This window comes from Podarcis erhardii (assembly GCF_964252035.2).
Source record: "Podarcis erhardii genome assembly, chromosome: 13".
NCBI lineage: Eukaryota > Metazoa > Chordata > Lepidosauria > Squamata > Lacertidae > Podarcis > Podarcis erhardii.
Window position 1 is genome coordinate 40622852 of NC_138502.1, and position 281223 is coordinate 40904074.

Genomic DNA, 281223 nt, shown 5'->3' on the forward strand with positions numbered 1-281223 from the left:
AGCACAGAGGTAGAGCTCCCTCCACGCTCCAGAGGCTACGCGTTGCTTTCGCTGAAGCCTGGAGAGCGAGAGGGGTCGGTGCGCACCGACCCCTCTCGCTCTCCAGGCTTCAGGGATAGCCGTCTGAAGCCTCCGGAGTGCAGCGGGAGGTCCCACTGTGCTCCGCAGGCTTTGGGTTCCTTTTGCTGAAGCCGGGAGAGCAAGACTCTCCTGGCTTCAGCAGAGAGGGAGAGCTGCGCAGTGCCCCTTCAGCAAAGCAGGAGGAGAAATGGAAGGGGCTCCGTTTCTCCTGCCACTTTGCTTAAGGGGCGCTGGGCAGAGAGGGGGAGAATTTTTTTCTCTTGTTCTCCCCCTCTAAAATAAGGTGTGTCATATGGTCTGGTGCGTCCTATAGAGCAAAAAATATGGTATTTGTCAAAATTACAAATACCTAAATGCAGGCGGTCGTTCACCCTTGCTAGATTCAACGTACTGCCATCTGCCTTATTGCAGGGCAAATTCTAGGGTAAACCATACACAGAAAGAGTCTGTCCCTGCGGCTTCATGGAGGTAGAAACTGTCTCTCATGCCTTGTTACGACGTTGTTTCTACGGGGACATAAGCTCAGCATTTATCACCCCTGCTATGCAAAAATCTTCAAATGGGTCCAAACTCCATGGTTTAAAATCTCTGGTAGAGGACAAAGATCCAGAGATCACGTTAAAGGTGGCCAGATTTTGTGTGATTGCCATAAAACTTAGGGAATCATTATGATTAAGGTTTTAAATGACTGTGATATCATCATGATTAAGGTTTTAAATGACCACTTCAGGTTGTATTTTGGTGTGTTAAGATCTAATTTATATATTTTAATTGCTGCTGTCTCAAGGCAAATCTAAAAAAATGTAGCGTAAACACTGACAACTGGGAAACACTGGCCTGTGAGCGCTCCAGTTGGAGAACAGCCTTTACCAAAGGTGTCATGGGCTTTGAAGACACTTGAACTCAGGACACAAGGGAGAAACGTGCTAAGAGGAAGGCACACTTGGCAAATCCATACTGTGATCAACTCCCGCCCGGATACCAATGTCCCCACTGTGGAAGGACGTGTGGATCCAGAATTGGCCTCCACAGTCACTTACGGACTCGTTGTTAAAACCGTGTTTATGGAAGACAATCTTACTCGGCTACGAGTGATCGCCAAAGAAAGAAGAAGAATGTACAGTGGTACCTTGGGTTAAGAACTTAATTCATTCTGGAGGTCCGCTCTTAACCTGAAACTGTTCTTAACCTGAGGTACCACTTTAGCTAATGGGGCCTCCTGCTGCCATCGCACCGCCAGTGTGCGATTTCTGTTCTCATCCTGAAGCAAAGTTCTTAACCTGAGGTACTATTTCTGGGTTAGCAGAATCTGTAACCTGAAGCGTCTGTAACCTGAAGCGTCTGTAACCCAAGGTACCACTGCACTGTCCCTGTTATACCAAATTACAAATTTAAATGTATCCCTATTGTGTTTTCAAAAAAGGGAGAAAGTGATGTGGTTTTGTCCATGACAACTACATTCGGGCACTTTCTCCCACAGGGAAGGGTGAGCTCAGCATCCCTGCTGAGCTTGCCCCCACCCCCAAATCCCACCTCCATCCCCTTAGCTTGGCCAGCCCACTTTCTAATCTCTCCTCTGTCCATTTGGCATCTGTTCAGTATTATCCTGCTAAGGAATGCAGGCAGGAGGACCTGGTTCACCAGGAGTCGAAGAGAGGGTTGGTGCGGCCGGGACCAGAGGCCCGTCTTCGCTTGGTGGACTTTTGGCAAGGGGGACACTTTACCCAAGTCTTCCCTCAGGTAAATGAAAAAAGAAGAAATGTTTCTGCACACTCTCTTGCTGGTTTAAGGCCTCTTTGGTTCACTGGGTGAGTGGGGAGCAGTTCTTCCGTGTTCTATAGGGTGCAATTATTATTTTTCCCTGTTGCACTTTTTTTTGGTTAAGGTCTTGCTTCAAAAGCGGTGGCTGTTTTTACTGCGGGGGAAGAGAAACAGCCAGAGTTTAGTGATTAATCCTCTTTAAAAGAACAGCCGCAAGAAAGAAAACCAGACATTCCACAGGCAGTTCTGAAGAGGCCACTGTTTGCTGCCAAGGACTTTTTTCTTTTTTTGCTAAGGCAAAATTCCTGAGTGAGGAGGAGGAAAAGGTAACAGCAGCAACAGCAGCTGTGGATGTATCTGCTCCTTTCCTTCCTTCCTTCCTTCCTTCCTTCCTTCCTTCCTTCCTTCCTTTCATCTCTTCCCTCCTTAAACTCTTTGGAAAAGGTGGTAGTTAAAAAAAAGTTCATCATAATAAAATTATTGTGAATTCAGGGAGATAAGTAGCTAGACAACCTTTCAACAACATCTGAAGGCAGCCTTGTATAGGGAAGTTATTAAATGTTGAATGTTTTATTGTGTTTTTTATATGTGTTGGAAGTCGCCCAGAGTGGCTGGGGCAACCCAGTCTGATGGGCGGGGTATAAATAATAAAATTATTGGCATGATTATTATTATCTGTACTACCCTGGATTTCTTGTGGGTGGAACTGCACCCACAAACAAAGATAAGCAAAAGGGCCATTTTGAAAGCAAAGAGAAAGAGGGAAGTGAAAAAGATTTATCCGTCGCAAGCTGCACAGGCAGAGAGCCTCCCCTTTTTACATGTTGGGAAATAAAGTAAATTTCTAGCTCTTCATTAACGCCACGGAGACAGATGACGTGGAGGTGCTTAGAATTTCCAGTGGTCAAACGAATCGCATTTCTGTTATAATCAGAATAAATGAAGCAAAACATGGAAGTTTAAGTGTATTTTGTTCTGATTTGTGCCATTTATCTATAGGCTGAAATATCTGACTTTTCTTAGTGCGTGTTTTAAGAATCTGTTAAGCTCTAGACTAGAGACGGAAGGTCAAACAAAATACCCTACACATTAGGTTACATCCTGGCCTCTTGCACTGTAAAGTAGGCCCATAACTTAACACACGTGTAACTTGTGCACCCTGCGACGGGGTGAGCTCCCGTTGCTCGGTCCCTGCTCCTGCCAACCTAGCAGTTCGAAAGCACGTCAAAGTGCAAGTAGATAAATAGGTACTGCTCCAGCGGGAAGGTAAACGGCGTTTCCATGCGCTGTTCTGGTTCGCCAGAAGCGGCTTAGTCATGTTGGCCACATGACCCGGAAGCTGTACGTCGGCTCCCTCGGCCAATAAAGCGAGATGAGCGCCGCAACCCCAGAGTCAGTCACGACTGGACCTAATGGTCAGGGGCCCCTTTACCTTTACCTAACGTGCACATTCAGCTTTATGAACTTGGCCAATAAATAAATAAAAAAGGGTTGGGCAGCCAGGAAAAAGACTTTGGCAATTCCACCCACCATTGAACCCAATAACTATAGGCGGTTTTGGCTTTAGGTGTGATCTCCAGATCGTAAGTTGTGGGCCTTACTGTACCTGCAAACAGTGCCCATAATCCTCCCTCCCCAAAGCCAGCCAAGACGTTTTGTTACCGCTGGTAAATAAAAGACTGGGCCTCTCCTTGCTTCCGTGTACAGAAGCCGACCAGACTGGCGGCCGCTGAATCTTTCTTTGCCACAGACTGAGCGCACACCATGCATTTAAACCACGTGGTTTCCCTCCAAGAATCCTGGGAACTGTAGCACGTTGAGGGTGCTGGGAATTGTAGCTCTGCGAGGGGTAAAGGGCATTTTCCAGGATTCTTTGTGCGCGGGGGGTGTGTGCTTTAAATATACAGTGCTACCTCAGGTTAAATACTTAATTCATTCCGGAGGTCCATTCTTAACCTGAAACTGTTCTTAACCTGAAGCACCACTTTAGCTAATGGGGGCCTCTTGCTGCTGCTGCACCGCTGGAGCACGATTTCTGTTCTCATCCTGAAGCAAAGTTCTTAACCCGAGGTAATATTTCTGGGTTAGCGGAGTCTGTAACCTGAAGCGTATGTAACCTGAAGCATCTGTAACCCAAGGTACCACTGGATGGGAATTGCATGCCCTCCAACATTTCTCCGATGAAAATAGGGTAAAGGGAAAAGCGGGACGTCCCAAGGAAAAGCGGGACATTCCAGGATCAAATCGGAAAGCTGCTGTCAATCTGTAACTGTCCCTGGAAAATTGGGACACTTGGAGGGTCTGGGATTGCAGCTTCTCCCACCTCCTGGCACTTGATGTTGGAGGCAGCCGCCTCGCTTTCCCCGACAATGGGGCTAGATTTTCCCACAGCTTGTGTGAGTACTCGAAACACACCCATCCCCGTTTGCTTCAAGATGACGACTGGGCAGGCCTAGCGAGGCCAGCAGTGCTTCCAAGGAAACTCTCTCCCCTTCCTTGCACTGTTTGCTTTGGGCCGGGAAGACGGGGGGCAAAGGTCAGCAGCGCCGCTGGTGTTTGCTCCATTGCTTTCCTCGCACGGAAGTTCCTCCCGGCAACAGCGGCGGCTGTGATCCTGCGGAGGCCAGGTGGGTTTCCCAGGTGGGTTGGCTCGATTTGCATGAGGACACTCACCTGGTCCTGTTCCAGAAGGTGCATCACTGTGTGTATTAGCCAAGGGAGGGGCTGTTGGCCACAACCGCCTCTTCCAGATCAGCCCTTTAGCGTCATTGTTTGGGGTTGTCATTTGGGTTCGCACAAGGCATCAGCCCAAAGGTGGGAGGTGAGCCTTGCACCTTTTAATAGTTGGGTGAATTTCAGCAGATTTGTGTAATCCGGCCAACAGTTTCAGAATCCATCAACGTGCCTGCCTAATTGCCATCGAAATAAAAATACAGTGGTATCTTGGGTTATATACGCTTCAGGTTACAGACTCCACTAACCCAGAAATAGTGGTTCAGGTTAAGAACTTTGCTTCAGGATGAGAACAGAAATCGTGCTCCGGTGGCGCGGCGGCAGCAGGAGGCCCCATTAGCTAAAGTGGTGCTTCAGGTTAAGAACCATTTCAGGTTAAGAACGGACCTCCGGAACGAATTAAGTACTTAACCTGAGGTACCACTGTAAAGGGGGTAATTTTTTAGAAAATGAGCAGACACACAGCGCACCCAAGAAATTTTGCTGCCTGAGATGAAGGGCAAGATTGTGGGTCGCTCCAGCTTGTTCCATGTACAGAAGCCAACTAGAACAGCAGTTTAGGTCCCGTCCTCAGCATACAGCGAAAACGTTCTCAAGTTGCTTTAACTGTCATGGCTTTCCTTATTGGGACGCGGGTGGCGCTGTGGTCTAAACCACTGAGGCTCTTGGGCTTGCCGATCAGAAGGTCAGTGATTTGAATCCCCGTGACGGGGTGAGCTTCCTTTGCTCTGTCCCAGCTCCTGCCAACCTAGCAGTTTGAAAGCACACCAGCGCAAGTAGATAAATAGGTACTGCTCCGGCGGGAAGGTAAACGGCATTTCCGTGCACTCTGGTTTCCGTCACGGTGTCCCATTGTGCCAGAAGTGGTTTGGTCCTTCTGGCCACATGACCCGGAAAGCTGTCTGTGGACAAACGCCGGCTCCCTCGGCCTGAAAGCAAGATGAGCGCCACAACCCCATAGTCGCCTTTGAGTGGATTTAACTGTCCAGGGGTCCTTTACCTTTACCTTTTTTTAAACATGGCTTTCCCCAAAGAATCCTGGGAACTTTGTTCAGGGTTCTGGGAACGAGAGCTTTGCAAGATGGGCACCCTTAACCCTTGTCTTATAATGTTACAAAAATAAGAATCGGGGTTCCCTGAAGGTCAATGCAGATCCCCATGTGCTGCCTTTCAACTAGATCTACTATTTTACGTACACAGGCATGTGAAAATGATTTGTGGTGCTCCGATATCTTCATTTCCGGAGGGATTAAATGGTATTTTCTTTGGCGTTCCATTTCATGTGATGAACTTGTACACCATTCTATTGAAACTGGAGCAAAACCAGGCGTCTACACACAAACACACACACACATACCAAACACCTGAAGTGAGCAACAATTGGTGTTAGGCAACAGGGCAGTGGAGGAAAGTAGACTGCAATCCACCGATTTCTGCAATCCATCAATTGGCCAATTTCTGGTGAACCACCAAGTGCCTGTTCTGCAGGGATTCATGAAAAGGATGCTGAACACAGTGGAATTTTCACCTGGTCTTGTAAGGCACTTAACAAGCATTAAGCAGGTGCACATACTCAGGAACACTGAATTAGGATTAAGGTAAAGGTAAAGGGACCCATGACTGACTCTGGGGTTGTGGCGCTCATCTCGCTTTATTGGCCGAGGGAGCCGGCGTTTGTCCACAGACAGCTTCCGGGTCATGTGGCCAGCATGACTAAGCCGCTTCTGGCAAACCAGAGCAGCGCATGGAAACGCCGTTTACCTTCCTGCCTATTTATCTACTTGCACTTTGTGCTTTCGAACTGCTAGGTGGGCAGGAGCTGGGACCGAACAACGGGAGCTCACCCCGTCGCGGGGATTCGAACCGCCGACCTTCTGATCGGCAAGTCCTAGGCTCTGTGGTTTAACCCACAGCGCCACCCACGTCCCGGAATATGGATTACTCATGCCTTAACATTTCAAGAGAACTCAAGCACAGATTCTTGCTTTGTAAAAAATATCTCACATCACAAGGACTCGGTGGAAGATGGGTAGATACCGCTTGAGACAGTCCAGCCCATCTCATTTTTGCTCCCTTTCATTCTAGGTGGAAGCGCTTCTGAAGTGTCCTAAAGTCTCCGATGTCCTAAGTGTCCTCTTCCCTGAGGGTACAAGGGGCCAGCAATGGAGACGGTTGTGATTGTAGCCATTGGGGTGCTGGCAACCATCTTCCTGGCTTCTTTCGTGGCTCTGGTTGTGGTGTGCAGGCAACGTTACTGCCGGCCCAAGGACTTCTCAAACCATTATGATACCAGGTGAGCGTGCAAATTTTTGAAAAAGAAACTGTTATATACTGAAGTTCTCACCCTGGGCCAGCAGGGGGATACTGTAGATAGTTATGCAAATGAAGGATCAAAAGTGACGTTCAGTGATTGGATAGTTTGTATGCAAATGAAGGATCGAAAGTGACGTTCAGTGATTGGATAGTTTTAGAAAGTTGCTACAGTTACGTTGTTATGGAGCTCTATATAAGCAGGCTAACTGAGCTCTTCAGTTCAGTTCTGTTCTGGCCTCTGAATAAAGAAGAGCTGTTTGAAGAATCGCTGTGTCGTCTGATATGTTCACCCACAACTTAACAGAAACGGTGAGGATGCGACGTAACGTTCCCCTCCTTGTCCGTCTCCACGAGACGTTGCACCGGGTGATGCAGAAGAACTCTGTGCTCTCAAAATTGAGTGTCAGGATGGGAAAAAAATATTGAATATATGGAAAATAATTGTGTACAGCTGAAAACGCAGGCACCATTAAGATAAAATTCAGCAGTGTAAATAAGTTTTGATGGATGCACTAATGGAAAACCAATTGGTATTGTTTTTGTAAAATATTTAAGATTTAAGATGTGTAAAATGAACCATGGAAAGAGAAGAAGGGAAGTCATTGATATCTGAAGGATGTGAAATGAGTATTTGAAATTGTAAAACTGAAAATTTAATAAAAATTATTAAAGAAGGAAAGAAAATGCTGATCCCAGTTCACCTTTGAACTTTCCCCTCAGGCCCATCGTTGACTTCAGTGGCACCATGGAAACCCAGTCTGAACCTTCAGAACTAGAATTGGATGACGTGGTTCTGACAAACCCACATATTGAGGCCATCCTGGAGAATGCAGACTGGATTGAAGATGCTTCGTAAGTTTTGCAGCGATGCCTTCCCAGACAGCATAAAATGGGGAACAGGGGATTTTTTTTTATTCACCCAGAATTGTGACAGGTATTAGGAACCACTTCAGACGTCGTCTTCTTCTTTGGCGATCACTTGTAGCCGAACAAGATTGTCTTCCATGAACACGGTCTTAACAGTGAGTCCGTAAGTGACTGTGGAGGCCAATTCTGGATCCACACGTCTTTGCACAGTGGGAAAATAGGTTTCCGGGCGGGAGTTGATCACGGTGAGGGTTTGCCAAACATGCCTTCCTCTTAGCATGCTTCTCCCTTTCCTCCTGAGTTCGAGCGTCTTCAAAGTTCATGACACCTTTGGTAAAGGCTGTTCTCCAATTGGAGTGTTCGCAGGCAGTGTTTCCCAGTGGTCAGTGTTTATACTACATTTTTTAAGATTTGCCTTGAGAGAGTCTTTAGACCTCTTTTGTTGACCACCAGCATTACGCTTTCCATTTTTAAGTTCGGAATAGAGTCGTTGCTTTGGAAGACGATAATCAGCACAACATGACCAGGCCAATGAAGCTGATGTTGAAGAATCATTGCTTTGACACTGGTGATCTTTGCTTCTTCCAGTACACTGGCATTCGTTTGCCGGTGTAATTAATTAATACAACACCAGAGATTATAGTCTATCTGAGTGTTTAGCACGGGGGGGTGAAACTCAGAGCAGCTGGCAAGCCAGACTTTTCCCATGGAAAATGCTGTATAATTTTTCAGGGGGGGGGGTGGAATAGCTGACTTTGATGGGAGGAAGATGAATGGTGAACTTTGAGAAATACCCCTTGCCATTAGGAGCAGGGAACCAATGAGATTTTTCAAAATTTGCAGTTTTCCCAATTTTGCAATGTAGCTCCCTAACCAATAATCACGTGTGCAATCAGTCCTGTGATTTTTCCGTTTTCTGCGTTGACTACAAAAGCTTGGATGACTCTTTCAGTGGTATCTGCTAAAATGCCTCATTGCTTCTCTAACTCACTGCTGTGTTTCCCCCCCTCTTTCTTCCTCCTTTCAGGGGCCTGGTCTCCCATTGCATTGCTATCCTGAAGGTAAATCCCTTTTTTTGGTGGGGGAGGGACTGCAATGTGAGGATGCTATACGCGGCAGCACCGACTCACACCATCCCTCTTTTGACAGATCTGCCACACCCTCACCGAGAAGCTTGTTGCCATGACGATGGGTTCGGGGGCCCAGATGAAGCCTCCGGCAAGCCTCAGTGACATCATTGTGGTTGCCAAGCGGATCAGCCCCAGGTGAGAGTTGCCAGGGGGCGATGCCAAACTGGCGGGAAGCATTAGAGCAGGGCGAGGGAAGTTTTGCATCCCTCCAGGTGTTGTCACATGACAACAACAAAGGTGCAGAGCAAGGGTCGGCAAGGTTTACCTCGCCTGGGCCAGTTCACTCCCACGGAGATTGCTCCATGGGCTGGATTGCGTCTGCGCAGATGTGATTTTCGGCGTCTGCGCAGACGCGATTTTCAGCATTTATACCCCTATCTGGCTAGGTTTCCCCAGCCACGCTGAGCATTTCCCAACAGAATATTAAATACATGATAAAATATCAAACATTGAAAATGTCCCTAAACAGGGCTGCCTTCAGATGTCTTCTAAAAATCAGATAGTTGTTTATTTCCTTGACATCTGATGGGGTGGCGTTCCACAGGGTGGGTGCCACTACAAAGAAGGCCCTCTGCCTGGTTGCCTGCAACCTCACTTCTCACAGGGAGGGAACTGCCAGAAGGCCCTCAGAGCTAGACCTCAGTGTCCGGGCTGAGCGATGGGGGGGGGGAGACGCTCCTTCAGGTGTACTGGACCGAGGCCGTTTAGGGCTTTAAAGGTCAGCACCAACACTTTGAATTGTGCTCAGAAACGTACTGGGAGCCAATGTAGGTCTTTAAAGACAGGTGTTATAATGTCTCGGCGGCCGCTCCCAGTCACCAGTCTAGCTGCGACATTCTGGATTAGTTGCAGTTTGTGGGTCACCTTCAAAGATAGCCCCACATAGAGCACATTGCAGTAGTCCAAGCAAGAGATAACTAGAGCATTCACCACTCTGGCGAGACAGTGCCCAGGCAGGTAGGGTCTCAGCCTGCGTACCAGATGGAGCTGTTAAACAGCTGCCCTGGACACAGAATTGACCTGCGCCTCTATGGACAGCTGTGAGTCCAAAATGACTCCCAGGCTGTGCACCTGGTCCTTCAGGAGTCCATTCAGGACTCTCAAATCACCCCTGGACTACAACTCTACTCATCCCTGACCACTGGCCATGCTGGCTGGGGCAGGTGGGAATAGGAGTGCAATGACAGGTTCTCCACCTCTGGTCTAGCTAATGGTTTTCCATCCAGGGCTGGGGGGAAAATAATTCCAATTTTCTGCAGTGCGAAAAGCATGAGGGATGAAACATAAGAGATCCACAGTTTGACATTTTTGGGAGCTGCCCAGAGTGGCTGGGGAAACCCAGCCAGATGGGCGGGGTATAAATAAATAAATTGTTGTTGCTGTTGTGGTTAGCCGCCGCATAAAAAGTGTGTGAACAAACTGGCCATTTCAGTGAACACCTACTGCGGAAGTGCTTTTATGTTTGATGGTGTTTTTATATTTTGCTTGAAGCCCCCAAGAACAGCTGGGACAACCCACTCAGAGGGGCAGCATATGAATAATAAAATTGTGGGATGTGAAACACAAGAGCAGTCAAGTACAACATTCCTAGAGTGAACATGTTTACACATGGGGAGGAATGTTTGTCCACCCAGCAGGTAAACTTCCTGTTTCCTTCTGGGCTGGGACAGACTTCCTCTGCATGTGACTAGAGGTGGGCGTGGCCTCACCTGTGCAGGTAACGACAAAAGCACAGGGCAGGGCAGCTATCTCTCTCTCTCTCTCTCTGACTACATGCATCAAAGAAGCAACATCTGCTTAGCCAAAGATGCTCTCTTGGCCTCCAGCCAAGAGAGGACAAAGGGACTGTCTCTTTATGAGATAGTTTCCATGTGTATGTTACTTTTCTAAGCTAAGTCTGCCTTCTGGGATCCGATTGTGAACAGAATGTGAGTAAACTCTATTTATACTTTTATAGAAGACTGTGTTGTGTCTTATCTTTTATGAGGGAATAAGGGGGAAATACCAGAACATTTATTATAGAGGCTTTAGGGAGCCTGAGCAAATGCATCCGCTGTGAGTTTAAAAAGGGGAATGTTACTCTGCTAAATTGTGAACTTGTTAACACAAGTTGGAAAGGCTATAACCAAACAATATATCCTCTCCTGCATCCCTGAACATTCCCACAAAAATTAATAGTAGTAGCAGTAACATCAGTCTGCAAATTCTCCTTTATTCCAGCCCACTCCTTCCCCATTAACCTGAATTGTATTGGGCTAGGGCATACAGTGGTGCCTCGCAAGACGAAAATAATTCGTTCCGCGAGTTTTTTCGTCTTGCGATTTTTTCATCTTGCAAAGCACGGCCATTAGCGGCTTAGAGGATTAGCGCTATTAGCGGCTTAGCGGCTATTAGCGGCTAAGCGGCTTAGCGGCTTAGCGACTTAGAAAAAGGTGGGGGGAAGGGGGAAAAAGTCGGAAAAACTCACAAGACGTTTTCGTCTTGCGAAGCAAGCCCATAGGGAAATTCGTCTTGCGAAGCACCTCGAAAACGGAAAACCCTTTCGTCTAGCGGGTTTTTCGTCTTGCGAGGCATTCGTCTTGCGGGGCACCACTGTATTGTTTATTCTCACAGCCTCTTTTTCTTAATGTGCCTGTAGCTCTTATTAATCCAATACACACCACTTGTGTTACAAAGGACCTTGAAGGAGCCATCTCTTCCCGATAGGCTATTGGGTTTCTTTTTTCTCCCAGGGTCGATGATGTGGTCCGATCCATGTACCCACCACTGGATCCCAAACTCCTGGATGCCAGGTGAGTAGGCAATGTCGGATAGGCGAGCTGTCAGTGGAGGATAACAGGAATTGCGCAACATGGTCATACATCCTCTTTGGCAATCAATTATGGCCGAGTAAGAGCCTTCCATGAACACGGTCTTAACAGTGAGTCCGAAAGTGACTGTGGAGGCCGATTCTGGATCCACACGTCCTTCCACAGTGGGAACATAGGTGGGGTTACCATAAGTGAAAATCTGGACACAGAAGTTGTTGAGGGTGGGTTTTTGGTTTATTTTGCTATTTTTCTGTTTTTTAGCTATTTTTTAAGGAAAATTGCAAACATAAAATCCCGACACTTCCTGTATGGACTGCAATAATGCCAGACATTTTGAGTGCTTTTCGGAAATTCTGCCTGGGTGCCATTTTTGAAGGACGAAACCAAGAGATGTTCAGAGAACATCCGGAACATATTGGAGCCCTAGACATAGGTTTTTGAGTGGGAGTTGAGCACGGTGAGGATTTGCCAAATGTGCCTTCCTCTTAGCTCGTTTCTCCCTTTTGTCCTGAGTTTCTTTAAAGTCCATGACACCTTTGATAAAGGCTATCCTCTAATTGCCTTCTTGAGCCACATTCATACCAAAAGTTCGTTCCATGGGCTTTGCCTTTATTTTATTGTTTTGTTTTATCATTATGATGAGTGTTTTCCGTTATAGTGTTTATCATTATGATAGTGTTATAGCGTTTTATGAATTGATTGTTTCGGTTTTATGTCGTATATCATTTTGGAATTTATACTGTATTTTTTTTAAAAAAATATTATTTAAATTTGATTTTACAATTTCATTCACACTCATAATCACAAATAATAGAAATTATGCAAGATTCTTCCCAATCTCAAGACTTCCCTCCTCCCCTCTGTGGGCTCTGTAAGTAACTTTTTAAACTGCATATTATAAGTCCATCTAATTGACAGTCCTCCATTGTGTCCAAGATCTGTGAAACATTGCAAGAGTTATTTAAAACCTGCCAAAGAGTTTAAGTGTTTACAGTGGTCTCTCAAATATAATGTAAATTTGTCCCAGTCTTTACTGAAGTTTTGATCCTCCTGGTTTCTGATTTTCCCGGTTAATCTTGCCATCTCTGCGTAGTCCAATAATTTCTGCCAGTCTACTCTGGTAGGTATCTTACCATCTTTCTAACTCTGGGCAAGAAGCATTCTTGCAGCTGTTGTAGCATACATAAACAATATTTTCAGTTCCTTTGGTATTTCTGCTCCTACGATTCCTAACAAAAAGGCTTCTGGTTTTTAAACAAAAGTTATTTTAAACATTTTTTTCAATTCATTGTATATCACTTCCTAGAATTCCTTTATTACTTTACAGTTCCACCACATATGATAAAAGGTGCCTTCCTTTTCCTTACATTTCCAACAAACATTTGAACTTGTCCGGTACAATGGTACCTCGGGTTAAGTACTTAATTCGTTCCGGAGGTCCGTTCTTAACCTGAAACTGTTCTTAACCTGAAGCACCACTTTAGCTAATGAGGCTTCCCGCTGCCACTGCCGCCGCACAATTTCTGTTCTCATCCTGAAGCAACGTTCTTAACCCGAGGTACTATTTCTGGGTTAGTGGAGTCTGTAACCTGAAGCGTCTGTAAGCTGAGGCATCTGCAACCTGAGGTACCACTGTACATTTTTGCTAATCTTCTCAGAGTTAAATACCAGCAATACATCATTTTCATATAATTTTCTTTTAAATTTCTTTTCTTTTAATTTTCTTTTAACGCATAACACGCTGTATTGAATTATTTTTAATCCCGTGAACAAACAACAAATAGTAATTCCTTTTCTGTGCCGGGGGCAGGGGAATGGGGGCATTTGGTGGGATGGGTTCAGCTCCATCCTTATTCTGACCAGTCTCCATCCTTTTGAAGGACAACTGCACTGCTCCTTTCCGTCAGCCACCTGGTCTTGATCACCCGCAACGCCTGCCACTCTCCCAGCCGCATGGACTGGATTGACCAATCGCTGTCTGCGGCAGAGGAGCACATGGCTGTGTTGCGCGAGGCAGCCCTCGCCTCGGAACCGGAGCGCTCGGGGCCCAGCGGCGATGCTTTCCTGCAGGAGCAATCAACGATCTGAGGGAGGAATCCAAAACCCAGAGCTCCTCGGATGAACTGCTCCCCGTTTCCTCCTCTCTTCCCCTCACCTAGTGCCGCGGTCGTGAACGCGAAGCTTGTGCCGCTCGCTGCATAGTGTAGTTTTGCCGCACGGTTAGCACCCCAGAGATACAGGACTGAATCTCCGCTCCTTTGCTGTCTTGTTCTAATTCTCTCCCATGTGTGGAATTGGTGACACTGAAGTGGTTTTGATGCCAGGGGATGCTGTTGGTGGTGGCTGTTGTTTTTCCCACAGCGAGAAGAAAAATATCATCTATTGCTGAAGTACAAATAAGGCCACATAAAGGGGTGCTGTGTCAAAAACTGCAAACCATACAGATTGCAAAGATATGTCTGGGGTTTGAGGGCATGGTGAGTAGGATTTCTGGCTTTGCGTTATTATCCGAGACCATTATTATCACAAGCTGCATTTGAAAGCTCCCTCCATTTCTGGGAATGTAGAAATGTTGTTGGATTCTAAGGCCTGTGTTCCTAAAGTTTTATTTATATACTCTGAGCCTCCTACAATCCAAACTGAGGACTACAGAGAGCTGGAATGTAACTCTTCTTCTTCCAGTACATTTCTGGTGCACAGAACCGATGTTTAAGTTTAAATTGTGTTGTTGGTTTTTTAACATTTAAAATGTAAGCAGATTCCTCCCTAATACAGCTTATGGCACTTTCACCTGGGTTGTTTTTATTGAGCATTCCTCATAGAATTATAGAGTTGAAAGGGACCCCATGTCATCTAGTCCAGCCCCCTGCAATGCCAAAATCTTGATTTGTTCACTTACAATTTGCGCAGAGGTTATATGACATCACTTGAAGTCCTGTGCGATTGTCTTCCACTTTCCGTACTGAAAAAAAGTCTGATAAGAAGAGAAGGAATAGCAAATTGCACTGGAAAGTGTGGCAAAATAACCACTGGCTTGTAATAACCACTGGATCTTTGTGTACAAATCAGAATGAATTCGCAATAAACAGCCAGTCGGATGTCCCCTTTGTCTAAATTGGCTTTATGCAAGAGGTTTTTCCTCCTATGCGAAGGAACATGTTTATACTTTGGGGATAAACCTGTCAGCATTTTTATCCTTTGGGATTGCATATGCATATGTTTCTTGATATTTAGGATGAGTGCTGCCCCTAGGCCTAACCATTTGGCCACCATGCCTTGCAAACTACTTCAAAAATAAAAGGGCCCTTTTCAAAATATATATTTAGGGAGGGGGAGAAATAAAATATTTAGGGCAGCTCTTCAGATCATCTTTCCCCCATCAAATCCGTGTATGTCCCACTCTGAAAATGAATTTTAAAAACGAATTTGCTCATGCTCGAGTCTAAAATGAGAGGTGAAGAGACTGAGACCCATTCCATGTCATGCTATCAGATGCAGATATCACTCCACCAGGACCAGCCCAATACATTTAGCCGTCTATATTTGAGCATTAAATACGTCCCTTGAAATTCAAAGTGCAGGAGTACATAAGGCAGAAAACCCTACCTTTATAGGAAAAATACAACTGTAATAAATAAAATAATTAACAATCTGCTTCCCTTTTGTGACAGAGGGGGTGGAAATGTCTTCACCCAGTGGTAGGGACATACCAGTACTAAAATCTAGATGTATGTGGGCTGTTTATGGCTCAGCGAACTCTACACATGTTCAGACATATTTATTTGTTCTTTTAAAGGAAGATATGAATCTCGGTCAACCGATCCTTCAGCTGAATGCTTGTTGTTTAGTCTCACTCAATTTCTCTCAAAACCACACTCCTTCCTAGCTTGGGCCGTGCAAATATTTTTCATCTGTTGACTTGACGCTCCTATTTTTTCTCTTCATTCAAACCGTTGTCTTGAAATAAAATACGGGAGTTCCCATCACCTAAACTTAAGAGTGCTTCCAGACATGGGAGTCCTATTGCAAATAGGTGTTTGACATCCTTTCCTTTTTCTTTTTAAATGATGGGGTATTTTGTGGAAAGTATAAACCTGGATTAAAGGGGGAGATACAGGCATTTAGGTGCTTATGATAGGGGGGGGCAGATGCTGTGAAAAGCTTGCATGCATGAATGACACCAACAATAAATACCTATCTGGAACTACTGCTTAGTCAGGAAAATGGTTATCCAAACGTCAGCACCATTTATAGACGTTGATAATGCTATGTAATTTGTTAAGACCTACTTTATTACAATAAAATTTGCAACGGTTCTCTACAGAACATTGCTGTTGTCCCAAACTGTTCTTACCTGTGTCTGAAACAAAATAATATATTGTACTGGATGTGACACCTGGATGTAACAACATAGTGTGGTTTACAGTGGTGCCTCGCAAGACGAAATTAATCCGTTCCGTGAGGCTCTTCGTATAGCGGTTTTTTCGTCTTGCGAAGCAAACCCATTGACAGCTTAGCGGATTAGTGCTATTAGCGGTTTAGCGGCTTTTAGCGGATCAGCTGTTAAGCGGCTTAGCGGCTTAGGAAAAGGGGGGAAAAAGGGGGGAAAACCCGCAGGAACTCGCAAGACATTTTGTCTTGCGAAGCAAGCCCATAGGGAAATTCGTTTTGCAAAGCGCCTCCAAAACGGAAAACCCTTTCGTCTAGCGGGTTTTCCGTCTTGCGAGGCGTTCGTCTTGCGGGGCACCACTGTACTTGGAAACTTGTGTTGAATTAATGGCCCCAGACATTTAAAGCAGTATCGTGCCACTTTAAAGAGTCATCGCTTCTCCCAAAGAATCCTGCGAAACGTAGTCTCTTAAGGGCGCTGAAAGTTGTTAGGTGAGACCTGTCCCGTTTACAGCATAGCTGTCAAGCATCCCTTATTTGGTGGGAAAGTCCCTTATCCCAGCGCCATGTCCCGCTGCTGTCCCTTATTGATGATGTCCCTTAAATTTCCCGGGTTTCAAAGGAAGCAGCTCCTTTCCCTCCCTCCCTGCCGGCCAGGGAGGAGGGAGGCTCCAACTGTGTTGCTTGACTGCCCGGCCCGCCCCCCTCCGGCCTCCTCTCACCAGCCTCGGCCCCCCGGGAACCCCTCCCTGCCAGGACTGAGGAGCCTTGAGAGGAGAGCAAGGGCAACCATAGAGAAAGCAGTTCAGAGAGAGGCGGCGGCGGCAGAGGCGCGGACAGGTGTTCCAAGGGCTAACCGTAGAGGGGGAAAGCAGAGGAAGGACCGCAAGCGCTTCTCCCATAGATTTGTAGTGGTAGACAAGCATAGATGGTCTGATCTGCGGGTTTACTTCAGGCACTATTCCCCCCCCCCTTCCTCCTGCCCCGCCTGATGGGACTGAGAGCTGCAGATGGAGCACAAGAGAAAAGATACAGAACTGCAGCAGCATCTTCGTAGCTTGGACTTTGTTTTGCGCGAAAAGTGGTTGCTGCTTGTAGTTATTTAATTGCAGTGTTTCATCAGCTGGTGTCTTGAATAGCAACCTCTGGAAACGAAGGGCTAAAAACCGGCGCTGCTCTCCAAAATTACCTGCTCCCTTTAAACTGGCTGACTAAAATCCCTTATTTTGGCTGCTGGTCCCTTATTTTCAAATCTGTAAGTTGACAGCTATGGTTTACAGAGCTAAAATTTCCAGGACGGTTTATTAAGCAATCCCTCTTCTCTGGAAATTGAAGCTGTGAAAGGGAATAGGGGGTCTCCTAACAACTCTCAGCGCCCTTAAAGAAACTACAGCTCTCAGGATTTTATTTTATTTTAAAAAAAATTAATTAATTTTCCAAAATTTTAAACTAACTAACAAACATACATCATAACAGTACTTAATCCAATCTTAATAACATTGTTAAGTGACTTCCTCAAATGCCCTTGACTGAATTTCAATATATATCATTGTAACGGTTTTCCAAAACAAAATCTCATAAAATTTACTCAGTCCTCCTAACATCTTTGTTTCTTTTCATCTTTGCTTTAAACACAATATTCTATAACTTCACATATTTAAATCCTTAGCCTAACTATTATTATTTTTTGCAAGTATTTCTAATTAATTTATCTTTATTAATTAATTTATCTTAGCATATTTAAGCATATCTTAGCATATTTAAGAACCTTTGAAGTTCTTCCATTCTTCCTGGTGCTCCTCCTCCTTCAGGTCACGGACCCTTCCAGTCAGGTTGGCTAGCTCCGAAAAGTCCATCATCTTCATAGTTCTCAGGATTTTATGGGGAAAGCCTTGACAGTTAAAGTGGTATGATGCTTCAAACACCCCATGCATTTTTGTAAACCACTTTGAGGGTTTGTTTTTTTTTGCAATCAAGCGGTGTATAATTTTTATGAAATAAATATAAATAAATAAGATGGGGTCTTAAGCTGCATCTGTTTTCAACCAGTGCCAACAACCACAGTTCTGTTGTCATCACTCCCATCATGCCTCTTTTTCATTATTAGTACATTATCCATGCCTATGGTAGCTGAAGCCCAACAAAATCATCATATATCAGGCCTTAGTGAGGCTGCACATGTTGTCTGTACATGTTAAATTCCCAAAATTATGGTGGGGGGTGATGACAATTCTATAACTGTCACACAACTCATAGTTCTGCGGTTAAATAACATCTGTTGATGAAAAATTATTGTAAATGCATTTGCTGTACTGTATTTCCCCTTCTGAACTTCCTCGCTAAAAAAAACCCCTTGTGGTTGCATGCAAATTAAATGCATCTCATTCTGCTTCGTTCACTGCTGGAAGCTGCGGTGAAAATTTGAAGGTAACGGGTTTGTTGTTGTTGTTTGGTCGTTTAGTCGTGTCCGACTCTTCGTGATCCCATGGACCAGAGCACGCCAGGCACTCCTGTCTTCCACTGCCCTTAGGCAAGTGCTTTCTTCAGCCTTGCACACACAATCCATAACGCAAGGGTCAGCAAACGTACCGCGCCTCGGGCTGATGTCTGCAGCGCCGATTGTGCGGAGGGCGGGTGCCCATATGCGTGCGCACACACTATTTCCGGCGCACTTCCAGGTCAGAGAAACACCAGAAATAGCTTGTGTGCATGTGCATGGGCCTCCTCCAACCCAGATGTGCACAGGAAATAACACATGTGCATGCGCAAATAATGCATGCGCAAATAACGCTTGCGCATGTGCACAAGCTATTTCCAGTGCTCTCCTGACCCGGATTTGGGCAGCCGTGCAGTGCAGTGCAGCGCAGCGCCGGTAAGAGTGGGCAGCGGTGCCCAAGAAAGATGTTAAATTATTTTTGTATGCCACAACGGCCGCCCGAATGTTACTTGCTAAAAATTGGAAAACACAAGAACTACCAACAGTGGAAGATTGGCAGATGAAGATGATGGACTTTTCGGAGCTAGCTGACCTGACTGGAAGAATCCGCGACCAGAAAGAAGAGGATTGGAGGAAATTTAAGGACTATTTGAATAAATATTGTAATATAAAAAATTAGAAATTACTTGAAAGAAACAAATAGGCCTAGGATTAAATTAAGTTATAATTAAATAAATGGGATTTAGAATGTTAAGAAAAGTGAATAAGATGGACTATAACTGGAAATTGTTTTATATTGGAAAGCTGTTACTTTTAATTACGAGGAAACTTAGAAGGGAGAGATTTGAGGAAGTCAACCAAGATGTTTAAAAGGTTGGATTTGTGAAGAATTAACTGTTGTTTTGTTTTTGTTTTTCTGTTTTCGTGTATCATTTTGCTTTGTGGTTTGTGTTATTGTGGAAAATCTAATTAAAAACCTATTAAAAAAAAAAGAGTGGGCGGCGGACGCTGCGGGCCAGATAAACAAGTACCTCAGGCCTTATCCAGCCTGCAGGCCTTAGTTTGGGGACTAGCTTTGGGGATTGCCATAATGCATCGATTTATTTATTTTTAATCCAAAGCATTTCTGTACTCCCATATCATAAAATATCAGGGCAATGTACAGCTACAAATAAAACCTCGTTTAAAAAGAATCCAAATAATCATTAAAGTGGCTGGTTTAAACAATCAGTTTAAACAACTGCAAAGACCTGATGGTGTAAAAAGATTCTCAAGAGCTGTCCTAAGGTCCCCTTCTGTGGAATTCTCTCCCCAGGGAAGTTCGCCTGGCGCCTTCATTATACACCTTCAGGTGCCAGGCAATAATGTTCCTTTTTAACTAGGTATTTGGTTGATCTGATTGACATCCAATGCCCTTTTTAAAATAGGTCTCTTTTTTCTTTGGAGGGGGATGTTATTGGGTTGTTATTTTTATTTTGATTATATATTTTGTGGTTTTTATGTTGATCTTTTCTGTGAACTGCCCTGAGACCTCCTGGTAAATTCAGTAAAAATATATATACATAAATACATACATAAAAGCAATATGAATACTCTGCTCCCATCCAAAGGGCAAGGATGAGGTATTTTTTAGTGATTGCACGACAAGCAGGTGTGATAAAGCCTCACCTGTTGGATTTCTTTCCACCACACAGCTTAAAGACAAAACGAGCCTTGCATGGAAACAAAGGGAGAAAGGATTAATTAGTTGATCGACGAGGCCAGAATTTTAATTTATGATTGTGGCTGCTGAACTTGAGTGTAATTCCAGGGGGAAAGGCAAAAGGCGGATCTAGACGGATCCTCATGAATTCATATGATTTTTTCATTCAAATTAAATAAAACCACCATAATACTGAAGACCATGTCTTACTCTGTAGACAGCATCAAAAAAATCATGCGTCCACTGTTTTGTGGGGACGCAGGGGCGCAAAAACATGGTTAAAAAACACGGATCCTCATGGATCCTCTTGATTTTGGCAATAGATCAGCCCAAAGTCACCATCAGATGAAACATCATGGCCATGGGCACAGCATGTAACACAAAAATCACGTATCCACGGCTTCCTGGCCACACTGGGGCCCAAAACGTGTAGATCCGCCTTTAACCCAGACCCTAATTCCAGGTAAATTCAGCCAAGAATACAAAATTTGAGAATTGTAATCTTGTAAGCTTCCTCCTGCTCAAATGGAAATGTTGCTTTTCTAAGCTTTTTGAGTCGATTCCTAAATGTTACACTTGCAAATTCTTAAATTGGCAATCAAAAGAGCAAAAAATCCATCCAGGGGGCACCCGGATTTGAACCAGGGACCTCTTGATCTGCAGTCAAATGCTCTACCACTGAGCTATACCCCCTCTTCCGGCAACACGCTGGACTTCAACATAAGGAAACCAAACTCGAAAATCGTGTCTTTCTTTCCAAAAGGGATTAACGGAGATTTAGCTGAGAAACGCCCTCTAATGACAGAGCGTGCAAAGCACCGGTGCACCAAACGTCAAAGAATTGCTGCTGAACGTTAATTCGGTTACAACAAAAGCTGGTTACGGTCCCCAAACTTAGACAATTAGTGACTCATTGGGGAGCAACTGATTTCCAATTTAAGATACTTTTTTTTTTTTAAAAAAAAGGTGAAAGCTTTATTTATGTTTAACAATTTCCGGGTTGTTAGCAGCGTTTTATATAGGCTGTGAATTGTTTCACTGGTGATTTGCTGGTTATATTTTATGATCAATGGACTTGCGGTGCACTATTACAGTGTTGTTTGTTTCTCGTAAGCCGCCTTGGGATGCGTTGGAATGAAAACGGCACAGAAATGATTTATATATTTTAAAAATATATAATGTAAAATATAAATCAAAGGGTTCAAGGCGGGCTCCTACTGAGAAGTCCTTAGTCCCCAGTCCCAGATATAAGTGAACTGCTTTCAAGTTGCGATCAGTACGGGGTAGAGCGGGAGAGTCTTAATCTCTGGGTCCTGGGTTCGAATCCCGCCTCGGGCAAAATATTCCTGCATTGCAGGGGGTTGGACTAGATGACCCCTGCGCCGGGTGACTTCCCACTTTATGATCCAGATGCTCAGAGAGACGATCAGCTGCTTTCATTCATTCATATGTTGTCCCAAAGTCTCGGGACAGCGTGGAATTAGGCAGCTCCAGAATATTTGGGGGTGAACCGCAGTTCCTCGGCGACGATGGGAAGTCACTCTGCACATGCTCGCGGGTGGCGGCGGCTTGCAAAACGACTAACAGCACTTATTATAATTTATGAAACCGCAAGAGTAGTCGATTTGTAGGGTCGATCATCTAGCCCGACAACCGCCCTGGGTCTACAATCCACCAATCCATCAATCCATCAATCAATCAATCAATCAATCAGTCCATCAATCCATCCATCCATCCACCCATCAATCAATCAATCCATCCATCCATCCATCCATCCATCAATCAAAACATCATTCCATTTCAGTTCAAGCCCTTTTTTTAAAGGCTGCACGGTTCTGTTCGGTTACACGGGATCAGCGCCCATTGAAGTCAACGGTGCGTCCGCTTGCTTCCAAGTAAACCACGCCGAGAAACAGGATCGGGTTTTGCAGGGGAAGAGCGGTTGCAGTTAAGCGCGCGGGTCCCTAGGTGGCGCTGCAGCCGGCGCTTTTGGATTTCCGCCTCCGCCGTCACGTGAGAGGGGCGCCGCCTCACGTGACGCGGGCGCCTCCCGAGGAAAAACTACTAACTCTCCCGGCAGGCCTTGCGCTTCCTTTTCATTTTTTTCCGCCGGCCGCGCAAGATGTCCAAGCGAGGTGAGGCCTAGCTTGCTGAGCCGGGGCTGCGGGTGGCGCGGAATCCGCCTCCATCCCGGCGCCTCGGCGGGGATAAGGAGACGCCTGGTGGCGGGTTGCGCGCGTGGGGACCTTGGCTGCCACGGGGGCTGGGTATTTCCGCGTGGAATACCGTGGGGTGCGGGGAAGGGGACCCTGGAAATCCAAAGGAAGCGTTGGGTCGGGTGGGAAAGAGGTGTTGCTTAAGGGCCCCGCTGGCATCCTCGGCGAACACGCGTTCAGGGGCTTGAGCCGCATCCTGACGTGCTGTTCAGGAGAGGGTGCCGAGACGTGTCCGCGCCCGTGAAGCTGTACAGAGTTAGCGAGCAAATATACCCGTCCCTTCTGGAGGAGAATTAAGAAAAACGGGTTATGGGGTAGCAGAGGAAGGACATGCACTCAAAATACGTGTACTTGGCCTTAGGCCTAAGAGGAAGACACGGGCAGGATTCGCAACTTCTAGAGCGCTTTTAGTATGTGGGGTCCTATATCCTCTTCCCATAATAAGGCCGCCTGGTCTTCTGCCCTGCTCTGGATTTTCCTGTAATGATGATGATGATGATACAGAAGTAGTAGTAGCAGTAGCAGTAGTAATAATAATAATAATAATAATAATAATAATAATAATAATAATAATAATAATAAATAATTTATTATTTGTACCCTGCCCATCTGGCTGGGTTTCCCCAGCCACTCTGGCCGGCTTCCACAAAGACCAAAAAAATACTAAGATGTCACACGTTAAAAACTTCCCTGATCTTAAGCATGTATAGTTGTTGTTTTTTAAAGCCTAAGTTTCAAAATCCAGCTTCTGTTGTGCTAGCCATCCAAAACACCAGCAGACGCTTAATATAGAATAAAACCACATCCAAATCTAACAGAAACCTTCAATTTAAGGACAGATAAAATAGAGGAGAATCTCGTGTGAACTGTGTAAATCAGATCTACAATTAATGGCTTTTTTATCTAAATTATTTGCCCTGATCTTCGTAGTTGCAAGACCAACTTTATAAGTTGTAAAGTTGACAGCATCACTTAGCAGCCATTTCACCCTCTCTGTCGTAGTTAAAACAATAGTTTTTTATTAAAAAAATAATTCTTCCCCTGTTTACCGCTACCTCCAGTCCCCTTCCTTTGTTTTCCCTTCTGTGGAATTTCAGATTGTAAGCTCCCAAAGGCCTATATTGTGTAAGGAACCAGGCAGTTGTGGGTTCAAACTGCTGATTAGGTGGAAGATTCCTGCATTGGCGGACTTTTGTGACCCTCAGGATCCTTTCCAGCGCAACAATTCTGTATCAATTGTTGGTGCTGTTAATATATATAATATATATAATTAAAGAAAGAAAGAAGAGGCATGCAGTACCGTCATGTTTATCACCCAGGAGCTGTAAGCCTTAATCTTGCTTCTTGCATGTTAAAATACATAGTAGTTGGGCCTCCCCAGAGTTTCTGGATCAGGTATGGAAACTTGTGGCCCTTGGAACATTATTGGACTCTGGTGATCATCTTCAGCCAGTTTGGCAAATTGCCAGGAGTGACAGATTATATCCCACAAAATCTGGAGGAGAACACCGGTTCCCCATACCTGGTGAACAGGGTGGGCGGTGTGATGTATGTAGTAGGTTTTCTTTTATTTCTCTTGTTTTGAAGAGCTGAGAGTTTTCATCTATTAAAATTGAATATCAAGTTTTAAGTAGCCATGCATGAAACTGCTTAGGTTTTGTGCATCACTCTTTAAAACTCGTCGTTTACTTCATCTTAATAGACCGGTACAGCTTATTGGAGCTGAACAAGATAGCGGTTGGTAATGGCAGTGGTGATGAACGAGTGGTTTTGCGTAGAAAAGGGGCTTGAGTGTGCAGAAAACCCTTCACTGTTTTGGGAGAAGCGAAACAAACCTTAAAAAGTGGTCGACATTGTGTGGGTCTTGGGCTAACTGTATGTCTTTCACCCCTGTCTCCATAACAGGACGTGGTGGTTCGTCTGGTGCGAAATTTCGCATCTCCCTTGGTCTCCCTGTGGGAGCTGTTATAAACTGCGCAGACAACACTGGTATGTTGTAGTTGAAAAAATAATAATGTAGTATACACCCCACTTGTTCTTATTTAAGCTGTATTACGAGAAAAGCTGAGGTGCTGAAGTTTTGTTTCTTGTTTTAGAACTTTGCAGGAAAGCCAGCAGTCTTGAGATTCTTGGGAGCTGCTGCCAGTCATTGTAGACAAATACTGAGTTAGATGAGCCAGTGATTCAGTTTCTTCACCCTGGAAAGGAGAGGTCCAACTGCTAGCATCAGCCAGCCTAAGCACTAGCTTACCTTCGAATTTTGGGTTGCAAGCATCAGGGCAGAAGGGGGTGGAGGCAGTTGGAAGAAGCTTCCCTAAGATGCATTTATCAGCATGCAACTTACTATTCTTCTTATCTGAAGAAGTGTGCATGCACACAAAAGCTTATACCAAGAACAAACTTAATTGGTCTCTAAGGTGCTACTGGGCAATTTTTTATATGCTGTATTTTTCGCTCCATAAGACGCACCTAGTTTTTAGAGGAGGAAAGGGGGAAAGCACCGTTTTTTTGAGGATCAGCTCAAAGTTGCACAGCTTCTTTTGCAAAGGGGAAAAGCCCCGGTTTTTTGAGGATCAGCTCAAAGTTGTTGAGCTTACTTTGCAAAGGGGAAAAATCCCGTTTTTATGGGGTTCAACTCACAGTTCTGCAGCTTCTTTAGGAAAGGAAACTGAGCCGTTTCTACAGTTTCCAGACAGATAATCTAATCAGCCAGTCACATGTCACTGGGGAAACAAACGGCCTCCGTCTGCAGAACATTCAACAATGGAGGCCTGGACAAGAGGCAGGGGCCAGAAACATATTCGCTCCATAAGACGCACAGACATCTCCCCTTTTTAGCAAAAAATACGGATGCAGTATATTTCGACTGCATCAGACCAACACAGCTACCTACCTAAATCTATTCTTATTAGGTTGGTGTAGATGTTAGCTGGCTTTTTGTTCAATCAGAATGGTGGCATATCATGGCGTGGGTTCCATGAAGGGTGATGTGTGGATTCTTGATCCTAGCTGGGGAGAGAGGGGGGTAAAAGTGAATTCCTTTGCCTTGATCTCTTTCCATTCTGAATTTGTGAGAAGGAGTGGCCTTTATTCAGTTCTGACTCTAAACAGCAGTGCTCATCGAAAATGTAACTGGGCAGAAGCAGCAGGTTTTCCCTTCTGAAAAGCACTTGTTGGGTCTGCTTTCCCGTGGCCCAGGGAGTTGTCGTAGAAGGGTACAGCAATAGCACAACTTTTGGGTGAGGTGACAGCTTGTGCTGCTTTGCTTCAATCAGTTGTGTCACATATACTTGAAGAGGAAGTCTCTTTAACCTTTGCTCCGGGGTGAATAGAATGATGATGATTCTGTTTCCTTTGCAGGGGCCAAAAATCTATACATCATCTCTGTGAAAGGGATTAAGGGGCGCCTGAATAGGCTGCCAGCTGCTGGCGTGGGAGACATGGTAATGGCTACTGTCAAGAAAGGCAAACCAGAGCTCAGGAAGAAAGGTGAGTGATGGAGGAAGCTGGATTCGTGGATTTGAAGCCCCCTTACTGTGTTAATTGCATAGGGACTACAGGTAGTGGGGAAATAGCTGATCATAAGGGAGAACAGTGTTGTGACCTTGATTGTGTTGATGAGAGATAGAATGCAGTCATTTTAAAATGATGGAAAATATTTGACCTAAATTCTAATTCATATGTCTCCAGGATGCGCATAAACTGGCTGTTATTCACAATTAAGCAGATTTGTTTCCAGCTAAGTAGGTCCTTCAATACTATCTAGGAGCATAATGTGTGGTCATGCAATGCACAATTATTTGTACATATATTGTGTGTGTGTGTGTGTGTTAGTCTCCCAGAGGGCAGGTGGATCCTCATGTTAGTGTTGGATGCTATGCCCAGAGCCAAATGTATGCTGCACTCAAAAACATTTTGCTCCAAGAAAAGGTGAATTGTGTCCTGTAGTTTAAATAATATGCTGGCCATTGATGTCCTGTCCATTAGAAATTCTGCTTCAGATCCAAGGCTAGATCCACCAAAACCTATGTACATCTTATTTTCATTGAATTAAATGGTAGTCTTAAGCCTATATAATCCATACACATACACTATCAACTATAGAACCCTAAGGAAATTGATGTTTAGGAGGGTGCATCTTACCTTTGAGTTTAAGCCCAAGGGTTGTGGTGTACCTGTGCTGCGTATTCTTTATTCGGCAGCTTGTACTGAATTTCTCTTCCTTTCTGCAGTGCACCCGGCAGTTGTGATTCGTCAACGGAAATCCTATAGGAGAAAAGACGGGGTGTTTTTGTACTTTGAAGACAATGCGGGGGTCATAGTAAACAACAAAGGGGAAATGAAAGGTATGGTCGCTGACTTGGGAGTAGGAAGCAAAAAGAGTCCCATCCCGTCCCCCCTGCAAAAGCCACAGTAGGCTTGCAACTTGCAAGTTGCGTGGGGCAGGGTTTGCGTTCTGGGGGGTTGCACATGAAGCTGGAATTGCATATAATCAGAACAAGCCCAGAACTGCCCCCATGTGACCATCCCTACATTTCTGAAGGCAGTGGGCCTCTTCCACCCTTGCCAGAAGACTTGCTTAGCTGTCTCTGGAAGGCCCCAAACCTGGCAAAACCAAAATCCCAGGGCCTTGTAAGCAAGGCGGAGGAAGTGCTTAAAAGCTCTTTCTGCACTGAGAAAACCCAGCATGGAAAGAGCTTTTAAGCTCTCCCCCTTGCGTGTGTTTCATTTGTGCGATTGTAGCTGGCCAGCCGTAAAGCTGCAGTCGCACAAGTAAAAAGAGTGCAAATTGCGAGTTGACTATATTGTGAATTGATTGCTTCAGGTTTGGCTTTCCAGCTGAAGCTGCCATTCCAGTCTGTTAATGACTTCTTCCCAAGACTAATTTATTAAATACAAATTCAGTAAATATGTTTCATAGGAATTCCTTTGCCAGTGTTTAATAGTTGTTTTTTTTACAATTTTTGCCCCCTCCAGGCTCTGCTATCACAGGCCCCGTAGCCAAGGAATGTGCAGATCTGTGGCCCAGGATCGCCTCCAATGCTGGCAGCATTGCATAAACCTGTCTTGTAAACGTCCAATAAAAAAGTGGTTGTACCAAACTCGTTGACTTGTAGCAACTTCACAATTTGTGTAAGGTGTTTGAGTTGGCTTATTGGCTCCTGAAGACAGCAGAAAAGCTTGGGTCAATCATTCTCCCAGCCCAATCTTATCTCATAGGGTTGGTGGGATAAAATGGGGTGCCCCTATGTGTGCCTTGTGTTCCCTGGTGTACATGCAATAAATAGTCTGGAAGCTTCACAAGGACAGCTTTTTGGCCTTTCACTTGTCCAGTAACGGGGGTAATCCCTCTTGGATATTTTGTTTTAACTTTCCTGCTATGTGTTCCCAGTTCAGTGAAATTATGCTTTCCTGCAACTTTCTTGCAATTCATCCGTCTGCCAGAAAACACTAGGATTTGGGCTTGTGTCCTAGACCTTAGGGCCTTAATATCGGGAACTGCTTTCAGCAACAAGTGTGCAGGAAGGTTCGCTCATCCGTAAGTCATCCTGTGATCTAGTTAACGGGTACGTGGAACCAGTTGAATAAGCATGCTCTACGGTGATTTCCCAGCTTGCAAGTGTCAATGCTGGTTGGCCTTTGGCATTACACCAGTCTGTATCGTACCCAATGCTCTTCTGCATCTTGTCTGTGATCTTTTGGAACATCTTTCTGTACTGTTTATTACTATTTAAAAAGTTGAGAACCTAACGATTCATGTTAATTATGCAGTTATACCTGTATCAGTTCTTGAGCAAGGATAGTAGAATTAAAATATTTTGAACTTTGAAGTTCCAAAGGTGTTGCCGAAAGTATTTCAAGTTTAACTTTTAATCTGTACGGGATAGAGACTTGGGGAGGTTTTTTCTGTGCTTGTACTGTCCTATTTTAACTCTGGGCAAAAAAAAAGATTAATAAATAATAATGACAAACCGCTAGATCAGGCTTCCTCAAACTCGGCCCTCCAGATGTTTTGAGACTACAATTCCCATCATCCCTGTCCTGCTAGCTAGAGATCATGGGAGTTGTATGCCCAAAACATCTGGAGGCCTGAGTTTGTGGAAGCCTGCGCTAGATAATCCTGTAGTGATTAATTAGTGGGATGTGTACTTTTTAATGTGCTCCTTACACCCTGTTGGGAGTAGGTCCTTCGCCATAAGAATTTTCTTCAGTACAGCCACGGGAGTATATCAGAATTCTCTACTTTTATTTCTGTATGTCGGGGGTCGCCAAACCTGTTGAACTATGGAGCACATTTAGGAATTTAAAGAACTGCTGGGCATTGCAAAATACCAGTTTCATAAGAATAGCACAATGATCAGCCTCCCACCAACAAGCTAATAATAATAATTTATTATTTGTACCCCGCCCATCTGGCTTGGTTTCATCATCATCATCTTTTTTATTTGTATACCGTCTTTCTAGCTTACAATACTCAAGGCGGTTTACAACAAAGAAACAAAAAATGTACAACTTACAACAATCTAATGCAATACAAAAATGTGATGATAAAACAAAACTTTAAAATTAGCAACCTGCATCAAAAAGTAACATTCAACAATTATTAGAATAGTACAAAATAATAATATCAACATATAAAAATTAAACAAAAATCCGCTCAGCAGTTACAATAAATAATTTCTAAACTATAATCAATAAAACACCAAGCCACAGTACATAAAATAATACAATACGAATTAAGAAGCAGAAACTAAAGGGTGGAGCAAGGCAGGTGGAAGGGGGCCTTGCCTGAGTCTCTTCCCTCAGTTCTTTCTCTGGGTGGCTTCCAACAGAGATTAAAAGTACATTAAAACATACATCACCAAACTATTAGACTAGCAGATAGCACCCACAAGGAAAAAGCCTATTTTAGGGGAAATATATGAAATTTGAAGGGACAGGGGACCTTGGGAGTTGCCAAATGAGGTATCTGAGGGCATCATGCCCACGAGTGCCATGTTGAACTCCAACACAAATAGGGCAGGGTGAATTGCTGAACTCAGAATGTGATGTCTAGTCTACATTTGAGTTCTTCCAAGTATGTATGTGATGTCCTTAAATGTATATATATGTACCTTGCTGTGCATATATATGGCTCCTAGCTGAAGAAAGAAGCAGCTAAGAAATCGAGCAGAAAAGAATATTTTTTTCACGGCATAGAAATATTACTCGAGATCTTTAGCGTTTTTGTTAAAATATTTTTATTACATATTCTATTCGAGAAATTCCAACTCTCATGGCCCATTTTTGAGGGTAGGTTCATTCATGAAATAAGAGGATTTAAAACAAGACATTTATGTGCATTGCGTCAGTGCATCTGGCTGTTGGTGGGTTGAGTCCACCCAGGGAAGGCTTGGGGCAGAATTTCTGAATTGCAGAGGGTTCAATTAGATGACCCTCTTGGTCCCTTCCAACTATTTTCTGTTCCACTGGAAAGCATTATCCCCACCCCCCGACCCCTATTGGATCAAGACATACCATGCCTGAGATGAGTCATCTCGAGCCTAACAACCTGTTGGCAACCTCTTGGTTGTTAGGGGGCAATTGTCTATGCTGATAGCATCACAGTGACACTGATTGTGTGGTCAGGAAATAGTGAAAGTTGCTGGGGAGGCGACAGGGAAAGTGGTACAGCTGGGAATAGCGACCAGTGGCTTTTTCTCTTGCCTCGGACAAAACATGACTTGTGTCACACGAAGATGCCTACAAAGGCAAAAGGAATTCATCCTGGATGGTGTGGCCGTAGACACTATAGCAAGCAGCTACACCAACCTCCTACCCAGGTTGTGGTCTGCCTTGCCTCCTTACAATGCTCAGTTGGACATCCACGCGGCCAGCTACTTCTCATCCCCAGTGGTCAAATCTGTGCTGAAAAGGACAGAACAGGTAAGTGAATCTCAAGGATAATAAAACCCAACTCGGCTGACAATCACACAGGTACTGCAGGATCTACTGACTATTCTGCAGGATAATTGCCCGTAGAAACTTGCTCCTAGTTTGTGGTCCACAAACTACCCACTTGGAGCTTTCCGGGCAGGCCAGCTCCTCCATCCCATAATAATTTGCTGCCATGCTTTCCTTGGCTGTGCAATGTGTCTGCTTCTGCAATGCTAGGGTGAGTCGCCATGTGCTGCAATTTACCATATTTTTTGCCCTATAAAACTCACTTTTTTCCTCCTAAAAAGTAATGTGTGTGCGTCTTATGGAGCGAATGCAGGCTGCGCAGCTACCCCAGAAGCCAGAACAGCAAGATGGATTGCTGGTTTCACTGCGCAGCGATCCCTCTTGCTGTTCTGGCTTCTGACATTCACAATATTTTTTTTCTTGTTTTCCTCCTCCAAAAACTAGGTGCATCTTGTGGTCTTACAGAGCGAAAAATATGGTGATTCACATAATTGCTTAGCACAGCTCAGTAATACCTCTTACTGGTATGTTAGAGCTTTGCCCGAGAATGCAAAGCATTGTGCATCTTTTTGAAAGTGTATAGTAATAGAATCCATTGCTCTTGGAGTGGTGTGTGGGTTTACCTGCCTTGGAGGTTGTTAATAAAAGGCTGGATCAGCATTTGAAGTGCTTAGCCATACAGAGGTTACCATTTTGCCCATTAGGCTAGTAAAATCCATTGTTGCTTTTTCAATTATTTTAAATCTAGGTTGCTTCTGGAGGCAGAAGAATTACGCCCCTGTCAACCTCTCTTAAGTGTCAAGCCAGATTCCAATCCATTCAGCACATCAAAAGTAAATGGGGAAAATATAATGAAGTCCTAATCACCACCAGGCTCCTGAATTGTGCCCTACTTCAAAAAAATAAATAAATTGTGTCCTACTTAAAAGACCTTGGAATGTTTCCAAAAGATAGATAGGCTGTGCATCTTCTATAGGTGTTCAGAAGGAGCCTATAGCATGGCCTATGGGTGTTCAGAAGGGGTGTGTGAAATCTTCAATATCTTCTATATTTGGACTTCCCTTTCTTGGAATGTTTCGGCTTTTGCTGCTTGATGTCACAGCTGCCTCTATGACCTCACTGTACGCACCACATGCCCCTATGACATCAGCCCCAATTATGTTAGGAAAAGGGAAGGAACATGATGGGCAATGTGAAAAGTTGAAAGGACTCCTCCTTCCCCACTCTGTATATTTTATTGCCCAAAAATATCTTAAGTAGAAGGATTTTTTTATTTTTTTAAAATAGTTCTGTACAGCCCCTAGCACGTTGCTGGTACTAAAATGCTAAGCAGCATTAGTGATAATGTTTTTAATTGCTTTTGCTTGTTACAGACCCGCGGAGGTACCTCGAGGGATGGCTGGATAGTAGATTATTTTCATATCTATGGGCCAGGACAGAGGTACTTGAACAGAAGAAATTGGGCAGGGGCAGGTGAGAGAAATACTACGACTTTTCTATGCCTGTATTTTGTTGTTCCTCCCCCCCCTCTCTTCTTGGAGCTGTTCCCCCCTATTTCATTGTGGGAATCAAAGGCTTTTGAAGCTGTGTTTGATGCTGCAGAAATGACTTAATTCAGGACACATCCATGTGATACATTTAAAGCAGTATATACAGTGGTACCCCGGGTTACATACGCTTCAGGTTACAGACTCCGCTAACCCAGAAATAGTGCTTCAGGTTAAGAACTTTGCTTCAGGATGAGAACAGAAATCGTGCTCCGGTGGCATGGCAGCAGCAGGAGGCCCCATTAGCTAAAGTGGTGCTTCAGGTTGAGAACAGTTTCAGGTTAAGAACGGACCTTTGGAACGAATTAAGTACTTAACCTGAGGTACCACTGTACCGCCATAAACAAGCATGGCTTCCCCCATGGAATCATGGGAACTGTAGTTTGTTAAACGTGCTTAACCCACCCTATTTCCTTCATAGAATGACAATTCTCACAGTTCCCTGGCAATGTGGGAAAACCCTACCTAAGGTCCCTCACACAGACAAATCCTTTACTCACTAGCAACGACGAGAGACATCCAAGAAGTCTGCAAAAGCAAAGTTCTGTTTCTTGCTCTAGCAGGAAAGATTTGTACAGTGGTACCTCGGGTTACATACGCTTCAGGTTACATAGGCTTCAGGTTACACACTCTGCTAACCCAGAAATAGTGCTTCAGGTTAAGAACTTTGCTTCAGGATAAGTACAGAAATCAGGCTCTGGCGGTGCGGCGGCAGCAGGAGGCCCCATTAGCTAAGGTCGTGCTTCAGGTTAAGAACAGTTTCAGGTTAAGAATGGACCTCCGGAACGAATTAAGTACTTAACCCGAGGTACCACTGAACTGAGGATGCTAGACAGACGGTAACTTAGACATTTTATTAATGACCTGGGTGGATGCAAGAAGGAGTGTTATAAGAATTCTAAGGTCTCAAATATAGAATAAATGTTCATAAATGTACAAGGCAAACACATACATAAGTATATAAACCACATGTCTGAAATAGGTCAGGAGAGCAATCCTGAAGCCATTTTGACCCTCCCAAATTGACCTCAAATATTTCTCTGCAAGGAGGAAGGAAATGGGAAAAGCTTTCCAATTGTCTTTGGAATGTAGGGGCTTACACTCTCCTGCAAACACAGTCTGGCAAGTACAGTGGAACCTCGGTTTTCGAACATAATCCGTTCCAGAAGACCGTTGGAATTCTGAAATGTTCGAAAACCGAGGAGCAATGGGCAGTCTGCAAAATCCACTGAGAAAAAAGAAAAACGCAGCAGAAGCCGTTCAACTTCCGATGTGCGTTCGAAAACGGAAGCAATTACTTCCGGGTTTTCGGCGTTCGGCTTCCGAGACACTCAAAAACCGAGGTTTCACTGTATCTGTTAAGCTGAGCAAACTCAATTATGTGCAAGAGATTCAGGAACTAAAGTATTTACTATCACCTGGGTAGCCAGGCTACCCAGAAAATGCAAGAGTTTTTCGCGACTGGACTTAACTGTCAGAAGTCCTTTAACTTTACCATCGGGACACGAATGGTGCTGTGGTCTAAACCACTGAGCCTAGGGCTTGCCGATCAGAAGGTTGGCAGTTCGAATCCCCATGACGGGTTGAGTTCCTGTTGTTCAGTCCCAGCTCCTGCCAACCTAGCAGTTCGAACGCACGTCAAAGTGCAAGTAGATAAATAGGTACTGCTCCGGCGGGAAGGTAAACGGCCTTTCCGTGCGCTGCTCTGGTTTTGCCAAAAGCGGCTTAGTCATGCTGGCCACATGACCTGGAAAAACTGTCTCCGGACAAACGCCAGCTCCCTTGGCCAGTAATGTGAGATGAGTGCCGCAAGCCCAGAGTCATTCGCTACTGGACTTAACTGTCAGGGGTCCTTCACCTTTACCTTAAGGCATTATTACTGTAGGTATCCTGGCAGACAGGAGAGAAGCAATACTCTCAAATTTCTGCTGGAGATGGCCTCCTGCTGTGATGCATGTATTATGTTTTGGGGGGTGGTCTTGGGGTACAGGGTGGGCAATTTCAAAAGCCATTGTAGGGTCTTGCACACCATTGTTCAGGGTTCTCCTCTGTCCTGCGTGTGGTGACCCTGTTGCAACGGTTTGTTTCCTTTTAAATGAAGATCAGGCTTACTAGCTGCTTTGCTTTCAATATACAGTGGTACCTTAGGTTAAGAACTTAATTCGTTCCATAGGTCCGTTCTTAACCTGAAACTGTTCTTAACCTGAAGCACCACTTTGGCTAATGGGGCCTCCTGCTGCCACTGCGCCGCTGCCACACGATTTCTGTTCTCATCCTGAAGCAAAGTTCTTTACCCGAGATAATATTTCTGGGTTAGCGGAGTCTGTATCCTGAAGCGTATGTAACCTGAAGCGTATGTAACCCGAGGTACCACTGTACTCTGGTTGGCCTCTGCTTTCTCCACGACTGGGGAGAGCTCTATACAGGCTCTGAAAACCCCATAAGGGAATTAGAGGAATTACAACAGGGGTAATAAAGAATTAGTTTCTCCCCCTCTCCCCACATACAGGTCATTCTCCGCAGCAAGTGGCTGGCCACTATTGGCACTTGATGGACGTAAAGCCGGTGAAAGGGTATAATGGACGTTACGGCTACCGCCGCAACACCCCTGATCTCCGCACCCGTTCCTCTTGCTTTGGCGAAGTCACATGTTTCCCCATCCATTGAAGCGTAGAATATGATTTCTTCACTGCCTTCCTCTTATCACACTCTCCTTTTGTTGTCAATTATATTGTTTTCTCCAAAATAATAATAAAAAAATACTTTTAATTTCTTTACATGGACATTGTGTGTGTGCTTCTGTGTTGTGGGGTGGGGGGAAAGAAGAATAATGTTACTGTGATAGGAATTTTGAGGTCTTAGATATATGGTAATGTTCATAAGCGTGCCAACCAAGCACATACATAGATCAGCACAGGAAGACCGACCTGGAACCATTTTGATTCCTAAACTGAGCAAATGTTTTCTCTGCAAGGTCAAAGTGGGAAACCTCCCCATTGTCTCTTTCCTCACAAGTCCCCGTCTTAAGGACACATTTAAGATATGAATAGGGTGTGAGCCTGTGAACTGGCCCAGGAACTAAGTATTTATCAGTACAAAAGACTGGCCAGGCTACCCAGGCAATCCAATCAAGTAACCTGCCAGACAGGAAATAAACAAGGACAGGAGAAAAACAACATTCAAATTTCTGTTTTAGACTGCCTTTTCTGTGATGTATGTATGATGTTTCTGGGGGTAGTCTTGATCTACAGGGTGGCAATTTCAAAAGTCTTTAGAAGGCCTTGCATGACATTTTTCTGGGTCCCTCCTCTCTCCTGCAGGTGAGGGGAGCACCCTGTTGCAACAGATCAACAAAGATCAAGCTTACTAGCTGCTTTGCTTCTCAATATTCTCTGACTGGCCTCTGTTATTCTCTCCTACCAATAGGGAACTTATGTAAGGACTCTGTGTGGGCTCTTGGATACCCCAGAAGGGAAAAGGGCAATTTTTGTTTACAACATTACAAAGCCTGGGTGCCTCCCCCTCTCTCTGCCTAGCGGTGGCAAAGAACCCAGGGGGGTCCCAGGCACTCACCCAGGGCCTGTGTTCCTTTTGCTACGGAAATTACGGGGGCGGGGGCACATCTTTAAAGTTAAATGTTACAAATATTATGCCTGAATGTATCCTTTAAACTTGACAGCTCAGGGAAGTTACCGTATTTTTTGCTTTATAAGACTCACTTTTTCCCTCCTAAAAAGTAAGGGGAAATGTGTGTGCGTCTTATGGAGCGAATGCAGGCTGCGCAGCTATCCCAGAAGTCAGAACAGCAAGAGGGATCGCTGCTTTCGCTGCGCAGCAATCCCTCTTGTTGTTCTGGCTTCTGAGATTCAGAATATTTTTTTCTTGTTTTCCTCCTCCAAAAACTAGGTGCATCTTGTGGTCTGGTGCGTCTTATAGAGCGAAAAATACAGTACCTAGCTTTAAAAATAATATAAAATCAACTCCTTTGCCAGTTTCCTCCATTCCAAAGCTATTTCCCCCTTGAAAAAGAGACTACAGGAAGTCCCCAGAGGTGACAATTGCTGAGCTGATTGTTGGCCAAGGAAAAGCCTAATCCCATCACTAAACTTACCAAGGGGCCAGACATGCAAAGGAAGTTCTATTGTACTTTGGCTGGTGGGACTTCAGAGGTGTTTGCCTATGCTAATTTTATACCTGAGTCTTGCCCTGCCATAAGAATTTGTAATAAAATTTATACCCTGCCCATATGGCTGAGTTCCCCCAGCCAACAAAACACTAACATACAATAATCTATTAAACATTAAAAGCTTCCCTAAACAGGGTTGCCTTCAGATGTCTTCTAAAAGTCTGATACAGTAGTTGTTTTTCTCTTTGACATCTGGTGGGAGGGTGTTCCACAGGGCGGGTGCCACTACCGAGAAGGCCCTCTGCCTGGTTCCCTGTAACTTGGCTTCTCGCAGCAAGGGAACCGCCAGAAGGCCCTCGGCGCTGGACCTCAGTGTCCAGGCAGAACGATGGGGGTGGAGACGCTCCTTCGGGTATACTGGACTGAGGCCATGTTTGCTTATGCTAATCTTGTACCAAGGACTTGTCTGGACATGTTGGCCAAGGTTAAACTAGTGTAACCCCTGTCTACCCCTCCCCGTTTGTGACATGTCAGTGATGTAGCAATGATGCTGTAATGATGATGTATTCTGGGATATGGTGGGAAAGTTTTAAAAGTCTTTGTCACCCCATCCTCGGGGTTCAAAATTCCTCTTTGAACCTGTTGCGCAATAAACTTTGGTCTACAGCTATGTACTCTGGTTAGTGGCTGGACTCCTTCCTTTATTCCGCAGGGACCCGCAGGCTCTGCCCGAGGAGCTGGGTGACTGAGCAGCCTTGCTCCTAGATTTTTCCGTAACACTGTGGAGAATTGAGACGCGGCAGAGACTGTTGTAGCTTTAAGAAATAGGGTTTATTCACCTGTTTGCACCTTCAGTCTACATGGAGGGAGTCCAGATCTTGCAGCATGGTCATTTCAAGAGGGTAGCAGTATGTCCTGCTTGTGTGGTTCTCCTCCACTGTTGGAAACTGCATGCTGGGACAGAAAAGCCTTCTTTCCTTATCAGGCATGAGCTGACGCAAAGACAGGGAAAGGGGCTCAAAGCAGGACCCTCTCTAGCACACACTTTTGGTACACATACCTGTAGTAACAATAAAAGTAAAATTTCAATAAAAGTCCATGGACCAGAAATCATATGGGCAGATATTTATATATATATTATATTTAGTTTTTTATTTAAAAAAAGTTTAGGGGTACTCTCATTTTGACTCAAGAAAACCACCATTTTATAGTTCAAATGGGGAAAAATAAATACAGTAAATGGATAAAAGGCCGCCATCGGGGATAGCAACGGAACTGACGATTCACCGTGCTAGAGAAGAAACTAAATCTTTATTTTTATTTTTTAGTTTCTGCTCTTGTTAGATTCACAAAATGTTTAGGGGTATGCGTCCCCCTGTGTCTCCCTCCAAAAAAGAACCAATTATATCATATATTATTATAATAATATCATCTGCCCATATAATTTTACTTTGATTGTTATTATATTGTACCTTTGTTATTATATTGTACCTTTGCTTAAAAAAAAGAAAAAGCCTCCTTTTTGCTGCTGGCAATTTCAGCTGCACAACCAGAAACGACAGGGAGGAAGAAAGCAAGAGAGTGAGAGAGAGGGAAAGAAAAAGAGTTTTGCGTCTAGAATTTATAGAATCAGAACTGTAGAGACTTGGAAGGGACACTCGTGGTCATCTAGCCCAACCCTCAGTAATGGGGGAATCGCGCGCCTCTGTATAGGCGCGCGCGTCCTTAGCGCCACCTTGCGGCCGAAAGCGCAGGTTCGATTTCCTGCAGGCGGGGTGGGCGGGGGAAAGAGTTGGGCGACGTCATCACGCCGCGACGGCTGAAGAAGAGAACTGGAGGCGGGGTGGGCGGGGGGAAGAGTTGGGCAACGTCATCACACCGCGACGGCTGAAGAAGAGAACTGGAGGAGGGGCGGGCGGGGAAAAGAGTTTGACAACGTCATCACGCCGCGACGGCCGAAGAAGAGAACTGGAGGCAGGGTGGGCGGGGGGAAGAGTTCGGCGACGTCATCACGCCGCGACGGCTGAAGAAGAGACCGGAAGAGGAAAGCGGCGAAGAAGCAGCCGGACGGCGCGGCCTCCTCCACAGTCGACATGGGGGGAGGCGACCTGGTAAGGACGGAGGGGGGGGAGGACACTGGGGGTAGTTCTTCCCCCCAAAAAAGCTGTGAGCTGTTGACAAGGAAGGGTGGTGTGAGAAGTTCGAGCCCCAGTGGAAGCACAACAAGTGTTGTGGGGTTTTGTGTTGATTTTTCAGGGGTCGGACTGGATGACCCCCGGGTGTCCCTTCCGACTCTACAGTTCTGAGTCTATGATGCAAAGCACCTGCGAAGGCCCTGGAGGCCAACGCTCAGATACGGCGGGGGGTGGGGGGTGGGACCCAGCTTTGAAAGGGAAGTGGGGTGTTATTGTAAAATGCTAGGCGTGCACACTGGGTCACAGATCACCTGCTTTTGTCTTGTGTGTAGTTATCTAAATCTTTCCATGTTGTAAGTTGCCTTTATTATTACAGTGGCACCTCGGCTTACAGACACTTCAGGTTACAGACTCCGCTAACCCAGAAATAGTACTTCCCTGTGGGAGAAAGTGCCCAAATGTAGTTGTCATGGACAAAAACCACATCACTTTCTCCCTTTTTTTGAAACACAATAGGGATACATTTAAATTTGCAATTCGGTATAACACGGACAGTACAGTGGTACCTCAGGTTACAGACACTTCAGGTTAGAGGCGCTTCAGGTTACAGACTCCGCTAACCCAGAAATAGTACTTCGGGTTAAGAACTTTGCTTCAGGGTGAGAACAGAAATCGTGCTCCGGTGGCGCAGCAGCAGCGGGAGGCCCCATTAGCTAAAGTGGTGCTTCAGGTTAAGAACAGTTTCAGGTTAAGAACGGACTTCCGGAACGAATTAAGTATGTAACCCGAGGTACCACTGTATTCAGTTGCTTAAATTTGTGTGTGTGTGGAAGCCCTGGCAGCTCCAGCTAGGGCTGGGAATGTCTCCTGTTGGGAACCCTAGAGACCAGCTGCCAGTCAGTGTAAATTAATAATAATAATAATAATAATGATGCAGTGGTACCTCGGGTTAAGAACAATTCGTTCCGGAGGTCCGTTCTTAACCTGAAGCGCCACTTTAGCTAATGGGGCCTCCCGCTGCCATCGCGCCACCACCACGTGATTTGTGTTCTCATCCTGAAGCAAAGTTCTTAACTTGAAGCACTATTTCTGGGTTAGCGGAGTCTGTAACCTGAAGCATATGTAACCCGAGGTACCACTGTAATAATAAATTTATTACTTATTCCTTGCCCATCTGGCCAAGCCTCCCCAGTCACTTTGGGCAGCTCCCAACAGAATACAGTCGTACCTCTGGTTACAGAAGCTTCAGGTTACAGACTCTGCTAACCTCAGGTTAAGAACTTTGCATCAGGATGAGAACAAAAGTCATGTAGCAGCGGTGCGGCGGCAGCTGGAGGCCCCATTAGCTAAAGTGGTGCTTCAGGTTAAGAACAGTTTCAGGTTAAGAATGGACCTCTGGAACGAATTAAGTACTTAACCCAAGGTACCACTGTATTAAAAACAATAGCAGGGGTCATTCCTGCTTCTCATGAATCGGGGAAAATATTCGCTTCAATGCTTTCTTTCCCCTTACTGTTCCTGGCAGCGTTTGCTGTTTTCGTACACCATTTGCAAGGGAAACCTTATCACCTGTTGTGTACCTCAATTCAAGGGGCTCATTCCTGTTCGCAGAACCTCAAGAAAAGCTGGCATCCACAAACCTTGCGCAATGTGGAGAAAGTTTGGAAGGCAGAACAGAAGCATGAAGCCGAACGGAAGAAAATCGAGGAGCTGCAGCGGGAGTTACATGAAGAACGAGCGCGGGAGGAAATGCAGCGCTATGCGGAGGACGTGGGGGCCGTCAAGTATGTTGGGCAGGATTTCCTTGGCCGACTGGCATATTTAGGGCTTAAACTGAGCAGATGCTTAGCATTTCTTCTCCAGGCAGCTATACTGGTAACCAAAACGCCACAGAAATATGAATCAGTTAGTAGAAACAGCCTCATAGGATGACGGTTTCTCAGGTTCTTTGGGGAAAACTTGGAGTGAAATTATATTTGTTTGGGGTCAGAAACTCAGATATATATAAGCCAGGCACCTTTCCCCCCCCTGTGAGGCTTATTATTTCTATTCATTTCATTTCATTTCCATACTGCTTTATATTTTAGAGAACGAATCTCAAAGTGGTTTACAACACATTGAAACATCATATAAAACAATCCAGAATAAAACAAATTCAAGCCCTCAAGGAAAATATTTCAGATCCCTCTCTATTATTATTTTTTATTATTTTTTCAGATGATCTTTATTGAATTTTAGTTACATACTGTACATACACATACATTATATTTCACATTTGTTCTTGCTTTCCCGAGCTGACTTCCCTCCTTCTGGCTTTTTAGTGTCCTCTTTGACTTTTCACATTGTCTTTGTCAACTCCCTCTCTAAGTGACATTTTGCTTTCCCCATATCTGTTTACCCACTTAACTTATATAGCAGCCCCATCACAGAAATATTCTAGGAAGCCAGTGTGGTGTAGTGGTTAGAGTGTTGGACCAGTAGAAGAAGAAGAGTTTGGATTTGATATCCCGCTTTATCACTACCCGAAGGAGTCTCAAAGCGGCTAACATTCTCCTTTCCCTTCCTCCCCCACAACAAACACTCTGTGAGGTGAGTGGGGCCGAAAGACTTCAAAGAAGTGTGACTAGCCCAAGGTCACCCAGCAGCTGCATGTGGAGGAGCAGGGAATCGAACCCGGTTCACCAGATTACAAGTCCACTGCTCTTAATCGCTACACCACACAGGAAGATTGGGGTTCAAATCCCTACTCAGTCATGAAGCTGACTGGGTGACCGTGGGCCAGTCCCAGCCTCTTAACCTACCTCACAAGGTCGTTTTAGGGATTAACTGAGTGGGGGGGTGAACTATGTAATCCTTTGAGAAAAAGGTGGGATATAAATGCATTAAATAAGCTCTTCCGCATGCCTGCTTAAGAAAACTGGAGGGGCCAGCCAGATGGAAATGTCAGTTACCAGCCTGACATACAGAGATCTCCATGTAGTTGCAACAGTGCTATTTTTCTAGAAAAAGAGGTGCCAGGACTCACCAAGATCGCCTTCCTCGTTCTAGAATGGCAATGACCCCCACCTGAGAGGTGACAGAACTTGAGTTCCGCTGAATCCCAGCTGAAAAAAATAGCAATTGTACCAGTGCCAGTAGCAAATTGCACCTGGTGCTTGGCTAATTTCTAACACTAATCCATAAACAAACCCCTGTGTTGCAAGCTGAACAATAGAACACAACACAGTGGCCAAGAACAATGGCACTAAACACTATTTATAGACTAATACAAATGATCAGAAATTACAACCAAAGTCTCTAAATCTTCTTCACCAGTCGCAGTAGAATAATTCAAAAGTTCTTTTTTTTTTTTTTTAATAATAATTTTTATTGGGTTTTCACATTTTTTAGAGACAAACACACGTTACAAAACACAGACACAAAAGTTACAACAAAAACAAAACAAATATCATCACAACACCTTATTTTCTTAACCTTGTTCCCCGGACTCCCCCCCACCCCCTCTTCATACATCCCTATTCCCATAATTCGTTCAGCAAATTTTAGTTTCTTCTTCTTAACCTATAATTGATATTTTTAAATATATCTCTTCATAATTAGCCCGATTTCTCTTGTCCCCAGTTCTTATAAACATTTAAATTTTTCCCTAAGGTCGGCGTAGATTCCCTTCCCTCGATTTCCCATTTTTAAATATAGACCCTATTCACCCAACCCAAAATTTATCATCGTTCTTACCCTTCTGTAACTAAATAGCAATAATAAAGATATTTCCCCCTCCCCCCTTCCCAGGTTCTGATCCCTTTTCAAATAAAAATCAACCATCATTTTCAGCCCGGATTCCTCACGTCGAGAGCCTTTAAGTCCCTTTCAGTTCCTCTCCGTCGATTCTGTTGGAAGTCTCTTATATCGGTCCTTGAATCTCGAAAGAATCCATTCTCCATCACTCCAATTTTTCTTCCCTCATAGATGCTTGATAGGAACTGTTGCCAAAGGTCAACCAGTCTTTCATAATCAAAAGGATAGCCCCAATCATATTTCTTATATCCTTCAAGTTCCTGTGTTGCAGATACTTCAGGGGCCCCCTCCTTCATCCTTAACATCTTTTGCAGTGTTGTAATCCAGATAATCCAATAGTCTTTTCCCTTGCGTTCCACCATTATGGACTTTTTGTTGGTATATTTCAATTGTTCTTTCTCCTCTCCTTGCTCTCTTTCCTCCAATTCTTGATGTATCTTTTCTGTTTCGGCTGCAGATTCCTTTCCTGTCAGTTCCTTCATGCTTTCAGCAGAGTTGCTTGTTCCTGAAGTCAAGGTCATTAATTGTTTGTTCATACTCAGACTCTGCTCTTGCAGTATTCCCACAAGATAAAACATCCTGTTTATCTCTGCCTGTAGTTTTCCATCTGCCGCCATTGTAGTAGCTTTGGAATCCCCCTAGAGGGATTCTGGTTACTTTGTAAACTTTTTCCAACAGTCCAAATCTTTTTTATTTCTTTCTATCGAGTCTCCAACCACTTTGTTACAATTTAACTTTTAGTTCAGAGAGATATCAGTTAACAAATTTTCAATCTGTCCATTTAACAGTTCTTTTGACAGCTTGTTTTTCTGCACCAGACTTAAACACGGGATTCTCCCTGGTCCCGGGGGGAGGGGGGGTTTCGCAAAAAAAAAGAAGAAAAAAAAGAGAAAAAAAAAAGGTTTTCTCCTCACTCTCCAGCACAACACTTCCTTTGTTAAATCGTGGAAGAAGTTTCTTTTATAATGTATAAGTGTATCTTTTCCGCCTTAGTTCTCTGAGCTTTGCTTTAAAATTGTCCGTAGTTAGGGGGGGTGCGGACTCCCTTTTAGCACACCCTCCGATCGTCTCCAATTCAAAGGAAAAATTTCTTAAAGCCAAATTCCATTTACTCACGGGTTAATTCTTTCAGTCCAAATTTCCAGGGAGAAAGTCAGCGCTCTCCGGTCGTGGCTCGCGGCTCCGCTCCACCGAGGTGTCGATCGACTCTCAGCGCCACACCGCCCTCCGTACCCTTTTTCGAGGGTCAGGGGGGGTGCTTAAGGCGCCCACCGAGTCTTCCCGTCCGCAGGCTTCAGCGCCTGCGGTTTCTAAGGGTCCCCGCGTCGCCGGCGCGGCAAGACCCGTCCTCGATGAAGCCGATTCCCTCCGCAGCTCGGAGGAAATCCGCCATTTCCAGATCGCGCTAACCCGGAAGTCCGAATAATTCAAAAGTTCGATATATACATAATCTGTCACCAAATATCGCCGGAACAGAGTTTCCGGATAACCAATCCGTTTCCTTCAATGCTTCATCAGCCAATCTTGATCAATGCTTTATCAGCCAAACTTGAAAGAATTAATATGAGAAGGATGCAGTTAAATTTCTTAACAAGACAATCTTACATGTAAGCAAATATAAACGCTGTAGAAAATATACTCTGGATCAGTGTTCATATGATATTGTAGTCACTGAACTTTTGACTTCTGGTGATATTTGGTGACAGATTATGTATATATCGAACTTATGAATTATTATACTGCGACTGGTGAGGAAGATTAAGAGACTTTGGTTGTAAGTTCTGATCATTTATATTAGTCTATAAATAGTGTTTAGTGCCATTGTTATTGGCCATTGTGTTGTGTTACATTGTTCAGTAATTTCTAACACTGACTTGTGTATATATGTGTGCCTGTGTCTTTATTTCTGTTTCTAACTTGCGCTATTTCTAAACAAAGCACAGGCACAAAAAAGTATTTTAGAAAGTTTAAAATTACCCCCAGATTTGTTTCACCTTCTGTCGGCTACTCAACCGTTTCCTTGGTCAACTCTTCCTTATAACAGTTTTGAGAAATGCTTCTGTTGTAGAGGAGACATCTTTTGCATTTCTCTCAGCTCCCGCCCACTTGGTCTGAAAAATACGTTTAATGTCCTTTTCCACCAATGAATTAGGAAAAAAGATGAGAAGCTGGAGTGGATGTACCAAGGACCAGGAGGCATGGTGAACAGAGATGAATACCTTATGGGCCGCCCAGTTGACAAATACGTCTTTGAGACCATGGAGGACAAGGAAACAGGCTGTTCCTCTGAGACCGGCCTTCTGCCAGGCTCCATCTTTGCCCCCGCAGGTGCCAACTCTGCCTTGGATATGGCCAGCAAGATCCGAGAAGACCCGCTGTTCATGATAAGGTAGCAAAAATCTTTAGCTTTATGTGGAACCAATTGGTGCTCTTAAATTTTGTAAAGTACAGGGGGAGTCAAGGCCTATTTAGTGTGACCATGCAGTGGGAGGACGAAGACATTGTTTTCATTAGTGTCACCAGTTCCCCACTTTACTATGTATTTATTTAAAGTGGGGTTGTTGTTTTTTTTACCTTGCTAAAAAGACTCCCAAAAGTAGCTTTAAAAGACCAGTACAGTGGTACCTCGGATTACATACGCTTCAGGTTACAGACTCCGCTAACCCAGAAATAGTGCTTCAGGTTAAGAACTTTGCTTAAGGATGAGAACAGAAATCGTGCTCTGGCAGCACGGCGGCAGCAGGAGGCCCCATTAGCTAAAGTGGTCTCCTTTAGTTAGTCTCCTTTGGAGGTCTTTAAGCAGAGGCTTGACAACCATATGTCAGGAGAGCTCTGATGGTGTTTCCTGCTTGGCAGGGGGTTGGACTCGATGGCCCTTGTGGTCTCTTCCAACTCTATGATTCTATGATTCTATGATTCAAGTTAAGAACAGTTTCAGGTTAAGTACGGACCTCCAGAACGAATTAAGTACTTAACCTGAGGTACCACTGTAGTAGCTGTGGTCTAAACCACAAAGCCTAGGGCTTGCTGATCAGAAGGTTGGTGATTCAAATCCCCGTAATGGGGTGAGCTGCTCCTGCCAACCTAGCAGTTTGAAAGCACGTCAAAGTGCAAGTAGATAAATAAGTACCGCTGTGGTGAGAAGGTAAACGGTGTTTCTGTGCGCTGCTCTGGTTCGCCAGAAGCGGCTTAGTCATGCTAGCCACATGATCCGGAAAAACTGTACCCCGGCTCCCTTGGCCAGTAAAGTGAGATGAGCGCCGCAACCCCAGAGTCATCCACAACTGAAGCCTAACGGTCAGGGGTCCCTTTACCTTTCTGGTAAGACAAAGATGTAAGAAATATGTAAAGCTGAGACGTTACGTTACATCGCAGAAACTTGCAGTGATGCGAACCTTGCAGTTAGGTTTCATTGCAATGTTGGGATAACAGTGCTGTGCATGGGAAAATCTCATCATAACCTTGAAATTTCTCTCCACCTCCCACCCCCGGTTTTTAATGTTGTTATTTAGGAAGAGGGAGGAAGAGAAGAAGCGTGAAGTTCTGAACAACCCTGTAAAAATGAAGAAGATCAAAGAACTGGTATGTTAAAGTCTGCAATCCTATGTACCCTTAGCTAATATTCCATGGGACATGCACAGAATTGTGCTATTGTCTGTAACAAATCCCTATAGCAAGGATTAACATTTAAAATGTCTTCTGTCCTTGGGGTGAGGGGGAAATAGCCTTTTAATTCCAAGACTTGAAATGTTTGGGTGTGAAGGTGTGGACCCTGGCATTACCGTATTTTTTGCCCTATAGGACGCACCGGCCCATAGGACGCACCTAGTTTTTTTGGGGGGGAAATCAAGGAAAAAATTTTTATTTCCCCCCCAGGTTTGCGCAGCCATCCCCAAGCTAGAAGAGGGAGACGGAGCACTCTGTCTTCCTCTTCTGCCTTCAGGGACAGCCTCTCTAGCCTCCGTGGGGCAGCGGCTTGCCCCGCTGTCCCCCGAGTTTGTGGGGCTGGCGGGGGGGAGAAGCAAGCTTGCTTCTCCCCTCCCCCCACCAGCCTCCAGATCAGGTTGGGGAATAATGGGGTGGTGGCACTCCGCCTCCCCGCTATCCCCCGAGCTTGTGGGGCTGACGGGGGGGGGGGAGAAGCAAGCTTGCTTCTCCCCCCCGCCATCCTCCAGACCAGGTCGAGGAATAGCGGGGTGGTGGCGCTGCGCCTCCCCTCTGTCCCCCGAGCTTTTGGGCTGCAGGCTGCAGGCTGCTGCCCGCAAGCCTTGTGAGCCCACGGTACCTCCCGCCGGGCTTGCAAGACTTGCGGATAGCTTCCTGAAGCCTGGAGAGCGAGAGAGGTTGGTGTGCACTGACCCCTCTCGCTCTCCAGGCTTCAGCGAAAGCCTGCATTCGCCCCACAGGATGCCCACACATTTCCCCTTCATTTTTGGAGGGGGAAAAGTGCGTCCTGTAGAGCGAAAAATATGGTATATTGGTGCCGATTTTATTGGCGTTATATTGGTGCTGATATAAACGTATTGAGGATAAATGTAACCTTCATCTTTTAATTGTGTGCTCACAACCAAGGTGGTTTAAAGACTGGTACAGGGAAGGGTGACTTTCCACCCCGCCCCCTTTACAATGCCTGATTACGGTTGGAGCAGCAATTTTCATCCATATATTATCAAGAGATAATTATTCCAACTTTATCTAATGCAGAATAGGACAAAGAGAGGTGGTGGGAAAAGGTCTTTGTTCTCGCATTACTTCATGGGGTAGAACTGCGTTATAAATTATGTTTGTTTGATACGGAGCTGGCCCCTTTCTCCTTCCCCCACCCCCAGTTGCAAAGCAGTTTGGAGAAGAAGAAGAAAAAGAAGAAGAAAGATAAGAAGAAGAAGCACAAGAAGCACAAGCACCACAGCCCCAGCAGCAGCGAAGACGAACAGGCAAAAGCCAAGTACGTTTAGAGAGAGCCAGTGTGGTGTAGTGGTTAAGAGCGGTAGACTCGTAATCTGGTGAACCGGGTTCGCGTCTCCGCTCCTCCACATGCAGCTGCTGGGTGACCTTGGGCCAGTCACACTTCTCTGAAGTCTCTCAGCCCCACTCACCTCACAGAGTGTTTTTTTGTGGGGGAGGAAGGGAAAGGAGAATGTTAGCCGCTTTGAGACTCTTTAAGGGGAGTGAAAGGCGGGATATCAAATCCAAACTCTTCTTCTTATATGCAGTGCGACCTTGTTCAACACTCATTTCCTGTTCTTAATTAGCAATATATTTTCCACTCTCAATTGGGTTGGCCTTGTGAGGTAGGGCTCTGTCGCTCCTTTCGATGTTGATAAAGGGGCCTAAGGAGAAAGTGGTTTGCCCACAACTGCAGAGACAGGACTTGTACCTACTCTGCCCGTGAAGCAGCAGTCGATATTCAGTATCTGCTAAGTAATGACAGGCAGAACAGTTTTCTTTCTCCCTTCAGAAATGTCCTTGTGGGGGGCAGAGGACCTCCTTTTCAAGCCTACGCACTTGTACATCTTTCTCCTGCCTCAGGCAATTCGTTGGATCCCCAGGGAGTTCCTGCTGCCAGGCTTGCCTTGTTTTCCTTCCCCTTGTCTATCTGTTAGCCTGGGTTCCTTGACAAGGCTTGGTGTCTACAGGTTAGGCATTCAGAATTAGGTGCCATGTAAATCACAGAGCCTAGGGCTTGCCGATCAGAAGGTCGGCGGTTCGAGCTCCCGTTGTTCGGTCCCAGCTCCTGCCAACCTAGCAGTTCAAAAGCACATCAAAGTGCAAATAGATAAATAGGTACCACTCCGGCGGGAAGGTAAACGGCGTTTCCGTGCGCTGCTCTGGTTCGCCAGAAGCGGCTTAGTCATGCTGGCCACATGACCCAGAAGCTGTACGCCGGCTCCCTTGGCCAATAAAGCGAGATGAGCACCGCAACCCCCGAGTCGTCTGTGACTGTACCTAACGGTCAGGGGTTCCTTTACCTTTTTAATATCTGAAGACTCCGTAGCTATCAGACCACCTGGAGAGGTTCAGTAATAACCAGGCTGACAAAGAGACTGGCATAAATGTTGCTTTTGTCTTTTGCTTTAGGTCACGGGAGAAAACGGACCGCTCTTCCTCGGAGCCTCTTCACCCCAAAATACCCGGGTATGGCTTGCAGGTACGCCCAAGCTGTCTACCCTTAAGACTTCCCCCCTGGGGTAGCATTTACAGTGAGCAGAATGGAAGGGGTGAAGACCACGGCTGGCAAGCATGGTTGCCTCCATCACCAGTCACACCTTTCTCCCATTTCAGATCCAAAACGCCGGCCGCGAAAGCACATTTGGCCACAAGGTCCAACAGAGTTCTGGGTCGAAGAGCCGTGGCCTGTCGCCAGAGAGGACGTCTGGCAAGAAGAACGCTTACGAGACGGAGCAGAGCAGTCGCAGGAGGTCAAGGTCACCTAGGCACAATAAACAGTAAGCAAGGAGATGGGGGCAGCTGTTGCTGGGTGCCTATTGATAGTGCTATGGAAGCCAGGCTATTTCTGGCTTAAAATCATTTGCTTGTGGTAGAGTGTCATGAGAAAGCAGAATGGGGTCTGAGTGTACTTAAAGGGAGATAATCCCATCTCCAGCATATGTCTCACCCACACTGTGTTCATCACCTGAGACCCTTTGTGTGTCTCCTCCGCGAGAGGTCCAGAGAGTGGCAGCAGAAGAAGGGGCCATTTTTGCCATGGCTCCCTGCTTGTGAAATGTTCTCCCCAGGGAGGCTTGCCAGGCGCCTTCACTACTGTATTTTTCGCTCCATAAGATGCACCTGGCAATAAGACACATCTAGTTTTTAGAGGAGGAAAACAAGAAAAAATATATATTCTGAACGAAACACTGGATGTATGATTTTTGTGGTTCATGCTGTGGCCACAGACATGATATGTGATTCGACGGTGAGTTTGGGGTAGCCCAATGCAAAAATCCTGAGGATCCTTGTGGATCCGTGCTTTGTAACCATGTTTTTGCACCATTGCGGCCCCACAAAACAATGGATGCGTGTTTTTTTGGGTGCAGGCTGTAGCCATGGACATGCTGTGTGGTCTGATGGTGAATTTGCGGTGACCCAACACAAAAATCCTGAGGATCCATGGGCTTTTACCTCCCTCCTCCCAGGCAGCCTCCTTTATCGCTAGAGTCCCTTATCTCCCTCCTGATTGCTTGCTGATCAGCTGCTTCCTTTCAAATGCCCCCTTCCCTCTTGTTTGCCTTAATGTATTTTCCTTAGCTGGAAAATACATTAAGGGGATGCTAGGGAGAGTGTCAACACTGAGGCTGAGAAAGCCAGACAGGGGGGAAGTACCCCTTTGCCGGCGCCCACTCTGCGCAGTACGTTTCGGTGCAAGGAGGGGAGGAGAAGGCTGGGGGTCATGTGACTGTTATGCTGGAGGAGGTACAAGGACCGACCCCTCCCAGATTCTGCTAGCGACTGAGCCAGACATGACCTTAACGACGCTCTTCACTGTAAATAGTTTGCACTAATAATAAAGCCTGGAAAAGACAGGTCAGAGTCTTGCCTGTTTGCCCTCGAGCAACCACACCACCACCTGACAAAGGGATATTGGTCTGTTCATTTTTTATTATGTATTTTGTGTTCTCATTTGGTCTTTTTATCTTGTGACCTGCCCTGTAATCTTCGGATGAAGGGTGCTGTACAAATTCAATCAATAATAGTAATAGCACAAGATTGGGAAGGGGCAGGAGAACGGAATAGGTCCAAGACTCATTGGGACCAAATCATTATTTTCATGGCGGATATAAAAAAAGGATCTTCCTGAATTGCAGCCACAACATCAAGGAACAGAAGGCAAAAACGGGAGGCAGGAGTCCTTCGCCGAAGCAAGATGTCTATAGAAGACCACAGACCTCAAGGTATGTTTAAGTGGGTACAGCGCCAGGGGGTGCATTCTGAAGAAAGGGAAAGAGCTCTAGAAGGCTGCATCCTTCATGCAGGAGGCCTCAAAATGGATTGGCAAAGCAAGGTGATGATAGTCACTTAGTGTTTAATTCAAGTCCGCCTTCCTGGATGCTGAAGACCAGAAAGCTGCTCTTAGGTTGTTTTTTTTAATAAGCAGGTTTTAGACTTCAGTTCTGTGCCCTGGGTGGTCCAATGTACTCAGTAGACCTGATTAAAACCAGACGAATCCTGATGTGGGTGTGAAATGTAGATCCCTTAATGCCCACGTGTCATGCTCTGCCCTGGCTTCCTTTTCATTTCTGGGCACATTCAAGATTGCCTATGTCCTCTAAATGAGCTTGACACACTGCAAGTAGCCAGAGGCAGTTTGCTGTAGCTAAGAGAAATCCATTTGCTTGGAGTACCCTGGTTAAGCAGGGATTTGATTTGATTTGATTTGAACCCAGGTCTTTTCATTTACCCTATTTGTATGACCGCCCATCAACCCATGTTCTCCTTGGCTCACCAAAAAAAAGACCAAACAGTGTTCAGATCCAATAACACGGATCAAACTTACAACATTCTGCTGTAGCTCCAGCGCTGGAGGCTGTGGGGACTGAAACTGCATTTGACCTGCTTTAGGAGAAAACTCTCTGCAGAAGAGCTGGAGAGAAAACGTCGAGAAATGATGGACAATGCCAAGTGGAGGGAAGAGGAGAGAGCGAAGAACGTGAACAGACACAGAAAAGAAGAGGAGCGAGAGCTCACACGGGATAAACTTGATAACGGCAATGGGAAGTTCATACAGTGAGTTTCCTCCCTTCCTCTGAAACTTGAGGGGGGGGGAGCTATAGCTGAGCATGTGCTTTGGGTTCAGTCCCTGGCATCTCAAGTTAAAAGGATTCAGTGATGGGAGACCTTGGAGAACCACTGCCCAAAATATTAGACGTCACTGGGCTACATGGATGCGGGTGGTGCTGTGGTCTAAACCACTGAGCTTCTTGGGCTTGCCGATCAGAAGGTCGGCGGTTCAAATCACCGTGATGGGCTGAGCTCCTGTTGCTCTTTCCCAGCTCCTGCCAACCTAGCAGTTCGAAAGCACGCCAGTGCAAGTAGATACATAGGTATCGCTGTGGCAGGAAGGTAAATGGTGTTTCCGTGCACTCTGGTTTCCGTCATGGTGTTCTGTTGTGCCAGAAATGGTTTAGTCGTGCTGGCCACATGACCTGGAAAGTTAAGGTAAAGGTAAAGGGACCCCTGACCATTAGGTCCAGTCGTGACCGACTCTGGGGTTGCGGCGCTCATCTCGCTTTATTGGCCGAGGGAGCCGGCGTACAGCTTCCGGCAAGTCCTAGAATCTGTGGTTTAACCCACAGCGCCACCCGCGTCCCTTACCTGGAAACTTAGCTATAGACAAACGCCGGCTCCTTTGGTCTGAAAGCAAGATGAGTGCTGAAACCCTATCATCGCCTTTGACTGGACTTAACCGTCCTGGGGTCGTTTACCTTACCTTACCTTCCCCCCCCCCCCATGGACCAGTGATCTGATTTAAACACCTTCACGTGTTCCTATAAAATTTCAGTTCCGAAACTAAAGTAAGGGTTGCACGTGGCTCAGGAAGTATACCATATGCAGTTGGTATGTGGTTTAAGAAGAGGCCTTGCCTCTTCTGAGCCCATTTCCACCTCTTTCCTTCCTGCCTAAAATTCCTTTCGGTGGGAAACACCCTTGGGGTACAAGGCAGGAGGCTGCTTTTTCCAACCCATCACGTTTCTTTCTCTCTTCGTTTTCCTGCAGCCACATAAAGCTTGAGAGTGCGTCAACCTCTTCCCTTGAAGACAGGGTCAAGAGGAACATTCACTCCATCCAAAGGACAGCGGCAGCACTGGAAAAAAACTTCATGCAGAGATGACACGTGCTTCTGTCTTCCTCCACCGGACCACTGGACCAGATAGGGAAACCTTCGTATAAACTCCACAGCTCAGGCCAGCTGCCCTCTCACTGTGTGAGATGCCTTGTACCTGGGTATCATGAGGAAGACGTTATCTTTGATGCTTTGCTATAAGGGCCGTTTTTTCGTAAAGGCCTGTGGTGTCCCAGCTTTTGGAAGAGTTTGATGTACTCCTGGCAAGGCTTTTCGATGGTAGGCCCTGGCTTGAAGCTCCATCGAGCTAACACATTTAGGCTAGAGGGCATCAGCTAGAGGAGATTTGCATCCACAGTGAATGGAACAGAAAGAAAGAAGAGGTGGTCCTTTCGCTTCTGATTATGTCATCGCTTCTTATAAGGAGCACAGCTGCCAAAACCACGTGTATTTTATTGGTTGATCACAATTCCATTTTTGTTTCTTAAATAACTTGATATTATTGGGTATTGGACCCATCCAAAATTTAGTGAGGCAAGTGGAAAATTCTGGGGATTATAGTTTCCCTTTGGCTTATGTTTCTGTTTTGTTGAGTTATTCTCCCTCACCCCCAAGACTGGTGTTCTATCCAGTCCATTTTTAAAACAACTTTTAAATAAGATTTTGTGCTGGGTACCTAATACCGTAGAGACAGGGGTGCCTTTCATAAAACGAGGCTTTATTTAACTTAAAGCATTTTAGTGGAGACAGGTGCACTTTCCTAAGTGGTGAAGCTTAGCTTTCTGAAGAATAGACAAAAAGTAACACCTGACCAAATGGGACAGCCGTCTCTGTGTAGTCTGTGATGTGTAAATGCTGATCTTTGTATAAAATCCAGCTGTAATAATAGATACTGTTTCTCTTAAGCAGCTCTTTTAACGTTTTTGTGGTGATTTATCTTAATAAGCAGTTCGCATTCGCAGGTCATTTGAAATGTTGTTGTGTTTCATGTGGAACTGGAGAAGAATGTGTGTTGATTGTAGGGCTGGGAGAAACACACAAATCCCCGTTTTGTAGCAACTGGCTTTGGGAACAGGCCCTTTTAGAGTGAAAGGAGGGCTGTCAAGTATGTTCCCAAAACACTCTGCTTACAAGGCAGAGGCTTTTAAGCAGAGGCTTGACAACCATATGTCAGGAGTGCTCTGATGGTATTTCCTGCTTGGCAGGGGGTTGGACTCGATGGCCCTTGTGGTCTCTTCCAACTCTATGATTCTATGATTCTATGATTCTAAGGACAGTGACCATCCTCACCCACAAGGCTTTTAAAACACTCCTGGGATGGGTACAAAGAGCTATATGAGAGGATGAAGGAGCAGCCTCTCTGTGCCCTGCAGCCAGCGCCTCAACTCAAGGCACAGTTTAGAAGAAAGACTACTCACTCTTCATGCTTTTTAACCTTTCAAATTATTCTATGTTTGTAAAGATGTGTTAACTGTTGTGCCAGAAAATTTCTACTAACTATGAGATTTATTTATTTTTTTACTATCTACTTACCATTGTTTATGGCACAAAATTTGAAGAGAGATAGCAGAAACTACTTGGCTGCTTTTGGCTGTGTTCTTACATTTTTAATGGTGAAAAGGGGCCCCTTAAGAAAATCAACAGTGCAGTGGTACCTCGGGTTAAGAACTTAATTCGTTCTGGAGGTCCGTTCTTAACCTGAAACTGTTCTTAACCTGAAGCACTACTTTAGCTAATGGGGCCTCCTGCTGCTGCCGTGCCGCCGGAGCACGATTTCTGTTCTCATCCTGAAGCAAAGTTCTTAACCTGAAGCACTATTTCTGGGTTAGTAGAGTCTGTAACCTGAAGCATATGTAACCTGAAGGGTATGTAACCCGAGGTACCACTGTACAATGATTGTATAATTCACAGGAGTGAAAGTTAGTGTTTTGGCAACTGTCTCTAAAGTTAACATGGCCACTTTATACCTGCCAGGAATCCCTCCTGGCCCATAGCCCTGTATGAGATTTCTCTGTTTCCTCTTCTTTCCTTAGCTTCTTGTTTCTGATCTTCAGACTCTCTCCTTCTCTTTTCCCTCAGGATCATGATTCTCAAGCATCTACATGTTTGCTTCCTTCTTCTTGGCTACTGCACCCTCTTTGAATAATTATTACCACTGTCCACTTCCACCTCAGCCCAATTATTTTTAGGCCTTTGTCCCATCCAAGCTGCTCTTTACTTTGTGAAACTAGAAATAAAGTGGACCAGCTTATGAATATGATACAATAGTCATTTTCGGATATCTCAAGCGCTGTCCCATGGAAGAGGGAACAAGCTTGTTTTCTCCTGCTCTGGAGGGTAGGACTCGAACCAGTGGCTTCAAGTTGCAAGAAAGGAGATTCCTACTAAGCATCAGAAAGAACTTCCTGACAGTGAGAGCTGTTTGACAGTGGAACGGTTGTGGACGCTCCTTCCTTGGAAGTTTTAAAGCAGAGGTTGGGTGGCCATCAACCATTGATGCTTTAGCTAAGATTCCTGCGTTGTGTGGGGTTGGACTAGATTGATTGATTTCAGTTTTGTGTGTGGGCATGAGGTTTACCTGGGAGGAGTCACCCTTTTTCTTTAGGCTTCTTTAAGTGTTGGTGCTGACCTTGAAAGCCCTAAATGGCCTCGGCCCAGTATACCTTGAAAGTGTGTCTCCACCCCCATCGTTCAGCCCGGACACTGAGGTCCAGCTCCGAGGGCTTCTGGCAGTTCCCTCACTGCGAGAAGTGAGGTTACAGGGAACCAAAGCAAAGGGCTTTCTTGGTAGTGGCACCCGCCCTGTGGAACGCCCTCCCTTGAGATGTCAAGGAAATAGACAACTATCTGACTTTTAGAAGACATCTGAAGGCAGCCCTGTATTGGGAAATTTTTAATGTCTAATGTTTTACAATTTTTTATGTGCTGTCAGCCACCCAGAGTGACTGGGGAAACCCAGCCAGATGGGCAGGATATAAATAATAAAATTTCTATTTTTATTATTATTTATGAATGATTCCCCGCCAGCCTAAAATGGGCTGGAAGTTGGGTAGTTGTGGGGGAGACGATGCTTAATGGAGGAGAAAAGAAATAAGGGCTCAAGTTTACCCATGCACTGGGCACTTTTTTCTCGCTAGGTTGTCAAATGGGGTGGATGGGCTAACTGAAGGCGTGACAGCTATGAGTGAAAAGGGAGACAATAATTGCGTGAGGTTCACTCCAGCCACAGGCGGCGCTGTCTGCAAAACACCACGTCCCTGACGTACCATCGCAATTCCCCATTCATAATTCCAGGCGCCTCTCCGCTGATTGGTCATAAAACGGAGAGGCGTGGTCCCTCCCATCTGTACGTCACTTTTTCTTTACCGGAGCGTACTAATACTGAAAGAGAGGGATGTGGAGGAAATATGTCTGGTTCCGCTGCTCGAATCTCCCTTTAACCTGTCTCAGATTGATATTTTTCCTCCCCTCCACACGGGGAACCCCCGCGTGCCTTGACTTTAACTATCCTCACAGCACTTTTCTCCCCTCAACTGAAGCGCAAATGGTACATCCCGCTCCGCCGCCCTCCCTCCGGCCGACGCCATCTTGACGCCTCTGCGCAGGAGCCGAGCGCGCGGGGTGCTCGTTCCGCGGTGGAGCAAACCACCGAGGAGCAAGCGCGGGGGGGAGGGAGGTGGGCAGGCGGGGCGGGGCGACGTGTTGCCCGCGGACGAAACTACTTTGGCGGCCGCGGAGGGGTGTCTGTGCGTGTGAGGCGGGCGGGGGGGGGGGCGGGCAAGCGCCCGGATTCGGTTCGCTAGGGAGGCGGGCGGCGCTATTCGGCAGCTGACAGCGGGTGGGTGGGGCGCGGGCGCGACCATTATGCGGACGGCGGGGGTGGCAGCGCGGCGGCCGATTCTCTGAGCGGAACCACTTGGTGGCACGCAGCGGGGGGGGGGAGAGAGAGGGTCTGCTGCGAGCCAGCGGCTGAGGTGATACAGGTGCGGCGGCGGGCGGGCGGTACCACTCTTAATTCCCGCGGGGGGGGGAAGAGGGCAAGAGAGCGAGCGAGGGCGTGCTACTGACGGGCTTGGAATGGTAACAGCTCTGAGGAGGCGTGGCCGGGCGGTACCATTCGGGGGAGGCGGGCGGGGAGGCATGCCACAGACTTGACGTGTGCGTGTCTGCGAGGGGGGGAATGTTCCATTGCGCGTGGGTGAGGAAGGCTCCATGTGGTGCTTCTGGAGGGCCCCGTCGAGGGTGATACCACTGCATTCAGCAAGGGGGGCAGAGGGAGGCAGGAGGTGCCACTTAGGGGACTGAGGGGGGGGGCAACTTTTGGTTTTGGGGGTGCCCCTCTGGGGAATGCCCGGCAGTGCCAGCGCATGGGGCAAGTGGTGCCATTTTGAGCTGTGGTAGCGGAAGGGGTGTGCCTTTCACCCAAAGAGCATCAATATTGAAAGGGACCATGCCCAGGCCCTGCTGCTCTTAGGGGGCTGTGAGGGGTGGTGGTGTTTTTTGGCAAGCGAGGAGCCCGGAGGATCCCCTCGCCGCCATGGCCTCCAACTGCACCGGAGGCACGGCCTCGGCGAACGTCGGCGCGGCCATCGGAGCGGCGCTGAGCGCTTCCAAGACCAAGACGAAGAAGAAGCACTTTGTGTGCCAGAAGGTGAAGCTCTTCCGAGCCTCGGAGCCGCTCCTCAGCGTCCTGATGTGGGGAATCAACCACACGGTGAGCAAGAGAGGCATGCAAACGTAGGTAGATCCCTACTCCCACTTCCCTTGAGTCACGCACAGGCGAGAGACGAAATGTGGCATTCATCCATCTCCATTAGGAGAGATACACCTTCTCATGCCATGAGTCTTAGTGGCAGATCTTTCGCATCACCTGTTTGTTTGTTTTCAGTGACTAAGCTCGGAAGAACCAGTTCTTACAGGTCCTGTTGCCAACATGGATTAGGATCCATATTCTGCAGGAGAACATGCTTTGCGGAAAGAGAATTAAAAAGTTCCCATCTTTTGAAACGGGAGGCGTGTCAGGTTTCGTTGGACTGCAGTTTCCATCAGCCGAATGGAAACAGGGTTGATGGGAGATATAGTCTAGCAAGATCTGGAGGGTCACCATTCCCCAACCTATATTTTAAAATAATCTGGTAGTGTGTGGAGCAGGTTATAATAATCATAATACAACAGCTTGGGGTCATCCACTGAAGCTGAATATCAGAACATCCAAAAGGATGGACTTCACACAGCACATAGTTCAATTCTGGAAGAGGCCACCACAAAATGTCGTGGTGGCCACCATCTTGGATGATTTCAAAAGGGGATAGGGCAAATTCATGGAGGATAAGGCTTATCAGTACCTACTAGTCATGATTATTACCGTATTTTTCACACCATAGGACGCACCGGACTATAGGATGCACCTTGTTTTAGAGGGGGGAGAACAAGAAAAAAATTTTCTCCCCCTCTCTGCCCAGCGCCCCTTCAGCGAAGCGGCAGGAGGCGCTGCGCAGAGAGGGGGAGAATTTGCCCCCTCTTGTTTTCCCCCTCTAAAACAAGGTGCCGTTTAAGGTGCCTTCAGGCTGCTACCTTGGAAGCCTGGAGAGCGAGAGGGGTCGGCTTCTTCGCTCCATAGGACGCACACACATTTCCCCTTCATTTTTGAAGGGGAAAAAGTGTGTCCTATAGAGCGAAAAATACGGTACATACTACCTTAGTACTGGAGGCAGTAAATCCCCAATTGCTGGGGATCATGAGTGTGAGAGGGCTATTGTGCTCATGTTGTGCTTATGGGCTTCCCATTGGTATCTGGTCAGCCACTGTGAGAGCAGAGTGCTGGACTTGGTGGGCCTTTGGTCTGATCCAGCAGGGCTTCTATGTTCTTGTTAAATGCTGTGTGAAGGGGTAACAGCACTGTGTTTAATGAACTTGAAGGAGGGCCCTTCTACGTGGATGTCTTCCATATTGATTTCACACAGTGAGATAGGCAGGTACAAGTCCACCTCCCAGTTTACCTTATCTAGGGTTGCTTTCCCTGTTGACCCTTCTCTTCAGCTGTTATGGGAAGAAGAGACAAAAGGGTTTTCAGCCACTTCAGCAATTAACTCCACAGTCCTACATGTTTCTGCTCAGAAGTAAGCCCAATTTCCTGCAGTAGGACTTACTCCCAGAAAAGTGCAAGTAGGATTGCACCCTAAATCAGATCTAAGCAAGCAAGTTTCCACTTTTATATTGGCTTGGATGTGTCTGTTTGGAGTAAGCTGCACACCACAAACTTGTTTCTATAAATACATTATTTTGCCATGATGAATTCTGATTTCTTGGGTTTAATAATTCACAGTTTAAAACATGCATGCATACTTTTGGATGGTGGTTTGGCGCTTGATGAGGCTTGTAAAATATTCCAAATATTTCCCCAACTATTATTGGTGCTATGGTGACCAGGCAAATGAGATTTTGTCAGCCTTATTCAAAACCCCTCCTTTTACACCAGGTAACAGAAATGAGTGGTCACTTCCTCTCCTGAGGACAGAAGTGTTTTGCTGAATCTGGGTTCCAATCCCCATTCATCTTGAGCTCACTCTGTTGCAATTTATTGCTACTCTATTGATCACCTGTGTCAAATGGGAAGAGTACCTTCCCGAGTATCTGGGTGGAGAACGAGAGAAGATGGCAACATTTTCAATATGCAACAGTGTGCCAGATAAATGCTACACAAACATCAACTGTTGCAATTTAATAGTCATTTTGGTTGCAATCATTTGTACACCAGCCACCCACGTGTTGTGGAACTCCAGTCCCCATGAGCCAACAGGCAGGGCCAGGCGGTTGAAAGCCGTTGTCCAACACCTGGAGGACTGCAAATTCCACGTTTCCCACCTGTGCCCTAAAGGTGTTTGCTAGCTGTGGTTGATAAAATGGCCCCAGATAACTGGCGGGGCATTTATTGAGTAGCACAGGCATAGGCAAATTCGGCCCTCCACACGTTTTGGGACTACAACTCCCATCATCCCTAGCTAAGAGGACCAGTGGTCAGGGATGATGGGAATTGTAGTCTCAAAACATCTGGAGGGCCGAGTTTGCCTATGCCTGGCAGAGCCCCCCCTCCTGTGGACTGGGAACAATGCTGTCTGTTCAGGAATTGTCTACAGTATATATGCATGTACTGGTTTGTGAGAGGGGGCTGGATTATTCAGTGGTGTGAATATTGGCGCCATGCATAACTTATATGAGCAAAGTGCCCTCTTCCCCAGGACTTTCACATTCCCTGTGATAAATATGGCAGTGTTGTCCTATGTGTCATGCATAAACTCTGTGAAACCACACCTCACTCTCGGATTATTGGATATTCCTCTGCCTCTGCTAAGCATGAGACAAAATGCAGTAGCAAGTAGAGAGAGTGTCAACTTTGGCAATGTGTCTTGCTCAGCAGGAAACTGGAGGGCACAGGAGACCTGGATTATTATTATTTTTTGTCTAGGGTTTGATGAATTGAGTAAAGAAACTGGACGGCTTGAATTTACAAGCAGTGCTTTTACCTGCAGCAGCTGACCTGTAATTTTGTAATATTGATTTAATGGCGTGTTTTGTTGCAACTGCGTTTTTCAATTTGTTTTAAGTTGCCTCAAGTAATAGGAACGTCGCCAGGTAAATGGCAGTGAATAAAAAGGAATAGCTTTGACCAATCCTGCCAAATTGGTTGGGTACGTTTGGGTTGGACAGAGGGGTCACATAGTTGTTAATCTGTGGGGTTTCTTGTTGCCAGAGGTGATGCTGGCCACCAGCATAAAAGGCTTAAAGATTAGATGCATTTATGGGTGGCGCTGTGGGTTAAACCACAGAGCCTAGGGCTTGCTGATCAGAAGGTTGGCAGTTCGAATCCCCGTGACGGGGTGAGCTCCCGTTGCTCGGTCCCTGCTCCTGCCAACCTAGCAGTTCAAAAGCACGTCAAAGTGCAAGTAGATAAATAGGTACCACTCCGGCGGGAAGGTAAACGCCGTTTCCGTGAGCTGCTCTGGTTCGCCAGAGTCATGCTGGCCACTAGCTTACAATTTTGGGTTGCAAGCATCAGGGCAGAAGGGGGTGGAGGCAGTTGGAAGAAGCTTCCCTAAGGAGCATTGATCCGCATGCAACTTAATATTTTTATCTGAAGAAGTCTGCATGCATACGAAAGCTTATACCAAGAACAAACCTAATTGGTCTCTGAGGTGCTACTGGACAAGTTTTTATATACAGTGGGATCTCGGTTTAAGTACTTAATTCGTTCCGGAGGTCCATTCTTAACCTGAAACTGTTCTTAACCTGAAGCACCATTTCAGCTAATGGGGCCTCCCGCTGCCGCCGCACCGCCAGAGCACGATTTCTGTTCTCATCCTGAAGCAAAGTTCTTAACCTGAGGTACTATTTCTGGGTTAGCGGAGTCTGTAACCTGAAGCGTCTGTAACCTGAAGCGTATGTAACCCGAGGTACCACTGTAAATATATATATATATAGAGAGAGAGAGCCCAAGTTTTTCCACCCTCGTGGTTGAAAGTGGGTAGGTGATGCCTCCTGTAATGTAAGGAACTGAAAAAGCTTTCCAGTAGTCAGGGGCAAGCCCTCCGTCCCTTCCTGTTATAGTCCCTTGAATATTAAATGAGAATAAATCCTACACAAGAGAGAGAGAGAAATAATTGCATTACTTAGGTTGTAGTATTCTGCATTTCATGACACAGAATTATGATTGACTGGCTACAGATAAGTTTATTTTTTCTAATGTATGTCCATGGAAGCGTGTCATGCAAATCCACAGTGAATGGGCTTTGCCTGTAAAATGTGACTGTCCCCAATTATCTTACAATGTGAGCCTATTCAAACTGGTTTAATATGTGCTGTGGGTAACCATAGTTTCCTGGTTTTGATGAAATGGGAAACTGTGGTTAATCAAAGGCTTCCTAGCTGAATCGTGGCTTAAAAAATAAATAAAAGTTTATTGGTATAAACACGTACAGAATACAATAAAAATGATAGATACGGTGAGTAAAAATATATGTAAAAGTACAAAAATAAAACACAGATACATGGGTGGGGTAAAAAAACCAATAAACTACTGAAAGTCATTTTCTGTTCGTGCAATGTCATTTTCACTTGTTGCACGAACAGAAAAAGGTGGGTCAATTCAGTTCTCAAGAAAACGTCTCCACATACTTGTCTGTAAAGCAAGGGGTTTAGTGGGCTGTTCAGTTGAGGAGAAAAACTTAGGCCGTATTGAGTAGAAAGGATCCCGTATTGAGTAGAAAGGAGGAGAAAAACTTATGCCGTATTGAGTAGAAAGGATCCATTTTTGATGAACCACTGAGGACTCTCTGGTTTTATGTCAGATGTTCTGACAATGCAATGTGCCATTCTTTCGCTAGCCACTCTTCCTGAGAAGGAAGTGATTTGGAGTTCCAATGGGCAGCCACTGGCTGCCGAAGGAAGCATGAGCACAAGAGATTTATGCGTGATAGATGAGTTGGTCCCACGCTCCAAGGATAGCAGTGCCAAAGCTGGGTCTGAGAAAAGTACTTGTGAAGTAATTATGGAGATACAGTGGTACCTTGGTTCTCAAATGCCTTGGTACTAAAACAACTTGGAACCCAAACACTGCAAACCTGGAAGTAAGTGTTCCGGTTTGCGAACTTTTTTCAGAAGTTGAACTCCGTTTTGAGTGTTATGCTGACAATTTGAGTGTTACGCTGACGATTTGAGTGCCAACACTTCAGTTTTGAGTGTTACGCTGAGGTCTGTCTGTTTTTGCTATTTATTTTGCGTTTTTGTTTTCGCGGCTCTTTTTTGTTTTGTTTTTGTGAGGAACCCAGTTCAGCTACTGATTGATTGTGTGGCTGCAGTACATGGTTCATTGCTTTCATTTTATGGAGCAATGGTCTCGTTAGATAGTAAAATTCATGTTAAATTGCTGTTTTAGGGGCTGTTTTTAAAAGTCTGGAACAGATTAATCCATTTTGCATTATTTTCTATGGGAAAGCATGCCTTGGTTTTGGAACGCTTTGGTTTTGGAACAGACTTCTGGAACGGATTAAGTTTGAGACCCAAGGTACCACTGTAGTGTCAAAAGTTTGGATCCAGAATCTCTGAACTATGCAACAATCCCACCACATGTGAAGCAATGGTTCAGCGTGTCCACAACCCTGCCAACATAAACTGAAGTAGCCTTTGCCAATTCTAACTAGGCGGAGTGGAGTCCTATGCCATCTTAGCAATGTTTTCAACGTGGCTTCCTGTATTCTTACAGAGATGGTTTTAAGTGGGGGTTTAGACCATATTGCTTCCCATACTTGATCCTTTCTCCGAAGGCCCAGATTACTCTCTCACACTGATCATAGCCCCTGGGAAGAGCCTGATACTTTACTGAGTAGAATTTTGTAGCTATTGGAAGCTGTACCCTTGTTATTTAAAGGTAAAGGGATCCCTGACCATTAGGTCCAGTCGTGACCGACTCTGGGGTTGTGGCGCTCGTCTCGCTTTATTGGTCGAGGGAGCCGATGTACAGCTTCTGGGTCATGTGGCCAGCATGACTAAGCCACTTCTGGCGAACCAGAGCAGCACACAGAAATGCCATTTACTTTCCCGCCGGAGTGGTACCTATTTATCTACTTGTACTTTGACGTGCTTTTGAACTGCTCGATTGGCAGGAGCAGGGACCGAGCAATGGGAGCTCACCCCGTTGCGGTGATTCGAACTGCTGACCTTCTGATCAGCAAGTCCTAGGCTCTGTGGTTTAACCCACAGCGCCACCCGTGTCCGCTCCCTTATTATTTAGCGTCTCATTAATACGAAGTAGTTCAAAGGGAGGAACCATGGCTTGCTGCAAAGGAGGAGCAAAGAGGTTGTGTATGTGGACAACATGTTTGTTCACATCCCAGCTTTATACGCCAAGATATACCCATCCAAGCTTGGCCAATGAGTTCATAAGACTGGATTCCAGTTCCCACAAATGCGTGGCACGGGCAGCTGTAGCCTCAGGATTGTACCTGCTCAGTAAACGCAGCAGGGAATTCAGTGTGGCAATGCATTAAGCGTGTGGTTGAATATAAATCTGGTTTCTGTTCTGCAGAATTCTGCAGGTCCTCACTTAGCGCTGACTCTCCCAGTGAAAGTTTAATGGGGTTTATTGGCTCTGCGCTCAGTACAGATGGTTTTCTTTCCCTTCTCCCTTCACTGCCTATTTAGATTTTGTGTTTCTTTTTCAGATTAACGAATTGAGTAATGTCCCTGTCCCAGTTATGTTAATGCCAGATGACTTTAAGGCCTACAGCAAGATTAAGGTGGACAATCATCTTTTCAACAAGTGAGTAATGGACGTAACTTTTGATCTGATTCCTCCCTTGATAGGAACTTCAGTATATAAATAGCTGGTTTCTTTTTACTTGATGTACAATGATGTATTGTCCGTAATTTCACAGGAGTCACTTTGCAATGGAGGTGAAAGAAATGAGAAGCATAGACCGTAGAGGAGCATGGTTTTATATACAATTTCCCACATGTCTGTCTGTGTACTCTAAACCCTGCTGGTGTGTGGATATGGCTTGGAATCTGCAGCTCATCTATTGAGAAAGACAGGCCATGGGAAACATTACAACTCCTTTTCAGACCCAGCTGCATATGGCTACTTATAAGTTTTTATACTTTCAAGCCCAGTTTGATGTTCTGATTACATTTTCAGCCTATCATGGTTTTGGACCTGCATACCTTAAAAGGAGCACCTCCTTCCATATGTTTATTTTCACTTAACAAAATTTATATATCAGTTCTTTTTTTAAGAAAAGCTCTCAAGTGGTTTGCAAAAATGTAAAATGTAACTTCTACAGGTCTGGATAGGCTCGCCCGCACAAAAGTGTTTTAAGCAGAAGCTGGAAAGAATATGACGAAACTGCCACAGGAGGCAATTGGCAAAACCCTAAAACTAATGGTTTTTAATTTGTGGGGGAATGAATGGATTTTAACTGAACAGCACCCGAGGAGTATATGTGTGTTCTTGGGGTGTTTGTGAAGTTCATTGCATATAAATAAACACCCCATATGCTAATGCTATGGTTTTGTGTGTTTCAAATTCATTCCATCATCCAGCAGTTTAAACCTGTGTTAACAAGAGACACCGAATTGCATGCAGATGCCTCTTGTACTGCATATGGAAAGAGCTCTTACCGCTTTAGCTCAAGATTAGCTTGCCCACAGTTTCCCCTCCCTGCCTCTGGACAGCTGTTATGAAACCAAGGAACACTTAGATTGTGCATTTTGTGGCTACACTGTTCATTAACCTTGCAATTTTTAGCGCTTAGTGCTTTTCAACCGCTTCTGTATATTTTGACCATGAACGTTTTGGAATCTGATTTGAGGCCACCTCATTCTGCTTCAGGAGACTGATATATTCAGGATAGCATCTACTGTACCTTGCAGAAGAAACCAAGAACAGAATAACTTCCCATAAAAGAAAGGACAATATTTGTTTCTGTCTAAATGTAGGATTTGGGGTGCAGGAAATTCATTTGCCCAGCCTTTGAACATAGGGGTGGGGGAAAAACTAGCTGGGGCTAGTATCCTGGGAACACTTAGTTGGGAATTTGACCTGTTGAACACAGTGGGGATTCCAAGTAAAGAGGCGTAATACTGTGCTGCAAATTGGTACCTTGCCATAATATTTGTTCTAGGTGACCACTCCTTGTTGTGCTTATCTTGCTAAAATGTTTCATAGATGTTGATGAAAGGGAAGGAGAATTTCCACTGCCCCTTTTAAGAACTCTTCAAGGGGTTATGCCTTGGTCTTCTGCACTATGTTAGTTGTACAGTTGTACCTTGGAAGTCGAATGCAAGCTGTTCCGGAAGTCTGCTCGACTTCCAAAATGTTCGAAAACCAAAGTACGGCTTCTGATAGGCTGCAGGAAACAGGCATGTATGGATTTGCAATGTTTGGGAGCCAAAACGTTCCGGAACTACCATATTTTTCGCCCTATAGGACGCACTTATTCCCCTCCAAAAATGAAGGGGAAATGTGGGTGTGTCCTATGGGGCGAATACAGGCTTCAGGAAGCTCTTGCTCTCCAGGCTTCGGGAGCTCTGCGCAACCCTCCGGAGCGCAGAGGGTTGCGCAGAGCTGCCTGCCCTCCCGGGGTCTGGGCAGCTCTGCGTGACCCTCGGGAGCCCGGCGCCAAGCCGCGCCGGGCTCCGGAGGGTTGCGCAGAGCTGTCTGTATTCTGAAGCCTCGGGCACGCTGAAGAGCGCACCTGGGCTTCGCACAGCTGTCCGCAAGCCTGGGGAGACCAGTGCGGCTCCCTAGGCTTGTGGATAGCAGGCTGTTCTGGGGACTGGGGTCGGGGGAAGCCCGAGCTTCCCCTGCGCCAGCCCCGTGCCTGGGGGGGGGGGGGAATAATTTTTTTTCTTTATTTCCCCCCCAAAAAACTAGGTGCGTCCTATGGGGCGAAAAATACGGTAAGCTGTTCGACTTCCAAGGTATGACTGTACTCTTGTACTATTCCAGAGTACTATCGTCAGAAGTTTGTGCAAGGGGAGCATGTTGTTAGAATATCGTTCCGTTCCACCTTAAAAGGGAACAGGCATGAGTGTTGTGTGTCACATGCCTGTTTACTTCCAGCAAGTCTGCTGGGAACTTCCGTTTGTATATTGCTTTTGCTTTTAGCTGTTTTGCTGGAGACGAAGGGAAGCAGGCAGGTTTTCCTTTGTTCCTGAACTATGCCGAATAAATGCCTGTAATTAATGCTTACATCTGCCTCTGTCTGCCACTTCTGCCGTGAGAAGATTTATTCACTCTGCTGATAGAGCGTGCACGGGTCTCTAAACGTCTCTGAGGCTCGTGTCGCTGATTGATGCTGTTCCAAGGGAGACCGGTGATCGTCTGGCTGCCGGCCGGTGGCTGGAGCCAGCTGGGGGCCTGCCTGCTGCCCCTGTCTCCCCGGCAGTATCCCAACACATGTAATGCGCCCCAGTTCAGGTTTATGGGATGGGATCTGGTCAGACATGTGCTGGTATAGGTGCCATAACTTCTGCAGCACGTTAAGATATCTGGCTCGCACATACCCACCCATGTGACTCTGCAGAGACACAAGGGGGAAAGGCTTTTACTTGGTACAGATGTAAATGGATCTGGTTGCTATATAAGATTAAGCCAGTGTCTTCTGAAAAGCTGGAGGTTATGGCTGCACAAACACTGCCAACTCCTCTAAGATACGTCAGCTGGGCAAAGTTAAAATTCAAGTCCTAACAAGAGTGTCACAGCACACACCAAGAGGAATCACCCGCTTGTCTTCCCTTGGATTCGATTGGCAGGATTGAAAATCAGGGAGAGGCTGAACTTTTATCTATTGGTTACATCAGCTCTAGAGAGTATTGCTGTGGTGCGATAGTAAACATTGTCTGAGAAAATCTGCCAAGAAAGGAGGTGAACAGGCATAATGCAATGGTAATCGGGTGGTGGTAGTGATAAATGCAAGGTTATGGAAGGCTTTGACAAACTGCTATCTAGCAAAAGGCATAATAATAATAATAATAATAATAATAATAATAATAATAATAATTTATACCCTGCCCATCTGGCTGGGCGTCCCCAGCCACTCTGGGTGGCTTCCAAAAAATTAAATAAAATACTGTAATACATCAAACATTAAAAGCTTCCCTAAACAGGGCTGCCTTCAGATGTCTTCTAAAAGTCTGGCAGTTGTTGTTCTCTTTGACATCCGGTGGGAGGGCATTCCACAGGGAGGGCGCCACTACCAGAAGGCCCTCTGCCTGGTTCCCTGTAACTTGGCTTCTTGCAGTGAGGGAACCGCCAGAAGGCCCTCGGTGCTGGACCTCAGTAATGAAAACCACATTAAAAGCTGGAGTTGCTATGTGGTTTCACACCGATCCAATTTAGTCCAGGGTTCTGTGCTCTTACGATGGCCTGTGACTATTGTTCCTTTATGAGCTGGCACCAATACTAACATAATTGGGTCACAAGTACTACAGTGACAATGTCAGCATTAAAAATGCAGCTCTGATTGAACCAGCTCTCTCTTTGATCCAGAAGAGATCTCCATCAACAGAATGGAGGGGAGGGCTCTTTTTCAATCTTGAACATTGCCAAATGCCATGAATTACTGCCATGAATGGCGGTTCTGTTCTTTGGATGATCCCTCCAGTGTCACAAGGTGTGATACAAGATGAGATTGACTGATTTGTGGCATGTGTTATTAGGATAAAAGCTAAACGTGAACTAGCATGTCAAACCACTAAGAGCCTAATTATACAGACCACACTTCCGCCTCGGAAGCCTGACATGCCCAGGTCATAGAACTCGTTTGCTACCAGCTTTGGGTCGAGTTATGGCAAAAGAACAGTGACTGTCCACTACACAAAATTATAGGAATTAAGAGGATCCAGTCCCATCCTAAAAGAGGTTGACATGAGTTTTTGCCATCTTGCGAAGGGGAGATCTCAAGGACTGCTCATGAAGAGGCAGAAGTAATGATTCCATTTTTTAAAAAAGGTTTAATATTAGAGAACACTTTTCACTTGTGCTCCATAAAGCATGGAGACGGTGAGTTAGTGCGTATATAAAACCAAATTACATCTAAATGCTGAAAGATTGGAAGACCCGTTTTGTCAGAAGTCTTTTTTATTTAAGTGTTTATTTAAGTATTAATTAGGAAGTTTAAGGGTTTTTTTTATGTACGTAAATTTGCTTTTTCTTCTTTCTTTTTTCTGTATTTTCTTTTTTTCCCTTAATTGTTTTTCCTTTAATTTTCTTTTTGTAGTATGAAATTGTAAATTCTTTGTATAAGTGTGTAAATCAAATTAATAAAGATTATTTAAATAAAAAGAAAGAAAGACAGCTTCTCTGCATCTGCTTCCAGGGAGAACCTCCCAAGTCGCTTCAAATTCAAGGAGTACTGCCCACTGGTGTTCCGAAATCTCCGCGAAAGGTTTGCGATTGATGATCAAGATTATCAGGTACGGAGCATTCAAGCAAGCGGATGAGTCGAAACAAAAGGTTGCAATATGTTGGGAGTGGTTTCTGCAGAGGGTTTTGTTCAGGGGGTTGGGGTTTGTTTGCAGGGTGAGGCCAGGGGGGAAGTCCTTGCAGGAGGAAGCTTGCTTCACTGGAAGCAAGACAGATCCAGCGCGAAGGATGCAGGATGAGCCAAGATACTAGTCCTTGGGGCCAAGGTGGGAAGTAGCAAGGTTACTTTCCATGGGAATGAGATCGGGAAGTAGGGAGGTTCAATGAGGAGGAGGAGGAAGATAGCAGTAGCTGACCGTGCAAGCAATGGAAAGGAAAGTCTGCAGCACTGTGGCAAATTCAGAAGTGCAGAACCCCTTGATGATAACCACAGCCACGCCTCTTCTGAGATTATACAACTTTCTAATATCGTACAATACAGTGGTACCTCGCAAAACGAATCCCTCAGAAGACGAAAAACTCGCAAAACGAAAGGGTTTTTCGCAAGACGGATTTCCCTATGGGCTTGCTTCGCAAGACGAAAACGTCTTGCAAGTTTGTTTCCTTTGTCTTGCGAGTTTGTTTCCTTTTTCTTAAAACCGTGCATTCACTTCGAGGAGCAACTCATAGCACGCGGTGTGGTAGTCTTTTTTGAGGTTTTTGAAGACTTTGGTGCTTTTTGAAGCTTTTCCAAAGTCCGTGCTTCGCAAGACGAAAAAATCGCAAGACGAAAAAACTCGCGGAACGAATTAATTTCGTCTTGCGAGGCACCACTGTAATTGTAAATTGTAATCAGGTCCAGTTGTGGCCGACTCTGGAGTTGCAGCACTCATCTCGCTTTGTTGGCCAAGGGAACCGGCATACAGCTTCTGGGTCATGTGGCCAGCATGACTAAGCCGCTTCTGGCCAACCGGAGCAGCACACGGAAACGCCGTTTACCTTCCCGCCGGAGTGGTACCTATTTATCTACTTGCACTTTGACGTGTTTTCGAACTGCTAGGTTGGCAGGAGCTGGGACCGAACAACGGGAGCTCACCCCGTCGCAGGGATTCGAACCGCTGACCTTCTGATTGGCAAGTCCTAGGCTCTGTGGTTTAGACCACAGCGCCACTTGCGTCCCTTCACAATAATCTTACAATTATACAATAATAGTAATTAAGGATGCTGTGCAATGATTGCTGCAGTTCTCCATGTGTTGCCTTTCAGCTAAATCCGTGTATTCTGTGCACGTACATGGGCAATTGATTTAGAGTACTTATTTCAGAGTGACTTGGTTGTCTGCAACAGAGCTCATACACCGCTCTCTTGAAATGGAAGCACCTTGTGTTTTCTGTGCCCCTAAATGCTTGGGCTTGGGGCATTCAGGGGCTATAAATCTCCTCTTTTGTGCTGTTTGGGTGGCTCTAAGACATTAGAGACAGGGGCCCTGCTGCAGAAATGCTAATAGGTCTTTGACCCCGGCCCCGTGACCCTGGACCACTACACCACTAGACACAGTGAAGATCTGTGGTGGATGTGCAGCACAGTCCAGAGTGCCAGCCTCTTCCCGGACAGGCTTGTGTTTGAGTGTGTTTTCAGGGGCAAAGGTCTGATCAAGAAATCGATCGCTGCTCTGGAATGCAATCCTGGTATATAAGCTGTTATGGCAGCTTTTATGGGAAAACAGAAGAGGTTTCTACACCTGCAGCTGTTTAAAACAGCTTTGGAAATATACTGAATACCCAGAAGGGGTCTCTGTGTGTGTGTGTGTGTGTGTGTTCATGCATGGTGAGTGAGCTTTCAGTGAAGAAAGGGACATGACGTGTGCAGTCTATGTGCTTCCCTCTGTTCTCCTTTGCACACTCCTCACCCCCAAGCCTTAGCTCTGTCAGTCATCAGGGAATGGCTTCAAACTTGGAAAGAAAATAGGGCTGCTAAAACTTGTTTAGTTGTTTAGTCGTGTCTGACTCTTCGTGACCCCCGGGACCAGAGCACGCCAGGCACTCCTGTCTTCCACTGCCTCCCGCAGTTTGGTCAGACTCATGCTGGTAGCTTCGAGAACACTGTCCAACCATCTCGTCCTCTGTCGTCCCCTTCTCCTTGTGCCCTCAATCTTTCCCAACATCAGGGTCTTTTGCAGGGAGTCTTCTCTTCTCATGAGGAGGCCAAAGTATTGGAGCCTCAGCTTCAGGATCTGTCCTTCCAGTGAGCACTCAGGGCTGATTTCCTTCAGAATGGAGAGGTTTGATCTTCTTGCAGTCCATGGGACTCTCAAGAGTCTCCTCCAGCACCATAATTCAAAAGCATCAATTCTTCAGTGATCAGCCTTCTTTATGGTCCAGCTTTCACTTCCATACATCACTACTGGGAAAACCATAGCTTTTACTATATGGACCTTTGTTGGCAAGGTGATGTCTCTAACTCTGCTAAAACTAGATCGAGGTAAAATCAGAGAACTGATTCCAAAGAGTTAGTTAGCTACTTCGATATTTTATTGCTAACCTTTCCCCTTGGCTGAGCAGTTAGAATATTCATAAACATTCCAGCCAGTGGTTAGTGGGGTTTTCAGGGGCAGCCATTTTTGCTGGTTCAAAATGCATTCCTCTGATTGGTTACCTTTTAAAGTCAGCAGCAACAAACAGACAGCAACTCTTGGTTTCAGTTGCAAAAAAACCAGTTTAAAACTGGGATTATTGCAATGTCAAGGATCTGAAAGATGAGGGGTGTACTGTTTTGTTTTGTTCGCAGTGCTCTATATTAAGGGGAGCGGGTGGCACTGAAGGTCAGCGGTTCGAATCCCCGCAATGGGGTGAGTTCCTGTTGCTCTGTCCCAGCTCCTGCCAACCTAGCAGTTCGAAAGCATGCCAGTGCAAGTAGATAAATAGGTACCGCTGCAGCGGGAAGGTAAACAGTGTTTCTGTGCGCTCTGGTTTCTGTCACGGTGTCCCGTTGCGCCAGAAACGGTTTAGTCATGCTGGCCACATGACCCGGAAAGCTGTCTGTGGACAAACGCCGGCTCTCTCGGCCTGAAAGCGAGATGAGCGCCGCAACCCTAAAGGCGCCTTTGACTGGACTTAACCATCCAGGGGTCCTTTGCCTTTACCTTTTGCTTATATTAAAGTGCAGGCATGCCAACATAATGGAGCTCTGTTGTGCAGAAGGCCTGGCACCCTACTGGCATGGCACAATGTGCTTCCGATGCAGCGTTCAATGTCCTTCTTACTCCTGCATCAAGTGAAGTTGCTCCAACTTTCACAGGGCTGGTCTGAAGAGGCAGCCGGTGCATCTCCTCCTCGTTCTTTTGTTTTCCTCTTTGTAGAATTCCGTGACGCGGAGCGCCCCGGTGTACAGTGACAGCCACGGCCGTTGCGGGGTCCGTTTCCTCACCACCTACGACCGGCGGTTTGTCATCAAGGCGGTGTCGAGTGAAGACGTCGCAGAGATGCACAACATCCTGAAGAAGTACCACCAAGTAAGGGAGGTGGAGAGAAAAAGGGTGTCTTAAGCACTAACCTAGCATGACTGGGAAGCGCTATTTCTGGTAATGCCTGGATTCTGGGTCATTTCTCTACGGGAGCTTCCTGCCTTCCCAGCACTGGACAAGAAAGCAGTTCTGATTATCTGCTTTGCTAGGTTCCCACAGTAGAGCCAGGTTGTCCTCAGTCCCACTGCAGTCTAAATTGACATTTGTGGTACTGAATTGAGCTAGGTCCTACTCTGGTTTTCCAATGCAGGGTATGCAAGGCTTTCACCATGGAGCCCCATAAGGTTAACAGATTTTTTTCAAAGAATCCAGGGACAATATTATTATTATTATTATTATTATTATTATTATTATTATTATTATTATTAGAGTTTATATACTTCCCTATACTTGAAGGTCTCAGGACGGTTCACAGAATAATTCAAGATATAAGACCACAAAATACAGTGGTACCTCGGGTTACATTTTCTTCAGGTTACATACACTTCAGGTTACAGACTCTGCTAACCCAGAAATAGTACCTTGGGTTAAGAACTTTGCTTCAGGATGAGAACAGAAATCGTGCTCCAGCGGCGCGGCAGCAGCAGGAGGCCCCATTAGCTAAAGTGGTGCTTCAGGTTAAGAACAGTTTCAGGTTAAGAACAGACCTCCGGAACAAATTAAGTATGTAACCAGAGGTACCACTGTACATAATAAAAATAAAAACAACAGCCCAATAGCCCCCCCCCAAGAGCCACATTTTAAAAGGGCATAGGATGTAGATCAGATCAACCAAAGGAAAGGCCTGGTTAAAAGGAACGTTTTTGCCTGGCGCCTACAGGTGTATGATGAAGGTGCCAGGCTACCTTCCCTGGGCATTCCACATTCAGCAGCAACTGGAGGGCCACGGTCTAGCCATCTCTGCCACAGGAAATCACAGCCAATACAACGCCGCAGGTCTCACTCTCCCATAACTCCTTGCAAGCCTTTGCTCACTGCTCTCTAAACATATATTGGGAGCAGCCGCCACAGAAACCCAAATCTGTACTGGAGGATGTATACCTGAGTGTATGACAGTTCCAGGAGAAGAAATCATTAATAATAATCATCATCACTTATCTATAACAGCAACAGCTCCTCTGGGCAACTCCCAACAGAATATTAAAAACATGATAAAACACCGAACATTAAAAACTTCCCTAAACAGGGCTGCCTTCAGATGTCTTCTAAAAGTCAGAGAGTTGTTTCATTGACATCTGATGGGAGGGCGTTCCACAGGGCGGGTGCCACTACTGAGAAGGCCCTCTGCCTAGTTCCCTCTAACCTCACTTCTTGCAATGAGGGAACCGCTAGAAGGCCCTCGGAGCTGGACCTCAGTGTCCGGGCTGAACGATGGGAGTGGAGATGCTCCTTCAGGTATACTGGGCCGAGGCCGTTTAGGGCCTTAAAGGTCAGCAGCAACACTTTGAATTGTGCTCGGAAACGTACTGGGAGCCAATGTAGGTCTTTCAGGACCGGTGTTATATGGTCTTGGCCACTCCCAGTCTAGCTGCTGCATTCTGGATAATTGCAGTTTCCGGGTCACCTTCAAAGGTTTCTTTTATCTAAAAAGAAAGAATCCTTTTGGGTTCCAAACACTTGTTGTGAAATGTTTACCTTTTTTTGTATGTTTAAGTGTCTCAAATACACTTGCAAGATTTGAAGCCGTCCTGTCCCTTTTGATCAAGCTGTGCTGAAGATCTGTGGCCTGATTCTGACAAACTTCTTGTTCTTGTTTTCTCCTCTCCTCCTCTCCTCTTTAGTTCATTGTGGAATGCCATGGGAATACGCTTCTCCCCCAATTCCTTGGTATGTACAGGCTCACTGTAGACGGCGTGGAAACATACATGGTGGTAACCAGGAACGTGTTCAGCCATCGGCTGACAGTGCATCGGAAATACGATCTCAAGGTGAGGGAAGTTATAACATTCTTGCGTGGAGCCACATTCTGCGCATCTGACTGGCCATCGTGAAAACAGGATGTTTGGCCAAATGAGCCGCTGGCCTGATCCAGGGTGCTGTTATTACATTTTATTACATTCCAACTTCTTTCCTGTAGTGGACAGTCTGACAGTTTTCTTCCTGAGGAGATGGACATTGGAGGTGTTTTAATTATTTTACTGCATACCACGTGAGAGAGAGCATAGTTAGAAATGCTCAAATAAACAAACTGGATGGGGAAGAGGGGGAAAGATGCTTTCAGATATTTCACAGGTTACCTGCTTGCATGTGGATCCCGTCTCTCGTCATGAGAGTGTGGTATCCTGAGAATCTCAGCTTTCGAGGGTTTGGCTGTAGGGTAAAGGTAAAGGGACCCCTAACCATTAGGTCCAGTCGTGGCCGACTCTGGGATTGCAGTGTTCATCTCGCTTTACTGGCCGAGGGAGCCGGCATACAGCTTCCAGGTCATGTGGCCAGCATGACTAAGCCGCTTCTGGTGAACCAGAGCAGCGCACGGAAACGCCATTTACCTTCCCACCGGAGTGGTACCTATTTATCTACTTGCACTCTGACGTGCTTTCGAACTGCTAGATTGGCAGGAGCAGGGACCGAGCAACGGGAGCTCACCACGTAGTGGGGCTTCGAACTGCCAGCCTTCTGATCAGCAAGCCCTAGGCTCAGTGGTTTAACCCACAGCGCCACCCGCGTCCCTTTTAGCTGTAGGGTGGTTTTGTACAATTGCGTCTAGTGTGCCAGAAGTTCTTTTCAGACACCGCATGGTAGAGTTTAGGCTTGTGAGAGGTTATTGGAGACCGCTTGAGGGAACCGGATATTAACACTGCTTTCTTAGGGATTTCTACATTAGCCTTCTGGGGCCCCTCTGGGCCGTGTGAGAGAGTCTCCCGACCGATGCATAGAATATCTGCCTCCATAGAATTGCTACCTGCGTTATGCACATGGTAGCCAGAAGTTAACTATTTGCGTACTAAGTTCCTGCACTTGTGTGTCACATGTGCAACCGTATTTCACATAGCGCCCCCCCCCCGCAACTTTTAAGCAATTTTAACATCCAAATTTTCACCCCATTGGTTGCATACTGTGGGTTTGCTTTTTTGTTGTTAATACTGTGAATTTGGTTTTAAGTCTCTCTGTCTCTCACTGCTGGAAATCTTCAAAAAGGCGCTCGGTTATCTAAGGTTCAACACTAGGGGCTATTTTTTCTTTAAATACTAAGTTTATTGGCTCTAAAATAGGTCTCCGACCCTTTTCTTTCCAGGGTTCAACGGTAGCAAGGGAAGCCAGCGACAAGGAAAAGGTAAGAGCAACAGTCGGGGAAGGCATTCTGAATAAATCTACGAATGTCGCTGCTGTGGCTATAATTCTGGTAGGCTTAGAGAAAAGGGGGGTGCAGTTCCCCTTTAGCTTTAGAAGTGTGTGCTGGGCGTTGGAGAGGTGGCTGAATAAGCTATATAGCTGCATCTCCCCATTTAACTCGTAACTTTTGATTGCCACTGTTAGAGAGAGTAGGGAGCAACAGCCTCTCTTGAAGTTTCATTCTGTTGATTTGAAATAAAAGAGTGAATCAGAGGGAGAGACAGAAATGGGTATAGCAGAGAGAGAAAGAAGGAGAAAAGGGGAAAGGGGTATAGCAGAAAGAAATGGAGGGACAGGATGCTTCCGTCTTTGGCTGTGGTCCTACCCACTGTTAGCATGTAGTCCCTCCTGGATTGCTCCTAAGGGTATGTAGCCCTCGACAGAAAAAAAAAAAGGTTGCATACCCTTGCATTAATCACCAGACTAGCCAACTACAGTGGTACCTCGGGTTAAGTACTTAATTCGTTCCGGAGGTCCATACTTAACCTGAAACTGTTCTTAACCTGAAGCACCACTTTAGCTAATGGGGCCTCCTGCTGCTGCCGTGCCGCCGGAGCCCAGTTTCTGTTCTTATCCTGAAGCAAAGTTCTTAACCTATTTCTGGCTTAGTGGAGTGTGTAACCTGAAGCGTATGTAACCCAAGGTACCACTGTAATATTTCAGCTCGTTTAATAAGCGAGGACCCCTTTTGATGGGTGACAGAGAAAAGGGCCCCCTAGTTTGGTTATCGAGGCTGTTCAGCACGGGTTTCCTGGTAATCGTGGTTGCTGGATATGTGTGGACTGTGCAGCTGGTACGCTTCTAGAAAGTTGCTCCTCCCCAAACCAGAGGATCTGATCCAGTTTGGCTGGACTTGAGAGACTCGTTTGAGCCTTAAGATTGGGCAGGGAGCAGGGGGGGAATAAGTGAGTAAGTAAGGTCAGGTGGAGATCTCCAATGACTGGATAGTCCAATGGGCAGCTGCTTGCCTACCCCGCCTGTCCAGGCCTTTCAAACTCTGTGTGTGTGTGTGTGTGTGTCTGTGTGTGTATCTCATCCAGGATTATTCTTCTTTGTAATTATAAGCAAACATAATTCCTATGGCTTCCCTTCCACCTCTCAAATTATGCTAGATATATGTTTGTCTCCAGTGAGCGGGGGTGTGTGTGTGTGTCTTAAATGGCTTCCTTCATGTTAGAAACGAGAATCTTATCAAATGCCTGAAATGATTTCTTTTTTTAATGCAATGTTTTATTTTTCCATTTGGTTATTTAAGAAGTATTTTAATTCTTCTCCCTCATTCTGTCCTGTTTTTCGTACTAATCCGGAAAAGCCAGATGGCTTTTCTCCTATTTTAGGGATTGCCAGTTGATTAGATATTCAGATTACCGAATATTTTTAACCTGACGGGAGTATAAACCTTTCAGACTGTGCAGCAGAGCCCTAAACAGTTGTACCAAAAATGTCTTTTGGGACCGGCCTTTTCTGCTGTAGGGAAATACTCACACCCATCATATTGGTGGTATGTCCAAAAGAATGCTAAAGAATCGACAAGTGTTTTTTTGGATTTCGATTCTCAGTTGGTTTTTGAAAATCAAACTTTTGTGATTGCAGGTTATTGAAAATGGCATTTAACCCTGCCAAATAAGCAGAAGATCACGAGCAGTGCAGTGGGGAGAAGTCTTTTCACTCACACATAAGGAAGTTGCGGAAGGAATAAAATTGCCCATTTGGCTATAGTTGTTAGCGTACCTGCTGACTTTTGAAAAATGCAGAAGAGGAAGGTCTAGGCTTCTGCTCATGAACTTCAGGCCCTCGTTACCGCTAGTACTTGAGCCCACGGTAGATACAATATTCATGTTTGATGAATATTGCTGATGAAGACTCAGATGAAGAGATATATGTGAGTAAGAGAGTCAAATGGGTCATATTCCTAAATCTGTACTAAGAGCAGTTAAAGGTAACGGTAAAGGGACCCCTGACCATTAGGTCCAGTCGCGGGCGACTCTGGGGTTGCGGCGCTCATCTCGCTTTATTGGCTGAGGGAGCCGGCGTACAGCTTCCGGGTCATGTGGCCAACTTGACTAAGCCGCTTCTGGCAACCCAGAGCAGCGCACGGAAATGCCGCTTACCTTCCCGCCGGAGTGGTACCTATTTATCTACTTGCACTTTGACGTGCTTTCGAACTGCTAGGTTGGCAGGAGCAGGGACCGAGTAACGGGAGCTCACACCGTCACGGGGATTCGAACTGCCGACCTTCTGATTGGCAAGTCCTAGGTTCTGTGGTTTAACCCACAGCGCCATCCGCGTTAAGAGCAGTTAAGATGCTACATATAAGGCCATAGGATTTTTATATTCTGCTTTGTGCAGATTTTGACCTAAGAATCCTGAGCCCTTTTAGGTGTTCCTAATATCTGATTGCCAGGCGCCTAGACAGATAACTCTGGGAAACTCCCAACCAGAACATGTTCCCTTTTTCCTTGTCTCCAGAATCGGCTGATCCAAGAGCTTGTCCCTAAACAGGAAAGTTCTATTTCTGGCTAGCGTTGTTGACAGCCAGCAATAAGAGTTTTGTAGACAGGCCGCTTTGACCTGTCCGCAAGGCTACACTGTCATTCTTGAGATGGGTGAGAAAAAACTGCACCCAGGACTCGTCTACTGTAAGTGTGGCAGCACTTCAGCTTTTTATGGTCCCAAGAAACCAGAGGAAACCAAAATTTCCCCAGGGTTGGAAAAGTCACCCTGCAGCCTCAGAAGACATCACAGCCCTTGGTGCCTTTCAGTCTGCTGCCAGAAGAGTTGTGCCATAAGTGTTAGAGAGAGCATTGTTCTGGGTGTTTGAGCTTTCGCCCCCAGTAGCTCCCGGCTGATAATTCCCATTGTATATTTCATCTTAACCCTAAACGCTTCCAGCGTCGAATTTGCCTTTCCCATAACCTCAGAGAGCTGACATTTTTGGGTGAGCGTCCTGTTATGACCAAGGCCTCTTTCCTGGTTAGATGTGGCCTCTTTGGGTCTCATCCAGCCTCGACGTGAAATTGATGGATTTATATATATTTTTTGCACTTATTCCAGTTCCGTCTTCTCTCTAGGCCAAGGACCTGCCGACCTTCAAGGACAATGACTTTCTGAACGAAGGCCAAAAGCTCCACGTTGGAGAGGAAAGCAAAAAGAACTTTTTGGAGAAGTTGAAGAGAGACGTCGAGGTAGGGTTTGCTGAGCGAAAATGCGAATGTGCGGAAAGCTTGTCCACAAACCTGGATAGGATAGATGGGGGATCTTTGCAGACTCATTTCACCCCTGTAAGTTAGAATGCTTATGGACATGAATTGAAGTACAGTGGTACATCGGGTTAAGTACTTAATTCGTTCCGGAGGTCCGTTCTTAACCTGAAACTGTTCTTAACCTGAAGCACCACTTTAGCTAATGGGGCCTCCTCCTGCTGCTGCTGCTGCTGCTGCTGCGCCACCAGAGCACAGTTTCTGTTCTCATCCTAAAGCAAAGTTCTTAACCTGAAGCACTATTTCTGGGTTAGCGGAGTCTGTAACCTGAAGCGTATGTAACCTGAAGTGTATGTAACCCGAGATACCACTGTACCGTATATACTTGAGTATAAGCCAACTTTTCCAGCACATTTTTAATGCTGAAAAAGCCCCCCCTTGGCTTATACTCGAGTGAGGCAGGCAGCGGAGGGATGAGCAGCCCAAAAGGAGCCCTTTCAAGCTGCTTGTTCTTCCTCCACTGCTGCCGCCACCACCAGGTTTGTGGCGTGCTGAACCGGCTTATACTTGAGTCAATAAGTTTTCCCAGGTTTTTGTGCTAAAATTAGGTGCCTCGGCTTATATTCGGGTCAGCTTATACTCGAGTATATATGGTATGTTTGAATTAGAGCTTTGAGTGAGGCCAGAGTGCCCACTCACACAGGGTTTCATTCACTCTGTCTTCCCAAGCGTTTGGTGCTGAGGCTCAGAGGTGGACAAGTGCCTTCGGCTGGTGATTAATTGTCTGACAGCAGGAGCAATGAAAGCCAGTAGTCAGGAGCGCAGACGGTAGATGCAGAGGTCTCCCTCAAGGACAAATTGCCCGGGCTGGACAAAGGCAGGAGTTTTGTATCAGCCGGTCAGTGGCACTGGATTGGTTATCTGGTGTCGCCTGACTTCCCAGACATAAGAGGATTGTGGGCTGTTGTGCGACTGTTCTGTTTTTGATGCACCAGTTTGATCTTGGCACCTCCCGAGGGCATGATTCTCTGCCTCTTTCCTGTCAGCCTCCTCTGGGTTCAAATAACTGCCCTTCCTCTGCGCTCCCGGTAGAATTGGGCCAACACAAAAACGCAGCACAATCGTCTGACCTCAAAGAGGTGAAGCCCAGCCTATATATATAGGGAGCGCAGAGGAAGGGCAGTTATTTGAACCCAGAGGAGGCTGACAGGAAAGAGGCAGAGAATCATGCCCTCAGGAGCTGCCAGGATCAAACCGGTGCGTCAAAAACAGAGTTCTTGTTGCCACCTGGCCAGGACTGCACACGGTTCTGGCTGGAACCGTCGCACAACAGCCCACAATCCATATCTATCTATCATCCATCTATCTATCTATCTATCTATCTATCTATCTATCTATCTATCTATCTATCTATCATCTCACAATCCATATCTATCTATCTATCTATCTATCTATCTATCTATCTATCTATCCATCCATATATCTATATCTTCTATATATATATGGTGAACGTAGTGTTCCTCCAGTCTTAATTCCAGAATAAAGTTTGCCTTTGTCATTTGCTGGTATGGAGAATGGGGGCTTTTGGAGCAAAAGGGTGAATTTGGTAGATACATTCTGAATTGATTCTAGAGAGCGAAAACAGAACAGAAGGAAGGATTAGGAAGAACAGAAAGGTACAGGAGTATGCAGGAGTCCAGGGTAAGAGGTCTAGAGTCTTGAAGCTGATGCAGGGAGTTTGAAAAGGATCATAGCTTGAGATCAGAGCAGTCGGAGACAGAGAGAGAGAGAGAGAGAGAATGTCTTTCTGTTGGCTTCCAGTTTCTCGCTCAGCTGAAGATCATGGATTACAGTTTGCTGGTGGGGATTCACGACGTGGACCGTGCTGAGCAAGAGGAGATGGAAGTTGAGGACCGGGCAGAAGACGAAGAATGCGAGAACGACGGCATTGGTGGGAACCCCATTGGCTCCTATGGGACCCCGCCTGACAGTCCCGGCAACCTTCTCAACTTCCCCCGGTTTTTTGGGCCTGGGGAGTTTGATCCCTCCGTGGATGTCTACGCTATGAAAAGCCACGAAAGTGAGTGGTTTGGGTTCGGCGTGGGGGAATAAGGTGGAAAGGAGGAGATGGGAAGCCCAGTCTAAAGTCTTCTGGATGGAAGCCAGAGTGTTGTGTTGATAGGTTCCCGGACCACAGGCATTTTGCAACAAAATTATATCTGAAGTATATCTGAGGGAGCGTCTCCACCCCCATCGTTCTACCCAGACACTGAGGTCCAGCACAGAGGGCCTTCTGGCAGTTTCCTCACTGCGAGAAGCCAAGTTACAGGGAACCAGGCAGAGGGCCTTCTCAGTAGTGGCACCCGCCCTGTGGAATGCCCTCCCACCAGATGTCAAAGAGAACAACAACTACCAGACTTTTAGAAGACATCTGAAGGCAGCCCTGTTTAGGGAAGCTTTTAATGTCTGATGGACTACTGTATTTTAATATTTTGTTGAAAGCCGCCCAGAGTGGCTGGGGAAGCCCAGCCCGATGGGCGGGGTATAAATAATAAATTATTATTATTATTTATTATTAAAATTGTGGCTGGCTAGTTGCATGAAATTAAAATAATCTGAAATACCTCTCGCGGTGTTTCTCAAACTTGGGTCCCCAGCTGTTGTTGGACTACAACTCCCATCATCCCTGATCACTGGTCCTGCCAGCTAGGGATGATGGGAGTTGTAGTCCAACAACAGCTGGGGATCCAAGTAAGAGAAGCACCTCTCTTGGGTGTCCCGAGAGCCTTGTCTCCCTGAACCACCATCACCCAACCACCAAAACTCCCTTGCCTGCCTACTCTTTCCGTCCCAATGCATGACAGCTTGCACCAAACCTTAGCTGTGTACACATTGCCCTCTTAAAATATAGTGTGATAATTTCCCCCTGTTGCATTTTGTATCACATTTGCACATCATTGAACGCATCTGTACAGTTTGACGCATATCCAAGTTGTCTGCTGTCTGTCCACGCCAGTGGGGAGAGAGGACGCATGGATGCCTTCCTATGGAACATGTCTGCAAATCAGATTCAAACTGGTTCCAAGGGGAAATGCATCAGAATATAGTATTTCTCAGAAATCTACAGGATAGACATGGATTGTGGCTATCATCATCATCATTTATTATTTATACCCCTCCCATCTGGCTGGGTGTCCCCAGCCACTCTGGGCAGGTCCCAACAGAATATTAAAAACACAATAAAACATCGAACATTAAACACTTCCCTAAACAGGGCTGCCTTCAGATGTCTTCTAAAAGTCATATTGTTGTTTATTTCCTTGACATCTGACGGGAAGGCATTCCACAAGGCGGGAACCACTACCAAAAGGCCCTGTGCCTGGTTCCCTTCAACCTCACTTCTTGCAATGAGGGGACTACCAGAAGGCCCTCAGCGCTGGACTTCAGTGTCCAGACTGAATGATGGGGGTGGAGATGCTCCTTCAGGTATTCTGGGCCAAGGCCGTTTATGGCTTTAAAGGTCAGCACCGGCACTTTGAATTGTGCTTGGAAATATACTGGGAGCCAATGTAGGTCTTTTAGGACCGGTGTTCTATGTTATCGGCAGCTGCTCCCAGTCACCAGTCTAGCTGCCACATTCTGGATTAGTTGTAGTTTCAGAGTCACCTTCAAAGGTAGCCCCATGTAGAGCATGTTGCAGAAGTCCAAGCAGGAGGTAACCAGGGCATGCACCACTCTGGCGAGACAGTGCACAGACAGGTAAGGTCTCAGCCAGCGTACCATACTGGTCTTCACAAACCAGTGATGGGAATGCACTGGATAGGAAGCAAATTTTATGTGTGTGTGTGTGTACACAGCCCTGACTTTCCCCAGCAATGTGCAACCACAGCGGGGAGCATTGGGTCTGTTTTTGGGCACACTTGCAGTGCCCATGGATCAATCGTATAAGGCCCAGCAGCGTATAAGGCCCAGCAGGCCTGGCCAGTGTCCTGCATAAACCAGACTGTGGCCTAGACTGTGTCCCAGAATCCTCTGAAATGCTCACAGGTTTCTGTTTGTTACGGGTTCCCTAAAAGTTGGAAAATCTCTAATCTTAATAACATGATAATTCCGTGGAGAGAACTCCTGTCTCTTAACAGGTATTGGTCTCTGCTAGGTGTGTCCAAGCAATACTTGCTGTTCATTTCCTTATTATTGTGGTCCTTTCTCTTGCTCCCCCCCTCCATTCGAAAGCCAGGGGGGCTGGTGCATTGGCAGGGGGAAGGCCCTTTTCTGGGGGGCGGTGGGGGGGGAATCAAAACAAATCAACTGCCAATCAAGCATCATGAAGCCAATTGGAGAGGCGCTCTGCAGATGCTCAGAGCAGCTGCTGACTTCTGGTCATGCTCTGCCACATTGAGATTGTCAGCATGATACTACAGTCACATGCCCCCTCTGTTGGGCTGGAAAGGTGGCCTCAACTCACAGATCTAGCCACAAAAACATTTGGCCATACTTGAACTGCGCTTGCTAGCTAAAGAGTAAGCGGCCTGCCCTAAATATGACTCTTTGCCTGATTAACAAGTTTTTCTCTCTCTCTCCCTCTCTCATTGTAATCAGGTGCCCCTAAAAAGGAGGTCTATTTCATGGCCATTATAGATATCCTCACACCGTATGACACAAAGAAAAAAGCGGCGCACGCTGCCAAAACTGTGAAACACGGGGTAAGACAAAACCATTCCTTTTGCTCGTTCAGAACCTATTGCTGGAAAATTTCATGGAATGCAATTCTAGTGTTAAGGGGGGGCATTTTTCTCCGGTCTTTATCAATTAAACAAGTTGTGTCTGTCATTTACCGTAAATTCTACTCAATATTGATCCGGAGTAGATTCCAGTGTATAGTTAGCAGAGTAACAACTTAAACATGTGCAGGATTCCCAAAGAGACCAGAGGCATTTCATGCAGCAGAGCTTTACTGCTACTGAAGGCAAAGGGGCAGAATGGTCACAAATCCAGTACATTCAGGATTGGCCCTGTCCATAAGAAATCCAATTGCACCAGACTTAACTTAAACTTCACAATAACTTGTAATAAGTCTAAACCAGGGGTCGGCAACCTAAGGCCCCTGGGCCAGAAGTGGCCCACAGAGGCCATTTAACCGGCCCATGAGCCACCCACGAACTGAGCCGCCTGCTTGGCGAGTCCCCGTGTGCTGCACTAAACTGGCGCAGCGTGGCGTGGGTGATTAGATAGCTTGCCTGTAACTGAACATGTTTGAGGAAGCAAAACTCCAGCTTCTTTCAGTGGGTGATTGCTGTGGGTCAGTGGGGGGGGGGGAGGGAATAAGGGGTCAGGCAAGAACATTCCTCTTATATTGCTAATTATACAATTTACGGCCTTTAAATTGTGCATGTGTGGCAGGAGTTACTGTTTTCATTCGTTACTATGTTGTATATTTTTGTGTTTTTGTATTACAAGTCGCCCTTCATTCCTCTGATAAAGTGCAGTATAGAAATTAAACAAACAAGCAAATAAATTGCTAGTCTTCCAGACTCTTTTTAAAATAATAATAATAATATTTTATCCCTTTTTTCCATATAGAAAGTTACATTTGTAGTAACAGTTATATTCCAGTTCCACAAAACTGGTGACTTCCGGCTTCCAAACTCTCAAAGCGATGCATGTTTGGTAGCAATGTAGAATTTGCTGTAGCACCAACCCTTGCCTGTGAAGGGGGTTTCATTGCTGACTCATTTCACCCCTGTAAGTTAGAATGCTTATGGACATGAATCAAGTATAAGCCAACTTTTCCAGCACATTTTTTATGCTGAAAACCCACCCCCCATCGACTTATACTCGAGTGAGGCAGGCGGCGGAGGGACGAGCAGCCCAAAAGGAGCCCTTTCAGGCTGCTTGTTCTTCCTCCGCCGCTGCCGCCACCACCAAGTTTGTGGTTTGGTGAACCGGCTTATACTCGATTCAATAAGTTTTCCCAGGTTTTTGTGCTAAAATTAGGTGCCTCGGCTTATATTCGGGTCAGCTCATACTCAAGTATATACGGTATGTTTGAATTAGAGCTTTGAGTGAGGCCAGAGTGCCCACTCACACAGGGTCTCATTCGCTCTGTCTTCCCAAGCGTTTGGTGCTGAGGCTCAGAGGTGGTGATTAATTGTCTGACAGCAGGATGACTAAACGCCAATAGTCAGGAGCGCAGAAGGGGGTTTCATTGCTTTAATCTGTTTGTTTTGTTTTCCAGGCCGGAGCAGAGATTTCCACAGTCAATCCAGAGCAGTATTCAAAACGCTTCAACGAATTTATGTCCAATATCCTGACATAGTTGCCTTCCTGTCCTTGGCAAAAAAAAGCAGAGGGAGAAGACAAAGTGGGGGTGGGTGCAGGATGTGATTTCCAGAGCAACAGGAACGCACCCCCACTCTGCTGGGGTGTGATGTTCAGTGAATGTGCGATAACCGTGTGACCTAGCAGAAAACTAACTCATAGCTGTAGGCCTCCAAATACTCCGCTTGACCTGGTGGAAAAGTGGAGGTTTCTCTCTCTCTTTCTCCCTCTCTCTCTTTCTCTTTCTCTCTCTTTGGCTGCGAAAAAATCCAAACATAAACCTGAGGAATTACCTTTGAAGAGTATCACAAGTCTCCTGAAGGTCAGGCGCAAATGTGAATAAATAGCAGAAACTCCACAGACATTTGTCCCTTCGATTGGACCTGCTTTTCTTCACTCCGAGCGAGAAAAAACAAACAAACCTCTTGTTGCTTCTTTCTCTAAGAACTGGACGGGAATAACCGTTTGTCGTTTGGAGGGGAAACTGTTACAGCGATGTGCAAAAGCCATTTTAAGTCCATTGAAACAGAGACTTTCCCCTTTGGGTTACATTTCCCCATTATTATTATTATTATTATTATTTTGCACCAATGTTCATGTCAAAAGAGATGGGGTGGAATATGATGGCAAGTTGGCTGCTTTAAAAATCACGCAAGTCAATGGGAGGAAAGCAGTTACAGACGAATTCTTACACCTGTCATTCTGGACCACAGCGAAGGCCCTTGGCAAAGAGACTATCTCCGAAGGGGGTGTGGCAACATTAAATCATTCTCTGGACGAGTTGCAAAGACATTTCTTTTGGAGCACCTGGACTCAGTTGCCTCTGTGACATAACTGATGTTCTGGCAGTGTTAAGCTAATCATGGTTCAGCCAACTTTTTAAACCCTGGATCTGGTTGCAAATCCCATAAGACGGTGCTTGCCATGAGAAGGCCGCCACTTTTTAAAGCAGCGTATTGTGTTGTGAATCAGTGTGTTGGAAATCTGTCTCCCTGGAGTTTTGGGAAGAACATGATCCTAGAACGTAGGGGAAAAAACATTATAAATCGATGCAGCTGACTGTTCCGTAACCACTAAGATAGACTGCCTGTGAGCTAGGACAGAACGTTGGAATAATTTGTGCTAGGTCGGTTTTCTTCAAGAAAGCAAACTGTTCTTGCCCCATTTGAATTGCAACTTTCCCCCCCTCTTACGTCTGCAGACAGTAACGTTGGATTGAACAGCCACGCTTGTTGAAACGGCTGAAGATTTGGAATGCAAGGCATTGATTCCATGTTTTAAATCTTATGTGGGGTGGGGTGGGGGGGTTGTTTGTGGGTTGGTTTCTTTTTTAAGATGGATATAACAGTTTTTGAGCCGTCACCTTGCAATCAAAACACTTTGCTTACTCTGCCTTGAAACTGTTTCTCACATAGGCCTTTCTTACCCTGAATGTGGTTGTTGGGGAGTTTGTGTCTTGTGCTGTGTAGTATAGTTCTTGATTTGTGGATTCTGTCTTGTTGAGAATGTGGTGAATGTTTTCTTTCCTTCTTTCCCCCTTCCCTTGTAGTATATGCCCCTTCTTCTCTGATGGGATTCCCCCCCCCCCGCCGCCTCGCCTGATTAAAAAGAAAATTGATTCCACAATTGTAAAGACATAGAAAGTTTTGCAAAACTTGAAAATGGTGGAGTATGCTGTAAATAGATTAAGGTTTCTTAAAAGCCTAAATGAAACCTTTCATTAGGAATAGGATAAGAAAGTCCCTCCTCTTCTCACTTGTGACTTTAATTTATCAGATCAGCTGCAACCATCTGCTATGTTTTAAGCATCATGGGGCAGATCTACACTTGTCATTTATAATGTTAAAAACGTGTTATTGAAATGTGACACCAGAGGGCACTGCAGAGCAGAACTCCACCGCCAATGGGAAACTGCCATTAAGAATTATAGATTGTTTTATTTATAGATCAGTGTAGATCCAGCCCAGCTGACTACAACTGGTTGTGAATATGTGAGCATACTTTTCAGAGTGGGAATGGGGATGTCGGCAGGTTGCAAATGCTTTGAAAGGGCACCTTTCTTCTCTAGAAGCATGCACTTGAAACCCGTTCTGAAATAAGAGCATACAGCCTGGGAAGATTCTCCACTCTTGGATCCATTTCTTGGGCGCTTGCATCTCGACTCTTAAAAGCCATTTCACCCTACTTTCCGCTAGGTTGTCATTAGAAATACGTAAGCATCCGCGCCAAACACTGGTGACAATCTTCCTACCAACGTCTGTCCTTTTCGAAGCTTGGCAGTACAGTTAGCCCTGGGGTGGGGGGCGGGATGGGATACAGTGGTGCCCCGCAAGACGAACGCCTCGCAAGACGGAAAACCCGCTAAACGAAAGGGTTTTCCGTTTTGGAGGCGCTTCGCAAAACGAATTTCCCTATGGGCTTGCTTCGCAAGACGAAAATGTCTTGCGAGTTCCTGCGGTTTTTTTCCCCTTCCCCCCCCTTTTCCTAAGCCGCTAAGCCGCTTATCAGCTGATCCGCTTATAAGCCGCTTAACAGCTGATCACTAAAAGCCGCTAAACCGCTAATAGCGCTAATCCGCTAAGCTGTCAATGGGCTTGCTTCGCAAGATGAAAAAACCGCTATACGAAGAGCCTCACGGAACGGATTAATTTCGTCTTGCGAGGCACCACTGTACATTTCCTGGTCATGCTGGAAAGGCCCCACCTTCCTGATTCTCACAATTGCCAGCCAAATGCTCCTGGGAAGCCTGGCAGGAGCACAGTATTCCTCTTTTGCTTGTGTGCCCCAGCAACAGACACCTGGAGGCTTCCTGCCTCTGATAACCAAAGGCCATATCTAGCCCATCATGGCCTAAATATTCAGTCTATCAAAAATCAGTGTACAGAAGCAGGCTCCCACACGCATGGAATGACCATCCTGGGAGCTCAAGGCACACTTTTTTAAGTATCTGTGGCCCACCCTATCTTTCTGCCTTTGTCTCTTCCCATTGCATTCCCATTGACCTTCTCTCTTCTGCTCCTGCCCCCCCTGAAAATCCCTTGCTCTCAAACATCTTTGTCAGTTCTGTTCTCATCTAATTTGCTTGACACTCCCTCCTTCAACACAACCTGGCTAATAATAATAATAATAATAATAATAATAATAATAATAACAATAATTTATTTATACCTCACTCATCTGGCTGGGTTTCCCCAGCCACTCTGGGCAGCTTCCAACAGAACATTAAAATACAAGAACCTATTAAACATTAAAAGCTTCCCTAAACAAGGCTGCCTTCAGATGTCTTCTAAAAGTCTGGTAGTTGTTTTTCTCTTTGACATCTGGTGGGAGGGTGTTCCATAGGGCGGGTGCCACTACCGAAAAGGCCCTCAGCCTGGTTCCCTGTAACAGTACCATCTCTCTCTTTTTCTCTTTCTCCCACTCTCCCTTCAGAAGCCAATTCTTCCCTGATGCTTTTGGCTTGATAAACCCCTGCGTTCTCTTGTAATGGGAGGAATGCGATCCATGGATATGGGTTGTTTCTGCCCATCTCTCCACTGGCGAAAAGCAAAAATCTTTCAGAGAATACACCCTCTGGGGCTGAGACAATCCCCTCCGGTTCATCCCTGGCCCAGCTAAAGCCTGAGTAACATAGTCATTTCCATATCTTGCTAGCCTTACTATCTCTCTGTAGTCATCCTTTTGATTGTATGCCCTGGGGGGGGGGGCAAGCACTGACATTACTTTTTCATCTTTAAAAAAAGCATGCTGCTCCCATTAGGAGTGAGTGCAGGCAGCCAGATACCCCTCTAATCATTCAAGCCACCTCACTGGGCTCCTATGTGTCGCCCACCTGTAGGCAAAACTGCAAGCCGTTTATTGGATGCTGTTTGGAGACCTAAATATGAGAAGTCTTAAGCCCAAAGTGCTCTCCAGGGGGTGGTATGAGCAGGTGCTAGGTGACTTATTCAAGTTTCTCCACTCTGAACCTCTCACTAACGCCCTTTCCTGCGCCAACCTCTTTGTTGAGACCGTTCACCTTTGCAGAAAACGAATTTAGGAGAATTAGTTTTCTGCTCCGTGGCTATGAGGCCCCTGTCTGTTTCTGGCTTCCTGCCAAAGTCTACCCCCAACACTCTGCCTCTTCTCCCTAATCGCACCCCATCAGCAAACTTTTCCTCCCGCTCTCGTAGCTGTAGCCTTCTGCTGTGTCCCTCACCTGGTCCACTTTAATCTCCCCTTTTTGTCTCTTCTGCAAGTCCCATTTCAGCAAAGCTGCTCCCCATTCATTCTCGCCCCCAACTACCAAACCCTACCCTAAGGATGGCACCTCTCAGCTCTGCTCCCAACCACTTCATGTAGATGAGGACGCGGTCAGGTCTGCAACACTTCTGCATATTGCACCAGATTAACTATTGGCTGTTAATGTGGAGCCTTTGGGGATAATTCCTGGGCTCAACAGGACGGTTGTGTGGCTGGCCTTGTCTCCTCTTCTGCTAATGTTGGGTTTGATTGACACGTCAAGGCAGGTGGGTTTTCCCTTCCCCACAAAGCATGCTGAAGGCTCCTTTAGAGCCCTTTACTCTTCCCTTAGATTTGCCTCGTCACAGCCCCCCCCCCTCCAATTTAAGAAATCGAAATCTTGCAAACAGGTGAAACCAGGGCAGGAGACTTGAGAGCTCCATCATGCTGGTCTGATTCTGGCCCACTGCCCATTGCCAATCTTCATCTTCATCTTCTTCCATGCCGGATTAGTATCAAGCATTTCCAAATTCTTCTTCCGATGAAAGCTGGAAGTATATTTTTTGAAATAAGCAGAAAAGTGCACAGTTAGTTCTAGAATGGCAGGATATTTATTGTTCATGGCAGAATTTGAGTCACCATAGTACAGAACTAGATTATTTTTTCCTCCTATGGAACGTCAGACGAACCTGGCAATCCAATAAGCTGCTGAATTGCAACTTATCACCAAACTTAAAACTATGGAGAGACCTGGTTTGAACAAAGACATTGGATTCTTATCTCATTATACATGACAAAGCCATTTTTCACCTTCTCACCCCTTGCTTTTTCCTGTTAGACCTATTGCAGTCGTTAAGAGTCGTCAACAGGCTCATCGCAGCTATCTGCCAATCACCCATTCCCACCACCCTTCTGAGTAATACCCCTCCCCACCTTCTCACTATATAGAAAGGTCCGGTGACTTCTGTTTCAGTGTATCTGAAGAAGTGTGCATGCACACGAAAGCTCATACCTATAACTAACTCAGTTGGTCTTTAAGGTGCTACTGGAAGGAATTTTTTTATTTTGTTTTGACCATGAATTATGTGTAAAGGATATTCTAATCAAGGCAGTTGCTTCTTCTGGTGCTGTGGAAGTGCCTCCTGCCATCGTGACTACGATGTGCTGCTGAACTGCTGCTGAACAGTCTTAATTCCCCCCCCCCCCAAGCTTCTCCCCCACTCCATCAAGAACCTTTTGCTTTCCCTCGGATTTTGGTGACCTCTGGGTTTCCTTTCCCCCCGAGCATCGACATTAAAAGTGTCTGCATCCATAACCATAAGGAGGCCAGTGTCATGGTGTATTTAAGTTTTGTTGTGTAGCCCAAGGTGACGGCACTGACGATGCAACTTTGCATCCGCATCAAGGGTGCTTAACTTTTTCTCTAGAGTCTATTCTGAAACTTTTGCACTTGCCCTGATGTCCTTTTCTAAGTGTGAGCTGTTTCCACGAAGGGCGCAGCTTGCCTGCACAGCCAGTGGGCTGCTGGCTTACTCTTGAACCTAACGGCCACCGGACACATCTGTTGTCACTGAGCATTTGAACACCACCTGCGGATTTAGTAGTAGTGATTTATATGGTCATCCCCCCCCCCCAAGATCCTTAAGACAGAGAGAAGTGTGGATAAGTGCAAGGTGGAGCGAAACAATATCTGCTTGCCTGGACAGAACGCCCTTTTCAAAAGCCAGCATCGGCCATAATCGGTCCAGGCAAAGAATTGTAAACAGCCAGCACTTTTGCCCTGAGCAAGAGAGGTCAGCTGAGAGCCTTCTTTTTAATCTCACACACACATGCACCACAGAAGCAAAGTATTTTCTGGCTCTTGGAGAACACCTTGGTGGTGCTTTCTCAAAAAAGAGAGCAAAAGGCAGCCTAATTGCAATTTCAGTTGGAAGCATCTCTCTCTGTGTGTGTGTGTGTGTGTTAGTTCTGCTCCTGTGAACAAGATGCACATTCTCAACTGGATTGTGCCCAGCCAGAGTACATGTTGTTTCTGTCTGCTCTCTTGCCTTGGGTATATGCTCTCTGGTGATGCCAAAGCCTGAACCCTAAGGAGTTAGACATATTTGTTAAGGAATCTATTGGTGGCTACTAGCTACATGGTCCTCATAGTTTAAACCTGCATGCTTTGGTCATCACAAAGGAGAAGATGAGGTCATCTACTCAGGAGAAGAAAATCTAGATGAGAGTTGGTTTCTGTGCAGAGTGAGGGTTTATCCACACTTAACTTACTTCCTCTCTTTCCAGGCACAGTCCGCACCTTAAAGCTTTGTGTCCAAGCGTTTGTTTTTATTCCAGAGCTTTCTCCATGAAAACCTGCTCTTTAAAGTTCAATCGGAGCGAACAGCAATCCGCAGAAAACCAGAATGAACGTTTGCTCTGATTGAGCACTAAAGAGCGAGTTTTTGCGGTGAAAACTCCAGGGCAAAATTAAAAAACCAAAATGCTTGGACAAGGAATTTTAAACCACCTGGAAAGAGCAGGGACAAAAGGTAAATTGGATAAGCCTGGTGTTTGACAGCCATTATACACATCCATCCCATGCTTTTAGTGATTTGATGGGAGGTGGGTTATATTCAGGCACTTAGCACTTGAAAAAGATACTGTTGTGGGATTTTTAAGGGCTGGTGATGGCAACCAAGTTTGTTTAATCATGTCTGCCTCCTTCAAATGTAAAACGGGTTGGGGCGGATCTTAATTGATTATTGCAAAGGTCATGGGTACCACTTTGTGCTCAGTTGTTTCAGCCAGTTGTTTCCAGCACATCTGAGCCAGCCTGGGAATGGTTTATGTTCGTACCCCTTGTTCTTAGGCTCCTGTTGTTAAAAACGCACATACACACACACACACACACACACTTTGTATGCGAGCGAGACAACCAACAAGCTGCTGTGCAGTCTCACTTGGCCCCGAGAATGAAAATCGTAGCGCAAGTCTGCACAGTGTCACCACAGGTAGTTTTTTTTAATTTGTACGAATTGTAAACGCAGCTCCTGTGTTCCTAGTCAGGGTGAAGGAATCATGAGTCAGTTCCGCTGAGCTACATTTTTTTAAAAAGCCTGTTTTTTTGTGCTGCATATGCAGTGGACTCAAAGGTGTTTTTAAAGATGTTATCACAAAAGGTTCAAGTAGCTGGTGACAAAAAAAGTAAACAAAAAACTATGAAAAAACGCACCCGTTTCAATTTTCACAACATTTTTTTAAAAATAGAGATTAAAAGTTCAATGTGCTTATCTGTTTGCTAGAAGAAGTATGAGACACTTAGTGTTTTGAAATGCATGCATGTTAACAAGGTGAAGTCTCCCAGGTGGGACAAACGAAATAAAATTAAAACTTTGTGTACAGTTCTTTTTTTAAAATGTATTTCTGAGGCGGGGGGGGGGGGACTGGGGAGGTGGGTCTCAAAAGGGAAGCAGGGTGGGAGGAACTCATTTTCACATTCATTCAGCATCACAGGCAGACAAGTATTTGGCCACAAGCCAGCAGGTGGAGAAACTGCAGCCAGGAAAAGCCGCGGTGCCCTGACCAAAGCAGGGTTTGCAAGTGCTGCTGAAGCTGTGAAAGTTGGTGCCTCAAAAGCCCAGTGCCCTTTACCCACAGATGTGATTTCAATCCCTGCAGGCAAAGGAAGTGTTTCGTTTGATGTCACCCAGTGACTGACAGGTGCCCAGTCACACTCACTGTCAAAATAGCAGGGGCTGGGAAGGATCTCAGCCCAGTACCTCGGGTTACATACGCTTGAGGTTACATGCGCTTCAGGTTACAGACGCCACTAACCCAGAAATAGTACCTCGGGTTAAGAACTTTGAGAACAGAAATTGTGCTCCGGCAGCAGCAGGAGGCCCCATTAGCTAACATGCTGCTTCAAGTTAAGAACAGTCAGGTTAAGAACGGACCTCCAGAACGAATTAAGTACTTAACCCGAGGTACCACTGTATGCCTGAAGGAGCATCTCCACACCCATCGTTCAGCCCAGACGCTGAGGTCCAGCTCCAAGGGCCTTCTGGCAGCTCCCTCACTGCGAGAAGTGATTTACAGTGGAACCTCATGTTATGTACCATCCTCCTTGCGAACGCTGCGGGTTAAGAGCTCCGTTAACCGGACGTGGGTGGAGCTGTGGTCTAAAAACCACTGAGCCTTGGGCTTGCCGATCGGAAGGTCGGCGGTTCGAATCCCCGCTATGGGGTGAGCTCCCATTGCTCGGTCCCAGCCCTTGCCAACCTAGCAGTTCGAAAGCACGTCAAAGTGCAAGTAGATAAACAGGTACCGCTCCGGTGGGAAGGTAACGGCGTTTCCGTGCGCTGCTCTGGTGTTGGTGTTCTGTTGCACCATGCTGGCCACATGACCCAAAAAACTGTCTGCAGAGCAGAGAAACGCCGGCTCCCTCAGCCTGTAAAGCGAGATGAGCGTCGCAACCCCAGAGTTGTTCGTGACTGGACCTAATGGTCAGGGGTCCCTTTACCTTTACCTAACCTGGAAGTAGATGCTCCCAGTTGCAAACTTTGCCCCGAGATGCGAGTGGAAGTCGTGCGCCAGCAATGCAGCAGCAGCAGGAGGTGCCATTAGTGAAAGCGCGCCTCAGGTTATGAACAGCTGAAGAACGGACCTCTGGAACGAATGAAGTTCGAAACCGGCGGTACCACTGTACAGGGAACCAGGCAGACGGCCTTCTCGGTAGTGGCATCCACACTGTGGAACGCCTTCTCATCAGATGGCAAGGGGGGGAAAAAACTATCTGACTTTTAGAAGACATCTGAAGGCAGCCCTGTTTAGGGAAGTTTTTAATGTTCAATGTTTTATCATGTTTTTAATATTTTGTTGGGAGCCACCCAGAGTGGCTGGGGAAACCCAGCCAGATGGGTGGTGTATAAATTTATTATTAATTAATTAATTTGTTATTTATTTAGCCCACCCAGCAAAACAGTCTGCAGTAAGTCAATGCGCCAGTGTCTGGCTTTTGCCCTTTCCTATCATCTGCTTCCTCCCAATGGCTGTGTTGGCGAGGTTTGTTCTCAAGACACTGTGGCCACCTTTGGTTTCTATCAGTGCTTGTGGGGAGGTAGGAGCAAAACAGGCGCGATTCATTTGTGCTCAGTAAACCATGGTTTACTGGCGTAAGGATAAGGCCTTTCAGCAAAGCTGAAAACCTGCCAGAAATGTAGAGCTTTCCTTTTCTTCCAGTTCCAATAGTGATCTAACTTCACCGCTTTAGGTTTTAGAGGAATTCCGAGCAAAGCCCACCTGTGTGTTAACAGATAACTAGCTTGAAATGACTAAAGCTTCAGGGGATCTGATCTACTGATCGCGTTAAAATCCACCTGTTTGTTCCGCATGCTGCCTCAAAGGAAATTGAAGCTTGACAACGGCTTTTGAATCTGTTTTTATCAGAGGCTAGCAGGCGTTTTGCACTTCCGAGCAAACTTACTCTAGGCTTCCCTGCCGGCAATCAGAACTACAGAAAAATGAACTTGACATTGCAGGAAGTTCTAGACAGGCACCCCCCCCCCCAATTTACATGTGAACACATATACGTGGAGTGCTGGGAAATAATTAGGTAAATAAATAGAATCATATTCTTACAGCATGAGAGAGAGCTGGAGAGTCCTTGTGGCTTGTGAGGAGATCCTAGGTAAAGGTAAAGGGTCCCCTGACCATTAGGTCCAGTCATGGCCGACTCTGGGGTTGCAGCGCTCATCTCGCTTTATTGGCCGAGGGAGCCAGCGTACAGCTTCCGGGTCATGTGGCCAGCATGACTAAGCCGCTTCTGGCGACCCAGAGCAGCGCACGGAAACGCTGTTTACCTTCCCGCCGGAGTGCTACCTATTTATCTACTTGTACTTTGATGTGCTTTCGAACTGCTAGGTTGGCAGGAGCAGGGACCGAGCAATGGGAGCTCACCCCGTCGCGGGGATTTGAACCGCTGACCTTCTGATCGGCACGCCCTAGGCTCTGTGGTTTAACCCACAGCGCCACCTGCATCCTATCAGGAGCCTAAAGAGGTTAGTCAAGGCAGAGGAAGCCCCAGAGACCTCAGGCACAGCAGGGCTTTGTTTAGGCTGCTCAGCCTCCCCACCTAACAGCTGATCCATGGGATAGAACAGCAGCGGTCCCAGATTTCCCCCACGTCCTCCAGCTGGCCCCAGAGCTTCAACCCTACTTGAAAAGCAATTTGCGTGGAGGGAAAGAGAGCAGGACAGCAGGCGAGAAATGGGTGTTTAGAGGCTTTTTGGAGTGTACTCCTAAATTTATGCAATTTCACTTACGTGCGCAATGAACACAAGTCCTGTAAGGTCATCGTCTAACTCCAGTCCTTCTGTAGTACTGGTGGGACTTGCAACATAATAAATAAGGAATATTCTGTACGGGAGACTTTCCACTTGACAAAAAAGACTATCTTACAAGAGACTTCAAATTTACCTCTTTCAGTGGTCTTGAAATATGTAAATATGATGAAATATAACCTATGAAAAGGTTGACAGCTGGGCTAGTGGAAGATCCAAGTTTCTTTAATGTTATCAAGCCAATAATTTTCCCAGAATACTGCTTTGTGCTGGAACTTGATAAACACGACAGTGGTACCTTGGTTCTTGAATGTAATCTGTTCCAGAATTCCGTTCAACTTACGAAACGTTTGAAAACCAAGGGGTGGCTTCCGATTGGTGCAGGTGCCCAGGAAACAATAGCTGACAGCCGCACTGGACGTTCGGCTTCCGAAAAACCTTCAAAAACTGGAACACTCAATTCTGGGTTTTCAGCATTTGGGAGCCGAAATGTTTGAGACCCAAGGATCCACTGTAATAATCTTCGAATGGATTTTTCTTAATGACCACCTATTGTTTACTGTTTTCAGAAGTGATAAAGTTTGTGTATTATAAATGAAAAGCCTAGTAGAATTCTTAGTGAAAACATTTATTCTGCCAACAATACATCTCATTTCCATCATATATAATTTTGAGCTCCGACAACAAAATCATATACGGTTTTCTTAACAGAAAAGCATTCCAGCCGTTAAGATAATGTCAAGTAAAATACTGAACATCCCAAAACAACTATGCCTTGTGCTTAGTCCATACGAGCTTTCAGTGTTCGGGTAGTAATCTTGTCTTTTTCACTGGTGAAGAGAGAAAAGAGGAGGAGAAACGGAGGTGAAATCTCACACTGATGCCCTGCAGTGTAAATCATATTTTTTACCTCTTGGGGAATTTCCATCAAGCATCGGCCACTCACTAGAAAAACAAGGAGCTTAGCTAGGTTAGTCCAGCTCCCTTGTTGCAGATGCTGACCATTTTCTCACTGGTGCAAGCAGGAATGCCTGCTGCTCTTTAAACCTACCCCCAAGCAGGAGGGGAAACTAAATTACTGTATTTTTCGCTCTATGGGACACACTTTTCCCCCTCCAAAAATTAAGAGGAAATGTGTGTGCGTCCTATGGAGTGAAAGCAGGCTCCTTGGCTTCAGTGATAGCAACACGAAGCCTCCGAAGCGCAGAGGGAGCGCTCCCGCCGCACTCCGGAGGCTTCGCGTTGCTTTCGCTGAAGCCTGGAGAGCGAGAGGGGTCGGTGCACACCAACCCCTCTCGTTCTCCAGGCTTCAGGGATAGTTGCCTGAAGCCTCCGGAGCGCAGTGGGAACTCGCAAGACTCTCTGACTTCAGCGAAAGGAACCTGAAGCCTCCAGAGCGCAGCGGGAACTCGCAAGACTCTCCTGGCTTCAGCAGAGAGGGAGAGTTGCGCAGCGCCCCTTCAGCGAAGCGGGAGGAGAAATGGAAGGGGCTCCGTTTCTCCTGCCGCTTCGCTGAAGGGGCGCTGAGCAGAGAGGGGGAGATTTTTTTTTCTTGTTCTCCCCCTCTAAAACAAGGTGCGTCCTATGGTTGGGTGCGTCCTATAGAGCGAAAAATACGGTAACTTCATCACTTCCATGGGACTCATTTTTCTGGGTCAGCCTTGCTGCTGGTACGTGGAGAGCGACTCTCCCAGCAGCTAAGCCATGAAGATCAATCAACCTCTTGGACATGTTTTGCAGCAAACGTACTAAAAAAAAAGAGACCCAACCACAACAAACCAAAAGCATACTTACATGACATGAACTATCACGCCCATGCCTGACACGGCATCTCTGTCCACCGCATTGAGCATGGCTTGGCCTATGGTTTCAAAGAGGTCATCTGGTTCCTGCATTCAAGAGAGGAAGAGAGAAACCCTCGTCTTTTACTGTGGTACCTCTGGTTACGAACTTAATTTGTTCCGGAGGTCCGTTCTTAACCTGAAACCGTTCTTAACCTGAGGTACCACTTTAGCTAATGGGGCCTCCCACTGCTGCCATACAATTTCTGTTCTCATCCTGAGGTAAAGTTCTTAACCCAAGGTACTACTTCTGGGTTAGCAGAGTCTGTAACCTGAAGTGTTTGTAACCTGATGTGTTTGCAACCCGAGGTACCACTGTAATTCGTTCCGGAGGTCCGTTCTTAAACTGAAACCGTTCTTATTCTGAGGTGCGCTTTCGCTAATGGGGCCTCCTACTGCACGCCTGCCTCTGGCGCACAATTTCCGTTTGCATCCTGGGGCAAAGTTCGCAACCAGGAGCAGCTACTTCCAGGTTAGTGGAGTTCGTAACCCAAAGCATTCGTAACCCGGAGCATTCGTAACCAGAGGTACCACTGTATTTGGAATTCCTATAGGTGTGTTGTATCTAGAACGAGCTTTGCACAAGGAGGAATTAGATCACGTGGCATCTTTTAAAGGCCCTAAAATTTGTAATCTGACAACACGTGAGATGGGGTGGATTACAACATCATCATCATCATCATCATCATTATTATTATTATTATTATTATTATTATTATTATTAAAATTTGTATACTGGCCTTCATCCAAAGATCACAGGATGGTTCACAACATAAAAATACTAAATGACAGCACAAAATACGTAACGAAACAAAAACAAACCAATCACACAACCCCCCCCCCCCCAAGGCCATAAAATGTTTAATCAGCCAAAGGCCCGGTATCATAATAAATAAGTAATCAATAAATTAATAATAATAATAATAATAATAATAATAATAATAATAATAATAATAAATTTATTTATTTGTTTGTTTGTTTGTTTGTTTGTTTGTTTGTACCCCGCCCATCTGGCTGGGTTTCCCCAGCCACTCTGGGTGGCTTCCAACAAGGATTAAAAATACATCAAAATGTCACACATTAAAAACTTCCCGGAACAGGTCTGCCTTCAGATGTCTTCTAAATGTCAGGTAGTTGTTTATCTCTTTGACATCTGATGGGAGGGTGTTCCACAGGGCGGGTGCCACTACCGAGAAGGCCCTCTGCTTGGTTCCCTGTAGCTTTGCTTCTCGCAGTGAGGGAACCGCCAGAAGGCCCTTGGCACCATTAAGAGGCACTGTGCATTAGCGAGAGCAGCCGTTTTTAGAGGCAGCCCCACAAAATCTTGGCCTTGCCAAGGTAATGAAAGCAGAAACACTCATGCCCATGCTTCTTGTGTGCTCCTGGCTAAGGCGGCATCCCTCTTACCATGTCTGGCTCCCACAGGGACTCGCACATGCCGTACATCTGCTCTGCGCAAGTCCCGCTGACCACAAAGTCCTCCGTTGTCATTGGGCAGCCGATCAGGTCTAAGGAGCAGATGAAGGGCTCGTACGTGACCGGGTCCAAGCCGGCTATCACGGGCTCCGTGTAGTAAGGTCCAAATCTGAAAACAGCAGGAAAAGGTGTGTTAGCTATCCATTCAGTAAACACGTCCCAAACACCATCTAAACATGACAAAGCTATGCTAAAAAAAAGCTATTAAAAACCCAACTTCAAGAAAAAGGGAAGCGGCAGGAAAATACATCCAATCACATTTCCGTTGGGATGCCTAAGCAGACAAGTTTAGGTTATGCTTAGAATTGGCCAGATCTTCAAATATCTGGAGAGAAGGGCAGAACTCCCCAGCCCCTCCAGTTCAGATGTAGCTTGCTAGAGCTACACGACTAAACGACAACATAAAATATAAACTTCCTGTTAATTCTTGTCTGTGAAGTTACCGAAGGGAGGGGAGGACTCTGCACACCTGACACAAATCAATACATATGTACACCTGCTTTTGGCCTGACATATGTATTGATTTGTGTCAGGTGTGCAGAGTCCTTCCCTCCCTTCGGTAACTTCACAGACAAGAATTAACGGGAAGTTTATATTTTATGTTGTCGTTTAGTTGTGTCCGACTCTTCATTACCCCATGGACCCGAGCACACCAGGCACTCCTGCCTTCCACTGCCTCCCGCAGTTTGGTCAAACTCATGCTGGTAGCTTCAAGAACACCGTCCAACCACCTCGTCCTCTGCTGTCGCCTTCTCCTTGTGCCCTCCATCTTTCCCAACATCAGGGTCTTTTCCAAGGAGTCTTCTCTTCTCATGAGGTGGCCAAAGTATTGGAGCCTCAGCTTCAGGATCTGTCCTTCCAGTGAGCACTCAGGGCTGATTTCCTTCAGAATGGAGAGGTTTGATCTTCTTGCAGTCCATGGGAATCTCAATAATCTCTTTCATGCACCGTAATTCAAAAGCATCAATTCTTCGGCGATCAGCCTTCTTTATGGTCCAGCTCTCACTTCCATACATCACTACTGGGAAAACCATAGCTTTAACTATACGGACCTTTGTGGGCAAGGTGATGTCTTTGCTTTTTAAGATGCTGTGTAGGTTTGTCATTGCTTTTCTCCCAAGAAGCAGGCATCTTTTAATTTCGTGGCTGCTGTCACCATCTGCAGTGATCATGGAGCTCAAGAAAGTAAAATCTCTCACTGCCTCCATTTCTTCCCCTTCTATTTGCCAGGAGGTGATGGGACCAGTGGCCATGATCTTCATTTTTTTGATGTTGAACTTCAGACCATATTTTGCCCTCTCCTCTTTCACCCTCATTAAAAGGTTCTTTAATTCCGCCTCACTTTCTGCCATCAAGGTTGTGTCATCTGCATATCTGAGGTTGTTGATATTTCTTCCGGCAATCTTAATTCCGGCTAGGATTCATCCAGCCCATTTTATAGTCCTTTTTTATTTTACAGTCCTTTTTAATTCAGTCATCTGAATTGGCTGCATGCAAAAATCCACATCTCTCCACACGGAGAGCAGCTGGCTACTCTAAATTTCTCCTGCTTCCGTCCCTGGCAACATCCTGGACACCAATGGGAAGTTCCTCTTCCTCCTCTCTGCATTCTTTGTTCTCTAATACGGTCGGACCTCCTAGTTCTTGAAGAGGGAGGGTCCCCCACACTCTCTAATGCCGCCTTTCTCAACCTGTGGGTCCCCAGATGTTGTTGAACTACAATTCCCATCACCCCTAGCTAGCAAGGCCAGAGCTCAAGGATGATGGGAGTTGTAGTCCAACAACATCTGGGGACCCACAGGTTGAAAACCACTGCTCTAATGACATCTCTGCTGGCTGTTCCCTCCCTTCTGTTTCTCTTTCCATTATCTCGTAACTAGGTAACTCCTGTCAAAGCTGCTCCGTGTCTGTGTCTCTCTCTGCTACTGAAACCACTGGAAACAAGGGAGGCGAAATTTCCCCCTCCTCCTCTTCAGAGACAAGCTGATCTGCCTTAGAATGCATTCCCCCATCCTCTGATTCAGACCGTTCCCTGACAATTTGAGGGGGTTGGCAGATGGATGATCCCATCTTTGAAGAAGAAGAGAAGAGTTTGGATTTGATATCCCGCTTTTTCACTACCGGAATCAATCTCAAAGCAGCTAACATTCTCCTTTCCCTTCCTCCCCCACAACAAACACTCTGTGAGGTGAGTGGGGCTGAGAGACTTCAGAGAAGTGTGACTAGCCCAAGGTCACCCAGCAGCTGCATGTGGAGGAGCAGGGAAGCGAACCCGGTTCACCAGATTACGAGTCCACCGCTCTTAACCACTACACCACACTGGCTCTGAGCAGAAGGAATGGGCCACAGGACCTCCTCGTCTCTTCCAAATCAAACTGGTGCTTCAAGAGAACCCACCAGCCAGCAGAGATTCCAGGAGTTCAGTTGCAGCTAGGGCTTCAATCTGTTCTAGGATTTATCTTCAGTTCAATCCCATGCATTCACCCCCCTGCCCCCAAGTTACTGAACTTCTTAGCTGAAATGCAATTCTTTTAAACCCTTTACCGTCTCTCATACAGCAGGTTAGACACCATACTCATCAGGGTCTGCGGTTTGATTTGCCGACCTTCTTTCAGCTCATAAAGATTCAGCCGGAACTTGAGCCTTTGAGCACTGTTAAGAGACAAAAACTGGTGTTTATTCCATTTTAAGGCCCTAAATCCATTTTCCACTTGGTGGCTGAGGAAGCACAATGTACATATCTCAGGACATTCTGCAACTGCTCCCCATGGCATGGCGGACAGTTGTTTATTGGAGAATTTTGGACTAATTTAAGTAATCTCCAGTTTCCTTTTTTTATAAGACCAAAATCATTTATAAGACTAAGTCTTAGTTGTTGCAGGATACAACACAGATCTATGCAAGTACTTTGCAAAACCTGCACCGGCTGGAAGCCCAGACTTCTCTACTACTCACAATTTGATAAATTCAGCTTAAAATTTAGAAGTTCGAACCTATTGTCTCTATGAATTGGGGTGGGGGAGATTATTTAATGCCAATATGTTATTGCTCTTAAACACACACCCTGTGAAAAAAATTAGGCAATGCCATTTAATAAGCCATTCTTAAAACATGTTTGCATTTGATCTGAGTTTCAATTCAAAATTGCATTGTTCTAAGACAAAGATATTGCTGGACTACAAACCCCATTATCCTTGACCATGGGCCATGCTGGCTGGGGATAATGGGAATTGGGAGTCCAAAAAATCTAGAGTTCAGAGGTTTCCCATCTCTGTTTTAAGAGGGGGAAATGTAGCTCATTCTTCTAGGAACTTGGCTTCTGTGTTCTAAAAAGGCAAAACAAAAACAAACCCTCAAGATACTGAATATTTTAACTTTCAGTTCACATGATGTGTGTGTGTTGGTGATCTATAACATGCTCAGCTGCAGGGAATTTTTGCCTCTGAAAAAAACTGTCCCAGTCCAACAGCTCAGGTGATGAGAAAAACTACAAAACATTATCAGTATTTTCTGATATTCCAAAACATTTTCTGATATTCGCAACTTCAAAGCAACCTTGCCAAGAGAGCCACTCTTCCCATTTTGGAAGAGTTGGGGATACCAAGACCGAATGAGCAGCAATTCACAAAAATCTAGCCACGAACCTCCCAAAAACAGTTCCCAAGGCCCCTAGCACTGGACAACACCAATTTTCTTGCTTTGAGCAAGAACAAATACTTACACTGTCTGAACATCAGTGGCGAGTCCAGCCAAACCGATGAATAATCTGTCTCCCATTGGGAAAATCTTCTGGAAATCTGTTGTCACCATCTGAGCTTGAATACCAAACCTCCGGTCAGCGGCAATGGCCACACAGTTTTTCCCTTTCATGGCCATTACGGCCCCACCGTTATAGGACATAATAGACTGGGAAAGGAGGGAGAAGGCAGGCTGGTTAGTCAACATTATTAAGAAACCAATTCGGCAACACTTTTTCACTGGGATGGAGATTTTCCAAATCAGACCACTATGTGTGAGCCTCTTCGGTACGAAGGCCAACTACACACATGTAAGGAAAGTGTGTTGCAGATCTGACACGATTCCCACTTTCTTCCTTGTTAGCAATAGAGCGTGCCTCTGGGGGCGAAGTCAAAATGCTGTGCTAGCAACACCAAAGTGACCTCCCTGGGGAACAAGACTGTGCAGTGCATATGGAGGTCCTGGGTTGCCTCGCTGATGCAGTCCAGAGGAAAGCAGAGCAATACGTTAAGCACCAGCTTGGCTGCAGTTGTTAGAAAGAAGAAGAGGAGGAGTTTGGATTTGATATCCTGCTTTATCCCTCCCCTTCAGGAGTCTCCAAGCGGCTAACATTCTCCTTTCCCTTCCTCCCCCACAACAAACACTCTGTGAGGTGAGTGGGGCTGAGAGACTTCGGAGAAGTGTGACTAGCCCAAGGTCACCCAGCAGCTGCATGTGGAGGAGGAGGGAAGCGAACCCAGTTCACCAGATTACAAGTCCACTGCTCTTAACCACTACACTACACTGGCATACAAAAAGCACACAAGGCACTGCCCAAATGTGTTAGGGACCCCACTCTAGATTTGTGCACTCCTTAGCCTTTTCTTCTCTCAAAGATATCCCCGCAAGGCAGGAGACGCTCAGATCAGAATCTTCCTTCTTTCTCAAATGTGGGCCTCCAGCTGTTTTTGGACTACAACTCCTATCATCCCTAGCTATAAGGTAAAGGTAAAGAACTCCTGGATGGTTAAGTCCAGTCAAAGGCGACTCTGGGGTTGTGGTGCTCATCTTGCTTTCAGCCCAAGGGAGCCAGTGCTTGTCCACGGACAGCTTTCTGCATCATGTGGCTAGCATGACTAAACCACTTCTGGTGCAACGGGACATTGTGACAGAAATCAGAGCGCACAGAAACGCCGTTTACCTTCCCGCCAGGGCGGCACCTATTGCACTGGTGCGCTTTTGAACGGCTACGTAGGCAGGAGCTGGGACAGAGCAACAGGAGCTCACCCCGTCACGGGGATTCAAACCTCCAACCTTCTGACTGGCAAGTCCAAGAGGCTCAGTGGTTTAGACCACAGCGCCACCCGCATCCCTAGCTACAGCAGGACCAGTGGTCAGGCATGATGGGAACTGTAGTCCGAAACACACACACCAGCTGCAAGCCCAAGTTTGGGGAAAACTCTGTCCCAGATGCACTACTTTCCTAGATGGACGAGCCCCATGTGCCCCTATGGCAGCCTTTCTCAACCTGTGGGTCCCCAGATGTTGTTGAACCACAATTCCCATCACCCCTAGCTAGCAAGGCCAGAGCTCAGGGATGATGGGAGTTGTAGTCCAACAACATCTGAGGACCCACAGGTTGAGAACCACTGCCCTATGTGGACAATAAAGAAAGCCTCTATTCCCCCAACCCCGGCAGGCGCCTGAAACCACTTGATGGGGGCCAACTTTCATTATTGCTTTACCAGAGCCCGGGACGATCCGTCACGGGGATTCGATCCTCCAACCTTCTGATCGGCAAGCCCAAGGGGCTCAGTGGTTTAGACCACAGCGCCACCCGCATCCCTAGCTATAGCAGGACCAGTGGTCAGGCATGATGGGAACTGTAGTCCAAAAAACACACAACAGCTGCCAGCCCAAGTTTGGGAAAAACGCTGTCCCAGATGGACAAGCCCCATGTGCTGCTATGTCAGCCTTTCTCAACCTGTGGGTCCCCAGATGTTGTTGCACTACAACTCCCATCACCCCTAGCTAGCAAGGCCAGAGCTCAGGGATGATGGGAGTTGCAGTCCAACATTATCTGCGGACCCACAGGTTGAGAACCTATGTGGACAATAAAGAAAGCCTCGATTCCCCCAACCCCAGGCCACGTGATGGGGGCCAACTTTCACTATCGCTTCTACCAGAGCCCAGGGATTCGAACCGCCAACCTTCTGATCATCAAGCCTAAGGGGCTCAGTGGTTTAGACCACAGCGCCACCCGCATCCCTAGCTATAGCAGGACCAGTGGTCAGGCATGATGGGAACTGTTGTCCAAAAACACACACACCAGCTGCAAGCCCAAGTTTGGGGAAACTCTGTCCCAGATGCACTACCTTCCCATCTGCCCCTATGTAGACAATAAAGAAAGCCTCGATTCCCCCAACCCAGGATGGGGGGGCAACTTTCGCTATCGCTTCTACCAGAGCCCGGGCTGGATCAGGCCAGAGCCCAGCGCAGCCCACCCTCCTCTTTCCCACGGGATCTGCGGGAAGGGGAGCCGCCTTTCCCCGGCCTCTCCCTCCCTCGTCCCCCCGCGATTCGCACCCAGAGCCTGGCCGAGGGCTCCCATCTTGGCAGAGGCGGGATTCAGCCAGGAGCAGCCCATCAGCGCCTCGACCACCTTGGTCCAGTGGCACCCCGTTCCGCTGGTCATTTTTTGCCCCCCCCCCCCCGCTCCCCTTTAGAACCCACCATGATGGACGCTGGTAAGAAAGCGAGCCCTTATCTCCGCGCTCCTCTCGCTTCCTGCCGCTCGCTGCCGCTAAGCCCCGCCCCCGCCTCCCTGCCACTGGCTAGCGTGGCCACTCGCGCCGCTTCCCATTGGGTAGCTGGGAGCCGTCAGTCAAGGCTCGGCCCCCACCCTCGGAGCGGCCGGCAGAAGGATGTGAAGAGTCATGGTTCATCCTCCCTCGCAGTACCCTCGCACGTAGAGATAAAAAAATAGAGAGAGACGCATCTTCTCTCGTGGAGAGATAGCTTCCGGGTTCGCAATGGATTTTTTTTCCAAATTTTTTTTTTATATATATTTTGCAAGTGCAGAGTTATAACAATACAAAATACATACCCATATTTAGAGATTTCTCCGAATCTCTAGACTACCCACCTTCCCCTCCCATCGGTCCTGTTATAAACCTTTTCAACTGCATATTATTTCCTCGTCCAAATTTTAAGTCTCTCTCCATTTTATCCATAATATCTTCTGCATTACAAGTGTTATTGCAACCCTGCTAATGTTTTTATCTGGAATGGGTATCGATTTTAGTCCCCAGCCCCAGGGGGAATTCAGGATCACATCCTGCGCTTTGTCTGGAAAAATTATATATATATCCCTACCGTGTGAAATATTTTCATTATTGCCTGTATTGCAGCTGCATATGATATTATGCCCATGTTGCCTTGTATTCCATTCACCGGCATACACCCACAATGTGTTTTTACGTATAAAAAAACTCAGTTATAAACTGTGCTGAGCTAAGAAAGATAAGAAACACGCGTTGCCATCTAATCGCACGCTAAAATTATGGATTTCTGCAAACAAACACCTAACAGAGAAAAACCGCTTTTTTAAAAAGTGGCAGAAAGGAGGCTTAGTAATAAGGAATCGGGATTCGGAAGTGATGCGCGACTCTTCTATTGCATTTGTTTCCTATATCTATGAACAGCAACCGGAAGTGGCGCAAGATCGAATTGTAAGCCTGAATGCTCCCCCCCCCACCAAGCATCCACAGAGATAATAAATGAGAGAGATGTCTCATGATTGGTTGGCTAAATGGCAGCAGATCAGAAGGGTTTCTGACTCTCGACTGGTTAAAAATGGCAAATTTGTTGTCTGTCTTGTATTTTGACGGCCTACAGAAAGCCCTCCTTCTACAAGGCTTGTAAATGGAGAACTTTCCCAATTTGCATCTGCACTGCAATTGCTTTTTAAATATATTTTAAAGACTTTTCTGTATTTTATCTCTGTGGTTTGGTACCCTGGCCTCCTTTGGGAGGAAGGGTGGTATAGAATTTAATAAATTAAATAAACTAAAAAGCACCCCTTTCCCCCCTGACCCCATGGACCAGAGCACACCAGGCACTCCTGTCTTCCGCTGCCTCCCGCAGTTTGGTCAAACTCATGCTGGTAGCTTCAAGAACACTGTCCAACCATCTCGTCCTCTGTCGTCCTCTTCTCCTTGTGCCCTCCATCTTTCCCAACATCAGGGTCTTTTCCAGGGAGTCTTCTCTTCTCATGAGGTGGCCAAAGTATTGGATCCTCAGCTTCAGGATCTGTCCTTCCAGTGAGCACTCAGGGCTGATTTCCTTCAGAATGGAGAGGTTTGGTCTTCTTGCAGTCCATGGGACTCTCAAGAGTCTCCTCCAGCACCATAATTCAAAGCATCAATTCTTCGGTGATCAGCCTTCTTTATGGTCCAGCTCTCACTTCCATACATCACTACTGGGAAAACCATAGCTGTAACTATACAGACCTTTGTTGGCAAGGTGATATCTCTGCTTTTTAAGATGCTGTCTAGGTTTGTCATTGCTTTTCTCCCAAGAAGCAGGCATCTTTTAATTTTGTGACTCTGTTACCATCTGCCGTGATCATGGAGCCCAAGAAAGTAAAATCTCTAACTGCCTCCATTTCTTCCCCTTCTATCTGCCAGGAGGCGATGGGCGCAGTGGCTATGATCTTAGTTTTTTTTTTATGTTGATGTTAAAAACATACACAAAGTAAAATAAAAAATTCTTTCCAGTAGCACCTTAAAGACCAACTAAGTTTTGTTACTGGTATGAGCTTTTGTGTGCATGCCAATAACAAACTTAGTTGGTCTCTAAGGTGCTACTGGAAGGATTTTTTTTATTTTGTTTCAACTACGGCAGACCAACACGGCTACCTACCTGTAACTAGAACTATGGAAGGCATATACAAAGTAGTTCCTACAATTCTGAAGTCTGCCTATCATTCCTTCAAACGATGGGTAGAAATTCAACAAGTAAAACGTCTAATCATTGCATCTCTGATACTATGAGGCATTTTAAAACACTGGGCCCAGTCAGGAAAGAAACAACAACATCTTTGTCTAGGATTGGGTTTATTTGTTGTGTTTTGGCAGGTTACTTGATTATTGCAAATCGGTTAAACGAAAGGAAGCATTTAAACCTCCCTGGCGAATTATACTTTTCAGATTAATTCTGCCGGCTTCCATCCTCTTGTGCAGTAAAGGCAAGAAGATTCTACCTGCTACATTCAGGAAAGTAGGGATTGCTAAAAGGAATGCCAGAAAAGGCCAATTGGGACAGGATGAAACCTTGCAAGGCTCCGAATAAAAGGAAATGGAAACTCATTTTCATTAAATAAGAGACATATGTTTGCAACAGGAGCGGGAAACCTGATTTTAAGAAATTGTATTCAATTAAAGCAATTTGGTTTGATTTGTAATAATTTGGAAAATTAATAAAAATAATTTGGGGGGGGGGGAGAAAACTCATTTCCCCCCTATCAGGACCCCCACCTACAATGTCTGAAAACCTGCATCTGGTTTGGAAGAATGGCAGATGAAGATGATGGATTTTTCGGAGCTAGCCAACCTAACCGGAAGAGTCCGCGACCAGAAGGAGGAGGAGTATCAGGAATGGATAAAATTTAATGATTACTTAGTTAAATATGTTAAGTTAAATTAACTGAAAACAGCTTGCAGATACTTAGTTGGCTTAGGATTTTATTTATGTTAAGTGATGAATTAATATGTTTAATTTCATAATGTGAAGATCTAAGGATGTTAATGTCCAAGTTAAATTTTATAAGAACTGCGATTTGGAAAACTGTTAAAAGGACATGCAATGAAATTCAACCAAGGGGAAGTGAGGAAGTCACTTAACAATGTTAATAAGAGTAATTTTCAATAAGGCTATGATTTATGTTTGTTTGTCTTATGTGTTTGTTTGTTTGTTTGTTTGTTTATAATGTTGTGAAAACCAATAAAAAAATTTGGGGAAAAAAGAAAAAAAAAGAAAACCTGCCTCTGGAGAATGAAAAGTTCCAGGTTATTCTTTGTGGCCTCTACCACCTTTTATGCCAAATTCAGCAGGAATAACTAAAAACGCACGAATCCTAGAGGAGCGCGGCAGGACTTGCCCTGGGATCAAGGGGGGAGCTGCGTTTATGGGGGGGCCCCTCGTTTTGCAAGCCGATGGGAAGCCAGTTGAGAAACAAAAGACACCGTCGTCCCTGGGTGGGCTCGAACCACCAACCTTTCGGTTAACAGCCGAACGCGCTAACCGATTGCGCCACAGAGACCGGCTTGCAATGTGGAAGCGCTTGCCCTGCATTGCTAACTCCGAAGCCTGTTTAAAAAAAAAAAGACAACGGTTCTGGATTCGACCGCTGGAGGCGGAGTGAGATTGGAAAGGTTTGGAAGAAAAGCCAGCGCGCAACACGATCTTCAGGTTGTGGCTGGTAGTGCAATGGATACTAGGCAGACTGCAGAAAGAAAATGCATGCAAAAAAATTGGTATACCATATTCTATTCTATTCTCCTTTTTCTGAATATTTTTTTGAGGGGGAGGTGTACATGGCTGTCTTTTTTAAAGCAATCATCGCATGCAAGAGCTGGCATTGATGCAGACTGCAAAATCAGCTTCCTCCTCTTCAGACTGCAGAAAGAAAATACATGCAAAAAAATTGGTATACCATATTCTATTCTATTCTCCTTTTTCTGAATTATTATTTTTTTGGGGGGGGGTACATGGCTTTCTTTTTTAAAGCAATCTTCGCATGCAAGAGCTGGCATTGCTGCAGATTGCAAAATCAGCTTCCTCTTCTACAGCTGCCGTTCACGCGCCACGCACTGCGCTGGCCTCGCTCTTGCAGAGATAAAGGCGCTCTCTCCACGCAAGATCCTGCTCCGCGCGTGTCTTGTTGCGTCATGCGCGTGGTGGGCCAGCAGAGGGCGCGCCTCCTTCCTGCTCTTTGAACAGCATCCCTAGAACTGGCGCAATAGCAGGTCTCTATCCAGGTCTTGGTTAGCAGCGAGGAAAAACTCCCCCGCGAAGCTCAGCGTGCAAAGCCTGTTTTATAAAAACCCTCTTCCATTGCTCTTTGTTCCCCAACCTTTTCTTTTCAGTTTCCCCCTGTTATTTTATTTTAGTCCTCCTTCACCACCTTTATTTTCTTAATAAAGAAAATAATTTAAACAGTTTAAATTAGCATTTGTTGGGGATTTTCTTGTGTTGCTTTATTACCCTTGGGTGATTCTCAAAGTCTGCTCACTCTCAGAGCAAAAATATTCAAAAACATAAAAAGTTGGGATAGCTCAGTCGGTAGAGCATGAGAGTTTTAATCTCAGGTTGGTGTGTTCGAGCCCCACTCTGGGCAAAAAGTTTTCCTGCGTTACAGGGGGGTTGGACTAGATGATTCTCGTTGTTCCTTCCAACTCTACCATTCTGTGTTCCTGAGTATCTGTTGACTTAGGTTATTTTCCTGTGCAGTTGCTGTTCCTCTGAGTATATTATTATTATTATTATTATTATTATTATTATTATTATTACTACTACTACTGTTGCATTGTGCTTTCTCGACAGCCCCCTCCAATGTTTGTTTGTTTAAACATCCTTTGCCAGTTGTGCTGTTGAACTTCTTGTTCCAGGTAGATAAATGTAGGTGGTATCTTCCTTGGAGTCAGTTTTGGTTTGGTTGGGGCTGAGTAGCGGTCAGTTCCGGATGGTGTTAAGACTCCAATCAGCCCCCAGTAGCGTGGGAACTGTAGTTCCCTAACCCAGGTTGGTATGCAAGCTTTTGTTTTACACAGAATTCTTGGTCAGGCGGAAGAGAAAAGACGGTGGAGAGGCTGTCCCTAAACTGTCAGCCTCTGCACCAGTTGAGGGTGCAGAATTAGAGCCATGAAGAGTCCTTCTGAGCTGTGCCACAGACCTGGATAAAACGACTTCACTTCTCCACGCCATTATTCTGTCTAGCCAAAGAATTTCGACAATGATCTCAATTCATAAAATGGAGCGCCCAGTCTTTGGAGGTGACCTGTATGCATAGCCAACAACCTCAATCGGTTAGAGTCCATTGCGGGGCGTGGACATCAGATACAGACAGCCCTTTGCTTTCACGTGTCAGGCCGTTGCAGCGTGGCAAAAGGTGGCGCTTGTCTCCCAAAGAGCAGAGTTTCTGGATCAAGGCAATGTTTAAAAATAAGATTGCGGATTTAGGGGGTGAAAACTTCACCCTGGTGTGGCCTGCCTTGGATTAATTCAGCTCCTTTCCAACTTCTGCATCGATTCTCAACTGTTCTGCTCCTGTCGTTTTCTTATTGCACATAAAAGAGTGTCATAATAACCACAATTCCAGCCTTTCAAGGTACTGTCGTTCCCCCATAATCGCCTAGGAGTTATGCTTTGGTCACACTCCCTCATATTCAAAACGTCAAAAAATATCTCCCCTTGGTGGTTGCACGGAGAGTCTGCAACTTCAGAATCGTGTGCATTCTGACGTTCAAAGCCACACCGAGATTACTGTGATCTTTCATCGATCAGCTCACCCAGGAGCTCTTTAAAAATGCTGGTATTCTTGCGCTTGCGCGTGTGTGTGTGTGTGTGGTTGTTATTGACAAGACCGAGGGCGAGAGGAGAGAAAACTGGAGACTCATTGCTGAGCTTCAGAAAACGAAGTTATTGAAACTTTGCTAGGACTCTACCTGTTGTCTTTGTCCATGGAGTTTTCTTGGCAGGGATACTGGAGTGGCTTGCCGGTTCCTGCTCCAGGTGGATCACGTTTGGTCAAAACTCTCCACTATGACCTGTCCATCTTGGGTGGCCCTGCACGGCATAGCTCATAGCTTCTCTGAGTTATTCAAGCCCCTTCGCCATGGCAAGGCTGTGACATCCCCTTGCCAACAAAGGTCCGTATAGTAAAAGCTATGGTTTTCCCAGTAGTGATGTGTGGAAGTGAGAGCTGGACCATTAAGAAGGCTGATAGCCGAAGAATTGATGCTTTTGAATTATGGTGCTGGAGGAGACTCTTGAGAGTCCCATGGACTGCAAGAAGATCAAACCTCTCCATTCTGAAGGAAATCAGCCCTGAGTGCTCACTGGAAGGACAGATCCTGAAGCTAAGGCTCCAATACTTTGGCCAGCTCATGAGAAGAGAAGACTCCCTGGAAAAGAGCCTGATGTTGGGAAAGATGGAGGGCACAAGGAGAAGGGGATGACAGAGGATGAGATGGTTGGACAGTGTTGCTACCAGCATGAGTCTAACCAAACTGCGGGAGGCAGTGGAAGACAGGAGTGCCTGGCATGCTCTGGTCCAGGGGGCCACGAAGAGTCGGACACGACTAAACGACTAAACAACAACAACAACAACAACAACAACAACAACAACAACAACAACAACAACAACAGGACTCTACCACTTCGTGCTGCGGTGTGGAGAGAAATCGCCTGTTTTAAGGGTCCGTCTGCCATCATAGGACCCCCCCCCCGGAAAAAAAACACTCTCAGAGAGAAAGGTAGGCTGATCCTCTTCTCCTTAGCATGCAATATTTTTCTCTGTTCCAGGAGCTGGTTTTGCAGGCAAGCGTTTTATTTTTTAATGCGATACCTCTCACCAGTAAGTGGAAGTGGTACGCGGGATTCTGCTGAACGCGTGAATGGGCCAGGTTCCTTTGGGGAATGAAGTCTGAAAAGGGCTTCTGAAAGGAGCGAGGAGAGTTGAGATACCGCCTGTGGATGTATCTTATTTGAAATATGGGGCTGAGGGGAAGACACGGGGCAGAGACCTTTTCAAAAGTCTGGCTGGCAGCCCTGTTTCGATGCACATCTGGCCAGCCAAAAGTTTCTCCAATGCATCTTTCCCCAGAAAATAAAAAAGTCTACTCAAAGTTTGATAAAATAATTGACTCAATAAGGATTATAGGGTGGATGAGATGGGTGGAATCCAGCCCTCAGAAGAGCAGAAGGCTCTCTTTTCCCATAATACCCAGTAATTGACCTTCAAGTAGTCATATTTGAGGTTTTGCGCCACCGCTGATGGACTGAATCGCGCCAAAGGGTGTGCTAGTTGACTTCCCAATGACAGAATGCCTGTGGTATCAACAGCTGTTTTGCGAATCCCCACTGCTCAGTAGGTAATTCTCACTCTCTCTGCACTTTCCACATTTTTTATTTTTTGGTCTCTCACAGACCCCACCCCGACCAACGTGCATTCTGTGCCTCAAGGAAAAAAAAAACCTTAATGCATATGGTTATATACTGTGGTCCACGAAAGTTAATGGTATAATAAATCTTCAAGGTGTGCCAATTCTCCTTGTCGCTTTTCCCTCCGAGAGGAAATCCGGTTTTATGGCCGTTCTCAATCAGAACGTCTTACACGAGTCTTCCCTTCCCCGAATCTTGAGGGTCGTGGGAATAGTATCCAAAACATTACTCCTCTTCAAAGAACTGCGCGTCTGTAGCCAAGAGAGAATTATCGCTAGCCAAGGATGTGATTGTCATGATCACATTTCCTTCCTCAGTCTTAGAAAAAAACAAACCCGAAGGCACGCGTCGCTTTGTTAAAATGGTCCCCATCCTAAATCTGCGTTCCCATTTGCGTGTGGTCGTTAGCAAAACCCCCAAGGAACGTCCTGACCATCTTCTACTGAGCGAAGCTGAATTTGTACCTAAAAGAGACGAGGGAGGAGATCAGCTGGTCTTTTGTGGGAGGCGGGTTGTTGTTGATACAAAAGCTTAAGAAATTGCATCTAGAGACATTTGTTGTTTAGTCGTTTAGTCGTGTCCGACTCTTCGTGACCCCCTGGACCAGAGCATGCCAGGCACTCCTTTCTTCCACTGCCTCCCGCAGTTTGGTAGCTTCAAGAATGCTGTCCAACCATCTCGTCCTCTGTCGTCCCCTTCTCCTTGTGTCCGCCATCTTTCCCAACATCAGGGTCTTTTCCAGTGAGTGCTCTCTTCTCATGAGGTGGCCAAAGTATTGGAGCCTCAGCTTCAGGATCTGTCCTTCCAGTGAGCACTCAGGGCTGATTTCCTTCAGAATGGATAGGTTTGATCTTCTTGCAGTCCATGGGACACTCAAGAGTCTCCTCCAGCACCAGAATTCAAAAGCATCAATTCTTTGGCGATCAGCCTTCTTTATGGTCCAGCTCTCACTTCCATACATCACTACTGGGAAAACCATAGCTTTAACTATACTGACCTTTGTCGGCAAGGGGGTGTCTCTGCTTTTTAAGATGCATCTAGAGACATACATTCTCCTATTTTTCCTTTATCTTCCTATTTCTATCAATAAACCGCTGGGTTGTCTTTGTGTGAGACAAGAGCTCAGCTTATTCACACAGTATAGACAAACACGTAAGTGAGAAGAAGGTTAGTCTGAAGTATGCAGGATGTTTTAGCCGGTTGAACGCTTGTCGAGATCCACACTTCATTTGTGGTTCCCATTGACATATACTGAGTCGTGTGCGTGTGTAAAGACAGGAGACTGCGTTGGGCTGCACTTTTATGCGCCACTTTCTTGGGAGTAAGCCAGTTCAAAGGAACTTACTTCCCAATAGCCTTGTGCCGCGCTTTCTGTTGCAAGCGAGCAAGCTTCCAAGTTACACAGCATTCTTCGCTGAGCGGTGAAAGCGCCGTGCGGTGAGGCGCACCCAGATGTTGACTTCCGAAATCATTTCCTCCCACCCACTCTACTCAGCACAATTTTAATGGCATTCAGGTGCGCAACTGCTCCTTATGCCACGCCCCTCTGCACTTTTAGATTTAGCAACATCCTCTGGTGCCCCTATCTGAGGCTCCTCGCCGCTTTCAGTCCTAGAGGCTGAGATGGGGGTAAGATGCAAAGGGCTTGTGGGTGCTAGAGCGGGAGATCAGCGCCCCTGCAAGGCCGCCACCAGCAAGACGCCTACTCTAGAGTAAGTGCCACCAAACCACAGCCAAATTAAGTCGGACCCACCGGTTTCAGCACTTTCTTCCAAGAGTCAAGCGGAGGTGTTTTGGGTTTTTTGGGTGATTTTAAAATCTTACTTCTAGATCTCTTGAATCCCCCCATCTCCGTGAACGGCCTGACCCGGGACAAGGCAGCTTCCCGATGCTCCAATTTCTTTAGCTCTTTCCCCTCTCCTTCCTCGCTTTGAGAAGAGCCGAAGAAATTGCCTTTGCAAGGCCAGAGCCCCCTTTTCCAAAGAATTCTACATTGGGGCGTGGGAGTCCTCTGGTGTGGTCCTTCTGGGGCGGTTTGTCCACCTTTGGTCCCCATCCTGCACTCAGCTCTCACCTGTGGCTCCTAGAAGCTATCAGCATGCGACAGCAGCATCCTGGGGAGATGGCTTCAACTGGCCAGGTAAACCAGGTGAGGGCAGCTGATGGGTCTCAAACCTAGGGTGAGTTAAGGATTTCCCTTGCATGTGAAGATGGACTCTGAAGGATTGAGCGGGCAGACCAGTAGTGGGTCCAATGGTCAAGAAAGAGGTTTCCTCACATGCCATAGAGCAGGGGTCAGCAAACTTTTTCAGCAGGGGGCCTGTCCACTGTCCCTCAGATCTTGTGGGGGGGCCGGACTATATTTTGGATTTTAAAAAAAGAACGAATTCCTATGCCCCACAAATAACCCAAAGATGCATTTTAAATAAAAACACATATTCTACTCATGTAAAAACACCAGGCAGGCCCCACAAATAACCCAGAGATGCGTTTTAAATAAAAGGACACATTCTACTCATGTAAAAACACGCTGATTCCCGGACCGTCCGCGGGCCGGATTGAGAAGGCAATTGGGCCGGATCCGGCCCCTGGGCCTTAGTTTGCCTACCCATGCCGTTTACAGGGAAGTGAGGGGTAGCTAGGGGTCGCCAACCTAGGAAGGTCGCCCATCTAGGAGAAGGAAGACCCTGATCCTTAACCTCTGTTGCCTTACTTGGTATCTTGGGGAGAAGAAAAGGCAAACGCTACTCAAATCCGGAGTGGAGTCCTTAAGATGGTTTGAAGGCGCCTTTTACGCCTCCTTCTGGCAACTCCTGTAGCCAGGCTGGTGCCAAATATATTGCTCTGCTTGGCTTTGGACCACATCAGCGAGGCTGTCTTTTCGCCTGGGCATCCCAGCCCCTCCGTATCCACCGCCCAGACTTGCACCCCAAAGTTGTTGCTGTTGCTTAGTCGTTTAGTCGTGTCCGACTCTTCGTGACCCCCTGGACCAGAGCACGCCAGGCACTCCTGTCTTCCACTGCCTCCCGCAGTTTGGTTAGACTCATGCTGGTAGCTTTGACAACACTGTCCAACCATCTCATCCTCTGTCGTCCCCTTCTCCTTGTGCCCTCCATCTTTCCCAACATCAGGGTCTTTTCCAGGGAGTCTTCTCTTCTCATGAGGTGGCCAAAGTATTGGAGCCTCAGCTTCAGGATCTGTCCTTCCAGTGAGCACTCAGGGCTGATTTCCTTCAGAATGGAGAGGTTTGATCTTCTTGCAGTCCATGGGACTCTCCAGAGTCTCCTCCAGCACCAGAATTCAAAAGCATCAATTCTTCGGCGATCAGCCTTCTTTATGGTCCAGCTCTCACTTCCATACATCACTACTGGGAAAACCATAGCTGTAACTATACGGACCTTTGTTGGCCAGGTGATGTCTCTACTTTTTAAGATGCTGTCTAGGTTTGTCACCCCAAGGAGATGCTGCTAATACAAATTGCAACGACTTCTCTCTCGGAGGCGCGCTCCATTGTCTCTCCAATCCCGTGGAAAGGACTGGTCCCCATCTCCTCCGGATCCTGAACAGGCTAATAGATGTGGTTCTGCAGTTTTCGGGGATGCAGACTGTACCAGAGACCCCCCCACCCCAACTGCAAACTAGTGTCTCACCCCTGTCTTGCTACTGGACTCCGGTGCTTGCAGGCGCTTCGCATATTCTTCAAATCCTCCAAAGACTTCGCTTCTGTTGCGCCCTCCCAATCATTTCACCACCTTATCTCCCCTCACTGTTGCTGCAACCCCTGGCACCTGCCCGATGGGCCATCGCACCTCCTCGCAAACACCTCCTCCTTCCTTCCGTCGCCATCCCGAAAAATGCTCTGCGAGGACGCGAGGTCAAGTTGACGCGTCGATTCGTTAATTCGACGCTGAATCCGGATTAGGCGCGCGTTGGTGTCAGTCTGGACTGCCACGAGTTTAGGCTCTCCAAAGGATCCCGCGACGTTGGCGACGACCTTGCGGCTTCGGATCCTCACCTCTGTGGGTGGGAAGCTGGATCGCGCCGCTTGATCCGTGGTTCACAGCTTGCTAAAAATCTGGATCAATAAATTTATCCCGCGTCATCTTCCTTCCCTGCCGGTTCCTGTGCCCTGTACCGATTTACAAGCCTGCCTGAACCAGGATTAACTCGTTCCGCAGTAACCACTCTCTCCGTCTGGTTCTGATGGCAGCATAGACACGAGAGCGACCTAGAGGGTTCACACGTGACGGCCACCACGCCATCGCGATTCCTAGGGATTCTCATCGTCTGTCCGCACATAAACGTGCTTGCAAAAAGGCTGGGAGATATGCGATCGGGCTTTTTAGTTACTAGCGTTTAAGAGCTGCGCGCTGGCCGCGAGGAAGTGGTTTTTGTAGGCAGTCTCGAGCTGCCATGGTCACTTTAGACGTCCCTGTCCCCAGGCAGAAAGCTTAAGCTTTCGTGAACTAGAACACGGGTGTCACAAAAAAAATCGCTTGGTCTATAACTGGTGGGAGAAAACTCGTGGATGACATTGCTGCAGATTATGCCCACTGCTGCCTCTCCGGAATGGACCTTGTAGGTCATCTGCCATGGATATATTAGCTGAGATCCCTGCATTGCAGGGGGTGGACTAGATGACTCGAGGGTTCCCTTCCCATTCTACGATTCTGTGACTTTAAACCGGTGGCGCCACTGAAGAACACGCCCTTCTCCTGCAAAGTCCCACTCCCCACTGGGGGAACTACCTAAGAGGTCAAGTGCATGTGAAAAAGGACATCTCAGAAAGATCTAACATTGCGAAGCAAATCAGGGCTTCGAATCTCCCTCCATAGAAACAGTTAAAGTATTTTAGAAACAATCGACACCCCACCGACTCACCCCCCCCCAATATTTCCTTGGTGCAAATCCCACCTTGGGCATGGGCGACGTCTCCGAGAGAAGCGTGCTTGAAAACACGCGGGGGAAGCAGGCAGCTTCTATATGGAGTCCAGTTTGTCTTGTTTAGACACGAAACGGTTGGTAGTTAAAGTTTACTGGTTGCAATGCACCCTCTGCTTTAGGTGTTTTTGTTTTAATCTTACGTCTTGACGCCCGGCGTTTTAATTCACACGCTCTTTGTAAAAAAGTGGGTCATTCCTCGCTGTAAAACAGAAACAAAAAGCTGTAATCTTTTTTTTAAAACAACAACAAAGCTCCTTTTCCATTATCCTTTGCACGCGTCTTTAATTGGTTCTTTGGGATTCGTTGTACAGATTGCAAACTTTTAGCGAACTCTTTATTCTGCAGGGAAGGGAGGACGTTAGCCCTTCCTCGGTGTCCGAAAGAAAGTGCCTGGTACAAGTCACGGTTATAAAGTAACACATACACACACAAATAGTTACACCTGGGAGAAGAAATATAATTCTCGTTTTCAGATTGTCCATAGTCTCTCTCTCTCTCTCCCTCCCCCTTTCCCAAGTTCTGAATTTTAAGGGCTGCATCGAACTGCGTCGTGGATTTGAAGCCGACTCCTGTTTAGAATTCGAATTCTTTTATACACGTGACAATTCCGCAAGCCTCCAACCAATGCATGCCTTCTTCTTGGAAGGATCTCAGATTTACGCATCTCCCCCCGTAGCTCGTGGAAGAGCAGAAAATCGGAGAACTGCAGTATGGTCCTTTTGTATATTCCAGAGATTAAACACCAGGGTTGTGTTGTTTTTTTAATTAAACTTTTTTGGGGGGAGGGTGTGTGCGCGCGCCTGTCCTTTTGCCTGCACCGGGTGTCTTTTCCACTTTCCCTCCTGCGGGTCTTTCCTCCCAGCAATAAAAGACTCCGGGCCGACCGTGTGTGTGTTTCTGGGGGTGTGTTGTGTGTGTGTGTTTGTGTCAAACGGTCCCCAAAGCCGTCGCTTTTGTTCCCCGCGCCATCGCAGGCTTTTCTCTTCCAAATCGTGGCTTTACAGTACTTCGATCGACGCGTTTTTTTGGTGTGCTTTCCTTTTTTGCTTTTGGACGGGTGGCAAGCTTGTTTTTGTATTGTCTGGATGCGAAGTCTGTCTGTCTGGAGACAGAGGCGGAAGGGAAACCCGCACATTTTCCTCCCCCCCCTGTCTCCCCCCCCCCCATCCCCAGATCCCGAATCTCTCCACCTCCTCCTCCTCCTCCTTTATTTATTTCCAGGGACTTCGCTCTTTTGCAAACACCCCTGAAGGGACGAAATCACGTGAGGCTCCCAAAAGGGGGCGGGGCTTTTTGTCCGGAGGAAAAGAGGTGGGGGGGGAGGAGGGGGAGGAAGAGGAGGAGGGGGAAGGGCCATTTTGTACATTTCTCCCTCCCTCCCTCTTTCTGTAGCCCGGCAGAAAGAGAGAGAGAGAGAGGAGAGGAGAGAGAGACGGCTGGCCAGAGAATCTCTCTGCCTCTGGAGAGAGAGATTTATTTATACTGTATATATTTATATGTATATATTTAAACATTCCAGTCTGATCAGTGTAAGTGGGGCGAAAAGGGGGGGCGGCGCCGGTTCCTCCCCCCTTTGCTTCTCCTCTCTCTTCTCTCTCTCCCCCCATCCGGTCTTTCGCTGCCTCCGTGCGCCCCTCTAGAAAGGATCCGGGGATCAGGTAGGGCTGCTATACTTTCCCCCTCCGAAATCTATGTGTGTGTGTGTCCCTTTTTTAAAAAATGAGCATTATTTGCTCCCGGGAACTGCCCCGCTTGCTTTCCCCTGGCGCCTTTTCCCTCCTTTCCCTTTGTCACTCCTTCTCTCTCTCTCTCTTTCCCTCTCCTCTTTTCCTTCTCTCCCCCCCCTCCTCACCCTGCCTGGCTTTCAAGATGGCCGATCTTTTCTCTCTCTCTTTCTCTCTCTCTCGAAATTTTGCCAGCCCTCTCCGGCTCCGAGGAGCCCGCCTTTGTTGTTGTTGTTGTTGTTGTTGTGGCCGCGGGTCGCTTTTCCCCTTCCCCAAATCGCGAAAGGGGGGTACCCCCGGAGGCTCTCCAAAAAGGTCTCCTCGGGGTTCCCCCTTTGGAAAGCTCAGCTCCGCCCCCCGGGACCCCCTTTCCCTTGTGTGTGAGTGTGTCTTTGCGCGTCTGCGTCCCCCCCATCGCAACTCAGGAAGCCGGCGGCCAGCGTGGCTCCCTTCCCCGGCCCAGGGCTGCCCCTCCCCGGCTGCTGCAGCCACCAGCTCCGGCTTCTCCGGAGAGGCCTTTACCGCTTCGCTTGTGCGTCTGGGGCGTGTGGGTCTGGTTTTGGTGTGTGTTTGGGGGTGCGCGCAAACGGCGATCGAGGTTTTGACAGCCAGCATCTTGCAGGCCGCGGTGGGAAAAAAAAAAAAGACTCTCCTCTGGGTTGGAGCTCGAGAGATCCACTCCTTTGGATCTCGAGAGATCCACTCCTTTGGATCTCGAGAGATCCAAATGTCAGGCGATCCAGGGAGCCCCAGAGAGAAAGGCGCACGCGATGGCTCCTTCGGGCGCGCAGCAGGCCCGGGTGATTTGGAGAGAACTGGGATTTATATTGTAAAAATAAATATATATATCATTTAAAAGCGGGGGGGGGGGGGCAAGAACCACAACATGGCGCGCAGGATGTTGTGGAGAGCGTTGTTGGTCTGGTGTGTGTGTGTGTGTATATGCGTGTGTATAAATGGTAGGGGGAAAGGGACATCTTTCTTCTGCCTTGTGTTTCAACCCGCAAGGTGAGGACGGTGATGGTGGTTCCTTTGGTCTCAGACCGGAGGGGGTTTAAAAGTCTGATCTGGGGAACTCTAGAGCCAGAAAAGGGGGGTGTGTGTTTCTGTCATTCCCCCAAATCACATGGGAATATGGTTGTGGTTTTTTTTGCGGTGTGTGTGTGTGTGGGGGGTGAGGTTTGACAACATAGTTGTTTCCAAATGCGGGGAGGGGGTGGGAAAGGTGATCGGGCTTGGGGCAGTTTGAGGCTGGAGGTGCCGAAGCAACATTTGCTGATATTATTATTATTATTATTATTATTATTATTATTATTATTATTATTATTATGGTTGGCTGTCGCGATGTTTGGCGAGTGGACGAAATAAGGGAAGTAGGTGGAATTTGTGCGTGTGTGTGTGTGTAAAATATGAATGAGAGAATAGCTGTAGTGGAAAAGCCATATCACTACATATTTTTCACTGTGTGGCTACATAAATAAGAGCAGAATCCTATGGATGCCTGCTAGGAACACTACAGGGTTTAATGGGGCGCTACGTGTGTTTAGAACAACACCCTAAACTTCCCCCATCAACCCCCATTACTGCCTTTCTTTTCTTTTTTAAAAGACACCTGGTGGTAATTTAATTAGCCAGTTGCTCTTGACGCCCTTGCAAAAATAGGATGCAATGTCAGAACAGACATGAGGGTGGACTTTCAGAAAAGTACCTTCTCCTACTCTCAGTTTGCGATGGTTCATTCATTTCTGCCCCACTAAGGATGGGGGGGGGGAGGAACCTCTCCTTGGTCACCGGATCAAAATCGTATTTCCCTCCAAAATTCTGATTTCTTCTTTGTAAGCCCCTTCAAAGCAACTTCTGGTATGTAGCTCCAGAGGAAGGAAGGCGTCTCATTGTCTTCTCTAGAGTATAATAAAAGCAGACACCGTGTTGGTATTTTCTAGAGTGCAGGGAGAAAGTACCTTTCTGGACTTTGCATTCCGTATTAGCTTCTAGAATGCAAGGAGGAAAGGATTGCCACCACCTCTATATTTTACTCCAGAATGGAAAAGACACCGTTTTCAATGTGGGCCTTTAGACGGAAGAAGTGACCTTCCTTTCAAGTATTTGCCTCTTAAATTCTGGGAATCCGGAACGGGAATTTAAAAAACGGGAGGTTCTAGGATGCAAGGAAGGAGAGGGCTCATCCTGCTTCCAGAAATGTCCGGGGGAAATTAAGGGTTGGATTTCCATTTGTCTATTTTGCTGGAGGTTTCATGGACAGGTTTCTGCTCCAAGCTTTTATATAGAACATTCCCCTCTAGAATTCCAAGATAAGTTTCTGGAGAACTCGAGATAGGGCTAAGATCCAGATAAAATTCAGCACTGCTCATTGTTAAAAATCCTTAATTTATTGGTTGGACCTTTTTTAAAATAGAGATGCTCCTGCCTCCAGAGTCTAAAGAGACCCACTGTCAACCTTCCTCGTGCCTTGTTTCATTTTTCTACCTTTAAATGTCGGGAATTATTGGCTTAAAAATAATAATTAAAAATTCCCCACCTTCAGATGGCTTGAAAGTCCTTCACGAAAGTGGTGGCAAGGGGAAAAGGAGGAGAGGCTGTTTTATTCCTCCTTTATTATCTTCCTTTCCTCTGTTCTGGGACAAGGTTCTTCTCTCCATGTCTCCTGACACCTGCCCGTCGTTCTTAACCCTAACCTTGCAGGGTAGGCCACCCAAGCAGAGAGAGAAAGGCTGGTGTTCTTGCGTTTAGGCGGAGCAAAGCTTGTGCGTTTTTCTGTTTTGCTAACAGCGCGACGAGGATGGAGCGTCCTCTCAAGTCCAGATCTTAGGTTATAGACTGGGCTTTGTCATTGAAAAGAGGATTCCTGGATTGCAGGGGGTTGGACTAGATGACCCGGGGGGGGTCCCTCCCCAAGCTGCAATTCTATGAGAAGGATGGAGTGAACGATCAGTTCAAAGCGCTGTCCTGGGAGCGGAGCTTCTTCGTCTCTCTGCCGGTGGGTTTCACCCTCCAAGCGTCCCCTTCCCTGCGCATCTCAGCCCCCAGAAGTTACCCAGTGGTAGGGTGCCGGTAGCCCGGGGTACCCGCCTCGCTTTCTGCGCTTCCCAAGAGGTATCTGGTTCGGCTGGGCTGGATGGCGCGCCTTCTTTGGTCGGATCCAGCAGAGGTCTTCTCAAGTTGCCTTCCTTATGAAGGTGCTTTGCATGGGGGGAACGGGACAACGTGGACGTCTTCTGCCTACACTTAAGATTGCACACCGTCGGCTGATTGCGAAAGGCTCGCCGTTTTCCCTGCGCAGAGGCCGGCTGAATCCTAAGCGCCTTCCTGCCCTGGCTTTGGGCCGCGCAAGAACGTTTCCCGCAGGATCGCGCGCTCTTATTCCATGTGGTGCTGGCTGGAGCGCCCGTGGCAGCGCAATCCTATGCACAGCCTTACGCGGAAGTAAGTACAAATGGGCTTACTCCCAGGCCAGAGGGACATAAAGGATGCCAGCCCAGGGCTCCCCTCCTTCCTCTAACCATTGACCTGGGAGCAAGTCGCGCTGCGCACAGGGAGATTTACTCATGAGGAAACACTTGGCCAGGATCGCGCTGAAAGCAGCCACCCCCCTGCCCAGGAGAGGCGAGGATCGGAGTTGATTTTGGCTTGGCTTTTTTCCTGCTCTTTGGACTGGCGTGTATTTAAATCGGCGCCGAGACCCAGTCTTGCTGGCGATGGGGGTGGTGGGGTTTGTTGTGTCTCGCTGTCGGTTTGTTGAGTCTTGCTTGGGGTTTTTGTTGCGTCTTGCTGGCGGCTTGTTGTGTCTGCTTTGGGGAGCGAGTTGCCTTTTAAACCCACGTGGGATCGAGAGAGCTGATGGCCGCAGGGAATCCCCTCGGGGGAGATCGCTTCTGAGAGCGCGTGCGATGGGGCTGGGGTGACGCGCGTCCCCGCTGCAGAAAGGCTAGGGTTTTAGGATCTCTCTCTCGCCTTCAGAAGGGAGGCATCCGACGCAGGTATTTGCCCTGCTCCCCAGAGGTCAAGGCCATGGATTCAGCACAGGCTGAACTCCCAAGTAAATCTCTTTCCGGATTGCAATTTTTTATAGCCCCAAATCCCACCCCATCCTTTGAAAACATTATTCCACTTTGACTTGGGATTTTTTTTGGAGGTGTCTCCAAAATCTAGCCAAAGTTCGGCGGTTTAAAACACCCCATTGACTTCAGTGGGAGCGTATTCCTTCTTTTTTGAAGATTTATACGCCGCTTTTCGATGGAGTGATGGCATGCGAGGAAACGCGAGTGGCTGGGGATGCGCAGGCTGATGTTCATGTTCGTGGCTAAGGCATCAACAGGGAATACCCCAATAGCTCTGATTCAGGGCTAAAGGACATGGGTTTTGCGGATAGGTATTCTGTTCTAGGTTGTCAATTGGCCTTCAGCTCGGACAACAAATCCCAGTGCTCCAGAAAACCGGGAGGGCTTGACTGGAGAGCGCAAGCTTAGCAATGGATCTGGAGATATAACGAACACCCGGATGTGTTTCCTTCGCCGAATTCTAGAAGCTAATAAAATGAAGGGACTGTCCTTGAATTTCTGTGTGGTGCACAGAAAGCCGGCCTCTTCCCAGCGCGGAAATCAACCAGAAGATCTAGAGAAATAGATTGATGCACAGGGATAGGGGCTGCGTCGTGCAGAGATCAGTAGAATCTGGAATGGACGAGTTCTAGACTGGATTACTGGATGCTAAAGAAACATTTGGGGGGGGGGGCGTGGAGTGTTTGCCACACTTGCCTGGTAAAATATTACATGCACTCTCCCGGTGAACCTCGGAACTTGTTTCAAAGGGCCCTTCTCGGGTCCCTGAGCATACGGAGCAATGAAGAGTGGCTCTGAGCACATGCAGAGTGCCCGTTAACTACTGAGTAATCGCTGTCCGTATACATCTTAGAGGAAAATGTCAGGCAGTCTGAAACCCTGGCCATTTTTTTAAAAAAAATCAACAACTAGGCAGTGACCAGGAGGCATTAAATAAACCATCTGAAAGATCCTTTCGCTCCACCCGTTTGTTTTCTCGTTTATTTAGGGATCTAAGTATTATATATTTGGCAAACGGCTTGGTGTGCGAGATGGTGATCCTCAAATTTCTGGAGACTTGCCTTGGAGTTTGGGGGCTGCGGGTGAGAGTGGCAGGAGGCGTTGCCCTAAATTTACAGATCTGAATCTAAGCTCGGTATAGTTCCTTAGATTGCCCCTCCAGACTCACTTTTCCAAGAGTCCTGGCCCCGATGATGGGAACTGTAGTCCAAACCACCTGGAAGAGGCACCAGGTTGGCGCAAAAATAGTAGTAACCTTGACCGGGATTAGGGTGAAGAGTTTCCGGGCTTCGGGGAAGTCGGAGCCCCGGGGAAATTTTTAAAATAAAAGGAGGATTAAAGAAATGTGAATGCTAACCTTTATACTGGGGAAGAGGCCAATGTATTTAGGATGCAATTCGGTGCATGGGTAGGACATCTTGGAGCCGCTGTTGCGCAGCGCAATCCTATGCCTCTCTACTCAGAGGTAAGCCGGAGTGAGTTCAGGCACTCTTTGCATAGGATGGGAGCGCAACAACCCGGATTGCAGTCAGGGCTGGTTGCAGTCTTATGCACACTTACATGCGGGGAAGCCCCATTGCTGGGTCCCCCCCCCCTTTTGAAATGGACCTTCGTAGGATCTGCTCCGCCTCAAGCGCTGCGCTGCGCTGTTGCTCTGAAGATCCCTCCGTTTCCACACTTCCTGGTTGGCTGCATCGAGCAAAACAGGCTTTCCAAATAGTTTGCAGGCTTAGAGAAGGAGGCTGCCTCCCGCCCATTCACCCGGGAGAAATCCTTGCTATTTATTTTATCCGAAGGTTGCCTTTCAGAGCAAAACCCCACTTTCTTTAAACTCAGGGGGACGTGCTTCGGAACGGGGGTGCCAACTTGAATAAAATATTGCGGGCGCCCAGGTAAGCCCCGCACCGCATTAGGGAGCACATGATGCGATGCACACACACCGTTTGAATGGGAATGCCCATCAACTTTGTGGGAGCCCGGCCCCCTCAAATATTTTATTGTGCGGGTTGAAGTCGGCTCCTGTGCTTCGGGATCCACAGCTGCGCGCTGTCTGGCAGCGTTTTCCGACCGATCCTGTCTTTTTAAAGCAAATAAATAAATGCCCAAATGGAGTCCCTTTTAAGGGTCTTGCTCCTTTAACAATTGCAGGAAGGTCTGCAGCTGCTAGATTCTGCAAATGTATTCGTTGAATGTATAGTTTGGCTGTGCAGCTGACCGGACCCAGATCTGTTCAGCTTCTGCAATGTTACAAGATGACAATCTTCCTAGATGATGTTGGATTGTAGCCATCATCCTTGCCCATTGGCCGCGCTTGAATGTTGATGCTGAGAGCTTGGGATCCAATATCTGACGGGGTGGGGGCAGAGATTTCTAGTCCCTAGCGGTGCAATGATAAAGGGAACTATCTTAAAGTAGTTTCTTTATCCGATGAGTTTTCGATTCATTGGCGGGGGGGGGGGGAGAGGAAGGCAAGGGGATGCAAGGACGCCCCCCCGACCACTCCAATTAGGAGAGATCCAGGTTTTGAGTGACCCCAACATTAAATGGAAATTTAAAATATGAAGCATGGTTTATTTGTATGTAAACGACGTCATCATAAATAGGACCTCCTTCTTCCAAAAGAGGTGTAGAATGGGAACATCAGTAGCTCGAAGGGGCCTAGAGAAACTCCCTCTACCCATCTTTGCGGCCCCCCCCCGATCCCCAGCACCCACTATTTTGTCTGGCGCCACCGCTGGATATTTTCTCGAAGCGCTGAGCTTCGTTTTCATTGGGAGTGGTTTTAGTAGAGTAGAGAGTGCGTCTGAGCACGTGCAGAAGGCCTTTCCTTCCAGGGCCCGTGTAACCAGATCTTCCTTGATCCTAGCGCATCAAGAATTAGGATTGGGCCCAAGACGGACGATCCAACTTTGGGGAATCTTGAGCACTTTTGGGGGCGGAAGGGGGATGAGGAGGGAAGCCGTTTTTTAAACGAAAATTGACCACTGGTGACCCCAAAGGGAGGGTTCACCTTATTTCCACAACGCCATTGTTCCTGTCCTCTGGGGAGCATAAAATCTGCGATGGTGGCCTGTTTGCAAACATGTATTGGTTTTCCCCGACACACGCACCGATTTCATTTATTTTTTTATTTTTTTGCCTGTGTAGGATTTTGGTCTTCTTGGTTTCTAATCTTGAGCCGTTTGCCTGTTTCAGGAGCTAAATAATGTAATGCAAAGTAGGTGAAAGGGGCCGCCCGGCGATATTTCACGTTGAAAAGTCCCTTTGATTTCAAAGGAGACAGCTCGATCTTCTGTAAATCGGAAGAAAACCCAAGTCTGTTGAATGGGGCGTGAAGCGGAAACCTAAGCAGGCTTGCTCAGAAGTAAGCCCCACTGAGTTCAATAGGAGTTGCTTTGCAGGCTTCCTTTGGGGGTAGCAAATCTGCAGCAAAAGCCCCTACCTGCGGGTAGGGGGAAGCCACGGTGGTGGTGGAGCGGTTAGTGCGCTAGCCTAGGAGCCAGCAGATCCGGGTTTCGATCCCCATTCGCCCATGAAGGCCGCTGCGTGACCCTGGACCTGCCACAACCTTTCAGTTTAACCAGATTTACAAAGTTGCTGTGCGGATAAAATGGGGAGGAGGGAGAACCAAACGCCATGCAAAACAACAACAACAACAACAAAAACACCGGGTATAAATGTAAATAAATGTAATAATAATGGCAAGCATATACTTTGCGCATTGGAACACGAGGAATTCCTAGAGCAGTTGTGTGCATGTCTGTTTAAAAGTGAAGGCAGCGAGTTCAGTCGGTTACGTATGCCCTGTTAAGCGTGTACAGGAGTGCATTTCTTAAAAGTGCATAACTCTGGCTGAGCTGTCAGGGAAGTCCCGGCCCAGGCGAGGTTTGTGAGAAGGCGCGCCAGCTTTCAGGCTCTGCAGAGCTCTTCTTCAGGCAGTCTGTACCTGTTTCTCTCCCTTGCTGGTGCTCCTGCGCCAGGAGACAGGAGCACATCAGGTGGAAGGAAGCTTTCTTCATTTCCTACTCGTCCTGACAAAATTCCTTCCCTCTAAAGCATTTGGGGAGCGGAAGTAAATCAACAACACGCGATTCCTCAAATCAGGGTGCACAATTAAGGGTTTACCACCATGCAGTGTAACTCCTAAACCAAGGAGACCCTGGGGTGTATTATCCACCCACCCAAACATGTGTACAAAGGACCATTTAAAGGAGCCCGATTTATTAAATAAATATCCTATGCACATAATTACAGTAGAATCTCTGTACTCCGGCGCGCAATTGTGGCTTCCGGGTAAGCGTGCGTAAAATTGCGTTGTTTGGATCCGTTTTGCTGATCGAGTGAGATCCTGCTGAGATCCACCCTTTGCAGGGGCAGAAGCCGAGACCTCTCTGCCCATTTTATTGGGAAGCAAATCCCATTGCCTCCTCTCCGATGGGACTTTTCTCCCTGCCCGGGAAAGTGGGCGTGAGATGGTTTGCAAACTCGAGTGGGTCGCGTCCGTCTCCATCGTCCGTGAAAGGCTGGCTTGGTGACTTGAGGTCGCCTGATTCTTAGCTAGCCAAAAGTGACCAAGAAAAGGCCATTTTGATCACCGATAAGAGAGAGAAAGAGACAGAGAAAAGTCGATTGATTTTAAGCTGCTCCACAGCCCATTCAACAAAAGAGTCTTGCCAGAAAATAAGATGGGAATGCGTTCTCAGGTTTACGCGTAAAAGGATAGTTTAGCCTGAAAAGACGCTTGTTTGTTGCTCGTCTGGCTTTCTAAACGTTAAAGCAAGTTACAAGTTTCATAAGAGACCATTCTGCTCAGTTTCCCATCCAACTCCTTTCTCTTGCGCTGCAGCTAAAATCTCTCCACACCCCCTGGGTCCGGGTTGTAAAACAGCCTTGTTACTTGGATTTCCTTTCTTTCCAAAGGGAAAAAAATGCTTCTGAGATCCCATCTCAACGAATTGTCCCCAAGATACTGAAATGCGATTAGGCTGTAAATTTCAAGGTCCCTTTAGATGCAGGTTCTCAGCCTGATGCGCTTCTAGTTAGAAGCAAACCCCTTTAAGTTCAGTGGGGTTTTGCCTCCAGGTAAGTATGCATATAGGATTTCAGCCTTTAAGCGAAAGCACCGCTGGGAGTTGTGCAAAAGCCTAAGCAATAATTTGGGAGGTTTTGGCTACACATCTGTGCAAATATTTTTCCTGGTTCCTAAGCAAGTTGGGCGAGGGGAGGGGAACTTGATGCTCTCAGTGACCTAAGAGTAAAACAGCAGGTTGGGGAGAAAAAGAGCAGCAATGGATGGATGCCTCCCAGCCCAGGCGTGTTGATTCACGGGTCATTGATATGTCTAGCCAAAGGCTGTTTGATCTATCCATCTCCATGCTGGAAGGTCGTGTGGGCTGAAGCACATCTGAAAACTATACAAAACTGGAAGGCTGAGGAAATGGGAAAGGTGGTTCGTTTTATTTTATTTTATAATTTGTTCACCGCAGGATGGGTGGGGAGGACGCTCTGGGCTTTTCACCTGCACTTTTGTAAAATATATTCCTATCTCAAATTGTCTGTGCAATCTGTTCTCTGGAATTATCCACTCATCCCTCAATCTGATAAATTTATTTCTTTCTGTCTGTCTCTTTTCCACAGTCCCATTTTCCACAGATTTTTTTCTGTTTGATTCCTTTGAATCTGTTTGATTCCTTTAAGATGGGAGGATCACTTGTAGTTTATAACCGTGTGTGTGTGTCTGAAGAAACAAATTAACTCCACATCCCAATAATAGACTGGGTGGGAAATCAGCCAAGCTCCTTGTTTTTCCTCCTCTCTTTTGTCTGGAATGAGATTAGCCCTTCCTTAAATATTGCCTATATATTCTCATCCTTGATCCGGGATATGCAGTCTTCGGCCCTGCAGATGTTGCTGGACTCCAACTCCCATCAGCTCCAGCCAGCATGGGATGATGGGAGTTGTAGTCCAGCAACATCTGTGTGGAATAACAGAGGAGACAGGTCTTAAATGCATTACAGTAAGCCTGCAATTTATGCAGGGGGTTACGTTCCAGGGATTCTACCTAAAGCAAACATTGTGCATACAGTGGTACCTCAGGTTACATACACTTCAGGTTACATACGCTTCAGGTTACAGACTCTGCTAACCCAGAAATAGTACCTCGGGTTAAGAACTTTGCTTCAGGATGAGAACAGAAATCGTGCTCTGGCGGCGCGGCGGCAGCAGGAGGCCCCATTAGCTAAAGTGGTGCTTCAGGTTAAGAACAGTTTCAGGTTAAGAACGGACCTCCGGAACGAATTAAGTACTTAACCCAAGGTACCACTGTAGTCAAAACACATTGGGTTCAGGGGTGGGTGGGATTGCCCAAGTCAATTTTTCGAGGAATCCCGCTCCTTTAAAAAAAATTATTTTGCCACATGTGTGAGTTAAATGTGCATAAATTGTGGGCTTACTGTAAACGCCTGAATGCAGGAGGAAGGTATCCCTCTGTAGAGAGGAATGAGGAGGTTGAGAAATACTCAGTTGTTTTTTTGTGTCAGGTAGGATCAGGTTGGTTCCATGGTTGTGTTCTGCTAATAAAGCTATTTCCACTTCGCCTAGAATTGGCTGGTGCAATGCAGGCAGTGGTGGCGGGCGACTGGGGTGAAGATATTAGCTGTTCCTCTTTCTTCTATTCCAGGCGTAGGCAACCTAAGGCCTGGGGGCTGGATGCAGCCCAATCGCCTTCTTATTCTGGCCTGCGGACGGTCCAGGAATCAGCGTGTTTTTACATGAGTAGAATGTGTGCTTTTATTTAAAAGGCATCTCTGGGTTATTTGTGGGGCCTGCCTGGTGTTTTTACATGAGTAGAATGTGTGCTTTTTCTTTAAAATGCATCTCTGGGTTATTTGTGGGGCATAGGAATTTGTTCATCCCCCCCCCGCCCCAATATAGTCCGGCCCACCACAAGGTCTGAGGGACAGTGGACCGGCCCACGGCTGAAAAAGTTTGCTGACCCCTCCCCTTGGTCCATCTTCCTTAACTCAATCAGTTGCACAGTTAGGTAATGCTAGACTTCTGGATTTAAACGTCTTGTGGGCCACAACTCTGTCTTTAGATGATCGCTGCTCTAATTTCACTTACTGCAAAATGTGATAAGCCTGCTGCGTGGTTTTTTTTTGGCTTCTCTTTCCTCTGAGTGGGGCCTTGCACCTCTGTCACAAAGTCTTATCTTGATTGACACCACTGAGCCTATCTTCTCCAGCTCAGGAGATAGTTAAAGGTAAAGGTAAAGGGACCCCTGACCATTAGGTCCAGTCGTGGCCGACTTTGGGGTTGCGGCGCTCATCTCGCTTTATTGGCCGAGGGAGCTGGCGTACAGCTTCCGGGTCATGTTGCCAGCATGACTAAGCCGCTTCTGGCAAACCAGAGCAGCGCACAGAAACGCCATTTACCTTCCTGCCGGAGCGGTACCTATTTATCTACTTGCACTGGTGTGCTTTCGAACTGCTAGGCTGGCAGGAGTAGGGACTGAGCAACAGGAGCTCACCCCGTCGCGGGGATTCGAACCGCCAACCTTCTGATTGGCAAGTCCTAGGCTCTGTGGTTTAACCCACAGCGCCACCTGTGTCCCCAGGAGATAGTAAGTAGCTCAAATTAAAATATTCAGCTGAAGCAGGTAAGGTTGGTGAAGTATGCAAGTCTCCTGGTTTCTCAGTGCTCCTTAAGTGGTTTTTATGGTACATTTTTGAAGGGGGGAGTCTTGGATTAGGGGTTGTGAGACCACATCCCTGCTCAATGGTGAAGGTCACAGGATGATTTTGGCCCCTCCCTCTATCTCATCTAATCTAATCTATTGTGAGGATAATATGCATGGAGGGAGACACCATGTACATTGGCCCTTAGCTCATTAGTTTTATATAGTTTTTATTTGATTTTACAGATATAAACTTATAGCAAAATCAATTAAAGGTAAAGGGACCCCTGACCATTAGGTCCAGTCGCGACCGACTCTGGGGTTGCAGTGCTCATCTCGCTTTATTGGCCGAGGGAGCCGGCGTACAGCTTCCGGGTCATGTGGCCAGCAGGACTAAGCCGCTTCTGACGAACCAGAGCAGCGCATGGAAACGCCGTTGACCTTCCCGCCGGAGTGGTACCTATTTATCGACTTGCACTTTGACGTGCCTTCGAACTGCTACAAATCTATATGAAGAGATTTCTCCTGAATCTCACAACCTCCCCCCATCGCCTCCATGGGTCCTAATGTCAACATTTACAACTGCATATCAATTCATTATCCACATTTTCTTATCCATCTGAATTATCCATAGTCGTCGTTACCTTACAAGTGAGGTTAAAATCCTGCCAGTGTTTTCATCTGCTAATAATGGTCTCCTAAATAAATTATAAATTTCCCCCATTCTTTTTTAAAGTTCTTGTCGTTTTGGTTCCTGAGCCTTCCAGTTAATTTTGCCATTTCAGCATAGTCCATCAACTTGGTTTGCCATTCTTCCCTGGTTGGAATTGTTCCTTCTTTCCATCTCTAGGCTAGTAACATCTGTGCGGCTGTTGTCACATACATAAATATTCTTTTCTGATCCTTTCGAATCTCGGTACCTATAATTCCTTTTATAAAAAAGCTTCTGGTTTTTTAACAAACATTATTTTAAACTCCCCCCGCCCATTTTTCATTATATATCATCTCCCAGAAAGTTTTTATTACCTTATACGACCACCACATATGATAAAAGGTACCTTCTTTTTCTTTACATTTCCAGCAGGTATTTGTTCTTGTTCTATACATTTTCGCTAACGTACTAGGTGTCAAATACATCATTTTCATATAATTTTCTTTCAGCGTGCAACATGCTGTAAATTTCAAGTTTTCTGTAACTTCTCCCAATCTGCCATAAAATTAATAAAGAAATTAAACCAGTACATTAACTGAAAGATCTATAATGCTAGCTGGATTGTAAAAGACTGGGGTGAGGAGATCCCATTGGTGGAAATGGGCAATTTCGCAGAGCTGCTATCAAATGGGAGATAGCTAATAAAAGGGCATGCTGCCATACAAAGAGAAAACGTTTGTGAAAAGAAAAGACCAGATGGGTGTCACTGGAGTAGAGTTGAAAGACTTCTCTTCCAAAACCCACTAGTATCTGCTAATTAATTATCTTTCAAAGAGGCTTTCACAGAAATTAATTTCTTTTACAGGATTAATCTGTAAAAAGGGCTGTTGATTGATTAAAAGATTTTCAGTTGACTTATCTCCTGGCTTCCCATTAATTCATTTAAAGGAAGAAGCATACTGCAAAAGTCTTGATAGGTTTCTTCCTGAGGAGACCCGCAGTGTTTCTCTGATGTGTGAGAGGGATTGATAATGCTCTAAATAAGCTACTACTTATTGCTAGATGGAAAGACCGTATTTAATATTTTCAAAAGAAGCTAAAGGGTTTGAACAATTTCACCCCCTTCAGAATATTTTTACTGGTTTTTCTCATTTATCTAAAATCTGAACGATTTAAATCTCTTGTAATTGCTTTGTTTTGCCAGTTAAAGTTTGCAGCGCTACAGAGAGAGGTACAGTGGTACCTCGGGTTAAGTACTTAATTCGTTCCAGAGGTCTGTACTTAATCTGAAACTGTTCTTAACCTGAAGTACCACTTTAGCTAATGGGGCCTCCTGCTGCCGCTGCGCCGCTGGAGTCCAATTTCTGTTCTTATCTTGAAGCAAAGTTCTTAACCTGAAGCACTGTTTCTGGGTTAGCGGAGTATGTAACCTGAAGCGTATGTAACCCGAGGTACCATTGTACTGGGACACTAGACCTTGTGGAAATCCCATTCCCCTTGCTAAAGAAGTTGTGTTCTTTAATTCCAGATATGTGAGCTGTTACACCCGTGATGAATAGTGTAGGGAATTCATTCTGCTTATGTTAAAAGATGTGTTTGTCTATCAAATTGTATTTGAAATGTTGGCATGGGGAACAAATTCTAGGAGAAACCTCAGCTCAAACTGATTCTGATTCAACATATGGGGACAATGCTATGGCAAGATCCGGACTCAGCCAGGCTCAACCAGGGTTAAATCCCCAACCCTGGAAAACCCAAAGATACAGTGGCATTGCTGGCTGATTTAAATCTCAAAAAGGGTGGTGGTGGAGACAGGGACTAGAGAGGGAGAATTTAGGCTGGACCCAAGATGAATGGACCCATTCATCTTGGTTGCATGATTTGGCAACACATAACCATTTCAAAGTCTTGTTTTCCCTCTGCCAGAGTTAAGCAGAACAGCAGCCCCACTGCTGAAGTTTGGATCTGGCTTAACTTTAGACTGGCTTAACTTCAACGGTCTTTCTTTACACTAGCTCCTTGTACATAGGATTGTACTGTAGATGTACATAACAAAGGAGGTGTTGGGGCTTCAAACCGAAAGGAAACATTATTTGAAGAGTTTTGTTTTGATTTGATTTTTCTGCAGGAAGCAGAAACGGATGTAATTTTTACTAGGGGGAAAAAAGCTGATTGAGGGAGTTAATTAGTGTAGGGAAGGTCTCATAGACTAGAAGTTATGTCATGTATGTATCATGTGGGTGTGTAGCATATATGTATGTATATGGGATGCGTAATTAATGTTACTTGTTGGGTGTCCTTAGAGAGAGAAACAGATCTTTCCGTGTAGCACGAATGAGGTCTTGATTTGTAGCATGAGGATTTTGTTAAAACTAGCTTGCACTGGCAGGCAGGCTGGCTGGCTTCTTTCCAGCGTTTAATTTCCATTTAAGAAATAAAAGAGCGGTGCTCAGGCAACATGCTCTTAAGCCCCGACCCCTAATTCCAGATGTGTGAGGGCTGAGAAAAAACAGTCTTCACACGCAAACCTCCTTCTCCCATGTATTGGGAGAAAGAACCCCCCCCCCAACAATAAAAGGACTCGAGAGACAATGGAGTGCGCATCAGGGGGTGAAGTCAAACCGCTGTAAAGTGACCTCCCCAGGGCACAAGCCTGGGCAGTGTATATGGAGGTCCTGGGTTGCCCAGATGACAAGACCCCCCCCCCCTTCTCGTCTTCACATGCAGGGCAAGTCTAACTCACCAAGGGTTTTTGGACCCATTGGCTACCCTCACCTGGTTTAGCCGGCCAGTTGAAGCCATTCCCCGGGTGCGGCTGCTGTCACATGCTTAATAATAATAATAATAATAATAATAATAATAATAATAATAATTTATTTATACCCATCTGGCTTGTTTCCCCCAGCCACTCTGGGCGGCTTCCAACAAAATATTAAAATACAATAGTCTATTAAACATTAAAAGCTTCCCTAAACAGGGCTGCCTTCAGATGTCTTCTAAAAGTCTGATACAGTAGTTGTTTTTCTCTTTGACATCTGACGGGAGGGTGTTTCACAGGGTGGGTGCCACTACCGAGAAGGCCCCCTGCCTGGTTCCCTGCAACTTGGCTTCTTGCAGTGAGGGAATTGCCAAAAGGCCCTCGGTGCTGGATCTCAGTGTCCGGGCAGAACGATGGGGGTGGAAACGCTCCTTTAGGTACACTGGGCCGAGGCCGTTTAGGGCTGTCAAGGTCAGCACCAACACTTTGAATTGTGCTTGTAAATGTACCGATGGCTTCCAGGAGCCAGAGGTGAGAGCCAGAGGTGAGAGAGGGTGGGGACTAAAGGTGGACAAAGTACCCCCAGAAGAGCACAACGTTTCCTCCGCCATACTATCCCTCCCCTAACAACTCATATATCCCTATAGAAGTACTGAGCCTAGTAAGCTGGATAGCTCAGTTGTTTAGAACAGGGGTCAGCAAACTTTTTCAGCAGGGGGCCGGTCCACTGTCCTCAGAGCTCGTGGGGGGCCGGACAATATTTTTTTGGGGGGAAATGAACAAATTCCTATGCCCCACAAATAATCCAGAGGTGCATTTTAAATAAAAGGACACATTCAATTCATGTAAAAACACGCTGATTCCAGGACTGTCCGTGGGCCGGATTTAGAAGGCAATTGGGCCGGATCCGGCCCCCAGTTTGCTTACTCGTTAGAGTAGGTTTGATCCCCATAAGAGACATCTGCATTTTCCTTCATTTCAGGGGGTAATTCTCAGGGTCCCTTCCAACTATGCAATTCTATGTTCAGGGCTCACTTTGAAGCCCATTTCCCCTGAATTTGAGATAATGGGGAGCTAGTTATGATAATCAAGAGTGGCGTACTGCACATGTTCAGGTACATTTTTTCTTTTAAGTGCATCGGTTGCAATTGCATGTTCTTTGTCGCCATTCCAGCGTGTCAACGGTTCCGAGAACTGATGGGCTTTTACTAAAACTCTTTGCAGTAAACCGGACCGCCCCTTCTCAGTTTCCTTTCCTTTGACAGCATTTGCAGATGGAAGGAGCGAATTTCTTGCTGTGAAGGAGGAGAGGAGGGGGGCGGCCAGGAAGAGAATAGATTGCAAAAGCAGACCTCTCCCAGAAAATAAAAATGAGGAGGGAGGGAAGGAAGGGGAAAGACACACAATCTGGAGAATAGGGGAGCTCCCAAGGGTACCAGATAGGGGAATTGCGTTTCAGGACCACAAAGATGCAATGTAATCGGCTGGATTTCTCTCCGGTGCTGGCATCCTGCCATCTGGAGCAGCCATGTAACTATAGAAACTGGCTCGCTGCCTTACACCAATCAGGAAATGTAACATCACCTGAGAATGCAATGGAGAGAGCCACTTTGTTGATGCTGTGAAGGGAGGGAGCCAGCCCGCCATCCCTTCTTTGCTGTTCCTATTAAGTGAAATTAGGCGAAAGCTGGGGGGTAGGGAGAAAATTGTGAAGCGGGGAGGGAAAGAGCTCACGGGCGAGGTGGGGTGTCTATGTCCCCCAAGGAAATTGCGGAATGGAAAATGTGTGTGTGGCAAATAACATTTGGGGGTTAGAAGCAGGAGAAGCAGTAGAGTTGGAAGGGACCCCGAGAGTCATCTACTCCACCCCTCTGCAATGCAGGAATCTTCTGCCCCATGTGGGGCTCGAACCCAAGACTCTGAGATTAGGAGTCTGCCGTCTGAGCTATCGCAGCTTCTGGTCTTCGGGACTTGTATGTTTGTGGCTGATAGGTTCCCATGAAACGATGGGTGGTATTCAACTATGTTTCCATCAGAGTAGACCCATTGAAATCAATGGACAAAAGGAATTCGCGTGGAACTACTCTGAGTAAAACTTCAGTTTGAATACCACCCTCTGAAAGGAAGAGGAGTTTGTGATTTATTTATTTTTTAAATCATTGGCTGTGTCTCTCTCTTTCTTTGTTTCCCCTCCAACCCTTCAAGTTAAGCTATTTTTTGTGCTTGTTAGTTTTTTTTAAAAAATAATAATCTTAAAGCTAGACATTGGAGGGAAAAGAGGGATGAAAGCATGTGTGATTATAGCATAGGACCTTCTTGGTAGTGGCGCCGACCTTGTGGAACGCCCTCCCATCAGATGTCAAGGACATAAACAACTATATGACTTTTCGAAGATATCTGAAGGCAGCCCTGTTTAGGGAAGTTTTTAATGTTTGATGTTTTATCGTGTTTTTTAATATTCTCTTGGGAGCCGCCTAGAGTGGCTGGGGAAACCCAGCCAGATGGGCCGGGTATAAATAATAAATTATTATTATTATTATTACTCCTTTTAAACCTGGGAATGCACGTGGCAGTGGTGGAAATAAGTGTGCCTATATTGTGTTTTGCAGACTTGTCACAAAACCCCTCGCTCCCTGCTTTTGGGCAGTTCTTATATTATATAGGGAGGGCACGGAGGGGGACTCTCTGCCCTTTATGGCCCCTTAATTTCTTTTTTTAAAAAAGTTACATGGGAACTGTAGTTTAGATAAATGATGGGGTAGGAGTCAGAAACTGAGAGCCCAGTATGGGGATTTAACTTCAGTTGATCTTAAATCTGTTACCAAGAACACTTCTTTTTTAAAGAAAAACAACACACACAGAGTTCCTTTGCCCTCTCTTTGTCATGAAAGTTAATGTCTCTTTATAAACTCTATTTCCAATGGTTGTGGGATTCTGATAATTCCTATCCACCCCAACCTACGGTTTGCTCTGAAGAAGACAATGGCAGCTTTCTTAACATGGCTCTTATTTTCCCAAGGTATGCATGTCCAAAGTTCATTTTGGGGGCCTAATCCAGCCCTCTGGTTGGTTTAATCCGGCCCCTGTGGCAGTTTATTTCCTGGGGTAAAATCCTAAAAAAACCTTAACAACTTCGATTCTAAAAAAAGGTTAACAACTTTGGTTGGCCCTTAGGTCGGCCCTTCACTTCATCAAATCTGGCCCTCTTTGAAAAAAGTTTAGGGAAAAGGATAAATAAGGGTACAGGAACTACTTTTAAAGTATTGTACTTTTAATGTTTTAATGTACAGTGGTGCCCCACAAGACGAACGCCTCGCAAGACGGAAAACCCGCTAGACGAAAGGGTTTTCCGTTTTGGAGGCGCTTCGCAAAACCAATTTCCTATGGGTTTGCTTCGCAAGACGAAAATGTCTTGCGAGTTTTTCCGACTTTTTTTCCTTCCCCCACCCTTTTTCTAAGCCGCTAAGCCGCTTATCAGCTGATCCGATAAGCCGCTAAAAGCCGCTAATAGCGCTACTCCGCTAAGCCGTCAATGGGCTTGCTTTGCAAGACGAAAAAACCGCAAGACGAAGAGACTTGCGGAACGGATTCTTTTCGTCTTGCGAGGCACCACTGTACTTTTAATTTTTTGCTGGAAGCCGCCCAGAGTGCCTGGGGAAACCCAGCCAGATAGGCGGGGTATAAACAATAAATAATAATAATAATTTAGAATGTGACCCCCCCCAAAGCACGATGTCTTCCTCCATTTTGTGGCGTACTTTGAGCACAGGCCCATGCAGGACCAGCCCTAACAGGCAACACCCTGGGCAGATGCCATGCATGGAAGGTGTGGGTGCCATCTTGTTCCTCACCTCAGGTGGCAAAATGTCTCGGGCTGACTTTGGGCCCATGGCACAAATGTACATTAAATGTACATATACTAATTTATGTGTACGGAAACAAATTTAGACCAGGTTTCGGAAGGAAAGCTGTCTTGTGAGAAAAGTTTTTTGTTTTTTTTTAAATGTAAAGTGGGGAAAAACCAAAAAAAGGTGGAAGGGCAAGAGATCCAGGTGGAAAAGACCCTTTGAGGAACTTCTTTAAGAAGCGGAAGGGACTACCATGGAACCAGTGACGATATCGCCAAGATTTAGGCGATTTAGGGGGAAAGGACGGCAAATTCTCTTGCACTTTTTCTTAGGTTCTCCACACAAAGTGAAAATGTGGCAAATACTAAGTTTCCCCACCCTCTGGAAGCTGCAAGGGGCAATTTAATAGCTAAGTGAATGACAATAGCAAGTGAATTGCAAGTAAAAGGGACATAAAGAGTTTCTCCCAGTGGTGTCCTCTATGTGCCCCTAGAAAATTGCAGGGGGCAGATGAGGTTGGGGGCGATGAGTAAATAAAAATGGAAGCGATATCAGAATGAATCAAAGCAAAATGCATGTATGAGAGACTCAAAACATCCTTTCCTCACTTCTCTCCCCTAAATTAGCATGTGCGCCTATGTTTGTGGCAATGCTGGCTTGTTTGTTGGCGGTTTAAAGAATCCTAAAACTTGGCCTAGCAGGAGTGATGTGGAGAGAAAGCTTTTTTTTAACAAGCTGGTTTCCTTGATGAAACCTGAGACGGTCGCCTCCATCGAATTTCATATCCAGACCTTTTGCTGTCGAAACAGACAGAGCAAGCAAAATAATTGCTCCCCCATCTGTTAGGGCTGCTTATCCCTTATTCAGCTTTCCTTTCTCTTATGCTTCTCTCCCGTATAGGGAGAAAAGGTTGACTTCTGTCCTGAGCAGTTTTTGCTTTTCATCAGCAGACCTGTAAAGATTTTTTAAAGCAATACGAGAATAGTGCGCCCCTTTTGCAAAGAGCTGGGCTCTGAGGAATCTGTGACCCTCCAGATATTTCTGGATTATGCCTGGGCCTGACAGTTTTTAGAGACCAGCAAACATCTGGAAGCCCAAAAGCCTTGAAATGAAATAGGGCCTCATTTTTGCAGTTATGTTCTGCCACCATTGCTGATGTAAAATTAAACTAGTTATCTGGATGATTTCCATAACATGCATCTGAGGGGGCATTTTTTCCTTTGCTTTGGGTGGTGGTAGGGATCGCCTAGGCCCAGACGATGTGGGTCTCAAACCAATTTGCAAACGCCACACCAGTATGGCATTTCTTTCTTATTCTTTTTTTCATTCCCTGCTTTCCCCATCTTCCTCCTCCTTCCTTCCCCTCTTTTTCTCCCACCTCCACCTTGGGTAGTTGCAATAATAATCTGGCTTCTTGCCAAGTATAGGCGTTACTATGGAAACAGAAAAGCTGCCTTGGTGAGCCAGGAGGGGTTGGGGCTTCTAATGTCTCCTATTGTATATATTCAGCCGTATATAGTAGAGAGGAAAAGAGGGAGAACTATAATCACAGGATTCCCCCCTTCCTTTAAACCCTTCCTACATTTCATTGTATAAAACAAGGCTGCATTTCCTAGAAGAAACAGAGAATGGGGGGGGGGAGAGAAAAGGCCTATTTCCCTTTCCCCCATCCTTGCAAACACCCGACATGCTGCTAAATTTCTTCATCAGCCACAAAGGAGAAAACAACTTATTTTCTTCTTTGCATCTTAATATCGAGACGGAGGATGCTTTCGAAAATGTTTCAACACCCCTGTTATTTCCCCCTTCCCCATTTTAAACCGGAGGCCTTGATCCACAGAAGCTGTGGCTCCCCCTTGATGTGTTGTTGTTGTTGTTTTGCAGAAATAGTGCCTATTTGTGGTGCATGAAGGGGTCCCCAATACGAGCGGGGGGGGGGGGTCACACATGAAGTTGCTATTAAGGTACCTGCCATGGCAAGGTGCCATAGAAAGATTATGGCAGGAGGGGAGGCAGACCCTACCCAGAGGCTTAAATGTTAATCTGGTAAGGCTACATAAGCCTTATGGGGCCCTTCCTCTCTGCCCCCCCCCCAGCAGACTGTGTTCAGGGGATCTTCAAGCCTTATTTGTTTCTGTACAATTATTTCGTTATGTCGTGTTGACTGGGCCCAGGGATGGCCCAAAACAGTTGGCTGCCTGAGGCAAAGGACAACATGATGCCCTCCCCTCCCCATTTGGCATAGAGAAGCCAGTTGAATATTTCCTCAACACGGATGAGGGGGTAGGAGGCTTGTTTAGGATGGGCAATATAGCCTGGGGGCACAAACAGCCCTGTCCTCCAGCAGAGGGGAACAGCTTAGGGGTAGGGGCTGAGAAGAACAGCCGCAGTGCTGCTGCTGCCCCCCCAGACCTGACGCCCGAGGCAGCTGCCTTACTCTGACTAATGAGAGGACTGGCTCTAGGGTTCTGTATAATTACTTTCAGGCTTGCCATAGGGTTTTGTTTTAGTCAGTATGGGGGGGAAAACCAACTCTCTTTTTCTAATACATTTTTTTAAAAGATAGGAAGAATATGGAGAGAAGTACGGCAGAAAAACAAACAAAATGGCAGACTTGGGGCAGGATATAAAGGATGTTTATGGAAGACAATCTTACTCGGCTACGAGTGATTGCCAAAGGAGAATGTATCGGTCTGAATCCGGGGAACAATGGAAGGCTATGTGATTGTTACTGTGCCCGACAGCCAAATTTACCAAATGGCCCAATGTTAAGCCATCCTTTGTTCGCTATGTGGGAATGGGATGTGTGTGGCATTATGGTCTAAACCACTGAGCCTCTTGGGCTTGCCAATTGGAAGGTCGGCGGTTCGAATCCCCGCGACGGGGTGAGCTCCCATTGCTCTGTCCCTTCTCCTGTCAACCTAGCAGTTCGAAAGCACGCCAGTGCAAGTAGATAAACAGGCACCACTGAGGTGGGAAGGTAAACGGTGTTTCCTTGTGCTCTGGTTTCTGTCACAGTGTTCTGTTGCACCAGAGGTGGTTTAGTCATGCTGGCCACTTGATCCGGAAAGCTGTCTGTGGACAAATGCCAGCTCCCTCGGCCTGAAACCAAGATGAGCGCCACAACCCCATAGTCACCTTTGACTGGACTTAACCGTTCAGGGTTCCTTTACTGTTACCATATGTGGATATGGGAAAGAAACGCGGCACACAATCTGAAGTTGCAGCCACAGCATCTGGCAATGTTCCAGGGTCTTTTGGGGGGTGGGGTGCGCTTTTTCGCCCTTATGGATGCAGAGGTGGTCTTTGAAAAGGTGTGGCACAAGACCTGGTGGCATATCAGCAGTGAGCTAGTGCCCTTGGGTTAATGTTAATGGAGCACCAAAAATCCATCAAGGATGGATTTTTCATCCCTATTCAGTTTAGCTAGTGATCAATGCTCTAGAAAAAGCATCTCCTTGTTTTCAAAATTGTGCTAGATCAGCTTTCGAATAAGTATTTTATGATACTCTTTATCTGGCACCTCAATGATGCCTTGGAGTCAGGAAGAGAGGCTCCCCTAGTCTCGCAAATACTTACAAAAGTTAATTTAACTTGTTGCCACCTAGACTACCCCTTCCCCATGCCAGTGGATCTGGCAAGCTACTTTCCTAGGAGGAAATATTACTTAGCCTGAACACGTGTGGGACTTGCAATTGGTGTATGTTTGCAGTCTGCTACAGAATAATGTCCCAAAAGTCAAAATTCTGCCAGATTATATACTCTGTGCATTGCATTTTTTGTTTTATGTTCCTTGGGCTTCCTTTTTTGGAAGAAAAGGTAGGGTTTTAAAAATAATTTTCTATGACACCTTTTTTTGTATTGGTCCTCTGGGAATTGAAAAACCTCAGTGAGTAATGTGGTTTGCATGCCCCCCAGCTCTGGGGACTGCAAGGACTACTACCGTATTTTTCGCCCCATAGGACGCACGGGCCCATAGGACGCACCAAGTTTTTTTGGGGGAGAAATAAAGAAAAATTTTTTTATTTCCCCCCAGGCGCTTGTGGGGCCGGCAGCGGGGAGAAGCGCTCTTCTCCCCACCGCCCGCCTGCAGACCAGGTCCGGGGACAGCGGGAAGACGTGCTGCGCTTCCCCGCTGTCCCCGGAGCTTGCGGGGCTGGCGGCCGGGAGAAGCACGCGTCTCCCCGCCGTCAGCCTCCAAACCACATCGGGAGACAGCGGGATGGCGGCGTTCCGCCTCCCCGCTGTCCCCCGACCTTGTGGGACTGGCGCTGCGGCTCTCCTGAAGCCTGGAGAGCGAGAGGGGTCGGTGCGCACCGGCCCCTCTCGCTCTCCAGGCTTCAGCGAAAGCCTGCATTCGCCCCATAGGACGCACACGCATTTCTCCTTCATTTTTGGAGGGGAAAAAGTGCGTCCTATAGGGCGAAAAATACGGTATATCCCGTCCCTATTGTATCTGATGGCACTACTCAGGATACAATATGGAAAGAGCTTGTTCGTTCCCCAGATGGCTTGCAGTCTGCATTTGATAGGCAAGTATACCGAGATCCATGTACAGACTGTGACAGCACTATGCATACAGATGTACAGAAGATAGCATCCCAAGTCAGGATTGAAAAAAACACCCTCTTTTCACTTCAGGGTGTGGTATTGCTCTGAAAGTGTATGAGCAATATCTGGTGAGGTCTCCAAAAACCAGAGAGTGAGGAACTGAGCAAGCTTTTTCTGTGGTCAGGGTTTCAGTGACTCTGTCTTTTATGTGCAGAATTCTTTATTGTTCTTCAGAGACAGCTTAATAAATGATGCAACCTGAATAACCTGTATAGGGTACAAAATTCATTATATATATGTGCATTAAGAAAAGCACAGATGATACCCATCACCGCCCCTAGGAGAACTTCAAAGCACACAGTTTCTTGCAGCCTGCTCTGATACCCCTGTTTGAAATATTTGGCCATTGCCACAAATTTTCAGCATGACTGAGGCTGTCTTATTTACCCCAGGTCTCCCCCCCCCCTTCTTCTTCTTCCAGAGAGGATCTGCTGAGTTTCTCAGGATCCAAAATGCACAGGACCACCAGGATAAAAATCACAGAGCTGAACCCTCACTTGATGTGCGCTTTGTGCGGAGGCTACTTCATCGATGCCACAACCATTGTGGAATGCTTACACTCTTGTAAGTTTAAAAACCATATCTGGAAACCCCTGAGGATTAATGGAATACGTACCTCATCCCTGGGCTCTATTTTCAGAGCTGGGGCCAGCTGTCGAAAGATGCAGAGCAATAATCACCCCCCCCCCTTTAGCATATGAAAAGGGCATTTTCCTCACTATCGACTGGGTGGCATCCTTGGCCGCCTCTGCCACCAGGGCCTTCCCCCCCCCCCACAAAAAAAAGTCCAGGCAGTGGCAAGACACAGGCATTATCTGAGACTATCAAGCGCTGGAATTTTGGCACTCCATGTGACTTCCTAAATTCAGTTCTGTCAGTCTTATGAGGCTTTGCCTCATGGTAGGGCCAGCCATGGCTGTTGTCCACAGTGTCGTAAATCTTCCCCTGTGGTGACTTTGTCCTCCCACCCCTGTTGTCTTCTTTCCTTTAGTCTGCAAAACCTGCATCGTCCGTTACCTGGAAACGAACAAATACTGCCCGATGTGCGATGTCCAAGTGCATAAAACAAGGCCACTCCTCAGCATCAGGTATGTCATATTCATTTATATGTCAGCTGGGGCGGTTATCCGTGTCAGGCAAGCAGTTGAGCGACGTGCTCATGTCACCTTGAAAGTTTCGGAGCGGGGGGGGGGGCAAGGTCCCTCGGCTCACCCTAGCTGGCACCCCTGCAGCCAAGGATGGGTTCATATAGATGGAAGCAGCATGTAGCGGCTAGAGCAGGGGTCAGCAACCTTTTTCAGCCATGGACCGGTCCACCATCCCTCAGACCACGTGGTGGTCTGGACTATATTTTGTAAAAAAATAAATAAATAATGAACGAATTCCTATGCCCCACAAATAACCCAGAGATGCATTTTAAATAAAAGGGCACATTCTACTCATGTAAAAACACCAGGCAGGCCCCACAAATAACCCAGATGCATTTTAAATAAAAGCACACATTCTACTCATGTAAAAACACCAGGCAGGCCCCACAAATAACCCAGAGATGCATTTTAAATAAAAGGGCACATTCTGCTCATGTAAAAATATGCTGATTCCCGGACCGTCCATGGGCTGGATTGAGAAGGCGATTGGGCCGCATCTGGCCCCCGGGCCGTAGGTTGCCTACCCTTGGGCTAGAGCTTGCCCTGTAATGTCTGTAACTGTGGAGAGGTTGTCACTTAGATCCAAAGAGACTTGCACAGAGCTAGGCAAAACCTGACGGTTGGCTTGAACCGCAGGTGAGGACAAAAGCAGGTGACCTGCTGTTATTGGGACATGTGATTGACAGGTGGGCAGCCCAACCTACCTATCAAATTTGGCATGCAGGAAGCTGTTGGACTGTGCTGAAATGGCAAAACTGACCGGAAAGCTCAGGAACCAAGTAGATCAAAACTTTAATAAGAAATGGGGAAAAATTATAACTTATCTAGGAGACCACTGTAAGCAGATGAAAACATTAGCCGGATTCTAATAACACTTGTAATGTAGCAATACTATGGACAATATGGAGAGATATAAAATATGGATTATGAAATAATATGCAGTTGAGAAGGTGTACAATAGGACACGTGGAGGGGAAGGTGGGAAGTCCAGAGATTCGGAGAAATCTCTAGATATGGATATGCAATTTGGATTGTTATAATTCTACATTTGTAAAATCAAATAAAAATTATTATTATTATTATTTAAATTGGCATGCAGGAGGTGAGGGAGTTAAGAGTCCAGCCTGCTGGCAAGATCCAGTTCCTCCCCAGCGAACCCACAGCACACCCTGTCTTATTAGGATTCAGCCTCAGTTTTTTGGCCCCCACCCAGCCTGTCACTGCTTTCAGGCACTGATCCAATACATGCACAGCCTAACGTGGCTGTGTTTCTCTATCGGGCGATGAATGGCTGCATTTCTGTATGGCAAAGCTGCACTGCTAATTAATGGGCTCTGATAATGTCTTTGGACCACAGTCTTTGGACCACAGATGAGCAAGCTATTGAAGAAGCTCTAAGAACTATTAAATCCGAGTATGATTGTGGTTTATGATGTATCGATCCATTTGTCTTGGAGCTCTTGCATTAACCTCCTGCCCGAGGCACGCACACGTCACGCTTTTCCCAATTCTGCGTCAATTTAAACCCGCTGTGCGTCGCGGAGAGCCTGCCTCTAATGCAAGATTGAAATGCAGAATATTTGCACACGTTCATGGATTTTGCACAATTTATTCAGCTTTAGCAAGTTGGAAAGAGAGTCAATGGGCTAAGCAGAGCACTGAGACCCACCCCCATCGCCAACTCTCCTGTCTTTGTGGCTTTGCATTTTTTTTTGATGAGACGTTTCTTTTCCAAAAGTAAGCCCGCCCAGCAATGCTTGGCTTTGAAGTGGTTATCCGGCTGCTTCCTTGTTAGTCTGGATTTTGGGGGAAGCCAGACGCACCTTACTGAACTCTACAGATGGTTGGCATAGAAACCAAGAAGGCGCCTTCTCACAGATGCATCTCTCCGGTTGTATTTTTAGCTCCTGTGCTGCGCAAATTAATTTCTCTAGTAACACTTCAGGCGTTCTGCAAAATATTTACAAGCCGAGCTCCCACCAGCCTCGACTCTTAGGCCCACGAACATCCGCGCTCCCAGACGCATGCATGCGCCCACCCATCCACCCGGCAGATGCGAGCTGCCAGTGCAAAGAGGCATGCGAGAGGGGAGAAAACGCGCCAGGTTAAAAGTGCAGCGAAATGTCACTGGGGTTTAGCGACCCCATGGCGAGACCGCAGTCTCTGATTGATTTCAAATGTGCCACTGAGAGCAGGTGTACTGGGTATATTAGTTGTGATTTCCTCTCCAGCTTCCCTGAATGTCCCCAATCTCCAGTTTTATGATTTTTAGGATGTTTAAAAGGCGTGCGTATGCCTCAGTCCTGGAGTACACGACAGTATTTTACTTTATTTCACAAGGAAACTGATAAGGCACTGATATGTGAAGCAGGTATGTTTCACTGCTATATGCAAGTGGGTTGCTTTGATGTTCTGCTAGGGGCAGAATGGTCTTAGCCCAGTATACCTGAAGGAGTGTCTCCACCCCCATCATCCAGCCCGGACACTGAGGCCCAGCTCCGAGGGCCTTCTGGCGGTTCCCTCACTGCGAGAAGTGAGGTTGCAGGGATCCAGGCAGAGGGCCTTCTTGGTAGTGGCACACACCTTGTGGAACGCCCTCCCATCAGATGTCAAGGAAATAAACAACTATATGACTTTTAGAAGACACCTGAAGGCAGCCCTGTTTAGGGAAGCTTTTAATATTTGATGAATTATTGTATTTTAATATTTTGCTGGGGAACCCAGCCAGATGGGCAGGGTATAAATAATAATAATACATTATTATTATTATTATTATTATTATTATTATTATTATTATGGATTGGAAGAATGGGGTGGGTTTGCGGGAGCTGTATAGGCAGCAGTATGGCAAAGTGCATTGGCTCAGTGGTTCAGGGTTGCTCTTCCCTTCCCACCAATTATTTCTTAGAATGTTTGCATGGGGGGGGGGAGAGGCTTTTTACATTTTATTTTACCAGGCCCCTTGGTTGCAACAGGTGGCTTCAGGGCTCTGTTGCAGAGACATGACTCGTCACACTTTGTAGCAGCTCAGGAATATTAGGGTGTCCTGGATGTCATAAGTGTCTTATTGACTCAAGCAAATATAATGGCTTTCCTTGTAACCTAGCTGCCAGTCACGCAGCCCTTGGACAAAGCTTGTTTTCATTAGCTTGCCATAAATCACAAAACAAAGTCAATATGCATGTGTAATAAATAACATTACCAAATTGGATTGATGGAAGGGGGGGGGTGTTCCTCAGGACAGCACAACAGTGTGAAGGTTGTGCCACTGTAAATTAAAACAAACACTGCCTGGTGTGTATGTACACTCTCTCTCTCTCTCTCTCTCTCTCTCTCTCTCTTAAACAGAGCCTTTTAAATCAAACTCTTTATGCTGTTCAACACAGAAATAATTGTGTGTTGCCTCCCTTATCCCCAGTAAATCCAAATTCAGAGGGGTTTTGACACATATATATGTTTCATCAATAGATCAAAGCAGCAGTTAATAGTATTGCAACACTGGAACTGTGCATAAAATGAAATCAAAACTTGGTGCCAAGAACACCTGAACTCCGGCACCCCTGCCCATTATGTGACCTATAACAAGTTTTCATTATGTGCTTATTTTGCATAATTGTTTTCTCACGGCAGGGAAGAGTGAACTATGAATCTTCCTGACTGGCTGGTACGGGGTGTGGGCTGGGCTGTAAGTTCCATTACCATGAAGAAAAATCTTTGGCTAAAGTGTAGGTCAGGACTGGGAAACCTGTAGCTTAAAATAGCTTTTGTTGATAGCCACTCTCTTAACCAACTGAACTGATCTGCTGAAATATTCAGTTCTGAATTTGGTCCTGAATTGGCTGCATGAAAGGTGCTGGGGCTAAAGGCTTATCTTCTAAAGTTAGGCACACTTCTGTTCTCTTGGCACTAAAAAAAAAAAAAGATTTTGTAGCAAGCGTTGGAACACCCTAAGTCCGATTAAGCAACAGAGATAGTGAGTGCTTTGTTTTGAAATGTTAAGCCTCTTCTTCCTGCCTTTGCTGCAATGCCTCCTGTTCAGTTTGCTGAGGGGATTGCACTAAAGTAGCTATTCGTTTTAATAAGTCCATATAGTGGGGCTGGGGCAAGAGAGGCTTGCTCTATGTTTCTGTTATTATCAATAGCAAAAATGAATTTGAATTGGGATTTTAATATTTCCCCCCACTTTCCCCCTTGCAATTGACCTTTGCTAACCCATCTTTTTCTCCTCATGTTTCAGATCAGATAAAACCCTACAGGACATAGTCTACAAGCTGGTACCAGGACTTTTCAAAGGTGTGAACGTGTTCAGATTTTGTGGCTGTTTTTCTGTTTTGTTTTTAAGAAGTTGCTTCTGTTGACTTTGATGCAGTTAGAAAAAGAAGCCATCTGATTATTATATAGGGCTGATGAACAGTATGTAAATAACTTGAGCAGAGTAGGGCCAAATATTCAACTATAGTATTACCTCATTAACTAATACAAATAGTCTTCGAAACTATGGCTGTTGTGCTTTTGGTCCTAATGCAAATTTAATTCTAGTTCTTTCATTTGTTTTCCGTTCAGTCAGTGATTTAAAATGTATGAATAATTATATGGTAGCGTGTTGCTAAACATGAATGCATTTATTTATTCACTGTGATGTGTAGCCCCACCTGCAGAATAAGTGAAAGATAAAAATGCTAATAAATGAATTAACTGTTTGCTTTTGCCTGCAGATGAAATGAAGAGGCGACGTGATTTCTACGCAGCATACCCAATGGCAGATGGTATGGCGTTTCTCATGAATTTCCCTCCTACATGTCAACAGTGATGCATTTTAAAAAAAAACAACCCACAAAAAGGTGTGATCTTTATTTTTTCTCTGTCTCCTCCTTTCCTCTCGATTGCTTGCTTGTCTAGTTCCGAATGGATCCAATGAAGACCGGGGAGAAGTTTCGGAACAGGAGAAAGGGAACCTGACAGACGATGAAATTGTCAGCTTATCCATAGAGTTCTACGAAGGAATCAGGTAATACAGAAAAAAATATGAGAGGAATAGTTTCACTTAATTTTCTTAATTTGCCCTGGGTTGTTGGTTTTTTTTACTACACACATATTTTAACAAATTTTATATATGTATGCTTGGTAAATGTTTTGAAAGAATGTATGTATTACACTCACACACTTATGTACAGTCATACCTTGGTTGTCAAACAAATTCTGTTCTGGAAGTCCGTTCGACTTCTGAAAACATTCGAAAACCAAGGCTTCTGATTGGCTGCAGGAGCTTCCTGCACTCAGTCGGAAGCCACGGAAGCCACATTCGGACATTCGGCTTCCAAAAAAAGTTAGCAAACCGGAACACTCACTTCTGGGTTTGCGGCATTCAGGAGCCAAAACGTTTGAGTTGCAAGGCGTTCAACAACCAAGGTACGACTGTATATTAGTTGTATTAGTGGTGTAACATTATGTTTTGGCATTGTGTATGTCACCATGAGCATTCTTACTGAAAATGCGATGGATACATATGATTTAATAATAAACAAGTCTAGGCCTGTGCAGGGAACAATCAAAGTTTTCATAATGCGATATTGCTTTTTGTTTGTTTGCTTGTTTGTTTGTTACATCATATAATAAGAAGGATGTGGCCAGGACAAAGAGGAGGAAACTTTGTTAGACAGCCTAGGAATCATATGTGTGTGCATGTGCGTATTATAATCTCCAGGGTAGATGCAGTCTGTCTGCACAATACTACAGTACTGTTGAACGATATTGCTGATGAAAACATGATTTTAATAGGCTGTGCAATGGAGATCAAGTGCAAACGCACATCGCAATAGAGGTGTGCATCTGATTTGCCCCGCCACCAGGAGTTGGAATCGCCCTTGTGGCTTAAAGGTCTTGTTGGGTGAGGTTAGGCTTAGGGAACATGTGCTGCAAATTAATTATTTTATTCCCTTACATCCTACACTTCTGTATTGCTCAGTCAGCATTGTTCTTTGGACAGTTTACAATGAAGGCTAAAACCACAATACAGTGGTACCTTGGTTTTTAAACAGAATGTATTCCGGGAGTCCCTTTGACTCCCAGAACCGTTTGAAAACCAAAGTGTGGCTTCCAATAGGCTGCAGGAGATGTTTGGGTTCTAAAAATTGTTTGAAAACCTAAAAATTCACTTCTGGGTTTCTTTTTTTTTTTTTTAATTCTTTTTATTGAGTTTCATTCTTCACATACTCACAAAAAAGTAAAACACAGAACATTAAATAAAAGGTAAAAGGGCACCATCACAAAAAATTCACTTCTGGGTTTCGATTGCTTGGTAGCTGATTTGTTTGGGAGCCAAGGTGTTTGGCTTCCAAGGTACGACTGTACAGAACAATACCTATCACAGAATAATAATAATAAAAAGAGCTCTATGAAAACAAAAGAAAAACAGCAACAGAGAATAAACAGTACAGAAGACCTAAGGAGCTCAAACACTTTCTAAAGGCTCAGTGGTACAGAATGTTGGTTGAATGGGGGTAGGGACTGATAGCAGAGCAGGAAAGGGGACAGAGGGAGGAAGAGAGACACAGAGAAAAAACAGAAGGAACCATCTTGTTGTGTGGAGAGGTCCTTTTCTGTTTCGTTCTGAGAAGTTATTGTAAAATATTCCTGGAGAAAGAAGTCAAATGTACCCCTAGAAATCACTGGAGAACTCCCAAAATTTTTAAAAACATGGCTGGTACTAGTGTGTCCATTCCCCCTCCCCACAACCTGCCCTCTTCAAATATTAGCAGAAAGCGAAGAAGTCCTGCTCTTTCTGAGTTCTAGTTTAGTGTGAAACAACATTTTAAAAAGAACATCCTACCAGTGCAAATTCCAAAGCAGGTTGGAAGTGATTGTTGCTGGGAAAGAATCCTAATCCAACCATATCTGGAGCGGTGCCACACAGGTGTGCTCAAGTTGCGCTGCCAAGCTGCTCACCTGAGCACGGCACTGCAGAAGCAGTGGGTGAGGTTGGGGTTGTGTGGGGGCAACAGCAAAGCCAATCGGGAGCCCAGGTAAGTTGCAGCAACACTAATGACAGAAGGATGGCTCTGCCCCACTCTACTGGCTGCTCCTGGGACCTGGCTTTTGATTGTGATCTTCCACATATGGCTGAAGTGTGCAGAAATAACCAAAGTTCTGGACCCACAGAGGCCTGGATAAACTGGTCCGTCCTCTTGTGTGTGTGTGTTTCATTAATTCCCCCTATTTCTCTCTCTCAGAGAAGAAAACAAAGGGACCGTTGAGAATGGGAACACAGAGAAAGACAAGGTGAGCTATGTAGTTTCTGCCCTTGAAAAATGCTTTAGAAATGTGGGAGAATCCCATGTCCCCTGCATGCCCTCAAATTATTGAATTCATCAAATAAGAGGTTCAGGGGCTGCCTCTGAGCTGGGATCCCAGAGTTGTGCCATAGGTGGTGATCTCTAAAGTGAGAGGTGCAGGGGCTCAAGGTGGTCGCCCTTAACTGGGAGACCCTTTCCATTAATATTTCATATTTAGGAACCAATCACAAGGCACCCCAATCTTAATTGGGATTTTTATGTCCTCTGGGCGTAAATCATGATGAATCAAGTTAGCACTCAATACCTCAAAAGCCCCCTACACTGCCTCCTCTTGCTTCCCACCTCCAACCTTTCCCCTCAATTTGACTTTCAATTTTTCTTTTCTATTTAGTCCATTTTCCTTTCCTTCCTGCTTTCACCTTTGCTGTGTCCCTTTCCCTGTTTCTGTGGCTGTGCTAGGATAAACTCCCAACTTTCTCCTTTCCTCTTTTTAAATTTCGGATTCTGTTTCCCTCCCCCCACAGATGTTGTGCTTTCCCTCCCCCCTCCAACAGTATATAGATTGCAAGGGTGTCCTTTGCCTGTGACCTCTGACCCTTCCCGGACTCCTCCCCCTGCCCCCTTCCCCAGTATCCTTGCCTTTTGGCAGATTTACAGCTGCTTCAATACATATTTCAATGACTCTGCCTGCTCCAGCTGCCTAGCCCTTTCCCAATAAAACCTTTTCTCTCACTTTCTCTCTCTCCCTCCCTCCCTCCCTCCCTCGCTTTCTCTCTCATATTCCTCCCTAGAAGAACAGCATGAGATTCCTCCGTTGCCCTGCCGCTATGACGATCATGCACCTGGCTAAGTTCCTCCGCAACAAGATGGATGTTCCCAGCAAATACAAAGTGAGTTGCTATCAAATGCTATCACACTTTCCCCGGGCCAAGGTTGATGCTGCATGTTCAAAACTATTTGCACATCAAGGAAGCTCCAGTTCCACACTCATTATAAAATAAGCAAACAGCAAAATGTGCAAACAGCGTTTTAAGTGTGCATGCTTTCTCCCTGCCGAAGAACTGGCTTCGCTCTGAAGGCTTATATAGTTTTTTTTAGCAACAGAGGTTTGCCAAATTCCAAACCCAAACGAACTGTGCAGATTGAGAAAACATGTCTCTGTTTGCTTGCTCTGCGTAATTTAGTTTACTTCTAGTTAGGGAAAGGGACATATGCTTTCAAACTTTCTTTACTGCTTAAGGGCTAGAAAATTACTTCTTTAAAAAACAGCAACAAAGATGAAGATGTTCAAGAGATTTTGGACCTGTAAAAGGGTAAAAGAGTATATAAAAGAGTATATAATTGTAATGGTTCTAGGGGTTGCTCGTGCGTAAACCGGTGCAACACCTGGCTGGGTTGCTTGAGTGAACCTTTTCTGTCTGGACAGCCACTCACCCGTGGCTGTCTCAATCGCTGGCAGAATCCGTCAGTGGGTGTTTCTTAAACTTCTTCCAGCAAAGAAGCTCTTTGACGCCTAGTCTCTGCCTACTCTCCCTGCGCGGAAGCCTTCTGCGCAAGGAGGGCGTAGGGAGCGGAGGACCCTTACTCTCCCTGCTGGTCCCTGGCAAGGAGTCATGGGACCGCCTCGCCGATTCCCCCATCTGCCCCCCTTCTCCACTGGTGCTACGCTGATTCTCTTCCCCAGAAGATGGGCTGCCTCTCCCCATCCCGGGACGCTCTCTGGGACCCCTCCGGAGCCCGCTCCCTCCCTCCGGCTCTGATGGCAGTTCCCTGACAATAATCTATAATGAAATTTAAAAAAATGTTTGAAAGTACTTTTCAAAAAAGGAAAGAAGAAGAAAAAAAAACAGAGTCCTTTTCGTTGGGGATAATTCAGACAGAAATTCCCAGGTGTCAAAAAAAGGTTATTTATGTATGCCACTACTGCAGCCCGTGTTTTGTAAGCCCCCAAATGGAAAACGAGCGAGATCCCAAGCAAAGAAGAATGGCAACTTAAACTGATTGAATATGTGCAGCTTGCAGACCTAATACATAGAATAAGAGAACAAGAAGAACCTATGTTTAAAGAAGAATGGCAGCATTAAGATAAATTCAACAGTATAAATAATATTTGATTGATGTAATAATGGAATACTGATTGGTATAGTTTTTGTAAAATATGCAGGGATTTATGATATGCAGAATGAACCATGGATAGAGAAGAGAAGGCACTGCTATTTTAAGATTGTTTAAAAGAGTATTCTAAATTGCAAAACAGAAAATCTAATAAAAGTGTGTGTGTGTGTGTGTGTGTGTGTGTGTGTATAGATATGTGTGTGTGTGTGTGTGTGTATGTGTGTGCATATATGTGTGTGTGTGCATATATGTGTGTGTGTGTGTATATATATATATACACACACACACACACACACACCGTATTTTTCGCCCTATAGGACGCACTTTTCCCCCTCCAAAAATGAAGGGGAAATCTGGGTGCGTCCTATGGGGCGAATTCAGGCTATCACTGAAGCTTGGAGAGTGAGAGGGGTCGGTGCGCACCGACCCCTCTCGCTCTCCAGGCTTCAGGAAGAAATCCGCAGCCTAGGCAGCCCTGCGGGAGGTCCCGCAGGGATGTCTAGGCTGCGGATAGCAGCCTGCTTCCCGGAGCATTGGGCGCTCTGCTTTCAGGGCGCCCGGCGCTTCGGGAACGCACCCACAGCCTAGGCAGCCCTGCGGGAGGTCCCGCAGGGATGTCTAGGCTGTGCATAGCAGCCTGCTTCCTGGAGCGTTGGGCGCCCTGAAAGCAGAGCGCCCGGTGCTTCAGGAACACATCGGCAGCCTAGGCAGCCCTGCGGGAGTTCCCCGCAGGGCTCCCCAGGCTGCGGATAGCAGCCTGCCGGCCGGCGCGCAAGACACCCTAAAACAGAGCGCCCCGCACGCCGGACAGACATCCGCAGTGTGGGGAGCCCTGCAGGAGTTCCCCGCGAGGCTCCCCACGCTGCGGATAGCAGCCTGCCGCCTGGCGGGCAGGGCGCCCTGAAGCAGAGCGCCCCTCGCACCGGGCAGACATCGGCCAGCCCCACAAGCTCGGGGGACAGCAGGGAGGCGCAGCGCCGCCATCCCGCTATTCCTTGACCTGGTTCGGTTTCCCCGACCTGCTTTTTTTGCGGGGGGGGGGGGAATAAAGGAAATTTCCCCCTTTATTCCCCCCCCAAAAAAACTAGGTGCGTCCTATGGGACGGCGCATCCTATGGGACGAAAAATACGGTGTGTGTGTGTGTATATATGTGTGTGTGTGTGTGTGTGTGTGTGAGAAAGATGCTCAGGAGACTTAAATCTGTGCCCAGTACTTATTCATCTGTGCCTGCCATGTAACTCAGAATTTCTTTACTTGTGTTATTAAATCTGTTAGGTGGAAGTTCTCTATGAAGATGAACCTCTGAAGGAATACTATACCCTAATGGACATAACTTATATCTATCCTTGGCGACGGGTAAGTGCGTAGAGAGAAGCGACCCCTAAGTGTGATCTAGTCCAACTTCCTGCAATGCAGGAATCTCAACTAGATCATAAATGACAGATGGCCATAGGAAGCTGTCTTGTCCTGAGTCAGACCGTTGGTTCATTTAGTTCAGTGTTGTCAGCACTGACATAGCAACATCTCCAGTGAAACACTCTTGTCCGAAACCCCCGAGAGCCGCTGTACCTTCGTATAGACCAGTTTTACCCAAACATGGGTCTCCAGTTGTTTTTGGACTACAACTCCCATCATCCTTAGCTAGCAGGACCAGTGGTCAGGGATGATGCGTATTGTAGTCCAGCTTGGGAAACCCTGGTACAGACTGAGCAAGATGGACCAACAGCTTCATTCATTGTAAGGCAGCATTCCGTAGATTCATAAGAGACAAATAAAAGCAGAGGAAATTTGAGTTGTGACCCAAGTTGGCTCAAGGTCTGAGATAGAACTCATTTGAGAACGAGGAGCAAGTGTATCTTCCATTCAGAACCCACCAAGTGGGATGGAAGGGTACGTCTTGTTTGTTACATCTGAAAACAACAATGAAAACAAATGCCAAATTAGCATTCAGGATTTAGGATGCAGGTGGCGCTGTGGGTTAAACCACTGAGCCTAGGACTTGCCGATCAGAAGGTTCGAATCCCCGTGACGGTGTGAGCTCCTGTTGCTCAGTCCCTGCCACCCTAGCAGTTCGAAAGCATGTCAAAGTGCAAGAAGGTAAACGTTGTTTCCGTGCGCTGCTCTGGTTCGCCAGAAGCGGCTTAGTTATGCTGGCCACATGACCCGGAAGCTGTACGCTGGCTCCCTCGGCCAATAAAGCGAGATGAGCGCCACAACCCCAGAGTCAGCCATGACTGGACCTAATGGTCAGGGGTCCCTTTACCTTTACCTTTAAGAACTGAAAATGTTACGTTGGCCCTCATATCTGGAGGAAGAAGTTAGAGTAGAGGAAGGGAAATAGTCTTTTTTTAAAAAAAATGTTATTAAGGTTTATAGAGAAAAGAATAAAACTTAATATCTTTTCCCTTTTTTTAACCAACCAAGACTTTTATATAGATACAATAAAAACACAAAAAGGCATGGGGGAGGGGGAGGAGGAGAGAGGAAATAGAGAAGTAAAAAATAAATAACGTCCAATTCTTCATCTGTCCGCTATATGAAAACAATAATCACTTCGTCCAATCCAATCTAACACTTGACAAAGCCACTTTCTATAATCAAACATTATCTTCAGTCCTCAAATCCAGGTGCTATTATTTCATTTTCTTTTTTACGCAGAAAGTCTATGAGAGGTTTCCAATCTTTTATTTTTATTTTTTAGACATCTTTATTGAACAAGTTCAAAAAGTACATAATTATATGTGCGCTGAGCATGATGAGATGCAAATAAAAAAGAGAAAAAGAGAAAGAGAAATAGCACCCGTGTAGAAGGGAAAATAATGGGGGGAACGGGGAAAAAACCCCAAAACTTTATGCTTTCTAAAGTTGTTATTGTACTTTACCAAATCTTAACCTATTACAGTATTTGCAAGAATGGATTCCACATATCATTGAATTGGTCCATGACAAGTCTGCATTTATATGCAAGTTGTTCATATGTTGCGAGTTTGTATAAGACTTCAATCTTTAACAAATGTTAACAATGACCTTTCTCTGGTAAAACATGCCAGTTTTGCCCTCTCGGCTAAGTCCCTGTTAGTTTTAACAGCCATTTTATCATCAATGTGTCCTTCTGTCTTGGTGCATATAAAAAGGGGGGTTTAAAAGGGGAGTAAAATGGTTGCAGGTGGGACGTGGGTGGCGCTGTGGGTTAAACCACAGAGCCTAGGACTTGCCAATCAGAAGGTCGGTGGTTCGAATCCTCGCGACGGGGTGAGCTCCCGTTGCTCAGTCCCTGCTCCTGCCAACCTAGCAGTTCGAAAGCACGTCAAAGTGCAGGTAGATAAATAGGTACTGCTCCAGCGGGAAGGTAAACGTTGTTTCCGTGCGCTGCTCTGGTTTGCCAGAAGCGGCTTAGTCATGCTGGCCACATGACCTGGAAGCTGTACGCCGTCTCCCTCAGCCAAGAAAGCGAGATGAGCGCCACAACCCCAGAGTCGGTCACGACTGGACCTAATGGTCAGGGGTCCCTTTACCTTTTAAAATGGTTGCAGCCAAGCTGTGAAGAAGATGAAATGTTACGTCTATGCTCTCCCTCTGCAGAATGGCCCTCTCCCTCTGAAATACCGTGTCCAGCCGGCCTGCAAGAGGCTAAAACTCTCCTCCCAGCTCCCCAACTCCGAATGCACCAATACCAGCGGCGCCTCAGAGTGCGAGTCCGTCAGCGACAAGGCGAATAGCCCGGCCACCTTGCCGGCCACCACTTCCTCTTCATTGCCAAGCCCTGCCACCCCTTCCCACGGCTCGCCCAGCTCCAACACCACCACGGTGAGCATCCCCGCCAACGCTGCGCCCGGGACCATGCTCAACGGCACTTCGAACTGCCACCAGATGCAACCCTTGGCCAGCAGGGGGCGCAAGGCAATGGTAAATGGCGGCCCCACCATGTCGGCTTTGACTTAAAGGGACGGGACACCTTTTTCTTTTTCTTCCCTTCTCCTTCTTGGCTGGATCTCGCGTTTTATAAATAAGTATATTATGTGTAGATAAGGGCAGTGGAGGGGTGGGGTGGGTGGTGGGTGGGGAAATTATACATACTTATTTTCTATCAATCGACCTGATTTAATTTAAGAAGAAAAAAAGGCAAAAAGAGACAAAAAAAATTCCAACGTGTCCTCCCCCCTTTTTTATTTTAAAAAAGAAAAAAAAGTGCTCCTGTAACTGCATGATGTCATCTGTGTTAAAGCGGCAGCCCCTTCCTGTTAAAAAACTCTTTTTTATTTGTGCCCTCTGTTTGTAGTCAGATTTAATGCACAGTCCCCGAGAGAGAAAAACGCACAGTTCTGAATCAAGCAGGCTTCCTGTCTTAGAAGCACACGTGGCTTTCTCATGCTTTCTTCGTCCTTTGACTTATGCACCGTCACGGAATCTGGTTCCCTCCCAGTGTTTCTGGACTTCAACTCCCATGAGCCCTAACCAGCATGGGCTGAGGGAAAGGGACGATGGGAGTTGTAGTCCAACACTATTTAGAGGGCGCCAAGTTGAGGAAGGCAGGACGCCTTCCACCTTCGGCACCCTTGCTGTCTCCACCTACGCTTCCTTTCAGCCCCCCCCCCCCAGCTACACAAGCGCAATTCCTTTAAAGATGTGCAGAACCTTTGGCTCTCCGTGTGTCGCTGAAACATAACTCCCATCCGCCACAGCAAGCATGGCCAATGGCCAGAGGCGACAGGAGTTCATCTGGAGGGCCAAAGATTCCTCTCACCTGCTTGAAAGCACATCCGAAGCACATTGCTGGCAGCTAACTCTGAGTGGCTAACTACAGTGCCCAGAATTCCTGGAGGGAAATAATGTGCTTTGAGCGTGCTTTAGAGGTGTAGGGTGTACACAGCTTTAGCCTCATATTCCCTCATCTATACCTCCTGTGGTCTCCTGCAGAGCCGAGATGCAGCTATAAAGCCTGAAGGAGAGGTCCGGACAGCTGCACACATCAGAAGGGTTGACGCCACCGGTCTCCTTCCTTTAATGATGCGAAAGGCCAACAGCCACTGCTGGTTTGCAAGCAGCCATGTGACAAAACATGGCAGCTAGGAACAGAGGGGCAGCTGAGATAGGGCTGAGGACTAGAAGCTTAGCCCCACAAGGTTCAGGTCTGAAGGTGGGCCTTGGGCCATTGGTGGAGGGACAGGTTCCGTGAAATGCAATGCGAATTGTCTCACACACAGGGACCCAGGCTAGCGTGGCACCCTGAGCTTCACAAGCAAGGCCACGCATCACAAGCAAGGCCTGCTAAGATGTCTTGCTGTTTTGTTAGTCGCTGGGGCCACTTCTTCTGTCTGCGTTTCAAACCCAACATGTGGACTGGGATGTCCTCAGAGCAGCGAGTTCCGCACATTACCCTCTCCCGCCTGTTTCTATGCCCGCAGCAGTGCAATGTTGCAGGTGGCAACTGTCATGGGTGGCTCTGTGGTCTAAACCACTGAGCCACTTGGGCTTGCCGATCGGAAGGTTGGCGGTTCGAATCCCTGCGTTGGAGTGAACTCCCGTTGCTCTGCTCCAGCTCCTGCCAACCTAGCAGTTCAAAAGCACGCCAGTGCAAGTAAATAAATAGGTACCACTGCAGCAGGAAGATAGACAGTGTTTCTGTGCGCTCTGGTTTCCGTCACAGTGTCCTGTTGCGCCAGAAGCGGTTCAGTCCTGCTGGCCACATGATCCGAAAAGCTGTCTGTGGAGAAACGCCGGCTCCCTTGGCCTGAAAGCAAGATGAGCGCTGCAACCCCATAGTCGCCTTTGACTGGACTTAACCGTCCAGGGGTCCTTTACCTTTTTACCTTTAATGTTGCATCAGGTGAGGCCAACCACTACTGGCGTCACATCCCCCAAACCCATACAGGTGTGGCATTGCCAGTGATGCTGTTACGGTGGACATAGTGCCTTGAGCTTAAGCTGGCTTCCTCCTTGACTCCTTCCACTCCCACCCCTCAATTTTGTTCCTTTGTGCCAGACGTCTCTGCCTGTATCTCAGGAGATCTCATCTTCACTTCTGTTTCCAACCACTTCAGCCGTCCCGCCAACAGACCTGGGATTTTTTGGGGGGCGGGGTTACGGAGAGTGCGTTTTCTTAGGACACATTCACACCACCTATTTCACACACGTTTAAAGCACACAGCTCCTCGCCCCACCCCAAGAATCCTGGAAACTGCAGTTTTCTTGAGTGTGCTGGGAATCGGAGCACCTATCAGGTAAAACAAGGTAAAGGACCCCTGGACGGTTAAGTTCAGTCAAAGGCAACTATGGCATTGCAGAGCCTCTTGGGCTTGCTGATCAGAAGGTTGGTGTTTAGGATCCCTGCAACGGGGCGAGCTCCTGTTGCTCTGTCCTAGCTCCTGCCAACCTAGCAGTTCAAAAGCACGCCAGTGCAAGTAGATAAATAGGTATGGCTGCAGCGGGAAGGTAAACTACGTTTCTGTGTGCTCTGGTTTCCGTCACGGTGTCCCATTGCACCGGAAGCAGTTTAGCCATGCTGGCCACATGACCCGAAAAGCTGTCCATGGACAAACGCCGGCTCCCTTGGCCTGAACGCGAGGTGAGCGCCACAACCCCATAGTTGCCTTTGACTGGACTTAACTGTCCAGGCGTCCTTTACCTTACACCTATCATTCATATGTTTTTTGAGGGGATGCCATGCGCTTTAACGGCATGAGGTTGTATCTGACGCTAGCTCTGCTCAGAGCAGACACATTGAATGAAGTTAATGGACAGGACGTCACTTGATTACATTGGGTTTTCTTTGAGCAAGACTTAGTTGAAAACACCCCTCTGTGTGGATGTGTCATTAGAGATAGCTATTGGCCATTTACTGGCCTACAGTTCTCAGGGCTTGAAGTCATAGAAGACAGAAGTGGAGCTCTCCATATTCAGAGGTAGTATACTGGGGAAGAATGAGCAGAGACATTGGCTGGCCATGGTCAAGAGCAGGGGTGGCGAACAACTTGCAGTGACCTGTTGTATGACTCCTGACTCCCATGAACCCAAGTCAGCATGGCCTGCAGTGAAGGATGATGGGAGTTGCAGACCAGCCGGTTCACCTCCACTGGTCAAAAGACAGATGGTTACGTGAGGCGGGGTTTTCGGTCTTCTCCAGAAAACCAGCTTGCACACACTTAATGATTTCTTGGCTGGGAGCAGTGACAGTTGGAAACAGTTTAGATTTGCGGTGTTGATCTGGCCCACGTGTGTGCTTTCAGGGAGTAGCAGTAACTTTGAAACCAGGAGTCCATAAAACTTGGTCACGGAAACTTCTACCCATCTTGGAGGCTGGGAGCACGCATACCTTGAGTTTGTGAGATCCGGGGCAGCCAAGACCCACACGCTCGCAGCTGTTTGCGTTATAGTTACGCAAGCAGATGCGCTTGGGGGGGCGGCCTGATTTGGCTCATGCCAAGTTTTTGTTTGAACTGGCTCTTGAGATGAGAAACAACTTGTAGACTTTGAGGGATCCTGTTCTGCATCTCTCTCCTCCCCCCCAAAGCCTCCCTTTTCTCATTCACCCTGCTTGTAAAACGAGTTTCAAAGAAATAAATACAGTGCCTTTGAAAAGGAAACCTACTGCTTGATCCGCTGGGGTGACAGAAGAGGGTTTTGTGGTTTTAACCGGGTGGGGTGGGCTTGGGGGAAGACAATGTCTTTTCATTTGCTGACTTGTGTTTTCAAGACTGCCAGGTGGAAACGCACAACTTCCAGCGGGAAGAGTTCTATTCTTCCGTCAGTTTGAATCCTCTCCCCTTTTTTCTGATTGGAAGAAAAGCGATCCCAGAGGGCAGCCTTCGCCAAGCCCGTTCACCTCCAGATGCTTTGGACTACAACTCCCATCAGCCCCTGCCAGCACGGCTGATGGGAGTTGTAGTCCGGAGGGGGCAACAAGTTGGCAAAAGCTGCCACGGTGATCATCTTCCCTTTTTTAATGTAAGTTAGGAAGGGCTAACTTGACACAAGCACATTTTGTATTCCTGATTGTCAAAGGAACTTTTGATAGCCCCCCCCCCCCCCGCACCGGCTGGCTCACAAGAGCGGCCGACCTCACAAAGGCAATACAACCTCGGAGGTTTTTGCAAGTGGATCTGTTGTGCTCGACGTGCACTGAGACCAAGATGTGCAGCGGAGAACACATGTTTTGGCAACCTGGCAACGCACCTGGGCTCCCAAGTCTTACCCCATGTCACCCAAACTTATAAATAAGGGGTCGTACCCTATTGTGTACCTGTGCTGATGGAAGGGTTTTTTGATCCTGCTTGAGCAGAGGGGGAGAGGAGGTGTTTTTTATTTTTTTATTTTTTATTTAATTCACCCTTTCTCCGACATCCCCTTGCACTACCTCCCACACTGTTCTAAGGGGATCCTCAACAATCTTCAGCAGATTGGGAGGCATAGGGAGGCAAGGGCTGTGGAGGGAAGGGGGAATAACACCAAAAATATATTCCTCTTTCACTTCTGGATCAGAATGTCTTCCATCAAGGGGAGGGACACACCTGGGATACAGGTCATCTGCCGGTGCAATAGGATGGGTCCAAGTCTGCTGTTGTTACCCTGCTGCTCTGCATCAGGACCACTGTGCAGCAGAAACCAGTGCTAAGAATAGGAAGCTGATCTAGGGATATGTGGGGCCTTGCACAACGTGACATTTGGAGGATGACTGTAATAATAATACATTTCCCCTTGCTCTTGCCATTGACATACAGTGGTGCCTCGCAAGACGAAATTAATCCGTTCTGTGAGGCTCTTCGTATAGCGGTTTTTTCGTCTTGCGAAGCAAGCCCATTGACAGCTTAGCGGATTAGCGCTATTAGCGGTTTAGCGGCTTTTAGCGGATCAGCTGATAAGCGGCTTATCAGCGGATCAGCTGATAAGCGGCTTAGGGCTTAGGAAAAGGGGGGGAAAGGGGGGGAAACCCGCAGGAACTTGCAAGACATTTCGTCTTGCGAAGCAAGCCCATAGGGAAATTTGTTTTGCGAAGCGCCTCCAAAACGGAAAACCCTTTCGTCTAGCGGGTTTTCCGTCTTGCGAGGCGTTCGTCTTGCGGGGCACCACTGTACTGCATTTGAAGTGAGGAGGAAAAATCATAGTCCTGGGAAGGACCCCCAAAACCCTCCTTTCCAGTCCCACTTCACAGAGGACCAGCACATCTGAATCGTCTTGCTGGGTCGGACTCAAGGTTTACTTGTCCCGGCACTCTGACCAAAGAGCTGCTTAGGTTTGTGTGGCAGCCCAGTGAGATATTTTTGGTTAACTTTTCTCTCTGTAAACAGCTGGCACCTCTGATTGCCCTCTTCCTGCACCGTGTCACAGATCCCATCACTAGTTTCCCTTGCTTTCCAAGGCGGTTTGCCGCCTAGCGAGGAAGGCAACTGCCAGACAGAGAGAAACAAAACCTTGCTGCTCGGATTCTTGGCATAGCTGTGGTCAACAGAATCTGGTAGTGAAAGGGATGTTGCCTCCTGGAGGTTCCAGTTTTGTAATTGTGGCTAATAACCACTGGAAGGCACATCCACTTCCTCTGAAACCGAAGACATGTCCAAAAGTTTAGCATCCCAAAAGCAACTTGTTCTATAGCTGAGCTCCTCTTAGAGTGAGGAAGGCTCTTTTTCCTAATCTGCTCCTCATAATTTCCCGCTCCTTGCTGCTTGTCCTGGCCGCAGGCTGAACATTAGTTTTCTTGAGATTCTTTATATTAAAAAAAATAGAACCTTGCAGTTTTATCACACTGTTCTAAGCAGCATTTGCAGCAATGCCATAATGTCAAGGGTGTCTGTGTATGTAGGGGGAAGCCTCGTAACAACCACACACCCACCCACCCACCCACCCACCCTGATTTGACAAGCTCTATTGTGAAGGTGACGGTTCCTGCATTTGGGGGAACTGAAGTCACTGGGGAGAGGCATGCCTTATGCCACCACCTCGTAGGGAACATAACAACCGTGGTCCTCCTTTAAAAATGGCTTCGTGGTAGAGCATCCCCTTGCGGACAGAAGGTCCAGATTCAATCCGCAGCGTTTTCAGGTAAGGCTGGGAGATGCTTCTGCCTGAAATCTTAGAGAGCCACTGCTGGCGTAGACAATAAACTAAACAAGGTCAGTATAATAAGACAGTTTCCTCTAACAGCCTGCTGGCAAAACGCCACTTTGTCTGCATCTCTTGCCTCTAGGTTGGCAACTAGTGTGGGTGAAGGCGGCACCTCCCAGTGGGCTGGATTTGGTTCTGGTGCCTCCAGCCGCCAACCCAGAAGATAACCAGTTTTTTTAACCCCTTACAAGGAAGTATAGGAGGCCCAGAGGGGCCAACAGGAAGAATTTACAGAAACACATGCACATTTTATTGACCAGTCCTATTGCTCCTCCCTTTCTCGTTGGCCGAGGCCGAACCTTGGCCTTGCTACTGGCGTTGTGCCATGTTTTAAGATTTTCTGGACTTCAAACACCCAAAAGGTGTTTCCCACCTGCACATTAACTTTGTACATACCGAGTGAAATGACCAAGGCGACGGAAGGCCTCACGTTTTTCTCTTCTGAGCTCCCCACCCCCACCCCAACAACCTTTTTTGTACATTTTTTTAATATGGTACAAGCCAAATCGCTCTGTATGTTTGCAAACCTGTATGATGTTTTAATGTGCTGTAATATATTCTGATATTCATATATTGTTATTGGTTAAAACATTTGTATCAATAAGACAGTTTGTAAATGGTAATAAATGCTACAACTTTGTCCTTCAGCTCCGGTGTCTGGCATTGTTGTGCTTTGCAAGTTTTTTCTCCCCCATCGCTAGCCCACAAAATCCTAAACTTTGCAAAAGGGGGCCCAAATTGCTTCACCCCAATGAAGAGCCGAAGCCTCTTATCAGTTTCAAGACAACAGGGTGATGGATGTTGTTCCGGACTTGGTGGTGGAGTATGAAATATCTATGGCAGCCACTAGATAAAGGGATTTCTCTGATTATTATGCTACTTGCTTATTGCATAATGATTGCATTATCTTCCTTCCTAATGGTTTTGACACCTTAGGATTTGCCGTTGTATTTGGTACCACAGAACTGCTACTGTGTATATATGTTTTCAGTGAGGCCGAAACTAGAAGTGACATTGAATACGTCTTTGCATTTAACAGGCACAATTTTTAAAAAACCTGCAAATAGCAGCTGGGTGAGTGTGTAAGCAGCTTAACCCTTTCAATGCGGGAAGTTCCCTTGAGCACCGATAGTAGCTTTCCAATCCCAATACTGTAGTAGTTTCAAAGGAGGAATTTTCCTTGTGACTGAAACAGGGGAGATGTCCTTCCAATCTGCTGTGATCCTGATAACAATCAGCCTCCTCCTCCTCCTTGCATTTTAAAAAGCTGCTTGTTGTATTTAACTTCCTATCTAGTTTGTTCCTTGTGTGCTCTCTAAGCGTTCCCCATCCCACAAACAATCTCTCAATTTCTTTCAAGTGCAGCCCTACCAGTAACTCTGCAAAAACATTTAACGCAATTTTAAAACTGCCAAGAAAAGATGATTTGCGATTAAACAGAGCCCATCTGCATAACCCCTCCTTTTGCATAACATTCTGATTCTGTTCAGATGCATTGGAATTTTGTTCTGTCTGGGCACTCCAAGGACGTTAAAGCCCCACCCACAACCACCAAAAATCTTATTTAGTAACCTGTCTGGTGTCTGAGATTTTATCAGGTGTTGTCTACACAGTTTCAAGTGTTCAAAGCCAATGAGGACTAGAAATTTGCCTTTTATTTATTTATATTTTAAAAAGGTAAGATTAGCAGGAAGCTGGATTTTGTACCTTCTGCAGTTTTTGTTGTTTTGTACATCAGTTGTAGCATGAACACAGTTCTACACAGACACACAAACAACAACAAGGCATGCTGTTTTAAAATCCCAATGTACCTGCCAGGTGGTGGTGTTTCAAAATCAACCCAAAGTATACAACATGCTGCATCAAACCCCTGTCTCTTATTTTGCTGTTCCCTATTTGAAGAACTCTTCATAATCTTGGGATTTCACTTTTGGTGGATTTCGACAACAATGTTTTCTTAGCACTGGCAAGTACATGCAGAACTGCTGGCATTATTCAGAATCCACAAATGATCCTGTACGATCTGCAATTGCTCGATAAGTGTGTATGCAGACATAGAGCCAAATAATATAGCCACCAAGCAGTGCACAGTGAGCACCACACAACCACTTAGCCATGTAATAGCAATGGGTGCAAATCTGGGACAGGAATTCCAATTTCTCCATTGCATGCTGAACTCCAGAGCCAAGGTGGTGTAGTGGGTAAGAGTGGTGGACTCGTAATCTGGTGAACTGGATTCGCTTCCCCGCTCCTCCACTTGCAGCTGCTGGGTGACCTTGGGCCAGTCACACTTCTCTGAAGTCTCTCAGCCTCACTCACCTCACAGAGTGTTTGTTGTGGGGGAAGAAGGGAAAGGAGATTGTGAACCGCTTTGAGACTCCTTAGGGTAGTGATAAAGCGGGATATCAAAACCAAACTACTACTCTTCTTCTTCTTCTTCTTCTTCTTCTTCTTCTTCTTCTTCTTCTTCTTCTTCTTCCAGCAGGTCAGGTGAACCTGTGTTATCCCTGCAATTACCTGTGTTATCCCTGCAATTTAAAGATTTCTGGTCTGTGTACTACAGATAGAACACAAAAATGCAGAAATACACAGGATCCTTATTTGGGTTAGGTGCAGCCATGGCAGAAACCTGTATCTCCACCAGCTGGCATTCTGCGCCTCCTTTTTAGTTGTTTTCTCGCTGCATCATTCATCCGTCTTGACATCCAGCTAATGCAAACATCAACAGCTAGAAGCCAAGTCAGGAGAGTAGGGAGGGAAAGAGAGATCAAGAAATTGGAAGGAAGAGGGACCTCAAGCAGTTGTGGAAGTTGTGGTGGGACCCATTGGGTTACCTCCCGAGTCTGGATAATGCATTATTTTTGAAGAGAATACCTCAATTATAAATACGCCAATTGAGCACTCATCACCTGACGTGTTATTATCAAGCTGTGTTCTTGCTGGACACAGAGCTGCTTTCAAAATATCACTAAGGTGAGTAGCATAGCATTTTGGATTGGAGTTTCAGAAGTGTCAATTCAGAAAGCTGAATTCAAGGGACGCGATAACCGAAACCAGATCTGGCCATGTGGTGGCAGCAAAATGCAATTTTTGAAAGCATCTGCATTACATCCTATGGTGTGCTGTCACTAAATAAGTGAATACCTGTCATTTGAAAGGCTATAGAAGGGCAAGAAGCAGGGTTGAATTTGCGTTGGGGATCTGTCAGTACCAGCCTTGGATAAGTGGACTCCCTTATTTCACTCCCAGACACTTTTCAAAAGTTGTTCCACTAACTCTTTGAATTCTCTCTCCTTATTTGGATTTAATTTGGGGATTTTTGTGGCTCCGGTGAGAGTCTTCGAGGCGGTGTGCTGATGAGCTGATCTCTCCTTCTAGCGCCATGGCTCATTACCCAAATTCTCCAGAGCTTGTGTTGCCCCAGCGGGGAGCTCGGTTTTTTCCTTTTTTGTTTGCGTTTATAGAAAATTTTATTCATTGTTTTTAAAAGATGGCGTGTCGAGTCATCAAGCACAAGGAAAGAAAGATTAAACAGCAAATCCCTGGGTTATGTATGGCAAAGAAGAAGAACATTCAATATAAAATGTCATTTTTCTATTATCTTATTTTTCCGTCTATAAGACGCCCCCATATATAAGACGCCTCCTATTTTGGGGGACTCCAAATTAAGAAAACATCACTCAGTACTACACATGTATAAGACAGGCCCCAATTTTAAACCTAATTTTTTGGTAAAAAACCCCTAGTCTTATACATGGAAAAATACGGCAGGCCTCAGGGCGGTTCACATAAAAAGATCACAGTATAAAAAATAAAGATAAACGCAATAACCCAATAATACCCCCCCCCAAAGATCCACATTTTAAAACGGTATAGGATGTTGATCAGGTCAACCAAAGGCCTGGTTAAAAAGGAACATTTTTGCCTGGCTCCTAAAGGTGTATAATGAAGGCGCCAAGCAAACTTCTCTGGGGAGAGCATTCCACAGACGGGGAGCCACTGCAGAGGACTGGTTGGAGGAGTTCCAGATAAATATATAGATAATTATATGAATCTATTTTCTTCTAAGGTGCATTAGGGTAACTGAGACCAACGGTTGGTGCTGCCTGGAATCTCAGGAAGGACATTTTTATGGGATGCAGTCAGATTTTTGCTGAAATTGTGACCCCGGGGCTTAGGGATATTTAAAAAACAAACAAAAACTTTTTCTGCTGGTTAAGTTGCTGAGGGCTGATTTCTTGTCCTGTGATAGAAAGCCTTCTGGTTTCGACCGCCAAATCTTTCAGGAGAGCATTTGCAAGCGTTTGGCACCATTTTTGAGTGAATTGTCAAAAGTCAGATTTTTGCTGAAATTGTGACCCCGGGGTTTAGGGATTTTTTCAAAAAAATCTTTTTCCACCGGTTAAGTTGCTGAGGGCTGATTTCTTGTCCTGTGATAAAAAGCCTTCTGTTTCGACAGCCAAACCTTTCAGGGGAGCATTTGCAAGCGTTCGGCACCATATTTGACTGAATTGCCAAAAGTCAGATTTTTGCTGAAATTGTGACCCCGGGGCTTAGGGATTTTTCCAAAAAAATCTTTTTCCACCGGTTAAGTTGTTGAGCGCTGATTTCTTGTCCTGTGATAAAACACCTTCTGTTTCCATCGCCAAAGCTTTCAGGGGAGCATTTGCAATCGGTTTGCACCATTTTTGAGTGAATTGTCAAAAGTCAGATTTTTGCTGAAATTATGACCCCGGGGCTTAGGGATTTTTTCAAAAAAATCTTTTTCCGCCAGTTAAGTTTTCAAGGGCTGGTTTCTTGTCCTGTGATAAAAAGCCTTCTGTTTCGACCGCCAATCTTTCAGTGTATAGAATCATAGAATTGGAAGAGACCACAAGGGCCATCGAGTCCAACCCCCTGCCAAGCAGGAAACACCATCAGAGCACTCCTGACATATGGTTGTCAAGCCTCTGCTTAAAAACCTCCAAAGAAGGAGACTCCACCACACTCCTTGGCAGCAAATTCCACTGTCAAACAGCTCTTACTGTCAGGAAGTTCTTCCTAATGTTTAGGTGGAATCTTCTTTCTTGTAGTTTGGAACCATTGCTCCATGTGATGGGATGATGAGCTGCTTGTGCGTAAAAGCTTAGTCCCTCAGAGTTTGCTCAGTTTAGCAAAGCTCTGTCTTTAGCGGAGCCCTTAAGCATGGCTCCGTCAATCGCTGGCAGAATCCGACAGTGGGCGTTTACGGAATTTACTCCAGCATAAAAGCTCCTTGACGGAAACGCGTCGTCTGGATTCACGGCGCGACAGTTTCCGGCGCGGAGTGGGTGTACCTATGGGAGGTCCTGAGACTTCTCCGCTGTTATCGCTAGAAGACTCCCTGAGCCATTCCTTCGCCTCCCTCTCTCTCTGATCTCCCATTCTCCCCCTGCTGGTGCCTTCCTCCGCTGCTGAGTCTCTCCTGACTTCTGAGAGCCCCTCCACCTCCTGCCTTTCCGATGGCAGTTCCCTGACACTCCATGTCCGCTTCTCTGGAGCAGCAGAAAACAACCTTTCTCCCTCCTCTATGTGACATCCTTCTATATATTTGAACATGACTATCATATCACCCCTTAACCTCCTCTTCTCCAGGCTAAACATGCCCAGCTCCCTTAGCCGTTCCTCATAAGGCATCGTTTCCAGGCCTTTGACCATTTGGGTTGCCCTCCTCTGGACACGTTCCAGTTTGTCAGTGCCCTTCTTGAACTGTGGTGCCCAGAACTGGACACAGTACTCCAGGTGAGGTCTGACCAGAGCAGAATACAGTGGTAAGAGAGTTTGTGTACTGGTCCAGTAAACGCTTCCGCTGCGCAACCAGCAACAGTTCTCTTTGCAGAGCATTAATTAAGTCCAGTGCAGAGGTTCTTGTTGCAGTACAAGCTTCAGAGTCTCAGCAGCAAAGAAGTAACGACCCAGGGAAGCCTGTCTTTCCAAAGACAGGTTTATTGCAGAAAGATAACAGAAACACCTCCGGAGCTTTCAGACATTTTTGCTTCACGCCCCACAGGCAGAGAAAACAAACACTCTTTATATACTGAGCAACTTAACAACTTAACGAGCTTGACTACTTAAAGTCACATGACATTGCTAACTTGCCAGCGTCTTAGGTTTCACACCCTAACAAGTGGCACTATTACTTCCCTTGATCTAGATGCTATACTCCTATTGATGCAGCCCAGAATTGCATTGGCTTTTTTAGCTGCCGTGTCACACAGTTGGCTCATGTCAAGTTTGTGGTCAACCAAGACTCCTAGATCCTTTTCACATGTACTGCTCTCAAGCCAGGTGTCACCCATCTTCTATTTGTGCCTCTCATTTTTTTTTGCCCAAATGCAATACTTTACATTTCTCCCTGTTAAAATTCATCTTGTTTGTTTTGGCCCAGTTCTCTAATCTATCAAGGTCGTTTTGAAGTGTGATCCTGTCCTTTGGGGTGTTAGCCACCCCTCCCAGTTTGGTGTCATCTGCAAATTTGATCAGGATGCCCTTGAGTCCATCATCCAAGTCGTTGATAAAGATGTTGAATAAGACCGGGCCCAAGACAGAACCCTGTGGCACCCCACTAGTCACTCTTCTCCAGGATAAAGAGGAACCATTGATGAGCACCCTATGGGTTCGGTCAGTCAGCCAGTTACAAATCCACTGAGTGGTAGCATAGTCAAGACCGCATTTTACCAGCTTCTTTACAAGAATATCATGGGGCACCTTGTCAAATGCCTTGCTGAAATCAAGGTAGGCTACATCCACTGTGTTCCCTTCATCTACCAGGGTTGTAATTCTGTCAAAAAATGAGATCATGTTAGTCTGACATGACTTATTTTTCAGAAATCCATGCTGACTATTGGTGATCACAGCATTCCTTTCTAGGTGCTCACAGACTGTTTGCTTAATGATCTGCTCCAGAATCTTCCGTGGTATTGATGTCAGACTGACTGGGCGGTAATTATTTGTGTCCTCTCTTTTCCCCTTTTTGAAAATAGGGACAACATTTGCCCTCCTCCAGTCTGCCGGGACTTTGCCTGTTCTCCAGGAATTCTCAAAGATGACTGCCAGTGGTTCTGAGATCACATCTGCCAGTTCTTTTAATACTCTTGGATGCAGTTCATCTGGCCCTGGAGACTTGAATACATCTAAACTAGCCAAGTGTTCTTGTACTATCTCCTTAGTTATTCTAGGCTGTGTTTCCTCTGCTGAATCATTTGCTCCAAATTCTTCAGGTCGGGCATTGTTTTCTTTATCGGAGAAGACTGAGGCAAAGAAGGCATTGAGGAGTTCAGCCCTTTCTGTGTCCCCTGTTTGCATTTCACCATCTTCTCCTCTGAGTGACCCCACTGTTTCTTTGTTCTTCCTTTTTTTAATATTTATTAACAGTTTTTATTTTAATTACAGTACCAAAAAAACAATACAATATAACACATCTCTTAGCATAATTTTCTTAACTTCTTGGACTCCCTCACATCTCCCGCTCCTGCATTCCTGACTATAAATTTTTATCCAGCAAATTTATCCCCTTATTTCTATTCTTATTATCTAATTTTCCAATGTTGTATCTCTAATTTAGATATCCTTTATTCAGATCTTAAAAATTTAAATATAACCTAAAATTTTCAAAACTTTATCTTTTCTTAAATTTAACTTATCTTCATATTTCTCTTCATCTAGCTTAATGGTGCCAAGTTATTTTTACTCTAGCATCCTTCTTAACATTCATACAATTTACAATATTTTTGTAAATAAGTCTTGAATTTCTTCCAATCTTCTTCCACCGTCTCTTCTCCCAGGTCTCGGATTCTGCCGGTCATCTCAGCCAGTTCCATATAGTCTATCAGTTGCATCTGCCATTCTTCCAGTGTGGGTAAATCTTGAGTTTTCCAATGCTTAGCGACAAGTATCCTTGCTGCTGTTGTTGCATACATAAAAAATGTTCGATCCTTCTTTAGCACCTTCTGGCCGACAATACCCAGAAGGAAGGCCTCTGGTTTCTTAGGAAAGGTATACTTGAATACCTTTTTCAGCTCATTATATATCATTTCCCAGAAAGCCTTCACTCTAGGGCAAGTCCACCAGAGGTGAAATAATGTTCCTTCATTTTCTTTACATTTCCAACATTTGTTATCAGACTAGTGGTATATTTTTGCAAGTTTGACTGAGGCCATATACCATCTATATATCATTTTCATAACATTTTCTTTCAAAGCATTACATGCAGTGAAATTCAGCCCAGTAGTCCACAACCTCTCCCAGTCCTCAAATATGATGTTATATCCAATATCCTGTGCTCACTTTATCATGGCCGATTTAACCGTTTCATCTTGTGTATTCCATTTTAACGGCAAGTTATACATTCTTGAAAGTATCTTAGTCTTAGGCTCTAACAGTTCCGTTTCTAGCTTCAATTTTTCCACCTGGAATCCTAACTTTTTGTCAAGTTTAAAAACTTCTTTAATCTGAGCGTAGTGTAACCAATCTCGCACTTTGTCTTTCATTTTCTCCTGACTCTGCAATTTCCAATTATCTCCATCTTTTTCTAATATTTCCCAATTCTTTGGCCATTTGGCCTCCATATTGAGTCTTTTCCGGGCCTTAGCTTCCAATGGTGAAAGCCACCTTGGAGTTTTATTTTCCAGTAAGTCTTTGTGTTTCTTTGTTCTTCCTTTTGCTACGAACATACCCATAAAAGCCTTTTTTGTTGCTTTTAACCTCTCTAGCAAGCCTGAGTTCATTCTGTGCTTTAGCTTTTCTGACTTTGTGTCTACACATGCTGGCTATTTGTTTGAATTCCTCTTTGGTGGTTTCCCCTTTTTCATTTTTGTACACATCCTTTTTTAATCTTAACTCAGTTAAAAGTTCTTTAGATAGCCACCCTGGCTTCTTTAGCCACCTTCCATGTTTCCGTCTCATTGGTATTGCCTGAAGTTGTGCTTTTACTATCTCCCTCTTAACAAACTCCCAACCATCATGAACTCCCTTTCCTTTTAGTATTACTGTCCATGGGATCTCACCCAGCACTTCCCTAAGTTTTATGAAGTCGGCTTTCTTAAAGTCAAGAAATTGAGTCCTAGTATGCTTGGCTGCTCCTTTCCGCTGTATAGTAAACTTCAGAAGAGCATGATCACTCGCGCCTAATGATCCTTCCACTTCTACCCCACTAACCAGATCATCAACATTTGTTAGAACCAGATCTAAAATGGCTGTTCCTCTTGTTGCTTCTCCCACTTTCTGGACAATGAAGTTGTCTGCAAGGCCAGCGAGGAATCTGTTTGACCTTATGCTCTTGGCTGAGTTTGACATCCAGCAAATATCCGGGTAATTGAAGTCCCCCATTACTACTATCTCCCTTCCTTTTGCATGCTTGGCCATCTGTTCCAGGAAGGCATCATCTATGTCCTCTGATTGGCTTGGGGATCTATAGTAAACTCCCACAATGAGGTCACTGTTATTCTTCTCTCCCTTAATTTTGACCCAAATGCTCTCACTTTGGCTTTGAGGTTCTAAATCTTGGATCTCTTCACAGGTATACACATCCCTAACATATAACGCCACTCCTCCTCCTTTCTTGTCTGGTCTGTTTCTCTGAAATAGATTGTATCCCTCCATTATTACATTCCATTCGTGGGACTTATCCAACCAGGTTTCAGTGATGCCTATTATGTCATATTTAGTTTGCTGTACCAAGAGCTCAAGGTCATCTTGTTTATTTCCCATGATTTGCGCATTAGTGTACAGACACTGAAGTCCATTAATCATTCCCCAGGGCTTATGGATTTTTTCAAAAAAATCTTTTTCCGCCGGTCAACATGTCGAGGGCTGATTTCTTGTCCTGTGCTAAAAAGCCTTCTGTTTCCATCGCCAAAGCTTTCAGGGGAGCATTTGCTAGCGGTTGGCACAATTTTTCAGTGAATTGTCAAAAGTCAGATTTTTGCTGAAATTGTGAATTAGGGATTTTTTTTAAAAAAAAAATTCCGCCGGTTAAGTTGAGTCATTTGCCAAAATTTTAAGTCATTTGCCAAAGTTTTTGAGTCAATTGCTTAGGGATTTTTTTCAAAAAAAAAATTGCAAGCGTTTGGCACCATATTTGAGTGAATTGCCAAAAGTCAGATTTTTGCTGAAATTGGGACCCCGGGGCTTAGGAATTTTTTCAAAAAAAAAATTTCCGCCGGGGAAGTTGCTGAGGGCTGATTTCTTGTCCTGTGATAAAAAGCCTTCTGTTTTGACTGCCAAACCTTTCAGGGGAGCATTTGCAAGCGTTTGGCACCATTTTTGAGTGAATTGCCAAAAGTCAGATTTTTGCTGAAATTGTGACCCCGGGGCTTAGGGATTTTTTCAAAAAAAAAAAATTCCTCCGGTTAAGTTGCTGAGGGCTGATTTCTTGTCCTGTGATAAAAAGCGTTTTGTTTCGACTGCCAAACCTTTCAGGGGAGCATTTACAGGCGTTTGGCACCATTTTTGAGTGAATTGCCAAAAGTCAGATTTTTGCTGAAATTGTGACCCCGGGGCTTAGGGATTTTTTTTAAAAAAAAAAATTCCGCCGGTTTATTTGTCGAGGGCTTATTTCTTGTCCTGTGATAAAAAGCCTTCTGTTTTGACCGCCAAACCTTTAACGGGAGCATTTGCAAGCTTTTGGCACAATTTTCGAGTGAATTGCTAAAAGTCATATTTTGGCTGAAATTGTGACCCCAGGGTTTAGGGATTATTTTTTTTTAAAAAAAAATCCCGCCGGTTTATTTGTCGAGGGCTGATTTCTTGTCCTGTGATAAAAAGCCTTCTGTTTCGATTGCCAAACCTTTCAGGGGAGCATTTGCAAGCGTTTGGCACCATTTTTGAGTGAATTGCCAAAAGTCAGATTTTGGCTGAAATTGTTACCACGGGGCTTAGGGATATTTTTTTTAAAAAAATTCCGCCGGGTAAGTTGCTGAGGGCTGATTTCTTGTCCTGTGATAAAAAGCCTTCTGTTTCGACTGCCAAACCTTTCAGGGGAGCATTTGCAAGCTTTTGGCACCATTTTTGAGTGAATTGCCAAAAGTCAGATTTTGGCTGAAATTGTTACCACGGGGCTTAGGGATTTTTTTTCTTTTTTAAAAATTCCTCCGGTTAAGTTGCTGAGGACTGATTTCTTGTTGTGTGATAAAAAGCCTTCTGTTTCGACCGCCAAACCTTTCCGGGGAGCATTTGCAAGCGTTTGGCACCCTTTTTGAGTGAATTGCCAAAAGTCAGATTTTTGCTGAAATTGTGACCCCGGGGTTTAGGAATTTTTTCCAAAAAACAATTTCCGCCGGGGAAGTTGCTGAGGGCTGATTTCTTGTCCTGTGATAAAAAGCCTTCAGTTTCGACTGCCAAACCTTTCAGGGGAGCATTTGCAATCTTTTGGCACAATTTTTGAGTGAATTGCCAAAAGTGAGATTTTTGTTGAAATTGTGATCCCAGGGCTTAGGGATTATTTTTTTTAAAAAAAAATTCCGCCGGTTTATTTGTCGAGGGCTGATTTCTTGTCCTGTGATAAAAAGCCTTCTGTTTTGACCACCAAACCTTTAACGGGAGCATTTGCAAGCTTTTGGCCCAATTTTCGAGTGAATTGCCAAAAGTCAGATTTTTGCTGAAATTGTGACCCCGGGGCTTAGGGATTTTTTTTTAAAAAAAAAATTCCTCCGGTTAAGTTGCTGAGGGATGATTTCTTGTCCTGTGATAAAAGACCTTCTGTTTCGACTGCCAAACCTTTCAGGGGAGCATTTACAGGCGTTTGGCACCATTTTTGAGTGAATTGCCAAAAGTCAGATTTTTGCTGAAATTGTGACCCCGGGGCTTAGGGATTTTTTTTTTAAAAAAAAATTCCGCCGGTTTATTTGTCGAGGGCTGATTTCTTGTCGTGTGATAAAAAGCCTTCTGTTTTGACCGCCAAACCTTTAACGGGAGCATTTGCAAGCTTTTGGCACAATTTTCGAGTGAATTGCTAAAAGTCATATTTTGGCTGAAATTGTGACCCCAGGGTTTAGGGATTTTTTTAAAAAAATAAATAAAAAAAATCCGCCTGGTAAGTTGCTGAGGGCTGATTTCTTGTCCTGTGATAAAAAGCCTTCTGTTTCGATTGCCAAACCTTTTTTGCAAGCTTTTGGCACCATTTTTGAGTGAATTGCCAAAAGTCAGATTTTTGCTGAAATTCTAACCCCGGGGCTTAGGGATTTTTTCCAAAAACAACAACAACAACAAAAAAAAAACCGCCTGGTAAGTTGCTGAGGGCTGATTTCTTGTCCTGTGATAAAAAGCCTTCTGTTTCGATTGCCAAACCTTTCAGGGGAGCATTTGCAAGTGTTTGGCACCATTTTTGAGTGAATTGCCAAAAGTCAGATTTTTGCTGAAATTCTAACCGCGGGGCTTAGGGATTTTTTCCAAAAAAAAAAAAAAAAAATCCGCCTGGTAAGTTGCTGAGGGCTGATTTCTTGTCCTGTGATAAAAAGCCTTCTGTTTCGATTGCCAAACCTTTTTTGCAAGCTTTTGGCACCATTTTTGAGTGAATTGCCAAAAGTCAGATTTTTGCTGAAATTCTAACCCCGGGGCTTAGGGATTTTTTCCAAAAACAACAACAACAACAAAAAAAAAACCGCCTGGTAAGTTGCTGAGGGCTGATTTCTTGTCCTGTGATAAAAAGCCTTCTGTTTCGACTGCCAAACCTTTCAGGGGAGCATTTGCAAGCTTTTGGCACCATTTTTGAGTGAATTGCCAAAAGTCAGATTTTGGCTGAAATTGTTACCACGGGGCTTAGGGATTTTTTTTCTTTTTTAAAAATTCCTCCGGTTAAGTTGCTGAGGACTGATTTCTTGTTGTGTGATAAAAAGCCTTCTGTTTCGACCGCCAAACCTTTCCGGGGAGCATTTGCAAGCGTTTGGCACCCTTTTTGAGTGAATTGCCAAAAGTCAGATTTTTGCTGAAATTGTGACCCCGGGGTTTAGGAATTTTTTCCAAAAAACAATTTCCGCCGGGGAAGTTGCTGAGGGCTGATTTCTTGTCCTGTGATAAAAAGCCTTCAGTTTCGACTGCCAAACCTTTCAGGGGAGCATTTGCAATCTTTTGGCACAATTTTTGAGTGAATTGCCAAAAGTGAGATTTTTGTTGAAATTGTGATCCCAGGGCTTAGGGATTATTTTTTTTAAAAAAAAATTCCGCCGGTTTATTTGTCGAGGGCTGATTTCTTGTCCTGTGATAAAAAGCCTTCTGTTTTGACCACCAAACCTTTAACGGGAGCATTTGCAAGCTTTTGGCCCAATTTTCGAGTGAATTGCCAAAAGTCAGATTTTTGCTGAAATTGTGACCCCGGGGCTTAGGGATTTTCAAGAAAAGAAAATTCTCCGGTTATGTTGCTGAGGGCTGATTTCTTGTCCTGTGATAAAAGACCTTCTGTTTCGACTGCCAAACCTTTCAGGGGAGCATTTGCAAGCGTTTGGCACCATTTTTGAGTGAATTGCCAAAAGTCAGATTTTTGCTGAAATTGTGACCCCGGGGCTTAGGGATTTTTTTTTTTAAAAAAAATTCCTCCGGTTAAGTTGCTGAGGGATGATTTCTTGTCCTGTGATAAAAGACCTTCTGTTTCGACTGCCAAACCTTTCAGGGGAGCATTTACAGGCGTTTGGCACCATTTTTGAGTGAATTGCCAAAAGTCAGATTTTTGCTGAAATTGTGACCCCGGGGCTTAGGGATTTTTTTTTAAAAAAAAAATTCCGCCGGTTTATTTGTCGAGGGCTGATTTCTTGTCGTGTGATAAAAAGCCTTCTGTTTTGACCGCCAAACCTTTAACGGGAGCATTTGCAAGCTTTTGGCACAATTTTCGAGTGAATTGCTAAAAGTCATATTTTGGCTGAAATTGTGACCCCAGGGTTTAGGGATTTTTTTAAAAAAATAAATAAAAAAAATCCGCCTGGTAAGTTGCTGAGGGCTGATTTCTTGTCCTGTGATAAAAAGCCTTCTGTTTCGATTGCCAAACCTTTTTTGCAAGCTTTTGGCACCATTTTTGAGTGAATTGCCAAAAGTCAGATTTTTGCTGAAATTCTAACCCCGGGGCTTAGGGATTTTTTCCAAAAACAACAACAACAACAAAAAAAAAACCGCCTGGTAAGTTGCTGAGGGCTGATTTCTTGTCCTGTGATAAAAAGCCTTCTGTTTCGATTGCCAAACCTTTCAGGGGAGCATTTGCAAGTGTTTGGCACCATTTTTGAGTGAATTGCCAAAAGTCAGATTTTTGCTGAAATTAGGGATTTTTTCCAAAAAAAAAAAAAAAAAAAAAAAAATCCGCCTGGTAAGTTGCTGAGGGCTGATTTCTTGTCCTTTGATAAAAAGCCTTCTGTTTCGACTGCCAAACCTTTTTTGCAAGCTTTTGGCACCATTTTTGAGTGAATTGCCAAAAGTCAGATTTTTGCTGAAATTCTAACCCCGGGGCTTAGGGATTTTTTCCAAAAATTTTTTTCTGCTGGTTAAGTTGCTGAGGGCTGATTTCTTGTTCTGTGATAAAAAGCCTTCTGTTTCGACCGCCAAAACTTTCAGGGGAGCATTTGCAAGCTTTTGGCACCATTTTTGAGTGAATTGCCAAAAGTCAGATTTTTGCTGAAATTGTGACCCCGGGGCTTAGGGATTTTTTCCAATAAAAGAAAGAAAAAAAAACCGCCTGGTAAGTTGCTGAGGGCTGATTTCTTGTCCTGTGATAAAAAGCCTTCTGTTTCGACTGCCAAACCTTTCAGGGGAGCATTTGCAAGCTTTTGGCACTATTTTTGAGTGAATTGCCAAAAGTCTGATTTTTGCTGAAATTGTGACCCCGGGGCTTAGGGATTTTTTTAAAAAAATTTTTTTCCTCCGGTTAAGTTGCTGAGGGGTGATTTCTTGTCCTGTGATAAAAAGCCTTCTGTTTCGACTGCCAAACCTTTCAGGGGAGCATTTGCAAGCGTTTGGCACCATTTTTGAGTGAATTGCCAAAAGTCTGATTTTTGCTGAAATTGTGACCCCGGGGCTTAGGGATTTTTTCCAAAAAAAAAAAAAAAAAAAAAAAATCCGCCTGGTAAGTTGCTGAGGGCTGATTTCTTGTCCTGTGATAAAAAGCCTTCTGTTTCGACTGCCAAACCTTTTTTGCAAGCTTTTGGCACCATTTTTGAGTGAATTGCCAAAAGTCAGATTTTTGCTGAAATTCTAACCCCGGGGCTTAGGGATTTTTTCCAAAAATTTTTTTCTGCTGGTTAAGTTGCTGAGGGCTGATTTCTTGTTCTGTGATAAAAAGCCTTCTGTTTCGACCGCCAAAACTTTCAGGGGAGCATTTGCAAGCTTTTGGCACCATTTTTGAGTGAATTGCCAAAAGTCTGATTTTTGCTGAAATTGTGACCCCGGGGCTTAGGGATTTTTTCCAATAAAAGAAAGAAAAAAAAACCGCCTGGTAAGTTGCTGAGGGCTGATTTCTTGTCCCTGTGATAAAAAGCCTTCTGTTTCGACTGCCAAACCTTTCAGGGGAGCATTTGCAAGCTTTTGGCACTATTTTTGAGTGAATTGCCAAAAAGTCTGATTTTTGCTGAAATTGTGACCCCGGGGCTTAGGGATTTTTTTAAAAAAATTTTTTTCCTCCGGTTAAGTTGCTGAGGGGGTGATTTCTTGTCCTGTGATAAAAAGCCTTCTGTTCGACTGCCAAACCTTTCAGGGGAGCATTTGCAAGCGTTTGGCACCATTTTTGAGTGAATTGCCAAAAGTCTGATTTTTGCTGAAATTGTGACCCCGGGGCTTAGGGATTTTTTCCAAAAAAAGAAAGAAAAAAAAACCGCCTGGTAATTGCTGAGGGCTGATTTCTTGTCCTGTGATAAAAAGCCTTCTGTTTCGACTGCCAAACCTTTCAGGGGAGCATTTGCAAGCTTTTGGCACTATTTTTGAGTGAATTGCCAAAAGTCTGATTTTTGCTGAAATTGTGACCCCGGGGCTTAGGGATTTTTTCAAAAAAATTTTTTTCCTCCGGTTAAGTTGCTGAGGGCTGATTTCTTGTCCTGTGATAAAAAGCCTTCTGTTTCGACTGCCAAACCTTTCAGGGGAGCATTTGCAAGCTTTTGGCACCATTTTTGAGTGAATTGCCAAAAGTCAGATTTTTGCTGAAATTGTGACCCCGGGGATTAAGGATCTTAAAAAAAAAAAAAAATTCCGCCGGTTAAGTTGCTGAGGGCTGATTTCTTGTCCTGTGATAAAAAGCCTTCTGTTTCGACCGCCAAACCTTTCAGGGGGAGCATTTGCAAGTGTTTGGCACCATTTTTGAGTGAATTGCCAAAGTCAGATTTTTGCTGAAATTCTAACCGCGGGGCTTAGGGATTTTTTCCAAAATAAAAATAATAAAAAAAAAATCCGCCTGGTAAGTTGCTGAGGGCTGATTTCTTGTCCTGTGATAAAAAGCCTTCTGTTTCGACTGCCAAACCTTTCAGGGGAGCATTTGCAAGCTTTTGGCACCATTTTTGAGTGAATTGCTAAAAGTCAGATTTTTGCTGAAATTCTAACCCCGGGGCTTAGGGATTTTTTCCAAAAAATTTTTTTCTGCTGGTTAAGTTGCTGAGGGCTGATTTCTTGTCCTGTGATAAAAAGCCTTCTGTTTCGACCGCCAAACCTTTCAGGAAGAGCATTGTCAAGCTTTTGGCACTATTTTTGAGTGAATTGCCAAAAGTCTTATTTTTGCTGAAATTGTGACCCCGGGGCTTAGGGATTTTTTCAAAAAAACTTTTTTTCTGCTGGTTAAGTTGCTGAGGGCTGATTTCTTGTCCTGTGATAAAAAGCCTTCTGTTTCGACTGCCAAACCTTTCAGGGAGCATTTGCAAGCTTTTGGCACCATTTTTGAGTAAATTGCCAAAAGTCAGATTTTTGCTGAAATTGTGACCCCGGGGCTTAGGGATTTTTTCAAAAAATTTTTTTCCTCCGGTAAGTTGCTGAGGGCTGATTTCTTGTCCTGTGATAAAAAGCCTTCTGTTTCGACTGCCAAACCTTTCAGGGGAGCATTTGCAAGCTTTTGGCACCATTTTTGAGTGAATTGCCAAAAGTCAGATTTTTGCTGAAATTGTGACCCCGGGGCTTAGGGATTTTTTCAAAAAAATTTTTTTCCTCCGGTTAAGTTGCTGAGGGCTGATTTCTTGTCCTGTGATAAAAGCCTTCTGTTTCGACTGCCAAACCTTTCAGGGGAGCATTTGCAAGCGTTTGGCACCATTTTTGAGTGAATTGCCAAAAGTCAGATTTTTGCTGAAATTGAGACCCCGCAGCTTAGGGATTTTTTCAAAAAAAAAAAAAAATTTCCGCCGGGTAAGTTGCTGAGGGCTGATTTCTTGTCCTGTGATAAAAAGCCTTCTGTTTCGACTGCCAAACCTTTCAGGGGAGCATTTGCAAGCTTTTGGCACCATTTTTGAGTGAATTGCCAAAAGGCAGATTTTTGCTGAAATAGTGACCCCGGGGCTTAGGATTTTTTCCAAAAAAGAAAGAAAAAAAAACCGCCTGGTAAGTTGCTGAGGGCTGATTTCTTGTCCTGTGATAAAAAGCCTTCTGTTTCGACTGCCAAACCTTTCAGGGGAGCATTTGCAAGCTTTTGGCACTATTTTTGAGTGAATTGCCAAAAGTCAGATTTTTGCTGAAATTGTGACCCCGGGGATTAAGGATCTTAAAAAAAAAAAAAAATTCCGCCTGGTAAGTTGCTGAGGGCAGATTTCTTGTCCTGTGATAAAAAGCCTTCTGTTTCGACTGCCAAACCTTTCAGGGGAGCATTTGCAAGCTTTTGGCACCATTTTTGAGTGAATTGCCAAAAGTCAGATTTTTGCTGAAATTGTGTCCCCGGGGATTAAGGATCTTAAAAAAAAAAAAAAAATTCCGCCTGGTAAGTTGCTGAGGGCTGATTTCTTGTCCTGTGATAAAAAGCCTTCTGTTTCGACTGCCAAACCTTTCAGGGGAGCATTTGCAAGCTTTTGGCACCATTTTTGAGTGAATTGCCAAAAGTCAGATTTTTGCTGAAATTCTAACCCCGGGGCTTAGGGATTTTTTCAAAAAAAAAAAAATTATGCTGGTTAAGTTGCTGAGGGCTGATTTCTTGTCCTGTGATAAAAAGCCTTCTGTTTCGACCGCCAAACCTTTCAGGGGAGCATTGTCAAGCTTTTGGCACTATTTTTGAGTGAATTGCCAAAAGTCTTATTTTTGCTGAAATTGTGACCCCGGGGCTTAGGGATTTTTTCAAAAAAACTTTTTTTCTGCTGGTTAAGTTGCTGAGGGCTGATTTCTTGTCCTGTGATAAAAAGCCTTCTGTTTCGACTGCCAAACCTTTCAGGGGAGCATTTGCAAGCTTTTGGCACTATTTTTGAGTGAATTGCCAAAAGTCTGATTTTTGCTGAAATTGTGACCCCGGGGCTTAGGGATTTTTTCCAATAAAAGAAAGAAAAAAAAACCGCCTGGTAAGTTGCTGAGGGCTGATTTCTTGTCCTGTGATAAAAAGCCTTCTGTTTCGACTGCCAAACCTTTCAGGGGAGCATTTGCAAGCTTTTGGCACTATTTTTGAGTGAATTGCCAAAAGTCTGATTTTTGCTGAAATTGTGACCCCGGGGCTTAGGGATTTTTTTAAAAAAATTTTTTTCCTCCGGTTAAGTTGCTGAGGGGTGATTTCTTGTCCTGTGATAAAAAGCCTTCTGTTTCGACTGCCAAACCTTTCAGGGGAGCATTTGCAAGCGTTTGGCACCATTTTTGAGTGAATTGCCAAAAGTCTGATTTTTGCTGAAATTGTGACCCCGGGGCTTAGGGATTTTTTCCAAAAAAAGAAAGAAAAAAAAACCGCCTGGTAAGTTGCTGAGGGCTGATTTCTTGTCCTGTGATAAAAAGCCTTCTGTTTCGACTGCCAAACCTTTCAGGGGAGCATTTGCAAGCTTTTGGCACTATTTTTGAGTGAATTGCCAAAAGTCTGATTTTTGCTGAAATTGTGACCCCGGGGCTTAGGGATTTTTTCAAAAAAATTTTTTTCCTCCGGTTAAGTTGCTGAGGGCTGATTTCTTGTCCTGTGATAAAAAGCCTTCTGTTTCGACTGCCAAACCTTTCAGGGGAGCATTTGCAAGCTTTTGGCACCATTTTTGAGTGAATTGCCAAAAGTCAGATTTTTGCTGAAATTGTGACCCCGGGGATTAAGGATCTTAAAAAAAAAAAAAATTCCGCCGGTTAAGTTGCTGAGGGCTGATTTCTTGTCCTGTGATAAAAAGCCTTCTGTTTCGACCGCCAAACCTTTCAGGGGAGCATTTGCAAGTGTTTGGCACCATTTTTGAGTGAATTGCCAAAAGTCAGATTTTTGCTGAAATTCTAACCGCGGGGCTTAGGGATTTTTTCCAAAATAAAAATAATAAAAAAAAAATCCGCCTGGTAAGTTGCTGAGGGCTGATTTCTTGTCCTGTGATAAAAAGCCTTCTGTTTCGACTGCCAAACCTTTCAGGGGAGCATTTGCAAGCTTTTGGCACCATTTTTGAGTGAATTGCTAAAAGTCAGATTTTTGCTGAAATTCTAACCCCGGGGCTTAGGGATTTTTTCCAAAAAATTTTTTCTGCTGGTTAAGTTGCTGAGGGCTGATTTCTTGTCCTGTGATAAAAAGCCTTCTGTTTCGACCGCCAAACCTTTCAGGAGAGCATTGTCAAGCTTTTGGCACTATTTTTGAGTGAATTGCCAAAAGTCTTATTTTTGCTGAAATTGTGACCCCGGGGCTTAGGGATTTTTTCAAAAAAACTTTTTTTCTGCTGGTTAAGTTGCTGAGGGCTGATTTCTTGTCCTGTGATAAAAAGCCTTCTGTTTCGACTGCCAAACCTTTCAGGGGAGCATTTGCAAGCTTTTGGCACCATTTTTGAGTAAATTGCCAAAAGTCAGATTTTTGCTGAAATTGTGACCCTGGGGCTTAGGGATTTTTTCAAAAAAATTTTTCCTCCGGTTAAGTTGCTGAGGGCTGATTTCGTGTCCTGTGATAAAAAGCCTTCTGTTTCGACTGCCAAACCTTTCAGGGGAGCATTTGCAAGCTTTTGGCACCATTTTTGAGTGAATTGCCAAAAGTCAGATTTTTGCTGAAATTGTGACCCCGGGGCTTAGGGATTTTTTCAAAAAAAATTTTTTCCTCCGGTTAAGTTGCTGAGGGCAGATTTCTTGTCCTGTGATAAAAAGCCTTCTGTTTCGACTGCCAAACCTTTCAGGGGAGCATTTGCAAGCTTTTGGCACCATTTTTGAGTGAATTGCCAAAAGGCAGATTTTTGCTGAAATAGTGACCCCGGGGCTTAGGATTTTTTCCAAAAAAGAAAGAAAAAAAAACCGCCTGGTAAGTTGCTGAGGGCTGATTTCTTGTCCTGTGATAAAAAGCCTTCTGTTTCGACTGCCAAACCTTTCAGGGGAGCATTTGCAAGCTTTTGGCACTATTTTTGAGTGAATTGCCAAAAGTCAGATTTTTGCTGAAATTGTGACCCCGGGGATTAAGGATCTTAAAAAAAAAAAAAAAATTCCGCCTGGTAAGTTGCTGAGGGCTGATTTCTTGTCCTGTGATAAAAAGCCTTCTGTTTCGACTGCCAAACCTTTCAGGGGAGCATTTGCAAGCTTTTGGCACCATTTTTGAGTGAATTGCCAAAAGTCAGATTTTTGCTGAAATTGTGTCCCCGGGGATTAAGGATCTTAAAAAAAAAAAAAAAATTCCGCCTGGTAAGTTGCTGAGGGCTGATTTCTTGTCCTGTGATAAAAAGCCTTCTGTTTCGACTGCCAAACCTTTCAGGGGAGCATTTGCAAGCTTTTGGCACCATTTTTGAGTGAATTGCCAAAAGTCAGATTTTTGCTGAAATTCTAACCCCGGGGCTTAGGGATTTTTTCAAAAAAAAAAATTATGCTGGTTAAGTTGCTGAGGGCTGATTTCTTGTCCTGTGATAAAAAGCCTTCTGTTTCGACCGCCAAACCTTTCAGGGGAGCATTGTCAAGCTTTTGGCACTATTTTTGAGTGAATTGCCAAAAGTCTTATTTTTGCTGAAATTGTGACCCCGGGGCTTAGGGATTTTTTCAAAAAAACTTTTTTTCTGCTGGTTAAGTTGCTGAGGGCTGATTTCTTGTCCTGTGATAAAAAGCCTTCTGTTTCGACTGCCAAACCTTTCAGGGGAGCATTTGCAAGCTTTTGGCACCATTTTTGAGTGAATTGCCAAAAGTCAGATTTTGGTGAAATTGTGACCCCGGGGCTTAGGGATTTTTTCAAAAAAACTTTTTTTCTGCTGGTTAAGTTGCTGAGGGCTGATTTCTTGTCCTGTGATAAAAAGCCTTCTGTTTCGACCGCCAAACCTTTCAGGGGAGCATTTGCAAGCTTTTGGCACCATTTTTGAGTGAATTGCCAAAAGTCAGATTTTTGCTGAAATTCTAACCCCGGGGCTTAGGGATTTTTTCAAAAAAAAAATTCTGCTGGTTAAGTTGCTGAGGGCTGATTTCTTGTCCTGTGATAAAAAGCCTTCTGTTTCGACCGCCAAACCTTTCAGGGGAGCATTGTCAAGCTTTTGGCACTATTTTTGAGTGAATTGCCAAAAGTCTTATTTTTGCTGAAATTGTGACCCCGGGGCTTAGGGATTTTTTCAAAAAAACTTTTTTTCTGCTGGTTAAGTTGCTGAGGGCTGATTTCTTGTCCTGTGATAAAAAGCCTTCTGTTTCGACTGCCAAACCTTTCAGGGGAGCATTTGCAAGCTTTTGGCACTATTTTTGAGTGAATTGCCAAAAGTCAGATTTTTGCTGAAATTGTGACCCCGGGGCTTAGGGATTTTTTCAAAAAATTTTTTTTCCTCCGGTTAAGTTGCTGAGGGCTGATTTCTTGTCCTGTGATAAAAAGCCTTCTGTTTCGACTGCCAAACCTTTCAGGGGAGCATTGTCAAGCTTTTGGCACCATTTTTGAGTGAATTTCCAAAAGTCAGATTTTTGCTGAAATTGTGACCCCGGGGATTAAGGATCTTAAAAAAAAAAAAAAATTCCGCCGGTTAAGTTGCTGAGGGCTGATTTCTTGTCCTGTGATAAAAAGCCTTCTGTTTCGACCGCCAAACCTTTCAGGGGAGCATTTGCAATTGTTTGGCACCATTTTTGAGTGAATTGCCAAAAGTCAGATTTTTGCTGAAATTCTAACCGCGGGGCTTAGGGATTTTTTCCAAAAATAAAATAAAAAAAATCCGCCTGGTAAGTTGCTGAGGGCTGATTTCTTGTCCTGTGATAAAAAGCCTTCTGTTTCGACTGCCAAACCTTTCAGGGGAGCATTTGCAAGCTTTTGGCACCATTTTTGAGTGAATTGCCAAAAGTCAGATTTTTGCTGAAATTCTAACCCCGGGGCTTAGGGATTTTTTCCAAAAACAACAACAACAACAACAAAAAAACCGCCTGGTAAGTTGCTGACGGCTGATTACTTGTCCTGTGATAAAAAGCCTTCTGTTTCGACTGCCAAACCTTTCAGGGGAGCATTTGCAAGCGTTTGGCACCATTTTTGAGTGAATTGCCAAAAGTCAGATTTTTGCTGAAATTGTGACCCCGGGGCTTAGGGATTTTTTCAAAAAAAATTTTTTCCTCCGGTTAAGTTGCTGAGGGCTGATTTCTTGTCCTGTGATAAAAAGCCTTCTGTTTCGACTGCCAAACCTTTCAGGGGAGCATTGTCAAGCTTTTGGCACCATTTTTGAGTGAATTTCCAAAAGTCAGATTTTTGCTGAAATTGTGACCCCGGGGATTAAGGATCTTAAAAAAAAAAAAAAATTCCGCCGGTTAAGTTGCTGAGGGCTGATTTCTTGTCCTGTGATAAAAAGCCTTCTGTTTCGACCGCCAAACCTTTCAGGGGAGCATTTGCAATTGTTTGGCACCATTTTTGAGTGAATTGCCAAAAGTCAGATTTTTGCTGAAATTCTAACCGCGGGGCTTAGGGATTTTTTCCAAAAATAAAATAAAAAAAATCCGCCTGGTAAGTTGCTGAGGGCTGATTTCTTGTCCTGTGATAAAAAGCCTTCTGTTTCGACTGCCAAACCTTTCAGGGGAGCATTTGCAAGCTTTTGGCACCATTTTTGAGTGAATTGCCAAAAGTCAGATTTTTGCTGAAATTCTAACCCCGGGGCTTAGGGATTTTTTCCAAAAACAACAACAACAACAACAAAAAAACCGCCTGGTAAGTTGCTGACGGCTGATTACTTGTCCTGTGATAAAAAGCCTTCTGTTTCGACTGCCAAACCTTTCAGGGGAGCATTTGCAAGCGTTTGGCACCATTTTTGAGTGAATTGCCAAAAGTCAGATTTTTGCTGAAATTGTGACCCCGGGGCTTAGGGATTTTTTCAAAAAAAAAATTTCCTCCGGTTAAGTTGCTGAGGGCTGATTTCTTGTCCAGTGATAAAAAGCCTTCTGTTTCGACTGCCAAACCTTTCAGGGGAGCATTTGCAAGCTTTTGGCACCATTTTTGAGTGAATTGCCAAAAGTCTGATTTTTGCTGAAATTCTAACCGCGGGGCTTAGGGATTTTTTCCAAAAAAAAAATAAAAAAAATCCGCCTGGTAAGTTGCTGAGGGCTGATTTCTTGTCCTGTGATAAAAAGCCTTCTGTTTCGACTGCCAAACCTTTCAGGGGAGCATTTGCAAGCTTTTGGCACCATTTTTGAGTGAATTGCCAAAAGGCAGATTTTTGCTGAAATAGTGACCCCGGGGATTAAGGATCTTAAAAAAAAAAAAAATTCCGCCTGGTAAGTTGCTGAGGGCTGATTTCTTGTCCTGTGATAAAAAGCCTTCTGTTTCGACTGCCAAACCTTTCAGAGGAGCATTTGCAAGCTTTTGGCACCATTTTTGAGTGAATTGCCAAAAGTCAGATTTTTGCTGAAATTGTGACCCCGGGGCTTAGGGATTTTTTTAAAAAATTTTTTTCTGCTGGTTAAGTTGCTGAGGGCTGATTTCTTGTCCTGTGATAAAAAGCCTTCTGTTTCGACCGCCAAACCTTTCAGGGGAGCATTGTCAAGCTTTTGGCACTATTTTTGAGTGAATTGCCAAAAGTCTTATTTTTGCTGAAATTGTGACCCTGGGGCTTAGGGATTTTTTTCAAAAAAACTTTTTTTCTGCTGGTTAAGTTGCTGAGGGCTGATTTCTTGTCCTGTGATAAAAAGCCTTCTGTTTCGACTGCCAAACCTTTCAGGGGAGCATTTGCAAGCTTTTGGCACCATTTTTGAGTGAATTGCCAAAAGTCAGATTTTTGCTGAAATTGTGACCCCGGGGCTTAGGGATTTTTTTCAAAAAATTTTTTTCCTCCGGTTAAGTTGCTGAGGGCTGATTTCTTGTCCTGTGATAAAAAGCCTTCTGTTTCGACCGCCAAACCTTTCAGGGGAGCATTGTCAAGCTTTTGGCACTATTTTTGAGTGAATTGCCAAAAGTCTTATTTTTGCTGAAATTCTAACCCCGGGGCTTAGGGATTTTTTCAAAAAAACTTTTTTTCTGCTGGTTAAGTTGCTGAGGGCTGATTTCTTGTCCTGTGATAAAAAGCCTTCTGTTTCGACCGCCAAACCTTTCAGGGGAGCATTGTCAAGCTTTTGGCACTATTTTTGAGTGAATTGCCAAAAGTCTTATTTTTGCTGAAATTCTAACCCCGGGGCTTAGGGATTTTTTCAAAAAAACTTTTTTTCTGCTGGTTAAGTTGCTGAGGGCTGATTTCTTGTCCTGTGATAAAAAGCCTTCTGTTTCGACCGCCAAACCTTTCAGGGGAGCATTTGCAAGCTTTTGGCACCATTTTTGAGTGAATTGCCAAAAGTCAGATTTTGGTGAAATTGTGACCCCGGGGCTTAGGGATTTTTTTAAAAAAATTTTTTTCCTCCGGTTAAGTTGCTGAGGGGTGATTTGTTGTCCTGTGATAAAAAGCCTTCTGTTTCGACTGCCAAACCTTTCAGGGGAGCATTTGCAAGCGTTTGGCACCATTATTGAGTGAATTGCCAAAAGTCTGATTTTTGCTGAAATTGTGACCCCGGGGATTAAGGATCTTAAAAAAAAAAAAAATTCCGCCGGTTAAGTTGCTGAGGGCTGATTTCTTGTCCTGTGATAAAAAGCCTTCTGTTTCGACCGCCAAACCTTTCAGGGGAGCATTTGCAAGTGTTTGGCACCATTTTTGAGTGAATTGCCAAAAGTCAGATTTTTGCTGAAATTCTAACCGCGGGGCTTAGGGATTTTTTCCAAAAAAAAATAAAAAAAAAATCCGCCTGGTAAGTTGCTGAGGGCTGATTTCTTGTCCTGTGATAAAAAGCCTTCTGTTTCGACTGCCAAACCTTTCAGGGGAGCATTTAAAAGCTTTTGGCACCATTTTTGAGTGAATTGCCAAAAGTCAGATTTTGGTGAAATTGTGACCCCGGGGCTTAGGGATTTTTTCAAAAAAACTTTTTTTCTGCTGGTTAAGTTGCTGAGGGCTGATTTCTTGTCCTGTGATAAAAAGCCTTCTGTTTCGACTGCCAAACCTTTCAGGGGAGCATTTGCAAGCTTTTGGCACCATTTTTGAGTGAATTGCCAAAAGTCAGATTTTTGCTGAAATTCTAACCCCGGGGCTTAGGGATTTTTTCCAAAAAAAAAAAAAAAAAATCCGCCTGGTAAGTTGCTGAGGGCTGATTTCTTGTCCTGTGATAAAAAGCCTTCTGTTTCGACCGCCAAACCTTTCAGGGGAGCATTGTCAAGCTTTTGGCACTATTTTTGAGTGAATTGCCAAAAGTCTTATTTTTGCTGAAATTGTGACCCCGGGGCTTAGGGATTTTTTCAAAAAAACTTTTTTTCTGCTGGTTAAGTTGCTGAGGGCTGATTTCTTGTCCTGTGATAAAAAGCCTTCTGTTTCGACTGCCAAACCTTTCAGGGGAGCATTTGCAAGCTTTTGGCACCATTTTTGAGTGAATTGCCAAAAGTCAGATTTTTGCTGAAATTCTAACCCTTAGGGATTTTTTCAAAAAAAAAATTCTGCTGGTTAAGTTGCTGAGGGCTGATTTCTTGTCCTGTGATAAAAAGCCTTCTGTTTCGACTGCCAAACCTTTCAGGGGAGCATTGTCAAGCTTTTGGCACTATTTTTGAGTGAATTGCCAAAAGTCTTATTTTTGCTGAAATTGTGACCCCGGGGCTTAGGGATTTTTTCAAAAAAACTTTTTTTCTGCTGGTTAAGTTGCTGAGGGCTGATTTCTTGTCCTGTGATAAAAAGCCTTCTGTTTCGACTGCCAAACCTTTCAGGGGAGCATTTGCAAGCTTTTGGCACCATTTTTGAGTGAATTGCCAAAAGTCAGATTTTTGCTGAAATAGTGACCCCGGGGCTTAGGGATTTTTTCAAAAAAATTTTTCCCTCCGGTTAAGTTGCTGAGGGCTGATTTCTTGTCCTGTGATAAAAAGCCTTCTGTTTCGACCGCCAAACCTTTCAGGGGAGCATTTGCAAGCTTTTGGCACCATTTTTGAGTGAATTGCCAAAAGGCAGATTTTTGCTGAAATAGTGACCCCGGGGCTTAGGGATTTTTTCCAAAAAAAGAAAGGAAAAAAAACCGCCTGGTAAGTTGCTGAGGGCTGATTTCTTGTCCTGTGATAAAAAGCCATCTGTTTCGACTGCCAAACCTTTCAGGGGAGCATTTGCAAGCTTTTGGCACCATTTTTGAGTGAATTGCCAAAAGTCAGATTTTTGCTGAAATTGTGACCCCGGGGCTTAGGGATTTTTTCAAAAAAAATTTTTCCTCCGGTTAAGTTGCTGAGGGCTGATTTCTTGTCCTGTGATAAAAAGCCTTCTGTTTCGACTGCCAAACCTTTCAGGGGAGCATTTGCAAGCGTTTGGCACCATTTTTGAGTGAATTGCCAAAAGTCAGATTTTTGCTGAAATTGTGACCCCGCAGCTTAGGGATTTTTTCAAAAAAAAAAAAAATTCCGCCGGGTAAGTTGCTGAGGGCTGATTTCTTGTCCTGTGGTAAAAAGCCTTCTGTTTCGACTGCCAAACCTTTCAGGGGAGCATTTGCAAGCTTTTGGCACCATTTTTGAGTGAATTGCCAAAAGGCAGATTTTTGCTGAAATAGTGACCCCGGGGCTTAGGGATTTTTTCCAAAAAAAGAAAGAAAAAAAAACCGCCTGTTAAGTTGCTGAGGGCTGATTTCTTGTCCTGTGATAAAAAGCCTTCTGTTTCGACTGCCAAACCTTTCAGGGGAGCATTTGCAAGCTTTTGGCACCATTTTTGAGTGAATTGCCAAAAGTCAGATTTTTGCTGAAATTCTAACCCCCGGGGCTTAGGGATTTTTTCAAAAAAAAATTTCTGCTGGTTAAGTTGCTGAGGGCTGATTTCTTGTCCTGTGATAAAAAGCCTTCTGTTTCGACCGCCAAACCTTTCAGGGGAGCATTGTCAAGCTTTTGGCACTATTTTTGAGTGAATTGCCAAAAATCTTATTTTTGCTGAAATTGTGACACCAGGGCTTAGGGATTTTTTCAAAAAAACTTTTTTTCTGCTGGTTAAGTTGCTGAGGGCTGATTTCTTGTCCTGTGATAAAAAGCCTTCTGTTTCGACTGCCAAACCTTTCAGGGGAGCATTTGCAAGCTTTTGGCACCATTTTTGAGTGAATTGCCAAAAGTCAGATTTTTGCTGAAATAGTGACCCCGGGGCCTAGGGATTTTTTCAAAAAAACTTTTTCTGCTGGTTAAGTTGCTGAGGGATGATTTCTTGTCCTGTGATAAAAAGCCTTCTGTTTCGACTGCCAAACCTTTCAGGGGAGCATTTGCAAGCTTTTGGCACCATTTTTGAGTGAATTGCCAAAAGTCAGATTTTGGTGAAATTGTGACCCCGGGGCTTAGGGATTTTTTTAAAAAAATTTTTTTCCTCCGGTTAAGTTGCTGAGGGGTGATTTCTTGTCCTGTGATAAAAAGCCTTCTGTTTCGAATGCCAAACCTTTCAGGGGAGCATTTGCAAGCGTTTGGCACCATTATTGAGTGAATTGCCAAAAGTCTGATTTTTGCTGAAATTGTGACCCCGGGGATTAAGGATCTTAAAAAAAAAAAAAATTCCGCCGGTTAAGTTGCTGAGGGCTGATTTCTTGTCCTGTGATAAAAAGCCTTCTGTTTCGACCGCCAAACCTTTCAGGGGAGCATTTGCAAGTGTTTGGCACCATTTTTGAGTGAATTGCCAAAAGTCAGATTTTTGCTGAAATTCTAACCGCGGGGCTTAGGGATTTTTTCCAAAAAAAAAATAAAAAAAATCCGCCTGGTAAGTTGCTGAGGGCTGATTTCTTGTCCTGTGATAAAAAGCCTTCTGTTTCGACTGCCAAACCTTTCAGGGGAGCATTTGCAAGCTTTTGGCACCATTTTTGAGTGAATTGCCAAAAGGCAGATTTTTGCTGAAATAGTGACCCCGGGGATTAAGGATCTTAAAAAAAAAAAAAATTCCGCCTGGTAAGTTGCTGAGGGCTGATTTCTTGTCCTGTGATAAAAAGCCTTCTGTTTCGACTGCCAAACCTTTCAGAGGAGCATTTGCAAGCTTTTGGCACCATTTTTGAGTGAATTGCCAAAAGTCAGATTTTTGCTGAAATTGTGACCCCGGGGCTTAGGGATTTTTTTAAAAAAATTTTTCTGCTGGTTAAGTTGCTGAGGGCTGATTTCTTGTCCTGTGATAAAAAGCCTTCTGCTTCGACCGCCAAACCTTTCAGGGGAGCATTGTCAAGCTTTTGGCACTATTTTTGAGTGAATTGCCAAAAGTCTTATTTTTGCTGAAATTGTGACCCTGGGGCTTAGGGATTTTTTTCAAAAAAACTTTTTTTCTGCTGGTTAAGTTGCTGAGGGCTGATTTCTTGTCCTGTGATAAAAAGCCTTCTGTTTCGACTGCCAAACCTTTCAGGGGAGCATTTGCAAGCTTTTGGCACCATTTTTGAGTGAATTGCCAAAAGTCAGATTTTTGCTGAAATTGTGACCCCGGGGCTTAGGGATTTTTTTCAAAAAATTTTTTTCCTCCGGTTAAGTTGCTGAGGGCTGATTTCTTGTCCTGTGATAAAAAGCCTTCTGTTTCGACCGCCAAACCTTTCAGGGGAGCATTGTCAAGCTTTTGGCACTATTTTTGAGTGAATTGCCAAAAGTCTTATTTTTGCTGAAATTCTAACCCCGGGGCTTAGGGATTTTTTCAAAAAAACTTTTTTTCTGCTGGTTAAGTTGCTGAGGGCTGATTTCTTGTCCTGTGATAAAAAGCCTTCTGTTTCGACCGCCAAACCTTTCAGGGGAGCATTGTCAAGCTTTTGGCACTATTTTTGAGTGAATTGCCAAAAGTCTTATTTTTGCTGAAATTCTAACCCCGGGGCTTAGGGATTTTTTCAAAAAAACTTTTTTTCTGCTGGTTAAGTTGCTGAGGGCTGATTTCTTGTCCTGTGATAAAAAGCCTTCTGTTTCGACCGCCAAACCTTTCAGGGGAGCATTTGCAAGCTTTTGGCACCATTTTTGAGTGAATTGCCAAAAGTCAGATTTTGGTGAAATTGTGACCCCGGGGCTTAGGGATTTTTTTAAAAAAATTTTTTTCCTCCGGTTAAGTTGCTGAGGGGTGATTTGTTGTCCTGTGATAAAAAGCCTTCTGTTTCGACTGCCAAACCTTTCAGGGGAGCATTTGCAAGCGTTTGGCACCATTATTGAGTGAATTGCCAAAAGTCTGATTTTTGCTGAAATTGTGACCCCGGGGATTAAGGATCTTAAAAAAAAAAAAAATTCCGCCGGTTAAGTTGCTGAGGGCTGATTTCTTGTCCTGTGATAAAAAGCCTTCTGTTTCGACCGCCAAACCTTTCAGGGGAGCATTTGCAAGTGTTTGGCACCATTTTTGAGTGAATTGCCAAAAGTCAGATTTTTGCTGAAATTCTAACCGCGGGGCTTAGGGATTTTTTCCAAAAAAAAAATTAAAAAAATCCGCCTGGTAAGTTGCTGAGGGCTGATTTCTTGTCCTGTGATAAAAAGCCTTCTGTTTCGACTGCCAAACCTTTCAGGGGAGCATTTGCAAGCTTTTGGCACCATTTTTGAGTGAATTGCCAAAAGTCAGATTTTGGTGAAATTGTGACCCCGGGGCTTAGGGATTTTTTTAAAAAATTTTTTTTCCTCCGGTTAAGTTGCTGAGGGGTGATTTCTTGTCCTGTGATAAAAAGCCTTCTGTTTCGACTGCCAAACCTTTCAGGGGAGCATTTGCAAGCGTTTGGCACCATTTTTGAGTGAATTGCCAAAAGTCTTATTTTTGCTGAAATTGTGACCCCGGGGCTTAGGGATTTTTTCCAAAAATAGAAAGAAAAAAAAACCGCCTGGTAAGTTGCTGAGGGCTGATTTCTTGTCCTGTGATAAAAAGCCTTCTGTTTCGACTGCCAAACCTTTCAGGGGAGCATTTGCAAGCTTTTGGCACTATTTTTGAGTGAATTGCCGAAAGTCTGATTTTTGCTGAAATTGGGACCCCGGGGCTTAGGGATTTTTTCAAAAAAACTTTTTTTCTGCTGGTTAAGTTGCTGAGGGCTGATTTCTTGTCCTGTGATAAAAAGCCTTCTGTTTCGACCGCCAAACCTTTCAGGGGAGCATTTGCAAGCTTTTGGCACTATTTTTGAGTGAATTGCCAAAAGTCTTATTTTTGCTGGAATTGTGACCCCGGGGCTTAGGGATTTTTTCAAAAAAACTTTTTCTGCTGGTTAAGTTGCTGAGGGATGATTTCTTGTCCTGTGATAAAAAGCCTTCTGTTTCGACTGCCAAACCTTTCAGGGGAGCATTTGCAAGCTTTTGGCACCATTTTTGAGTGAATTGCCAAAAGTCAGATTTTGGTGAAATTGTGACCCCGGGGCTTAGGGATTTTTTTTAAAAATTTTTTTTCCTCCGGTTAAGTTGCTGAGGGGTGATTTCTTGTCCTGTGATAAAAAGCCTTCTGTTTCGAATGCCAAACCTTTCAGGGGAGCATTTGCAAGCGTTTGGCACCATTATTGAGTGAATTGCCAAAAGTCTGATTTTTGCTGAAATTGTGACCCCGGGGATTAAGGATCTTAAAAAAAAAAAAAATTCCGCCGGTTAAGTTGCTGAGGGCTGATTTCTTGTCCTGTGATAAAAAGCCTTCTGTTTCGACCGCCAAACCTTTCAGGGGAGCATTTGCAAGTGTTTGGCACCATTTTTGAGTGAATTGCCAAAAGTCAGATTTTTGCTGAAATTCTAACCGCGGGGCTTAGGGATTTTTTCCAAAAAATAAATAAAAAAAATCCGCCTGGTAAGTTGCTGAGGGCTGATTTCTTGTCCTGTGATAAAAAGCCTTCTGTTTCGACTGCCAAACCTTTCAGGGGAGCATTTGCAAGCTTTTGGCACCATTTTTGAGTGAATTGCCAAAAGTCTGATTTTTGCTGAAATTGTGACCCCGGGGCTTAGGGATTTTTTTAAAAAAATTTTTTTCTGCTGGTTAAGTTGCTGAGGGCTGATTTCTTGTCCTGTGATAAAAAGCCTTCTGTTTCGACTGCCAAACCTTTCAGGGGAGCATTTGCAAGCGTTTGGCACCATTTTTGAGTGAATTGCCAAAAGTCAGATTTTGGTGAAATTGTGACCCCGGGGCTTAGGGATTTTTTTTTAAAATTTTTTTTCCTCCGGTTAAGTTGCTGAGGGGTGATTTCTTGTCCTGTGATAAAAAGCCTTCTGTTTCGACTGCCAAACCTTTCAGGGGAGCATTTGCAAGCGTTTGGCACCATTTTTGAGTGAATTGCCAAAAGTCAGATTTTTGCTGAAATTGTGACCCCGGGGCTTAGGGATTTTTTCAAAAAAAAAATTTCCTCCGGTTAAGTTGCTGAGGGCTGATTTCTTGTCCTGTGATAAAAAGCCTTCTGTTTCGACTGCCAAACCTTTCAGGGGAGCATTTGCAAGCTTTTGGCACCATTTTTGAGTGAATTGCCAAAAGTCTTATTTTTGCTGGAATTGTGACCCCGGGGCTTAGGGATTTTTTCAAAAAAACTTTTTCTGCTGGTTAAGTTGCTGAGGGATGATTTCTTGTCCTGTGATAAAAAGCCTTCTGTTTCGACTGCCAAACCTTTCAGGGGAGCATTTGCAAGCTTTTGGCACCATTTTTGAGTGAATTGCCAAAAGTCAGATTTTGGTGAAATTGTGACCCCGGGGCTTAGGGATTTTTTTTAAAAAAATTTTTTCCTCCGGTTAAGTTGCTGAGGGGTGATTTCTTGTCCTGTGATAAAAAGCCTTCTGTTTCGAATGCCAAACCTTTCAGGGGAGCATTTGCAAGCGTTTGGCACCATTATTGAGTGAATTGCCAAAAGTCTGATTTTTGCTGAAATTGTGACCCCGGGGATTAAGGATCTTAAAAAAAAAAAAAATTCCGCCGGGTAAGTTGCTGAGGGCTGATTTCTTGTCCTGTGATAAAAAGCCTTCTGTTTCGACCGCCAAACCTTTCAGGGGAGCATTTGCAAGTGTTTGGCACCATTTTTGAGTGAATTGCCAAAAGTCAGATTTTTGCTGAAATTCTAACCGCGGGGCTTAGGGATTTTTTCCAAAAAATAAATAAAAAAAATCTGCCTGGTAAGTTGCTGAGGGCTGATTTCTTGTCCTGTGATAAAAAGCCTTCTGTTTCGACTGCCAAACCTTTCAGGGGAGCATTTGCAAGCTTTTGGCACCATTTTTGAGTGAATTGCCAAAAGTCTGATTTTTGCTGAAATTGTGACCCCGGGGCTTAGGGATTTTTTAAAAAAAAATTTTTTCTGCTGGTTAAGTTGCTGAGGGCTGATTTCTTGTCCTGTGATAAAAAGCCTTCTGTTTCGACTGCCAAACCTTTCAGGGGAGCATTTGCAAGCTTTTGGCACCATTTTTGAGTGAATTGCCAAAAGTCAGATTTTGGTGAAATTGTGACCCCGGGGCTTAGGGATTTTTTTAAAAAAATTTTTTTCCTCCGGTTAAGTTGCTGAGGGGTGATTTCTTGTCCTGTGATAAAAAGCCTTCTGTTTCGACTGCCAAACCTTTCAGGGGAGCATTTGCAAGCGTTTGGCACCATTTTTGAGTGAATTGCCAAAAGTCTTATTTTTGCTGAAATTGTGACCCCGGGGCTTAGGGATTTTTTCCAAAAATAGAAAGAAAAAAAAACCGCCTGGTAAGTTGCTGAGGGCTGATTTCTTGTCCTGTGATAAAAAGCCTTCTGTTTCGACTGCCAAACCTTTCAGGGGAGCATTTGCAAGCTTTTGGCACTATTTTTGAGTGAATTGCCGAAAGTCTGATTTTTGCTGAAATTGTGACCCCGGGGCTTAGGGATTTTTTCAAAAAAACTTTTTTTCTGCTGGTTAAGTTGCTGAGGGCTGATTTCTTGTCCTGTGATAAAAAGCCTTCTGTTTCGACCGCCAAACCTTTCAGGGGAGCATTTGCAAGCTTTTGGCACTATTTTTGAGTGAATTGCCAAAAGTCTTATTTTTGCTGGAATTGTGACCCCGGGGCTTAGGGATTTTTTCAAAAAAACTTTTTCTGCTGGTTAAGTTGCTGAGGGATGATTTCTTGTCCTGTGATAAAAAGCCTTCTGTTTCGACTGCCAAACCTTTCAGGGGAGCATTTGCAAGCTTTTGGCACCATTTTTGAGTGAATTGCCAAAAGTCAGATTTTGGTGAAATTGTGACCCCGGGGCTTAGGGATTTTTTTAAAAAAATTTTTTTCCTCCGGTTAAGTTGCTGAGGGGTGATTTCTTGTCCTGTGATAAAAAGCCTTCTGTTTCGAATGCCAAACCTTTCAGGGGAGCATTTGCAAGCGTTTGGCACCATTATTGAGTGAATTGCCAAAAGTCTGATTTTTGCTGAAATTGTGACCCCGGGGATTAAGGATCTTAAAAAAAAAAAAAATTCCGCCGGTTAAGTTGCTGAGGGCTGATTTCTTGTCCTGTGATAAAAAGCCTTCTGTTTCGACCGCCAAACCTTTCAGGGGAGCATTTGCAAGTGTTTGGCACCATTTTTGAGTGAATTGCCAAAAGTCAGATTTTTGCTGAAATTCTAACCGCGGGGCTTAGGGATTTTTTCCAAAAAATAAATAAAAAAAATCCGCCTGGTAAGTTGCTGAGGGCTGATTTCTTGTCCTGTGATAAAAAGCCTTCTGTTTCGACTGCCAAACCTTTCAGGGGAGCATTTGCAAGCTTTTGGCACCATTTTTGAGTGAATTGCCAAAAGTCTGATTTTTGCTGAAATTGTGACCCCGGGGCTTAGGGATTTTTTAAAAAAAATTTTTTTCTGCTGGTTAAGTTGCTGAGGGCTGATTTCTTGTCCTGTGATAAAAAGCCTTCTGTTTCGACTGCCAAACCTTTCAGGGGAGCATTTGCAAGCTTTTGGCACCATTTTTGAGTGAATTGCCAAAAGTCAGATTTTTGCTGAAATTGTGACCCCGGGGCTTAGGGATTTTTTTTCAAATTTTTTTTTCCTCCGGTTAAGTTGCTGAGGGCTGATTTCTTGTCCTGTGATAAAAAGCCTTCTGTTTCGACTGCCAAACCTTTCAGGGGAGCATTTGCAAGCTTTTGGCACCATTTTTGAGTGAATTGCCAAAAGTCAGATTTTTGCTGAAATTCTAACCCCGGGGCTTAGGGATTTTTTCCAAAAACAACAACAACAACAACAAAAAAACCGCCTGGTAAGTTGCTGAGGGCTGATTACTTGTCCTGTGATAAAAAGCCTTCTGTTTCGACTGCCAAACCTTTCAGGGGAGCATTTGCAAGCGTTTGGCACCATTTTTGAGTGAATTGCCAAAAGTCAGATTTTTGCTGAAATTGTGACCCCGGGGCTTAGGGATTTTTTCAAAAAAAAAATTTCCTCCGGTTAAGTTGCTGAGGGCTGATTTCTTGTCCAGTGATAAAAAGCCTTCTGTTTCGACTGCCAAACCTTTCAGGGGAGCATTTGCAAGCTTTTGGCACCATTTTTGAGTGAATTGCCAAAAGTCTGATTTTTGCTGAAATTCTAACCGCGGGGCTTAGGGATTTTTTCCAAAAAAAAAATAAAAAAAATCCGCCTGGTAAGTTGCTGAGGGCTGATTTCTTGTCCTGTGATAAAAAGCCTTCTGTTTCGACTGCCAAACCTTTCAGGGGAGCATTTGCAAGCTTTTGGCACCATTTTTGAGTGAATTGCCAAAAGGCAGATTTTTGCTGAAATAGTGACCCCGGGGATTAAGGATCTTAAAAAAAAAAAAAATTCCGCCTGGTAAGTTGCTGAGGGCTGATTTCTTGTCCTGTGATAAAAAGCCTTCTGTTTCGACTGCCAAACCTTTCAGAGGAGCATTTGCAAGCTTTTGGCACCATTTTTGAGTGAATTGCCAAAAGTCAGATTTTTGCTGAAATTGTGACCCCGGGGCTTAGGGATTTTTTTTAAAAAATTTTTTCTGCTGGTTAAGTTGCTGAGGGCTGATTTCTTGTCCTGTGATAAAAAGCCTTCTGTTTCGACTGCCAAACCTTTCAGGGGAGCATTTGCAAGCTTTTGGCACCATTTTTGAGTGAATTGCCAAAAGTCAGATTTTTGCTGAAATAGTGACCCCGGGGCCTAGGGATTTTTTCAAAAAAACTTTTTCTGCTGGTTAAGTTGCTGAGGGATGATTTCTTGTCCTGTGATAAAAAGCCTTCTGTTTCGACTGCCAAACCTTTCAGGGGAGCATTTGCAAGCTTTTGGCACCATTTTTGAGTGAATTGCCAAAAGTCAGATTTTGGTGAAATTGTGACCCCGGGGCTTAGGGATTTTTTAAAAAAATTTTTTTTCCTCCGGTTAAGTTGCTGAGGGGTGATTTCTTGTCCTGTGATAAAAAGCCTTCTGTTTCGAATGCCAAACCTTTCAGGGGAGCATTTGCAAGCGTTTGGCACCATTATTGAGTGAATTGCCAAAAGTCTGATTTTTGCTGAAATTGTGACCCCGGGGATTAAGGATCTTAAAAAAAAAAAAAATTCCGCCGGTTAAGTTGCTGAGGGCTGATTTCTTGTCCTGTGATAAAAAGCCTTCTGTTTCGACCGCCAAACCTTTCAGGGGAGCATTTGCAAGTGTTTGGCACCATTTTTGAGTGAATTGCCAAAAGTCAGATTTTTGCTGAAATTCTAACCGCGGGGCTTAGGGATTTTTTCCAAAAAAAAAATTAAAAAAATCCGCCTGGTAAGTTGCTGAGGGCTGATTTCTTGTCCTGTGATAAAAAGCCTTCTGTTTCGACTGCCAAACCTTTCAGGGGAGCATTTGCAAGCTTTTGGCACCATTTTTGAGTGAATTGCCAAAAGTCAGATTTTGGTGAAATTGTGACCCCGGGGCTTAGGGATTTTTTTTAAAAATTTTTTTTCCTCCGGTTAAGTTGCTGAGGGGTGATTTCTTGTCCTGTGATAAAAAGCCTTCTGTTTCGACTGCCAAACCTTTCAGGGGAGCATTTGCAAGCGTTTGGCACCATTTTTGAGTGAATTGCCAAAAGTCTTATTTTTGCTGAAATTGTGACCCCGGGGCTTAGGGATTTTTTCCAAAAATAGAAAGAAAAAAAAACCGCCTGGTAAGTTGCTGAGGGCTGATTTCTTGTCCTGTGATAAAAAGCCTTCTGTTTCGACTGCCAAACCTTTCAGGGGAGCATTTGCAAGCTTTTGGCACTATTTTTGAGTGAATTGCCGAAAGTCTGATTTTTGCTGAAATTGTGACCCCGGGGCTTAGGGATTTTTTCAAAAAAACTTTTTTTCTGCTGGTTAAGTTGCTGAGGGCTGATTTCTTGTCCTGTGATAAAAAGCCTTCTGTTTCGACCGCCAAACCTTTCAGGGGAGCATTTGCAAGCTTTTGGCACTATTTTTGAGTGAATTGCCAAAAGTCTTATTTTTGCTGGAATTGTGACCCCGGGGCTTAGGGATTTTTTCAAAAAAACTTTTTCTGCTGGTTAAGTTGCTGAGGGATGATTTCTTGTCCTGTGATAAAAAGCCTTCTGTTTCGACTGCCAAACCTTTCAGGGGAGCATTTGCAAGCTTTTGGCACCATTTTTGAGTGAATTGCCAAAAGTCAGATTTTGGTGAAATTGTGACCCCGGGGCTTAGGGATTTTTTTAAAAAATTTTTTTTCCTCCGGTTAAGTTGCTGAGGGGTGATTTCTTGTCCTGTGATAAAAAGCCTTCTGTTTCGAATGCCAAACCTTTCAGGGGAGCATTTGCAAGCGTTTGGCACCATTATTGAGTGAATTGCCAAAAGTCTGATTTTTGCTGAAATTGTGACCCCGGGGATTAAGGATCTTAAAAAAAAAAAAAATTCCGCCGGTTAAGTTGCTGAGGGCTGATTTCTTGTCCTGTGATAAAAAGCCTTCTGTTTCGACCGCCAAACCTTTCAGGGGAGCATTTGCAAGTGTTTGGCACCATTTTTGAGTGAATTGCCAAAAGTCAGATTTTTGCTGAAATTCTAACCGCGGGGCTTAGGGATTTTTTCCAAAAAATAAATAAAAAAAATCCGCCTGGTAAGTTGCTGAGGGCTGATTTCTTGTCCTGTGATAAAAAGCCTTCTGTTTCGACTGCCAAACCTTTCAGGGGAGCATTTGCAAGCTTTTGGCACCATTTTTGAGTGAATTGCCAAAAGTCTTATTTTTGCTGGAATTGTGACCCCGGGGCTTAGGGATTTTTTCAAAAAAACTTTTTCTGCTGGTTAAGTTGCTGAGGGATGATTTCTTGTCCTGTGATAAAAAGCCTTCTGTTTCGACTGCCAAACCTTTCAGGGGAGCATTTGCAAGCTTTTGGCACCATTTTTGAGTGAATTGCCAAAAGTCAGATTTTGGTGAAATTGTGACCCCGGGGCTTAGGGATTTTTTTTTAAATTTTTTTTTCCTCCGGTTAAGTTGCTGAGGGGTGATTTCTTGTCCTGTGATAAAAAGCCTTCTGTTTCGAATGCCAAACCTTTCAGGGGAGCATTTGCAAGCGTTTGGCACCATTATTGAGTGAATTGCCAAAAGTCTGATTTTTGCTGAAATTGTGACCCCGGGGATTAAGGATCTTAAAAAAAAAAAAAATTCCGCCGGGTAAGTTGCTGAGGGCTGATTTCTTGTCCTGTGATAAAAAGCCTTCTGTTTCGACCGCCAAACCTTTCAGGGGAGCATTTGCAAGTGTTTGGCACCATTTTTGAGTGAATTGCCAAAAGTCAGATTTTTGCTGAAATTCTAACCGCGGGGCTTAGGGATTTTTTCCAAAAAATAAATAAAAAAAATCTGCCTGGTAAGTTGCTGAGGGCTGATTTCTTGTCCTGTGATAAAAAGCCTTCTGTTTCGACTGCCAAACCTTTCAGGGGAGCATTTGCAAGCTTTTGGCACCATTTTTGAGTGAATTGCCAAAAGTCTGATTTTTGCTGAAATTGTGACCCCGGGGCTTAGGGATTTTTTAAAAAAAAATTTTTTCTGCTGGTTAAGTTGCTGAGGGCTGATTTCTTGTCCTGTGATAAAAAGCCTTCTGTTTCGACTGCCAAACCTTTCAGGGGAGCATTTGCAAGCTTTTGGCACCATTTTTGAGTGAATTGCCAAAAGTCAGATTTTGGTGAAATTGTGACCCCGGGGCTTAGGGATTTTTTTAAAAAAATTTTTTTCCTCCGGTTAAGTTGCTGAGGGGTGATTTCTTGTCCTGTGATAAAAAGCCTTCTGTTTCGACTGCCAAACCTTTCAGGGGAGCATTTGCAAGCGTTTGGCACCATTTTTGAGTGAATTGCCAAAAGTCTTATTTTTGCTGAAATTGTGACCCCGGGGCTTAGGGATTTTTTCCAAAAATAGAAAGAAAAAAAAACCGCCTGGTAAGTTGCTGAGGGCTGATTTCTTGTCCTGTGATAAAAAGCCTTCTGTTTCGACTGCCAAACCTTTCAGGGGAGCATTTGCAAGCTTTTGGCACTATTTTTGAGTGAATTGCCGAAAGTCTGATTTTTGCTGAAATTGTGACCCCGGGGCTTAGGGATTTTTTCAAAAAAACTTTTTTTCTGCTGGTTAAGTTGCTGAGGGCTGATTTCTTGTCCTGTGATAAAAAGCCTTCTGTTTCGACCGCCAAACCTTTCAGGGGAGCATTTGCAAGCTTTTGGCACTATTTTTGAGTGAATTGCCAAAAGTCTTATTTTTGCTGGAATTGTGACCCCGGGGCTTAGGGATTTTTTCAAAAAAACTTTTTCTGCTGGTTAAGTTGCTGAGGGATGATTTCTTGTCCTGTGATAAAAAGCCTTCTGTTTCGACTGCCAAACCTTTCAGGGGAGCATTTGCAAGCTTTTGGCACCATTTTTGAGTGAATTGCCAAAAGTAAGATTTTGGTGAAATTGTGACCCCGGGGCTTAGGGATTTTTTTAAAAAAAATTTTTTCCTCCGGTTAAGTTGCTGAGGGGTGATTTCTTGTCCTGTGATAAAAAGCCTTCTGTTTCGAATGCCAAACCTTTCAGGGGAGCATTTGCAAGCGTTTGGCACCATTATTGAGTGAATTGCCAAAAGTCTGATTTTTGCTGAAATTGTGACCCCGGGGATTAAGGATCTTAAAAAAAAAAAAAATTCCGCCGGTTAAGTTGCTGAGGGCTGATTTCTTGTCCTGTGATAAAAAGCCTTCTGTTTCGACCGCCAAACCTTTCAGGGGAGCATTTGCAAGTGTTTGGCACCATTTTTGAGTGAATTGCCAAAAGTCAGATTTTTGCTGAAATTCTAACCGCGGGGCTTAGGGATTTTTTCCAAAAAATAAATAAAAAAAATCCGCCTGGTAAGTTGCTGAGGGCTGATTTCTTGTCCTGTGATAAAAAGCCTTCTGTTTCGACTGCCAAACCTTTCAGGGGAGCATTTGCAAGCTTTTGGCACCATTTTTGAGTGAATTGCCAAAAGTCTTATTTTTGCTGGAATTGTGACCCCGGGGCTTAGGGATTTTTTCAAAAAAACTTTTTCTGCTGGTTAAGTTGCTGAGGGATGATTTCTTGTCCTGTGATAAAAAGCCTTCTGTTTCGACTGCCAAACCTTTCAGGGGAGCATTTGCAAGCTTTTGGCACCATTTTTGAGTGAATTGCCAAAAGTCAGATTTTGGTGAAATTGTGACCCCGGGGCTTAGGGATTTTTTTTTAAATTTTTTTTTCCTCCGGTTAAGTTGCTGAGGGGTGATTTCTTGTCCTGTGATAAAAAGCCTTCTGTTTCGAATGCCAAACCTTTCAGGGGAGCATTTGCAAGCGTTTGGCACCATTATTGAGTGAATTGCCAAAAGTCTGATTTTTGCTGAAATTGTGACCCCGGGGATTAAGGATCTTAAAAAAAAAAAAAATTCCGCCGGGTAAGTTGCTGAGGGCTGATTTCTTGTCCTGTGATAAAAAGCCTTCTGTTTCGACCGCCAAACCTTTCAGGGGAGCATTTGCAAGTGTTTGGCACCATTTTTGAGTGAATTGCCAAAAGTCAGATTTTTGCTGAAATTCTAACCGCGGGGCTTAGGGATTTTTTTCCAAAAAATAAATAAAAAAAATCTGCCTGGTAAGTTGCTGAGGGCTGATTTCTTGTCCTGTGATAAAAAGCCTTCTGTTTCGACTGCCAAACCTTTCAGGGGAGCATTTGCAAGCTTTTGGCACCATTTTTGAGTGAATTGCCAAAAGTCTGATTTTTGCTGAAATTGTGACCCCGGGGCTTAGGGATTTTTTAAAAAAAAATTTTTTCTGCTGGTTAAGTTGCTGAGGGCTGATTTCTTGTCCTGTGATAAAAAGCCTTCTGTTTCGACTGCCAAACCTTTCAGGGGAGCATTTGCAAGCTTTTGGCACCATTTTTGAGTGAATTGCCAAAAGTCAGATTTTGGTGAAATTGTGACCCCGGGGCTTAGGGATTTTTTTAAAAAAATTTTTTTCCTCCGGTTAAGTTGCTGAGGGGTGATTTCTTGTCCTGTGATAAAAAGCCTTCTGTTTCGACTGCCAAACCTTTCAGGGGAGCATTTGCAAGCGTTTGGCACCATTTTTGAGTGAATTGCCAAAGTCTTATTTTTGCTGAAATTGTGACCCCGGGGCTTAGGGATTTTTTCCAAAAATAGAAAGAAAAAAAAACCGCCTGGTAAGTTGCTGAGGGCTGATTTCTTGTCCTGTGATAAAAAGCCTTCTGTTTCGACTGCCAAACCTTTCAGGGGAGCATTTGCAAGCTTTTGGCACTATTTTTGAGTGAATTGCCGAAAGTCTGATTTTTGCTGAAATTGTGACCCCGGGGCTTAGGGATTTTTTCAAAAAAACTTTTTTTCTGCTGGTTAAGTTGCTGAGGGCTGATTTCTTGTCCTGTGATAAAAAGCCTTCTGTTTCGACCGCCAAACCTTTCAGGGGAGCATTTGCAAGCTTTTGGCACTATTTTTGAGTGAATTGCCAAAAGTCTTATTTTTGCTGGAATTGTGACCCCGGGGCTTAGGGATTTTTTCAAAAAAACTTTTTCTGCTGGTTAAGTTGCTGAGGGATGATTTCTTGTCCTGTGATAAAAAGCCTTCTGTTTCGACTGCCAAACCTTTCAGGGGAGCATTTGCAAGCTTTTGGCACCATTTTTGAGTGAATTGCCAAAAGTAAGATTTTGGTGAAATTGTGACCCCGGGGCTTAGGGATTTTTTTAAAAAAAATTTTTTCCTCCGGTTAAGTTGCTGAGGGGTGATTTCTTGTCCTGTGATAAAAAGCCTTCTGTTTCGAATGCCAAACCTTTCAGGGGAGCATTTGCAAGCGTTTGGCACCATTATTGAGTGAATTGCCAAAAGTCTGATTTTTGCTGAAATTGTGACCCCGGGGATTAAGGATCTTAAAAAAAAAAAAAATTCCGCCGGTTAAGTTGCTGAGGGCTGATTTCTTGTCCTGTGATAAAAAGCCTTCTGTTTCGACCGCCAAACCTTTCAGGGGAGCATTTGCAAGTGTTTGGCACCATTTTTGAGTGAATTGCCAAAAGTCAGATTTTTGCTGAAATTCTAACCGCGGGGCTTAGGGATTTTTTCCAAAAAATAAATAAAAAAAATCCGCCTGGTAAGTTGCTGAGGGCTGATTTCTTGTCCTGTGATAAAAAGCCTTCTGTTTCGACTGCCAAACCTTTCAGAGGAGCATTTGCAAGCTTTTGGCACCATTTTTGAGTGAATTGCCAAAAGTCAGATTTTTGCTGAAATTGTGACCCCGGGGCTTAGGGATTTTTTTTAAAAAATTTTTTCTGCTGGTTAAGTTGCTGAGGGCTGATTTCTTGTCCTGTGATAAAAAGCCTTCTGTTTCGACCGCCAAACCTTTCAGGGGAGCATTTGCAAGCTTTTGGCACTATTTTTGAGTGAATTGCCAAAAGTCTTATTTTTGCTGGAATTGTGACCCCGGGGCTTAGGGATTTTTTCAAAAAAACTTTTTCTGCTGGTTAAGTTGCTGAGGGATGATTTCTTGTCCTGTGATAAAAAGCCTTCTGTTTCGACTGCCAAACCTTTCAGGGGAGCATTTGCAAGCTTTTGGCACCATTTTTGAGTGAATTGCCAAAAGTAAGATTTTGGTGAAATTGTGACCCCGGGGCTTAGGGATTTTTTTAAAAAAATTTTTTTCCTCCGGTTAAGTTGCTGAGGGGTGATTTCTTGTCCTGTGATAAAAAGCCTTCTGTTTCGAATGCCAAACCTTTCAGGGGAGCATTTGCAAGCGTTTGGCACCATTATTGAGTGAATTGCCAAAAGTCTGATTTTTGCTGAAATTGTGACCCCGGGGATTAAGGATCTTAAAAAAAAAAAAAATTCCGCCGGTTAAGTTGCTGAGGGCTGATTTCTTGTCCTGTGATAAAAAGCCTTCTGTTTCGACCGCCAAACCTTTCAGGGGAGCATTTGCAAGTGTTTGGCACCATTTTTGAGTGAATTGCCAAAAGTCAGATTTTTGCTGAAATTCTAACCGCGGGGCTTAGGGATTTTTTCCAAAAAATAAATAAAAAAAATCCGCCTGGTAAGTTGCTGAGGGCTGATTTCTTGTCCTGTGATAAAAAGCCTTCTGTTTCGACTGCCAAACCTTTCAGGGGAGCAATTGCAAGCTTTTGGCACCATTTTTGAGTGAATTGCCAAAAGTCTGATTTTTGCTGAAATTGTGACCCCGGGGCTTAGGGATTTTTTAAAAAATTTTTTTTTCTGCTGGTTAAGTTGCTGAGGGCTGATTTCTTGTCCTGTGATAAAAAGCCTTCTGTTTCGACTGCCAAACCTTTCAGGGGAGCATTTGCAAGCTTTTGGCACCATTTTTGAGTGAATTGCCAAAAGTCAGATTTTTGCTGAAATTGTGACCCCGGGGCTTAGGGATTTTTTTTCAAATTTTTTTTTCCTCCGGTTAAGTTGCTGAGGGCTGATTTCTTGTCCTGTGATAAAAAGCCTTCTGTTTCGACTGCCAAACCTTTCAGGGGAGCATTTGCAAGCTTTTGGCACCATTTTTGAGTGAATTGCCAAAAGTCAGATTTTTGCTGAAATTCTAACCCCGGGGCTTAGGGATTTTTTCCAAAAACAACAACAACAACAACAAAAAAACCGCCTGGTAAGTTGCTGAGGGCTGATTACTTGTCCTGTGATAAAAAGCCTTCTGTTTCGACTGCCAAACCTTTCAGGGGAGCATTTGCAAGCGTTTGGCACCATTTTTGAGTGAATTGCCAAAAGTCAGATTTTTGCTGAAATTGTGACCCCGGGGCTTAGGGATTTTTTCAAAAAAAAAATTTCCTCCGGTTAAGTTGCTGAGGGCTGATTTCTTGTCCTGTGATAAAAAGCCTTCTGTTTCGACTGCCAAACCTTTCAGGGGAGCATTTGCAAGCTTTTGGCACCATTTTTGAGTGAATTGCCAAAAGTCTGATTTTTGCTGAAATTCTAACCGCGGGGCTTAGGGATTTTTTCCAAAAAAAAAATAAAAAAAATCCGCCTGGTAAGTTGCTGAGGGCTGATTTCTTGTCCTGTGATAAAAAGCCTTCTGTTTCGACTGCCAAACCTTTCAGGGGAGCATTTGCAAGCTTTTGGCACCATTTTTGAGTGAATTGCCAAAAGGCAGATTTTTGCTGAAATAGTGACCCCGGGGATTAAGGATCTTAAAAAAAAAAAAAATTCCGCCTGGTAAGTTGCTGAGGGCTGATTTCTTGTCCTGTGATAAAAAGCCTTCTGTTTCGACTGCCAAACCTTTCAGAGGAGCATTTGCAAGCTTTTGGCACCATTTTTGAGTGAATTGCCAAAAGTCAGATTTTTGCTGAAATTGTGACCCCGGGGCTTAGGGATTTTTTTTAAAAATTTTTTTCTGCTGGTTAAGTTGCTGAGGGCTGATTTCTTGTCCTGTGATAAAAAGCCTTCTGTTTCGACCGCCAAACCTTTCAGGGGAGCATTGTCAAGCTTTTGGCACTATTTTTGAGTGAATTGCCAAAAGTCTTATTTTTGCTGAAATTGTGACCCCGGGGCTTAGGGATTTTTTCAAAAAAACTTTTTTTCTGCTGGTTAAGTTGCTGAGGGCTGATTTCTTGTCCTGTGATAAAAAGCCTTCTGTTTCGACTGCCAAACCTTTCAGGGGAGCATTTGCAAGCTTTTGGCACCATTTTTGAGTGAATTGCCAAAAGTCAGATTTTTGCTGAAATTCTAACCCCGGGGCTTAGGGATTTTTTGAAAAAAAAAATTCTGCTGGTTAAGTTGCTGAGGGCTGATTTCTTGTCCTGTGATAAAAAGCCTTCTGTTTCGACTGCCAAACCTTTCAGGGGAGCATTTGCAAGCTTTTGGCACCATTTTTGAGTGAATTGCCAAAAGTCAGATTTTTGCTGAAATAGTGACCCCGGGGCTTAGGGATTTTTTCAAAAAAACTTTTTTTCTGCTGGTTAAGTTGCTGAGGGCTGATTTCTTGTCCTGTGATAAAAAGCCTTCTGTTTCGACCGCCAAGCCTTTCAGGGGAGCATTTGCAAGCTTTTGGCACTATTTTTGAGTGAATTGCCAAAAGTCTTATTTTTGCTGGAATTGTGACCCCGGGGCTTAGGGATTTTTTCAAAAAAACTTTTTCTGCTGGTTAAGTTGCTGAGGGATGATTTCTTGTCCTGTGATAAAAAGCCTTCTGTTTCGACTGCCAAACCTTTCAGGGGAGCATTTGCAAGCTTTTGGCACCATTTTTGAGTGAATTGCCAAAAGTCAGATTTTGGTGAAATTGTGACCCCGGGGATTAAGGATCTTAAAAAAAAAAAAAATTCCGCCGGTTAAGTTGCTGAGGGCTGATTTCTTGTCCTGTGATAAAAAGCCTTCTGTTTCGACCGCCAAACCTTTCAGGGGAGCATTTGCAAGCTTTTGGCACTATTTTTGAGTGAATTGCCAAAAGTCTTATTTTTGCTGGAATTGTGACCCCGGGGCTTAGGGATTTTTTCAAAAAAACTTTTTCTGCTGGTTAAGTTGCTGAGGGATGATTTCTTGTCCTGTGATAAAAAGCCTTCTGTTTCGACTGCCAAACCTTTCAGGGGAGCATTTGCAAGCTTTTGGCACCATTTTTGAGTGAATTGCCAAAAGTCAGATTTTGGTGAAATTGTGACCCCGGGGATTAAGGATCTTAAAAAAAAAAAAATTCCGCCGGTTAAGTTGCTGAGGGCTGATTTCTTGTCCTGTGATAAAAAGCCTTCTGTTTCGACCGCCAAACCTTTCAGGGGAGCATTTGCAAGTGTTTGGCACCATTTTTGAGTGAATTGCCAAAAGTCAGATTTTTGCTGAAATTCTAACCGCGGGGCTTAGGGATTTTTTCCAAAAAATAAATAAAAAAAATCCGCCTGGTAAGTTGCTGAGGGCTGATTTCTTGTCCTGTGATAAAAAGCCTTCTGTTTCGACTGCCAAACCTTTCAGGGGAGCATTTGCAAGCTTTTGGCACCATTTTTGAGTGAATTGCCAAAAGTCAGATTTTGGTGAAATTGTGACCCCGGGGCTTAGGGATTTTTTTAAAAAAATTTTTTTCCTCCGGTTAAGTTGCTGAGGGGTGATTTCTTGTCCTGTGATAAAAAGCCTTCTGTTTCGACTGCCAAACCTTTCAGGGGAGCATTTGCAAGCGTTTGGCACCATTTTTGAGTGAATTGCGAAAAGTCTTATTTTTGCTGAAATTGTGACCCCGGGGCTTAGGGATTTTTTCCCAAAATAGAAAGAAAAAAAAACCGCCTGGTAAGTTGCTGAGGGCTGATTTCTTGTCCTGTGATAAAAAGCCTTCTGTTTCGACTGCCAAACCTTTCAGGGGAGCATTTGCAAGCTTTTGGCACTATTTTTGAGTGAATTGCCGAAAGTCTGATTTTTGCTGAAATTGTGACCCCGGGGCTTAGGGATTTTTTCAAAAAAAATTTTTTCCTCCGGTTAAGTTGCTGAGGGCTGATTTCTTGTCCTGTGATAAAAAGCCTTCTGTTTCGACTGCCAAACCTTTCAGGGGAGCATTTGCAAGCTTTTGGCACCATTTTTGAGTGAATTGCCAAAAGTCAGATTTTTGCTGAAATTGTGACCCCGGGGATTAAGGATCTTAAAAAAAAAAAAAATTCCGCCGGTTAAGTTGCTGAGGGCTGATTTCTTGTCCTGTGATAAAAAGCCTTCTGTTTCGACCGCCAAACCTTTCAGGGGAGCATTTGCAAGTGTTTGGCACCATTTTTGAGTGAATTGCCAAAAGTCAGATTTTTGCTGAAATTCTAACCGCGGGGCTTAGGGATTTTTTCCAAAAAAAAAACAAAAAAAAACCGCCTGGTAAGTTGCTGAGGGCTGATTTCTTGTCCTGTGATAAAAAGCCTTCTGTTTCGACCGCCAAACCTTTCAGGGGAGCATTGTCAAGCTTTTGGCACTATTTTTGAGTGAATTGCCAAAAGTCTTATTTTTGCTGAAATTGTGACCCCGGGGCTTAGGGATTTTTTCAAAAAAACTTTTTTTCTGCTGGTTAAGTTGCTGAGGGCTGATTTCTTGTCCTGTGATAAAAAGCCTTCTGTTTCGACTGCCAAACCTTTCAGGGGAGCATTTGCAAGCTTTTGGCACCATTTTTGAGTGAATTGCCAAAAGTCAGATTTTTGCTGAAATTCTGACCCCGGGGCTTAGGGATTTTTTCAAAAAAAAAATTCTGCTGGTTAAGTTGCTGAGGGCTGATTTCTTGTCCTGTGATAAAAAGCCTTCTGTTTCGACCGCCAAACCTTTCAGGGGAGCATTGTCAAACTTTTGGCACTATTTTTGAGTGAATTGCCAAAAGTCTTATTTTTGCTGAAATTGTGACCCCGGGGCTTAGGGATTTTTTCAAAAAAACTTTTTTTCTGCTGGTTAAGTTGCTGAGGGCTGATTTCTTGTCCTGTGATAAAAAGCCTTCTGTTTCGACCGCCAAACCTTTCAGGGGAGCATTTGCAAGTGTTTGGCACCATTTTTGAGTGAATTGCCAAAAGTCAGATTTTTGCTGAAATTCTAACCGCGGGGCTTAGGGATTTTTTCCAAAAAAAAAAAAAAAAAAAAAAAATCCGCCTGGTAAGTTGCTGAGGGCTGATTTCTTGTCCTGTGATAAAAAGCCTTCTGTTTCGGCCGCCAAACCTTTCAGGGGAGCATTGTCAAGCTTTTGGCACTATTTTTGAGTGAATTGCCAAAAGTCTTATTTTTGCTGAAATTGTGACCCCGGGGCTTAGGGATTTTTTCAAAAAAAACTTTTTTTCTGCTGGTTAAGTTGCTGAGGGCTGATTTCTTGTCCTGTGATAAAAAGCCTTCTGTTTCGACTGCCAAACCTTTCAGGGGAGCATTTGCAAGCTTTTGGCACCATTTTTGAGTGAATTGCCAAAAGTCAGATTTTTGCTGAAATTCTAACCCCGGGGCTTAGGGATTTTTTCAAAAAAAAAATTCTGCTGGTTAAGTTGCTGAGGGCTGATTTCTTGTCCTGTGATAAAAAGCCTTCTGTTTCGACTGCCAAACCTTTCAGGGGAGCATTTGCAAGCGTTTGGCACCATTTTTGAGTGAATTGCCAAAAGTCTGATTTTTGCTGAAATTGTGACCCCGCACCTTAGGGATTTTTTCAAAAAAAAATAAAATTCCGCCGGGTAAGTTGCTGAGGGCTGATTTCTTGTCCTGTGATAAAAAGCCTTCTGTTTCGACTGCCAACCTTTTCAGGGGAGCATTTGCAAGCTTTTGGCACCATTTTTGAGTGAATTGCCAAAAGGCAGATTTTTGCTGAAATAGTGACCCCGGGGCTTAGGGATTTTTTCCAAAAAAAGAAAGAAAAAAAAACCGCCTGGTAAGTTGCTGAGGGCTGATTTCTTGTCCTGTGATAAAAAGCCTTCTGTTTCGACTGCCAAACCTTTCAGGGGAGCATTTGCAAGCTTTTGGCACCATTTTTGAGTGAATTGCCAAAAGTCAGATTTTTGCTGAAATTCTAACCCCGGGGCTTAGGGATTTTTTCAAAAAAAAATTTCTGCTGGTTAAGTTGCTGAGGGCTGATTTCTTGTCCTGTGATAAAAAGCCTTCTGTTTCGACTGCCAAACCTTTCAGGGGAGCATTGTCAAGCTTTTGGCACTATTTTTGAGTGAATTGCCAAAAGTCTTATTTTTGCTGAAATTGTGACACCAGGGCTTAGGGATTTTTTCAAAAAAACTTTTTTTCTGCTGGTTAAGTTGCTGAGGGCTGATTTCTTGTCCTGTGATAAAAAGCCTTCTGTTTCGACTGCCAAACCTTTCAGGGGAGCATTTGCAAGCTTTTGGCACCATTTTTGAGTGAATTGCCAAAAGTCAGATTTTTGCTGAAATTGTGACCCCGGGGCTTAGGGATTTTTTAAAAAAAAATTTTTTCTGCTGGTTAAGTTGCTGAGGGCTGATTTCTTGTCCTGTGATAAAAAGCCTTCTGTTTCGACTGCCAAACCTTTCAGGGGAGCATTTGCAAGCTTTTGGCACCATTTTTGAGTGAATTGCCAAAAGTCAGATTTTTGCTGAAATTGTGACCCCGGGGCTTAGGGATTTTTTTTCAAATTTTTTTTTCCTCCGGTTAAGTTGCTGAGGGCTGATTTCTTGTCCTGTGATAAAAAGCCTTCTGTTTCGACTGCCAAACCTTTCAGGGGAGCATTTGCAAGCTTTTGGCACCATTTTTGAGTGAATTGCCAAAAGTCAGATTTTTGCTGAAATTCTAACCCCGGGGCTTAGGGATTTTTTCCAAAAACAACAACAACAACAAAAAAAAAACCGCCTGGTAAGTTGCTGAGGGCTGATTACTTGTCCTGTGATAAAAAGCCTTCTGTTTCGACTGCCAAACCTTTCAGGGGAGCATTTGCAAGCGTTTGGCACCATTTTTGAGTGAATTGCCAAAAGTCAGATTTTTGCTGAAATTGTGACCCCGGGGCTTAGGGATTTTTTCAAAAAAAAAATTTCCTCCGGTTAAGTTGCTGAGGGCTGATTTCTTGTCCAGTGATAAAAAGCCTTCTGTTTCGACTGCCAAACCTTTCAGGGGAGCATTTGCAAGCTTTTGGCACCATTTTTGAGTGAATTGCCAAAAGTCTGATTTTTGCTGAAATTCTAACCGCGGGGCTTAGGGATTTTTTCCAAAAAAAAAATAAAAAAAATCCGCCTGGTAAGTTGCTGAGGGCTGATTTCTTGTCCTGTGATAAAAAGCCTTCTGTTTCGACTGCCAAACCTTTCAGGGGAGCATTTGCAAGCTTTTGGCACCATTTTTGAGTGAATTGCCAAAAGGCAGATTTTTGCTGAAATAGTGACCCCGGGGATTAAGGATCTTAAAAAAAAAAAAAATTCCGCCTGGTAAGTTGCTGAGGGCTGATTTCTTGTCCTGTGATAAAAAGCCTTCTGTTTCGACTGCCAAACCTTTCAGAGGAGCATTTGCAAGCTTTTGGCACCATTTTTGAGTGAATTGCCAAAAGTCAGATTTTTGCTGAAATTGTGACCCCGGGGCTTAGGGATTTTTTTTAAAAATTTTTTTCTGCTGGTTAAGTTGCTGAGGGCTGATTTCTTGTCCTGTGATAAAAAGCCTTCTGTTTCGACTGCCAAACCTTTCAGGGGAGCATTTGCAAGCTTTTGGCACCATTTTTGAGTGAATTGCCAAAAGTCAGATTTTTGCTGAAATAGTGACCCCGGGGCCTAGGGATTTTTTCAAAAAAACTTTTTCTGCTGGTTAAGTTGCTGAGGGATGATTTCTTGTCCTGTGATAAAAAGCCTTCTGTTTCGACTGCCAAACCTTTCAGGGGAGCATTTGCAAGCTTTTGGCACCATTTTTGAGTGAATTGCCAAAAGTCAGATTTTGGTGAAATTGTGACCCCGGGGCTTAGGGATTTTTTAAAAAAATTTTTTTTCCTCCGGTTAAGTTGCTGAGGGGTGATTTCTTGTCCTGTGATAAAAAGCCTTCTGTTTCGAATGCCAAACCTTTCAGGGGAGCATTTGCAAGCGTTTGGCACCATTATTGAGTGAATTGCCAAAAGTCTGATTTTTGCTGAAATTGTGACCCCGGGGATTAAGGATCTTAAAAAAAAAAAAAATTCCGCCGGTTAAGTTGCTGAGGGCTGATTTCTTGTCCTGTGATAAAAAGCCTTCTGTTTCGACCGCCAAACCTTTCAGGGGAGCATTTGCAAGTGTTTGGCACCATTTTTGAGTGAATTGCCAAAAGTCAGATTTTTGCTGAAATTCTAACCGCGGGGCTTAGGGATTTTTTCCAAAAAAAAAATTAAAAAAATCCGCCTGGTAAGTTGCTGAGGGCTGATTTCTTGTCCTGTGATAAAAAGCCTTCTGTTTCGACTGCCAAACCTTTCAGGGGAGCATTTGCAAGCTTTTGGCACCATTTTTGAGTGAATTGCCAAAAGTCAGATTTTGGTGAAATTGTGACCCCGGGGCTTAGGGATTTTTTTAACAAATTTTTTTTCCTCCGGTTAAGTTGCTGAGGGGTGATTTCTTGTCCTGTGATAAAAAGCCTTCTGTTTCGACTGCCAAACCTTTCAGGGGAGCATTTGCAAGCGTTTGGCACCATTTTTGAGTGAATTGCCAAAAGTCTTATTTTTGCTGAAATTGTGACCCCGGGGCTTAGGGATTTTTTCCAAAAATAGAAAGAAAAAAAAACCGCCTGGTAAGTTGCTGAGGGCTGATTTCTTGTCCTGTGATAAAAAGCCTTCTGTTTCGACTGCCAAACCTTTCAGGGGAGCATTTGCAAGCTTTTGGCACTATTTTTGAGTGAATTGCCGAAAGTCTGATTTTTGCTGAAATTGTGACCCCGGGGCTTAGGGATTTTTTCAAAAAAACTTTTTTTCTGCTGGTTAAGTTGCTGAGGGCTGATTTCTTGTCCTGTGATAAAAAGCCTTCTGTTTCGACCGCCAAACCTTTCAGGGGAGCATTTGCAAGCTTTTGGCACTATTTTTGAGTGAATTGCCAAAAGTCTTATTTTTGCTGGAATTGTGACCCCGGGGCTTAGGGATTTTTTCAAAAAAACTTTTTCTGCTGGTTAAGTTGCTGAGGGATGATTTCTTGTCCTGTGATAAAAAGCCTTCTGTTTCGACTGCCAAACCTTTCAGGGGAGCATTTGCAAGCTTTTGGCACCATTTTTGAGTGAATTGCCAAAAGTCAGATTTTGGTGAAATTGTGACCCCGGGGCTTAGGGATTTTTTTTAAAAATTTTTTTTCCTCCGGTTAAGTTGCTGAGGGGTGATTTCTTGTCCTGTGATAAAAAGCCTTCTGTTTCGAATGCCAAACCTTTCAGGGGAGCATTTGCAAGCGTTTGGCACCATTATTGAGTGAATTGCCAAAAGTCTGATTTTTGCTGAAATTGTGACCCCGGGGATTAAGGATCTTAAAAAAAAAAAAAATTCCGCCGGTTAAGTTGCTGAGGGCTGATTTCTTGTCCTGTGATAAAAAGCCTTCTGTTTCGACCGCCAAACCTTTCAGGGGAGCATTTGCAAGTGTTTGGCACCATTTTTGAGTGAATTGCCAAAAGTCAGATTTTTGCTGAAATTCTAACCGCGGGGCTTAGGGATTTTTTCCAAAAAATAAATAAAAAAAATCCGCCTGGTAAGTTGCTGAGGGCTGATTTCTTGTCCTGTGATAAAAAGCCTTCTGTTTCGACTGCCAAACCTTTCAGGGGAGCATTTGCAAGCTTTTGGCACCATTTTTGAGTGAATTGCCAAAAGTCTGATTTTTGCTGAAATTGTGACCCCGGGGCTTAGGGATTTTTTTAAAAAAATTTTTTTCTGCTGGTTAAGTTGCTGAGGGCTGATTTCTTGTCCTGTGATAAAAAGCCTTCTGTTTCGACTGCCAAACCTTTCAGGGGAGCATTTGCAAGCTTTTGGCACCATTTTTGAGTGAATTGCCAAAAGTCAGATTTTTGCTGAAATTGTGACCCCGGGGCTTAGGGATTTTTTTTCAAATTTTTTTTTCCTCCGGTTAAGTTGCTGAGGGCTGATTTCTTGTCCTGTGATAAAAAGCCTTCTGTTTCGACTGCCAAACCTTTCAGGGGAGCATTTGCAAGCTTTTGGCACCATTTTTGAGTGAATTGCCAAAAGTCAGATTTTTGCTGAAATTCTAACCCCGGGGCTTAGGGATTTTTTCCAAAAACAACAACAACAACAAAAAAAAAACCGCCTGGTAAGTTGCTGAGGGCTGATTACTTGTCCTGTGATAAAAAGCCTTCTGTTTCGACTGCCAAACCTTTCAGGGGAGCATTTGCAAGCGTTTGGCACCATTTTTGAGTGAATTGCCAAAAGTCAGATTTTTGCTGAAATTGTGACCCCGGGGCTTAGGGATTTTTTCAAAAAAAAAATTTCCTCCGGTTAAGTTGCTGAGGGCTGATTTCTTGTCCAGTGATAAAAAGCCTTCTGTTTCGACTGCCAAACCTTTCAGGGGAGCATTTGCAAGCTTTTGGCACCATTTTTGAGTGAATTGCCAAAAGTCTGATTTTTGCTGAAATTCTAACCGCGGGGCTTAGGGATTTTTTCCAAAAAAAAAATAAAAAAAATCCGCCTGGTAAGTTGCTGAGGGCTGATTTCTTGTCCTGTGATAAAAAGCCTTCTGTTTCGACTGCCAAACCTTTCAGGGGAGCATTTGCAAGCTTTTGGCACCATTTTTGAGTGAATTGCCAAAAGGCAGATTTTTGCTGAAATAGTGACCCCGGGGATTAAGGATCTTAAAAAAAAAAAAAATTCCGCCTGGTAAGTTGCTGAGGGCTGATTTCTTGTCCTGTGATAAAAAGCCTTCTGTTTCGACTGCCAAACCTTTCAGAGGAGCATTTGCAAGCTTTTGGCACCATTTTTGAGTGAATTGCCAAAAGTCAGATTTTTGCTGAAATTGTGACCCCGGGGCTTAGGGATTTTTTTTAAAAATTTTTTTCTGCTGGTTAAGTTGCTGAGGGCTGATTTCTTGTCCTGTGATAAAAAGCCTTCTGTTTCGACTGCCAAACCTTTCAGGGGAGCATTTGCAAGCTTTTGGCACCATTTTTGAGTGAATTGCCAAAAGTCAGATTTTTGCTGAAATAGTGACCCCGGGGCCTAGGGATTTTTTCAAAAAAACTTTTTCTGCTGGTTAAGTTGCTGAGGGATGATTTCTTGTCCTGTGATAAAAAGCCTTCTGTTTCGACTGCCAAACCTTTCAGGGGAGCATTTGCAAGCTTTTGGCACCATTTTTGAGTGAATTGCCAAAAGTCAGATTTTGGTGAAATTGTGACCCCGGGGCTTAGGGATTTTTTTAAAAAAATTTTTTTCCTCCGGTTAAGTTGCTGAGGGGTGATTTCTTGTCCTGTGATAAAAAGCCTTCTGTTTCGAATGCCAAACCTTTCAGGGGAGCATTTGCAAGCGTTTGGCACCATTATTGAGTGAATTGCCAAAAGTCTGATTTTTGCTGAAATTGTGACCCCGGGGATTAAGGATCTTAAAAAAAAAAAAAATTCCGCCGGTTAAGTTGCTGAGGGCTGATTTCTTGTCCTGTGATAAAAAGCCTTCTGTTTCGACCGCCAAACCTTTCAGGGGAGCATTTGCAAGTGTTTGGCACCATTTTTGAGTGAATTGCCAAAAGTCAGATTTTTGCTGAAATTCTAACCGCGGGGCTTAGGGATTTTTTCCAAAAAAAAAATTAAAAAAATCCGCCTGGTAAGTTGCTGAGGGCTGATTTCTTGTCCTGTGATAAAAAGCCTTCTGTTTCGACTGCCAAACCTTTCAGGGGAGCATTTGCAAGCTTTTGGCACCATTTTTGAGTGAATTGCCAAAAGTCAGATTTTGGTGAAATTGTGACCCCGGGGCTTAGGGATTTTTTTAAAAAATTTTTTTTCCTCCGGTTAAGTTGCTGAGGGGTGATTTCTTGTCCTGTGATAAAAAGCCTTCTGTTTCGACTGCCAAACCTTTCAGGGGAGCATTTGCAAGCGTTTGGCACCATTTTTGAGTGAATTGCCAAAAGTCTTATTTTTGCTGAAATTGTGACCCCGGGGCTTAGGGATTTTTTCCAAAAATAGAAAGAAAAAAAAACCGCCTGGTAAGTTGCTGAGGGCTGATTTCTTGTCCTGTGATAAAAAGCCTTCTGTTTCGACTGCCAAACCTTTCAGGGGAGCATTTGCAAGCTTTTGGCACTATTTTTGAGTGAATTGCCGAAAGTCTGATTTTTGCTGAAATTGTGACCCCGGGGCTTAGGGATTTTTTCAAAAAAACTTTTTTTCTGCTGGTTAAGTTGCTGAGGGCTGATTTCTTGTCCTGTGATAAAAAGCCTTCTGTTTCGACCGCCAAACCTTTCAGGGGAGCATTTGCAAGCTTTTGGCACTATTTTTGAGTGAATTGCCAAAAGTCTTATTTTTGCTGGAATTGTGACCCCGGGGCTTAGGGATTTTTTCAAAAAAACTTTTTCTGCTGGTTAAGTTGCTGAGGGATGATTTCTTGTCCTGTGATAAAAAGCCTTCTGTTTCGACTGCCAAACCTTTCAGGGGAGCATTTGCAAGCTTTTGGCACCATTTTTGAGTGAATTGCCAAAAGTCAGATTTTGGTGAAATTGTGACCCCGGGGCTTAGGGATTTTTTTAAAAAAATTTTTTTCCTCCGGTTAAGTTGCTGAGGGGTGATTTCTTGTCCTGTGATAAAAAGCCTTCTGTTTCGAATGCCAAACCTTTCAGGGGAGCATTTGCAAGCGTTTGGCACCATTATTGAGTGAATTGCCAAAAGTCTGATTTTTGCTGAAATTGTGACCCCGGGGATTAAGGATCTTAAAAAAAAAAAAAATTCCGCCGGTTAAGTTGCTGAGGGCTGATTTCTTGTCCTGTGATAAAAAGCCTTCTGTTTCGACCGCCAAACCTTTCAGGGGAGCATTTGCAAGTGTTTGGCACCATTTTTGAGTGAATTGCCAAAAGTCAGATTTTTGCTGAAATTCTAACCGCGGGGCTTAGGGATTTTTTCCAAAAAATAAATAAAAAAAATCCGCCTGGTAAGTTGCTGAGGGCTGATTTCTTGTCCTGTGATAAAAAGCCTTCTGTTTCGACTGCCAAACCTTTCAGGGGAGCATTTGCAAGCTTTTGGCACCATTTTTGAGTGAATTGCCAAAAGTCTTATTTTTGCTGGAATTGTGACCCCGGGGCTTAGGGATTTTTTCAAAAAAACTTTTTCTGCTGGTTAAGTTGCTGAGGGATGATTTCTTGTCCTGTGATAAAAAGCCTTCTGTTTCGACTGCCAAACCTTTCAGGGGAGCATTTGCAAGCTTTTGGCACCATTTTTGAGTGAATTGCCAAAAGTCAGATTTTGGTGAAATTGTGACCCCGGGGCTTAGGGATTTTTTTAAAAAAATTTTTTTCCTCCGGTTAAGTTGCTGAGGGGTGATTTCTTGTCCTGTGATAAAAAGCCTTCTGTTTCGAATGCCAAACCTTTCAGGGGAGCATTTGCAAGCGTTTGGCACCATTATTGAGTGAATTGCCAAAAGTCTGATTTTTGCTGAAATTGTGACCCCGGGGATTAAGGATCTTAAAAAAAAAAAAAATTCCGCCGGGTAAGTTGCTGAGGGCTGATTTCTTGTCCTGTGATAAAAAGCCTTCTGTTTCGACCGCCAAACCTTTCAGGGGAGCATTTGCAAGTGTTTGGCACCATTTTTGAGTGAATTGCCAAAAGTCAGATTTTTGCTGAAATTCTAACCGCGGGGCTTAGGGATTTTTTCCAAAAAATAAATAAAAAAAATCTGCCTGGTAAGTTGCTGAGGGCTGATTTCTTGTCCTGTGATAAAAAGCCTTCTGTTTCGACTGCCAAACCTTTCAGGGGAGCATTTGCAAGCTTTTGGCACCATTTTTGAGTGAATTGCCAAAAGTCTGATTTTTGCTGAAATTGTGACCCCGGGGCTTAGGGATTTTTTTAAAAAATTTTTTTTCTGCTGGTTAAGTTGCTGAGGGCTGATTTCTTGTCCTGTGATAAAAAGCCTTCTGTTTCGACTGCCAAACCTTTCAGGGGAGCATTTGCAAGCTTTTGGCACCATTTTTGAGTGAATTGCCAAAAGTCAGATTTTGGTGAAATTGTGACCCCGGGGCTTAGGGATTTTTTTTAAAAAATTTTTTTCCTCCGGTTAAGTTGCTGAGGGGTGATTTCTTGTCCTGTGATAAAAAGCCTTCTGTTTCGACTGCCAAACCTTTCAGGGGAGCATTTGCAAGCGTTTGGCACCATTTTTGAGTGAATTGCCAAAAGTCTTATTTTTGCTGAAATTGTGACCCCGGGGCTTAGGGATTTTTTCCAAAAATAGAAAGAAAAAAAAACCGCCTGGTAAGTTGCTGAGGGCTGATTTCTTGTCCTGTGATAAAAAGCCTTCTGTTTCGACTGCCAAATCTTTCAGGGGAGCATTTGCAAGCTTTTGGCACTATTTTTGAGTGAATTGCCGAAAGTCTGATTTTTGCTGAAATTGTGACCCCGGGGCTTAGGGATTTTTTCAAAAAAACTTTTTTTCTGCTGGTTAAGTTGCTGAGGGCTGATTTCTTGTCCTGTGATAAAAAGCCTTCTGTTTCGACCGCCAAACCTTTCAGGGGAGCATTTGCAAGCTTTTGGCACTATTTTTGAGTGAATTGCCAAAAGTCTTATTTTTGCTGGAATTGTGACCCCGGGGCTTAGGGATTTTTTTTAAAAATTTTTTTTCCTCCGGTTAAGTTGCTGAGGGGTGATTTCTTGTCCTGTGATAAAAAGCCTTCTGTTTCGAATGCCAAACCTTTCAGGGGAGCATTTGCAAGCGTTTGGCACCATTATTGAGTGAATTGCCAAAAGTCTGATTTTTGCTGAAATTGTGACCCCGGGGATTAAGGATCTTAAAAAAAAAAAAAATTCCGCCGGTTAAGTTGCTGAGGGCTGATTTCTTGTCCTGTGATAAAAAGCCTTCTGTTTCGACCGCCAAACCTTTCAGGGGAGCATTTGCAAGTGTTTGGCACCATTTTTGAGTGAATTGCCAAAAGTCAGATTTTTGCTGAAATTCTAACCGCGGGGCTTAGGGATTTTTTCCAAAAAATAAATAAAAAAAATCCGCCTGGTAAGTTGCTGAGGGCTGATTTCTTGTCCTGTGATAAAAAGCCTTCTGTTTCGACTGCCAAACCTTTCAGGGGAGCAATTGCAAGCTTTTGGCACCATTTTTGAGTGAATTGCCAAAAGTCTGATTTTTGCTGAAATTGTGACCCCGGGGCTTAGGGATTTTTTAAAAAAAATTTTTTTCTGCTGGTTAAGTTGCTGAGGGCTGATTTCTTGTCCTGTGATAAAAAGCCTTCTGTTTCGACTGCCAAACCTTTCAGGGGAGCATTTGCAAGCTTTTGGCACCATTTTTGAGTGAATTGCCAAAAGTCAGATTTTTGCTGAAATTGTGACCCCGGGGCTTAGGGATTTTTTTTCAAATTTTTTTTTCCTCCGGTTAAGTTGCTGAGGGCTGATTTCTTGTCCTGTGATAAAAAGCCTTCTGTTTCGACCGCCAAACCTTTCAGGGGAGCATTTGCAAGTGTTTGGCACCATTTTTGAGTGAATTGCCAAAAGTCAGATTTTTGCTGAAATTCTAACCCCGGGGCTTAGGGATTTTTTCCAAAAACAACAACAAGAACAACAAAAAAACCGCCTGGTAAGTTGCTGAGGGCTGATTACTTGTCCTGTGATAAAAAGCCTTCTGTTTCGACTGCCAAACCTTTCAGGGGAGCATTTGCAAGCGTTTGGCACCATTTTTGAGTGAATTGCCAAAAGTCAGATTTTTGCTGAAATTGTGACCCCGGGGCTTAGGGATTTTTTCAAAAAAAAAATTTCCTCCGGTTAAGTTGCTGAGGGCTGATTTCTTGTCCAGTGATAAAAAGCCTTCTGTTTCGACTGCCAAACCTTTCAGGGGAGCATTTGCAAGCTTTTGGCACCATTTTTGAGTGAATTGCCAAAAGTCTGATTTTTGCTGAAATTCTAACCGCGGGGCTTAGGGATTTTTTCCAAAAAAAAAATAAAAAAAATCCGCCTGGTAAGTTGCTGAGGGCTGATTTCTTGTCCTGTGATAAAAAGCCTTCTGTTTCGACCGCCAAACCTTTCAGGGGAGCATTTGCAAGCTTTTGGCACTATTTTTGAGTGAATTGCCAAAAGTCTTATTTTTGCTGGAATTGTGACCCCGGGGCTTAGGGATTTTTTCAAAAAAACTTTTTCTGCTGGTTAAGTTGCTGAGGGATGATTTCTTGTCCTGTGATAAAAAGCCTTCTGTTTCGACTGCCAAACCTTTCAGGGGAGCATTTGCAAGCTTTTGGCACCATTTTTGAGTGAATTGCCAAAAGTCAGATTTTGGTGAAATTGTGACCCCGGGGATTAAGGATCTTAAAAAAAAAAAAAATTCCGCCGGTTAAGTTGCTGAGGGCTGATTTCTTGTCCTGTGATAAAAAGCCTTCTGTTTCGACCGCCAAACCTTTCAGGGGAGCATTTGCAAGCTTTTGGCACTATTTTTGAGTGAATTGCCAAAAGTCTTATTTTTGCTGGAATTGTGACCCCGGGGCTTAGGGATTTTTTCAAAAAAACTTTTTCTGCTGGTTAAGTTGCTGAGGGATGATTTCTTGTCCTGTGATAAAAAGCCTTCTGTTTCGACTGCCAAACCTTTCAGGGGAGCATTTGCAAGCTTTTGGCACCATTTTTGAGTGAATTGCCAAAAGTCAGATTTTGGTGAAATTGTGACCCCGGGGATTAAGGATCTTAAAAAAAAAAAAAATTCCGCCGGTTAAGTTGCTGAGGGCTGATTTCTTGTCCTGTGATAAAAAGCCTTCTGTTTCGACCGCCAAACCTTTCAGGGGAGCATTTGCAAGTGTTTGGCACCATTTTTGAGTGAATTGCCAAAAGTCAGATTTTTGCTGAAATTCTAACCGCGGGGCTTAGGGATTTTTTCCAAAAAATAAATAAAAAAAATCCGCCTGGTAAGTTGCTGAGGGCTGATTTCTTGTCCTGTGATAAAAAGCCTTCTGTTTCGACTGCCAAACCTTTCAGGGGAGCATTTGCAAGCTTTTGGCACCATTTTTGAGTGAATTGCCAAAAGTCAGATTTTGGTGAAATTGTGACCCCGGGGCTTAGGGATTTTTTTAAAAAATTTTTTTTCCTCCGGTTAAGTTGCTGAGGGGTGATTTCTTGTCCTGTGATAAAAAGCCTTCTGTTTCGACTGCCAAACCTTTCAGGGGAGCATTTGCAAGCGTTTGGCACCATTTTTGAGTGAATTGCGAAAAGTCTTATTTTTGCTGAAATTGTGACCCCGGGGCTTAGGGATTTTTTCCCAAAATAGAAAGAAAAAAAAACCGCCTGGTAAGTTGCTGAGGGCTGATTTCTTGTCCTGTGATAAAAAGCCTTCTGTTTCGACTGCCAAACCTTTCAGGGGAGCATTTGCAAGCTTTTGGCACTATTTTTGAGTGAATTGCCGAAAGTCTGATTTTTGCTGAAATTGTGACCCCGGGGCTTAGGGATTTTTTCAAAAAATTTTTTTTCCTCCGGTTAAGTTGCTGAGGGCTGATTTCTTGTCCTGTGATAAAAAGCCTTCTGTTTCGACTGCCAAACCTTTCAGGGGAGCATTTGCAAGCTTTTGGCACCATTTTTGAGTGAATTGCCAAAAGTCAGATTTTTGCTGAAATTGTGACCCCGGGGATTAAGGATCTTAAAAAAAAAAAAAATTCCGCCGGTTAAGTTGCTGAGGGCTGATTTCTTGTCCTGTGATAAAAAGCCTTCTGTTTCGACCGCCAAACCTTTCAGGGGAGCATTTGCAAGTGTTTGGCACCATTTTTGAGTGAATTGCCAAAAGTCAGATTTTTGCTGAAATTCTAACCGCGGGGCTTTGGGATTTTTTCCAAAAAAAAAAAAAAAAAAAACCGCCTGGTAAGTTGCTGAGGGCTGATTTCTTGTCCTGTGATAAAAAGCCTTCTGTTTCGACCGCCAAACCTTTCAGGGGAGCATTGTCAAGCTTTTGGCACTATTTTTGAGTGAATTGCCAAAAGTCTTATTTTTGCTGAAATTGTGACCCCGGGGCTTAGGGATTTTTTCAAAAAAACTTTTTTTCTGCTGGTTAAGTTGCTGAGGGCTGATTTCTTGTCCTGTGATAAAAAGCCTTCTGTTTCGACTGCCAAACCTTTCAGGGGAGCATTTGCAAGCTTTTGGCACCATTTTTGAGTGAATTGCCAAAAGTCAGATTTTTGCTGAAATTCTAACCCCGGGGCTTAGGGATTTTTTCAAAAAAAAAATTCTGCTGGTTAAGTTGCTGAGGGCTGATTTCTTGTCCTGTGATAAAAAGCCTTCTGTTTCGACCGCCAAACCTTTCAGGGGAGCATTGTCAAACTTTTGGCACTATTTTTGAGTGAATTGCCAAAAGTCTTATTTTTGCTGAAATTGTGACCCCGGGGCTTAGGGATTTTTTCAAAAAAACTTTTTTTCTGCTGGTTAAGTTGCTGAGGGCTGATTTCTTGTCCTGTGATAAAAAGCCTTCTGTTTCGGCCGCCAAACCTTTCAGGGGAGCATTGTCAAGCTTTTGGCACTATTTTTGAGTGAATTGCCAAAAGTCTTATTTTTGCTGAAATTGTGACCCCGGGGCTTAGGGATTTTTTCAAAAAAAACTTTTTTTCTGCTGGTTAAGTTGCTGAGGGCTGATTTCTTGTCCTGTGATAAAAAGCCTTCTGTTTCGACTGCCAAACCTTTCAGGGGAGCATTTGCAAGCTTTTGGCACCATTTTTGAGTGAATTGCCAAAAGTCAGATTTTTGCTGAAATTCTAACCCCGGGGCTTAGGGATTTTTTCAAAAAAAAAATTCTGCTGGTTAAGTTGCTGAGGGCTGATTTCTTGTCCTGTGATAAAAAGCCTTCTGTTTCGACTGCCAAACCTTTCAGGGGAGCATTTGCAAGCGTTTGGCACCATTTTTGAGTGAATTGCCAAAAGTCTGATTTTTGCTGAAATTGTGACCCCGCAGCTTAGGGATTTTTTCAAAAAAAAATAAAATTCCGCCGGGTAAGTTGCTGAGGGCTGATTTCTTGTCCTGTGATAAAAAGCCTTCTGTTTCGACTGCCAAACCTTTCAGGGGAGCATTTGCAAGCTTTTGGCACCATTTTTGAGTGAATTGCCAAAAGGCAGATTTTTGCTGAAATAGTGACCCTGGGGCTTAGGGATTTTTTCCAAAAAAAGAAAGAAAAAAAAACCGCCTGGTAAGTTGCTGAGGGCTGATTTCTTGTCCTGTGATAAAAAGCCTTTTGTTTCGACTGCCAAACCTTTCAGGGGAGCATTTGCAAGCTTTTGGCACCATTTTTGAGTGAATTGCCAAAAGTCAGATTTTTGCTGAAATTCTAACCCCGGGGCTTAGGGATTTTTTCAAAAAAAATTTTCTGCTGGTTAAGTTGCTGAGGGCTGATTTCTTGTCCTGTGATAAAAAGCCTTCTGTTTCGACTGCCAAACCTTTCAGGGGAGCATTGTCAAGCTTTTGGCACTATTTTGAGTGAATTGCCAAAAGTCTTATTTTTGCTGAAATTGTGACACCAGGGCTTAGGGATTTTTTCAAAAAAACTTTTTTTCTGCTGGTTAAGTTGCTGAGGGCTGATTTCTTGTCCTGTGATAAAAAGCCTTCTGTTTCGACTGCCAAACCTTTCAGGGGAGCATTTGCAAGCTTTTGGCACCATTTTTGAGTGAATTGCCAAAAGTCTTATTTTTGGTGAAAATTTTGACCCCGGGGCTTAGGGCTTTTTTCAAAAAAAAAATTTCCTCCGGTTAAGTTGCTGAGGGCTGATTTCTTGTCCTGTGATAAAAAGCCTTCTGTTTCGACTGCCAAACCTTTCAGGGGAGCATTTGCAAGGTTTTGGCACCATTTTTGAGTGAATTGCCAAAAGGCAGATTTTTGCTGAAATTGTGACACCAGGGCTTAGGGATTTTTTCAAAAAAACTTTTTTTCTGCTGGTTAAGTTGCTGAGGGCTGATTTCTTGTCCTGTGATAAAAAGCCTTCTGTTTCGACTGCCAAACCTTTCAGGGGAGCATTTGCAAGCTTTTGGCACCATTTTTGAGTGAATTGCCAAAAGTCTTATTTTTGGTGAAAATTTTGACCCCGGGGCTTAGGGCTTTTTTCAAAAAAAAAATTTCCTCCGGTTAAGTTGCTGAGGGCTGATTTCTTGTCCTGTGATAAAAAGCCTTCTGTTTCGACTGCCAAACCTTTCAGGGGAGCATTTGCAAGCTTTTGGCACCATTTTTGAGTGAATTGCCAAAAGGCAGATTTTTGCTGAAATAGTGACCCCGCAGCTTAGGGATTTTTTCCAAAAAAAGAAAGAAAAAAAAAAACCGCCTGGTAAGTTGCTGAGGGCTGATTTCTTGTCCTGTGATAAAAAGCCTTCTGTTTCGACTGCCAAATCTTTCAGGGGAGCATTTGCAAGCTTTTGGCACCATTTTTGAGTGAATTGCCAAAAGTCAGATTTTTGCTGAAATTCTAACCCCGGGGCTTAGGGATTTTTTCCAAAATTTTTTTTCTGCTGGTTAAGTTGCTGAGGGCTGATTTCTTGTCCTGTGATAAAAAGCCTTCTGTTTCGACCGCCAAACCTTTCAGGGGAGCATTGTCAAGCTTTTGGCACTATTTTTGAGTGAATTGCCAAAAGTCTTATCTTTGCTGAAATTGTGACCCCGGGGCTTAGGGATTTTTTCAAAAAAACTTTTTTTCCTGCTGTTTAAGTTGCTGAGGGCTGATTTCTTGTCCTGTGATAAAAAGCCTTCTGTTTCGACTGCCAAACCTTTCAGGGGAGCATTTGCAAGCTTTTGGCACCATTTTTGAGTGAATTGCCAAAAGTCTGATTTTTGCTGAAATTGTGACCCCGGGGCTTAGGGATTTTTTTTCAAAATTTTTTTTCCTCCGGTTAAGTTGCTGAGGGCTGATTTCTTGTCCTGTGATAAAAAGCCTTCTGTTTCGACTGCCAAACCTTTCAGGGAGCATTTGCAAGCTTTTGGCACCATTTTTGAGTGAATTGCCAAAAGTCAGATTTTTGCTGAAATTCTAACCCCGGGGCTTAGGGATTTTTTCCAAAAACAACAACAACAACAACAAAAAAACCGCCTGGTAACTTGCTGACGGCTGATTACTTGTCCTGTGATAAAAAGCCTTCTGTTTCGACTGCCAAACCTTTCAGGGGAGCATTTGCAAGCGTTTGGCACCATTTTGAGTGAATTGCCAAAAGTCAGATTTTTGCTGAAATTGTGACCCCGGGGCTTAGGGATTTTTTCAAAAAAAAAATTTCCTCCGGTTAAGTTGCTGAGGGCTGATTTCTTGTCCTGTGATAAAAAGCCTTCTGTTTCGACTGCCAAACCTTTCAGGGGAGCATTTGCAAGCTTTTGGCACCATTTTTGAGTGAATTGCCAAAAGTCTTATTTTTGCTGAAATTGTGACCCCGGGGCTTAGGGATTTTTTCCAAAGAAAGAAAAAAAAAAAAACCGCCTGGTAAGTTGCTGAGGGCTGATTTCTTGTCCTGTGATAAAAAGCCTTCTGTTTCGACTGCCAAACCTTTCAGGGGAGCATTTGCAAGCTTTTGGCACCATTTTTGAGTGAATTGCCAAAAGTCAGATTTTTGCTGAAATTGTGACCCCGCAGCTTAGGGATTTTTTTTTAAAAAAAAAAAATTCCACCGGGTAAGTTGCTGAGGGCTGATTTCTTGTCCTGTGATAAAAAGCCTTCTGTTTCGACTGCCAAACCTTTCAGGGGAGCATTTGCAAGCGTTTGGCACCATTTTTGAGTGAATTGCCAAAAGGCAGATTTTTGCTGAAATTGTGACCCCGGGGCTTAGGGATTTTTTCCAAAAAAAGAAAGAAAAAAAAACCGCCTGGTAAGTTGCTGAGGGCTGATTTCTTGTCCTGTGATAAAAAGCCTTCTGTTTCGACTGCCAAACCTTTCAGGGGAGCATTTGCAAGCGTTTGGCACCATTTTTGAGTGAACTGCCAAAAGTCAGATTTTTGCTGAAATAGTGACCCCGGGGCTTAGGGATTTTTTTTAAAAAAATTTCCTCCGGTTAAGTTGCTGAGGGCTGATTTCTTGTCCTGTGATAAAAAGCCTTCTGTTTCGACTGCCAAACCTTTCAGGGGAGCATTTGCAAGCGTTTGGCAGTATTTTTGAGTGAAATTGCCAAAAGTCAGATTTTTGCTGAAATTGTGACCCCGCAGCTTAGGGATTTTTTTTTTAAAAAAAAATTCCACCGGGTAAGTTGCTGAGGGCTGATTTCTTGTCCTGTGATAAAAAGCCTTCTGTTTCGACTGCCAAACCTTTCAGGGGAGCATTTGCAAGCGTTTGGCACCATTTTTGAGTGAATTGCCAAAAGTCAGATTTTTTGCTGAAATTGTGACCCCCGGGGCTTAGGGATTTTTTTTTTAAAAAAAATTTCTGCTGGTTAAGTTGCTGAGGGCTGATTTCTTGTCCTGTGATAAAAAGCCTTCTGTTTCGACTGCCAAACCTTTCAGGGGAGCATTTGCAAGCTTTTGGCACCATTTTTGAGTGAATTGCCAAAAGTCTTATTTTTGCTGAAATTGTGACCCCGGGGCTTAGGGATTTTTTCAAAAAACCTTTTTTTCTGCTGGTTAAGTTGCTGAGGGCTGATTTCTTGTCCTGTGATAAAAAGCCTTCTGTTTCGACTGCCAAACCTTTCAGGGGAGCATTTGCAAGCTTTTGGCACCATTTTTGAGTGAATTGCCAAAAGGCAGATTTTTGCTGAAATTGTGACCCCGCAGCTTAGGGATTTTTTCAAAAAAAAAAAAAAATTCCACCGGGTAAGTTGCTGAGGGCTGATTTCTTGTCCTGTGATAAAAAGCCTTCTGTTTCGACTGCCAAACCTTTCAGGGGAGCATTTGCAAGCTTTTGGCACCATTTTTGAGTGAATTGCCAAAAGGCAGATTTTTGCTGAAATAGTGACCCCGGGGCTTAGGGATTTTTTCCAAAAAAAGAAAGAAAAAAAAACCGCCTGGTAAGTTGCTGAGGGCTGATTTCTTGTCCTGTGATAAAAAGCCTTCTGTTTCGACCGCCAAACCTTTCAGGGGAGCATTGTCAAGCTTTTGGCACTATTTTTGAGTGAATTGCCAAAAGTCTTATTTTTGCTGAAATTGTGACCCCGGGGCTTAGGGATTTTTTCAAAAAAACTATTTTCTGCTGGTTAAGTTGCTGAGGGCTGATTTCTTGTCCTGTGATAAAAAGCCTTCTGTTTCGACTGCCAAACCTTTCAGGGGAGCATTTGCAAGCTTTTGGCACCATTTTTGAGTGAATTGCCAAAAGTCAGATTTTTGCTGAAAATTTTGACCCCGGGGCTTAGGGATTTTTTCAAAAAAAAAAATTCCTCCGGTTAAGTTGCTGAGGGCTGATTTCTTGTCCTGTGATAAAAAGCCTTCTGTTTCGACTGCCAAACCTTTCAGGGGAGCATTTGCAAGCTTTTGGCACCATTTTTGAGTGAATTGCCAAAAGTCAGATTTTTGCTGAAATTCTAACCCCGGGGCTTAGGGATTTTTTCCAAAAAATTTTTTCTGCTGGTTAAGTTGCTGAGGGCTGATTTCTTGTCCTGTGATAAAAAGCCTTCTGTTTCGACCGCCAAACCTTTCAGGGGAGCATTGTCAAGCTTTTGGCACCATTTTTGAGTGAATTGCCAAAAGTCAGATTTTTGCTGAAATTGTGACCCCGGGGCTTAGGGATCTTTTTTAAAAAATTATTTTCTGCTGGTTAAGTTGCTGAGGGCTGATTTCTTGTCCTGTGATAAAAAGCCTTCTGTTTCGACTGCCAAACCTTTCAGGGGAGCATTTGCAAGCTTTTGGCACTATTTTTGAGTGAATTGCCAAAAGGCAGATTTTTGCTGAAATAGTGACCCCGGGGCTTAGGGATTTTTTCCAAAAAAAGAAAGAAAAAAAAACCGCCTGGTAAGTTGCTGAGGGCTGATTTCTTGTCCTGTGATAAAAAGCCTTCTGTTTCGACTGCCAAACCTTTCAGGGGAGCATTTGCAAGCTTTTGGCACCATTTTTGAGTGAATTGCCAAAAGTCAGATTTTTGCTGAAATTCTAACCCCGCAGCTTAGGGATTTTTTCAAAAAAAAAATTTCCTCTGGTTAAGTTGCTGAGGGCTGATTTCTTGTCCTGTGATAAAAAGCCTTCTGTTTCGACTGCCAAACCTTTCAGGGGAGCATTTGCAAGCTTTTGGCACCATTTTTGAGTGAATTGCCAAAAGGCAGATTTTTGCTGAAATAGTGACCCCGGGGCTTAGGGATTTTTTCCAAAAAAAGAAAGAAAAAAAAAAAACCGCCTGGTAAGTTGCTGAGGGCTGATTTCTTGTCCTGTGATAAAAAGCCTTCTGTTTCGACTGCCAAACCTTTCAGGGGAGCATTTGCAAGCTTTTGGCACCATTTTTGAGTGAATTGCCAAAAGTCAGATTTTTGCTGAAATTCTAACCCCGGGGCTTAGGGATTTTTTCCAAAAAAATTTTTCTGCTGGTTAAGTTGCTGAGGGCTGATTTCTTGTCCTGTGATAAAAAGCCTTCTGTTTCGACTGCCAAACCTTTCAGGGGAGCATTGTCAAGCTTTTGGCACTATTTTTGAGTGAATTGCCAAAAGTCTTATCTTTGCTGAAATTGTGACCCCGGGGCTTAGGGATTTTTTCAAAAAAACTTTTTTTCCTGCTGTTTAAGTTGCTGAGGGCTGATTTCTTGTCCTGTGATAAAAAGCCTTCTGTTTCGACTGCCAAACCTTTCAGGGGAGCATTTGCAAGCTTTTGGCACCATTTTTGAGTGAATTGCCAAAAGTCTGATTTTTGCTGAAATTGTGACCCCGGGGCTTAGGGATTTTTTTTAAAAAATTTTTTTCTGCTGGTTAAGTTGCTGAGGGCTGATTTCTTGTCCTGTGATAAAAAGCCTTCTGTTTCGACTGCCAAACCTTTCAGGGGAGCATTTGCAAGCTTTTGGCACCATTTTTGAGTGAATTGCCAAAAGTCAGATTTTTGCTGAAATTCTAACCCCGGGGCTTAGGGATTTTTTTTCAAAATTTTTTTTCCTCCGGTTAAGTTGCTGAGGGCTGATTTCTTGTCCTGTGATAAAAAGCCTTCTGTTTCGACTGCCAAACCTTTCAGGGGAGCATTTGCAAGCGTTTGGCACCATTTTTGAGTGAATTGCCAAAAGTCAGATTTTTGCTGAAATTGTGACCCCGGGGCTTAGGGATTTTTTCAAAAAAAAAATTTCCTCCGCTTAAGTTGCTGAGGGCTGATTTCTTGTCCTGTGATAAAAAGCCTTCTGTTTCGACTGCCAAACCTTTCAGGGGAGCATTTGCAAGCTTTTGGCACCATTTTTGAGTGAATTGCCAAAAGTCAGATTTTTGCTGAAATTGTGACCCCGGGGCTTAGGGATTTTTTCCAAAGAAAGAAAAAAAAAAAACCGCCTGGTAAGTTGCTGAGGGCTGATTTCTTGTCCTGTGATAAAAAGCCTTCTGTTTCGACTGCCAAACCTTTCAGGGGAGCATTTGCAAGCTTTTGGCACCATTTTTGAGTGAATTGCCAAAAGTCAGATTTTTGCTGAAATTGTGACCCCGCATCTTAGGGATTTTTTCAAAAAAAAAAAAATTCCACCGGGTAAGTTGCTGAGGGCTGATTTCTTGTCCTGTGATAAAAAGCCTTCTGTTTCGACTGCCAAACCTTTCAGGGGAGCATTTGCAAGCTTTTGGCACCATTTTTGAGTGAATTGCCAAAAGGCAGATTTTTGCTGAAATAGTGACCCCGGGGCTTAGGGATTTTTTCCAAAAAAAGAAAGAAAAAAAAACCGCCTGGTAAGTTGCTGAGGGCTGATTTCTTGTCCTGTGATAAAAAGCCTTCTGTTTCGACTGCCAAACCTTTCAGGGGAGCATTTGCAAGCTTTTGGCACCATTTTTGAGTGAATTGCCAAAAGTCAGATTTTTGCTGAAATTGTGACCCCGCAGCTTAGGGATTTTTTCAAAAAAAAAAAAAAAATTCCACCGGGTAAGTTGCTGAGGGCTGATTTCTTGTCCTGTGATAAAAAGCCTTCTGTTTCGACTGCCAAACCTTTCAGGGGAGCATTTGCAAGTGTTTGGCACCATTTTTGAGTGAACTGCCAAAAGTCAGATTTTTGCTGAAATAGTGACCCCGGGGCTTAGGGATTTTTTCAAAAAAAAAAATTCTGCTGGTTAAGTTGCTGAGGGCTGATTTCTTGTCCTGTGATAAAAAGCCTTCTGTTTCGACTGCCAAACCTTTCAGGGGAGCATTTGCAAGCTTTTGGCACCATTTTTGAGTGAATTGCCAAAAGTCAGATTTTTGCTGAAATTGTGACCCCCGGGTCTTAGGGATTTTTTTTAAAAAAAATTTTCTGCTGGTTAAGTTGCTGAGGGCTGATTTCTTGTCCTGTGATAAAAAGCCTTCTGTTTCGACTGCCAAACCTTTCAGGGGAGCATTTGCAAGCTTTTGGCACCATTTTTGAGTGAATTGCCAAAAGTCTTATTTTTGCTGAAATTGTGACCCCGGGGCTTAGGGATTTTTTCAAAAAAACTTTTTTTCTGCTGGTTAAGTTGCTGAGGGCTGATTTCTTGTCCTGTGATAAAAAGCCTTCTGTTTCGACTGCCAAACCTTTCAGGGGAGCATTTGCTAGCTTTTGGCACCATTTTTGAGTGAATTCCCAAAAGTCAGATTTTTGCTGAAATTGTGACCCCGGGGCTTAGGGATTTAAAAAAAAAAAAAAAAAAATCCGCCGGGTAAGTTGCGGAGGGCTGATTTCTTGTCCTGTGATAAAAAGCCTTCTGTTTCGACTGCCAAACCTTTCAGGGGAGCATTTGCAAGCGTTTGGCACCATTTTTGAGTGAAACTGCCACAAGTCAGATTTTTGCTGAAATTGTGACCCCGGGGCTTAGGGATTTTTTCAAAAAACAACAACAACAACAAAAAAACCTGCCTGGTAAGTTGCTGAGGGCTGATTTCTTGTCCTGTGATAAAAAGCCTTCTGTTTCGACTGCCAAACCTTTCAGGGGAGCATTTGTAAGCGTTTGGCACCATTTTTGAGTGAACTGCCAAAAGTTAGATTTTTGCTGAAATTCTAACCCCGGGGCTTAGGGATTTTTTCCAAAAAACAACAACAACAACAACAACAAAACCGCCTGGTAAGTTGCTGAGGGCTGATTTCTTGTCCTGTGATAAAAAGCCTTCTGTTTCGACTGCCAAACCTTTCAGGGGAGCATTTGCAAGCGTTTGGCACCATTTTTGAGTGAACTGCCAAAAGTCAGATTTTTGCTGAAATAGTGACCCCGGGGCTTAGGGATTTTTTTAAAAAAAATTTCCTCCGGTTAAGTTGCTGAGGGCTGATTTCTTGTCCTGTGATAAAAAGCCTTCTGTTTCGACTGCCAAACCTTTCAGGGGAGCATTTGCAAGCGTTTGGCAGTATTTTTGAGTGAATTGCCAAAAGTCAGATTTTTGCTGAAATTGTGACCCCGGGGCTTAGGGATTTAAAAAAAAAAAAAAAAAAAATCCGCCGGGTAAGTTGCTGAGGGCTGATTTCTTGTCCTGTGATAAAAAGCCTTCTGTTTCGACTGCCAAACCTTTCAGGGGAGCATTTGCAAGCGTTTGGCACCATTTTTTCGTGAATTGCCAAAAGTCAGATTTTTGCTGAAATTGTGACCCCCGGGGCTTAGGGATTTTTTTTTTAAAAAAAATTTCTGCTGGTTAAGTTGCTGAGGGCTGATTTCTTGTCCTGTGATAAAAAGCCTTCTGTTTCGACTGCCAAACCTTTCAGGGGAGCATTTGCAAGCTTTTGGCACCATTTTTGAGTGATTTGCCAAAAGTCTTATTTTTGCTGAAATTGTGACCCCGGGGCTTAGGGATTTTTTCAAAAAACCTTTTTTTCTGCTGGTTAAGTTGCTGAGGGCTGATTTCTTGTCCTGTGATAAAAAGCCTTCTGTTTCGACTGCCAAACCTTTCAGGGGAGCATTTGCTAGCTTTTGGCACCATTTTTGAGTGAATTCCCAAAAGTCAGATTTTTGCTGAAATTGTGACCCCGGGGCTTAGGGATTTAAAAAAAAAAAAAAAAATCCGCCGGGTAAGTTGCTGAGGGCTGATTTCTTGTCCTGTGATAAAAAGCCTTCTGTTTCGACTGCCAAACCTTTCAGGGGAGCATTTGCAAGCGTTTGGCACCATTTTTGAGTGAAACTGCCACAAGTCAGATTTTTGCTGAAATTGTGACCCCGGGGCTTAGGGATTTTTTCAAAAAACAACAACAACAACAACAAAAACTGCCTGGTAAGTTGCTGAGGGCTGATTTCTTGTCCTGTGATAAAAAGCCTTCTGTTTCGACTGCCAAACCTTTCAGGGGAGCATTTGCAAGCGTTTGGCACCATTTTTGAGTGAACTGCCAAAAGTTAGATTTTTGCTGAAATTCTAACCCCGGGGCTTAGGGATTTTTTCCAAAAAACAACAACAACAACAACAACAAAACCGCCTGGTAAGTTGCTGAGGGCTGATTTCTTGTCCTGTGATAAAAAGCCTTCTGTTTCGACTGCCAAACCTTTCAAGCGAGCATTTGCAAGCGTTTGGCACCATTTTTGAGTGAACTGCCAAAAGTCAGATTTTTGCTGAAATAGTGACCCCGGGGCTTAGGGATTTTTTTAAAAAAAAATTTCCTCCAGTTAAGTTGCTGAGGGCTGATTTCTTGTCCTGTGATAAAAAGCCTTCTGTTTCGACTGCCAAACCTTTCAGGGGAGCATTTGCAAGCGTTTGGCAGTATTTTTGAGTGAATTGCCAAAAGTCAGATTTTTGCTGAAATTGTGACCCCGGGGCTTAGGGATTTAAAATAATAATAATAAAAAAAAATCCGCCGGGTAAGTTGCTGAGGGCTGATTTCTTGACCTGTGATAAAAAGCCTTCTGTTTCGACTGCCAAACCTTTCAGGGGAGCATTTGCAAGCTTTTGGCACCATTTTTGAGTGAATTGCCAAAAGTCAGATTTTTGCTGAAATTCTAACCCCGGGGCTTAGGGATTTTTTCAAACAACAACAACAACAATAACAAAAAAACCGCCTGGTAAGTTGCTGAGGGCTGATTTCTTGTCCTGTGATAAAAAGCCTTCTGTTTCGACTGCCAAACCTTTCAGGGGAGCATTTGCAAGCTTTTGGCACCATTTTTGAGTGAATTGCCAAAAGTCAGATTTTTGCTGAAATTCTAACCCCGGGGCTTAGGGATTTTTTCCAACAACAACAACAACAACAACAACAAAACCGCCTGGTAAGTTGCTGAGGGCTGATTTCTTGTCCTGTGATAAAAAGTCTTCTGTTTCGACTGCCAAACCTTTCAGGGGAGCATTTGCAAGCGTTTGGCACAATTTTTGAGTGAACTGCCAAAAGTCAGATTTTTGCTGAAATAGTGACCCCGGGGCTTAGGGATTTTTTTAAAAAAAAAAATTCCTCCGGTTAAGTTGCTGAGGGCTGATTTCTTGTCCTGTGATAAAAAGCCTTCTGTTTCCATCGCCAAAGCTTTCAGGGGAGCATTTGCAACCGTTCGGCACCATATTTGACTGAATTCCCGTAAGTGCTAAGAAGGCAATGACAGTACCTGAAACGCATTCCATTTTGTTCAACTTTTGAGATTTCATAAGATTTCTCAACCTAGTTTTCGTATTTTTGGGAGAATATTTCTAAAGAAGAATTTTGAGCTGGTAAAATCAAAGACGTATCAGGAGATAATCTGCTTGGGCCCCACAAGTTTTTGATTGCCTAGGGGCCTCCACAGGTTTTAATCTGGAACTGTGCCCAACCAAGGACTAACTTTGGGCTCTCAAATGTTAATGGCGCCGTGTGCAACGCTAAAATCCGGCACCCTTCCCTTCAGCATGGTTTTGGCCCCCTCTGCAGCGTGGTGCCCAATGTGAGCACACTGGTCCTGCCATCCTAAAACTGCCCTGGCCCAACCTTGGGATGTGGTGTTGGCATTGGAGAGAACCACACCCCTTGCCCTGTCCAGGGGGACCAAAGAGAAACCCTCCCCATAAAACTATTGTTGTTGTTGTTGTTTAGTCGTTTAGTTGTGTCCGACTCTTCGTGACCCCATGGACCAGAGCACACCAGGCACTCCTGTCTTCCACTGCCTCTCGCAGTTTGGTCAAACTCATGCTGGTAGCTTCGAGAACACTGTCCAACTATCTCGTCCTCTCTCTGTCGTCCCCTTCTCCTTGTGCCCTCCATCTTTCCCAACATCAGGGTCTTTTCCAGGGAATCTTCTCTTCTCATGAGGTGGCCAAAGTATTGGAGCCTCAGCTTCAGGATCTGTCCTTCCAGTGAGCACTCAGGGCTGATTTCCTTTAGAATGGAGAGGTTTGATCTACTTGCGGTCGATGGGACTCTCAAGAGTCTCCTCCAGCACCATAATTCAAAAGCATCCATTCTTCAGCGATCAGCCTTCTTTATGGTCTGGGTCTTACTTCCATACATCACTACTGGGAAAACCATAGCTTTAACTATACGGAATACCTAAATCAGGCCTTCCTCCTCCAGCTGGCAAGGGGACTGGGAAACCCTTCCCCTGCCTCAGAAGGTCACAGCATACCTGCACATTTTGCTTTTTTATCATGGCACCGCTGGGCTGCTGCTTGGCCAAAACTTTTCTCAAACCATGGCCCTGCGAAGGAAGAAGGACATTGTATTCTCCTGGCATAGGCATTCAGTCTAGGGGACAGAGGTCCTGTGGACCCTCCCTGGTGATTTTCTTTTGGGGCACATCCCCCACAATTTTCTCACCCCCCCCCACTCCTGTCTGCCTTTCCAGCTCCCTCCCATCCTCAGTCTGCTGCCTCCCCACAGCCACACGCCTCCTTCTCCTGCGTGGCACAGAGCAGCCCAGAAGCAGCGCAGGGGAAAGCGAGGCAGGAGAGGCAGGGCCCTCCTGCGGTGGAGATATAATAATAATAATACAGTGGTGCCTCGCAAGACAAAATTAATCCGTTCCGTGAGGCTCTTCGTATAGCGTTTTTTTTTGTCTTGCGAAGCAAGCCCATTGACAGTTTAGCGGATTAGCGCTATTAGCGGTTTAGCGGCTTATCAGTGGATCAGCTGATAAGAGGCTTAGCGGCTTAGGAAAAGGGGGGGGGGGCCGCAGGAACTCGCAAGACATTTCGTCTTGCGAAGCAGGCCCATAGGGAAATTCGTTTTGCGAAGCGCCTCCAAAACGGAAAACCCTTTCGTCTAGCGGGTTTTCCATCTTGCGAGGCGTTCGTCTTGCGGGGCACCACTGTAATAATAATAACAATAATTTATTTGTACCCCGCTCATCTGGGTGGGTCCCCCCAGCCACTCTGGGCGGCTTCCAACAAAGATTAAAATACATTAAAATGTCACACATTAAAAACTTCCCTGAACAGGGCTGCCTTCAGATGTCTTCTAAATGTCAGGTAGTTGTTTATCTCTTTGACATCTGATGGGAGGGCATTCCACAGGCGCCACTACTGAGAAGGCCTTCTGCCTGGTTCCCTGTAACTTGGCTTCTCGCAGTGAGGGAACCACCAGAAGGCCCTCGGCGCTGGACCTCAGTGTCAGGGCAGAACGATGGAGGTGGAGATGCACCTTCAGATATACTGGACCGAGGCCGTTTAGGGCTTTAAAGGTCAGCACCAACACTTTGAATTGTGCTCGGAAACGTACTGGGAGCCAATGTAGGTCTTTTAGGACCAGTGTTATATGGTCCCGGTAGCCACTCCCAGTCACCAGTCTAGCTGCCACATTCTGGATTAGTTGTAGTTTCCGGGTCACCTTCAAAGGTAGCCCCACATAGAGCTATTTGGCCATTTTGTGCAGCCGAAGGGAGAAGAAGGAAGGGAAGCAGCTGCCGCGAGGGGGAGCCGAGAAGGAGGAGGAGGAGGCGGCGGGGGGAAAGACCCGACCGGGGGTTCGGCGACCTGGGGGCGGCCCGGATGGTGAAATCCTCCCTGCAGCGGATCCTCAACAGTCACTGCTTCGCCCGCGAGAAGGAAGGAAATAAAAAGACCCACGTCCCCGCCGACATGCCCGCCCTGCCCGCCAGCGCCGCTTTGAGGAGTTCCAGAGTGTCCTTCAGTTGCTGTAGTAACCTGGGTCCGGGGCCTCGGTGGTGCTCCTGTAACAGAAGAGATAACATCCAATAACAGGACGAGAATCCTGAATGTCCAGTCCAGGCTTACGGATGCCAAGCACATCAGCTGGAAAGCTGTGTTGAACAATAACAACTTGTACATCGAAATTCCCAATGGCGCTTTGCCTGAAGGGAGCAAGGACAGTTTTGCAGTTCTTCCTGAGTTTGCTGAAGAACAACTTCAAGTGGACCATGTCTTCATTTGCTTCCACAAGAATAGAGACGACAGAGCCTCGCTGCTCCGTACTTTCAGCTTCTTGGGCTTTGAGATTGTGAGACCCGGGCATGCCCTTGTCCCCAAGAGACCCGATGCTTGCTTCATGGCGTACACCTTTGAACGAGACTCTTCCGAAGAAGACTAGATTGCAGTGTTTGCCTTGTTAGAGCTTTTCTCTCTCTTGTTTTTTGTCAAAGATGAATCTGTAGAAATTTTGTCAACATCTTTAAATGACGCGTAGCACACAAGCGCCGGAAAAAAAGAAAGAAAGAAAGAAAGAAAGATGACTTGTTCCTTTGTACAGTACGAATTATTTGTGACAGGCTGCTCTGGTGGTGGTGGTGTGGGGGAAAAGATGTTGAAAATTTCCAGCTTTTTGTCATCTGTTTTTTTCCTCTCTCCTGGATTTGTCCGCATGTTGTGATTGTGCAAAGAAAAAAAAAATAAATGCTCACTCCAAATTAGCAGTATATTTCTTGGAAGTTTAATATTGTGTGTTTGTGATACTGAAGTATTTGCTTTTAATTCTAAATAAAAGTTTATATTTTACTTTAAAAAAAAAAGGTAGCCCCACGTAGAGCACATTGCAGTAGTCCAAGCGGGAGATAACTAGAGCATGCACCACTCTGGCCCCTGGGGGCCGGGCCCCAAACTACGGCAGGGAGAGCCTGAGCGCTGGTGAGGGTGCCTGGCCAGCTGACCCAGGGAAGGAGGGTGGCAGAACAAGCACCCCTGCCATGCTGCCCATACCCACGTCACCACTGGCTGCCAAGGCTCACAGCTCCTGCCTGGGCACACGACGGCCTGACCCCTGGCTCGGAAGTAGTCGGGTGAGGGGTTGGGGCGAGACCAGCCTGTTCCCTCCCCCACCCCAGCCCTGTTTCGCCAAGACCTCCTGGCACATGTGGGATTCCCCATGGAATTTACTTACCACAACTTCCATGGCGGCCTCTCCTTCTTTCCGGAGCCACAGTAAACTCTGTGTGCGACCTGGCTTTGGACCTGGGAGACAGAAAGGAAAATAAAAACAGAGAAAGAGGTTACAGATGGGAAATGTCTGGAAATCCCAAAGCCTAAACGCAGAGACCCTGGCTTATGTCTTGCAGGAGGATTCAGGATTCACCCTGGACCTCAGCCTATCACGTTTGCCTGCCTGTGTCAAATTAAAGATTGTAAGCCCCTCGGGGCAGGAACCTCTTCTTTAAGGTCACACACAGTGATAGTGCAAAGAAATAATACAAAAGAAATATCACTAGGCTCCTGCCCCGTGCAAGCTGAAGCCCGCTAGAGGACTTTCGCTCAATACAAATCATGCAAATCCTACCATTTATTAATTTCTAGGGTTTAGAGGTGTCCCCTTCAAATCCAAAACACTATTTTGCCTGCATAGTTTTTACTGCTACTGCTGCTGTGAACCAATGCATGATAATAAATAAGGCTTATTTTTAAATTACTCAGGCTGCTGCCTGATTTTTTTCTGAACTGGGCTATGAAGAATAAGGCAACTTCCTTCATAGCTGGACTTCCTCCAAACAAGGCTTGGCAGCCTAACTCCTAAGCTTTTCGTTTTGCTGCCAAGAAGGGGATTTTAAAACTCTGTTCATCTCACATTTGTGGGTATCTGGAAGGACCAATTTCAACTAATGTACAGTGGTACCTCAGGTTAAGTACTTCATTCGTTCCAGAGGTCCGTACTTAACCTGAAACTGTTCTTTCAGGCACAACTGTCTTGCCAAGTCTCTCACCATCATCTGACAGGCATCCCTCCTGCAGGGCAATATAAGTCTTGCTTGCAAAGCAGCACTTTGTGACATAGGATGACAAACAGGGGCCAGGCTGCTGGGTTGTCAGGCAGCTCAGTTAAGAAGAATAAAACTGGGGGGGGGGGCAAAGTGTGCTGGGATGAGGCCCCTGTGGGTCAGGCCAGAGGGTGCTGTTGGGGTGTGTGGTTGTGCCTCCCCTTCTTCTGCATCTTGCTCCCCTGCCCGTTCCTTTAGCTGCTTGATAGAATCATAGCATGGCAGAGTTGGAGGGGACTCCAAGGGTCATCTAGTCCAACCCCCAGCAATGCCAGGATCCTGCCCACAGCCAGCCCTAGCTGGGCTCCAAACTCCAACCATCTTCTTACCAGCCAGATGCACTGACCCCTTGCAATTCTGTTTTGAGAGATACCTTTTCATCTCTTTTTTGATCTATTTGGTTTTTTTTTATATATAACTTCATCTTGTTTCTGCCTCTTCACTTTGACTTCCTGGACTGTTGTTTCTAAGTCTTTTATGTTTAATTGTCATTTGGTTTACTTGGTTAGAAAGTTCCATTATTAAATTCGAATTTTTTTCAATCTTCCCATATTTTCCATTTTCCCATCTAATATCCTGATATTTCCATCCAATATTGTCATTTTTTCACCTAGAATTTTTTCCATTCTTTCCATATAAGCAATAAGCTGCAATAAGTCCTTTCAAGTCCATGTTGCTTTCACTTTCTATAATTGAGACTCTTCGTTGGTGATTCAAGGCTGTCGCAAAACTGCTTGTTGGTTGGGCTTTCTTTGATCCCACTGGATTTCTGTCTCCTCCGTTCTTCCTTTTCAGTTGTCTCTCGGTGTTTTATAACTTCTAGGGAACTCCCCTAAAATAAATAATTATAAGTCCATTCCAGGGACGTGGGTGGCGCTGTGGGTTAAACCACAGAGCCTAGGACTTGCCGATCAGAAGGTCAGCGGTTCGAATCCCCGCGACGGGGTGAGCTCCCGTTGCTCAGTCCCTGCTCCTGCCAACCTAGCAGTTCGAAAGCACATCAGAGTGCAAGTAGATAAATAGGTACCACTCCGGTGGGAAGGTAAACGGCATTTCCGTGCGCTGCTCTGGTTCGCCAGAAGCGGCTTAGTCATGCTGGCCACATGACCTGGAAGCTGTACGCTGGCTCCCTTGGCCAATAAAGCGAGATGAGCGCCGCAACCCCAGAGTCGGCCACGACTGGACCTAATGGTCAGGGGTCCATTTACCTTTACCTAAGTCCATTCCCTTCTGGATTATTCGATATTTTCCACCCCTTCTTTCTAGGGTGGTATTAGAAAGGAGCTGAAGGAAAAAAGAGGAGGGAAACGCCTATTTCTGTGTTATATGTTCTCCCCTCTGTGTTTTAAAATTTCCTTAATATTATTCCTGTAGTTATATTTTTGCCCCCCAGATGGTGCTGTTCTTCAAGATGTTTATTTTCCTGTCAATGTCTATTCCAGTAACCTCTTTTTAAAGGGTCACACACAGTGATGGTGCAAACCAATAATACAAAATTAATCTCACTATGCTCCTGCCCTGTGTGAGATAAAGCCTGCTAGAAACCTTTCCATTGAAACCATAGCCTGTGTACCCACTATACATTTGGGGCTCATCCCCAGTTCCCAGTTGGGTTGTGCGCCCACCAAGCTCAGGTGTATTAACAGATTTACTCTTTGCTAGACCGGCCAGCCTGGTTTGCAAAAGTCAGCCCAGAGATTCCTTGTCCAGCACAGTCCTGCAGCTTCTCCTTTCATTGATATCCAAATTAATCAAAATCCTACCATCGATCAATTTCTAGTGTTTAGGATCTCCTGCAAATGTATAACAGTATTTTCCCTGCATAGTTTTTAATGCTACTTTTGTTGTGAGCAATGACAAACCTAGGCAGCATCTTAAAAAGCAGAGACGTCACCTTGCCAACAAAGGCCCTCCACCTGGTTCCCTGTAACTTGGCTTCTCGCAGCGAAGAAATCGCCAGAAGGCCCTTGGAGATGGACCTCAGTGTCCGGGCAGAACGATGAAGGTGGAGATGCTCCTTCAGGTATACTGGACCGAGGCTGTTTACGGCCTTTAAAGCTCAGCACCAACACTTTGAATTGTGCTGGGAAACGTAGCCCCCCTTTTGCATAACATTCTAATTCTGTTGAGATACATTGCAATTTTGTTCAGTCTGTGAGTGCCGAGGATGGAAAGCCCCACGCACAAACGCTGAACATCGATTTGTAGAAAACATGACTTGAAAAAAGAGACAAGGAACATACTTTCGTAACCCAAGAAAACGTTTATTGAAAATTATTTCAAACAAACAAACAAACAAACAAACAAACAAAAGAAACTGGTTCTAAGACTAAGCCTTGGTTTGGAAGGTGCCAGAACTTCAGCCTGCAGCGTGGCCACCTGGTTGTTTGGCTGAAAAGCAGGAGAAAAAGGACAATGGTCAAGGACAATGGGAGTTGTAGCCGAACATCGCCTGTAGGAGGGCCCCAAGTTCCCAAAGCCGAGCTTGGGTGTAACCTTTGACTCCTCCCTTTCCATGGAGGCACAGGTTGCAGCCACAGCAAAGGTGGCATTTTTCCATCTCTGCCGTATTAAGCAGTTGGTCCCTTACCTTTCTCGCCCTGATCTGGCCACAGTGATCTATGCGACAGTCACCTCCAGGCTTGATTATTGCAACTCGCTCTATGTGGGGCTGCCCTTGAAGCTGACCCAGAAACTCCAGCGGGTGCAGAATGCCACGGCGGGGCTCCTTATGGGATCCTTGCTGTGGGAGCACATTCATCCAGTGCTTTACCAGCTGCACTGGCTCCTGGTGGAGTACAGGGTCAGATTTAAGGTGCTGGTTTTGACCTTTAAAGCCCTATGCGGCCTAGGACCCTTGTACCTACAGGACTGCCTCTCTTTGTATGTCCCACGGAGGACCTTAAGGCCCACAAATAACAACACTTTGGAGGTCCCAAGCCGCAAGGTGGTTAGATTGGTCTCAGCTAGGGCCAGGGCCTTTTCAGTACTGGCCCCAACTTTGTGGAACGCTCTGTCTCAAGACACTAGGGACCTGCGGGACTTGACATCTTTCCGCAGGGCCTGCAAGACAGAGCTGTTCTGCCTGGCCTTTGGTTTGGACTCAGTCTGACCCTTATGTTTCCCTCCCCTTATGGTTTTGATATATGGGCTACTTTTAAAATGAGGCTGCATTTTAAATTGCATTTTAACCTGTATTTTAAATTGTTCCCCCCCCCCCATTATGTTTCTACTGTAATTTTACTGGTGTTAGCAGCCCTGAGTCCAGCTCTAGCCAGGGAGGGTGGGGTATAAATAAAATTTATTATTATTGTTGTTGTTGTTGTGGTTGTCAGCCTTTTTTTCAGAAATGCCTCTATGGAATGAACACGTACACTCAACTTGTAGGGTGTTCTCCTCGCCCCATGCAAATTTTCTATTCCCCTTTACTGCCTGAGATCAAGGTGTCACCACCGCCTAGAAAATTTTGGTGCAGCAGATCTCCCCATGGTGCTGCAGACTCTTCGGGTCCATAGCCCTCCCAGTCAAGCAGGGAATGAGGTGGAGCAGGTGTTACGGCCTTTTTCTTGGCGACAGCATAACTCCTAAGGTGGATGTATTGGTAATAATTCTCCCCACCCCACGCAACTCTTCCTTTGTCTTAAAGGTAAAGGGAGCCCTGGCCATTAGGTCCAGTTGTGGCTGACTTTGGGGTTGTGGCGCTCATCTCGCTTTAGTGGCCGAGGGAGCCGGCGTACAGCTTCCGGGTCATGTGGCCAGCATAACTAAGCCGCTTCCGGCGAACCAGAGCAGCACACGGAAACGCCGTTTACCTTCCCGCCGGAGTGGTACCTATTTATCTACTTGCACTTTGACGTGCTTTCAAACTGCTAGGTTGGCAGGAGCAGGGACTGAGCAACGGGAGCTTACCCCGTTGCGGGGATTCGAACTGCCGACCTTCTGATTGGCAAGCCCTAGGCTCTGTGGTTTAGACCACAGCGCCACCCGTGTTGCTTCCTCCTCTTACCTGTTCTTTTTACATGAGTGGCTTCAGCAGGAGGCTCCGGCACACATCTCAACCCTCTTCCCTTTGCGACGAAAACCGGAAGTCCGCCTTGGTCTTCTGTATGTGCCTGACTCAGGGCCTTTTTTCTTTTGGCAGCAGCCACAGTGGTGCATATAGGAGATCCTGGAAGAAAGAAGGTATTCTTGAAGCATAGGAGAACTCTAAACTAAGGGCTGGTTCGAGGGAAGAATCCCATACTATGTGAATGGGCTGCCACAGACTGAACGCCAGGGACAGAACATCACCTGGGACACGTTCAGCTGTCACACCCACCCCAGGGACTTAAAGCAGATCCCACTGCGGAGCTCACAAGAGCCGCCTTTTTGTAGGAATAATCTCACAGGCCCTTAGTCTGATCCAGCAGGGCATTCTGAGGTGTTATGAAACACCTCCTTCCACCTGCCCCTGTACCTGCGACTCATCTGTCCTTTTCCTGGGCTCCATTCCCTTCCGGGAGGTGGTTCCCAGGCTGCTGCTTTCTCTCGCTGCAAAGCAAATGAAGATATCAGCAGGCATGAGGGCAAGGGACATGGAAGGGATTCAAAAGCAAGGCTACACAGAAGTGTGCATGCACACAAAAGCTTATACCAAGAACAAACTTAGTTGGTCTCTAAGGTGCTACTGGACAATTTTTTTAAAAAAATCAAAATATATTTTGACTGCATCAGACCAACACAGCGACCTGAATCACACCTATATATGCAAAGTAGAGGGAAAACACCCCAAATCCTGCCTTCATTTCCTCTCTTATTGATCCGCCCCAGGCATCACTCAAAGCCTTCCTGCAAATTAGAAAACAAACAATACATAGCCATCAGTAAACATAGGAAAAAACAGGAATCTGCCTCAGTCCTTTTGTATACACTGCCTACAACATGACAATCTAAGTTTCGTCAAATGCACTTTGTACGGTGTTCCATTTCTCTAAAGGAACCAGACTATATTAAAGGGAATTTCCACTTTTAACACCACCCACCTGGGAGTCTGGCTGAAAAGCAGGAGAAAAAGGACAATGGTCAAGGACCATGGGAGTTGTAGTCCAGCATCACCTATAGGAGGGCCCCAGTTACTAAACCCGTCCTATCAGTGTCCAACTTTTCCCAGAAACGCATCCACAGCATGAATACGTACGCTCAACTTCATTGGTAGGCAAACTAAGGCCTGGGGGCCGGATCCGGCCCAATTGCCTTCTCAATCTGGCTCGCGGACAGTCTGGGAATCAGCGTGTTTTTACATGAGTAGAATGTGTCCTTTTATTTAAAATGCATCTCTGGGTTATTTGTGGGGCATAGGAATTCGTTCATTATTATTATTTTTCAAAATATAGTCTGCCCCCCCCCCAGAAGGTCTGAGGGACAGTGGACTGGCCCCCTGCTGAAAAAGCTTGCTGACCCCTGTAGGGTGTTCTCCCCATCCCATGCAAAACTCCCCTTCCTCTTACCTGTTCTTTTTGTGGGAGGCTATGGCAGCAGCCACAGCGGTCCACAAAGGAGATCCTGCATGAAAGAAGGGATCTTTGAAGCAAGGGAGAACTCGACGCTAAGGGCTGCTTTGAGGGAAGAATCCCTGAACATGTGAATGGTCCTTCACAGACCGAATGCCAGGGACAGAACATCCCCTCAGACGCCCATCCAGCTCTCACACCCACCCCAGGAACTGAATGCAGATCCCACTGTGGAGCTCACAAGAGCCGCCTTTTGGCAGGAACCATCAGATGACCAGGAGATGCAGCAGAAGAGCATCGCTGACTGCATGCTTTAAAAGAGGATGAGGCAACTGAACGGAGGGGGGGGGGGTCAAAGACTACTAGTCCTGATGGAGACAACAATGCTTCATAAAAGCCGTTGAAGGAAGTCCCAAGTGAGCAGAGGGCTCTTGGGCTCGGATCCTGTTTGTGGCTTTTCCAGTGGCATCTGGGTGGCCCCTGGGAGAAGAGGAGGCTGGACCAGGTGAGCCCTTGGCCTGATCCTGCAGGCCCTTCTTGTATGTTTCCTAAGGCCCCCCTCCTTCCCCTTGTCCCATTACCTCTGATGTGAGAGGCCTTCGTCTGGGCTCCAGTCCCTCCCAGGATGTGGGCAGCTCCCAGGCTGAGTCTTTCCCTCTCTGCAAAACAAATGGAGACCTCAGCCGGCGCCTGGCTCCCAGCCCCGCTAGCCCCAGTCTGGGGCAGGAGGGTGGGGGACCTGGGAAGGGGGCATTTCCTCCTACCTGATCTTACCAGCTCTTCCCACTTGGCCTCTGTATGGGTGTCTCGGCTCTGTCCCGGCCGGCCTAGCTCAGAAGCAGCAGCCGAAGTCTCATCTTTCTCAGAAATGAGCAGAGATGCTGTTCCCAGCATGAGAAGAAACTTTGGCTGCTGCTTCTGCGCCAGACAGGACTGAGACTGAGCCATGCCCACAGAGAAGGGGCAGTGGGGAAGAGGCGCGAGGGATGGCAACCAGGAACCACAGGGATGTCCTCTGGTCCTTTATCCCGGGAGCTGGAGTTGGAGCCTCATCCCGGAGTCATGACTCTGGAAGAAGCAGGATATCGTATGGGCTCTCATGTGAACAGGCTCTCACTGTCAGCAGATTCCCCAATTATCGCCCTGTCACACCATGCTGCTGTGCAAATTTGCAGGGCATAAAACCACTGACTTTTGTAATCTTCGCAGTTGTACTCTGGTCAAGGACAATGGGACTTGTCCCCCAGTGTAAGCTTTTTCCCCCCAGAAATGCCCCCACAGCATGAACATGTACGCTCAACTGGTAGGGTGTTCTCCCCGCTTCATGCAAATTTTCCCTTCCTCTTACCTGTTCTATTTACATGGTGGTTTGGGCAGCAGCCACAGCAGTGCAGACAGGAGATCCTGCAAGAAAGAAGGTGTCCTTGAAGCAGGGGAGAACTCGACGCTAAGGGCTGCTTCGAGAGAGGAATCCCTGAACATGTGAATGGGCTGTCACAGACCGAACACCAGGGACAGAACGTCCCCTCAGATGCCCATCCAGCTGTCCCACCCACCCCAGGGACTTAAAGCAGATCCCACTGCGGAGCTCACAAGAGCTGCCTTTTGGCAGGAAGCATCAGATGACCAGGAGATGCAGCTGAAGAGCATCTCTGACTTAAAAGAGGATTAGGCTTTAAAAGAGGATTAGGCGATTGAATGGAGCAGGGGGCGGTCAAAGACTACTAGTCCTGATGGAGGAAAGAATGCTTCAGAAAAGCCGTTGCAGGAAGTCCCAGGTGGGCAGAAGGCTCTTGGGCTCGGATCCTGTTTGTGGCTTTCTCAGTGGCATCTGGGTGGCCCCTGGCAGAAGAGGAGACTGGACCAGGTGAGCCCTTGGCCTGATCCTGTAGGCCCTTCTAGTGTGTTTCTTAAGGCCACCCTCCTCCCAGTGGCGGCGGAAGGGGGAGTGGGGGGGCAGTCTGCCCCCAGGTGCCATCTCTGGGGGGGGGGTGACAAGAAGGCACTCCGCAGGGGCCTCATTCTGCAACCCCCAGGCATGGCAACGTGAGCCACCACCATTGCGCCGTCACAGCTGTGTGTGGAAGATCCGTGCCACCGCCGCTGCAGCCGCGAGTGGAGGATCTCTGCTGCCGCTGCTGCCACTGCGAGCGCAGGACCACTCCACTGCCGCTGCAGCCGTGATTGGAGAATCCTGCTGCCGTCTGTATGGCGCTTGAGCGGTTATGTCGGCAAACCGCCCGGTGCCATTATGTACGGTGCAAGCGTGTGCTCCATACACAGTGGCGCCGTGCATCCACCGTACGTAGCGGTGCCACCCATGTGCTGCTGGGCAGTTTGTCCTGCCCCCAACACCGGGTGGCGGTTAGCCTTCCTTCGCCCCTGCCCCCTCCTTCCCCCATTCCATTACTTCTGAGGCAACAGTCCTTCATCTGGGCTCCAGTCCCTCCCAGGATGCAATGGCTTCCAGGCTGAATCTTTCCCTGAATGGAGACATCAGCAGGCGTCTGGCTCCCAGCCATGCTAACTCCAGTCTGAGGCAGGAGGCTGGGGGATCTGGTAAGGGGGCATTTCCTCCTACCTTATCCTACAAGCTTTCCCCACTTGGCCTTCTGTATGAGTGTCTCATCTCTGCCCCGTATTTACACAAACTATCAAATGTGGTGACAGTAATAATAATACAACAAAACCACAAACTGGCTTATAAGTATAAAACCAAGTTAACTAGAATAATAGCTAGAATAGATATAAACTTGTAACCATTCAAACAACAAAAATACTAAGGTGCCATGTGCAAGACAAAGCCTGGAGATACTGTAAACATGGAGTGGATAAATGTACAACTCTATCTTAACAAGTTACATGTGCCGTAAACGCTATACAGACTGGATAAACGAACCATTCAACAAGTAGCATAAGTCCAGTCACAAAACGGCAACCCCGTGTTGCCACAACGGTAAGGGTAGCACACTGGAGAATATGAAATCACGGGAAACCTGCAATATATCTGGAGAACAGGTCTCCTTTGGCTCACTGCATTATTCTCACCAGGGTGGTGGCTTTGATTTGCCTTCCCGTGACTGATCCATGCATACAGCTTTGTGTTTCCAACTCAAGACCCGTTGACGAATATCTCATCCAGTTCAATCTTCGAAAAACTGCTTTGAAAAACTGCTTCATATTTCAGTATGTTTGTTGTCTGAATGGTTATAAGTCTATTCTAGCTATTATTCTAGTAAATTTGGTTTTATACTTATAGGCCAGTTTGTGGTGGTGTTGTTTTGTTGTATTATCATCTCTGACCAGGCCAGCCTAGCTCAGAAGCAGCAGCCAAAGTCTTCTCTTTCTCAGAAATTAGCTGAGCAGCAGTCTTAATCAGAGGAAGCTTTGGCTGTTGCTTCTGCACCAAAGATCTGGCAGCCAAAGGCCGAGAAGGAGCCATGCCCACACAGAGAAGGGGTGCTGGAGAAGAGGCGTGAGGAGCAAGCTGTTTCTGCATGCCTTCCAACACTAAAATACAATAACCTATTAAACATTAGAAGCTTCCCTAAGCAGGGCTGCCTTCAGATGTCTTCTAAAAGTTTGGTAGTTATTTTTCTCTTTGACATCTGGTGGGAGGGCATTCCACAGGGCAAGTGCCACTACGAAGAAGGCCTTCTGCCTGGTTCCCTGTAACTTGGCTTCTCGTAGTGAGGGATCCGCCAGAAGGCCCTCGGCGCTAGACCTCAGTGTCTGGGCAGGTGGAGCTGGTAAACAGCTGCCCTGGACACAGAATTGACCTGTGCCTCCATGGACAGCTGCAAGTCCAGAATGACTCCCAGGCTGCGCACCTGGTCCTTCAGGGGCACAGTTGCCCCATTCAGGACCAGGGAGTCTTCCACACCTGCCTGCCTCCTGTCCCCCAGAAACAGTACTTCTGTCTTGTCAGGATTCGACCTCAATCTGTTAGCCACCATCCATCCTCCAACCGCCTCCAGACACTCACACCGGACCTTCACCGCCTTCATTGGTTTCAATTTGAAAAAGAGGTAGAGCTGGGTGTCATCTGCATACTGATGAACACCCAGCCCAAACCCCCTGATGATCTCTCCCAGTGGCTGCATGTAGATGTTGAAAAGCATGGAGGAGAGGACAGAACCCTGAGGTATCCCACAAGTGAGAGCCCAGGGGTCTGAACACTCATCCCCCACCACCACTTTCTGAACACGGCCCAGGAGGAAGGAGCGGAACCACTGTATGACAGTGCCCCCAGCTCCCAGCCCCTCTGGACGGTCCAGAATGCTTCTGAAAAGCACTTCCTGGAAGCTGTTGTAAACAAAAATAGCCCTTTTCCCTTATGGGGTATCCAAGAGCCCACACAGAGTCCTTACATCGGTTCCCTATTGGTAGGAGAAAATAACAGAGGCCAGTCAGAGAATATTGAGAAGCAAAGCAGCTAGCAAGCTTGATCTTTGTTGATCTGTTGCAACAGGGTGCTCCCCTCACCAGCAGGAAAGGAGGAGGACCCAGAAAAATGGTGTGCAAGGCCTTATAAAGACTTTTGAAATTGCCACCCTGTAGATCAAGACCACCCCCAGAAACATCATACATACATCACAGAAGGGGTGTAACCTAAGACCACCCCTCAGATACATCACACCTACATCACAGAAATTTAAATGTTGTTTTTCTCTTGTCCTTGTTTATCTCCTGTCTGGCAGGTTACTTGATTGGATTTCCTGGGGAGCCTGGCCAGTCTTTTGTAATGATAAATACTTAGTTCCTGGGCCAGTCACAGGCTCACACCCTATTCAAACACAGACAGGATTTGTGAAGGAAAAGACAATGGGGAGGCTTTTCCATTTTGACCTTGCAGAGAAAAGATTTGGTCAGTTTAGGAATCAAAATGGTTCCAGGTTGGCCTTCCTGTGCTGATCTATGTATGTGCTTGGTTGGTACACTTACGAACATTACCATATATCTAAGACCATAAAATTCCTATTACAGTGGTGCCCCGCAAGACGAACGCCTCGCAAGATGGAAAACCCGCTAGACAAAAGGGTTTTCCGTTTTGGAGGCGCTTCGCAAAACGAATTTCCCTATGGGCTTGCTTCGCAAGACGAAAATGTATTGCGAGTTCCTGCGGGTTTTTTCCCTTCCCGCCCTTTTTCTAAGCCGCTAAGCCGCTTATCAACTGATCCGATAAGCCGCTAAGCTGCTAAAAGCCGCTAAGCCACTAATAGCGCTAATCCGCTAAGCCGTCAATGGGCTTGCTTCGTAAGACGAAAAAACCGCTAGACGAAGAGAATCGCGGAACGGATTATTTTCGTCTTGCGAGGCACCACTGTACAAAGCCACAGGTAGGGAGAGTGTTCCTACGAACCCCAAAAGGTATTTCAGAAGGACACCTTCCTTCCCTCTGCCCCAGTACCTGAGGGTCCTCACGTCTCTCCAGGGATTTCACCAGAACAAAGGGGAAAGGCTCCCTCACTGCAAAGAAAATGGAGACATTAGTAGGCGCCTGGCTCCCAGCCATGCTAGCACCAGGCTGGCACATTTGGGGGGGGGGGACACACACAGGAAGGAAGCATTCCTATAATATGGGGCAGTCAATTGGCATTTCCACCTACCTGAACTGTGAGCCTTTCCCCCCTTGTTCTGGCCTGCCTCTCTCCTAAGGAAGATGCAATCTCTTGCTGGAAGCCACTGGTGGGGAGAGTGTTCCTATGAATCTCAAATGTTTCAGAAGGACGCCTTGCTTACAAAACAACACTTTGTGACATCAGCTTGGAAACAGAGGCCGGGCTGCTGGGCTGTCAGGCAGCTGCATTAAGAAAAATAAAATCAGGGGGGTCAAAGTGGGCTGGGATGGGGCCACCGTGGGTCAGGCCAGAGGGTGCCGTTGGGGTGTGTGGTTGTGCCTCCCCTGTTTCTGCATCTTGCTCCCCCGCCCCTTCCTTTGGCCGCTTGATGGTAGAGTTGGAAGGGATGCCAAGGGTCATCTAGTCCAACCCCCGGCAATGCCAGGATCCTGCCCACAGCCAGCCCTGGCTGGGCTCCAAACTCCGACCATCTTCTTCCCAGCCAGATGCACTGACCCCTTGCAGTTCTGCATGGGGTGGAGAAAGGGGAGAGAGAAACGTTTTGCACTCTCTCTCTCTCTCTCTCTCTCTCTCTCAGGACATGGATATGAGAGCCACAAAATGCAGCCCTTTCTTAACATATTACAGCTGTAATATGTTAAGATATAAAGTTAATGATGAGAAATGAAAGAGGGTAAGGATTTGCTGAATTTGATTATGTAAATGGGAATACAAAAAGGGGAGGTGCGAGGAGGTCAAAGAAACAAGCTAATGAGTTTTAAAGTTTAAAAAAATGGATTTTCTCTTTTTTTCTTTCTATCTTGTTTTTTGTACTGCGTATTTTTGTACTGTGTATTTTTGTTTTTCTTTTTTTTCTTTTTGTTGTTGTTGTTGTATTGTGTTCTTGTGTACTTATGATTTAGTAAAACCTTAATAAATATTTATTAAAAAAAACAAAACAAAATGCAGCCCTTTAAATACCTCCAAGGGCTGTGACAGGTTTTGAATAAACATCCACAAACGTTTTATTGATAATCATCAGCCAAATAGTTTGAGGAGCTATACCGCTTTGTAACATGCAGAAAACAGCAGTCTCAGAGAAAGCAAAGACTGGAACTGAGGGAAGTCGGTGGGGGGGTAGGTTTTGTGTGGGAGGAGGAAGGAGAAATGGGGGAAAAACAAGGATGATGTGTTTTTGGATAATATGTTTTGTTTTAATTTTGAACAAAAAAACTTATATAAAAAAAGAATGTAATAGGGTTAGTAGTATTAGAATTACTATGGGGATGTCAAGGAGGGAGGGAGGGGGAAAGGGAGAGTGTGGAATTCTGGGGGTGAGTGGTGATTGGATGAGGATTTGAAAGGGAGTTTGAATGCGAGGCAGTTGAGAGGCAGTTGAGAGCGTGGGTTCTGGAGGGGGTGGTTGGGCAAATATCTATTCAGTTTAGGATCAGAGGTCTAGTCATGATTTTTGTAATAAAGCAGCATATAAGATTAATAATAATAATAATTTTTATTTATACCCCGCCCTCCCCAGCCAAGGCCGGGCTAAGGGCTGCTAACAAGCAATAATAAAAACAAGTTGAATGAATACAACTTAAAACTTAAAAACAAGATTAAAATACAACATTAAAATATTGAAACATTAAAATATTAAAATGCAGGAGAACAGGAAAAAGAAAGAGAGGGAGGGCATCAAATTGGCTCCAAGCCAAAGGCCAGGCAGAACAACTCTGTCTTACAGAGAAAGAGAATTTGAGGCCATAAGCTCATCCAACAATCATTTAGTGAATCATCCAAACAATCTCCTTTAGTGAGGGCGTAGTACCTAGGTTCTGTACCAAACATTGATTCCCCCCCCCTTTTTTCTAGGGAGGATGTGGGTGGGGAGAATTCTGGGATTCAACTCCACAGAAGTATTCCCAACCAGGGTGGACATTGGGCTCTGAAATGTCAATGGCGCCCTGTGAAATGCTAAAGTTTGGCACCCCTCCCTCTTGTTCTTCAGCGTGGTTTTGGCCCCCTCTGCAGCATGGTGCCCAATGTGAGCACACTGGTCCTGCCATCCTAAAACTGCCCTGGCCCAACCTTGGGATGTGGTGTTGGCATGGGAGAGAATCACACCCTTTGTCCTGCCCAGGGGGACCAAAGAGAAACCCTCCCCATAAAACTATAGGAATACCTAAATCAGGCCTTCCTCCTCCAGCCGGCAAGAGGACTCGGAAACCCTTCCCCTGCCCCAGAAGGTCACAGCATACCTGCACATTTTGCTTTTTATCATGGCACCGCTGGATTGCTGCTTGGCCAAAACTTTTCCCAAACCATGGCCCTGCGAAGGAAGAAATATCTCAAAATCGTCGGGATAGACAGCCGCTCTAGGGCATGGGGCCCTGAGGATATTTTTTGTTCTTTTCTAGGTTCATAGGTTTATGTTCTGGTTCTAATGATGTAATAGGGGTGGAGCTCTTTAAATATATGGGGCTGCCACACACTCCTTTAATTTTTAAAAATAAAATAATAATTTCCCCTCGTTTTCAAAAGCCCACACATTGTCTCTTTCTTCTGGTTCTTCAGTTACATTTGTTGTGAGACACTGGTGTTATATGCAGTACAGGGTTGGGAAGAAAAGGGGGGAAGGGGGATATAAAATCGGGGGGTCAAAGTGTGCTGGGATGAGGCCACGGTGGGTCAGGCCAGAGGGTGCTGTTGGGGTGTGTGGTTGTGCCTCCCCTGGTTCTGCATCTCTCTCCTCTGCCCGTTCCTTTAGCTGCTTGATTGAATCATAGTAGGGTAGAGTTGGAAGGGATCCCAAAGGTCATCTAATCCAACCCTCAGAAATGAAAGGATCCTGCCCACAGCCAAGCTTGGCTGGGCTCCAAACCCCAGCCTTCTGGTTACCATTGCAATTCTGCAGGGGGGAGAGAAATGTGTTGGTTTCACTCTCATAGCACTGATATGAGATCCGCACCCCATGCAGCCCTTTCAATACCTTAATGGGCTGTCACAGGGAGGAGGGAGCAAGCTTGTTTTCTCTTGCTCCAGAGGCCCTTAGGAGCTGAAGCAGTGACTCTCCTTCCTTGGAGGTTTTCCCGCAGCGCTTGGATGCCCATCTGCCATGGATCATGTAGTTGAGATTCCTGCCTTGCAGGGGGTTGGACTAGATGACCCTCAGGGTCCCTTCCAACTCTACAATTCTATGATGCTACGTTTTAAAGAGCATCCAATGTGCCTTTGAAGCCCATGACTTCCTCCAAAATGATTCGTGGCATTGTGGCTTCCCTCTCACAGACCTACAATTCCCAGAACCGCAAACAAACTACAATTCCTGGGATTGTTTAGGGGAAGATAGCTGCTTTTTAGAACAGGGATGAAGAACCTGTTTAGTTATTTTGCTTATTTCTGATATGACTGCGCACACTCCTTTTCTGACTGGGTCCTCGATTACTTGGTTTGGTGGGATCTGCTGATTCAGACACAGCGTATGTCTGAGAAGGCCCCACAAAGTGATCATGGGGAGGAGGTGCGAGGAAAAAACTTGTGACATTGATTTTTTTGGCAAATTGGAAGGGCTGTGGTGGGATCCAGCACCGGCAACCTGGAGCCCCACTGACCACTTAACTGCTCTCTTCTCCATCAGTTTGGGAGCTTTTTCTGGGACGTTTGTGGGGTATAATAGCATCCTTTATCATTTGAGCATCTTTATCAAGATGCTAACAGATCTGCCTGCCTTTGAATGAAGAATAAAGAAATATAAAATCAGGGGGGTCAAAGTGTGCTGGGATGCGGCCACGGTGGGTCAGGCCAGAGGGTGCTGTTGGGGTGTGTGGTTGTGCCTCCCCTGGTTCTGCGTCTCGCTCCTCTGCCCGTTCCTTTAGCTGCTTGACTGAATCATAGTAGAGTAGAGTTGGAAGGGATCCCAAAGTTCATCTAGTCCAATCCCCAGAAATGAAAGGATCCTGCCAACAGCCAAGCTTGGCTGGGCTCCAAACTCCAGCCTTCTGCTTACCATTGTATATGCAAGTTTGAGCACGCTAACAGATTTGCCTGCCTTTGATCAGTTGTGCTTCAAGGGAAGCTCACCAGTCCTCTGATTCCTTAATGTTTTCCAGCCCAGATAGATGCTAACCAAAGGAGCTCACAATAGTCATCTCCTTGCAGGAACAGGCATAGGAGAATTAGATGCACCACAAGAGAGTCTTTCAAAGAGGGCTAGACAATTGCATGGAAGAGAGGCCTATCCAAGGCAACTAGTTGTGTTGGAGGGAGCAATGCTTCTGAAAAGCACTTGCTGGAAGCCACAGGCTCCCCAAACGTGTTTCACAAGGACCCCTTCCTTCCCTCTGCCCCAGTACCTGAGGGTCCTCACGTCTCTCCAGGGATTTGGCCAGAACGAAGTAAACGTTGGGGAAAGGCTTGCTCCATGCAAAGAAAACGGAGACATCAGCAGCGCCATTCTCCCGGCCATGCTAGCTCCAGTCTGGCGCATGAGGGTGGGGGACACGGAAAGGACGCATTCCTATAATATCAGGCAGTCAAGTGGCATTTCCACCTACCTGAACTGTGAGCCTTCCCCCCCTTGTTCTGGCCTGCCTCTCTCCTAAGGAGGATGCAATCTCTTGCTGGAAGCCACTGGTGGGGAGAGTGTTCCTACGACTCCCAAACGGTGTTTCGGAAGGCCCCCTTCCTTCCCTCTGGCCCAGCCATGCTAGCACCAATCTGCGGCCTGATGGTGGGGTGACATGGGAAGTCTACACCTGCTTGCTCCTCTCAAATATACATGAGCCAATCCGATTTGAGGAGAATCCGTTCTTGTCCTCCAAATGGGATAACCAGTTTGGCCATGTTAGTGCTTCAGCATGAGCAAAGCCCATCTCCCAGGCGTTCCACTTGAAGGCAAGGCACAATCCTGGGACACTGCCTGGCTTCCCATTTCCCTCCCCAACTCTAGGACCTTGCACCTGAACTCCTCCTACCTTCCTGGTACCTCTTCATGACTGAGTTCCTAGGTCTGGAGGGATCTCTGCTATTGGAAGCTACTTGGCAAGTCTCTTGCCATCAGCTGACAGGCATCCTTCTTGCAGGGCAATATAATGCTTGCTTGCAAACCTGCACATTCACAACTGAAAATATAATCTGGGGACCACAACTGAGGACCTGCCAAGCTACCAACAGCTGTGGACAAGTCAAGCCAGGTAGCCCAGCCACATGCACCAGTGATGGGTGACGCTGACAACAACAACAATAATGTTATTTCTATGCCACTCCTTTCCTCTGGGGCTTGGAGCTCCTCTTACCTTCAGAGTTCCTCCCTGTCATCATTGCTGATAGTACCATAAGTCTCCCACCATCATCTGACAGGCATCCCTTTTGCAGGGCATTATAGGGCTTACTTGCAAAGTGGGACTTTGTGACATCAGCTGGCAAACAGGGGCCAGGCTGCTTGCTTTTTCAGGCAGCTGCCTTAAGAAAAATAAAATCAGGGGGGGTCAAAGTGTGCTGGGATGCGGCCACGGTGGGTCAGGCCAGAGGGTGCTGTTGGGGGTGTGTGGTTGTGCCTCCCCTGGTTCTGCGTCTCGCTCCTCTGTTCCTTTAGCTGCTTGACAGGATCCCAAAGGGCATCTAGTCCAACCACTAATCCGCTGCCACCAACCAGGTTCTCCCTGGTAAAATCACTTCAGTCTCAGTCAGCTTTTCAATTAATAAAGAAGAATGTATTTTATTTCAGACATAAAACAAAACTTTTACAGCATTCCAAACGGTGTTCCTCTTTACTTTCTTAATCTGATGTTCCTCTCTCTATCTCTGCTACCTCCCCACACTCAAGGACAAACTGCCCTGTCTCTATTACCAACTGCCTTTCCCAGCCAGTCAACCCATGAAACCAACCAACTGTCCACCAACAACTCCCAACGAACTCCCCCCAGAACTAGTTTTATAGACCCGCTGACTCCACCCCCCTGGGTCCTGTCTGTGCAACCTATTTAGCTATTTCCCCTCCAGCACTCTCTCATATATGTTAACGTTACATACCTCCCCCATTTGGAAGTTTCAATTCAGGAGGGTTAACTTCTTAAAGTTACACTCCTGATCAAACAGTTTTGTATGTGGTTTTTTTTATTATATATATACACACATACATAAACAAGTAAATTGTTGATTGTCTTTGTTCATCCTTCACTCTCTGGTTTTCGTGATAAGGCATCCGCCACAATGTTCAAGGATCCTTTCACACTTTTGATGGTAAAAGTGAAGTCTTGTAGTAGTAAGGCGCACCGCAGCAACTTACTATTACTCTTCATCGATCGCAGCCATATCAACGGTGAGTGGTCTGTACATAACACAAAGCCTCGTCCCCAGAGGTACGGCTTCGATCTTTGAAGGGCCCACACAATTGCCAAGCATTCTTTCTCAACCGTTGAGAGGTGCTTTTCTCTAAGCAGTAACTTCTTGCTGATGTAGGCGATTGGAAGCAGGTCTCCGCCCCCCCCCCCGAAATGAAAGGATCCTGCCAACAGCTGGGCTCCAAACTCCCGCCTTCTGGTTACCATTGTATATGCATGTTTTAGCATGCTAACAGATCTGCCCCAGTACCTGAGGGTCATCACGTTTCTCTAGGGATTTCGCCAGAATGAAGTAAACGTTGGGGAAAGGCTCGCTCCCTGCAAAGAAAACGTAGACATCAGCAGGCGCCTGTCTCCCAGCCATGCTAGCACCAGTCTGGCGCATGAGGGTGGGGGACACGGAAAGGACGCATTCCTATAATATCGGGCAGTCAAGTGGCATTACCACCTACCTGAACTGTGAGCCTTTCCCCCTTGTTCTGGCCTGCCTCACACCTAAGGAGGATGCAATCTCTTGCTGGAAGCCACTGGTGGGGAGAGTGTTCAGGTGGACCGAAGAGAAACCCTCCCCATAAAACTATAGGAATACCTAAATCAGGCCTTCCTCCTCCAGATGGCTAGAGGACTGGGAAACCCTTCCCCTGCCTCAGTAGGTCACAGCATACCTGCACATTTTGGTTTTTATCATGGCACCGCTGGATTGCTGCTTGGCCAAATCGATTTTTGTATCTCAAAATCGTCGGTGTATCCAGCCGCTCTAGGGGATGGGGCCCTGAGGACCCTCCCTGGTGATTTTCTTCTGGGGCACAGCCCCCTCAATATTCCCCCCCATATTCCTTCCCAACTCCGTCATATCCTCAGTCTGCTGCCGCTGCCCCCCAGCCACATCCCTCCTTTTTCTGCCCGACACAGAGCAGCCCAGCAGCAGTGCAGGGGAAGACAAGCCAGCGGAGGCAGCGCCCTCCTGCAGTGGGGACATAGGGCCAGCCCCAAAACTACGGCAGGAACATGGCCTGAGCACTGATGAGGGTGCCTCCCCAACTGACGCAGGGGAGGGAGGCAGAACAAGCACCCCTGCCATGCTGCCCATGCCCACGTCACCACTGGCTGCCGACGCACGCTGCTCCTGCCTGGGCACATGACGGCCCGACCCCTGGCTCGTAAGGAGCGGGGCAAGGGGCTGGGGCGAGACGGGCTGTTGCCCCCCAACCCAGCCCTGTTACGCTCAGGTTGGCGCCAAGAACTGGCACATATGGGGAATGGATTCCCCATGGAAACTCGGAGACCCTGGCTCATGTCTCACAGCTGGGCAGGATCCACCCTGGACCTCAAGCTTCCCCTGTTCTCTCTCTGTGTCAAATTAAAGATTGTAAGCCCCTCGGGGCAGGGACCTCTTTTTCAAGGGTCACACGCAGCGATGGTGCAAAGAAAGAATACAAAAGAAATCTCACTACGCTCCTACCGCATGCAAGCTGAAGCCCGCTAGAGGCCTTTCCCTTAAAACCAATGTCCCGTCTGCCTTCTCAACTCCCTGCCGTCCTCAGTCTGCTGCCACCCCCCAGCCACCCCCCTCTTTCTCCTGCGTGGCACAGAGCAGCCAGCAGCAGCCCAGGGGAAGGCAAGTCAGCGGAGGCAGGGCCCTCCTGCAGTGGGGACATAGGGCCCCTGGGGGGCCAGCCCCAAAACTACTGCAGGGACATGGGCTGAGCACTGGCGAGGGTCCCTGGCCAGCTGACCCAGGGAAGGAGGGAGGCAGAACAAGCACCCCTGCCATGCTGCCCATGCCCACGTCACCACTGGCTGCCAAGGCTCACTGTGGCGATCACACAGGGCCCCCGGACCTTTCACGGTCTATTGACCCTGTGCCACCACTGCGGTTGCTTTCTTCGCTGCCACCACCCCGCTTCTCACGGGGACACACGGAGTCCAGGCAGTTGTTAACATAAACAAATAACCAAGTTTATTTTTAAATGCAGGAACAAGCATATGGTTTCCATTTATTTCTCTTGACAGTTTCTTAAATCTTAGTTCCTAACAACTTCAACCTGAATTATTCCCAACTATCTATCTGACTCAAGCTAACAATTCCTCTCACTCTCTCACAATACGACTCTTCCAACCCACTCCTCATCCACCCTCTTCCTTCTCCAACTCCCAAACCTCAACTGACTTTCGAAACCTCCCACTCTATCTTTTACTCCCCTCTTGCATTCTCACTGGCCAATCACGTCACACCCATTTTAACTTTTTCCTTGACCCATCCTAGCAGGCGAACACCACACTCACTGTTCCTGCCTGGGCACATGATGGCCCAACCCCTGGCTTGGAAGGAGTGGGGGAAGGGGCTGGGGCGAGAAGGGCTGTTGCCCCCCACCCCAGCCCTGTTACGCTCAGGTTGGCGCCAAGACCTCCTGGCACATGTGGGGAATGGATTCCCCATGGAATTAACGTCCCATATTTTCAAGGTCTGCATCACATTCCTTCCGGAGCCACAGCAGACTCTGTGTGCAACCAGGCTTTGGACCTGGGAGACAGAAAGGAAAATAAAAACAGAGGAAGAGGTTACAGATGGGAATCCCAAAGTCTAAACTCAGAGACCCTGGCTTATGTCTCACAGCTGGACATGATCCACCCTGGACCTCAAGCTTTCACTGTTCTCTCTCTGGGTCAAATCAAAGTTTGTAAGCCCCTCGGGGCAGGGACCTCTTTTTCAAGGGTCACACGCAGCGATGGTGCAAAGAAAGAATACAAAAGAAATCTCACTATGCTCCTACCCCATGCAAGCTGAAGCCCGCTAGAGGCCTTTCCCTTAAAAACACGATCTATTGGGGGCTCCTGCAGCATGAAAAAGGGGCTACCTCCTGGTACATGTGGGGAATGGATTCCCCATGGAATTAACATACATATCTTCCAAGATGTCATTTTTATGTATGGCAGCCTCACCTTCTTTCATGTGTTCCTGGTGCCTCAGCAGCCTCTTATGACCTGGGAGACAGAAAGGAAAATAAAAACAGAGAAAGAGGTTACAGATGGGAAATGTCTGGGAATCCCAAAGTCTAAACTCAGAGACCCTGCCTTATGTCTCACAGCAGGACTCAGGATCCACCCTGGACCTCAAGCTTTCCCTGTTCCCTCCCTGGGTCAAATTAAAGATTGTTAGCCCCTCGGGGCAGGAACCTCTTTCTCATGGGTCACGCGCAGGCTTATTTTTAAACTTCTTGGTTTGCTTCCTGATTCTTTCTGAAGTGGGAAGGCAGTTTACTTCATAGCTGGAATTGCTCCAAACAAGGTTTCGCAGGTTAATTCCCAAACTTTTAGTTTTTCTGCCAAGAAGGGTTTTTTAAAACTCTGTTCATCTCACATCCATGGGTATCTGGAGGGATAAATTTCAATTAATGTATACTCTCCTTCCTGTTGAAACCCATCCCACACAGTGGCAAGATCGTGAAACTTTGGGAAATTCTCTTGAAAATGATCTAGAACATGTTTAGGAACAACGAGTCTGTAGGTTGATATGGTACAAAGAAAGAATACAAAAGAAATCTCACTAGCCTGCTGCCCCGTGCAAGATGAAGCCCGCTAGAGGCCTTTCCCTTAAAACCAAAGGATGTTTACACATGATCCATTGGGGGCTCCTGCAGCATGAAGAGGGGCTCAGTCCACACAGCTGCATTGCTGAGAGGCAGGGGCTCGGACCTTAGAAATACAGCTGGCAGAGAGGGCTCTGTGTGAGGCCCCTTTCCCTGCTCTCCTGGAGAGAAAGGAGCAAAGTTGCATTTTCCGTCTGTGTGGATGGAGTCTGCATCTGACAGCAGGGTCCTGTCATGAAGGGCTTGTCCCCCACAGCAGGGCAGCCCTGGAGTCGAAGGTGTTACGTACTGAAGTTCTCACCCTGGGCCAGCAGGGGGACACTGTAGATAGTTTTCACTCAGGTCCATATATGCAAATAAGGAATTGAAAGTGACATTCAGTGATTGGATAGTTACAGAAGGTTGTTACTGTTGCTTTGTAGTTGAGCTCTATATAAGCAGCTTGGCTGAACCCTTCAGCCCAGTTCTGTTCTGGCCTGTGAATAAACAAGAGCTGTTTGAAGAATCGCTGTGTCGTCTGATATGTTCACCCACAACCTAACAGAAGGCATCTCTCCCTGGCTCTCCGATGGGCCACCAACCCCCTTGGGCATGTTCCTGTCTCTATCCCAGGTGAGGCCCTGGCTTGGAAAGAAATCTGAGCCTGTACCTTTCCACTGACTTCCAATCTTCCTTTCAATACTCCAAATCATCAAAACCCTACCATTTACAGTGATACCTCGGGTTAAGTACTTAATTCGTTCCAGAGGTCCGTTCTTAACCTGAAACTGTTCTTAACCTGAAGCACCACTTTAGCTAATGGGGCTTCCTGCTGCCACCGGAGCCCGATTTCTGTTCTCATCCTGAAGCAAAGTTCTTAACCTGAAGCACTATTCTGGATTAGCGCAGTCTGTAACCTGAAGCGTATGTAACCTGAGGTACCACTGTATTAATCTCTAGGGTTTAGGGGTGTCTTCTGCAAATCAATAACAGCATTTTGCCTCCATAGTTTTTACTGCTACCGTTGTTACGAACCAATGTATGAGAATAAAGTATTTTCAAACTTCTCAGCTCGCTACCTAATTATTTCTGAAGTGGGCATTTTCCTTCATAGTTGGACTTGCTCAAAACAAGGTTTCACAGCCTAACTCCTAAGGTTTCAGTTTTGCTGTCAAGGAGGGGATTTTAAAACTCTGTTTGTCTCACATTTGTGGGTATCTGGAGGCATAAATTTCAATTAACGTATACTCTCCTACCTATTAAAACCCATCATACACAGTGGCAAGACTGTGAAACTTTGGGAAATTCTCTTGAAAATGATCTAGAACATGTTTAGGAACAATGAGTCTGTAGGTTGACATTTACTGGAATGACCCCATGACTTCAGGGTGTGATGTGGTTCAACCTTGTAAGCAACCAGATATTCACCACAGAAAATATCCTCTGGGGACCACAGCTGAGGACCTGCGAAGCTATCAAGATCTATAGACATGTCAAGCCAGGGAGTTCAGCCACATGTACCAGTGATGGGTGATGCTAATATTAACAACAACAACAACAATAATAATTGTTAGTTTATTTCTATGTCACTCCTCTCCCCTGGGCCTCTGGCTCCTCCTACTTTCACAGTTCCTATTCATGATCAGTGATGGGCAAGGATCTTGGCAAGTCTCTCACCATCATCTGCCAGGCATCCCTCTTGCAGGGTAAAATAAGGCTTGCTTGCAAAGTGGCACTTTGTGACATCAGCTGGCAAACAGGGGCCAGGCTGCTGGGTTGTCAGGCAGCTGAATTAAGAAAAATAAAATCGGGGGGCGGGGAGGTCAAAGTGTGCTGAGATGAGACTACGGTGCATCAGACCAGAGGATGCTGTTGGGGTGTGTGGTTGTGCCTCCCCTTCTTCTGTATCTTGCTCCCCTGCCCGTTCCTTTAGCTGCTTGATAGAATCATAGCATGGCAGAGCTGGAGGGGACTCCAAGGGTCATCTAGTCCAACCCCCAGCAATGCCAGGATCCTGCCCACAGCCAGCTCTGTCTGGCCTCCAAACTCCGACCATCTTCTTCCCAGCCAGATGCACTGACCCCTTGCAATTCTGCCCGGGGTGGAGAAAGGGGAGAGAGAAACGTTTTGCTCTCTGTCCCTCAGGACATGGATATGAGAGCCACAAAATGCAGCCCTGTCCATATCCAGTGGCGTAGCGTGGTGGGTGCAGGGGGGCCCAGCCGTACCGGGCACAACATTTTTTGGGGGGGGCGCTCGCACTCGCAGCTCTCTGCCCCTACCTGGCTCACTCTCTCTCTCTCACTGCAGTCCTGGCTGTGCGAATCCGATCTGAGCTGCTGGGTCGCCGGCCACTGCGGAGGGGGAGGGTGCCAGGCGTGCGTTGCGGTGCCGAGAGAGAGTGAGTGAGGGACTATCTGGGGGAGGGACAGTGCAGCGGCCGCCCAGCGCAGCGCTGAGCGCGGGAGAGAACCACACCAGACCAGACCAGGCAGCAGCAAGAAGAAGCTGGCAGTGGCGGCAGGTTAGGGGTTAGGGGCGCAAATTACTTGCCTTGCCCCCGGTGCTGACAACCCACGCTACGCCACTGTCCATATCTCAAGGGGCGTCACAGGGAGAAGGGGGGAAAGCTTGTTTTCTCCTGCTCCAGAGGCCCTCAAGACCTGAAACTATGACTTCAAGCTACAGGAAAGGAGATTCTAACTCAATCTCAGGAAGAACTTTCTGACAGGAAGAGTTGCTTGACAGTGGGAAGGAATCCCTCAGAAGGCGGTAGAGTCTCCTTCCTTGGAGGTTTTTCCCACAGAGGTCGGATGACCATCAGCCATGGATGCTTTAGCTGAGATTCCTGCATTGCAGGGGGCGGGACTAGATGATCCTTGGGTCCCTCCCAACTCTGCAATTATATGATCCTATGATCAAAAGTGTATCCAATGGCCCTTTAAAGCACATGCCGTTCCCCCCAATGATCTGGAGCATTGCAGCTTCCCTCTCACAGAACTACAGTTCCCAGAACCCCAAACAAACTACAATTCCCAGGATCATTTGGGGGAAGCCACCTGCTTTTTCAAACAGGGATGAGGAACCTGCAGCTTGCTTTCCCTGATTTCCTAGGAACCAGGAAATGGAAGCTCAAGTGCTCCTAACAGGATGATTTCAGCGATCAGGGTGTATAAAATATTGTTCCAGGTTTCCGGCTACATCACAAGTCAATGATGGTTGACAGGAGAAAGCCAGGTTTTATGAGGAAAGCAACCGAGATGATCAGGGGTCTGGAAACTAAGCCTTATGAGGAACAGTTTAGGGCAGTGTTTCCCAACCTTGGGCCTCCAGCTGTTTTTGGACTACAACTCCCATCATCCCTAGCTAGCAAGACCAGTGGTCAGGGATGATGGGAATTGTAGTTCAAAAACAGCTGGAGGCCCAAGGTTGGGAAACACTGGTTTAGGGAGCTGGGTATGTTTAGCTTGGATAGGAGGAGACTGAGAGGAGATTTGATAACAACCTTCCAGTATCTAAAAGGCTGTCACGTGGAAACTTGTTTTCTCCTCCTTGGAGGCGCAGGACCCAAACCAGTGGATTCAAATTATAAAAAAGAAGATTCCGACTAAACATCGAGAAGAACTTTCTGACAGTAAGAGCTGTTTGACAGTGGAGCAGATTCCCACGAGAGGTGTGGACTTTTTTCCTTGGAAGTTTCTAAGCAGAGGTTGGCTAGCCATCTGTCATGGATGCTTGAGCTGAGATTACTGCATCACAGGGGGTTAGACTACCCTTGGGGACCCTTCCGATTCTACAACTCTATGATCCTATGATGGTACCAAATAATAATAATAATATAAAAATAAAAATCTGTGCATATATAACTTCCCCACAAGGTGGAGTCACAGACTGACTTATTACCAAGGTTCAGTCATCACTGCAAGAGGAGGGATGCTCTCCCAGCCAATTGGATTAACTCACTTCATCCCTGTTCCTTGGTTGTGCTAACTGGGGCTGATGGGCGTTAGAGACCAAAGCATCTTGAGGGCACCATTTGGGGGGGGGGGTAAAAGGTAAAGGTAAAGGGGCCCCTGACCATTAGGTCCAGTCGTGACTGACTCTGGGGTTGCGGCGCTCATCTCGCTTTATTAGCCGAGGGAGCCGGCATACAGCTTCCGGGTCATGACTAAGCCGCTTCTGGTGCAACCAGAGCAGCGCACGGAAATGCCGTTTACCTTCCCGCCGGAGTGGTACCTATTTATCTACTTGCACTTTGATGTGCTTTTGAACTGCTAGGTTGGCAGGAGCAGGGACCGAGCAACGGGAGCTCACCCCGTCGCGGGGATTCGAACCGCCGACCTTCTGATCGGCAGGCTCTAGGCTCTGTGGTTTAACCCGCAGCGCCACCCGTGTCCCTTCCTTCCTGGTTCTTAGTTGTGCTAACTGGAGCTGATGGGAGTAGGAGACCAAAGCATTTAGAGGGCACCATGGGGGGGGGCGGGGAGCCTGCCCTAAATAAGCACTCCGTACATCCAGCTGGTTTCAGTTGCATCAGTGTAGTAATCCAGAATCCGCAAACATTCTCAATGTACCTGCAGGTGGCATAATCTTACAATGCAATTAAGTCTTAGATCTTTTGGCTGTCCCAATTACCCATGCACCAGTCCTGGATTTTTTAAAGGCTTTTAACTTTTCTTTAGAAGTGATGTTAAAATGGATGCTACTTTGGTAAAAGTTGCTGTTTTTAGTGTCTTTTAATGCATATAGGGAATTTTATAATATTTTATGGGAAGCCATCCTGACCATGCATTGGAAAGGCAGGGAATAAATAGATAAAGTCCTGAGCACTGGGAGACAGGATCTCGAGGAGAGTTCTCGACACCCAGAGAATTACAATATTTACTCGAATCTAAAGCACACCTTTTTTGGTCAAATTGTGTTACGAAAATTAAGGTGCGCATTAGATTCAATGGTACATTTACATTTGCCAGCAAATAATCTTTTTGATTTCAAGGTTCTGAAAATTGAGGTGCATGTAAGATTCGATGGTGCATTAGGCTCAAGTAAACACTGTGCTAGGGACGTGGGTGGCGCTGTGGGTTAAACCACAGAGCCTAGGACTTGCCGATCAGAAGGTTGGTGGTTCAAATCCCTGCAACGGAGTGAGCTCCCGTTGCTCGGTCCCTGCTCCTGCCAACCTAGCAGTTTGAAAGCACGTCAAAGTGCAAGTAGATAAATAGGTACCACTCCGGCGGGAAGGTAAATGGCGTTTCCGTGCGCTGCTCTGGTTCGCCAGAAGCGACTTGGTCATGCTGGCCACATGACCCTGAAGCTGTACACCGGCTCCCTTGGCCAATAAAGCAAGATGAGCGCCGCAACCCCAGAGTCGGCCACGACTGGATCTAATGGTCAGGGGTCCCTTTACCCTTTAAACACTGTGCTAAATATGGCTCAGGTTCAGGCTATCTGAAAGACCCTATTTGCTCCTATGAACCTGCCCTGGTTTTGAGATCTTTGGGGGAGGCCCGTCTCTCAGTCCTACCACCTTTGCTGGCATGTTTGTTAGGAAAGCAGAAGAGGGTCTTCTCAGTGGCTGCTCTCAGATTTTGGCACTTCCCAGAGAAGCTAGACAGGGTTCCGCCTTCTTGTCATTCTGCTGGCAAGTGAAGACCTCCTTGTTCCAAAGGCAGGATATAGATAAATATATAATAATAGGTAAAGGTAGGTAAAGATAAAGGACTCCTGGGTGGTTAAGTACAGCCAAAGGCGACTATGGTGTGCATCACCCATCTCACTTTCAGGCCGAGGGAGCCGGCCTTTGTCCACAGACAGCTTTCTGGGTCATGTGGCCAGCAGGACTAAACTGCTTCTGGTGCAACGGGACACTGTGATGGAAGCCAGAGCGCACAGAAACGCTGTTTACCTTCCTGCCGGAGTGGTACCTACTTATCTACTTGCACTGGTGTGCTTTCGGACTGCTAGGTTTGCAGGAGCTGGGGCACAGTAACAGGAGCTCACTCTGTCGCGGGGATTCAAACCGCCGACCTTCTGATTGGCAGGCTCAAGAGGCTCAGTGGTTTAGACCACAGTGCCACTGGCTTCCCCTTTCCAGAAACAGAGTGGTGTTTGAGCAAGTTCCTTGCCTGGGATCATCTCATGTTAAAGAGTGCTGTGCAAAAGCAACGGTTTATGGCTGGGTAAGATTCTTGTGGTTCTTAACGGGGATAGTTGCCCATTCCTGAGATATGGGGATAACAGAACACAGCTTGTTTTGCAGCGCAGGGGCAGAGAAACCTCACTTCCTTATTGAAGCACCTCACATTCGGCTCCGTTTTTGAGCTGCCCTGAGAATAAGGGGAAAGGCAACAACATTAACCTCATAGAGTAAGCACCCTTTTTTAAACAACAACAAAAATCATTGATTTGTCGCATGGATTCGAACTGCCAACCTTCCGATCGGCAAGCCCAAGAGGCTCAGTGATTTAGACCACAGCACCACCCGCGTCCCTATATATAATAATAATAGTAATAAGGCAGCGGGGGGTGTGGGGAGTGAGAGAGAACGAGAAATAATTTTTATTGCAATACTCCTCCAGACCCAGCAGGTGGCACTAGTGAACAAAAGGCAGGAGGGGAAGGGGAAGAGAAGTAGCAATGCTAAATTCACCAAATGTAAACCACCAGTGACCTCAGCCTCACGTTATGATGACAAGGTTTCAGTATTCCGTTCTTATGCAAACTTTGGTGGCACAAACAGTGATTCACTGAGCGAGTTCATGCAAGGCAGTGTAGAAGCTTTGCAGGCTAGAGGAGTGAGGATGCATACAGTGGTACCTCGGATTACATACGCTTCAGGTTACAGACTCCGCTAACCCAGAAATAGTACCTTGGGTTAATAACTTTGCTTCAGGTTGAGAACAGAAATTGCGCTCTGGCGGTGTGTCAGCATCAGGAGGCCCCATTAGCTAAAGTGGTGCTTCAGGTTAAGAACAGTTTCAGGTTAAGAACGGACCTCCGGAACGAATTAAGTACCTAACCCGAGGTACCACTGTACCTGCCCTGTAATATTCAAACACACAGCAATGCTGTCCTGTCCAGTGCGGCAGAAAGAAGATGAGCCAAAGGCTCAGTGTTACATATGTGGTGGACCTGTAAAAAAAATAAAGAAATTTTGGGATGTAATTTATAATGAGCTAAAAATGTGAGAGAAATATTCTTGTATGCCATGGCAGCTGCAAGAATATTAATAGCTACGAATTGGAAAGGAGGGAAGGCATGGCTGATTTCCTTCAGAATGGATAGGTTTGATCTTCTTGCAGTCCATGGGACTCTCAAGAGTCTCCTCCAGCACCATAATTCAAAAGCATCAATTCTTTGGCGATCAGCCTTCTTTATGGTCCAGCTCTCACTTCCATACATCACTACTGGGAAAACCATAGCTTGAACTATACGGACCTTTGTCGGCAAGGTGATGTCTCTGCTTTTTAAGATGCTGTCTAGGTTTGTCATCGCTTTTCTCCCAAGCAGCAGGCGTCTTTTAATTTCGTGACTGCTGTCACCATCTGCAGTGATCATGGAGCCCAAGACAGTAAAATCTCTCACTGCCTCCATTTCTTCCCCTTCTATTTGCCAGGCTATTACTTAATTTTCTCAAATGCTAAATGCCGTTTAAAAAAAAGTTGCAGAAGAGGAGTCATTTGTGGCATTAATCAACCTTTCCCCTACTATCATGTGAAGCAATTAATATGTTGAATTGTTACAAGCAAGTGTCACAGAATGACTAAGGGGTTTTTTTATTTAAAAAAATGCATAATCATCAGAGCAATGCTAAGTCATCTTTTCACAAAGAGAATTAGGAAACAGTGTCAGAGGAAGTTGCTTGCCCGTTCTTTCCCAAACTTGAATCAAAATTCTGGTGTATACTAACTTCCATGGGTGACATCATACGTAAAAAAAATAAATCATACAGCATTGCGGCTTTCAAACTGTGTCCCGTAGTTCACACCAAGAATGTTACACATTTGGGTGGTTTCCCAGCCACCTCGAAAACCACATAGCTTTAAGTAGAACCATCCTATCTGGAATGCAAGTTGAAGGGGCTGCTTTGAATTCAAATGCCTAGGGGTTTTGTATAACTACAAAGGGACAGTAGCACTTATCTTAGTAGCTTTTGTTTCAGAGTCCTACAGTTCTGAATCATGTGCTCAGTAAACTTTTCATTTTCAAATCCAGCTGATGTTGCTTCTTATTTGGGTTGCTGCAATGCTACATAAAGCAGGAATGGGGATATGTGGTCCCCATTCCAGATGTTGTTGGACGATACTTCCCATCATCCCTGCCTGTTGATCATGCTGGCTTGGGTTGATGGGTGTCCAGCAACATCTCAAGGGGCATAGGTTCCCCATCCCTGACATGAAGGAACAGAGTACAGTGGTACCTCGGGTTAAGTACTTAATTCGTTCCGCAGGTCCGTTCTTAACCTGAAACTGTTCTTAACCTGAAGCACCACTTTAGCTAATGGGGCCTCCTCCTGCTGCTGCGCCGCTGCCGAGTGTTTTCTGTTCTCATCCTGAAGCAAAGTGTTTAACCCAAGGTACTATTTCTGGGTTAGCGGAGTCTGTAACCTGAAGTGTATGTAACCCGAAGTACCACTGTAGAGGGAAGGAAAAACCATATTTGTAACTGCTGTAGCCAAAAGGGTTCCTAGGATTTGGATCTGTGTGTAAGTAAGGCCCCTTCTTCTTCTTCTTCTTCTTCTTCTTCTTCTTCTTCTTCTTCTTCTTCTTCCACCCATAGCTGAGTAAGATTGTATTCCATGAACACGGTCTTAACAGTGAGTCCGTAAGTGACTGTGGAGGCCAATTCTGGATCCACGTCCTTCCACAGTGGGGACATAGGTTTCCAGGCAGGAGTTGATCACGGTGTGGATTTGCCAGGCGTGCCTTCCTCTTAGCACGTTTATCCCTTTCGTCCTGAGTTCAAGCGTCTTCAAAGCCCATGATACCTTTGGTAAAGGCTGTTCTCCAATTGGAGTGTTCGCAGGCCAATGTTTCCCAGTTGTCAGTGTTTATACTACATTTTTAAAGATTTGCCTTGAGGGAGTTTTTGAACCTCTTTTGTTGATCACCAACATTACGCTTTCCATTTTCATGTTCGGAATAGAGTACAGTGGTACCTCGGGTTACATATGCTTCAGGTTACAGACTCCGCTAACCCAGAAATAGTACCTCGGGTTAAGAACTTTGCTTCAGGATGAGAACAGAAATCATTCTCTGGTGGCGTATGTAACCCGAGGTACCACTATACAAGCTTCCTCTGCAATTCCTCTTTTATAAATTCCACCAGTCATTTCTTTTGTAGGGTTCAACTAAGCCACAATCTCTGGTTCTAAGCCTTCGCTGAATCCTTTAATCTGCAGCAATCTCTCATCTAGTGCCTCTTGAGGGAATAGTCATGGTTACAGGCTCCACAAAACATGCGCAGCCCACCTGTCACCAGGCTTTATCTTTCTCAGGCTGGAATTTTAAGAATTCCTTCCCTGAAATTAGCTAAGCCTCTGCGATGTTGAGTCTTCTGGCTTTCAGCGTTGGCCTTTGTAGACTCTGAGATACTTCTCATTTTCGCAGCCGTTATGCCGAGGGTGGTGGAACAGTTCTTGGTCTAAGCCTCCATCTCTGGTGTTGATATCATTTTCCTTCCGCAATGATTTCCTCTCATGCTTTCTTTTCCCCTCTCTTCCATCCCAGCAGAGAATGAGAAGAAGACAAGAGGGATGATATAAATAGAAGTGATTGTAAGCTGTTTCTCTATGCAATGATGGCAGCAAGAATATTATTGGCACAAAGATGGAAGCAAGAAGAACTACTGATGAAAGAAGATTGGAGGATGAAACTGATGGACTATGCAGAACTAGACAAACTAACGCGAAGAATTCGAAACTGGCGGGACCAGAGGTTCACAGAAGATTGGCCTAATTTTATGGACTACAGTGGTGTCCCGCAAGACGAACGCCTCGCAAGACGGAAAACCCGCTAGACGAAAGGGTTTTCCGTTTTGGAGGCACTTCGCAAAATGAATTTCCCTATGGGCTTGCTTCGCAAGACGAAAATGTCTTGCGAGTTCCTGTGGGGTTTTTTCCCTTCCCCCCCCTTTTCCTAAGTCCTAAGCCGCTTATTAGCTGATCCGCTGATAAGCCGCTTAACAGCTGATCGCTAAAAGCCGCTAAACCGCTAATAGCGCTAATCCGCTAAGCTGTCAATGGGCTTGCTTCGCAAGACGAAAAAACCGCTATACGAAAAGCCTCACGGAACGGATTAATTTCGTCTTGCGAGGCACCACTGTATTTGAAAAGTAGTTGTGATGACCAGATTACATTTGTAGGTTTGCAGGAAGTTTTGTAAGGGAAATAATCGGAACTATTGCCTTTTTGAACGAAAAAGGTGAGGTTAGTTATGATAATTAAAGCAATATGAATTTAAGAAATGCAGAATAAATTATAAAAATGGCAGATCACCAGAGGTGCTGATGGAAGTCCAAAAAGATTGCATAAGAGATGAAATTTTGTGGAATGTATGACAATTATTATGTTTGAAAATTAATAAAATATATATATTTTTTTTAAAAAGAGAGAATGAGAAGAAGAGAAGAATCTCCATCCAAGCCAAGGAAATCCTGGGTTGAGCAGGCGTGGCCAGCATGAAGTACAAAAAAGGAGCTTCTGTACATAATGTGGGTTGAAATCCAGGGCATCCAAGCTTGCTTCCACAGACTAAGCATTTGCTAGGGAAGAGTGATGTTTCCTTCACTCAAATTTCACAGGGTATCTGCACAACCTTTGCAACATCCATGGCTTCCACACACACCAGAGCTTAGTCATTTCAATCTCCTGGTCCTCAGACTGCTTCTGCCATTGTGGCTGTTAGGTAGCCTCTTTGCTGAGTCAGCTTGGCTGGCTTTCCTAGAGCTCATTCTCAGTTCCTCATTGCATCTGGTGAGCTCAGCCTGCTTCTGTAAGAACCTGCTCTCTGACCGTCTGTGCCCTTGGGAAGATCCTTATTCTGTGAATAGCTTTGACTCCTGACTAGGATATTATTATTATTAATACACCACCCTATACCTGGGCATCTCAGGGCAGTTCACAGAATAAAATCAAGATATAAAACCACAAAATACATAATAAAAATCAAAACAACAACCCAGTAGCCCTACCACACCACCCACACAAAAAAGCATTTTATAAGGGCATAGGATAGAAATCAGATCAACCAAAGGCCTGGTTAAAAAGGAAAGTTTTTGCCTGGCGCCTAAAGGTGTATAATGAAGGCACCAGGCGAACTTCCCTGGGGAGAGCATTCCACAGACGGGGAGCCACTGCAGAGAAGGCCCCGTTCTCGTGTTGCTACCCTCCGGACCTCTCTAGGCTAGTCCTTCCTTTAATGTCTTTGCAACCACAATTACACCAGTGGTGCCATGATTTTATTTGAAGGGAGCCAAGGTTGCTTGCAGATGGGGACCTTTGATCACAAATGAGTTGTTCAGATCCAGTTTTCCCACATGCGTGTTTTGCGCATTAGCTTACAGCCTTCCCTAATTTTTTTTAGTCACGATTTCCTGCCGTTTGCCATCTCCAACAGTGAAACAACCTTCACTGAATGTATCTGGAGGGTCTACATTATACACGTCCTCGGCATAGCTGCCAACCGTCCCTTATTTGGTGGGAAACTCCCTTATCCCAGCGCCATGTCCCGCTGCTGTCCCTTATTGATGATGCCCCTTAAATTTCCCGGGTTTCATGCTCTCCCGGCTCAGGAGGGAAGCAGCGGCTCGGGGTCCTGAGCTGCGAGAGAGAGTGCGAACACGAGCTGCTACTTCTCCGTCTCTCCCTTTTCCCCCTCAGGGGCGTGTTGTGAGGAGACGGGTGGCGGCGGGCGGGCAGGCAGCCCCTCTCTTGCGAGACTTCCGCCACACTGCCAGCGGAAGCCGGAGGCGGCAGCGGCGGCTGAGGAGGCGGCATGAGGGAGGAGGAAGAGGAGGGGATGGGGAGGGATGCAGAAGGGCGGTGCTTCAGCGGCCGCCGCAGCGCCACAACTACCTCATGCCAGGCTCGCAGGCGGCATGGGCGAGAGTCTCCCTCCCCCCTCTTTCTCAGGTGGGGAAGGGCCGATGGAACTCCTCGCGCCAGGACGGCAGCAGTCCCGACGTGCTGCTTAGCATCCCCTCCAACCAGTGCAGCATCTTAATGTTGTGATTTCCCCCTCTGCATCCCTTTCATAACTCTATTTTTATAAATCATTTGTCCATCCATAGTTCACATTTTTACTACAAGTTTTCTGTCAATCCTACCAATGTATGTAACTCTTTACAATAGCTTTTCAACTAAATTATAAACTTTCCCCATTCTTTATTAAAGAGGTCCTCTTCCTGGTTTCTAATTCTGCCTGTAAGCTTTGTCATCTTGACGCCGTTCATCAGTTTTGCCTGCCCCTCTTCTTTGGTCGGAGTTGTAGACCCTTAGGATCATCTAGTCCAGGGGTGTCAAACTCAAATTCATCGGGGGGCTGCATCAGCAGTTTGGTCACCCTCAAAGGGCCGGTTGTTCAGGCAGCCGTTGGATCTGTCACATCACAGGATGGCATGCGCTCAATATAAAAACAAGTGGAGGTTTCCTGAATGCATGTAAAGTGGAGGTTTCCTGTGTAGAACGGCCAGCGCCGCTAGAGGGCAGACGTTCTCTGGCTTGTAGGCTGCCGTGCATGCGCTGAAGAGGCGGCTTTCTTGTGTCAAAAAAAAAAGAAGGCGAGAATAAAAGGTGAAGGCTGGCGGCTGGCGGCGGCTACACGGGCCACATGACGAGGTCTGGTGGGCCGGATTCGGCCCGCGGGCCTTGTGTTTGACACCCGTGATCTAGTCCAACCCCCTGCAAAACACAGTCAGTGGCAGCCAAAGCAGCACGACTCCATCAGATTTCTGTATAAGCTAAGCAAAATCCCTTATTTTGGCTGCTGATCCCTTATTTTCGAGGCTGCTGGTCCCTTATTTTCAAATCTGTAAGTTGACAGCTATGGTCCTCGGGTAGAAGGCACCAACTGCCATTTCCTGCCTAGGGGTGGGTGGAGACCAGGAGTTCCTCCTATTGGTCTGGAAGTTGCTGTAGAGGCAGAATTTGGGGGTGGGGGCAGCTGAGGAGATGGCAGATCCAGCCTCCAAGAAGTGCATCACAATTGTTGTTGCTGCCACTCTGGCCACAGCAGCGGATGATGAATTCCTTGGAGGCCAGATCTGCTGCCCCTATGAATCCTGCTGCCTGAGGCAGCCACCTCACCTTGCCCCATGGGTGGGCCGGCCCTGCTTGTCAGACTTTCTGCAATAAGTGGAAATCCACATATAACGCAACAAAAAGCCTGACCTGAGCAGCGCCAATTCCACAACAAACTCCCGTCCAGAAGCAGCTAAGTGTCTGGAAGAGAAGATGCACATATATGGTAAATATGTAAAAGTGGGGGGCTCTCAGGGTTAAAGGTGTGCGCTGGGATTTGAAAACACTGAAGGCTTCAAGAAAAGCCTTCTTGTTCTTTCAAGTTGCATGGCAGATCAGTTGAGAACATGGCTGTTGTAAAGAATAAGAAGAATCCTTTCCCATGCTTTCTTTAGCAGTGCAATGGCTAAAGCGAATCCGTTGTACATTGCTTGAACATCAGAAATGCCCAGTCGCGCAGGGGAAGGTCTACGCCACTTCTATTACCCATGCCAGACTCACCCTCCTACAAACTCAAACAAACTTTGCCTAACTGTCAACTTTCAGATTATAAAATAAGGGATCAGCAGCCTCACCTGTCCCGGGGACAGTCTACGGGGTATCTAACAATTTGGGATAGCAGCGGGAAGCAGTGGGAAACGGCGCTGAAATAAGGAAATTTCCCGCAAAAAGAGGGAAGGTTGACAGCTATGACTTTGTGTGGAACAGTGAGTGTGGACTCTCATATGAACAGAGATTTCTGATTCAGGTAGGTAGCCATGTTGGTCTGACGCAGTAGAAATATATATAAAAAACAAAAACCAAAAAAATAAAATAAAATAAATTGTCCAGTAGCACCTTAGAGACCAACTAAGTTTGTTCTTGGTATGAGCTTTCATGTGCATGCACACTTCTTCAGATAGACACAGAACAAACTTAGTTGGTTGGCGCTGTGGGTTAAACCACAGAGCCTAGGGCTTGCCGATCAGAGGGTCGGCGGTTTGAATCCCTGCGACGGGGTGAGCTCCCGTTGCTCGGTCCCTGCTCCTGCCAACCTAGCAGTTTGAAAGCACGTCAAAGTGCAAGTAGATCAATAGGTACCGCTCTGGCAGGAAGGTAAATGGCATTTCCGTGCGCTGTTCCGGTTCGCCAGAAGCGGCTTAGTCATGCTGGCCACATGACCCGGAAGCTGTACGCTGGCTCCCTCGGCCAGTAAAGCGAGATGAGCGCCGCAACCCCAGAGTTGGCCACGACTAGACCTAATGGTCAGGGGTCCCTTTGCCTTTACCTTAAGGTGCTACTGGACAATTTATTTATTTTTTAGAGAGATTTCTGATGTTACTGAGTATTGTGAGAAGGCACTGCAGAATATCCACCCTACAACGCTAAAGGTAAAATTAAAGAGGCCTTCAAGCAGGGATTGCCAATGTAGAGCCTTCCAAATGTCTCTGGGTACAGCGCCCATCATTGCTGACCACGGGCCATGGTGGCTGGGCCTGGTGGGAACTGAGTTCAGCAACATCGAGATGGAACCACGTTAGCTACTCCCAGCCCTGGACAACCTTGCCAGGGCAAAAGACCAACAGGCTTTCATCACCTGCCTTTCAGACGTGTGAGATTAGCACAAGGCTGTGCGATAGGGCTCAAACTGGTAGGCGCCTTGCCTACCTGAAACAACAGCAGCTTTTTGAGTCAGCTTCCGGGGGTTGTTGAAATAATGTCAAAAAGCTACTGAACGGGGAAGTTCACAAGGACAGGTTTTGCAATAATCTGGCTAAAGAGCCATCAATCAACCAAACAGTAGTCAGTTATATCTGGGTTGTTCATCTTTCGCTGTGAACTGGCTGCATCCCTTCAGTGTTGTCATGAACAGTTCAGTTTACATAAGTTATGCAGGACTAGCCAAGATATTTTTGCGGGATGTTGTTCTGTGAGTCAACCATCAAAGGTATCTATATGCCTCTTACTCTTCTGTTCTCGATAGTATCCCAAATGCACGAACAAATACTTTGCTGTTTCTCCCCTCCCCCTCCTCATCGTAATGTATTAATTTATGTATTGCTTAATGCTCATAAGCGGCTTGCAAAGTATAAAAGTTAGTTTCACCAAGTTTAAATATAAACGTCCATAATTGAAATGTGTAACAAAATGACAGGATTAAAATAGAAACATCTTTTAATGAGGGTGAAAGAGGAGAGCACAAAATATGGTTTGAAGCTCAACATCAAAAAAAGGAAGATCATGGCCACTGGTCCCATCACCTCCTGGCATTAGAAGGGGAAGAAATGGAGGCAGTGAGAGATTTTACTTTCTTGGGCTCCTTGATCACTGCAGATGGTGACAGCAGCCGCGAAATTAAAAGACGCATGCTTCTTGGGAGAAAAGCAGTGACAAACCTAGACAGCATCTTAAAAAGCAGAGACATCAACTTGCCAACAAAGGTCCGTATAGTTAAAGCTATGGTTTTCCCTGTAGTGATGTATGGAAGTGAGAGCTGGACCATTAAGAAGGCTGATCGCCGAAGAATTGATGCTTTTGAATTATGGTGCTGGAGGAGACTCTTGAGAGTCCCATGGACTGCAAGAAGATCACACCTATCCATTCTGAAGGAAATCAGCCCTGAGTGCTCACTGGAAGGACAGATCGTGAAGCTGAGGCTCCAATACTCTGGCCACCTCATGAGAAGAGAAGACTCCCTGGAAAAGACCCTGATGTTGGGAAAGATGGAGGGCACAAGGAGAAGGGGACGACAGAGGACGAGATGGTTGGACAGTGTTCTCAAAGCTACCAGCATGAGTTTGACCAAACTGTGGGAGGCAGTGGAAGACAGGAGTGCCTGGCGTGCTCTGGTCCATGGGGTCACAAAGAGTCGGACACGACTAAACGACTAAACAACAACAACAATGCCATAAAACAATCCCATCGAAACAACACATCACTTAAAACAATAGTAGGAATGCCGCCGACGTTTTGGGTGCTTTGACTCACTCTCTGTGGGAAACCATTTCTGTTCAGTGATCTGTGGTAGAACAAACAACTTTCCTCCAGGCTACTGGAGATGTCGATTCTTAACAGTTCTGGTGGTGAGATAGAACAAGCACAAGGGCATAAAGAGGGCAGAAAAGTCACAGGATAGCTTCTGCGGTTGTCCGTAGTGTGTTTATAAGCTGGGAAACAAGTTCACCTCTTGCCAAAACCAAGGTTCTAGATTGTCATTCTTATGACACATAATAGGAGCTCAAGAGGCAGGATTATTTCTTTGTAAACATTGAAATCAAATACTGCCCAATGGTGATTAAGCAAGAACAGTGGCATTCAGCAACTGTTCTCATTTATATAAATAGAGGGATGGGCTGGATGTCAAATAAACAGACTGAAACAGAATTGTGACAAGGAAAACAAACAATGTTCTCATTTCCGCTTTTTAAAGCTCTTTTGCAGAGTGTTAAGACAGATATCGTGCAGTGGTTAATGCTTACTTTATCTTCCTTCCTTCCTTAAGTATTTTTTATTGAATTCTACCCATATAAACCAAATAGCAAAATAGAACTTCATGAAAGAAACATGTAAGAACTAAACTAAACTAAACCAAACCAAGACTGGCATGGGCGGTTACATTCACAAGAAGAAATAATAAACCAGGCTATCTGGATTTTTACGATTAAATACGAGATGTTTCTTTTGTTCTTTTACACAGAAACACACACTTCATATAGATGGACATGTTGGTATGCATGTGTGCTTGGAATCCTACATATATTTATCTGAATGTACAATTTTGATATACAATTTTAATGTAATGCTCCCTTGAGACTGGGGAATTTGGCATCAAGGTGACACCTGATGATTGTGGCCAACAACATGCAAAACTCTAGCTTGTAGTTTCACTTCCTTGCTATTGATCGTCTATGAATGTGCACGCACTATGCTTTAAAGCATGGGTAGGCAACCTAAGGCCCGGGGGCCGGATCCGGCCCAATCACCTTCTAAAACTGGCCCACAGACGGTCCGGGAATCAGCGTGTTTTTACATGAGTAGAATGTGTCCTTTTATTTAAAATGCATCTCTGGGTTATTTGTGGGGCATAGGAATTGGTTCATTTTTCCTTTCCAAAATATAGTCCGGCCCCCCACAAGGTCTGAGGGATGGTGGACCGGCCCCCTGCTGAAAAAGTTTGCTGACCCCTGCTTTAAAGAATTTCTGAAGCCTGTTTTTCCCATCAACGGATTCTGGGCACTGTAGTTACAATGCCCCTCACAGCCGCAATTCTCAGCAACCTTTAACACCCTACAGTGCCCAAAATTCTTTGAGCGAATGGGCGTGCTATAAGAGGGGGTCTACTGAGCTAGGCTCATCCTAGAAACTGCATTCAGCAGCCAGTTTCTGATGAGGAAAAGGAAGCTGGTTAAATAAAAGGAGCGAAAACCTGAGCTTAGTTCAAGACAATTAACGATCGCTGCAAATATAGTCCGAGCGCTTCAATTGCATATATGAAACTTCACTGTGTCAAATCAGTGTCAGGCTAAATCCAGGGACTTTTTGCAGTATCAACATACATGATTTATGGGTCGGTGAGGACTGAGAAAGGGGGAGATTGAGGGTTGAGTGGTTGGAGATGGAATGTCTAGGGTAGGTGTGGGGGAAAGTCCGCAGTAGTTTTTTTTATACTTTATGTCTCAGGTGACTTTTGTTTTTCATACTCGGCTTGGATGACAAATCTTTCTTTAGGTGAGGAACAGTCAGACACGTTTGGTGTTTATCAGTAACTCTTTAATTGCTCATATAAATTGGGAGATTAGTTTCTGCTATGTTCTTAAACCATCCTCCTCGGTGGTAGCATTTGAGAAAATAAATTAAGAAAGCATAGCCATCTTAATTGCAGCGATTGTTCCCTGCTTTCTTTTTTGCTTTCAAAGAGCCAAATATAAACGTTCCTGTTTTTCAAGTTGTTGATGTAGCTTTGAGAATATTTCTACACAGTTATTCTTGTAAATACTTTCCTCCTTTTCAGTCAAAAAAATGCCTGCACCATTAAGCGGTTCGTCTGTACACTGAAAATCCAGCAGGCAGGATTTCAGATAAGTGGAGTTTACTCTGCCACAAAATCTCAGGAATTGGTTAACTTACCTATCATTCTAGATAATAGTCCAATATTCATTTCACTTGGGATTTTAACAAATGTAAATATTTAAAACAGACCGAGGGAGAAGACAAAACAAAACAAAACAAAAAACATACCTGCCCAATAAAATACAGTACCAAGAAGACCAATCTGCTATGTCTTTTCATTACCTTTCCTGACTTGGGTCTTTTTGGCTTTCTTGATTTACAGAGTCAACAACTGACTCTCCTTCTTCCCCCGATGGATGAATATAGTCTTTTTATAATAATCACAACCAGAGCTATTGGCAAACTCCAAAAGTATTTAATTGTCAATTATTGAAGCCACTTGGTTCTCATGTTAAATGGTTTCCTCTCAGCTAACATTCACGCCAGACCTGATAATAGCCTGTATTTAACTCCATGAATCTTTAACCCCGAAAGGGAATTTGTGGCTGAGTCAATAAACCAACCATCATCTGATACCCTTCTTCATGAGAGGATGGCAACAAAAGAACAGGCCTTTTCTGTGGCGGCTCCCCATTTGTGGAATGCGCTGCCCAAGGAAGCTTGCCTGGTGCCTTCATTACATATCTTTAGGTACCAGGTGAAGACCTTCTTCTTCAACCAGGCCTTTGGCTGATTAACATTATGGCCTTTTAAATGTGTTTGTAGGGTGGGGGCTGTTGGTTTGTTCTTGTTGTTCCATTATGTATTTTGTGTTCTCATTTTGTATTTTTATGTTGTAAACCACCCTGTGATCTTCAGTTGAAGGGCAGTATATGAATTGACTAAATAAATAAATGAAAATCATGGAGCTAATAATACGAGCAGCTAAAACTTGTAACTAGCCTTTATTGGCGTAAGTTAAAACAGTAAAATCATAAAATGTCATCCAAATACATTGATAATCCAAACACATACAATATATAAAAGACTAGATAGCCACCACTGAACAAATTAGGCAACTTTAAATTTAGCTTTAAAGATCTTGGCTAAGTACCCCAAGACAATCTTGGTAGTTTCGAGAGTATCCTCCCTCAGCAAATATTGGATGAAATTGATGCTTGGTTTGGCGGTGAGTTTTAATTAGCATTTTTCCCATGCGGAGAAAGGACTTGTAGAAGAAGATGTATTTGAAGCAGTAGTAGCAGAGTTCATGGAGGAAATACAGTTCTGCGAGTTTTTTCATCTTGTGAATTTTTCGTCTTGCGAAGCACGGATTCCCATAGGATTAACGGTTTTAAGAAAAAGGAAACAAACTTGCAAGACGTTTTCGTCTTGTGAAGCAAGCCCATAGGGAAATTCGTCTTGCGAAGCAACTAAAAAAACGAAAAACTCTTTCGTCTTGCGAGTTGTTTTGTCTTACGAGGCATTCGTCTTGCGAGGTACCACTGTACCAGAGAAGAAGTCAGTCAAGGAGGATGGCTAGTTTTACGTACATATATATGGTACACAAAAGGTTTTAAACAAACAAAAACCCAACAGCTGGTAACACCTGCATTTTAACTTGTGAAGAGCTGTGACGTAACAACAGAGAAAATTTTTGGTAGCTGGTTTATAATATTTTACATCCTTCTTGAAAAATAGCTTGAAAAATAATGGTGTCTATTTACAGCAGCTTAGTCCAGGCATAGGCAAACTTGGCCCTCCAGATGTTTTGGGACTACAATTCCCATCATGCCTGACCACTGGTCCTGTTAGCTAGGGATCATGGGAGTTGTAGTCCCCAAACATCTGGAGGGCCGAGTTTGCCTATGCCTGGCTTAGGAGGACACAGTGAGTACAGTGATACCTTGGTTGTTGAACTTAATCCGTTCTGGGAGTCCATTCAATTCCCGAAATGGTTCTAAAACCAAGGCGCAGCTTCCGATTGGCTTCAGGAGCATCCTGCAGCCAATCAGAAGCCGCAGAACCCACGTCAGACGTTTAGCGTCTGAAAAACGTTCGCAAACTGGAACACTCACTTCCGAGTTTGCGGCGTTCGGGATCCGATTTGTTCAACCGTTTGACAACCAAGGTACCACTGTCTAAGCCAGGAGTCAGCAAACTTGTCCTGCAGGGGGCCGGTCCACTGTCCCTCAGACCTTGTGGGGGGCCAGACTATATTTTTTTGGGGGGGAAATGAACGAATTCCTATGCCCCACAAATAACCCAGAGATGCATTTTAAATAAATAAAATAAATAAATTTTAAATAAAAGGGCACATTCTACTCATGTAGAAACACGCTGGTTCCCGGACCTTCCGCAGGCCGGATTGAGAAGGCGATTGGGCCGCATCCGGCCCCCAGGCCTTAGCTTGCCTACCCATGGTCTAAGCTAAGGTATGGGAATATTTGGCACCCTGATGTTTGCGCCTGTGATCACTGGATGCATTCTTATTGAGGGATAACAACGACTGGATGACCCGTCCTCCTCCACCATACCTGCAGTACTATTTCCTGTGTCTTGTGGACAGCCAGTCTTTTGCAAGACCCACAGACGCTGTTTTGGGTGTTCCCAGGGTTGCCACTTGCAGCTTTGGTGCAGGGTCAAAGGTTGGGCGAACACCCCAGTGACCACTCATAAAGAGCAATGGGGGGCAGTGAGTTTGTCTTTCGCACTTTGCAAGAGTAAAGCATCTAGAACTTTTGGTGCCCTGGGTGTTCCCAGGCACTCCTTAATTCCTAGGATATATTTTCACAATCCTTGGGGCCTCTGGCTTTCACCAAGGTTGAGTTGCCACATGCAGATAAACTCTGCTCCTCACCTCCCTTTCTTCTCTCTCTCTCTCTCTCTCTCTCTCTCTCTCTCTCTCTCTCT

General features: G+C 45.3%; 8 protein-coding genes, 3 long non-coding RNA genes and 1 pseudogene across 19 annotated transcripts; 8 read left to right on the forward strand and 4 right to left on the reverse strand.

Moving 5' to 3' along the window:
* Nucleotides 1–1690: 1690 nt before the first annotated feature.
* Nucleotides 1691–14485, forward strand: TMEM98 (transmembrane protein 98). The gene is made up of 7 exons (XM_081838260.1): nucleotides 1691–1821; nucleotides 6661–6868; nucleotides 7609–7740; nucleotides 8783–8816; nucleotides 8905–9020; nucleotides 11618–11677; nucleotides 13576–14485. Exons 2-7 carry the CDS (start codon nucleotides 6738–6740, stop codon nucleotides 13781–13783), a joined length of 681 nt encoding a protein of 226 aa, XP_081694386.1. The 5' UTR covers nucleotides 1691–1821; nucleotides 6661–6737; the 3' UTR covers nucleotides 13784–14485.
* A 7752-nt stretch (nucleotides 14486–22237) lies between these two features.
* Nucleotides 22238–27541, forward strand: RPL23 (ribosomal protein L23). Its single transcript, XM_081838317.1, has 5 exons — nucleotides 22238–22358; nucleotides 24345–24428; nucleotides 25800–25928; nucleotides 26672–26785; nucleotides 27417–27541. The coding sequence occupies exons 1-5, from the start codon at nucleotides 22346–22348 to the stop codon at nucleotides 27497–27499; spliced, it is 423 nt and encodes a 140-aa protein (XP_081694443.1). The 5' UTR covers nucleotides 22238–22345; the 3' UTR covers nucleotides 27500–27541.
* Nucleotides 27542–30016: 2475 nt separating this feature from the next.
* On the forward strand, nucleotides 30017–34711 carry SPMAP1 (sperm microtubule associated protein 1). The gene is made up of 3 exons (XM_081838313.1): nucleotides 30017–30365; nucleotides 31757–31856; nucleotides 34440–34711. The coding sequence occupies exons 1-3, from the start codon at nucleotides 30159–30161 to the stop codon at nucleotides 34595–34597; spliced, it is 465 nt and encodes a 154-aa protein (XP_081694439.1). The 5' UTR covers nucleotides 30017–30158; the 3' UTR covers nucleotides 34598–34711.
* A 3344-nt stretch (nucleotides 34712–38055) lies between these two features.
* Nucleotides 38056–52672, forward strand: CWC25 (CWC25 spliceosome associated protein homolog). The gene is made up of 10 exons (XM_081838091.1): nucleotides 38056–38167; nucleotides 39803–39975; nucleotides 44139–44375; nucleotides 45499–45568; nucleotides 46816–46931; nucleotides 48065–48134; nucleotides 48269–48432; nucleotides 49792–49878; nucleotides 50546–50710; nucleotides 51701–52672. Exons 1-10 carry the CDS (start codon nucleotides 38150–38152, stop codon nucleotides 51813–51815), a joined length of 1215 nt encoding a protein of 404 aa, XP_081694217.1. The 5' UTR covers nucleotides 38056–38149; the 3' UTR covers nucleotides 51816–52672.
* Nucleotides 52673–55629: 2957 nt separating this feature from the next.
* PIP4K2B (phosphatidylinositol-5-phosphate 4-kinase type 2 beta) lies at nucleotides 55630–85665 on the forward strand. Of its 2 annotated transcripts, none has more exons than XM_081838073.1 (10): nucleotides 55630–56481; nucleotides 62984–63081; nucleotides 67640–67736; nucleotides 71024–71176; nucleotides 72970–73116; nucleotides 74424–74462; nucleotides 77593–77706; nucleotides 79543–79801; nucleotides 82321–82424; nucleotides 83957–85665. In XM_081838073.1, the coding sequence occupies exons 1-10, from the start codon at nucleotides 56305–56307 to the stop codon at nucleotides 84035–84037; spliced, it is 1269 nt and encodes a 422-aa protein (XP_081694199.1). In that variant the 5' UTR covers nucleotides 55630–56304; the 3' UTR covers nucleotides 84038–85665. The 2 variants fall into 2 exon arrangements, with proteins under 2 accessions (XP_081694199.1, XP_081694200.1); XM_081838074.1 differs by having other exon boundaries at nucleotides 56237–56504.
* Nucleotides 72477–89461, reverse strand: LOC309328279. Its single transcript, XR_014150726.1, has 3 exons — nucleotides 89336–89461; nucleotides 87428–88965; nucleotides 72477–72491 (listed from the first exon to the last, which is right to left on the reverse strand). It is a non-coding gene; the product is annotated as an uncharacterized lncRNA (long non-coding RNA).
* A 634-nt stretch (nucleotides 89462–90095) lies between these two features.
* On the forward strand, nucleotides 90096–91643 carry LOC309328309. The gene is made up of 2 exons (XR_014150761.1): nucleotides 90096–90211; nucleotides 90281–91643. It is a non-coding gene; the product is annotated as an uncharacterized lncRNA (long non-coding RNA).
* Nucleotides 91644–95192: 3549 nt separating this feature from the next.
* PSMB3 (proteasome 20S subunit beta 3) lies at nucleotides 95193–104506 on the reverse strand. The gene is made up of 6 exons (XM_081838290.1): nucleotides 104348–104506; nucleotides 101619–101803; nucleotides 100442–100549; nucleotides 97829–98006; nucleotides 96375–96469; nucleotides 95193–95410 (listed from the first exon to the last, which is right to left on the reverse strand). Exons 1-6 carry the CDS (start codon nucleotides 104348–104350, stop codon nucleotides 95362–95364), a joined length of 618 nt encoding a protein of 205 aa, XP_081694416.1. The 5' UTR covers nucleotides 104351–104506; the 3' UTR covers nucleotides 95193–95361.
* Nucleotides 104507–118161: 13655 nt separating this feature from the next.
* PCGF2 (polycomb group ring finger 2) lies at nucleotides 118162–156950 on the forward strand. Of its 6 annotated transcripts, none has more exons than XM_081838144.1 (10): nucleotides 118162–118311; nucleotides 142551–142693; nucleotides 143121–143217; nucleotides 147515–147570; nucleotides 147993–148043; nucleotides 148177–148285; nucleotides 150507–150555; nucleotides 151361–151459; nucleotides 153961–154041; nucleotides 156268–156950. In XM_081838144.1, exons 2-10 carry the CDS (start codon nucleotides 142582–142584, stop codon nucleotides 156625–156627), a joined length of 1014 nt encoding a protein of 337 aa, XP_081694270.1. In that variant the 5' UTR covers nucleotides 118162–118311; nucleotides 142551–142581; the 3' UTR covers nucleotides 156628–156950. The 6 variants fall into 6 exon arrangements, with proteins under 6 accessions (XP_081694270.1, XP_081694269.1, XP_081694272.1 ...); XM_081838143.1 differs by having other exon boundaries at nucleotides 118163–118440; XM_081838146.1 differs by lacking the exon at nucleotides 118162–118311 and adding an exon at nucleotides 139006–139564.
* A 1039-nt stretch (nucleotides 156951–157989) lies between these two features.
* Nucleotides 157990–159610, reverse strand: LOC309328302. Its single transcript, XR_014150754.1, has 2 exons — nucleotides 159311–159610; nucleotides 157990–158495 (listed from the first exon to the last, which is right to left on the reverse strand). It is a non-coding gene; the product is annotated as an uncharacterized lncRNA (long non-coding RNA).
* A 77201-nt stretch (nucleotides 159611–236811) lies between these two features.
* LOC309327602 (ornithine decarboxylase antizyme 1 pseudogene) lies at nucleotides 236812–237810 on the forward strand (annotated as a pseudogene). Its single transcript has one exon. The product of its transcript is annotated as an ornithine decarboxylase antizyme 1 pseudogene (transcript).
* A 3578-nt stretch (nucleotides 237811–241388) lies between these two features.
* On the reverse strand, nucleotides 241389–251342 carry LOC309328225 (uncharacterized protein). 2 transcript variants are annotated; one of them, XM_081838286.1, is made up of 10 exons: nucleotides 251261–251342; nucleotides 250244–250437; nucleotides 250045–250103; nucleotides 245399–245702; nucleotides 245216–245293; nucleotides 244632–244686; nucleotides 243873–243972; nucleotides 243602–243675; nucleotides 243152–243313; nucleotides 241438–241536 (listed from the first exon to the last, which is right to left on the reverse strand). In XM_081838286.1, the coding sequence occupies exons 4-9, from the start codon at nucleotides 245580–245582 to the stop codon at nucleotides 243175–243177; spliced, it is 630 nt and encodes a 209-aa protein (XP_081694412.1). In that variant the 5' UTR covers nucleotides 245583–245702; nucleotides 250045–250103; nucleotides 250244–250437; nucleotides 251261–251342; the 3' UTR covers nucleotides 241438–241536; nucleotides 243152–243174. The 2 variants fall into 2 exon arrangements, with proteins under 2 accessions (XP_081694413.1, XP_081694412.1); XM_081838287.1 differs by lacking the exons at nucleotides 243152–243313; nucleotides 243602–243675; nucleotides 251261–251342 and having other exon boundaries at nucleotides 241389–241536; nucleotides 250244–250705.
* Between the last annotated feature and the right edge of the window lie 29881 nt (nucleotides 251343–281223).

Excerpts from the sequence above, each read along its gene's own strand:
- SPMAP1 (XM_081838313.1), top strand. The coding sequence starts at position 30,159 with ATGACTTGTGTCACACGAAGATGCCTACAAAGGCAAAAGGAATTCATC. Across the intron at positions 30,366-31,756 it reads TGCTGAAAAGGACAGAACAG|ACCCGCGGAGGTACCTCGAG; the intron begins GTAAGTGAATCT and ends TGCTTGTTACAG. Across the intron at positions 31,857-34,439 it reads AAGAAATTGGGCAGGGGCAG|GTCATTCTCCGCAGCAAGTG; the intron begins GTGAGAGAAATA and ends CCCCACATACAG.
- PIP4K2B (XM_081838073.1), top strand. The coding sequence starts at position 56,305 with ATGGCCTCCAACTGCACCGGAGGCACGGCCTCGGCGAACGTCGGCGCG. Across the intron at positions 56,482-62,983 it reads TGTGGGGAATCAACCACACG|ATTAACGAATTGAGTAATGT; the intron begins GTGAGCAAGAGA and ends TTTCTTTTTCAG. Across the intron at positions 79,802-82,320 it reads CGCTATGAAAAGCCACGAAA|GTGCCCCTAAAAAGGAGGTC; the intron begins GTGAGTGGTTTG and ends CATTGTAATCAG.
- TMEM98 (XM_081838260.1), top strand. The coding sequence starts at position 6,738 with ATGGAGACGGTTGTGATTGTAGCCATTGGGGTGCTGGCAACCATCTTC. Across the intron at positions 8,817-8,904 it reads ATTGCATTGCTATCCTGAAG|ATCTGCCACACCCTCACCGA; the intron begins GTAAATCCCTTT and ends CTCTTTTGACAG. Across the intron at positions 11,678-13,575 it reads CCCAAACTCCTGGATGCCAG|GACAACTGCACTGCTCCTTT; the intron begins GTGAGTAGGCAA and ends ATCCTTTTGAAG.
- LOC309328225 (XM_081838286.1), bottom strand. The coding sequence starts at position 245,582 with ATGGCTCAGTCTCAGTCCTGTCTGGCGCAGAAGCAGCAGCCAAAGTTT. Across the intron at positions 245,294-245,398 it reads GGAAGAGCTGGTAAGATCAG|AGAGGGAAAGACTCAGCCTG; the intron begins GTAGGAGGAAAT and ends TTTGTTTTGCAG. Across the intron at positions 243,314-243,601 it reads AAAGGACAGATGAGTCGCAG|GATCTCCTATATGCACCACT; the intron begins GTACAGGGGCAG and ends TCTTTCTTCCAG.
- CWC25 (XM_081838091.1), top strand. Across the intron at positions 48,135-48,268 it reads TACCCGGGTATGGCTTGCAG|ATCCAAAACGCCGGCCGCGA; the intron begins GTACGCCCAAGC and ends CTCCCATTTCAG. Across the intron at positions 48,433-49,791 it reads TCACCTAGGCACAATAAACA|CCACAACATCAAGGAACAGA; the intron begins GTAAGCAAGGAG and ends CCTGAATTGCAG.
- PSMB3 (XM_081838290.1), bottom strand. Across the intron at positions 98,007-100,441 it reads AACCTGCTGTATGAGAGACG|ATTTGGACCTTACTACACGG; the intron begins GTAAAGGGTTTA and ends TGCTGTTTTCAG. Across the intron at positions 96,470-97,828 it reads CCCTGTGGGAGCCAGACATG|GAACCAGATGACCTCTTTGA; the intron begins GTAAGAGGGATG and ends TCTTGAATGCAG.
- RPL23 (XM_081838317.1), top strand. Across the intron at positions 24,429-25,799 it reads AAACTGCGCAGACAACACTG|GGGCCAAAAATCTATACATC; the intron begins GTATGTTGTAGT and ends TTTCCTTTGCAG. Across the intron at positions 26,786-27,416 it reads CAACAAAGGGGAAATGAAAG|GCTCTGCTATCACAGGCCCC; the intron begins GTATGGTCGCTG and ends TGCCCCCTCCAG.
- PCGF2 (XM_081838142.1), top strand. The coding sequence starts at position 139,964 with ATGAGAGGACTGGCTCTAGG. Across the intron at positions 139,984-142,550 it reads ATGAGAGGACTGGCTCTAGG|AGAGGATCTGCTGAGTTTCT; the intron begins GTTCTGTATAAT and ends TTCTTCTTCCAG. Across the intron at positions 148,286-150,506 it reads GAGTTCTACGAAGGAATCAG|AGAAGAAAACAAAGGGACCG; the intron begins GTAATACAGAAA and ends TCTCTCTCTCAG.